General features: G+C 42.2%; 1 long non-coding RNA gene across 2 annotated transcripts; it reads left to right on the forward strand.

The window, feature by feature from the left end:
* Positions 1–15,109: 15,109 nt before the first annotated feature.
* On the forward strand, positions 15,110–186,664 carry LOC110741795. Of its 2 annotated transcripts, none has more exons than XR_002518686.2 (8): positions 15,110–15,560; positions 26,450–26,952; positions 99,906–100,067; positions 111,000–111,075; positions 140,576–140,786; positions 149,276–150,829; positions 181,460–181,666; positions 186,261–186,664. It is a non-coding gene; the product is annotated as an uncharacterized LOC110741795 (long non-coding RNA). The 2 variants fall into 2 exon arrangements; XR_002518685.2 differs by lacking the exon at positions 15,110–15,560 and having other exon boundaries at positions 21,214–26,952; positions 149,276–149,406; positions 150,649–150,829.
* Positions 186,665–288,358: the final 101,694 nt, after the last annotated feature.

Genomic DNA, 288,358 nt, shown 5'->3' on the forward strand with positions numbered 1-288,358 from the left:
ATGTTGATGCCTGCTGAAATTGCATCCTGAACTGAATAAAGAATGCTCCCTGAAGGCAAGGGGGTGCCAGTGTCTGGGCTTTTCCAAGCCTGGCCCTGATCCTAGGCCTAGTAGTTCCCCACTGGGGTGGTGGGTGGGGGGACATCAGTACAGCCAGTCAGCAGGTCAGTGTGATACAATGTCTTCAATGCCTGACAAATGGGGTATTGGTTATTGCTGGCAATGTGTGAATTCTGACAGCATCATGTGGACAGCAGGTGACTCTTGTAGATGGACACCAAAATGTAAAGAGACATCGAGTAGAAACAGAAGCTACAAATATTCAGAGCCTCACACCCAGACTTGCCCTGTGAGCCTGTTGAACCAAATGGACCTCAGCATCACTAAGCCCACCATGGTTGGGGAGAGAGTGAGCACGGGAGGGAGAGGAAGAATCATCTCGCCTCTGGTCAAATAGAGGGCAGTAAAACTTTAGCTAATTAGCAACCAGTTGCCAGAGAGTCTTATTTAACGAGTTCCCCCATCTGAACTCACTTTTATTGGAAAGAGGCAACCACAAGAAAACAAGATGAGAAGCAGAGACTTAATTTAAAAAATAACTTTGGGGGAAAGTCGCTTTCATGTCACTTCTCTGCTTAAAACCCATCAATGGTGTCTTAGTGATTTCAGGATAAAGCCCAAATCTCATAACTCAGTATATGACTCGTCACACCCTACTTGACCAGTAGTACTAAGATTTTTGCATTTTCCAGATATGCTCTCTTACCTCCACTTGGTGCCCCCTCTGCCCTTCCTCATCCCAAGTTGTATCCTCTGGGCAGTTTCCCAGGCCCTAGACTGGGTTTGAGCCTCTGCGATAACACTTATTATATTATACATTAATAGCAGGAGAGGCTGGTATGATCAGCCAGCCCATGGGATCCTCAGGGCAGAACCATGCCTGATTCACTGTAGCATCCATGAGGTTAGCCACATGGGAGGAGGTTGGTAAATGCATCTTGAACTCATGCATTCATAAACTGATGACTCAGTGAAGGAAATGGGGTTAGTTTCATTGTCCCGCAGCCCACCCAATCCATTGATTACCTCTACAACGTAAAATACGACTTGCATTTACCAAGCTGCTTCTCTCACTTGTACAGTGGAGATCATACAGTCCACCTGATGCTCCTTGTGAGAGGGAAATGAGCTAGTACACATAAAAAGCAGTGCCTGGCACTCCAAGAGTGCTCAATGAATGTTAGCTATTATTCTGCACAAATAAGTTGATAGTGACCCATCCCAGTGTCGTTCTGGAAACAAGTAAGTGAAAGTGCTTCCCTCTGTGGTTAGAATCACCATTAGCAACTAGTTAGTGAAAATGCTTCCAGAACACAATATCTGGGAGAGGGGTGGCCTGGGTAGGCCAGGAGAAAATCTGAGTCAGACCTGGGACCAGAAATCAGACCTTTAGGTTTCACCAGGACTCTCTACTCAGGCTGTTGGTGTTGCCAGATGTCAAGGTTGGATTGGGGAAATGGTAGTCAGGCAGGGATGGGGGAAACTCTTAGAAGAGCCCGTGCCAATCTCTAGCTAGGCTTTACTTAAGTTATGGGAAGGAATCCATGCTGGGTAAATGAGGTAACGAATGTGCAAGTGCTTTGCAAACTGCAAAGTGCTATACAAATGTGAAGCATTATTGCACTCATCTATTTCTCTTCTTTGTGCTCCCAGGGTTTCCTAATAAGAGCTCTTTTTGAAAGTGCTAGTCTGACTTTGGTTAACTAAAAGGAAAGGGTGTGTGCAGTGTGGTAGATTGGGGGTTTTGTGTACCTTGAGTATAGCAGAGGTCCTGGCAGGGAGAGCAGAGACTTGCTGGCACCAGGAATTGGGGAGTGAAGATGCTGAACGTCACATAGTGATTAATCCCTTCCGATCTGGGACATTTTCCAGGTCCAGGGGCCATCCTGGAGCTGCTTCAAACCATTCTAGAGAGACAGGATGGCCTGAGCTGGGAAGGGTGGGAGAAAACCCAGGGCCCTCGTGGCTGAGAATAAGTGCAGGCTGTCATGGGAAATGTCCTCATCCCTGAGTCTGTGCTTGCAACTTAGTCACCCAGCCTGGCTCAGGACAATGCAACGATTTTCAGCTGCTTTGTGTAAGGAATAAGGACTGGCCTGAGAAGAAAGGAAGAGTTCTGCCCCTAATATCCCTGATTATCTCAGCAGCATGGTTTCACCAGCCTGATTTGCTGCTTCTTCCTGCATCCAGCATGCTCCTGGGTCTCCTTCCCCACCTCACAGCCATGGCAACCAAACACATGGGCTTGTTAAGACCAGCAGCCCAACTTCAGCAAGGTCTAGCTGGCCTGGCCAGAAGAGCCAAGGTACCAGATCCATTTCCAAGGCAAAAGTCCCCAAGTTTATAGTTAAACTCAACTTGCTTATTTGTGGATTTTGCTGGGGTGGAGTAGCCCCACCTAAAGGGAGTCACGTGAAATCTTAGCCTTTTCTTTGTCACAGAGTATAAGAATAAAACCTTTGATGATTGAATGGATAATCCTCAGGATAACATCTGTGATTCTTCATGAGAGTTATGTCTTCTTAAACCCTTGGAAGCTGTCAACACTACAGATTTCCCAAAGCACCAAGCTGCAAACAGCAGATTGCTCTTAAGCAATGATGCTGAAGCATGAAGCAAGAATCATGTTCCCATATCAGTTTCTTTCACTGCTCTGAACCCAGCACCTAGCACAGCTCCTGATAGAGCTGTGTCAAACATGATAGAACTCCTGATAGAGCTGAGTCAACATGTCCGTTTAATGAGTGAATAGGAGTGGGCTATCCCAATGCAAATTTCAAAGCTCTTAGCAAGACAAGGTTGAGGTAAGTTCTTTGCCCAATTGTCAGCGATTTTTACACGATTAGCCATATCTCATCATTTCCCCAAATAAGTGGGTGTGATTTGGGTAGGTTGTGGAGGAAGGAAGGGACAATGGTGGTCATTGAAGAATTCTACAAACCAAAGATAGGAGCAGGAAATGAGCATGGCGTGCTCACTGGACAATGAAAACCCTAGCTTAATTTTTATTAAACTGGAAGGCCAGATATTAAACTTTCTCTAATTGAGTCACTTGTTTTATCTTAGACTGGATTGAGTTTTAAGAAAACCATATGAATATTCACTCCTCCTCTTTTTCCTCCCTCAAAGAAACCAATGAATATTCATTCCTCCTTTTTCTCTCCCTCAAAGAAAACTCAATCAGTCTTGGATAAAACTACACTTACAATGGAAGCAGGAAAGAAGGGACCTAAGCCATTGTCCGGTCCTGCTGTTGTCAATCTTCAGAGCACATCAAAATTGTCTGCGAAACTTTAGAAACTTTAGGAATGATAGGTGTCCAGGCCCCAGCGCAAGCCTACTCAACCAGGACTTCCAAGAGCAGAGCTAGGGTGGAAAGGTGACAAAGCTCCCTAGGTGATATTCATGTTCTGAGAATGATCCTGATGCATGGTCCTGCATGTCACCCAATCCACTGGAACTTCTACAACATAGAGTTACTTGTTTATATGGCACTTGCTAGTTTCTGTGATTTCTTAAAGTGTGTCCCCAAATCAGCTTCCACATCTCATGTGTCCTCAGATTGGGGTAGAGAGCAGAGGGACCCTTTGTTGTCCACAAAGGGCAGCATGCCCACTGGTCCTTGCTTTTAGGTTGGTTATATTGCTGGGAGCATGGCACTGGATGGGAGTTTAGATGGAGGTTGGGGAGAGGGAGAGCACAGGACATTAGCCAGAGGGGCTGTCAGTGTAGCACCTCTGTGGCAGCTCTCTGAATTGGAGCTGGTGCATTCGTGGCCTGATTTGGTCATTCACTCATTTGTGTTTCATTCCTTTGTCAATTATTTGGTGAGTACCTAGTACATGCTAAGGACTGCAGACACTACAGTGCACAAGATAGCCATGTCTCTGCCTCATGGATCTGAGAGTCTGAGATGGGGAGATACAGATAATAAATAAGTCAACAAATAAATAACTTTTATACAGATTTTAGTGAGTGTGGCGAGAGAAATGAACAGAGTACAACTGTGACCTATAATGACAGTCCTCAGAAATAGCTCTAAGCTCCTCTTCAAACTCTTTTACCACTACCCAAACCCACATTGAGTCAGACAAAGTGGTCTTCTGTGTGCTTTGTCACACTGGCTAATTATGCCTATTTCCTGCCCAGGAATCCCTTCCCGTGATCTCTCCATCCTCTTCCACCCGTCTCACTTTCTCTGTATGATTTACACCTTAGCATTTGGTAATGCCAAATATTTCACAGGTGAGGCAGCTGAGATCTGGACAGCTGAACTGTCCTGTTCCAGAGCCAACAGCCAGCAAGTGGGGGTCTTCAAACCCACCCTTGTCCTTTTCCCGCAATGTTCCACCCACCTTGGCCTCTCTGCAGCCCCTAGAGTAGTTGTCACAATTCCCTGTCTTTTAAAAGTTTTTTTCTTTATTATAATCAAGACTTTCAATTAACTTTTCTCTGTAGAAACGACTGTATTAGGCAAAAGTTTGTGTGGGATCCAATAAAACATCAGATGATATTGAGCATACGTCAGGCAAAGCCTGCAGCCCAATAAGTTATTATGTGTAAATGTTACAACTTTCTTTTGAGGAGAATACATGTGTACTATCAAGCTGTTTTATGGATACGCAGCATGATTGATTACAGCATGCAGATCTGTCGCAACAAGATAAACTCAGATAGAATAATCTGTGGATATTTAGGCCTCCGCAATTTGTTATCCAGAGATGACTCTAGAAATGATAATTCCTTCCATTTCAGCAATTTCTTTCTTTCTGTCCCCAGTAAAAACCCATTTCCAGAGTGCTGACGTCTGATGCCAGGGTCCTCTTCTTGCTTCCGTCTTTTCCCAGTTGCTCAACAGGAAGCAACGGAAAGTTGTATTTGCTATCAACGCTGCTGCAGCAGCAGCTGGGACTTGGCCTAGAGTGGGCAGGTGTTGAGGGTTGAGAGCTAGGGCTGCTGCCTGAGAAACAGCCTCTGCTTTTAAGCTGACAAAAAAGCAAACACAAAAATAATCACCATGATTTGTTTAACACATAAAACAGTTTCAGTAAAAATGGATTACATCAGGTAACCAACTATTTTGCAGATCATCCCCAAGCAACTTGTTGCTAACAAATGACTGGATTGAATTCATTGGCAACTTTTCGAAGAACAATTTGGGGAACAAAGAGTTGCTTGAATGAATTAAATCAAGCCCAAGCCCCCACTTCTTCCTTGAAGCCATTGCCGATTACCTTGGGATACAGTGACTTTCTCTGAGCTCCTCTAAGAGTCTGGGATCCCTCTTTTGATAATGAGTCATCAATGTCCATTCCCTAGGATTCCTGTCCTGAGTTGTGACTTCTCTTTGATTGTTAGATGAATTACCATATGCATGGAGAGAAGCCATGGCCCAAGGATGGGAATTGCAGATCTGGAGGCTGAAGCCCCGCATTGGCATCCCGGCTCTGCTCCCACTGGTTCTGTCACCCTGGGCAAGGCACTTCTCCCAAGCTGCCGTTCCACCAACTGAGAAGCAGAGACAATGACACCTGTTCCACTCACCTTGCAGGGTTGTTGTGAGAAGGAAATAAAGTATTTGAAAGCACTTTATAAACTGTGCAGTTCTATTCAAGAAATACTTATGAAGCCACTAAGACCACTTCACCTGCTTTGAGTGTAAATATGACCATTTCGTCTTTATTTTCCTGATCAATCACTTAAAACCTCAACTGCTTTTATTGTCAGGAAGTCCAGCTTCTCATTTCATTTCCCCCACTTGCATTCCCTCAAAGAGGGAGAAGAAACTGAAAGCCCCCTCTGTTTATGACACTGATACTTGGTGGCGGAGGAGTGGCGTCTTTGCTGCATTCTGGTCCACAGGGCCTGTGTTGCCTGTGGGCTCCTGCCTGGCATCCTGATCATGCCCTTGTGGGTGCAAGTCCCTGTACCAGCAGTTTTGCTGTGTTTCCTATGCTTGGGTCCTCACTCACATACTCTCATGTGCTAGGCCACTGTTTCCCCAAAGCTTCTCCAGAGTGACTGGGTATGGAAGCATTTCCCATTTCTACCATGTCCTGGGTCAGAATCGCTTTGTACCTATAAAATCTCCTGGGCCCCAGGCCTAGTCACGAGTTCACATCCCCTTTTCACTCTTTGGAGGTCCCCTTTGGGGCCCCAGTTATCCTTACTCAGCCGATTAGCATTCTGAATAGGAGAAATGACTCTAGAGTTGGCCTGTCTCAGTTCAAATTCCAGCTTCACCACTTCTTAGAGAGAATTACTTAGGATCTCTGTGCCTCAGCTTTCTCGTCTGGAAAGTGGAAGTAAAAATGGTCTCATCTCATGGGGTGTTGTAAAAATTACATGAGAAAATAGATATAAAGATTCCTCTTAGAAGAGTGTCTGGCACAGATTAAGCACTAAAGGTGCTGTTAGCTGTTTCCTACTCTGACTGAATGACTGACCATGGTCCCTGTGGTTCACATGAATGAATTTCTCTAATCCGAAGCTTTTCCTGCGGGGATTAGGACATGCGTTATCCCCCACTCCAAAGGCAGCTGTATTCATTACATTACATTAGGGCTCCAGGAGCCTTCTGCCCTTTGCTTTCAGTGCCACTTAGCAAGAGTTGGATCTTCTAAGTTAAACAAAAAGGGGAGGAGGGAAGGTTGTATCAGTTAGCGTTTGCTGTATACAAATGGCCACAAAAATGTTGTGGCTTAAAACAACAACCGTTTATCTAGTTCTGTGGTTTCAATAGGCAGCTTATCTCTTCTGGACTGGTTCAGGGGGTCACTTACAGGGCTTTTGAAAGTGTCTCTGGGAAGCTGGTGAGTTGGCTGGTGGTTTGATGATCTAGTGTGGCCTCATTTATGTGTCTGAAAGTTGACAGGCTCTTGGGCAGGAATTGGCTGACTGTCAGCTGGGGTGCCTTGGTTCTTCTCCACAGGAGCTCTCAATTTCTAGCAGGCCAGCTTGGGCTTATTCACACGGTTGTCTCAGGGTTTTAAAGGTGGCAAAATAGGAAGTTGCAAGGTCTTTGAGGTCTAGGCTTGGAACTTGTGCATTCTATTGATCGTATGCACTGCCTGATGGAAGATGCTTTGCTGCTAAGATTTTGTGGTTATTTGCAGTTTATACAGCAGTTAAAATTTTTCCTTATGGCAGTGGGTACTTTCTTAGTTTCCATTTGCATTCTAAGAGGGCTGGTGATTTCTCCTTTACTAAGAGTTCTCTCTTTTTTAAAAAAATTTAATTTATTACATACCCACTCTGTGCCAGGCACACAAAAAGATATGGTGGTCACAGAGTATTCAGGGAGAATATGGAAAAGAAGGTAGAAGTGCTGTGTCTGTCTGGCAGGGGCTTTAAAGAAAAATAGGAAGACCTCCCCGAGAAAGCGAAGTTAAGGCTAAGTCTTGAAGGACGTGCAGAAGTTACCCATGTTTGGGAGTTGAGGGGAATGAGTGCAAGGATAAAATGGAAGGTATAGGAAAAGATCACCCAGTACTGCTCCCTTAATTACAGTGAAGCCTGGAGACCCTCCCAGTTGGACCCACATTTAACAGAAGGGCAGGAACCTAGGCCTTCTGACCATCTGGTCTTGATTTACTCCAGGAATTAGGTGATCAAATAGGTACATCTAAGTTAAGGCTACCTTGGAAAGTCTAGTCACAGATATAATCATGGTTTGTCTTGAGGTTTCCGACTCTACCTCCCTTATGAGGTTTCTGACTCCACATTCCCTTCCATCCTCGACTTCTATATATCTGTACAAGTGAAGATTTGATCTAGGATTGGCTGGTGAATAACCCAAACAGATGTCTCCACTCATAGCTCAATGTGTTCCCTGTATACTCCTTTGGCCAATGAGGTACCTCTATGCAACCAGACATACTGTAGGTTGACCAACCCACATCATCCATGCTACATGCAACATGTCAGAAAAAATAACCTGAAGGACGTTACACCAAGTGAAATAAGCCAAATACACAAAGACAAACACTATATGATCTCACTTATATGTGGTAACTATGTGAGATGATGAATATGTTAATTTGCTGATGGTGGCAATCATCTCACAATGTATCAAATCAACACATTGTACACCTGAAATATATATATATATATATATATACAGATAAAAATTGTATATCTAGAGAGACGAATAAAAAGTATATATATGTAGACAAAATTGTATATATACAGTATATATATGTAATTTGTATATATATACATGCACTATATATACACACAGATATATTTATATATATACAACTTTATATGTCAATTATATCTCAGCAAATCTAGAAAAAAGATACAATCATGCAGAAAATTTTATCAGGTATTGTGTGGCTGCAAAAATGTATAAAAGGCCATAAATTTGATGGTAATGCTTCTAAATACTTGGCCTTTGGATTCTGCCTGAACTAGAAATGTGCTTCATTGTAGCATGCTGGTGCTCCTTCTGGCCATGATTCCCAGCTGTGGACCTGGACCATCCCCACAAGCCAAAAGTCACCCATGATCTCCACCATTGGCCATTGCCAGCACTTGGCTGTATATAGACCTTAAAACATTCTCACGTTCATCTTCTCATGTAATTCTTGTAAAACTCCACCAGACAACTAGATAGAAAGTCTTCATTTAGTAGATAAAGAAACAGGCTCATGGGAATTAAGAAACTTGCTCAAAGTGTCAATTAATGAGGGATTGATTTAGGACAGAAGGCCAGATCATGGGCCTGCAGGAGCAGAACTTTCATGGAGAAATACAGAACAAACAGCCTCTGGCATGATATCAGGGTGCACCCTCAGGGTCTCCTGATCTCTGGTGAAATTCTTATCAAAGCCAACCAGCCCAGGTGTTGGTATCTTGTTGAGCCCTTCTCTCTGATTTGACTTCCTTGCCCATGGCTTGATGCCTACAACACCCACGTGATGCTTCCAGCCCTACCTGCTCTTGTAGGTTCCAGAGTGCTTAGTCAGTGAGAAGCAAAGAAAGCAAAGTTATTATTGCATATCACACACACCCTAAAACTTCTACCCTATGAAAGGCCATTTGCTGGTGTGTGAGCAGAGCCTTGAAGCCATGTCTTATTTAACCAAATCAATGCACACATATTGCCCAGCTGTTAGAAATGGAGAAAGGGCCATGGAAACTCCAAGGGAGAGGAAGCCTGGCTTAGAATATTTGACAAGAGGCGTGATTAGACTCTCTTTGTGTTGCTGAGGGCAGAATTAGGGCAAACTGCTGAGCGCTTTGGGAAGCGCATTTAATCTACCTCAAAGAAGAACTTTCTAACCCTTTTGACCTGTCCAGAAGGAGATTTTGTCTTAAGTAATCGTTTATGTGTCATTCATGGGAATTGTTGGTCCCATTGCTGAAGAGCAAGAACTGACAAAAGAGGTTTTTTCAGTCAAACTAAAGCCCATCAATTTTTCTTTATTAGGCCCAGCCATTGGTACTAATTTTAGATTCTGGAGCAGAATCAAATAAAGCTAATCACTGTTGCACATTTTACAAGAGGGGCTTGTAAATGAATTTCTAATTGGTGGAGTTTCAGGCATGGTTATGAAGTGAAATGAATTTCAGGCCAGGGAGATATTTTGGGGGCAGTGTGGTTTTTTTTCAGAGCCCTTAAATCATGCTACGGTGCTGACCAGCTACCATTCTGGATTGGATGAATGGGTGAGAAATTCACTTTAACTTTCAATTGCTAATGATTTTTTTTTTTGGTGGGGATGAAGTGGCAACAGTCAGGCATTAGAAGCTCCCTCTGAGTCTTTGGTAATGTCCCTTCCTCTTCAGACTCAGATGATCAAGTCTTCTCCTCCCCCTAACCTCCAATTTAGGAAATAGGTGTGCTGGATGGGGCAGGGGCTAGAAGGGGCATTGCGCACATGATCCTCTACATCTTGTCATCCACTTGCTTGCGGATCTTTGTGGAAATATTCAAATGATTAGTGTAAGCAATGTTGATAGCACCCACAGGATGGGCCTGAGAAGAGCTCCACCAGCTCAGCCAGGCCCTAGTACTAGACATGGCTGTCATTACTGGAGGTGCCCTGGCTTCCTCCTTCATGGGCACTTTTAGCTGAGAGCAATATCTGGCAGCACCCAAAGGCATTTGATCTTTCTGCTGAAAGTCACAATGAGAGACAGGTGCCATTGCCATCAAGTCGTGTCATTAGAGCCCCCTGCCTCCCGTTTCCATGACACCTCCTTCCTTCCTGCCCTCTTTTTGTGTCATGCACATTGTTTTGGGCCACCTTGGGTCCCAAGCATGTTGGAAGCAATAATGTAGTTGGTAGTAATAGTTAGGTGCCAGTGGTTCACTGAGGCTTCAGTGAGGCAGTGAACCACAAGCACTATATAGGCCTATATATGCCTGGCCTAGGGAGGATGGTACAATCAATTTTCTGGATATTTCCAGCTCTCTCAGTCTTCTTTGTTCATTTAATCAACCAGTATTGTTCTTTTTTGGGTGGTAACAAGGAAACAGCCTGAATCTCTATTCTCCGTCCATGCATCCATCCTTTCATACATCCAGATATGCACCCATGCCTGTATCCATGCATGTATTCATTTGACAAGCACTTACTGGGTATTGACATAGAATCAGACACTGTGTTCATTACTAGGGACACACTCAGGGTATAATGAAGTCCTTAAATTTTAGGAACTTATGAGCTAGCTGGGAGTCCTGCAAATAAACATGTCCTGCAAATACAATGATGCAATTGCTGCATTGGTTGTTTGCACAAAGGACAGTAGGACCCAGGAAAGGCCTGATTGCCTGGGAGAGTAAGGAGGGTGTGAAAGGAGACTTAATAGATGAATTAGCATATTCCAGGCAGACAAGTAGTCAGTGAAAGGTATGTGCAAGATGCAGAGATAAGAGATGGCATGCCATGTTTAGAGAGAAGTTCTCAGAGGGCAGGGGCTGCATCTCTTTTGCTCCTCATTAAACATCTGCTCATCGTGGACTCCTGCCCTTCTATAATATATAGCTATACATATGTTTTATTGTTTGCATACCTGAGTTAAACTTTTACTTGTCAGACTATCATATGTACATAATTACAAAATTCAAATTTTTGACAAGACTTAGGAAAAAGAAACCTAGCAGTTTTCTGGCTCACTCTTCCTTCCTCCTGGGTCTTACTCCTTAGAAACACCATTTTCAAATTTTGAACAATTCTTGCTGGCATTTAACTTCATACTTCTAAATAATATGATATTATTATATCTATAGGCTATATTTTTTACCTTCTATCCACAGGAATTTAGGCTTTTTCTTTTTTAGCTAACATACCATTCCTCTTCTTTCCTTCATTGTCCTAACACAGTTATATTGCTATTTTCTGCTTAGTGAATTTTTAGGATTTTCGTATTTATATCTATAAAAATATTCACAAAGGAATACAAATATGATTTTCCTTTTTAAACAATTGTTGGTTTTTCCATGAGCTAGTGATTGTCCAATGTAATAATTTGCCTAGTTTTCTATGTACATATCACTGATTCTTTCCCAAAATCTCTGGCAGTGGTATCAAGATCTCCTAGACAGAGTCAAACCCATTGGGTGACTGAACAGTGTTTTTTTGTTTGTTTGTTTGTTTTTTTCTTGGAACCGCTTTTCCTTGGGCCCCAACTTCCTGCCTATTTGATTTGGACTGGCTGTCTCTGGACCTGCTGCCTTGGTCTTCCCGAGCTCCTCGAATCACCTCATTCCTGGATGTCATATCCTTTTTGCTTTACTCTCTTGCTTTGGTAAAGAGCCTCTTCCAGTTCTCATAAAAACATGCATGAGGGTAAAATTTTAAAACCCCTGCATATCTGAACATGTCTTTATTTGCTCTTCACATCTCATTTACCATTTGGCTAGATATAGAACTTGAAGATGAAGGTGCTTTTTCCACAGGATTCTAAAGGCATTGCTCCATTGTGTTCTAGCTTCTAGTGTTCCTACTCAGAAGCCTCATGCCTCCTTGACTTCTACTCTTGTTACATGATCTCTTTTTAACCTTTCTCTGAAAGTATTTTTTTCTACTCTTTATCCCTGGTGTGCTGAAATTTCACAATGATATATCCAGGTTTACCTCTTTTTTTCATTCATTATATTTGATCTTTTGATGGACTATTTAAATCTGGAATTTCATGCCCTTCAGTTCTGGAAATCTTTTTGGAATTTTTTTCTTTGTAACTGCCTCTCTTGTTTTCTCTCAGATCTCTTATTAAAATTTCTTTGAGACTATTGAACCTGCTTGATAGATGCTTTAAGTTTTCTCTCCTGCATTCTATCACATTGTACTTTGTCTACTTCCAATAATATTTATTGATTATATTATCTTCTAGAGATTGCTTATGTTTATCTTCTAGAATCTATTTAATTTTTTATTATCGGTATTCCATATTTAATTCCCACATATTCTCTCTTAAATTTTTCTAAGTATTATTTCATAATAACTTGCTATTCTTGTTGCATGGATGCCTATCTTATTTTTTTCTGAAGATAATTACAATTTTTTTTTTTAAGAATTTCTTTTCTTCTTGCTTTACTTTTGTTTCTTGCAAGGCCCTTATTTCCAATTTTTGTTTTGTTTCACTTTTTGTTAGAGTTCTTCTTAAGTGTCAGCTGGTGCTTGGCTTTCTGTATTTCAGAATGAAGACCCACATTGCTGACTGGAATTCTATGATTACTGTTAGACTTTGTTGACTGATGGGCTTCAGTGTGGATTTACTAGGTCCTGGAATTTTGTTAGCCAACTCTAAAGTCACAAGAATAGAAAGTTTGACTCTCTAGAAACCAACTGTCCAGATTTCTTTCTTGCTATCAGCTTTCCGGGAGCCCTGTGGGTAAAGGAAAGGGGGTGTCTCACTATTTAGAGGACTTCACTTTGTGTAGCATTCTAGTTCTGCAGGAGACAGGCCTGAGGCCTGACCCTTAGGCCACCCACACTTAGGAATGAAAAAGAAGGTAGAGTTAATGATGGGGACACAGGAGTAGTCATAATGGCAAGAGGAGAACCATGGAAGGGGAGATGATTAGCAGCGTTGACTATATCCCAATTGTCAAATCAGTTGACTTTGGGCAATCATTGAAGATCTTCAATATTATAGTGGAGGTGGAATCTAACTTGTAGGATGAAGGAAGGGAAGCTAGATGGTCCTGCAGAGACTGAACTCTCTGCCTCACTGTACCTTTTCCTTCCGTGGGCATTGCTGGCTCCAGTTCACTTGACTTCCAGAGGCACTGAGTAAATTCTAGAGAAACAAAGAGTGTATGCACACAAGGCATCAGAAGTGATGGGCAGGCGACAAGAGGGATTCTTAAATGTATAAAAGTAAAACAAACTCTTTATTTAAGGAAAAGGCAACTTGGAAAAAAGAAAAGCCTAATAAATAACTCAGTACAGCTGGCTTAAGCACTTTAAAGCCAGTGTCTGTGATAAGCAATGAAAACATTAATATAAAATGCTTCACCATAAATGAGTACAATTCAGGCTGATGTATTGCAGCTGAGCCGGCTGTCGGATGGCATGCTTTTAAAGTGATGTTTACAATCAGTATTTTTTTATTTGGTAACTAGAAGGCAGAAGTGGTTGGAAGACTTGCCAGGGTGCAGCTATGAGCCTTGGGAGGGTGACAGCCCTGCCAAGTGGTTTGTCCCCTTTTCCACCCTGTTCCCAATCAGCTGGAGACAAGACAGTTAGGAAGTCTCAGAGCAGGGTGGTGCTGAGCCTAAGCAGAGAGTTGAGAGCTGGATTCAAGTAACTGGCCAGCTCTGAGTTCTGGAGACAGTGGATCAGCCTTTCTGACCTCTTGGTTTCCCCAGCTGGTCCTGGAGGTCACAGAGGGTGTCTCCCAGAAGCTCTGAGCCCATTGCCTTCATACCCTGCTGAGTCTCCTTCTCTGGCCTGGAGTCTCTTGTTGACCATTGAGTTCCTCATCCTGTTTACTCAAAACGAGAATGTGTCTCACTTTGACATTTTTACATTTATAAAGTGGTGGGGGAAAATGCCACCAGTCTTACCATGTCAGCGTGGTTATGGAAAAGTTAGGTAAACTAATGAGTATGAAGGAATGCAATGTAATGTATTCTTTTTAATGAATGGGTAATCTGACATTCCTTCTTATTATGTGATAATAATAAGAGCATCTCATGTTTGCTGAGTGCTAACTCCATGCTAAGCCAAGTAGTCCTCCCTGGGAGCACAGCCACTGCTTCCTTGTGTGGGTCCTGGCTCTGTGTGGATGACCTTCTCACAGCCTCTGAAGCCTTTCTGTCTCCCTGTCTGCCTCAGGGATCCATGAGGATTTTGCTTCTCCCTGTTGCCAACACCTGTTTCTCCAACCTAGGTTTCTGGCAGTCCTGGCTGACTGGGAAATGGGAAGTGTTCTTTTTTATTTTTATTTTTAAATTTTTTTCCTTTTCTGTTCATGAAACAATTTACAAGGCCTTTTCCTTAAAGGGTTCAGCTGTCAATCACTATGGGGAAAATAAACAAAACAGCAAAGACTGTGAAGAGGTCAAAGAAGCAGAGCTCTCTTGGTGGCTGTCACTGGCTGGTGGTTCCTGTATTCTTTTTTAAATGATGACTTCAAACGTTCCCAAGAAGGGGCGTGAGAGCTTCTCTAGCCATGTCTGGGGTCTCACTGACAGCCCTTGACTACTTAGAAGTGAAACGAGTCTGCTCAGACTCTCACCCGTGACCCTGGCCGCCAAGTCCTGCAGGGGCTAGATGTATTCTCAACTTCCACCAGCCCACATCAGGTGAGGAATTAGGCCACTTCTCTGGGCTGCACAGATTTTCTCCCTGGACTTAGACAACCCTACACTGTTTCCTGTTAATTTCTAGTTTCTTTCCTTTTTTTGAGATGGAGTTGCCCAGGCTGGAGTGCAGTGGTGTGATCTTGGCTCACTGCAACCTCCGCCTCCCTGGTTCATGCGATTCTCCTGCCTCAGCCTCCCGAGTAGCTGGGATCACAGGCACCCACACCAAGCCCAGCTAATTTTTGTATTTTAAGATGGGGTTTCACCATGTTGACCAGGCTGGTCTCGAACTCCTGACCTCAAATGATCTACCTGTTTTGGTCTCCCAAAGTGCTGGGATTATAGGCGTGAGCCACGGTGCTTGGCCTCCTGTTAGTTTCTTGTGGCTGCTGTCACAAATGACTGCAAGCCCAGTGGCCTAAAACAACAAAATTTTTTAATTTTACAATTCTGGTGGTCACAAATGTGACCCAGGTCTCACTGGGCTACAGTCGGGGTGTTGGCAGGTTGGCCTTCTTTCTGGATGGTCTTGGGGGTAAATTCTTCTTTTTTGTCTTCCTCAGCTCCTGGAGGCATCCCACATTTCTTGGATCATAGCCTCCTTTGTCTTTAAAGCCCTCCAAGGTTCGTGGAGTCTTTCCCAGATCGCATGTCCTTGACACGCACACTCTTCTGTCTTCTAAAGACCCGTGTGAGTATGCTGGGCCCACCTGAATAATCCAGGACACTCTATTTTAAGGTCAGTCGATTAGCAACATTATTTCCATCAACAAACTTAATCCCCCCTTACCATGTAGGGAACATATTCACAGGTTTGGGGGATTAGGACATGGACATCTTTTAGGGGAGGCAGTTTTCTTTCTATCTTAACTGGTTATAATTGACTTCCGCTTCTTGAAATTTGTCCCTTCCTGCTAATATAAGAAATATCAGCTGGAAAGACAGCTTCCAACTCCAGGTACAGCTGGCCTTCTCACCTGTCATCTGAAGTTCCTACATGGACAGACACTGGCCTAAGTTTCTCATAAAGAACCATCAGGTGCCAGCTTTCCGGAAAGCTCCCTCCCCCAGTAACAAGAAGCCTCTTCAAAGACCCTCTGTGCTTTGAAGACCTCACCCTTAGATCATATTTCTGGTCTGAGGGAGCCTCTGTTCATGGCACAGTGCTGTGGCCAAGAGGCTAATATGCCTAGACACCACGAAGAATCCTGCTGCTGGCTGCACTCTGCACCCACCCCACAGGGATTTTATGACACCCTCCAGGATTCCACTCCTGGGAATGGCCTCCTAGAATGAGAATTTGCCATCTAAAATAGTTTGAACAATGGAAACAAGAATCCATATATATATGCGTGTGTGTGTGTATATATGTGTGTGTGTGTAATTTGTAAGATGGAAGGAGGAGAAGTTTGCCAACCACCTATCACAAGGCCAGCTGCTCTGCGTGCCATGTCACCAATCCCATGCTCTGCAGAGCAGGCTGCTATAGGGCGGCATTCTGCATCCACCCCTATCATCCAACCCTGTGCCACCTTGGCCAAGCTACGGCAGCTCCTTGAGCTTCAGTTTTGTTGTTCCCCAAATGGGAAAGGCTAATTTGAAGTGTGAGGAAAAGATAGCAGGTGTGTAGCTCCCTACTCCTCCCTGCACCGCTTGCCTCTCCCCTCCCTTCTAACTCAGTTTTCCACACTTCTCTCTCATTGTTCTCATTCTGCTTCATTTCTTTCCAAAGAGCCTAGAAATAACATGTTGCTATTTTCAGCACCCCTTTCCCCCATCCTGACACGTGTACATTTACATATACACATACACACAAACACACATGCACACACACTGGATAAGAGATGTGGAGATGGTGTGGCGATGCCTTGTCCTCCCTGAGTCAAGCCTGGTTTGTGCATGGAGAGGAGCTAAACCCACAAGAAGAAAGAACTGAGCACACAGCAGGAAGGCTTGAGCATTATGGCTGGAGGAGGGGAAGTATTTGGGATCATTTGAATTAATCACCCACACAGCTTTCTGATTTGAGAGCCCCATTCCATTATCCTGGCCCCATACTGCTCTGCTGTGTCCCAAGCTCTTTCTTTTCTTCCATAGGGATGCTGAGCAGGTGAGCAGCACCACAGAGTGGGGAGTGGAGTGGGGGGATTGGTCAACTGCTGAATCCACCAGCAATGATTTCTGAACTAGAATCAGCCCAAACAACATCCTTCCCTACTGGAAAAACCTACACACAAAGTGCCAGACAAACACGGCTCTTCAGCGCTCCCTGATGGGTGCTGTGCTTCTTTCTAGACCCCATTTATAAATTTGAACTGAACAGATGTATTATATGGAAATACTTTAAAACATTATCAGGAACAGCTTTTGCATTAGTGGTAATAAATCCATACCTTCAGTCACTTCTTATTTTTGCCTGTTTGATAACTTGAAAAACAAATTCTGTTCCAGAATAAATTTGGGTAAATGCATTGGTGCCCTCTTTCTTTCACTACTCCTCTTCCCTCCTTACCAACCTACTGGTGCCCATGCCACCAGCCCTGCCCCATAGCACAGCTCAAGATGGAGGGAGGAGAGAGGACAGTGGAGATCTGCTTGGTTCTGACCCCAAATCCACTGTGTGATCTTAAAGGATTTGGGTACACTCAGTGCCCCTGTGTTTGGTTGCTTTGCACACAGCTCACAGCTTCCAGTGGTCCCTGCCTCCCAGTGTTCATGCCCTATATGGCTGGACCTAGCGATATGCTTCTAGTGAATGGAATACCACAAAGGTGGTGGGTTGTCACTTCTGAGGTTAGGTTATCACGATGTTTAATATTATCAACTTGATTGAAGGCTACAAAGTATTGCTCCTGGGTGTGTGCCTTTCCACGTTCTTCTGCCTGCTTTTATTCTGGCCGTGCTGACAGCTGATTAGATTGTGTACACCCAGACTGTGGGTGGGTCTGGTTTCCCTGTTCACTGACTCAACTGTTAATCTCCTTTGGCAACACCCTCACAGACACAATCCAGGAACAATACTTTATATCCTTCAATCCAATCAAGTTGACACTCAGTATTAACCATCACAGTTATAAAGGACTGTGATGTTCATCATGCAGCATTCTTTCTCTTGCCTTCATGGCTTGGGGGCTTTAATGAATCAAGCTGTCATGGTGGAGAGATGTATGTGGCAAGAAACTGAGGGTAACCTCTAGCTGATAGCCAGTGGGGAGCTGAGGACCTCAGTCCAACAGCCCGGTGAAGAACCAAATCCTGCCCACATCTACTGTGTGAGCTTGGAAGCAGACCCTGCCTCATTTGAACCATGAGATGACTGGCTCCTGTGGATACCTGGATACAGCCAGTGAGAGACCCTGGAGCAGAGGACCCAGCTAAGCTGTGTCCAGATTCCCAACCCACAGAAACTTGGAAATAATAATAAATCATAAATGTGTGTTGCTTTAAGATGATATATTTTGGGGCAATTTGTTATGTAACAATAAACTAACATACCCTTTATGGCTCCAATCTGTAAAATGGAATTATTCTCACCAGTCTTCCTAAGTATAGCGGGAAACGTGGGGATGTTAAGATGTATTTGAATACTGAAACCTTATTCTGGTGGCATCAATAATGGTCAGTCATTGATTTATTCCATAAATACTTACTGAGCACCGGTTATGGTCAGATGCTGTGTTACCAACGTGAGCAACAAAGATAAATCCTTTGATGAGGCCATGGTCTTTATGAGGAGAGTCAGATACGGTTTGGAAACAGTGGAACACAATGTGTTAAATGTTTTGAAATGTCCTCAAAATGTTTTGGGAGCCCAGATACCAATTGCAACCACACACAACAAAATTTCTCACCAGAGTAGCAAGAATTCCTGGAAACTTTTAGGGACTCCTCATTTCCCCTATCCCAGTGAGAGCTTCAACAAGAAAGAATGAGTTGAAGAAGGACAGAAGGCTTAGAACTTGAAAACTTGAGTACAATCTCAGGTATGCATGGGATGCACTTTGGCACCTTGAACATGCTTTTAATAGGGGCCCCCCAGTAAACCCCACTTTTCCAGACACTGGGCCTTCGTCCGTTAATGTGCTCCATCTGCAGCAGTCTCTGTCCTTATAGACGATTCCTAATGCTTCTAAAGATTCCTGTGATTTCTCCCTCACATCTGACCCCAAACAGCCCGTGGAACAGGAACTACATATTTCAGTGCCAGATTCTCTTTTGTTTCAAGTATAGTGTTCATTTATCCATTCATTTCTCTATTCAACAGCAAAGAAATGGGGATCCCAGGCGCCCTGAAACTGAGAGCAAGGGAGTGAGCTAAAAAGAAGATTTGTTGAAAATCTGCTTGAGGTGTTGTTAGTTCCTCAGAACCCCTCCAGTACCCAGCTTCACACTGTGACAGGAAGAGGAAAGTTTAGTCTTTGGATAAATTGAACTACAGAGGTTCAAATTCTGCATCATTGGCCATAAGGGGGTGTTGGGGGGCGGTGGTGCCTTAGTGCAAACAGTGATTAAACTCATGGCTCATGTTGCTTCCACTTGGATGAGATCTGAATTGGTCATCTACATCCCTGAACACTCACTGATCCAGCATTACCTGAGTGCAGAACATCCTCACTGGGAAATTCCAGCATTACAGCACTCACAATCATGCAATCCCACGCAAGTCCCATCAGCATCATTTTGCTCTCCAGACCTCCAGGCGGAAAGTCCCTCAGGGCCTTTGCACTGGCTCTGCCCTCCTCCAGGAATGCTCTCCCCATATATTGGTATGGCTGACTTACTCCTTACTTCAAGTTGTTGTTCAGACTTCATCTTCACAATAAGTTCTCTTCTGGTCATGCTATTAAAATTCCAACCCTCCTCCAAGCAAATGGCATGAGCAATGTTTGGCACATAGTTTCCTTGGATATATTATGCTTTTGGAATGAGGTGAAATGTTTGAGCAGAGGCTGGAAGCCCCTATATTTTTCAAATTCTGGTAAAATATATATAACATACAATTTGCTATTTTAACTATTTTTAAGTGTAAAGTTCAGTGACATTAAGTACATTTATATTGTTGTACAACCATCACCACTGTCCATTTCTAGGGCTTTCTCATCATTCCAGACCGAACTCTCAACCCATTAAACAATAACCCTTCATTTCCCCTTTCCCCCAGCTCCTGGTAACCACTGGTCTACATTCTGTGTCTTTGAATATGACTACTCCAGGTACTTCGTATAAGTGGAGTCATCCACTATTTGTCTTTTGTGTCTGACTTATTTCCCTTAGCATAATGTTTTCAAGGTTCATCCATGTTACAGTATGGGTCAGAATTTCCACTGTATGTAATACCACATTATATTATCCAATCATTTGTTGATGGTGGAAGGCCATGTTAATAGTGGAAGGCTCAAAGCATTAGTGTATTGGATGGCAGGTAGACCCAACCACCTGTCATGTCCCTCCTGATGGATAAGAGCCACAAAGTTTTCTCTCCCACAGATTTGTGGTGACCACTTACTAAGGGAGAGAAAACTCTGGACAATTAGAGGAAGCCCTAAAACTTTGGGTATGAAATTATTTTTCCTTCTCCAAGTACTACAGTGGAAGCTAGAAGTAGAAATAATTTCGTGAAAGCTGTGAGGATGAGTTATCTACTTTATGCTTCATAAATAATGAAAAAATGGACTCTATGTTTCCAAACATTATTTATATCAGTTCTTCATTGGATAGGTGACTTCAGGCTAAATGCTAAAACCAAAAAACAAAACCTGAAATTAAAAAACTGTGGTCAGGAGCAATTGTGAAATCACTTCTCTAGGGAGCCCCTTGAGCTCTCTAGATTTCAACTCGATTTCTGGTACAAGGGTCCCCGAACTGCCAGTGGGCTCAGGACCCCTTGGGGTGCTGGGGTGGCTGGCTGCTGTCGGTTACTCTGAGAGAGCACTAAATTCATTCAGATGGAGCACCTTCTCCTTCCGCTTTTCTCATCCTGTCTTGTTTTGTTTGTTGCGTTTTTCACCCATTAATAGTTTTTCATCTGATAATATACTTAGGGATAATGTTCATTTTAAAGGGGACTTACATAAGGTCTTTTTGTTTTCTGTTTGGAATTTGAATCTTTCTATATCGTTTCTTCCTTCTTGGGTGTGTTTGACACAGTTCTTGGCACTAAGGGTGCTCCATAAGATGATGAAGTCATCTTCAGCACTCTCCTGGTGGCCTTCCTGGGGCCTCTGTCTTCCTCTCTGTCAGCCACCAAGGGTATGCAGAATGCGTGAAGGTTGACCCTGCTTGTCTCTCAAGGAAGTCTTTCGCCAGGGATCTCCCTCCCTGAAGGCAGGACATCCTGGGTGCGAGTCTGTCTGCTTCCCTGCTTTGCACCGATGTGTTGTGGGGAAGAGCATAATTTGACTGTTAACAGAAAAGCTGTGTAAAAAAAGGGAAAAACTGATAAATTACAGAGGGCGTGTTTGGAACTTGAGATGCAGGGTCCATTTCTCTGAGAACATGGTGAGACCGTGTGTCCACTCCCACAACCAGCAAGGGTAGGATTTGAAGGAGAGGAGGAGTCCTGGGTTAGAGCTCCATATGTGCTCTCCCACAGAAACATGTTGGGGTCTAGGGTTCTATTAGTACCGTATTGCACTCCAGTTTCATGGGCTTCAACAGGCTTCTGTGGGCTGCCTGGGGGACCTAACTACCACGCACAACATGGTTTCTATGGGAAAATGCATTTTGAGTACTAGAAAACTGACATACACTCAAACTTTTGGAACAGAGCCTGCTCTTAAGTTGGAGACTGCTTGAATACCACATTCACAGTTAAATTATATACATAGGCCTATTTTTAAGACATATGCCTATTTCCAAGACATTCAGCTTACGTAACAATGGGAATTGGAAGAAAGAATTGATAGAAGTAGAATCATGTGCTCTATGGGGAAAAGGGGGAAGATGTGAACATTTGCTGTACAGAATACATTCATTTTTATTTGGAAGGAGAGTAGAGGACACAGAGAGAATGCCTAAAATATTCTCTAGATTTGTGTGGTCCACCCCATGGGACCTTTCTTTAAGCCACTTCATATGCATATAGTTTGTAATTTTGAGACAAATAGTTGAATTCTACAGTAACAGACAATATTGCATTAAATTAAGAGGTCAGAGTATGACCAAGGTCTGCATTTTATAGGATGTGCCCAGGCCATGTAGCACCTCTGGTCCCCATATCCCCTCAATCTGTGGGCTTCCAGGATGATACATGAACTCCCTGCTGTCAGATTTCCTTGCTCCAAATGGACTTAGCCTGCAGGACCCAGCAATGGTTTTGCTCCGGGCCATGTCTTAAAGCCAGTTTTCTAGAATTCTCAGTTACTTAAGGCCAACACCCATAGCCATTGGCCAGCAACTCAGTAATGAGTACTGAGACTAAAAATGAACCAACCTAGATTTACTTCATTTTGCTTTACTTCAAATAACTCATTTCAACTCAGTAATTTATGGAATTACATTAATTAATTTTTATTTAACTACTTTAAATCAACCTGACAACTCAAGTCAGCTCAGGTGAGAATTGAATTCAAAACCCCAAACACTGATTAAACAAACCTAGTTGGCTATTACTATGTTCTTAATTACGAAAAGTAATGAAGATGGTTCAACTGGCCTTTGGGTTGGCAGAGAGCTGTGGGATGAATATTCTCCTCCTCTCCAACTGTGTGTATTTTATTCATAGACTACCCTGGTATTCTAGATAAAAATAACTAATGTAAATGCTGTTGTTTTTCAATTGTGAATTTAGGAAACAGAATTTTAGTTCTGATTCATCCCTCATGTTTGGAATAGAGTAGCTTGTGTCTCATGATACTAGGAAAGATATGGAGGAAAAGAGGACAAGACCAGTAACTGAATTCCTGAATGAAGCTGACCCTTCCTCATGGTGGGCTCACCATGGAATCTACACCCTGGCCTCCATTCCCCATGTCGCAGTGAGCAGGTGGCTTCCACATCCAGGAAGAGGAGACTCATGCAGAGTGTGTAGATTCTCTATGCGTGACATTTTCATTAGCACATGCCTATTTCCCGTGGAAATAGCTACCCACTCTAGAGGAATAGATCTGTCTGCTGATAGTAGGGGTAGTGAGGCTAGGAGGGCGTTAGGTAAAGATGTTTCATGGGGATGAAGGAGCCCCAGTAGAATGGCAAGAACTCTGGTCTGAGTTAGGAGACCTCAATTCTGTTTCCAGCTCTGTCACAAACCATCTGGGTGACCTTGTACAGATCACTTGCCTTGTGATCTGGCAATTGGGCTAGTTGATTGCAAATACATCTTTTAACCCTACAATCTGAGCCTGTGGTGGTATATATGGGGCAGAGATAAGCTGACTGTGTCCCTGGCTTCAGCTCCTGCTAGCTCCAGCAATGGACACCTGAAGCTGGTGCAGCCTTCAGCCTACAGCACTTCGGTTTCTGCATCAACCCTGACCCAGCAGATGAGCCTTTAGGCACCTCAGCCCCATGAACCAGTAGAGACTGAAATAGATAGTATGGTTGTGATGCTAGATGCCACTATTATAATTTTTCCTTCAATACCAGCAGCCCTATCTCTGCCATCAGTACCAAAATAATAGTGTATGTGCCAGGCTCTGTGCTTTTCATTCACTATTTTATTTAGTCTCCCTAACAGTTCTGTGGGAAGGTCTCTCCCATATTTTTTAAATGAGGAACAGACTGGATGTACAAGCCATGTTGACCTGATTCCAAAACTCATTCCCTTAATCCCGTAAGTCCAATTGATGCAATCATGACTGGTTTTCTGTTGTTCTTTTCTACCTTGCCATCCAGTTCTTTGGAAGGGACAGACTGCTGGCTTGAAGTCCAGGCCCCTGGGTTTGACCTTGACTCTTTGGCAAGTTTCTATGTAGACTCTGTGGGCCTGGATTCTTTTCTTTGCCTCCCAAACTTGTGGTTTGTGTGTGGCTCTTAATGAACCAAACACCCACATCATGATGCTGTCCCCCAACCGAATTTGGCAACACTTCCCATCTAGCTCACCCTGCTGTCACTCCTCATCCTCCAAGCTGTAATTCTAGGGATCTAAGGGCCTGGTGGAGCCAGGGCTGACTTCATCGCCACCCTTTAGGGCCCTTGGTCACTGATTTGAGGTCGGCCCTATAGTTCTCACAATTTCCCTAGCCCTCCTCTGGGCTTCTGTCCTTCTCCACCTCCCCTAGTCCTGTGCACTCAGCACGATTTCCACCTGAGTTCAGCTGACTTGCCACATCTGGGGCCTGTGGGAAAGAATGGAGTGGGACATGGAGATCCAGCCCTGGACTGGAAGGTGACCCCAGGGGTCCAGCCAGCAGGAGGTGCTGTAGGGGTTGCCCAGCAGTGCTCCATAAATATACCTTTTGTTTTATTCATGTGTTCCTTTCCACCCTCCCTTATTTATTTGCTTGTGGAGAGCTCTTGAGCACAGAGCCACAGGGGAGAGAGGCCTTTTCACTGAGTTGGCCCAGTCTTGTTCTGTCTCTGCTCTTTGCAGGATTTGGTTGTTTTCCATCTTAATTATGCTCCTTGCATCAGTGGCTGGCAGGCATACAACCTTTAGAGGAGTTTATCTTAAAAACCCACTCTCTCCTGAGAGAAGCAGTTCTATGGGGAACTGTGAGACTTCCAGGGATGGTTGTACGTATGTGTGTGTAGGCAGTAGGGAGGTGACAGTTGCTTTCTCGCTTACCATTTACCTTAGGGAGGTCAGAGCTTGCTAACACGGGATGGGGCTACTTTTGTGTCCCCTAGTTTTAAACCTCATTAAACACACAGAGTCATCACTATGGACTCAATTGGGGACAGTGATGATATTGTGAAGGGGAGCCAGGGCTTGACAGTGGGTTAAATGAGTGACAGCACCATGAGTTTAGGTCACAATTATCTAACTTAATGACTAATTGTAACATATTTCTTTGGGTTAAGACTCTGTATTTCTGACTAAATGCAAATATTTTCTGGCAGAAATGACTGTTTTTGATTATCAGTCATTTACATTTTAGTATAAATTACCTTTTAGAAGACTCAGTTACCAAGTGCATAGGTCTCCCCATATCTGGAAGAACTATTTAATTGGCCCAATTAGATGGTTTTCTTATTGAGCCTTTAATTTACTTATTTGGATTTTTTTTTTGTACAACTATGTACTGTCCTATATAGGAAGCCCAAGAGAAGGAGAAGAATTGGTCCCTTGGGGACCTAGGCTTCTCCATAGGAAACAATACAGCAGGCCAGAGATAAATTATAGTTGGGAGCTAGACCATGTGCTACAGAAGTAGCTGCACAATGATGTTGAATGAAGCAGGTACAGATGGGGCTGAGGTTAGCTCTGTGGAGGACCCAATATCTGCCCTGGATTTTCACTCTTGAAATTGCCCAGATGAGGTTGATATGATTAAATATCAGAATGAGTAGTACAGAATAAATATTGCAAAAGGAGAAAATGGGTGCACTGCAGGAACTGGGGAAAACAAAAGGCTTGTGTGAAATAGAGGGAAACTGGTGGATTCTGTGATAGTGATGCAAAGAGAAAGTTCTCGCTTTTCTTCCCCTACCTAGCTGTCTGACTTTATTCTTTATTAGCAATGTCCATTGCTCATTTGAATATTCTAGCTCCAGCCCAATTTCCCCACTAACTTTTCGGGGAGGCATAATACTCTGCCTACACATAGCAGGTGCTTAATAGATGTATTGAATAAATTAACAAATGAATCATAAATAATATTGAACGCATCTGCTAGGCTGAGCTACTTAAGGATCTTGACTTTGATTCTGCTGGACTAAAGTTGCTTTATCCCAAATCTGAAGCTGGAAAGGAAAGGATATCCTAATAACAAATGCTATATTTTGATCACTGGTCAATCTTCCCATTCTCTGCCTATCTCTTGTGAGCGTTCACACGGCCTCATTCAAACTCAGCTGCAGCAATGATTCTTCTGTTTCCATGACTAGATGCTGTGAGACAACCAAACCAAAATGATGCCACCCTTGCCCTCTAAGAACATAAAATTAGTAGTTAATTTTATATTATGAAAAGTGAGGAATTTCCTCAGGAAAAGAGGAATTTAGATCTAGCCTATAATAAAATTAGTCACCCAACAGGCATTAAACTCTGATTTCTTTATAAATGTCAATGCTGGGGCTTCTCGTTAGATTACATTCTCTGGGGGGTGACCAGCTGAGAAAGAGGACTAGATATTCCTGACATGCTCTTAACACTCTCTGTGGCCATGGGCCCCTCCATCTGCCAAAGATCAGGCAGAGAAAGTACTGTTCACTATAACACAGATACCATGATCTCTGTGTTAGGGATGCAATGGGCCCAAACTTATGATCTCCCAAAGCCCTGGCAGGCAGACTGAATGTGCAGTCCACAGCTTATAAAAGGCCCGACCAGTGGGTCCATAGTCTCCAGAGGTCATTTTCTCAGTTTGGAGATCCCCCTGGGGTCCAGCCATATCCTGGATCAGGAGTATTGTTTCACAGCTCAGTTCCCAGCCATGTAAGAGGAATCTGGGACTGGGACCAACACTATGATTCTTTTCTAATCTGTTCTTCTCTTCACTCTCTTTCCTGTCTCCACCCAACCAGGAAAGCAGAATATTTAAGCCTCTGCCAAACTCCCAAGAAGCTGACTTTTCAATGTGCAATGTCATTCCTCAGGTTGTTTCCCACCCATCAAATGCCAGTGGCCTAGACTGACTGTTGCCAGCATTCCTGGAGAGCCCAGGAAATACACCATGGTGATGAAAATGACTGTGGCAATCCAGCAGTCTGCTCTAACTGGATGATTGTAAGAGGGTAAAGAAGATAGTGCTGAACTTTGTGATGGTTTTATATTCCAGTAAACGCCCAGTAAGACAACATTGGAGACAGCAGGGCCCATATGGGTAATGGAGAAACAATGGACAAAGTCAGACCCAGCCCAGTGGATGACGGCAGGATCTCACTAGTGTTGGTCTCACAAGTGTTGAGTAGAAGATACCCAGAGAGTGAGACAACTTCCAGGACTAGAGCTGTGTGTGGAGTCCAAACCAGGAGAGTTGGGGAAAGAGGGCAGTTGGACATCATCTTCGTGGATGGAATCTTGCCAGGTGAGCCTTTCCAGTCTTGCTATGGTGCTGATAAAATGTGAGGATAGATTTCGTCTTAAGTTCCATTTGTTGGGGTACAGTAGCTCTCTTTTGAGCTAGACTCCAGCTTTCTCTTATCTCAGGGTTTGCACCTAAGGTTTGGGGCCAGGGCTAGTTCTGCTCGACCACCACTCTTCCCTTGTGTACACCATACCCAACTGCTTCCTGTCCAGGATTAGGCCCCAGCACAGCTCTGCGCATTCACTGTCCACCCAGCTGCCCCACCTGCCTCTCTTACAGTGAGCCCCACCCACCTGCTGCAATTGCCTCTATGTGATTCTCCCCGACGCCCCCACAATGCAGGACAGCATCACAGGGAGCTTAGATTAGTTGCCGATTGTTCTGTGGGTGACTCTGATTTCCTCATTATGCTGGTATTTGGCTCCTTTTGTATTTTTTCAGATGGAGATCACAGGGCTGGGCCATGGTAGGTTCTCTGTCTTCTCCTTCCCATCATACTCATCCCTCACCTCCCCCAAATTTCTCATGACAGTTGAGGGGGATGGGGGAAATGGGGATAATGTACTTTTTCTATCTTACAGTGGAGCTAAGAAGCACCCCATCCTAGGAGGGACTGAGCTGACTTCATTTCTCTTTATCTTCCTCTTTCCTTCATCAAATAACTAATGAATGCTTCAGTAGCTCTATTGGATCTCGGGACAATCTAGTAAACAGACAAGATACTTTCTTGGAGCATGGAAGGGAGTGTATTAAAACTGACAAACCAATACATAAAATAATCACAAATTGTTAAAAGAAATATGAAGGAAACAAACAGTGCTAATAAAGAACTGGGAAGTGTTGGAGAACACAGTTTAGAATGAATGGTCAAGAAAACCAAGACTTGAAGAATGAGATGGAGCTAACCAGGTTCAGAACATAGCAGAGAGCAATGCATAACAGAGAGCAATGCACAGCATGTGCAAAGGTCCTGAGTCAGAAAAGTGTTGGCTTATTGAAGAAAGTAAAGGGATCTGCATGGTTGGAGAATGGGCAAGGTGGAAAGAAACAAGTTACAGTAGAGGGGCTTATAGTGGGAACTGTATTAGTTAGCTTTTGCTAGAAAAGAAACAACCCCAAAACTTAGTGCTTAAAACATAGTGATTTATATCTCATGATTCTGTGGTTTTCTTCTGGTCTGGGCTTGCTTGGATAGGGCTGGAGGATCTATAATGACCTAACATGTCTAGGGCTTCAGCTAAAATGGCAAGCATGGTGGGAATGGCTAGGCCTCTCTTGGGGTCTCTCATCATTCTATAGAAAGTTCAGGCTTGTTTAGATGTCAGTTGGAGGATTCCCAGCAGCAAGAGAAGGCAAACTCCATTGAGTAAGAGCATTTCAAGCCTGTTTGTATTACATTGGCTAATGTTCTATTGGCCAAAACAAGTCATGTGGCCAAGTCCTGAAGTGAAGTCCAGAAAAATCTACCTCTTTATGGCAGCATCTAAGAATATTAATGCCCCGTTTTTCAATATAATCTCAGGAATGAAAACAGAAGCTCTGTTTATTAATTGGGCACTCACTCCAAGCTGGGGCTTCATTCAATTTCTTTCCTTCCTTCCTTCCTTCCTTCCTTCCTTCCTTCCTTCCTTCCTTCCTTCCTTCCTTCCTTCCTTCCTTCCCTCCCTCCCTCCTTCCTTCTTTCCTTCCTTCCTGCCTTCCTCCTCCTTCTAAAAATTATCCATTATGTGTCAGGCATTGTCTCAGACCTCCTGCTGAGTAAGACTCAGACCTTGCTCTCAGGTAGTTCACATTATAGCGGGGGAGATACAAACAGAGCCATTTGCAGTTCTGGGTGGCCAACAGCCAATGTGTTTGCAAGATGTAATGATGGAGACAGAAGAGGGTGACTGACTCAAAAGGCAGTCAGAGAAAAAATGTCCTGGAGGAAGTGATGCTTCAGCTGAATCCTGAAGAATAAGATGGTGAGGAAGGGGCATTCTAGGAGCAGAAGGTGAGCAAGGGAGCCACCTGAGGCCAGCAACAATTGGATGTCAGGCTCGAAATGTGGGATTGGAGCTTTGTCAACCTCTCTGGCTACAAGCCACAGTTGACTCTGAGCCAGTTGTGGGGTCAGGGCTGGGCTTAAACACATAGTGGCAGTGGCAATCAGAATCCAGGCACCCCAACAATAGGGATGAGGAGAGATGGGACTGGGTCTAGCAGTGGCTGCAGACAGTCCCAATGTCTGTGTTGCACCCTACACCCAGGCTCTCTGCAGCTTGTGCCATGACTCTCCCTTCAGACTGGGAACTCCTGAGTCATATAGTCAATGCTGGCCAATGGCCTTAGCAAAGCCCCAGGATCTCTTTACTGGAAATGGTTTCACAATTTTCCCATACAGATGGTGTCCTGAAGGGACAACCAAGTGTGAGTGTATCGTTCACTGCATTTTTCATATGTAGGGGGTGGGGGTAGGGAGGGAGAGAAAAAATATCAGGAAATGTGTATATTTATCCTAGCCTGGTCTTAAGAAAACACAGCCACCAAACCATCAAAAATGAATTTGAGTTTGGATAACATTAGTGTTTAAGGCAATGAAGGCAATGCTCTTCTCTTGTATTGATTCTCTGTGGGTTGAAATGGAAACAATTTTAGAAATGTAGTCTTAGGTTTCCTTAATCTGCGTGGCTCAGGGAGGAAAAGGCTGTTGTCACTCATGCTAATAACCACAAGAAACACAGTTCTAAAGTGCTTAGCTGGAAAATGAATTTCAGAAACCAGCCCTGGTCATGACTCCAGGGAATTTGTTTCCTAAAAATTCAGCTCTTTTCTTTCCTTCAAGAGAGTTGCCTCAGAAGGTATGGCCATCTGGGAAGGAGAAACTAACATGCAGAGTTGAAGATTCCCAGGAAGGGAAGAGTCAGCATGAGGTAGGGTCTTAATTGCTCAGTGATGGGGTGAGAGGAGGGGATTGCTTGTGCAACTGACTTTGGAAGCCCAAAGGAGACCTCAGCCTCCCACCATTCAAAATAAATATCTGCTTGCAGTTTTATTATGATGTATTTTAGGTCAAGATATTGGGGTTACCTCTTTAAATGTGTATGAAGTTTGGCTGTCTTAGCATGAACTAGGCATCATTAACATTAATTGCCTCTCAGGTCCCAGAGGTGGAGGATCAGTTGGGTAGAGAGCAGGCGAGGGAGAAAAATTCGTATCATGGGGCACTGCAAGTGGAAGAGAGACAAGGGTAGAGCCAGGGAGAGACAGAGAGAACACATGGGGTGTCTGGGTTTGGTGTCTAAAAGGCAGAGGTGAGGATGGCTACCCCCAAAAGGGAGCACTGGCCCTGCTGAAGAAAGACATGTCTGTTTGTAATTTGGGCTGAGCTTCCTAAGGACTCAGCATTTGAGGCACATTTGTCCCTTTTCATCAAAGAGAGAAAGGCAACGAGGTCACAATCGCTTTTGCATTTAGAGAACTTGAACAATGAGATAGTATCTGATTGAGAATGGAAGTCAACCACTTACTTTCTCAGCCTGCTATGTGGTCTTTTTGCTTCTGGCAATTAATAAAGCCTTTGTGGGTATTTGCATAAATATGGGCTGTATTTGCGTAAAGTGTGGGCACAGTTTGCAGTGTCCCCTAGAGCAGCAATATGTCCTGTGGTCTATTCCCTCTTTGTCACCTGAAGTTTGTCACTTTGCACCTCTTTTCCTTCACATCCACCCACTTGTCCTGAACTAGATGTGGGAGACTGGAGCGTGGGAGGAGGTTGAAGGGTGAGGATGGGTGGCCCTGTCTTCTACCAAGATGGGTCCATGTCCTGCCTTCCTCAGAGAGGCCTTCCTCTTCCTCTTTCCAGGCTCTATCAGTCCTTGCATATAGCCATGCATCCCTAAGTAACACCTTCCTTTTCGCCGTAAGTAATTTGCTTCTGACATCTCCTTCAGCAGCCTGCATTGGGCATAGCCTGTGTGCATGACTCAGCTCTACAGGATGTATCAAAGAGATGTGTACCTAGGGATGTGCAGAGGCCTGGCCTCCCTCAACCTTTGCCAGGAGGCCAGAACTCTAAGGAATGGGCCTGTCCTGTACATTGTTCAGACTCTTTAAGGTGAAAGCACAGATGCTCAGTTGACATCAAGAGTTTGGGTTTATACCAAGTGAGGCCACAACAGGCACAGGCTGGACCTCCTAGGAACAGGAAATCAGGAGGACAGGGCTATGCCAGGGCTGTGATGGAGTTGGGGCTTGGGAGGCTTTCGGAATCCAGCCCAACTCTAGTGCCCAGAATATCTTGGTGCCGTCTTAGAAGCAGAAGCTCGCAGTCTCCTATTCTTTCCATTAATGACAAGCTGCCTCCTCTGCTATTCTTACCTGACTTAAGAATTTCTGTTTACTTGTAGCTTCTGTTCATTTGGGCAAATCTAAGACTAAAGGCCTTTGCAGACTGGCTACTTTTGGCATGATTTCTGTGGTCCCATTATCAACTGGTTCACTTTCTCCCCATTAAAAATTTCCAACAAAGAAAATAAAATGTTTCCAGCTGGGCACCATTGTTTCTATTTGGTCACAATGTGAATGCCCGTTTCTTCAAAGTTTGGTGACTAAGATAGAGGCTGGTTTTCTTAGTTAAGTGCCACTTTGGATCTGATGTGGCAGAGGGTCGGGGGACCTGTGTGGGAAGATCCCTTGGAAGGGGTGGTGGGCATGGCAGGCATCCCAAACCTTAGCCTGATCCATATGCCTGGCTGGCTAAAGTGACAGCAACTTCTGTAGTAGTCAGAGTCAGTGATCATCTACTTACTGTGCTGAGGAGACTTAGATGGTTCCCTGTAACTAATGCCACAGTCTTCTTCTGGCTTGTCCATCTGTCTACTCGCTGAGAGATTCTGATATCTAGAGCAATACTCAGTACGTCCTCAATATCCAATAATGATTTGTGGAATAAGTAAGTGCATGCTGCCTAAATTAGCATGAAAATATCTCCTTTTTACTCACCTAGATTATAAGCGTATTTAGCATAGGAACCCTATGTGAAAAAATCTACAATACTTAAGGACCAGGCACACAGTTGGAGGTTATTAAATGCTTACTGATTTACTGCTTGGTAAATAAACAGAAAAGCATAAAAAGGATATTAGAGAGTATGGCCTACCAGCCCTCCCAACTGGAGACTTTTGGAGGACTTTGGGCCAGCTTGTCTGGTATTAATGGTATATATTTATAATTAGGTCATTGAGTGAGGAAACTGGGCATATGTGATAAGAAACTGGGTAAAGTATTATTCTAGGAGCTTCATGAGCAGAGCATGGACTCACTTCACTATAAGGAAAAAAGAATGATCTTCTTAAGCCTCATTAACTCAAACTCTACTAATTTAGAGTTAGCAATCACTCAGACCCACAGAGCTGAATTTTACTGTTGTACTTTGAAAAGTGTATCTGTAAAGTCAGTGAGCAATGTCAGAAGGGAAACAGGGGTGAGGGATTCAGCTGGTTATTGATAATCAATCATAGGTCCACTACAAGTCCTCAGGAAACCCTCCCTGATCTGCTTGTTATCCTTGTTGAGACCCAGAGTGCCTTTTGTGCATGTGGTCCTCCATCATAACCCTTAGCACAATGCATTGTAAATATCCTACAACAGATGGGAATCCCTTGAAAATGATGTCCCTAGTCCATTTTCTCTGTATTCCCAGCTCAAAACCTGCATAAATAAATGTTTGTCCAATGAATAAATAAAGCAAAGCTTCCACAGAAACAGTCTTTACATAAAAATTATTACTATATTTATTACAGAGACATATTATCCTAGCAATAAGGTTTTATAGATTTTAGCCAAGTCTTGAACAAATTGTTCTCCCAGACCTAGTATTACCACTGTGGAGTAAAGGCTGAAAAGGCAACTTCATAAGAAGATTAAAGACAATTGCTTTAGAGTAGTTAATTTATTGGTAATTAGGCATTTATTCACTCATTCATTCATTTATTTACTCATTCCCTCACTCTGGGATCACAGGTTATAAAGAACAAAATGAATGAGTAAATAAATGAATGAATGATTGAATGAATGCTATACTGCCTATCTCACTGTGATTCAGGTTCTTCTACTCATATTGTGACCAGGTTGCCTCCTGGTGGGACTGGGTGCAGAGATGGAAGCTGTGACAGGATTTGGTGAGCTGCACAGGCCTGGCTACAGCTGGAGCCCAGCTAGGTGGAAGGACAGCTCTGAATGAGCAAACCTAAGATCAGGGGGAGGGGAAGGCTCAGCTTTGCAGGAGAAACTTTTATGGTGAGCACTGAAGAGCACTCACTGATGGTGCCCTGGCAAGTGGTCATCCTCAGAAAAGTCCTAGAAGGGGCACAGAGTATCTCAAAAATAGGAGGATATCAAGTGTTGGCAACTTGGATCTGTCTGGTAAGTGGCATCCCAGGAACATTGTTAGGTCCTGTGGTCCTTGCCTTATACACACAGAGATGCTGCTGTTAAAGGGAAGGTGAAAAGGAGCAATATGGAGCCCAAGTCTTAGAGGGTTTAGAAAACAGAGCATGTCTTTAGGTACAAAGAAAAGGATGGATGAGTTTCTAAGAATTGAGGTGGGTATTACTTGGTCACAGGAATGAGACAGTAGCCCAGTTACTAGTTCTGAGACATGAAGCCACAGCCAGATGAAGGCAGAGACAACTTGAAAGTGGATCCTCTGAGTATCAATCTAAGTCTTTCAATTCCCTTTGCTAGTAATATGTCTTTAGAGAAAGGGTGGGTATGGGTGTGAGTGTGGGCAGAGGTCTCTCTGGAGTCAGAAGATAGTATAGGATTTCTGGGTGTCAGATGTGGGACACTGCCAAAATAAGTGGACTAGATAATTTGAGACCAACTCTTCTGCTGAAGATTAGAGAAGATGAAAACAACAACAATAGCAACAACAAGTTGCCGAAGGCATTGGAAATCTAACAAAGTAGTAAAGCATTTCTCAGGAGATCGAAATATAGAGATGTAAATACTAGCAAATCACCCTTAACTTGGATTGGGACTCTGAAAGGCTATACCCTAGTAATACAGGTTAATCAGAAGTAAACACACCCTCTCAAGACTCTATCCTAGCTTGAATCACTAGGTGGGGCAGAAATTTCCAATACTGAAAGTGAATTAAGGTAATCCAAGGTTGTTGTTGTCCTCAGAAGTATGACAAAAGTAAGTGGAAATAACCTCTGGCAGAAGATAATTCCATTCTATGTTTCAAATTAGTTCTATAGTTTTTTTTTTTCAAATATATTGTTTGGCACACAATCAAAGATAACCAGACATATAAGGAAAAAAACCCAAATGAACAAGAACTTGCCTAAAGGAAGACCCACAGAGTCTCCAGGTATTGGAAATATTAGGCATTTTAAAATAACACTATAAATCAAGTATATACTATATTGTTACTAAAATAACATATACTATTTTCAAGCAATTAAAAACAAGATGGAAGTTTCAGCAGAGATCAAGAAACCATAAAATTGATATATCAAATTTCAAAAACTAGTTCCATGAAAAGCATATGAATAAAAACACATGGAATGGTTTATTTAAAGATTAGACATAGCTGAAAAGGGAGTTAGTTAACTGAAATATAGGTCAGAAGAAAATATCTCAAATAAAGCCAAATCATATGAAAGGTGGGAAAAAAAACAGCAAAGAGGGTAAAATCAGAGAAAACAGTGATAAGTTCTATCATATGTTTAATTCAAGTCCCAGAAAAGGAAGAGAGAGAATGGAGTGGAAGAACTATTGAAGAAATAATATCTGAGACGTTTCTAACAATGTTAAAATATTAAGCCAAGACTTAAAACTGCTATGAAACATAAGCAAAAATTAAAACCCCACCTAGTCCATCGTTTTAAAATTGCATAAAATCAAAGACAAAAGAAACCTGTAAAAGCAGTCATGAATGAAAGATAGGTTGCTTTTAAAGTGCAACAATTAGACTGATGAGTAACCCTTTTCAGTAGAAAAAAATGCTGAAAGACAATACAATGATATTTTTAATGTGTTGAAAAAATAACTGCCAATCTAGAATTTTATCTCCCGAAAAAATATCATTTAGAAATGAAGGTAAAATAAAGACATTTTTGGACAAACAAAAGGAAATCTGTCATCAGCAATCTTATACTAAATAAAAAGGTAAAGGCATTCTTCAGGCAGAAGAAAAACGAGCTCACATGAGAAAAATGAGGATGTAGGAAGGATTAAATAATAAAAAAATAAGAAATATACAATTAAACCTAAATGACTATTGATTTTATAAAGCAATGATGATATTGCCTTCTGGGGTTTAAAATTAAAATAGAAGTAAAATAAATAAAAAACTGGTATATATATTAGGAGAGGAATAAACAAAATTATAATTCTCTGATGTCTTTTTCTTTTCCAGAAGAAGCTTCCAATTAACATTAGACTTTGATAAGCTAAAGATGTAAATTTAGTTTTTAGTTTAACCACTAAGAGAATAGAAAAATAAATGTCTAATTAGCCAACGAATACATAACCATACCCTAAAAAGAAAGTTAAAAAAGTCAAACCATGAGAGAAATGAAAGAGAGAAAATAAAACATAGAATAAGAGAGACAAAGCATAAACACATAGTAAAGTGGTGGATTTAAACACACATATATCAATAATTGCATTAAATGTAAATGGACTAAATATTCCAAATGAAAGACAAAGATTGTCAGACAGGGTTAAAAAACTCAATTGTATTTGTTTTTTGAGATGTACAACTAAAACATAATGATATAAAAAAGTTAAAAGGATGGAAATATATATTATATTAAGATTAGAAAAAGTAGGCTTCAAGGTAAAATATTATTAGAGATCGTAAGAATTTCCTAGTGATAAAAGATTCAACTAACTAGGAAAAAAAATAATGATACTACCTTTAAATACAGCTAAAATATGACCTTAAATGAGAGTAAAAATGGACAAATATAAAAGGAGAAATGAGCATACCCTCATAATATGTATTTTAGCTTACCTCTCTCATTAACTGAGAGAACAAACAGAAAAGAAAATGAGTGGGGATATTAAAGATTTTTAAAAAATATTAATGTTTACATAAAAATATATAAACGTGTGTGTGTGTATGTGTATGGCACACTGCAGCTAACTATAGAATGTACATTCTTTTCAAGCACACAAAAACATTGATAAAATTTGACTACATTTTGAGTCATCAAGCAAGTCACATTTCAAAGCATTGAAATCATATAGACTATGTTCTCTGATAAAAACACAAATGATCCAGACAAATAAAATGATAACTAGAAAAATCCTTGTTTGTTTGGACATTAAGAAATGTGCTTTTAAACCAAATACCACATGTTCTCACTTATAAGTGGGAGCTAAATGATGAGAACATGTAGACACATAGAGGGGAACAACACACACTGGGGCCTATTGTAGGGTGGGGTGTTAGAGGAGGGAGAGGATCAGGAAAAATAACTAATGAGTAAGTACTAGGTTTAATACCTGGGTGATGAAATAATCTGTAGAACAAATCCCCATGACACAAGTCTACCTATGTAACAAACCTGCAAGTGTGTCTCTAAACTTAAAGGTTAAAAAAAGAAAGAAAAAAATGTACTTCTATTTAACCCACTCTTCAAGGAAGAAGTCACAAAGCACAATAGCAAATATTTGAAACTGGAGTATAATAAATATAAAATACATCAACAGTTGTAGAGTATGACAAAATAAGTATTTACTGGGGAAATCTTGTGCCCATGAATGTGCTTATTAGGAAAAAAGAAAGGCTGAAAATAGTATAAGCATCCATTTTAAAAGTTAGAAACACAATTTCAAGATGAACACAAAGAATGTAAAAGGAATAAAATAATAAAGATAAAACAGAAAACATAAAACTAAAAATAATCACACAAATAGGGGATCATTGGAAATTAAAAAATCAGTCTTTGAAAAGGTTATAACTGATAAAATCCTGATGGGATTAATCATGAAAAAAGAGAAAGATCACAAATAACAAAAAAGGGACTATTATCATGGATCTAATTAACATAAAAAAGAGAAAAGGGAGTATATTATAAATTTGAAAGTTTATTTGAAATGACAAATATTTAGAAAAAGGCATCTACTAAATATAAAAAGAAATTGAAAATTTGAATTGCTAATAAATATATTAGTTAATAAATTTAATTTGTAATTTCCCCAAAAGGAAAACTTCTGAAGCATTATTTCACTAGCAAATTTTACCAAATATGTATAATAAGAAAGAAATAGTAGTGATTTTAACCAAACTCTTCTTAGAGGGACAAAAAAAAGAGAAATATTTTCTAACTTGTTTATGAGGCCATCATAAACGTGACACTAATACCTGTAAAAAAAAGAAAGAAATATTACAAGTCAGTGCCTCTCCTAAACATTTGGACAAAAATCATAAATAAGATAATAGCAAACAAAAATCCAACAATATTTAGAAAAAATAATTTGTCATCTCTCGTGTGAATTTATTCTGTGAATACAGAATTGATTCAATATCTGAAAATAAATTAATACATTTCACCACATTAGTAGAATACACTAGAAAAAAATTATTTTTATAGGTACAGGAAAAATGTCTGATAAAATGTATTATAAAAAGTCTTTAGCAAACTAGGAATAAGTATAAACTTCCTTGTAATAAAGGGTAATCTTTCTGATAAAGAATATGTACAAGAACCACATCTTTAATAATTCTTTTGTAGAAATGTTGACAGATTTTGTTTTTGAGATTATGACTAAGACCATGGTACTCACTATTATCATTTCTATTGAACATTATATTGCATGTCCTAGGCAATGCATCAAGAAAAGTTGAAAAATAAATATTATGTGAATTGCAAAGCAAGAGATAAAATTGTAAGTATTTATATATTGGTTATATTATTTTATATGTAAAAATATCTCAACAAATCTACAGATAAGTTACTAACATTTACAAGTGAGTTCAGCACTTTTTAAAATAAATGGCATTCAAAAACCAAATGATTTTTAAATACCAGGTATAAATAATTACAAAATAAAATTTAAAATATAGCACTTATTATAGTATCAAAATATAAAATAAAATCCTAAGAATAAATCTAAAAACAGATATGTAAGATGTAAATTATGCTAAGAATAGACAAGACACCCTTGAAGAAGATTTCTTCCATTGAATATTAAGATTTATTTTAAGGCTATAAAAATTAAGATAGTGTAGTATTATAGTAATAATAGGCTAATAGATGCAGACCCATGCATGTATTATTAGATTTATGACAAGTACGGTACCTACTGCAGTGGGCAAAGGGTGGTGTTTTGAATAAGTGCTTTGGGAACAAAATAGATCTCCATATAATTAAAAAAATTTTCAATGCTACTTAACACTATTCCAAAAAACCATATAGATTATGTATATAATTGTAAAATATAAATTTACAACTTATAAATTGTAAAAATTATGTATAAAATTAATATATTAAATATTAATAGTATATAATTGTAAAAGGCAAAACTAAATCTTATGAAAGACAAGATAGAGAGTATCTTCATAATTGCAGAGGAAGGGAAGATTTTTAAACAGGAAACAACACCAATCATAAAGAAAAATGTTGTCAATTTATCTGTATTCAACTGTAGAATTTTCATCATCAAAATAAATCCTCAAGAGACTGAAGATGCAACCCTGGGAGGGACACATATATATAATACATATAAGTAACAAAAAAATCTTGTTTCCTGAATAAAGTACTCCCATAGATCAGTAAAAGAAGATAGTGCAATAGAAAAATGGGCAAGAGACTTAAACAGGATTCCACACAAAAACAATGTGTTCACATGGCAATGTGTCCACCTTCATTAGTAATCAGAAAGAATGAGAAATGTGAACATTAAAACCACAGTGAGATAACCCTACATAACAACAGGATAGGTAATTTTAAAAACCTGTTAATGACAAGTTTTCATAAGGCTGCAGAGCAATCAGAGTTTTTATACACCACTGGTGAGAGCATAAACCGACACAACAATGTTGGAAAATTACACTTCCTAAAGCTGAAGATATACATGCCCTATGACTTACCAATTTTACTCCCAAGTATACAGTCAGCACAAATTCATGCTCACATATGCCAAGAGATGATTTGCAATAGCGCAAGCTGGTAACAACTCGAATATCCATTATTGATAGAATGGATATATCAAATGTGATCTCTTCAGATACAGACACACTATACAGCGATGCAAATGAGCAAATTACTGCAACATGCAAAACATAGAAATTTTACAAGCCAAATGTTAAGCCAGTGAATCCAAACACAGAAGAATACCTGTGTGACTCCTTGAATATAAGGAACAGGCAAAATTAAACTATAGTGTTTAGGAATACAAATTAGTTGATAAGATTTATAACGAAAACCAAACCAAACAGGAATGCTTAGACATGTTTTTACATTGACCTGGGTAGTAGTTACAAGAGTGCTCATTTTGTACCTACTTATTAAAGTAGACATTTATATTTTAGGTTATTTTCTGTACATGTGATATAATTTTGCAATACAAAAGAGGTGGGTCAGAATTGAGAGATAAACAACACTTGTCTTCTATCTCCTTTTTCTCTTCTTCCCGCTTGTCCCCATCTCCTCTTCCCTTTTTTTTCCCCCTGACCATCTAGGTCTACACATTTTAGAACTATTTTATGTAAAAGCAAAATATATATTCCCCCCCATTTTTTTCCTGTTTTTACTGTTTTCTTCTCCAAAGCAAAGTATTTTGGAAGACGTGTTAAAAAGAAAGAACAGACTGAAATCATTAGTCACCTCAGGTTTTGTCTGCAGTTATGTTACCCGTTTCATTAGTGTCTGCAACTGTGGGGGCAGGAGGAGCAATACTCCGGGGATTTGGAGCTCTGATGGCAGTATATAAACTCTGGTTGAGATTTTTTAAGTTCCCCTTATTCACAGTGATATAAATAATTTGAATTCTTCTTGGATTAAGGAATATTACCTACCTGCTTGTAGACATGGACAGATCTGGTGGATGTTGCCTGGCACCTCTGCAAGGATAAATTCATTGACAGTCTTTTCCCTGCGTACTCTCTGAGCCCAGGGAGAGGTGAAGTAGGGAATGTCCTCTGTGATAGGAAAAAGAGAAGAAAGCAGGGAAAGTGGAGAATTGTCAGAACTGGTTTGTTGCATGTCTGACTTAGTGGAGAGAAGAATTTAGGTGGAAATGTCCTGGATTAGTCTAAGGAAGGTTCTACAAAGCTGCAGGGTGTCTGTGAGCCAAAGTCCATCAACAAGAGAGTCCTTTGTTTCCCAGGAGCAGGTCTTCCTTAGAATCCCTGCCACATTTAGTCACATGAAGAGCAGCCTTGGGGAGCTGTCAACTCAGTGTGAATGCTGAGATGAATTTCAAGTCTTAGGAGTTGGGGCACTTGTTCTTCAAGTCGCCTGCTTGGGTCCCTTCCAAGTGTACTTTGTTTTTTTTCCCTGTTTTAAAGTCTTTTAAAATAAACGCCCACTCCTGCTCTGAAACATGTCTTGGTCTCTGTATTCTGCCTTATGCCCCTCAGTAAAATAAAAACATTAATTAATAAAATAAATAAATAAATAAAACGTTAGGAGTTGGAGCCCTCAGTCATTTATGCTCCCTGTGAGTCTCTTTTCTTGGTGTGGAAATATTTTTTTTCCTTCCTTCTTTTATTTTCTTTCTTTTCGTTTCTTTTCTTTTTTCTTTTCTTTTCTCTCCTTTCTTTTCTTTTTTTCTTTTCTTTTCTTTCTCTCTTTCTCTTTTTTTTTTCTTTTTCAGGGTCTCACACTGTCTCCCCCATCTGGAGTGCTGTGTGATCTAGGCTCACTGAAACCTCTGCCTCCAGGATTCAAGTGATTCCCGTGCCTCAGCCTGCCTAGTAGCTGGGTTTACAGGCACCCGCCACCATGCCTGGCAAATTTTTGTATTTTTAGTAGAGACAGGGTTTCACCATGTTGGCCAGACTGGTCTCAGACTCCTGACCTCCAGTGATCTACCTGCCTTGGCATCCAAAGTGCTGGGATTACAGGTGTGAGACACCGCGCCTAGCCTGGAAGTATTTTTTCATGGCTGTGGTAGCAAGGAAAGAAAGGAGAAGTGGGATTATCAGGATAGTTCCTAATGCCTCTTCCAGGTGGGAACTTGGAATGTTGACTGACTTCTTCCTGTGCCTTTGAAAAATCACTTAGGGGCAATGATAATAACCCAGTCATTAAAGTTGAAACCCAATGACCTCAGCTGCCCCTATCCTTCCAGCCTCCAGGAGGCTGTCCTGAGGTTCCTGATTTTGGGGCATCCCAAGCCAAGCTGGGAGCCAAGCTCTGGGTGAAGGAGAAGAGGCTCTCAAAGGCATCGTGGGGGGCCTGATCTGAGTACTATTTCTTTCTGACATGTGCCTGCACATGCACCATGGCAAGGTGAGAATAACCCCAGAATCCTGCCATGGGGATTCTGACTACATCAGGCTCTGTTCTGGAAGAGGAGGAAGAGCAAGTTCAGGTTCTGAATGTTAGTTCTGGTATCTTTTCCTTAGCTCCCTAAAATAGCCCCAATGGACACGACTGATTCTCCATTTGGATTTCAAGTACTTCCCTATACCGGTTTCCCTTTGTCTTCAACTGGTCAACTTCTGATGCCTGAGAGTAGGGACCATGCATTTATCTTCTCATTTCTCCCCACAGGGCTGCCCCCAGAGCCTTCCCCTTCTCCTTCTCTCAACTCAGTCCTCCCTGTCTCCAGGGATTACTCGAATACTTTCCCAGGAAGCATCTGTGGGCTAATTCAACACAAGCTCATCTTCCCCACTTCTGAAGTATGGCGTTGGCAGTGTAAACTGATCACACAGAAGCCTGCGTTGTTAACTAGTTTGTTCCCTGTGTATCTTGTCCTTTCTTTGCTTGGGAACTCTCCTAGGAGTTTGCTCTTTCTTTGGTCTCTGCCGGATCATCCAGCGCAAGGTTGGGCACCTTTTATTTATAAGAAACTTCAATGTACAATCAACAGTACCCTAGGTCATCAAGATCAAAACTGATGATCACCTTTGGAGCCTGACTGGGAGAATTACATTGCTTCTGGCAGCAAGAGAAACCCCTGGAAGAGAAGCTAGTTTTAGGGGAAGATGGTAACAGTTTCAACACAGGAGCTTGAGAAGTATGTAGAACATGCAGACGGAGAGTTCTACACCAAGATGGGAACAGGGCCTGCTGATGCAGGACTCAGCATAGGGTGGAGATTTTCACTCCTATCAACATATATTTACTAGACATAGCTTTGGACTACTCTCAAAACAGTTAGTACCATGTATCAGGCATAAAAACTCTCCTCAGAGAGCAGCTAATCTCTGCAGAAGGTGAGACATAGATATGCTAAATAATAACCTAAGATTCTTTAAGTAAAAGTACAAGAAAACAGAAGTGATGTGACTCCCAGTGCATAATTAGTTGACATGTGAGAGATACAGTCATTAAGTCCTATTTATTCCAAAGAAGGAGAAAACATTTTAGGCTGGGGAAATCCAAAGTACAAACTTGTCCTGAATCTTTAGGAATGGGAGAAAGGACGAGAAAATTCCAGATGGGTATAATTCATTAGCAAAATGGAGAGGTGGGGGTGTGCAAGTCAACTTTGGACATATTCACAAATGTCACAGAGATTCCGGTCATCTGCAGTATCAGACCATAGTTATCTACCTATCGAATTTTAACAAACTGTTTAAAAAACTAGTGTGGTGTTAAGGCACAGGTGCCTGGGTTATAAGCCTTTAGTCTGTCTCTACATCTGCTCCACCACTTACTAATGACCTTGAATAAGACACTTAATATTCCCAAGTCTCTATTTCCCGTCTGTATGACCAATACCCTGTCTGTGTTAAAGGGCTTTTGTGGAGATCCAGAGAAAACATCTGTGAAAGTCCCCAAAACACGACAGTTAGTGGATGTTGGTTATTATGATTTCCAACCTTCTTTGATACACACAGTGCCTTCTCTATTCTCTGAAGGCCTAAAGCCCCTATGCTTGTATCATACTTTTTTTTACCTACCTGTACCATCTGTTATTACCTCTTAATTGCTTCATGAGTCTGTAGGAGCTTCTTAATTATGTCATAAACTCACTGTGGGCAAGGGCCTTGTTTTAGACAGTCACTGTTGGTACATGCTAGGTGGTCAAAAACTTGTTTCAATGATTGATTTCTACATTCATGAGGACCAAAATAATCCCAAAGAGTTCCCAGAGGAAACAGATCTTGGGATCGACATTGATGGATGGATAAGCAATGACAGGTAATGTTCAAAGGACAGAATGCCTGGTGAGGGCAATGATGTGAGATTGTGGCAGTTTTTTTATTTTTACTTTTCTGAATGCCTAATTCCCCCAGAACATTCTACCAGGTTTTGAAGTCATTTATCACCCTGATACTTTGTGAGAAAATCAAATGAAACAAAAACCAAAGGAGAAAATATCCATCCAACAGCTGGACAGCTCAGTTATTTTTAGGGATAGGAAGAGAAGTCAGTGTTTGGGACTCAGCAAAACATCCCACTCTGTTTGGAGTTGACCAGCCCTAGGAAATGCATGGGTCTAAGCATTTTCTCAGCTGCAACTCTCCAGCACATGTGTATTTGAAGGGAAACTTAATCCATCTTTTTCTGATTCACTTATATTGAAGTCATCAAAAAAGCTGTTGACATGTCCTTTGCATGGCCCTATTCTCTGCGAGTTTTCAGGAAATACCAACATAATCTTGAGATCTTTTTGGTATCCCAGGGTTCTTGGGTTTTGTCTTCACTGGGAACACAGGGAGAGTGGAGAATGCTTTGAACTAAAGTCATTCCAAACTTGCAAAGCTATGCTGTTCCCTCCAGGAGTCTCAGTGGCTCCTAGAGTCTGACAATCTTGGAAAAAGAACAAAGTTAAAAGCATCTTCGAGATCTTAGATCTCCTGTCCTTGCTCCTAGCAGAGCCTGAGGGATGGCCCAGGAGAGGGAGAAAGTGTTTCAGAGGCAATTTGGCCAGGAGACTAAGTTCAGGACAAAGAGAGTTTGGATTCCAGACAGTGTGACCTTGAGCAAAAGCAGTTGTGTTTTTTTTATTCTTCAATTCCCCCAAAATGTGGTAGGAGAATGATATTGCAATTCTTGATCCATCTCCTAGATATGGCTTGTGTGGTTAATGTGTGGTTTGTGACTTTAAGAAACAAAAATATCACAGTAAGAAATTATTGTTTTCCAGATACACAGATGGCAGTCCTGATCCTTTTGGTGATGTGTCTTCTGGGTATCCCATCTCTAGCACTGGGTGTGGACAATACTGAATTGAGCCTACTTTTTAGGCTTAGTGAGAGGTCCAGCTTAGGTGTGTAGCCCAAGTCCTGAGTGATGCTAACTGATCCATAAAGGGAATGGGTGTTTCATAGCTGAGTCCCCCAGCCTCTCAGCTCAGGATGCACATTTGGGCAGGCATGGAAGGAGATTTGTGTCCCTGCCTGCATAGGCATAGCTAATACCTCAGTAGAGGAGAGAAATGTGTACACTTTCTATAAAATCAAAAGCTGAAAAGGAACTTGGGAACTCATCACCTCATTTTTATTTTAAATATGGGGAAAATTAGACTGCAAGAGGTAAGATAATGTGCTTATCACTTACTGAATATGATTTTGTGCAAGTCCTATGCCTAAGTATGATCATATTTAGCAGCACTGGATGGATGATATTATTACCCTCATTTTGCAGATGAAGCCACTGGGGTGCAAAAGAGGGTGATAGCTGGCCCAAAGTAACTCAATGAGCATGTCGTGAACTAGAATTTGAATTCAGCTCTGCCATACTTCAAAGATAAACTGACATACAGAGCTAGCTAGTGAGGGATTAGAACACACAGAGTCCTGGATGTCCCAGCCAGGGAATGTTTCAAGATGTAGACATTGGGTTGTACCTGCAGCACGCATACCCTTTTGTCTACAGCACCTGCCACTGTCTGGTAGATCCACCAACAAGTTAGCTGCCTGGGGAAGAAACCTCCACTGCAGAGGTAGAGAGGGTGATGAGAGGCTATGAGAGGTGGAGGTGGAGCTGAATCTCTCAGCTTAGGGCAATGTGCAGGGGTAGCCCCTGTGGGTAGTCTTCCAAGACTCCAACATGCCCACCATGGGAGAGCAAGTAAACTGAGGTTTAGAAGCCAGCAGACAATAATAGTCAGTGAATTCAAGGAAGAACCACCCCAGCACCATATCTGCAAAAGATATTTGTCACTGTCTATCTTGGTATCTATCCTTTTTTGTCATGACATACTAAAGAGTTGGGGAGTAGGAGGTATCCTAAGAGTAACAGAGCTCCCTCTCTCATCTCTTTGTCCTTTGAGCCATGGCCTGGCCAATGCTGGGGAGAGGAGGAAATGATACTTATATTGGATATACCATGGAGTTCTAAGTAAGCCTCCATTCATCTGTACTTTTTAATATTTGGAAGTGATTAGACAGCAATGAGATGTGCTTAGGTCATCATTAAGGATGGAAAAGGGAATTTAACAGGGCCTGTTTGAAAACGAATTGGAGAAAAAGCAAATCATTTCATGTTTGTGCCCTGTGAGTTCTGGATGCTTAGTGGACTGATTATCTTTCTCTCTTTCAATCCATCTGTCATATGGAGGGAATATAAAAATGGAACGTGTCCTTAGATAAGATTCTTCTCTTCCTCCTCTCCTCTCGGGCACATTTTGCTTGTGTCTGCACTCTCTGGTTTTAGCCAGAAGAAAAAGACCAAGACACTAAGACATTGCCACATTGGCTATTCTTTCCAGGTGAACTACTCAGAACCAGAAAGGCTAGACACGGAGGAAGTGGAAGAGAGAGAGAGGAAGAGAGGGAGGGAGATTGTCCTCACAAATGTCAGGGAGAGAAAGGGACAAGATAGAGTATGAGGGACAGAGGGAGCAGGAAGTGTAGCAAAGGGAAGAGAAGGTGGGGAGCGCAGGGGAAGCGCCTGGAGAGGAGAAGGCAATGGGGGAGGGAGGGAGGAGGGCAGAGTGAAAAGAGTGAAAGGGTGAGAAGGGGGTTTTGGGGTCAGAGCCAGAGTAGCTTCCTGCCAGGCCTGCTGCCCAGCAAGCTGCTGGAACATCTGCATCCTGGTGGGGGTGTTTCCAAATGGAGCTGCCTTTTCCTCTGACTTCTTCCCTAGGCATCCATGTGCCTGCCCAGTTAGGCCTTTCCCAAAGTGCTTGCTTTCCCCTTACTAATCAGCCACTTGTGCCCAAACAGCTAACTCAGCTCTGGACGTGGTCAATCCCGGGTTCAGCCAGGAGAAGAAGCGTTGCTATTGGGTATCACAACTCCAGGCTCAGGAGGAGCGGACATCTGTACTAATGCTCCCCTGACCTCTTCTTGAGTAACTCTGGAATTATTAAATGAACACAGAAATAGGAGTTAGGGTCAGGGGGACGGAGTCCTGTGTGGTCTTGGCAAGTTGTGAGTGTTCTCTGAGTGCCAATCCCATCATCTGTAGGATAAGACACTGAAGACCCTTTTTAATGATTTTGGGAGAGATGATAGGTCATGCAATCTTATTGTAGTATTCTTGGTTATCTGATTTCTGAGCTTGGATAGAGAAAGGTTAGATGGAAGTTGGAAGCTGTTATTCCCTCTTCACTGACTTTCCTCTTTCTGCAGCATCTCAGATTTGTGGTAGGGTCTGACTGGAGGGGTCCCTGAAATGATGTTTATCCTGGAGAGGGGCTACCAGATGGTTTCAGGTGTCAGAGCCTAACTCCAGCCCTGAACAAGAGGGAAAAAGTCCTCTAGCCTTCCCTGGCCACTGTGGTGTCCTCTTAGTTTCTTCTGGGGTCCCATCCCCAGGTGTCACCCTCAGGCAACTGTACCACTGCCTCTCAGCTGACAGATAATTCATCACTGTGAAGCTGCCCCATGACCTAGAAGATTCTAACTGCTATTAGATGAAAAGAGGTTCTTGTGCAGAAAACAGATCTTGTGCAAATGTCACTTGGAAGGTCACTGTCCTTTCCCCAGATGGCCCATCTCCTGGTTCTTCCTTTCCTTCCCTTACCACCTTCTTTTCCCTGACTCCCATGGTGCCCAAGGACGATAGCCTTAGGGACAGAATCCTGGGCAGCTGGGTGGGGCTGGGCCACCTCTCATGGCCTCATTTCTGTGGGGATGGAAGGGGGACCCACTCCGCCCCTGCTGAGAACAGGAGGCAGAAATGAAGGCTTGGCTGGTGGGAGATGCCTGGGAGGACACAGACAGTTCTCAGCTCCTGTTGTTGGATGTGGCCTAGGGCAGCTCCTGTCATTCATCTTCTGGGGCTAGCCACAGTGCTAGTGAAGCTGTCCTCTTGTAAAATTACGCCCCCGCCCAGGCTCTCCACTTCCACCAACTCTGCTAAGATTCTCCCCAAGGGGCCAGTGATTGGGTCAGAACACTGTGCTCCTCCCTTGCAGCCTTGCAGGTTTATGGGGATCTAAACTAAAGAGATGAAGGTCCCTTTCTGGAATTTTGGGTCTCCATCTGTGGTGGCACCGGCTTAAGTTCATATGACCTCTTGAAATCAACCATTTTTAGGCCCTGACTTAGCCTTCTAAAAGCTCCCCGCTGACTCATGGAGTTAATGTGTCCTCAGGTGAGCATGGGAGACCTGGGAAGGCACATCTAGCACTGAGGAAGCTCTAACAGGAGGTCCTGGAGTGGGGGTCATTGTGTGAGATTTGCTACCCCCAGGGGCAGCACGGGTTGAAATGTAACTAGATGCCACAGATGTATTTATGAGTCCATGGACTATAAATCCCAACTACCAAAGTGGACCTTCAAGGCAGGAATGAGATTACCATTTGTTGAACACCTACTATATGCTATTTGATATTCATCTACCCCTCACGAAAATCATAATAGGTAAACATTGTTGCTCCTCCTTACAGATGAGGACACAGGCTCAGAAAGATTGTGAAATTAGCCTAAGATCACACATGGCACAACTGGCAGAGCGGAGACTTTAACCTGGTTAAGGGGGATCAGGCATGCTTGGCTCTTGACTACTCTGGGGAGTGGGATGAGGGGGACACCCAGGCACTGACCATCCTCTGCTCCCAGTGGGCTCCCCTCTTCCTACCAAGTCCAGTTCTTAGGACTCTTCAAAGCTAGCCCTCGGCTCAGTCTTCTAGGAAGGTCACACACACCTCCTTCTTGCACCCTCTCTTCTCCACTGTCATCTGGAGTTACTACAGGTGCGCAGGAAGAATTGAGTAAGTTAATTCTCCACGTGGGACCCCTTCCTCTGCCTGGACTAAGGCTCCTGGCTGACCTAGATGGGGACTTTTCTGCTCTCCCTCCCTGACACGGTTACCACGGTCCTTGTGGAGAGAGTAACTGAGTAACCAGTGTAGCTAAGCCACAGAGACTTTTTCTGGGCTCCCATTTGCCTGGCTCTGAGATAAACCAGCTTTGTCTGGAGGCACAGGCTGAGCTTCTGCTTGGAGGGCTTAGCTGGATCCTTACTGAGGACAACATAGAGCAGAGGAATGGCCGTTCACCCACACGGTCCTCACATGCCACAGACAGGTGCAAGTTGCTGCTCTTAGCACAAGAACTCTTTCTCCCACCTGGGCCCCAGGGAATTTGCCAGCCGTTTCTTCCTTTACCTGGATCTATATATACTGAAGACATGGAACGGGTGCATAAATGGAGTCACATTCACTATGACCACTTGCCGATGCACACAAACAACTCTGCTAAGACACTTAGCTTCTCAGGTGGTGTTTTGCAGGCCCTTTCCTATAAGCTGTGAGAAGTTAAGGGTGTCAGAGGATGCTTCACTAGCCTCTGTGTGACATGCTGTTGGTGAGGTCACAAGTAGGAGCATCTGGCAGCAGTTTTGGTGAAGTGGCTTTTTAAAAATTTTCCTTATAGCCCACTTTCCCCCCTTCGACCTGAGACATGGCTGGAATGAGAGGCATGCGTGAGGGACAAGTGTCATGCTGCTCTCAGAATGACCTTCCTTCACTGACCAGTCTTTCTCTGTCCTGGATCAAGCTTGGTTTCCTGACTTCTGCTTATTTTAAGAGGATTCTCTTAAATAGACACCCAATGGAATTACCCCATCTTGTTGCCAGACCTGTCTCGATCCCAGCAAGCTAAGATGGAAAGCCTGCTTCTCTAAGCCCATTGCCTCTTTATCAAGCCCTCTGATGAGATCAGGTGCATTCAGGGTGGTACGGGTGTGGACTATTAGGTCCTCTGGGTTCCTTCTGCCTCTGGGCCTTCATTGTGTCTTTTCTTTTGCCTGAAGCAGGTAGAAATGCATGCCTGAGTTGTGATGTCTGGGGGCACTTTTCCTCCACTCCAACCACCTAAATTCTACTTCTTCAAGATCTAGTGGAATCCTCACAGCCTCAAGAAGCTTCCCTTGATTATTCAGTTCTGCACTGTTGTTTCCTCTGTTCAACTCTTACTGCCCTTGGTCCAAACCACTCTTACCATTGTGTGATTACTTTATCCTCACATTGTTCTTTCTTTGTTCACAGTGGATGCCCTTGAGTAAGTAATTCACTTCTCCTGCTTCTCTCAAAGAACTCACTGCTTGGCCAGTGCTCAGTACATGTTTGAGGCCTGATTAAAAGCCAGGATTTGGCTGATGTGTTGCTGGGAGGTCCAGGTGGCCCAGCTCCCACCAATGATTAGCTCCTTTCTTTGTGCTGTCCTAAAATCCTGGCTTGGTTAATTAAGATGCAATAAGAAGTCTGGGACACTGGCATCTTCTGTTTGCAAGCCACACTTCATTTGGTCCTGCCCTTGTTCCCTCAGCCCTGCAAGCACAAGTGTCTGTCCGTCCCTTCCCGGTCTTCCTCTCCACCTCTACGAGGGAAAATTTAGATGTATGGATTTTGGCAAAGGCTTAAAACTGGCAAGAAATAACAAAAAATTCAGCATACCCTTCTGCATATTTTATAACTCAGTATAATAAAGAAATAATCCAAGATGGCACCTGCTAAGACAACTTAGTTTATTGAAATATGACTGTAATATAGAAAAGATGGCTAATACACTAGGCTGTGTGATATTAATGCCCTATACTTCAGCTGGTGTGTTTAAAATAAGTCTCTCATGTATTTTATTTTATTTTATTAGGAGCCATATCATTAGCTTTTAAAGACATTGTGAGTGAGAGAGAGAAGAAAAGAGATTTGGACTATTAAAAAAACAAAACAAAACAAAACAAAAAAACCCTGAGCAACTCAACCTGCCTTTCTCTACAAATGAAACAAACCAAAAAAAAATATATATTTTTATAAACATTTTTTTTCCGGCTGGGATATTAGGACAATATATTAAATTCCCCCAAAAGGAGGCCCTAGAACTATTTACATAATAATGTCTCCACTGTGGTTGTGACAGATGGGCTTCACTGACGCAGACATACTGTTAGGGGCTTAGCAATAGATTAAAAAAACCACCACAATACTGTGTAACATAATAAAAGTGTATTGTAATGTACATCATAACTTGTGGCCAAGGTTAAATTTGCAGTCGGAGTATGAAAGTCGTATTCCATTATACAAAATAGATGTTACACGGAAAAGCATTAAAGATGAGTTGACTCAACCATTTATTTTTAGTTTATATTTTATTCTATTTTCCTTGGCCTTATTTATGCAATATATTTTTAATCCCATGAAATGACATTGTTATGTGTCCCTTACCCCCACCTTGGACTGGGGGGCAGCCTGAGATCTTCAGACTCTCCTGGCTTTGTGGCTTCCTGTTTTGGGGGCTTGCAGGCTTTCCTCTATTGGAATATGGCTGATTGTGTGTTTCTGTCTTTGCTTCATTCAGAGCTTCTTGGCACAGCTGAGGCCAGCAGTGGCCTCTGAGGGTGGCCTCCTTTGGTTTATGTGGAATGTTTGGAAACAAACTGTAGTTCTAGGGGCTTTCCCCATCCCATCAAGGGGTGACAAGAACATGAGATGTGAGTAGTCCCATTGAAGGTGGTCTGTGAAGAAAATGTGACTGGGTCTTTCTTGTCCACGACTTGACCACTGACTTCAGCTCCATGGTTCTGGTCCCCTGAACTGACCCTGAGTCTAGGAGCATGCTCTCCAAAGGGGAAGTAGCATTCACTTTAGGCCAGCATGCTGATAATAATGTCAGATCCTTAAAGTGAAGATAAAGTTTGGAGGTATACTTAAGACCCTAGACAGAAGTTGCCAGCTTAGGAAGTTTGGATTATGCTATTTGAGGGAGGTGGCTTTTCCCTGCAAGGACTCAATCAATGCAGGCCCCAGATTCCACTCCAATTAAATGATATTAACCTTGATTTAAACAGCCTTTAATTCTCATATCTTTTGTTTTGGTCAAAGTCAGCAATCTCTCAGAAGATTCCATAGAGAGCATAGCCTCTCAGTGTTCCATGGCAGATTTAGGAGTTTTAGGCATGACTTTAACTAGAGGCCCTCCCTCAGGAGCCAGGAACACGGAAGCATTAGAGAGACTCCCAGCCCAGGTTGGGAGCCTGGCTCAGGGAATTCAGTCTGCGCTCAGCTGGGGACACTGGGTGTTTCTGTGGCGGGGCAGACCATCAACCCTGTGGGGCCCAAGAAGGTGACAGCTGGTGGCTCCTTTTGGGAGTAATCAAGCACCATCTTCTAGAAGAACTCTGTCCTGAATTCTTATTGCTGCAGATAATGGAACCTCAAGCATAATCTGAGCATACCTTCAAATAACCTGCACGTGAAGTTATTTGAAGTACTAGAAAAGCCCTATTGTCCAAACTAAGACTCCAATAGAAATGTAATGTGAGCTACATACATAATTTAAATGTACTAGTAGCCACATTAAAAAAGTAAAAAGCAGCAGGTGAAATTAATTTTATTAATATACTTTTAATTTAATAGATGTAAAAATCTCCAAATTTTAACAAAATGTTATAAAAATTATTGAGATATTTTACATCTTTTTCTTCATGCTAGATCTTTGAAATACCATGTTTATTTATACTTAAAGTATATTGTAATTTGGATGAGCTTTGTTTCAAATGCTCAGTGGTCGCAAGTGACTAGTGGCCACCATACTGAAAAACACAGGTCCAACGGACCTTTCTCCTCAGATGTTCTGCTATTGTGGTGGACGAGGAGTAGAAAAAGGGATTATTACCCATTCTAAGTCAACTTTTAAGTGTTTCTGTTTTAATCCTTCATCAACCTTTAGCAACAGTGATTGAATTTCCAAACCTCTTTCCAATCTGGCTGGGGTAGATACAAGCCAAGGATTTAGCATTGCGGATGGGGTTTCAGATACTCAGGACAGTTAGGAGGCAGCTGGAAAGACGTGTTACCTAGACGGCCCTGACCTATGAGAAGAACAAATAGCGGAGATGAGGAAGTAAATGGTATCTAGGAAATGCCTGGCCATCTCACTACTGCTGTAGTGAGAAGAGTAGCATTGGGATTGGCTGGCTGGATTTGCTAGCCTGGCTACATGGCTTTAGAATAAATCACGAATCTCTCTGAACCTCACCTTTCTTATCTGTAACATGGGGATAATAAGCTCTTTCTTGCTTTCCTCAAAAGAGTATTGTGAAGCTCGAGTTATGTAATTCATGAGAAGTGGCTTCTTGTAAACACTATAGCACTGCTACAGAGTTAATTCAAGGGAAGCAGGTTTTATTAAAAGCTCGGCCTAAGTCAGGGAGTGTGGCGGGGGAGTAGGTGCCTCAATTGGAAAGGCAAAACTCAGATGGAAAACAATTAGAGACAGAATAGAATTCTGGAGGAGTGGTTCACACAGATAGTCCAGGAGCAGACAGTGGAGAGAGTGTGCAGCGTGAGCCTAGCAGGATGCAGAGGTTTGCAGAGACAGAGAAGGACAGGGAAGAACATTCCTGGTGGAGGGCATGGCACAGACAAACGCCAAGAGTGGACATGAAAAATCATACACTGGGGGTATTAAGAAACTTCCTGTGTAGGGCAGAAATAAAGGGCAGGGAGGGGTGGCCCATGGGGTTCCTCCCCTTGGCAGAATCTTTCCTTAGGAATTAACCATCGGACAGAGACCCAACTTCTGATGCCCTTGTTTTCTGCCTTGCCCTGAAAGTAGGTCACCCATGGATAGATGAGACCATCCCACTTGAAGTAAATATGAAATCTAACCACAGTCATAGTATGGGTAGCTCTGATAATCACCAGGACGACTCTGGGCAGCTCAGAAAAGCTCTTATCTCAGACCATCTCTCTGCTCAAAGACTTGTCCCAGGAATACAGTTGGACAGAGGCACCGAAAGAAACAAAACTGTTGGACATTTCTAAAGGTCCTAGAAACTTCTGGCTTTCAAGCCAGTTCTTGTTTTAATATCAGGGTGTTTTCCATCATGAATCCAATCCACACAGTATTACACATCCACACAATTCAGATGCTACCTGCCTGCACTGTAGGTGTCCCTCCATTCCCTTAACAAGCACACAGATGTCCACCCCAACACAACACATCATGCATGCAGGCATACATGAACACTCAAAAATCACACATGCCTTGGCAACATAGAGGACAGAACTGCTCTAACTTGAGAGCAGTGAATTAATGAAGACTCAAGGCTAAGATGCTGTATGACACTGTTCATCAAACACCCACACAGGTAGTTGTAGAAATGACACTGGGGCATTCGTGTTCCCTCTTCTTTCCTCTCCTGTTAATTCTCCATCAGCTCTAATTATCCTTCAAGATGTGGCGGTCCTTGCTTGCTTGTACCTTTTCTTTCTATTCTTAGGTATGCTTGTTTTCCAGGGTTCATCTGGGTCCAGAAATGTGGAATTTAGAAAAGATCATATTACCTTTTGCAAACTGTTTTCATCAGTTTGGGTAAGGAAGAGGAGCTTCAAAAAGTTCCCTCTACCTCATGAGACCTCTGTCTTGACCAGGCCATCTCCATTTCCTCTGAACGATTCCTGCCCTGACAAAAGGAATTGTTCTGTTTGGATTTGAATATTCTCCAGTGTTCTCTCATTGGGCAGAAAACTCAGGCTGTGTCTGGCTGTATCCTCTCTTCCATGTGATCTCTTCATCTAGTAGAGTGCTAGGCCCAACTCAGTAAGTACAGGATAGATGGATGGATAAACACATTGTTAGTTTGTACATTAATTCCATTTGCCAGTGAAATTTTAAGCCCTGGTTTTGTCCGGAGGCCTGACCCCTAACCTGGAAAATGGCGAACCCAATTCCAGAGAAATTCTTAGCCCCAGCCCTGACTCCTGTAGCCATGATGACAGGGAGATGCACCAGAAACACCACCACAGATTCACCAAAAGGACCCGTGAAAAGCAACTGGATGCCAGAATAGTCCCAGTGATGCTGGAAAAATAAAGACAAGAGAACAACTGATTAATTCAGGGGCAGAACATTGTGCCATGGCCTATTGTTCTCTGACTCTCCTGGCAGCTGGGGTTCTGCCTTGCCCACAGAGTGTTCCCTAAGAGCAAGGGCTGAAGTCATTTTTGGGTTCCAGGACTAAATTTCACCTCCAAAATTTAGAGTCTGGTTAATTTGCACCGAAGTGGGAGGGCTACACAGACCCCAGGGGTCCCAGTGACTATGACATTATGACTCCACTCTTCAGTAGGGGAAACTAGCATGCACTGTGTGCTGTCTACCTGCCAAATATTGTGCCAGATATTCTCAATTGCAGGATTTTGCTTAATGGGTTTCACAACAACCCATGACTTGGGACTCTTTTGGACAGAACTGAGAGGCTCCCTAAAGTAAGCAGCTCACTGAGTGCCACACAGATGGCTGTCAAACACCCAAGTCTGACACCTTTGCCCTGCACCAGTGGACAGACTTAGAATGGAGAAGAATGAAATGGACCAAATTGCTGTAGAATAGAGTAAAACACACAGGATGGATTAGAATGGGATTAGAAGCATTTCCCATTTCCTCTTCTCTCCTCCCCAAAGGGTCTGATAAGCTCCTCCCACACCGAAATGGGACAACCCTCTCCAGAGGATTTGCATTTTAAAGGGAGGTAAGCAGTTTGAAAGGAAGTATCCCCGGTGGAGAATGGCAGGCACCTAACAGAGGGTGAGAAGCCAGCAAGAGGCTAGGGTGGAGAGGTCCTAAGGACTTGTGAAGCTGCCCTGCGCTTTGAGCCTGTGCATAGGGCTGTTTGTTCCTGATTAATTCCTTCCTCTGCCAGGCCCACTTCCCTCTGCCCTTTCTGTCTGGCTCCTCTATTTTCTTGCTTTCTTTTCAGGATTCCGAGTTGCTAGGCAACTCCAGTCTGGAGCTGAGGTTCTCACTGTGGCAAGCAGCTACCACGCAGGGACAGGAAGTCTGATGGAGCCCTTGATTACAGGTGTCTGTGCAGAAAAGAAGACAATGGCAGCAACCTTTCCTCATGCCCTGGTTGCCTCCCAGAGACGGAGGGAGTGAGCGATCTGGGAGCAGAGTGTTGCTTAGGCCATTTGCCATTTCCCCTTCCTGTTCTGCTCGCTCCTCGCACCAGCAGAACCTCCTTCCATGCAGCTCCCAGAATCCTTGTTCTGGCCTTCTGCTGTCCCCACGCACACCCACACAGACCCTTAACCCCTGACGTGTAGCTGCCCTCAGCTGCTCTCTGGTTTAGGGGCATCACACCTCCATGGCTTAACCTCAGCCAAGTGTCAGCAGGCCTTGGCAGGGGTAGGGAATGCAGGACGCCGCAGTACCTGGAGCCCGAGAGGCAGGCACTACCCCTGGCACGTTTCCCTTGTGCGCAAGTGGCCCAGGGGAAGGGGTGACTGCTCGCTGTTGTCCCGAGTTTGTCTCTGGGCCCCGGAAGGGCAGTGGGAATACCACCCTGAGCAGAGGTGAGACTCACAGGGCATCCCCAGGCGCACTCTAGGCTTCAGTCGTGCACACATACACATTTACTGAGCCTGTACCGTGTGCCAAGTGCTGGGGATTCCGCAAGCAAGAAAACATTCAGAGTCTCTGACTTCACAGAGCTAAAATTCACACGGGAGGAGGCGGTCGGCACATAACAGACAACCAGAGAATGACGCGAGTTGAGATGGCGTTTTTGACAGCTCCCTTCCAGAGGAAACTATTGTTCAGCGTGGGGGGGCCCTGGTTCCCTCCAGCAGTCCCCGCCCTCCCACGAGGGCCAAGGCCCTGGGGCACCTGAGCGAGGGGCTGGCCTCCCGGGATCCCCACTGTGCGGCAGCATTGGAGGTAGGAGTGTGATTGGCTCTGATCTGACGGAAACCAGCCTCCTTATTGAAAGTTGCGGCTGTCAGTCTAATGGCGCTTTAGCAAGCTCGTGATCTAGACCTGACCAATCAGAGCACAAGGATTAGTTAAAGCCGGCACATGATCTTAGGTTGGCTAATCAGAGGCCAGCCTTGCTTGCACTTTGGAAAGAAGGAGTTCTCCTTAGGCTGGGAGGGGCGAAGCTGCTGGCCTGTGAGCCGAGGGCAGCCCGGAATTGTGCTTGCTGTCGTTGAGGAGAATGCAGCCAGCTCAGGGCAAATTAGAGCCAGGCAGGTAAGAGAGACGGCTGGGCCTGAAGCCAGAGCACCTTCCGACCTCTGGGTTTCACAAACCAATACATTCTTTAAAACTTTAAAAAGTGTAATACTAAGCTAGCTTCCATGGGTTTTTACTACTTGGTGCAGTAGGTTTCTCTATCCATATATCTTCATCACTTTTCCCCTCCTCTGGATCCCAGGTTTCCAAGGCTGGCCTCCAGACTGAGGAGTCAGAGCTTAGACTAAGCATTCCTTAGTCAGAGCCCTGTTTCAGGCCAGGGGCTACCGTCTTCCCTTTTTCTTTTTGTTAAAACACACCTGTCCTGTGTTCCGTCTCTTTAGGGCCCTCCCCTCTGCTAGTGATCATTTGATTAAGTTACATCAGGTGTTGATGGCTACGAATTGCTCCCGTTATCAGTGCTCCTGTGTGGTCTTTTTACATTTGGACCACAGTCCTTCATGCCATAATCCACGGAACTGGATACCTAACAGTGGAAGTGATGCAGGTGGGGGGCAGAGGAGTGCTGGCTAGAGATGGGTGGGGTCCCTGGCGAGGGTGCCACCCTCGAGCTCGTGCCCGCGAACCTAAGTGAGGACAGGAACTCCTGGTTATTTTTCGCCCAAATGTTGTATTTTCCAAGACCACTCTGGCTCGCCATGCCCCCCATCCTGTGGCTGTAAAAACCCCGAGACCCTAGCGGGCATGCACACAGGTAGCTGAACGTCGAGAGGAACACACCAGCAAAAGAACACACCAGCAGACATTGGCAGGCCATGGACTGCGGAACGATGTGGATGCCAAGAGGAACTCGGTCGGGGGAGAGACCGGCCGCTGGGCGACCCGACTTTGAGGGAAGACCACCTTGCCACTCCATCCCCCTTCTGACCTCCCCATCCACCTCTCTGAGAGCTACTTCCACTCTATAAAACCTTGCATCCATCCTCCAAGCCCATGTGTGATCTGAGTTTTCTAGTACATTAAGGCAAGAACCTGGGATACAGAAAGCCCTCTGTCCTCATGATAAGGCAGAGGGTCTAATTGAGCTGATTAACACAAACCACCTGCAGATGGCAAAACTGAAAAAGCGCGCTGTAACATACGTCCACTGGGGCTTCAGGAGCTGTAAAACTCAACCCTAGAGGCTGCCATTGGGTCAGAGCCCATAAATGCTCCCCACAACCTGCCTGTCTGCCTGCTCCCCCTAGGGGTTTGAGCAACGGGGCACTGAAGAAGTGAGCCACACCCCTGTCTCATGCCCTGTGAGGGGGTTAAGGGAACTCCTCCTGTTTCAGAAGTTCATGCACCAAGGCAGGCTGCTGAAGGGATGGTTTTATAGATGCTCCTCCTCCTGGTTCCTCTGAAGTTCGTTGGCTGGGTGTTCAGTTACTCTGCCTGTGTCCATGGCTGTGGGCCAACTCTCCTGGCTCACAGTGAAATGCCTGGGCCTCTACCAGAGGTCATGTCCTTCTCATATAAGGCAGAGGAAGGTTCTGAAAGGAGAGCTTTTGGAAACGGGCATCCAATAAGTCTGAGTCCTGGAGTGGCCTTGACTAGTCAGTGATCTTGCAGGGCCTCACTCTTCTCATTTATAAAATGGAGGTGTTTTATGAGCTGACTCTTCAGTCCTCTTCCAGCACACATGTCCTGGGTGAGGTATCTGTGTCTCTGAGTAAACTGTGGACCTTGTGTGTTTTAGGGTGAAAGTGTCCTCATGGTAGAGTGTGAGGCACATTTGAATGGCTACTTTTTATAGTCCACTCACATTTCACAATCTGTTCATAATGTTCATGCTCCCTTTGACTGGTTTCAGGTTTGTTTTGTGACTTACATTTATTACACACAGGCCAGTGGGTGGGAAGTATGTGGAGTTGAGCTCCAACAGTTAGAACATCTGGATTCCAGCCCCAAAGTGGCCATTATGCAGGTAGCTAAGACCTTGAAAGAGATACTATGTACTACTCTGGCTCTGTTCTCTCACCTGTAAAATGGGAATGAAATCGCTCTTCTTTGCTCACAAATTTGGTTGTGACTTAGAAAACACACTAAATGAAAATGCAATGAAGAGATAAAGATTGTTTAAAACTGTGAGGGGAGCTTTCTGCTTTTGGCTTGGAGGATGCCAAGGTGTAACTTTCTTCAGTTCCCATATCCAGGTTCGTCTGACACTGGCCACATCCACCTTTCTGCCCATGTTTGACTCCAACAAGATTATAGGCCTGTACCTGAGGTGCACCAGTGGGAAAGTTGGTGCCATGTCTGACCTTGACCCCCTTGATCTATCTGTCTTCAAAAATGGTTGGTGATAATATCACCAAAGCAACCAGTGACTAGAATGGTCTTAGTATTACAGTGGAACTGACCATTCAGAACAGACAGGCCTAGATTGAGGTTGTACTTTTTGCTTCTGTCCTGATCATCAAAGACCCTAAGGAACCAGCCAGAGACAGAAGGAAGCAGAAAAACATTAAGCACAGTGACAGTATAACTTTTGATGACATTGTCAAGATTGCCCAACAGATGCAGCACCAGTCTTTAGAGAACTCTGGAACCATGAAAGAGCTTTGGAGTACTGCACAGTTTGTGGGCTGTAATGTTGATGGCCACCACCTTCATGATATCATAGATGACATCAACAGTGATGCAGTGGAATGCCCAGCTAGTTTAGATCTATAAAGGAAAATATTTCAGTAAAAGATCATTTGACAACCAGGAAAGAAAAATACCAGGAGAAAGTATCTAATTTTGGAAATGCACTTGGAAAATAGTATTAGTCTTCTGCCACACCCAAGGAAGCAGATGGTGCCAAACTCTTTCTCTGACAACAGGAGGTGAGATGGGGACTCAGAGAGGAGAAGATATCAGCTTAGCCTCACATAGCAATTCTCCGGACTGAGGTGCCGTCTGCTGGCAGAGCAGGAGGCCTTCCCCTTGGAGCCATATTGGCTTGCCCTCCCCCTCATTTCCAGGTTGGAGATTTGAGTCAGAGATGAGGCAAATGCTTAGGCAAGGAAAAATGTTTCACCAGCTTGCTCCGCATGGAAAGAGAGTCCGTGATATGATATGAAGCTGAAAATAGAGTGCCTCAGGAAAGAAACTACCAACTGATGACTATCTCCTGGTGGAGGTGTGGGGGCCTTCTCCAGGAAAATTAGGGTTGAAATGAGAATGCAACGGTACTGCCTTGTCATTGATACTCTGAATGCAGATGCTCTGGCTGGGATTTGGAATCCCTGTCACGAGAAAGGGGTCCCGCTGGAAATGCTTGTTTAGCAATGCTTTCCTGCTGGGGTCTGTGAAACATCCTGACACAGTCCAGGGCTTGAACAAGGGCCAAGGATTTATCCAGAAACAGCAAGCTTTGTACAAAAGATGATCCTGGATTTAGAACAGATGAAAGGTACTTTGAGGGAGTTCAAAGAACGGGCACATGCTCCCTGATGGCTCCTTGCTGGATATTTTGAGAGGCGACTGCGGCACACTTTACCTCCCTACCTCTCCCAGGGGTCTTTTCCAATACGGTTTCTCTCCATTAGTATATTCCAGAGCTCTCGAGCTTGAAGAGCTTGAAAGTCTTAATATGTAGATTCCTGTAGCTGTGGGAACAGGCCTTTCCCAGTTGGGGTTTGTGAAGGCCATTCTGATGATGTTGATGGTGATGATAAATTGGCAGTAATCATGGAGATAGTGAAAGTAATGAGGCCCACCTGTTTAGGTGTTGGGAAAGATGAAGTAGGTGGGCACATGGGCAGGGTGGGGATAGTGATGGTGATGGCAGTAGCAGGTAGCTCAATCTTAGAAATTTGTTGAGAAACCCAGGGAACTAATCTTACCATGAACTTCACTTTTTTTGTCTGGCAAAATAAATTATTGGCAGAAAAAATATCTACCTCTGGGAAGGGGAAAGCAAAAATACCTTTTGCTTGTGGTCAGTCCTGTCAAAACAAATAAAGTATATCAAGCACCATATCACTGTCTTTCTAGGGGACACCTAGTGATCCTAGAGAAGTTACATGGAGATACAAACTCAAGCTGATGTGAGTGGCCACAAAACAAATGAGCAACCTCTAAAATGTCAGATTAATTCAAAAAGATGCCAATCTTCCTCATTGCCATGCTTTGAACAGTGTCTGGAGAGGAGGAATGAGAAAGTCAATCATCAAACTCTTTTTCAGGATCTGAGACAATTCCGCTGTCTTTGAAGAGCGTTCATATAAGATTGTGCTTGGAATAGGTCCTTCTACTTCCCTATTTCCTCCCGTGAGTCATGACATCCTTGCCTTTCTGAGTCACTGGGTCCAACTGGGGAGATGACAGCATTAAGGCAAAGGAACTTTGATGTCTAGATGACTCTTGTGCATGACATTGATGACACCCAAATGGCCCAGGATAAGTTTAGGGTCTCTGAGGTCTCATAAATGAGGGGAGCAACACTAGTTCGTGGTAATCCCAATTTTGCTAATTACCAAAGTCAGCAAAAAAACCCAAAAAAACAAAAAAAACCCAAATTTAATCAGTTCCCATCAGGTAAAATTTTGGTGCAATTGTAAAACATAAGAAGCTTGTAAAACATAAGCTCGATTTTGGAATTTCTGCATTTCCCTTCTTTTAATTTTCTCTTTTCTGTAGGCGTCCTCACCCATGAGCCCCTGCCTTGGTTGTGCACAATTACCACCTCCAGTCCAGGGACAAACTCCCATGAACACATTCAGGCAATGTTGATGTCAGGCAAAATAACAAGAGTACTGCTGCTGATTCTGTTGCACAATTAATATGTGCTCCCTCCCCAGGGGATTTTCTTAACAAAAAAGAGTGGAGAGGAAAATGCTTAACCCATGACTGGATCTGGCATGGTGGGTCAGTATAGAGAAGACCCTTTGCTCTTCAAACCACACCACAGAGTTGGCACCATGTATAGGGCTATAGTAATAGTGGCTTACTGCGAGGCCTGTTTGCTCTTTCGGGCTGCAGTTCTGTAGTTGGCATCCCTATTTACTGAGGATAGGGAGGTATCAGTATCCTGTTACCATATTGGCAACAATATGGTAGGCCCCAAAGCAGGCCCACCTTTTCCTAGGGAGGGGCTTCTTCCTGAGAAGAGGGCAAACTAGAGAAGTCAGTTTCTTCACTTTTCCTTGTTTTTTGCACTATTCTTTTTTTAGTAAGTAAAATTATTCTGCATGCTGGGTAGTTAGGGGTATAATTGAAGGAATTACACAGAAGGAAATATAAAGTTCACAGATGTATAAAATTTTTTTTCTGGTTCTCTTAGGTGAGGAAGTTACTAAGAAGACTTTTTGACATGTATGAGTTTGGATCTAAGGAATAAAGTGAAGGTTAGAACTCTCATTCATTCATTCATTTGTATAATAAATATACATGGATTAGTTTTTATAAAGCTAAGGGATTGAGGACTGAAAGTGGTCCAGAGAGGGGATCTGTGAGGCAGTAAAGATAAAAAGGTGGTGTGAATAAGTTCCAGTTATCAATTGCCATATAACAAGTCACCCCAAAATTTATTGACTTAAAATACAGCAATTATTTTATTGTTATTATCTGTCAAAGGTCAGGCAATTGACTAGGCTCAGCTAGGCAGTTGTTGAACAGGGTCTATTATGTGTGCAGGCAGATGGTGGGTTTGGAGTCAGCTTAACACTTTTCTCACTTGTATATTGGTGTTTTTTGCTGGCTGTTATTGGAACTTCATCTAGGGTCTTAGCCAGAACACCTGCAAGTGGACTCTCCATGTGGTCTGGGTTTCCTCACAATGTGGCAGCTGGGTTCCAAAAAAGAGCACCTACAAGAGAACTGGGTGGAAGCACTATCCTTTTTATACATCCTGGCCTCAGAATTTACATAGCATCACTTTTGCCATAGGCACTGGACCACTCAGATGCAAAGACAGGGACCATAAGCCCTGCCTGTTCATAGGAGGAGTGTCCATGGCAGCAGTAAGAAGAGTATGTGGGATGGGAGAACTTGTTGCAGCCGTCTTGGAAAATACAACCTGCCATGGGTGAGGTAGATCCAGATATTAGTGGGAGGAATTAATACTTTCAAACCCAGAATAATTAGACAGCAGTACAAAGAGGCATCTGATCAAATGGGTGATTGTATAACATGGATAATAATGGCTAAGAGAGTGTGAAGGATGAGTAGTTCAGTGAGGTCTATAGTAGTCAGGGCAGACTTGATGGAGGAAGTAGGACCTTGAACTGACTTTGAAGCCTAGGTAAAGTCCATTTTGTTATGTATAATTTATGTTCATCTCTTCTGAGAAAATAAGTGATAATAAATAAAATTATAATTTTTGGAATTCTTCCATACTGAGACAGCTACTTAACATTGTCGTGCATATCCTACCCCAGTTTTTCCCTTCTGGAAATATATAGAAAATTGCCAATTTTCAATACTACCTAACATTTTTACTTACAATATTTTGCAAATAGTTCCCTTAACTCCTAAATATTCTTCTAAAATATAATATTGAATGGTTGCACAGCATTCTATCATGTGAATATACCATTAATATTTATGTTTCAATATCTTACTACTGGAAATTTAAGATGTTCCTTTTTATTCTATTGCAAAGAACACTGTGATGAAAGTATGCAGAAATCTTGGTGCTTATTGATGACTAGTCTCTTAGGATTAATTTTTAAAGTTAGAATTACTGGTAAAAAGCTATACACATTTTAGAAACCTTGTATGTGTGTTGTCATTGTGGCTTGTAGGGGCAGGTTGTGCTCACTGCTCATCTTGTCAGGGTGAATCCATGATTATTTGCAGATTTGACAATACCAGTTGTTACTGGTATTGTTACAAAAGAAGCTTTTCTATTTGAGAGATCAAAGTGAGACTTTGGGCTTTACTGTGATTTTGTCTAATTATTAAAAGGGTAGCATTTTCCTGTATATTTCTTTATCATCTAGGCTTCTCTTTCTATGATTTGCTGGTTTAAGTCCAATGCTTGTTTTTCCTATTGGTTAATTTTCTCCTGTTGATTAATAACAGTGCTTTATAAATTATTAATCTTTTATTTAGCATATATGGCTCAAATATTTTTCCTCTTGATTTGGTCTTTTATTTTTCAGCTTTGTTTATAGTGTGTTTTCAAACGTAGAGACTTTTTTAGCATTTGTGTGGTCAAATCTGGTAATCTTTTTTATTTGTGTATTTTTCCTTTGCTCATATTCATGAAAGGTCTTAGCCATAATAATATAATTTTACTTTGTTTTTCCTTTGTGTTTACGTGCACGCATGTGCAAACACACACATACACATACACCATGCAGTTCTTGAATCAATCTGGACTGTATCTTAAAATGTGTTCTCAGTAGGGTCTCCTAAAGGCTGTTTTCCAAGTATCTACCCAGATAGGATTTAGGTTGGTGGGGAGAGGCGAGCATTCTGTAACCTGCACACACATTCAGTGTGAGGAGAACCTGGCTGAAGTAAAGGGCCGCTTGTCGGGGCTGGAAGTGTCAGGGCTGCAGGACAACTGCATTCAAATTCTGGAGGTCCTGGCTTGCCAGGCAGAGCAAGGTGCCTCATTGGCATTGAGGACCATTTTAGGACTGAGAGTAGGAAAATGTTTCCTGCTCCTTGACATCTCTGTAGGGCTTGCCAGGAGTCAGGTACTCTGTAAATATACATAATATTTCATTTAATTCTCACCCCTGCCTACGAGGCAGCTGCTATTATTATCCTCATTTTGTAGCTGAGATGACTGCCGCTTAGTATGCAGTATGGCTGGAACTGAGTCCAGATCTGGCCACGTCCAAAGCTCTGCGTTCAACCACTATGTATATTCGTTTCTCAATATGATCAAACAAGAGTTTCAGAAAGTTAATCCAGAAATGTTGTACAGGTTAGAAGGAGGGAAGTGCCTGGGGTCAGGGAGTTTCTTAAATGCCGGAGTTTCTTAAATGCTGGTGAGGGTTGAACTAAGGTGGTGGTTGGGAGTGAACAATGAAGAGGAGCAAGGACCGGGAGAGGCAAGGAGCAGGCAGTGGCTGGGAAGGTGAAGGGTGCTTACCTGGCTCAGTGTTCTTTCATTATTGTCTCTTATTCTAAATATTTGATATCCGTCTCAGGTCTTGCCTGTGGTTTTCATCAGCTGATCTTAGCAGCTGATCTTTGGATAAACAGGATTTTCCAAGAGCCAGACCTTCTTGTGTGTAAATTGAGAACAATATAGTTTTCCCCTCATTTATCCAGATCCTTGAAGGAAGACACTGTGATTAAGGCAGTTTTTTGTCAAGGGATGGAGCTGTATCTTCATTTATCAATAAACATTGTATGGTGTATGGTGTATGGTGGGCATATGTGTTGCACCATGGGCTATGAAGGACCCAAAGACACATCAAAACAGAGGCCTGCCCACACAGAGATGAAAGTTGAGCAAGGAAATAACCTGCAGATGCATAAATATTATAAAAAATGGAAAATGTCAAATCTCCCCAAAGAGGCATAGTTAATAGGTTAGGGGAGGTCAGAGAAGAGAGAACTGTTCCTGTTGGGAGGGCCAGGCACAGATGGAATCATGAACTAATAACTAGTTTCTAAGTCAGGATCGTGCTGGGCTTGCTATAAGGAACAGATAAGAATCCTGTGTAATGAGAACTTTCATTCTTTGTTTGCAAGCCCTGTGACCTGCCCTCCTACAGGCACGGGTGACTCCCTTGGCATTTGTCCCTCCTTTCCCCAGCCCCTGAGGTGGTTTTCTCTTCAATCACAACCATGTCTTGCTGTAATTACAGTAATAGAGCAAGCTTGGTTGTTTTCTTTCTTTATGCATCTAAGATGTTCTAAGAAAGAGGACAAAAGCAGACTAATAAGAAATAAACTGCAGCTCAGTGCACAGAACATGCATCTTTATCAAAAGAATTACAGAACGAATGGTGCTTTTATTCTTCACCCAGGCATGGACTGAAGTCCTAACTCTATTTCACAGCCTTCCCTAATAACTCAAGTTGCACAGATCGTCCACAGCCCTCATGTTTATGACCCCAATTTGGTCTTGTGGTTTGTGGTAACTGAACAGTTATATACAGGCTTCAGTCTGCAAGAGCACCCTACAAAATGTCTTTGAGACCCTTTTGCCCCACCAGACAGGCCCATTATGAGGGATAGCAGGGTCCTGGATGCTTAAGAGCTCCTGGGTTTGAGTCGTAGCCGTGTGAGTTCCTACCTGTCAGTTCCAAGCTGTGTGACCTTTGGAGAAGTTACTGAATTTTTCTAAGTGCCAGTTCATTAATCTGTGAAAAGGAGATGAAAAATAGCACTCACTTACCAGGGATGTTATGAGGATTACATGGGGTTGTGGAGTAAGCATTTAATATATGAGTGAGATTAATGCAGAATGAGGACAAGGAACAGATAAGAATCTTATGTCATGAGACAGATTCGTAAGCCCTGGTTGGATGTGACCAGTTAATTTCATTGAGCTTTACCATTGCAGGACCATTTCCCTTTGGGTTAGAAGTCACCATTCCATGGTTGTTTCAGAATTCAGAATGTTAGGAATGGTCTTTCCCATCTTGTTACAGGATGAGTAGATTCTGATGAATATGTCCTTTGCATTACCATTTGATGTCTCCTTTGAGGTTTTGACAAGTGCCTCAGGTTTGGGAACTGTAAGTCTGAAACTGTGCCGACTGGTGAATGTTCCCCTTTTACCTGCATGTAGACTGATGGAGCACATGGCTCACTGCATTGTATCTGCCAGTTTTACTTATCTGTATCCCTTACTAGACTGTGAGCTCCATGAGGAGAAAATGGGTCCATTTTATGTACCACTGCATTTCCAGGACATAGCATAGAACCTGGCCATGGTAAACATTGGCTGAATATTTGTCGAGTGGATGGTATGATGATTGATCTCTGCCCACGGATTGGTGCCAAACACCTTCTTGGGCTCTCTCTGTCTCTCTTTCTCTTTTTTTTTAAACATATGTAAACATCACCACAAAAGATGAATCAGGTATTCTCATTTCCAATTTATTATAGAAACAGAGATTTAGAAAGTTTAACCAACTTACCCAAGGTGAATGAATTACCTGCTCTTTTTCTCCACTCATTGTGTCCTTTCATCCCTAAATACTCCAACTCTCATTTGGTTTATGCTACTTTTTAACCATGTGACACCAGATAAGCTACAAACTCTTATGAAGAATCACGTTTGCCTTACACTGAGAACTGTCTCACTGTCTTGGGAATGTTTTAATATTTTCTGGATATTCACAATCCTGAAAAATAAGTGACTCATCATGATATTGTTTTGATGAAGCCTGAAAATGGCTTGTCTATTTTTAACATTGAGTGGCAGTAACTAATAATATTAGGTTCTCTTGTCCTACTCTGAGAGCAGAGAGAAGTAAAAGGTCATGAGGGTTAAGGAGTATCTGTAAGGAAAAGAGGGAGGGTGGCACTCTGCCAGCACGCAGGATAGAAATTGTCCAATCATCCCAAGCACCTTGCCCGAAGCTGGGTGCCCCAAGCCACATCAGGGTCTACTTTCTTGGAGCCTTGACGACTGTTGTTACCAGCACTTTCTCTATGATTGTTCTCAGCTTCCTTCAGGCACGTCTCTCCAGCTACACTCTGTGTTTTCTCCTTTTCTGCTACATTTCTATTTACATAGTTCAGATCTTATCTCAGCGTTTCCAGCAACTATCAAGTTACAGGCACAATGGGGTACTCAACTTTTTAGTTTTAATTTTTTGAAAGTATGAATGAATAACTGAATGTATCTAGAGAGGAATTCAAAATGTGTCTAAGCAACGTGTGCTACAGAAGAGCAAAGAAAGCAAAAAGGGGGTTGGTGGTGTTACCTAATGGTTGGTGCTCAGGCTCTGGGGTCAGACCTGAGCTACACCCTGATTTCACTGCTTGCCAGCTGTGATATCCTGCGTAGATTACTTCCTTTTGAGAAGCCTCATTTTCCTTTCCTTTAAAATTGGAAATAGGGGAATATCTCTATTACTTAACTATTGCTGTGAAACAAACCACACCAAAGCTCAGTGGCTTAAAACAGCCACTATTTTTACTGCTTTTGTGGCTGGAGATTGGTGAGGGCATCTGATCTGGGCTGGGTTTTGCTGGGGTGGCTTTGCTCCATGGGTTGTTCAACAGCAGCAGCCCAGTCAGGGTTTGTTCTTCTCAAGGGACTAGGCAGAAGTGCAAGAAGGCAGGAGGAAACATGCAAAGCTGCTTAAGTCCTGGATTTGGAACTGGAAGCTATCATTTCCATTCATTTATCATTGGCCACAACAAGTCATATGGCCACACTAAAAGTCAAGGGGAGAAGAGGTCTACCCTGCTCACCATAAGGACACTTCAAGGGTATGGATGCTGCAGGTGGGATAGGGGTAAAATATTGGATTCATTAATGCATTTTACCACATTGTCTTACTGAACTATCAGAAACAATAAGAGACATAGTTCTTGTTAAAAGTTTAGCATGGCATCTAGTATATGTTGAGCACTTTCATCTGGTTGGTAGATTGTACACCTTGTAAGCAATCCATAAATTATAGCTACCATAGCTGTTGTTATAACTACTATTGTCAGAAATATTGACACTTGTTATCCCAAAGAGCAGGACTCACAGAGTTGTTAGCTGGGAGGAGTGGGTGAAATGGGCTATGTTTGGGTAGTAAAAGGGAAGTCTATTCATTCAGTGCGTATTTATTGAGCACCTATGTACCAGGCACCACCCTAGGTATTTGGCATATATTTGAGAATAAAACAAAGATTCTTGTTTGTTTGGAGCCTATATTTCAGCAAGGGAAGATACACATTAAAAAACATAGGGCTGGGTATGGTGGCTGACACTTGTAATCCCAGCACTTTGGGAGGTTGAGGTGGACAAATCACAAGGTCAGGAGATTGAGACCATCCTGGCTAACACAGGGAAACCCCGTCTCTACTAAAAGTACAAAAAATTATCCAGGCATGGTGGCACGCACCTGTAGTCCCAACTACCTAGGAGGCCGAGGCAGGAGAATTGCTTGAACCCAGGAGGTGGAGGTTACAGTGAGCCGAGATCATGCCACTGCACTACAGCCTGGGTGACAGAGCGAGACTCCATCTCAAAACAAAAACAAAAACCATGAAAATAAGTAAATGATAGAGTATGCCGATGTATGCTATGAAAGAAATGCAGAGGAAAGTAAGGGGATTGGGCATACTGGCTATGGGGCAGGCAGGCGCAGGATTACATTGAATTGTCAGGTAGGTCTCCTTAGAAAGTGAGAGCAGAGACATGAAAGGAGGTAATGAGGTGAGCCAAGAAAACACTGGGGGAAAGAATATTCTAACCAGGGGAACTCCAGAACAAAGGCCCTAAGGTAGGGGTGCAGAGAGTGTCTGAGGCACAGAAAGGAGGATAGTGTCACTGGAGGTGATGAGTGAGGGGGAGAGTAATAGGAGATGAGGTCAAAGAGGTCATGGGGAGGGAGGGTCTTATAAGCTGTTGTGAGGGTTTCAGTTTGCTCTTGGTGGAAGGGGAGCCACTGGAATATTTTAAACTGATACATGACATGATTCTTAAATCAAATGACAAGAAACTTACATTTCAAAACATTCATGTGGCCTCTGCATTAAGAACACCTCCAAGGAGGGAAGGGAGGCTGCAGGAGTAATCCAGGAAGGAAGTAAGTGTTGACTAGACTTGCAGGGGTGATAGCAAAGGTGGTAAGTGTCTCGGATTTTGGTGTTTTGAAGCTAGAGCCAATATAATCTACTGGCAGATTAGCTATGGAGTATGACAGAGAAAGAGGAGTCATGGACAACTCCAAGGTTTTTGGCTGAGTGGCTGAGATGAGAAAGGTTATGAGTGGAGTAGGATTGGAGTGAGAAAAACGAGGGGCTCAATTTTGGACATGTGGAGTTTGAGAGGGTTCTTAGACACTCAAGTGGAGATCATCATATAGGCACTTGGAGATACACAACTCTGATTCAGGGGCAAAGTCCAGGCCGGAGAGATGAATTCAGGATTCATGATCCTGAAACAGCATTCAAAGTATATAATACTAGTCATATCAGCAAGAGGGTGAGTGTTGATAGAAAAGAGGACCAAGGAACATTCCAGAGCACTGGACATTTAGAGAGTGTGGAGCCCTGGGAGTTGGCCAGTGTTGTCATATGTTGCTGGTAGGTTGAGTACCATGAGCATTGGGAAATGGCAGGTGGATACAGTAATGTGGGGGTCACTAAGGATTATGGTAATAACAGTTCTGGTTGAGAGGTGTGGGTGAAAGTGGATGAGAGTGGGTTTAAGAGAGAAAAGGAGGAGAGGAATTTGAGAGGGTGTAGGTGGCCTCTGAGGAGGTCTGTTGTAAAGGGGAACAAAGAAATGGGCCAATAGAGAGAGAGAAGCACTATCATGTGAGTTTCATTTAATGGCAGACATAATGGCATGTTAATGTGCTGATGGTAATAATACAGTAAGAGTGAAAAATTGATAGTGCAGCAGAGAAAAAGATAAAGAACAGTGATATGGAAACAACCAAAGGAACTGGCCAAGATTTTCCTGCTCTTACTCCTGGTGTTCCTTACCCAGATAGGGGTGTCTATTACTTTATGATTCTCTCTTATCCAACAATTGCATCAAGCCCCACTGTAGCCTCAGTCCCATCATTAGCTTTAGTGTTTCCTCTGTTGTCATCTGTCAATCTCCACTCAGGGGATGGGAGTACCAGGACATTTTTTGTTTTCTAAATATGGAACCCTGAACCACTTCCTGTGCTTTTCTTTTCTTTCTTTCTTTTTTCTTGCAGAGACAGGCCCACGAGGAAGCAGGATTGGGCTCCCTGACATTAGTCCTTGAGGCAATAAGACAAATTCTATTTTAAAACACCAAGGTCACTTTGAGACAAACTGGGACCAACCATGGGAGAAGGGGCAAGTGAGGTCGACAACTTAAGGGGCTTTAATGAGAAATGGGTAGGTGAGAAATACCCTGCTCAGAAGCATGTTAGGTGCAGTGGCACAGGGAGGAGTGGGGGTCTCCAGTGTCTATGGCTTCCCACTAAAGGATCTTTTTTAAAAAAACTTCACTGAACTGGCATCCAAATCCCTTCCTACGGCCTTCCCATGCTCTCTATGTTCTGAATGCGTTTTCTGCATCTCCCCCATATGGGTTGTGACATTTCTGAGGCCAAGGACTGGGATTCTCCTATGCTTGAGTGTACCTAGCACTTGTCTAGAGCAGGGCAGCAGGTGGGTTAACACTTGGCAGTACACAGATGGGGGATGATGGAGTCAGCTAGGAGCAAAGCCCACAGACAAAAAGACATTTCAACCTCATCTTTAAGTCAGCTGGAACAAGGCCAAAGTGGGTCTGATGGGGAGATTTCATCCCAACCTTCTGTATCAAATGTGTAGTATGGAGGCTGGAATCCAGTCACCCTAGTCTACTGTTGCATTTAGATTCTATAAAAAGTGAGTTTCGGCCAGTCTTCGCTCCTCTGCCTACTCAGTCCATACCTGGAGCCAGGTGTTCCACCTCCCTGCGAGGTGGTGAGTTCTCCCTTGCTGCAGATAGTCTACTAGAGGCTGGTAGTTACCAGTCAGGGATGCTGCGGATGGGCCTCCTACATTGCTGTCGGTTTTCTCTGAGGACCATGTTGGTTTTCTGTGGTGCAGCAGCCCTGCCTGGGTGAGAGAGTGATGACTTCCTACGCTTACACATCCCCACCTCCTCATCCCTTAGTCCCACCTACACTCGTAGCCTGTTACCCTGCTGCTTACCTATCCCAAGTCTGCAGCTGACTCCTGAATTCCTGGCTACATTCACCCATTGCCTCAGTTCAGGCACGTGACACAGGGTAGGGTTACAGGGAATAGTGTCAGTCACAAAACAAACTGAGGCTATTTTTGGCCACTTCCGTGCAGAGGAACATATCTGTTCTCTAATGATCCTAGGTGTCACGTGAATGAGATGCCAGCAGGGGGTGCTTGTTTCTGGGTCCCTGAGATGAGTCTCCTGTTCTGTCTCTCCTAGCATCATCCCTAAATACTGATTGGTGCCCACATTCCCACCACCATAAGAACATAAGACTTTGATCATCCTTAAAATGTGCATACCCAAGAAAGAAATTGAGATTTCTGTTTTATTATTAGATATCCCTCCTGAGTGAAACTAAATATAAGTCAGTATCCTGAGGGTGGCACTATGGAGGGGAGGGATCCTGAAATGTGTATGGTCCCACTATATGAGAGAAGAAACAAGAGAAAAAGAAGAAGCCAGAAAGTAGTGATTGGGGCACCCTGCAAAGAAATGTTTTCATCTCTACTATTCTGTGGAGGGTGAGTTCTGTACACCTGTTGCTCTACTACTCTTCAACCCTCGTCACACAGAGACTCCAAAAAGGCCTTCAGACTCCAAATGACACCCTCATCAATAAGCTTGCATTGCAAATCCACATTTTGACAACACATTTCCCAAATTTAGTCCCCTAATCCACTCCCAGAATATATTATGCTTTGCACCCAACAGATGGATTAAAAGCTTAAATCTTCTGCTTGTTAGGAAACCAACCAGAAACCAAAAATACAAACACATACACCCCTGCAGGTGTGAGTGCAATGGTGGGGGTGAGGAGAGAAGCGTGGGTGTATGTAAGGACCCGAGAGTGTTCACTTTGGGGAGGAGAGAACCACAGCAGAGAATGTGGAGAGGCCAGGGCATCCTCTGGGCTCTGAGTGGGGTGAGGGGCAACTAGCTTCTTCCTTAATTCTTCTCAGATCCCTTGATTTAGGCCTTTATGTATCAAGCATGTGTGTAGGTCTGAAGCACGGGAGAATGTTCTTGTGAAAATCATGCCGCAACATGCCATGTCATGAGCAACATCCAAGTGAATATCACATGAACTCCCACCCAGCAGCTGTGGGTGGGAGTTCTCATGATACTCACCTGGATGTTGCTTATGACATTCTGGCCATGTATTAGGCATGTGTGTAGGTCTGAAGCACAGAATCCCTCGTGTGGGGGCTGCCAGGGTACTCAGTCAAGCTCTTTCCTACATAGAGTGGGCTTGCCTCTTGAGGAGACAGAGGCCTGAGCTGGGGAAGTGAGCCTGGAGCCCTCCCTAGCACCAGATTTGGAACCAGATATCTGCCTCCAGTCCAGGGCTCACTCATCTCTTTTGGAGCCTTGGGGGCTTTGAGGATTTCCTGCTCTTCATTTCTTGGGGTTCCAAGCTTTCATCATGTCAGTGAACACGTCTCATCTCCCCTCTGCATAAAATTTGTTGACATCTCTATAATTGGAGGTTGTTATTTTGAAGGCGGTGTGGGCAAGTGGGAAGAGGAGGTGCCAGGGGCACTTCTGGAGAATACGAGGGAACCCCCCAGGAGCTGGGCTCATCAGGGAAAGCAGAGAAGATCTCTGGGTGTCCCTGGGAAATTTTAGAATCTCTTCCCCATTGTCTTGCTTTCTCATCATTGAAAAATTGCTCAGAATGTAATAAAAACAAGGTGTTCTAATTAAACAGATTTGTTTACATGTTGTGGCATGAAAAACTAATTCAATCTGATATACTGTACATTCCTGCTGTACTTTTTTTCCTTCCCTTTATATGAAACTGCCCATTTTTAAACAGTATTGTACTTAAGCATCTTAAAGAGTGTCCTTGATTAACAGAAAGCAAGCAATTTTCTACTCCCCACAGCTTTCAAAGGATTGTGTCAATAGGGAGAGAAGGAGAGCAGTTGTGGGTGGGAGTTCTTGTGATATTCGCCTGGACATTTCTTGTGATGGTTCTGGCCATTTAATGTGTACTGTACCACCAGACTGGACCCTTAGGTGGCCTTTGTGCCATGACTGAAACACAGAGGCCCAGAGTGCTGGGAGAATCTAAGGCTGGAGCAGACGTGGGGCCTTGTTCTGAGAAAGAGTAGAGGCTGTCATCACAGATCCTCCCAAGAGGGTGGTGGTCTCAGCATCCTTGTGGAGTCCTGGGAGAGAATCCACAGAGAGGAATAGGTGTGGAGAGATTGGCAGGCATGATCATAATCATCATGGTTTTCATCACAAAAACAACATTGTTTGGGAATGATTTCAGTTGTTGTATAATAGAAATTCTTTTTTTTTTTTTTTGAGACAGAGTTTCACTCTTGTCGCCTAGGCTGGAGTGCAATGGCATGATCTTGGTTCACTGCAACCTCCACCTCCTGGGTTCAAGTGATTCTCCTGCCTCAGCCTCCCGAGTAGCTGGGATTACAAGCACGTGTCATCATGCTCAGCTAATTTTTGTATTTTTCGTAGAGACAGGGTTTGACCACACTGGCCAGGCTGGTCTCGAACTCCTGATCTCAGGTGATCCGCCTGCCTTGGCTTCCCAAAGTGCTGGGATTACAGGCCTGAGTCATTGCATCTGGTCAGAAATTCTATCAATTAAAATTGTCTAAGAATGGATGAAGATGACTTTCTCTGGGGATGTTGGAGTAGAAGCCAGCCTACCATAATTCCAGAATTCTCTAGAAGGAGTCTTTGTTTGGGGTAAGAAGTCTGGCTAGTTTATCATCACTTTTAGACTTTCAGAGCTGGAAGTAACCCTACAGCTTATGGAGAGCAGAGACTCTCCCTAATCTCCAGATCCCCTGTGCCTTGCACAGTACTGGGGCAGATGTTGATATTTGTGATGTGAATTGGGAGAGTTAGCAACACTGTCTCCACAATATTCTGGACACCAGCCTTGCTTATTCTGACCTCCTGTCTTCATTCACGCTGTTCCCTTCACTTGAGAACCTTTCTCCAGCCACTCATCCTATTGAAACATAGCCTACCCTTTGAGCTACTCAGATTCACCACTCCCCTGACCTCTGCTCTCTGTGCATTCATTCTCCACTTATGACCAGTTCTGTGTTGTTTAGCCTACCCTTTGATGGTTCTCCTTGGTGATGGCCTTTTGACACAGTCCTGTCCCTCAGCTGGAGTACGTCCTCTTCTCATGTTTTCCAACAGTGCCCTGTATTGTTCTGGAGAGACACAGGTGGTCAGTAAGGACATCCCCGCTGATGAGTTTGGGGCATTTGAGAATTTTTTCTTCCCCACTTCCACCTCTCCTTTCCTATTTTTTTTTTTTTTTCCAATTCACTCTGTTCATTCCATGACTATTTACTGGTATCAGCCTAAGGTCCAATGGTGACCAACATGAACAAGGTAGATTTTTCCCTGTTGTTACATTCATAGTAGAGAGCACCAGCCCTGAGTGTTAGTGTGGGGCTTGGGGAGAGGAAGCATTTGGATCAGGGATACGGCAGCAGCGCATCAGCTTGGCCAGCCTCTGCTAGGGTTTGGAGACCTTGCTTTTTTACTTAGCTCCTCCCTTGCTCTTTTCTGCCTCTGCTGTACTCTCCACATCCAGAGGCTCTCCCCCTAAGTAATCCTAATAGAAATGTCTTGGACTGGTGCTTGAGATAAGGCAAGGAGAAAAGCCTGGAATTAGACTCTCTTTGAAGGAAATATGTATCTCCTGGACCTCACTGGGCTCTAACTGAAGAATGGGACAGAGATTTCAAAACTAAAGGACAGGAAGAAGAAAATGTGTGAAAGACACCAAATATATTCTCCCAGTTCACCTACAACAGTCCTCTCTGCGTGTAGATCTAGAGAGGCCTTCCTTTTTGGCATTCCTGATTCTCATGCCCGTGTATTTAATGGTGGGATTGATGTATTTCTTTAAAAATGATTCATTGAGATTCTACTAAGTGCTGAAAATTTAACCTGTAATTCAAGAAATGAATGTTTGGCCCAACTTCAAATCCCACTCTTCTCCTACCAAGCCCATTCAGTATACCTCAGCCAGGTTTCTCACCAACCACCATCTTCCATTGGTCTCACTCACACCTTTATCCTGCCTTCAAACACTGGCTCCTGATGTGATGCTTTCCATCCCTGCCTACTCAGATCCCATCTACAATTCAGAGTCCCCCATGCCTCATATCTCCCATGGCTCTCCAGATCCACTCCCCATCTGCCCTCTGCCCTCTAACCTGCAGGATGCCCTGTATGAATTATGTCAATGGGCATGTGAGCCCCTTAGCTTCTGGCTGCTTGGGCCAATAAGGAGGGACTTAAGCGGGGATAAAGTATTTCCCCTCTTCATTCCTTCCAGTGGGATCACCTCCATCTGCCACTGTAAGGTCCCTGCCTCCTCTGTGGTCTGCCCTACATGAGGCCCTCTCCCTTTCTGAGTCACTAGCTCCTCCCTCTCCTCCTCCCTTCAGCCTGAGGCTGGCCACAACTCCGCTGCTACCGTCCCCGTGTTCTTACACTAGGTCTTCTGCTTCCTCTTCACCCTGCCTGCCCCATGGTAATAAACTCTCCATAAAGAAGCTCTCCCCAAAGGATTATAAATCATGCTACTATAAAGACACATGCACACGTATGTTTATTGTGGCACTATTCACAATAGCAAAGGCTTGGAATCAACCCAAATGTCCATCAGTGACAGACTGGATTAAGAAAATGTGGCACATATACACCATGGAATATTATGCAGCCATAAAAAAGGATGAGTTCGTGTCCTTTGTAGGGACATGGATGCAACTGGAAACCATGATTCTCAGCAAGCTATCGCAAGAACAGAAAACCAAACACCGCATGTTCTCACTCATAGGTGGGAATTGAACAATGAGATCATTTGGACACAGGAAGGGGAACATCACACACCAGGGCCTATTGTGGGGAGGGGTGAGGGGGAAGGGATAGCATTAGGAGATATACCTAATGTAAATGACGAGTTAATGGGTGCAGCACACCAACATGGCACGTGTATACATATGTAACAAACCTGCACATTGTGCACATGTACCTTAGAACTTAAAGTATAATTAAAAAAAAAAAAAAAGAAGCTCTCCTAATTTGAATGTTTTATTCTTTTCTGGAGAGTCCCGGACATATAGCTCCCCATATCTATCCTACATTTTGCTTTGGAATTTACATAAATCTTAACTTTGGCACACAATCTAGTAATGTTTTCTGAATTAATTTAAAAAATAATTTTAATGCTTATATATCCCCTGTCTCTCCTGCTAGATTATGACCTCTTCAGCAGAAGGCCTGGGTAATTTTTTTCTTCCTATCTTGTATCTCTTCTAGAACTTGATAGAAAGTAGGTGCTCAAACAAGTACCTGTTTATGGACAGATGAACCATTACATTAGCAAGGTCAGGGCAGAGGGGCATGGGCTTAGAGTTCAAGTTCAGATGATAGGGTTCAAATGTGGCCTTCTTTTTCAGGGGATTATGCCACCTTAACAAAATCATTGCTCTTTCTAAATCTCAAATTCTTTCTCTCAAAATTGGTATAATATAAGCTACTGCATGGCTCCATATTTCATTTTAATTTTTTAAAAAATGTGGTTGTGATAGTGGTTTTGTGAGGCCTTAATAAAATCTAATTTGAGAAAGCTTACTGTATTTTATATATATTGAATCTGGAGATACAATTTGAGGTCCAATATTGAAAATTTATGTCAATTAAAAATCTAAAAATGAGTACAGTTTTGTGCCTTATAAGACATCTCAGTCAATGATGGACCGCATATGTGATGGTGGTCCTGTAAGAGTATAATGGAGCTGAAAATTTCATTTAAAAATAATTTTAATACTTATATTTCTCTTGCTTCTCTTGCTAGGTCATGACCTCTTGAAAAGGTTTGGGTGATTTTTTTTTTATCTTGTCACAGGGCCATGCATTACTCATGTGTTTGTGGTGATGCTCGTGTGAAAAAAAACACTGTGCCGCCAATTGTGTAAAAGTCTAGCACATGCAGTTTTGTACAGAACGTAATACTTGATAACAATAAATGACTATATTACTGGTTTGTATATTTACTATACTATGCTTTTTATTGTTGTCTTAGAGTATACTCCTTCTACTTATTAAAAGAAGTTAACTGTAAAACAGTCTCAGACAGGTCCTTCAGGAGGTATTCGAGAAGAAGGCATTGTTGTCATAGAAGATGACAGCTCCATGTGTGTCACTGCCCCTGAAGACCTCCCAGTAGGACAAGATGTGGAGGGGGAAGACAGTGATACTGATGATCCTGACCCTGTGTAAGCCTAGGCGAATGTATGTGTTTGTGTCTTAGTTTTTAACAAAAAAGTTTAAAAAGTAAAAGAAAAAAATTTTTACAATAGAAAATAGCTTATAGAATGGGATATAAAGAAAGAATATATTTTTTACAGGTGTATAATGTGCTTGTGTTTTGAGCTAAGTGTTATTATAAGAGTAAAAAGTTAAAACAAAAGTTTATCAAGAAAAAAGTCACAATAAGCTATGGTTAATATATTATTGAAGAAAATTAAAAAAAAATAAATTTAGTGTAGCCTAAGTGTACCGAGTATATAAAATCTACCAGGAGAGTCCAGTAATGACCTAGGCCCTCACATTAATTCACTGCTCACTCACTGACTCACCCAGGACAACTTCCAGTCCTCCAAGCCTCATTCATGCTAAGTGCCCTATACATACGTACCTTTTAAAAATCTTTTATACTATATTTTTACTGTACAGTTCCCATGTTTAGATATGTTTAGATGCACAAATATTTAACGTTGTGCTACAGTTGCCTACAGTATTCAGTATAGTAACATGCTGCATAGGTCTGTAACCTAGGAGCAATGGGCTACCCCATATAGCCTAGGAGTGTAGTAGACTGTACCATCTAGGTTTGTGTAAATATACCCTATAGTGCTTGCACAATGACAAAATCATCTAAGGAGACATTTCTAAGGACATATTCCTGTCATTGACATACTACTGTATATACTACTATTGCTAATAGATGTCATTTGCTGAGTATTATATATAAAAGTTTTGAAAGTGTTTTCTCATTGAATTTTACAACAGACACCAGTAACCCTCTTTTACAGAGGAAGAAATTAGCCTTAGAGGTTAAGGAAATTGCTGGAATTCACAGAGTCTGGAAGTGATACTCAGGGTTTGGGCTCTAGATTGGTGCTCCTGCCCCTGACCATATGATTTCCTCAGTGGGACACAGTCAGAGCCAGGAGTCTCCAGGAAGATACCTCCCCTGGGTTATGCATACTTGCTTATCCCATGTTATCTCTGGGAGAGAGGTTTCCCAACTGGGGTTTTCTTTCAGAGCTCTCAGGGCTAAGAGGTGTGAACAGCTGAGAGGAAGAGGGAGAAACATTTTTTTCCTTTGTTATAGCTTCATTCCTCCAACTGAAATTTTGGTGTTGTTTCAAGCCCTGAAAAAAAACTTCAATAAAATCTTGGTGATGGAGAGAGTGAGGGGAAGATCAAGCCAGTGATATACATACATGGTGGAAGTGATCATCCAACCTGGTAGAAGGTCCAGGGATTTTGAAAAGAGGCTCATCAAAGTACTTAGCCCACACTGTAAGGATGTCAGAAATTTTATAACAAGAGTTTCATTTATTAGTAACAGATTTTGACTGTGACAAAATGCATTTGTTGAGGGCAGCTACAACAGCCTGATGTTTTGAGCTATTGTCATCATTTGTCCACCTTAATGGTCATGGGACCCAGCATCTTTGGTTGGCACTATTGAGGCTAGGAAATCCCAATGCCAGAATAGACCACAAGGCAAAACTTAGGCAAGAATTTGTTGTTGGTAGGTTGGCTGGTATAGATAAAAGGTCCAGGGATTGGTCAGACTCTGGACAAATTCATCTGAGCTCAGAGTGACACCTGCCTAGGTCCCAAGAAAAATCAGGCACCAGCAGAGCTCAATCGCCCAACCTCCATGGATTCAGAGGGGAAGCAGGGAGAGTTGAGTATGAGCTTAAAAGTGGAGACCAGGGTCCAGGACTCACACCAGAGAGATGGAAGTCTAAATAGGGTACTCAGGACAGAGTCTCAACAATATGGCAAACTCTCTTCAGGACAGGCACCGTCTAGACTGCCCTGCCCTCTCCGCAGTGTTTTAGACCTGTTTCATGAATGCTGATACACAGGAGCTAGGCAGGGTCACAGCTACTCGGAGACATGCTCACAAACTGAACACCATTCTCACAGGCCAGAAAATCAGAATGAAGGAGCAAACCTGTTTGGGGTTCTCCAAGAGGAGAGAAGAATGGATGAGGTGGGCAAACTCATGAACATCATACAGTGGTCCACACTACCCAACTGCTGGTGTGACACAGTGACCAAGCTTTTAATTCTGTCATTAGAACACTCACATTCAAATCTTACCAGTTAGGTCTGGTGGTCTGTTGCACAGAACCATGAGAAATGATGGTTCTGTAGATTAGCTCGGCTTAGCCGAGTGGTTCCTGAGTGGGGTCTTTCCTTTGGTTATGGTGACTGTAATTGATGTTGTACTCAACTGAAAGATCTACTGGGCTTGTGTCAAGTATGGAGTCTTTACTCACATGTCTGATATCTCAGTGAGGATGGCTAGAATAGCTAGGACTGTTCGGGCATCTTTCTTTTCCCACACAGCCTCTGCATGGGGCTAGCTTGGGCTTCCTCATAGAATGTCAGTCTCACTATAGCTTGGCTTCTTACATAGTAGCTGGATTCCCTCAGAAGAAGTATTCACATATGTATATGCATGTGTGTGTGTGTGTGTGTGTGTGTGTATATATATATAATTACACTGTAAGTTCTAGGGTACATGTGCACAATGTGCAGGTTTGTTACATAGGTATACATGTGCCATGTTGGTTTGCTGCACCCATTAACTCATCATTTACATTAGGTATTTCTTCTAATGCTATCCCTTCCCCTGCCCCCCACCCCATGACAGGCCCCAGTGTGTGATGTTCCCCACCCTGTGTCCAAGTGTTCTCATTGTTCAATTCCCACCTGTGAGTGAGAACATGCAGTGTCTGGTTTTCTGTCCTTGTGATAGTTTGCTCAGAATGATGGTTTCCAGCTTCATCCATGTCAACATAGTACTGTAAATACCTGCAAAGGACATGAACTCATCCTTTTTTTAATGACTGCATAGTATTCCATGGTGTATATGTGCCACATTTTCTTAATCCAGTCTATCATTGGTGGGCATTTGGGTTGGTTCTAAGTCTTTGCTATTGTGAATGGTGCCACAATAAACATATGTATGCATGTGTCTTTATAGTAACATGATTTATAATCCTTTGGGTATATACCCAGTAATGGGATCGCTGGGTCAAATGGTATTTCTAGTTCTAGATCCTTGAGGAATCGCCACACTTTCACAATGCTTGAACTAGTTTACACTCCCACCAACAGTGTAAAAGTGTTCCTATTTCTCCACATCCTCTCCAGCATCTGTTGTTTCCTGACTTTTTAATGATCACCATTCTAACTGGTGTGAGACGGTATCTCATTGTGGTTTTGATTTGCATTTCTCTGATGACCAGTGATGATGAGCATTTTTTCATGTGTCTGTTGGCTGCATAAATGTCTTCTTTTGAGAAGTGTCTGTTCATATCCTTTGCCCACTTTTTGATGGGTTTTTTTTTTCCTTGTAAATTTGTTTAAGTTCTTTGTAGATTCTGGATATTAGCCCTTTGTCAGATGAGTAGATTGCAAAATTTTTCTCCCATTCTGTAGGTTGCCTGTCCTCAGAACAAGTATTCTAAGAGGTGTAGCCAGAGCTGTAACGCTTCTTAGGATCTAGCCACAGAAGTCACACAGCACTCCTTCTGCAATACTCTCTCTCTCTCTTTTTTTTTGTGGGGGGGACCAAGTCTCACTCTGTTGCCCAGCAGGCTGGAGTGCAGTGGCATGATCTTGGCTCACTGCGACCTCTGCCTCCTGAGTTCAAGTGATTCTCTGGCCTCAGCCTCCTAAGTAGCTGGGGCTACAGGCATGTACCACTATGCCCAGCTAATTTTTGTATTTTTAGTAGAGACAGGGTTTCACCTTGTTGTCCAGGCTGGTCTCAAACTCCTGACCTCAAGTGATCCACCAGCCTCAGCCTCCCACAGTGCTGGGATTACAGGTGTGAGCCACTGTGCCTGGCCCCCTTCTGCAGTAGTCTTATTGGTCAAAAGCAAGCCATAGAATCAGCCCAGATTTAAGAGGAGATTTAAGAGGCAATGTCCACATAGTAGTGTAAATACTAGGACGTGTGTATGGTTCATTGTGAGGCTACCTTACATTGTATCAACTGTGTGAATGTAGACAAGTCCTAGAGCACTCAGTGCCTTCATTTTTTTCATGTGCAGAATGGGAAAGGAAGTTACAAGGGCCGTTTCTGAGTGTTGCTTACTTATTAACATATACATGTCAAGAATTTCCCCCAAGGACTAGCACAGCTAGGGATTTGTATTAGTCCATTCTCATGCTGCTATAGAGAAGTACCCAAGACTGGGTAATTTATAAAGAAAATAGGTTTAATTGACTCATAGTTCTGCATGGCTGGGGAGGCCTCAGGAAACTTACAATTATTGTGGAAGGGGAAATAAACACGTCCTTCTTCACATGGCAGTGGGAGAGAGAAGTGCAGAGTGAAGCGGGGAAAAGCCCCTTATAAAACCATCAGATCTTGTGAGAAGTTACTCACTACCATGAAAACAGGATAGTGGAACTGCCCTCATGATCTAATCACCCCCCATGAGGTCCCTCTCCCAACGTGTGGGGATTACAATTTGGATTACAATTTAAGATGAGATTTTGGGTGGGGACACAGCCAAACCATATCAAGGTTCAACCATAGTTGGCACTTGTTAGTCATCCCACACTTGGTATTTAATGTGTACATATCTTATCTTTCCTGCCATGCTGAAAACTCCTTGAGGTCAATAATTATTCTATACCTCTCTCTTTAAATTTCTTTCAGTTGTCCAAAAGAAATGCCTGCTGGAAGAAACAGAAGGAAAAAGAGATGAGGGAGCTGGGGACCTTGCAAACAAGCCTGGACACCTTTATAATTTTCTCTGGGCTCAGCATGGCACCCAAGCTCCTGTAGATCTGACCTTTGCCTTTTCTGGAAAAAACTAATAAGTTATCCCAGATTGTATGGTGGGCATTATTAATCTAGTTAATAGATTGCACTGTTTTTATGAGGTCTTTAGCCCATTAATTGTTTCCATGCAAATGGATGCTGTTAATTACAAATTAATCTTATCTTTTCGTTAAGGCAGGGCCATCAGGACCTCCACTTGGCAATGCTTGCTGGCACTTGATATGAATCAATGCGTACACTTGAAAGTAATAAAACTGCATTTCTTTAAAGATAGTTAATAAATCAGATCTTCATTAATGCAGATAGGCCAGACCCCCTACTTGTCTAATTTAATGAGGTTCTAATTCATTACTGTGATTCATGTGTCCCCCTGGGGATGGTGGCCAGCAGGGCAGGGCACATAGTAGGCAGTTAATAAATCCTGTGTTTTCTGAGTTTTCCGGCAGTGGGGAGGTGCTCCACTAGTCTTTCTCCCCATTATAAACGTGGTTTAGATCCTTAATGCCGTTTCCCAGGTAGTCATACAGGACCCCAAAGAGGAAACACAGCTTTCCAGCAAAGGGTGTTGCTTTTATGCCCTATCTATGTTAGAAATTCAAGGGTTCCCAATTGAGAAAAGAAGGGGGGTGGCATCAGGAACACTGTTTGAGCCAGGGTGTTTGCTTGGTTAGCTGGTCATTGGACTCAGTGGCTGAGGCAGTCAGATGGGGACAGTCTGCCTGCCCTTGTCCATCCACTTCAGCATAATGAATGAACCAGTGAGCAATGGAATCCCAGTTTCTTCTTGGGACACATTAACGATTCATGTCTCAGTGGGACTACTAAATTGTTCCACAGTCTCTTTTCTCAGGCAGATTTCCCTTTACACGAAAGCTAGTTCCTCCTCATCATATTTATTTCCAGTCTAGGACTGGGCCTCCACTCATGTACTTCTAGCTACTGGAGTCTCAGGAGCCAAGCCCCGGCTTCCTGTTTACAGAACAAGTGTGGGCCTTCAGACGCAGGGGACTTGCTGTCCCTTTCCATTCTGCCCACGTGGCTGGCGCACCAGGACTGAGTCCAAAGGCACCACCACAACATGGGGAGAGGTGTATGAGTGCAATGGGGGTGGAGGGGAAAGAAAACATGGCTTACGTTTTAGACTTGGGGAGCCGGCAGCATGATGAAACACTTCCCTCCGTGCCACCGAATTCATTTCTCTAAAGTTCGACTGTGCACAGAACCATTTGTTTCCACATTGTTTTTATTAAACAAGAAAGGCGAGCTTTATTACTGCGCAAATGAAAGCAGCCGGCAAAGACAGATACTTCCCAGATTCTTATTAATCTCCAAGAGTTATGGGGCCTCTGAAGTCCCAAAGAAATTAACATACTCCACAGAATTTTCTCAGCAAGTCACCCAGGTGCCGCATCCCTCCCCTACGGGTAGCAGTAACTGCCTTGCCCTGGGCAGCTTCAGGGAGCTCTCTGCACCTGTTGGTGGCCTTCTCCCTCTCACTCTGTCATCTGACCCCACGTGGGCCAGCCTCATGCTTCCGTGCCCAGTCATGGATTTATTTGTACACCGATTCTGGGCATTGTCTGGAAATGTGGATTTAGGTGTCGTTCAGTTCACTTCCATATACAATTAAATATGTATGGATTATTTACTATTGTAATGTGGGAGAGTCTTGACATCTGTGAGGTTATATCCTGAGGCCTCCGTGAATCTCAGATGCATGAAAAATAGTCATATGTAGTTCCCTTTCTCTATAAATGCAGAACAATGATCACTCACTCATTCTACAAATATTTACTCAATGCCCTCCGTGTCCTCGACACAGTAGTCTCTGCCCTCAGAGGGTCCTGGGTGTGATGGGGAGGCTGGGAAGACATGGGAGAGTTTGAAGGAACAACAGGATGTGTCTTATGATTTTCAAGGATCATATCAGCTGCTGTGTTCAAAGCAGTCAATCAGGGACAAAGCAGACATAAGCTGATGAGTTATAAGGATGCTGTAACAGCCCAGGGAAAATGAGATAGTCCAGGGTGGGCATAAGTGGCAACCGGAGGTATTCTAGATATGTTATGAAGGTATAGAGGCACAAATAAGAACTGACATAGCACCTTCAGATCTCTAGCGAGAGGTACAATGCCTGCCCATATGGAAGAACCGCTACACTGAGGGGTCGATGAGTGTGGGGCAGTCAGCCAGGCTTGCTCTCCAGGCTCCTGCCTCAGCCTACTATATCAGCCCCTAAATGAAAATCAGACTCCAGCAAAAGGGTAACCTACTGTTGTGTCATATGATTTGGGGTTTCATGAAAACAGTCAAAGATGGGGTAAGAGAATCTGTGAATGCCAGGGTCTGCAGTATATACAATTTGAGTAGCGTATATTAGTTTAAGGTATTTTTTAGCTGGTTTTCCATTAAAGAAGTAAGGTGGCCCAAATGTCTAGTTAGCCCTGTTTTACAGGTGAGCAAGCAAAGGCTCAGAGGATTTTAGTGAATTTCCCAAAGTCACAAGATAATTAGACAGGTCTAAGGCTAAAGCCTGGATCTCATGTACACAAATGCAGCTTTTCCCATGGTTCCCGTGCAACTTCCTTACTGTGCATCCAACCCTGCACTGGGGTTGAGAATGGTGGTGAGGAGAAAAAGCAATGCTGAAGGAGATCTGGTCCTTGTCCTAGAAGAGCTATTCGTTTCTTTGCAGGTAAGACTTAAAGATACACACAATTCTTAAGGCAGAGTGTGTCCTGGAATGGCACTCTTGAAAGTAGTGTTCGGTTAGGTGCACGTGTTGGGGTTCTTCTGACTATAAGTGCCTCCAGCCATTAAGTTCATCCCTATGGAATGTTGCATGATAGGGTGAGGGCTCCAAGACAAAGCACACAGGACCAGGTAATGTCCATATCATTGAGGATCAGTGTGTTTAGAAAATTCTTATTCTCTGATCTCATGTTTCCACCTTCCCACCCCACCCGAGGTCCTTCTCACCATAAAGTAATTTCTGCCATTAATGGCTTTACTTACCTTGGTTCCTTGTTCCCTTTAGAGGGAAGGCCCTTGTTCTTTTCCCACCAGGGTAAACTTCATTCCGTTTTCCAGAGAGACCCCAGCGCCACTGTCCTAAAAATGTTTTCTGCTGCTGTGTACCAGCTACCCCAGAGTACAGAGGGAAAGTTTAGGGATAAGAAGAAAATGTGGAAAAGCTGGAGTTGAGAATGGGGCAGGAGTGTGAGAGGAAGAATGTTGTTTAAACACCTAGACTGGGGTATTTTTGGATGCTGAGAGAGGTTCAGGGTGAAACCACAAATCAATTTGCATCACAGAGGAATGACTGCATGGTACTTGTTTTCCTAAGGTGAGAAGTAGAAATCAATTCAAAGGGTTTTGATGACTCCCAGAGGGGCTCTGAAGGATCTCACCTGTAAGAACTGGCAAGGGTGCAAGAGAACAGGTGAGTCAGAAAGGGCAAGCCTAGCTCTCTCCAGATGTGGGGCCTCTCAGGAGCCAGGGTCTGGAGTCCAGGAGTAGAAGGATGTGTGGGTGAGCAAGGCCTCCTGGGACTCTTATTTGCTAGCAGATGGCCCTACTGCCTGCCAACTCTGGAGATCACATCAGGCCCTAAGCTTTCTGAAGTGCAAATTGGAGTGGGGAGTGGGGAGTCTAGGACCCCTCTGTCCCTGTCCCTAGCACCGCAATTGAAGGTTGAGCCAAGGATAGAGCTTCTAATAGTTCTCTACTTCCCTGTGCTGGGACACTGGGGGAAAATGAGGGGTGTGCCCTGCAAGACTGCTTTTGCCTGCAGTCTTACTCCTTGGCTTAAGGCATGGGCATACATATGTTACCCAGGACAAAGCATTGGAAGCTCCTTTCTTGGAAGTCACTCATATTGGGATGAGATGATCAAAGTCTTTCCAGGTGGAGCATCTTGGAGGAGGCTAGGGTCTGATGTGAAGAGAAGTTCTTGGCACAGGATCTTCTTGGTGAGTACAGGTCTAGATGGGATCTGTGATGTGTGTGTGTGTGTGTGTGTGTGTGTGTGTGTGGTGGGGTGGGACACCTGCACCTGCATCCAGGATTCCTATGGAGTCCCCAAACCAAAGAAGATTCTAGAAATCACTTGAAGAGGGGCAATCTCAGAGATCAGGTTGTATCTTTCTTCACATTCTCAAGTCTCTTGGGCTAAGATGTCATCAATTGCTGGTCCAGTTGAATGGCTAGGAATGACTATCTGATAGTGACATTTACATATGCAGCCTGTGCGATTCAATTCTTTTTCTATTTATTTTTGTTTATTGTTATAACCCCCTAAGTGCATTTAGCTCCATCAATATAAGCAATCCAGCCAGCCATATTGGCATTTTTTTTCTCTTAATGCTGGTTATTTCCCCAGGTACCTTTTCTCTTGTCCTTTTTCTTATTCTCACCCTGGGATATTATGTCTCTGGTGTGGCATGATTGAGCAGATGAGTCTCTTGAGGAGGACTCCCCTCTGCCTCGGGTACACTCGACTCCCCAGTGGTAAGAGAACATATAAATGGGAGCTCCAGCCCTGCAGCAGGCCGGAGATGGCACACATGGACAGGTTAGCACTCTAACCATTGGGACTCATTCCTCATAAGAGAGACTTGCAAGGAGATATGAGCTCATCTGGCACAAAGGAGCCTTATTCTAGGAGCCTGACTTACCTGCAAAACCTTTGTCCAAGCACAGGACTGCTAAGAGGTGGGGAGGAGAAAGAGAGAAACATATGGGAGGGACAGAAGGATAAAAGAGGAGAGAAGTGGAGGGGAGAGGGGAGAAGGAGAGGTGAGAGGGCATCTGGAAAAATGCACTGAACCTAGAATTAGAACTTGTGAGTTGACAGCCAAGTTCCGTACTTGCTGATTTTAAGAACTAGACAAGTTGCTCCTCTCTCTGAGCTTGAATTTCCTCCCTGTGACATGAAGAATCATATCATACCTTGTTAATCCAACAGATCAATTGTGAAAATCAAATGAGGTAACGTAAGCTGATGTATTGTGTAGTGTGAAATGTCCTCTAATATAAATAAATACCTCTGTGTATATTTATGCCCCTGCACACTTATTTGCATGCTGTCATAATTGTAGCACTATCCTGTGCAGGTGCACATCAGTTTCTGTTGCACCTTTGTCTTTGCCAATTCCCATGTCTGGCACACTTTGACTGTTTCTGAAGCCTTACATGTTGTTATTAATCATTGTTCCAGCATCTGCTAAAGTCCTTTGGCCTTTAAGAAGCATTTCTTGACTGCCCAGCTACCACTAATTCTTCGAATTGTGAGCCCAGCGATGGGGGAGAATGACTCAGGAAGGCTCCCTTCCCAGCCCTACCTGCTGCCAGAGTCTGGCTATTGGCTGGAATTGTGAATTGTTTTAAATGTGAACACAAATGGGATGGTGTTATTGAACCATTTAGGAACTATTGTGTTTTTATACCATACCTGCAGTGTCCTGGGGTAGGAGAGTGTGTAGGGAAAGAGGACAGAGACTAAAGGTTCCATAGTGGGCGAAGATGAAGAGGGCAGTGAGTGGGTTTCTCATAAAGGATGCCAGAAAGAATGGCAGGTGGTGCTTCCCCCTTCTACCCTGAGCACAGCTGAAGACCCATTGTGCTGCTTGTTGCTCTTCCTCTAGACATGGGTGGTGGCAAAGTGGAAGCCCAAAGCTGCTGTAACAAGTTGAGCCATTTTGAGAGGTGTTTCTTGACTGTTTAAGAAATAGTAGCTCAGAGAACAGAGGAGAGCACCTGTCAACCCCTGTTTTCTACATTGCAGGAACTCCAGGCCACAGTGGGAAGCCTCAGTCTTTGAGTCAAAAGAGTGGGAGAGGGAAATGCACAATAGTTCTCTTATAGTCCATGTCCCTAGCATGTGGTAAAGACTCTCCCATCTGCCCATTAAATTGAAATGCACACAGAACAACAACAACAACTATAACAACAGATGACACAGGCACAAGTCAAGCACTGGTCCAAGTATTTCACACATACCACTCCATGTAATTCCCAGAAGAGCCCTAGGAAGTAAATATCATCATTAACCCCATTTTATAGATGAGGACACCAAGGTAAAGGGAGACTGAGTAAGTTGGTGTTAGGGTCACATATCTAAAGAGTGATAAAGCTGAGGTTTGAGCCAGGCAGTCTGGCTCCACCATCCAAGCTCTCTCTCTCTCTTTTTTCAGAGACAGGGTCTTACACTCTGGATGGAGTGCAGTGGTGTAATCATAGCTCACCATAACCTCAAACTCCTGGGCTCAAGCAATCCTCCTGTCTTGGTCTCCCAGCACTGGGATTACAGGCATGAATACCACACCCATCCCTATCCAAGCTCTTAACCACTACACTGTGTTTCCATGCACACACTGTCTCTCTTCCTGTGTGTATGTGTGTGTATACAGATTTGACTTAGTGAGAGACTGACCTGGAAGGGCAGAGAGTCCACATTTGTGTAGGAGAAGAAGTTAGGAATGATTGGAAGGATAGGAGGTCTGAAAGGGAGAAATCCTGGTGGGCTTTGAGGAAAGCCTCTTTTTCAAAGAGCACATCCTCTAACAACTTGTAGCAATTCCCACAAATAGGAATATTCCTGAAATAGACCATTCCTTCATATGCTAAGTTTGTATCAAGCTCATCCTTGTCTCATTTTTAGAACTTTAGGTAATCTTGACTTTCTATCAGTTGTCTGTGCTTTGAATTTTCTCAGGAAGTTCTTCCTGAGGTTATTCCTCTTTTTGGCTCACAAAACGTGCTTGGGCAAGCAGGCTGTGAGGCTGGTGGCAGACAGGAAGGGAGCCTGAATGCCATGGCTGCTGTTACACCCTGTTAGCCTCCTTTCCTCGAGAACTAATTATGTGTACTCAAATAGAGCTGGGAGGGGTGTGGGCCAGAACCTGGTCTGCTCTTACACACCCATAGCTCTCAGCACAGAGTTTTGTACATGGTTCACATTTGATTACCTCGTATTTATTAATTAGAGATCCACAACTGAGAAGAAGTGGCCTTTCCTGGAGCCTTTCCAAGACTGGTTCATGGGCAAGTCCTAGCTTGCTCAGAGATCAGTCTTGTTGGACTCCAAAGTGAACTTCTCAGCTTAAGCTACATATTCTGTGGAATTTTCCACATTGAGGAATGCCATTCCCGGAACACAAATGTTCGTTTGGCCTATTGCATTTGTTATCAGACAACCTATCACTTGAGACACGGGAGAAGATGTGTTTTCTCAGCTCTAGTGATGTTGTCTTATGGGAGAAGTTCCACACAACAGAAGCTCAGGAAACCTGGTGATATGATTTAGAAGCAATTCACCAGGTCAGAGACACTGTTAAATCAGAAATGTGGCAAGGGGACGAGAGAGAAATCTGGAACAGTTATTTTGTCTACAAATCAAGGGCATGGTAAAATTTCTTACTTTTAACTTCTATTGAAACAATGACTATAAACAATGTGCAATGCTCAAAACTAATTAAATAGCCACCCTAAATCAACAAAAAAGAGTAAATCGAATTTTAAGTAACATTTGCTCCTGTGAAATGTCCTTCTCCTTGTTTGGGGCCTGTCCCAATGCTGATGCTTCTGTAAGTCAGGCCTCACTGATGGGTGAATTGATCAGCCTGTCCCTACAATCTCAGCTGGCTTCAATTCTGACCAAGCATCCCCCTCAATACCTCCTCCTCAATACCTCCTCCTCCTCCTCCTCATGATCATCATCATTATGCTTTCCTTGAAGCCGTTTGTTTAAACTACAATGTTCCCTTTTTTCCTGCTTATCTAAATCCTGCTCATTCTTATAATACCCTCGGTTTTTATATCCAGTCTACCCAACAGTTCTTTAACATTCCTGCCTTTTAATGAATACCTCAATGATTATATCTCTTACTAGCCACCTTTTACATCCAGCTTCATGAAAGCTGTTCATTCAGATATCATCATTCTTATCAGTTTCATAGTGCCCCTGCTCCCTGCTGCCACCTCTCCCCATTCCCTGCCAGGGCCTCTGTGTTCACCAGGATAGGCTGCTTTATGAAGGAACAAAAGATTCCCAAATGTCAGTGGCCCAACACCACAAAGCTTTATCCTCTGTACACATGAAGTCAGTTGCAGGTCTAGATAATTTTCCAAGCAACTGACTTCCATGTGATGACTCAAGGATCTAAGCCAAATAGTCTCTTCTGTCAAGGAACTGTACCCTGGAGCACAGGGTCTCTTTGATCACCATCACTGGAAAGATTGTGCGTTTCACTCACCCATCCTGGATGTGACACTTACCATTCCTGCTCAGGTTTCATTGGCTAATTAATCACACACTTACCAGCAGTTGAAAAATTTCCAGGTATCTGGAAGGAGAAAAGAACCACATATTGGGGAACACATCCCTAATTAGATAATAATGTTATTAAAGCAGCTTGGGTTTCTTATATTTCCTATTGTCTCCCATGATATTTTGGGTAAAATAGGCTCTCAATAGTGTCTGTTGAATAAATAACACCATTAGCCCTTAAGAAGCATTAATTTGTGATAAGATCTATGCTAGGCACATTGCAGGAATAAAGATTTGCAATGAAAAGCCTGGTATGCACTGGATCATTCATTCATTCGTTTGTTTATTCATTCAACAAATACCTATTGAATGCCTTATTCTAGGCACTGTGCTGAGCACTTGTGAATGATGCGTGGGTCATTGTCCTTGTGGAGCTTACATTCTAGAGAAGGAGACAGAAAACAAACAGCAAATTATAACAAAGAAACTAAATAGTGTGATAGAATGTTGTGCACTGTGAACATAGAAATAGAGCAGGGTAAAGTATATAGTGACTGTGAGGATTGGGATGCAAGTAATTTTAAAGTGGGTGGTCAAGGCAGGCTTCATTGAAATGACATTGAAAAAGAAGCAGAGGAGACAGTTAACCATGCAGGTATTTGTAGGAAGAGCATCCAGGAAGTGGGAATAGCTTATGCTAAATCCTAAGGTGTAGGTGTGGCATGTTTGAAGACTAACAAGGAGTCCATTATGGCTGGAGTGAGATAGAGTGAGCCAGGGATGATGAGTTCGGGGGGGTGATGGGAGCCACATCAGGAGGGCTTGTAGGCCATTGGAGGACTTTGGGTTTTACTATGAGTAAAATGGGAAACCATTTAAGGGTCATGGACATGTGTGAGACATGACCTGTGTTTGAAATTGATTATAGGAAGCAAAGGTGTAAGCTAGAAAATGAGGAGTGAGAATAATAGTTCATGAGAGAGATAATAGTGCTTGGAACAGGGTGCCAATAGGGGAGGTGTTTTTAACTACATACATGTATATGTATACTTTTGTGGTGATATATGTGTGTAATACATACCTACATGTGTTATGAATACATATAATCTAAAGAGGAAACTTTAGGTTTATATCTCATTTGCATACATAGATACATTTCTTGGCCCTTATTTTTGCCTTTTCAGAGAGCTTTTCGTGTATTATGATGCAAACCAACAACTAAATAGAGAGAAGGGGCTGGTACCATTATCATCCTCCTCCTATGTGTCGCCTTGATGGAGAACTTTATGGGGACAGAGCCTAAGTGGAAATTGTGCTTAGAGTCCTTGTGGCCCTGCCACCACAGAGATGGGGATTTTAGGGCCTGGCTTCCCAAGCACTCACAGGGTCTTAGAGAAAGAAACTTAATCAACAGAGTTGAATGGGTGGTAAGATGAGTTCCACATAATCCCCAGTCTCATCGAATCTGAGCATCTCTTAATAAAACTCACAGTTGTTGTGGGGAAGGGATATGGGGCTACAGCCTCTTCAGCCCGCTGAGCTACCACCTGCTCCCGGCAGGGGCTGCACCGTTAATCCCCTGAGCATCGTAGCTTATTTCCCAGACTGCTTTCCCTTCCAAAAAGAAAATAACTGCTGGTCTGTGAGCTACATCAGAAGCTCTCTCCAAATGCCATCAGAGCCTCTGGCTGCTGCCTGTGCCATGCTTCCAGTGACCCCAGGGTGGACCACTTTCACCAACATTCCTTTTAACAATACCTGCTTGCTCATGTTTCATTGTCTCAGGCCTGCCACAGTGAGGGCTGCTTCCCTCCTCTGCACCAGGCCTCAGTTTACTTCTGTTTATTTTATTGCCATGTGATGGTGATTGCTGGATATGAGACCAAGACTGGCGAAGAGCATTTCGCAATCTTCCCTTAATTTGTTGTTAGATGCTGGGTCAAGAAATCCCCACATCTTGCTGGCACTGATATGAATCTGCCTGAATGGGCTGTGTTTGGTTTTCCTAGTGTGCCCCCAACAACTACTGGGCAAATACTTAATGATACCAGTTACCTCCTGCCAATTAGGCATCCAGCCCTTTCTGAGAATATTCACTCTTTGACGAGCATGTTGCAAACACCTCTGCAGTTGGCGGTTTGTCTTTGCTAATTGTGCTGATAACACTACATCTGCTGCTCCACCACTGTCCTCTTCTGCCCTTCACTATCCTGCTATCTGCCCTGGGATGCTGACCCTTGCATCCTACATCCCCCCAGACTCCTTTGCAGTCCTCTGTCTAACTCCCTGTTGGCTTCAACCACAGTGAGACACCAGCAGGATGCTGGAGCTGCAGGAAGGAGAGAGAGGTCAAGGTGTTTCTTCCCTGCTGTCCTGCTTTGGACAGCAGTTCTGGTGTGACCATTTGTCTATACTTGCAGCTCCTAACAGCTGGGCCCTCTTCTAGGGTTCTGGCTCTCACTGGGTTCTGGTAACATCTTTCCTCCCGCCCTTGCCCTTTTAGGCTAAGGGTGGCAACAGCCCCTGCTATACAAATATCTGGGTGCCTTGACATCTCTTGTTGGCTTCCTTAAATCTGCATTTAATCCCATGATTAAATTCTTTTCAAAATCCCAGCTTGATTGCCTTGCATTTCCTGCTGGAGCCTCATCAATGAGAAGTTCTCTCTGAAGGTAGGGGTGAGATTTGGCCATAGATATGGGGGACTCTTCCTATTATGTCACCCAAGGTTTCTCTCCTTACCCTTTTCTGGTGTACAGTTTGATTAGGAGACTTTACCACATCACTTCCAGGGATGGGAATGAAGGTCATCTGCCAATGAGGGCACACTGGTGTGGGCTTGAGGCAGTGGGGGTAGGGGGCTGAAATGAGAATGTGTGAGCAGTGTCTTGGGGAACCCACAGACTGACTGGGGATATAAGACATCACATACCATCAAAACAATATAACTAATGATCATGAAAAAATGATATCCTTATTTATTGAGCACCTAATATGTGTTAGGCACAGCGGCATATAGTAGACTGTATGTAAATTGTTGCTGATTCTCACAGTACCTTGCAATGTAAGTATTATGACAGCTACTTTACAAACAAAGAAGCCTGATACCCAGGGCACCAAGTGACTTGCTAGATACTACTGTAGCTGGATTTAAAACCAAGCTTTTTGGGCTCTAAACCATGATTATTCTTGCAGCTATATCACATCTACTCATGACATAGAAAATCATACAGGTTAATGTGTGTGAACCAGGGTGCCAGTGGGATGCAGCTCAAACTCTGTGTGCAATAGAAGGTCATACCCAGGAAAAGCAATGTGGGACATGAGAGATTTCATTAGACAGCAAGATTTGATCTGCACCTTGAAGGAAAGAAATGAGGACATGTGGAGAAAGAGAAGAGTGATGAGGGCACAAATGCTAGTGCTCTGTCCAGAAGTAATGACTCTCTGACTTAAGGAACTGAGGAAGTGGCTTCCCAGGCCTTGTGACTCTCCCTATCTTTCTTTACGTTGCCTTTAGCGCTGAGAATTATCACCCTTCTCATCACTTCCTATTCACCTAAGTCCTTGCAGCCTTCCCTTACTAATTCTTGGAAATATAGGTGAATTCTCCATGGCTTCCAGGTGGCTGAACTCGTAGGAGTTTTTCAGTTCTTATCTTGCTTTCTGCAATAAATGAGCATAAACCTCTTCCTATAGGATCTTAGTAAACATCTTTCCTCTTGTGATCTCCAGGACACCACTTTCTCTGTAGTCTCCGTCTTTCTTTCTGCCCACTCACCACATTCTTCTTTCTCTCTCTGTTCTTCTTCTTTCCTATCTCAACTCCTAATCTCAGTCTGGCTATCATTCTCCATCATGGAGCAAGCTCTGCCATCAACATGAAGCAGTGGTTAGAAGTGTGAACTCCAGACCTAGTTGACTTGGGTTTGAGCTTTTGAATCTTCCATTTGCCACTTCTTAATTGGGCAACTTATCATACCTTGCTGTACCTCCACATTGGGACAGAACCTGGCACACAATTAGCACTGATGAACATCAACTGTTTTCCATTCAGTTGTCCAAGCAAGAAACCTAGATGTCACTCCAGACAGCTCCTTCCTCCTCATCCCACCTCTCATCCAGCACCAAGGATCCCGATCTTCTGATTGCCTCTCAGAGCTGCCTAGTTTTCGTTTTCTTCAGATCTGCCCATATCAGAGCCTTATGTGGGGTTTGAGTCTTAACTGTTCTATTTGTTTTCAGCTTTCCTTGCCTTGATCCAATTTTTACTTTGAAGCCAAAGTAATCTTTCTAAGAAACAAGTATGACCTCACCCATGCTTAAAATCCTACTGGGATTGCTACTGCCTTCAGGATGGAGTCCAAACGCCTTGGAATGTAATGGAGGGCCCATATGCTTCCTTCTCCCTTCCAGTCATACTTCCCATCTCCTGCAAGCTTCCCAACATCAATTCCATGACCTAACCATACAGTTTCCTAAAGCTGCTCATTAAACATGGATCCAATCCTGCTGGATGAGACTTACTGGCACTGAGTGCCCCAGGAACCTGCATGTCTGACAAGTACTGTACAAAGTCAGCCAGTTTTCACTCTGCTGATAGTTCTTGGTTCTCTCTCTCCTCCTCTCCCTGCTTCCTTTTGGCCTCACACACTGAGCAGGGCCAGGTTTTATTCTAGCAAACTTGGGTAACAATAGATATGATTGTCAGCCTCCCTGGGGCTGGCCAGGTTTTTATGAAATTAGACATATTTGTCTTGATGTTTAGGAGCGAGCATGAAATTCAAATCTGTGTGTTGGCATTCCGCGGGCTGGGCCTTTAATATTCAATGACATAACTTCATTGCGGGTTTGACAACACTATATAGAAGTTGTGCTTACCATTGAAAATTAAAGCCACTGAAAGCGTTGACAACAGCAAAATTGTGAATGCTTCCCAGCTCCCGAGGTGTTTGCTATTCCAGTTTGTCTAGAAGTGCTTATTGTGTTTGTAATACCGTCAGTTCCACTTAAAGACGACTTGAAGTCGATGCCATACAGGTAAGTACCAAAGAAATCTCTTCCTTCCTCTCTCCACTTCTCCATCGCCTCCCACACGATTTTTCTACTCAGGGTCTATTTGCCTTTCGTTATAGAGCCCCTGATTCCCTCAAATTCTGAGCCAATTGATTGTATTTCTCTTTCAAGTTGCTGGGTTAGCTAGACTTTCATTTTTTCTCCTGTTCCTTTTCTTTTTTTCCCCCTTTTCTCCCACATGATTATCAAGGAAATTGAGTTATAGTGACTTACTCCACAAATCCCTTGTGTGTGTGAATGACATTTTCTTGTGTGTAAAGGAAATGTGTGGGGTGATGAGGAGTATTTGGCATCTGAGGTAGGATTATTTGAAATTAATGCTAAGAATAAGGAGAGACTACTGTATTAACTGACTTCATGTCAAAAAGGGTAAAAAGAAAACTTAAAAATAATTGTTTAATAATGGTCTGCTTTGCTATTGGTGGTAGTATTAAAGCAGACAGATTGACAGACAATGCTGGCAAGCCAGTGTCCTTCTTAGGTCAGTTTCTTGGTTTGGTCTTTGAAGATTTCCTTCCCCTTTTGCAAACTGAGGCAGAATGGTTTTAATCCATTTTTATTTATTTTATTTTATTTTATGTTATGTTATGTTATGTTATGTTATGTTATGTTATGTTATGTTATGTTATTTTTGAGAAGGAGTTTCGCGCTTGTCGCCCCGGTTGAAGTGCATGATTGTGCATGCAAGATCTTGGCTCACTGCAACCTCGGCCTCCCCGATTCAAGCAATTCTTCTGCCTTAGCCTCCCTAGTAGCTGGGATTATAGGCACCTGCCACCACGCCTGGCTAATTTTTGTATCCTTAGTAGAGATGGGGTTTCACCATGTTGGCCAGGCTGGTCTCAAACTCCTGACCTCAGGTGATCCGCCTACCTCGGCCTCCCAACGTGCTGGGATTATAGGCATGAGCCACCTCATCTGGCCCATAAAATATTCTTTAGATAAACTTAAGCAAGCTGAGATCCTTGGAATGGTAAACTATGATGCAAATAGGAGAGCTGAGAGGACTGCCAGGGCTTTGAAAGCAGTGATCCTGGAGAGACCCTGTGGCTGATGGAGGGGCAGTATCTGCAAGAACAGTCTAGCATGAGGGAGCAGCTGTGTGGCACGCAAAGCAGCAGGCTTGGGGAGCCAGCATTTGGGCAACTCCCAGGCTCTAACTTCCTGCTTCCATCAGCATACTTCTCATTGTAATTCACTTTCCCACTTTTCCAGAGCCTGCTGGATAAGAAGTTTCCCACCATAGACCATGAGCATTCTTTTCTGTTGCCATCCAGCCTCAGGGTTTGAAAATTATGAACCCCATTGCTGGGGCAGAGCAACTTTGGAGTGATTTGAATGGTGATCAGCAGGTGCAAATATCTGAACACCATATTCTTCCTGGACACTTTATAATTCTTATTAGTTTGGCATAGTCTTTCCTGACTTTTCAGAAGGACCATGTCATTCAGTGGAGCCTTGCATTCAGATAACCTTCTTTTTTATTTATTTATTTATTTATTTATTTATTTATTTATTTATTATTATACTTTAAGTTGTAGGGTACATGTGCATAACGTGCAGGTTTGTTACATATGTATACTTGTGCCATGTTGGTGTGCTGCACCCATCAACTCGTCATTTACATCAGGTATAACTCCCAATGCAATCCCTCCCCCCTCCCCCCTCCCCATGATAGGCCCCGGTGTGTGATGTTCCCCTTCCTGAGTCCAAGTGATCTCATTGTTCAGTTCCCACCTATGAGTGAGAACATGCGGTGTTTGGTTTTCTGTTCTTGTGATAGTTTGCTAAGAATGATGGTTTCCAGCTGCATCCATGTCCCTACAAAGGACACAAACTCATCATTTTTTATGGCTGTATAATATTCCATGGTGTATATGTGCCACATTTTCTTAATCCAATCTGTCACTGATGGACATTTGGGTTGATTCCAAGTCTTTGCTATTGTGAATAGTGCTGCAATAAACATACGTGTGCATGTGTCTTTATAGCAGCATAATTTATAATCCTTTGGGTATATACCCAGTAATGGGATGGCTGGGTCATATGGTATATCTAGTTCTAGATCCTTGAGGAATCGCCATACTGTTTTCCATAATGGTTGAACTAGTTTACAATCCCACCAACAGTGTAAAAGTGTTCCTATTTCTCCACGTCCTCTCCAGCACCTGTTGTTTCCTGACTTTTTAATGATTGCCATTCTAACTGGTGTGAGATGGTATCTCATTGTGGTTTTGATTTGCATTTCTCTGATGGCGAGTGATGATGAGCATTTAACCTTCTAAGGAGACTCACTCTGGTACTTAGAGATACCATGTTTGTAACTCTTAAGCAGCCTGTTGAAGCCTTTAATGAGTTGCTGGCACTAAAAGAATTCGGTTGGATTAAGGAACACGGAGAGATTTTACATTTTTTATGTATTTAAAGTAGAGGATTTTTTGTTTGTGTATTTGTTTGTTTGCCTTTTGTAAACTTTCCCAGTCAACACACATCTTGGCTTGTTTGTTCATCTCTTTAAATGATACAGCAAATTTTGGTCTCATTCTCTGTCCGTGCCACTCCTCTCTGTGCATGAGGTGGGTGTTGTGGTCTCTTGGGTCAATCGGAGGCTTGGAATGGGCCTTGGTGACCATTTCCTGAGTTTTCCCTATTAAATTTGTTCTTTGGTGCCTAATTTCTCCTACTATTAGGACTGTGATTTTTATTTTATTTTAAAAAGCTGGACTTTTGTCCCGAACTTTGAAACATGGCATTGTTCCATGGAACTTTGAATGTGAGTGATTTAGACATCATCAAAATGCAACTTTATTTTTGTTTCCTGACACTTGTTTAAACTTATTTAGTGGGAATAATTTTCCCTATGCTCAACAAGAAACTTGGCAGGTCTCCGGGCTTTTCAGCTAATTTGTAGACACTAGAGAGACCTATGGCCATTATCATAGCCCACAAACACAGGCTAGAGCTAATAAATAGTATATCTAGTCTCATGTGATGGTCACAACTCTGAACTGGAATTAACATTACATTTTCTTCCCTGCCCTGGCTTGGACTGCTTCAGGCTGGAAGCCTGGGGTGGGAGATGGGGGATGGTTCTTTGGCTCTCTCCTGTTTCCTGATTCTTAGCTCATGTTCTACTTGACTTAGTCACCAGCTGTGTAGTGAATCTCACAAGGGTGGAGGCATGGGAGAGAGGAAAACTGAGCTCATGAGACACTATCTGCTTTGCTAAGGGCATCATGGTCTCTGGTGGTGGCCAAGGAATAGAATTGATTTCATTCTCTTGAAAGCACTTTCATGGGATCTTACAAGGTTTCCTGCTGGGTCTTGTGACCTAAGGTTTTTGTGACCAGTGTGTGATTCCCTAACCTATCTACTTCAGGTAGACACTTGTGACATCTTCCTTTGCCATGGGCATCTGATGGTATAACTCCAGCCTCTTTCTGCTGATGGCCTGCCTTCCTCCAGGCAGCTTAATTAGTTAGGACCCAAGAAGGCCCCAGGCAGCTTCTCCCAGTCTGACCCACATCCAGTTCATGAGAAACACTCGTGCATCTCTTCCTCTATTCTAGAAGTGAAGGCCAATCCTGGTAAAGCAGCCCTCACCACTGGGGCAGTTGGTCAACTCCACCTTCACCCTGTAGATTTTCAGGAAGGGGTCAGATCATGTTCCAGTATCCTTGACCTTCACAGATATGTCAGTGGGCATTCCTCTGTGTCTTTGAAGTATAGAAATACATTTCCAATTTCTGCAAGTGGTCCCATTGGATAATTCCTCCTTAGGCCTGGGGAAATCTATATGCTATATTTCTACTCTCCCTAAATACCTGACTGAGCTGAGGAGGTCCAAAAATTGAGAAACTACATTCATTTGTTTTCCTTTGTAAATTCTGCATAAAGGGGTGATGTTGAAATGAAGCAGGATGTGTCTCATTCTGTCTTGCTGCACATGTTTCTCTCTCACAAGGGCCTTACAGTCTAAGGAGGGGCTTAAAAAAACAGGAAAAGATTTAAAAGCTATAAAGAAGATGCTACAAGTCAAGTAGCCCCAAGTCCCAGTTATACAGACAATGAGTTCTATGGTTCAGGTTAGGGTTTGTGCGGGTTGTAGAAAGGGGGGAAATGAGATGGAGTCATAAGTGTGTGTTCAAAGCTTTCAGTTTTAGTCTTGTTGCAGTCTACTGCTTTCCTACTTGAAATTCAAGATTCAAACACTCTGAGATGATGAGCCAAGCTTCAAGGATTCTTCTGGCTGGAAATGACTGGCTGAGAAAATGCATCCAGGGTCCAGGCAACTCCTGCAGTGAGGAGCTGAAGATGATGAAATACAGCACTTATAGTAAGCACCACGTGCATGTGAACCTTGTCTTATCAGCCTACGTGCATTTTTGGCCAGTTCCAGAAGCCTCCTTAGATACTCGGTACATGGGAGAAGAGGTAAACTTAGATCAACAATATTCATTTTGCAGAAGCACTTAGACGTCCCATTGATCATTGTTCATTCAATATACACATATATTCTCTCTCCCCCCTCCCCACCCTCACACACACATCATGCACCACTTTGCTCAAGACTCTATTCCAGGCATTGTGAGAGACAGTTAAAGTCTCCCAGGTAGCTCAAGAGATGATAGACACACAGCAAATAGCTATACTCACTGCTGAGGACAGAATATCTCAATGTGAGAACAGAGAGTGCCTGGTTCAACTCAGCCAAAGGAGAGATGCCTTCTTCCTGTCATTATCCAGGAAAATTTTCCAAGAGAATGGCAACCAACTGTGTCTCATCTGGACTTCACCACCTCTCCAAGTACTGGTTTATCTTTTAGGCTGAGTCATGGCCTCTGGGCTCTCACAATGCACAGGTACTGATTGTATTCAGTGCTGGCAAGTCTGACAGGGCCTCTGAGTCACCATCCCCTACATTGGAGGAGTCCAGCACTCTGAGAATTTTTATGCTATGCTTGGTAAGTATCTAGCACATTTCCTGGCACATAGTAAGTCTTCCCTAGGGATTTTTGGGTTGATTGAGTGGGAACTTGAGAAGGAACTTCTGGGGTCATGCTAATGCAAGGTACCTCTGGCTTTGACTCTGACAAAGGTGAGGTCCAGGAGGTTTTGTTGGGGAAGACAAGGCCAAGCCTGTGAGGGTGGTCCTAACAAGACAGAGATGCCACTTGAGGACCTTTGTTCTCTGGGCTTTCTCCCCACCTTCCTATCCATTTTGCATGTATTGGCTTGATGTCTCCGTCGGGGAATTTGTTTTACAGCCTCTCTCCCTCTCAGAGGCAAATTACTATCTCTGTTTTAAAACTCTCACCGAGCCTCCATGAGGGACATTTTGCATTCAGGTGGCTTTGGGGATAGTGACTGAGAACTACCTTGCCAGAAGGTTCTACTTTACATTCATACTAAGTTTCTCTTGTTGGAACTGAGGGTCAGTTTCTCCATTCCTGGTTTTATTGAACAACTTCCCACTGACCTCTTTTCTGGCATGGCTCACCTTCCCTGGGGTGCATTCAGTGATGAACCCAGAAGTTCTTCCCCAGCATTCTGCCTTCTGTGACCTTCCTTACAAGGGTGCTGGTGGTCTCCCTCCCCTTGGAATCAGCCAGTGAAATTCCAGGGTGTGTGGAGGATACTTTCCATGGGGCATCTGATTCACCATTGTCTGAATAAGGAAATCACTTCTTATGTCAAGGTTGGGAGCCCCTGTGAGCAGCTGGAGGGGCTTTCCCTTGGAGTGGAAGATCCCCAAGTCCCTGAACTCATACTGCCAGGTAGGGTGACTTCCTAGGGAGCTCCGATCTCCACACTAGACTTAGCTGCCTCTCTTGCCACCAGTCTGAGAGGCTTCTAAGGTTACAGACTGAATCTATTGTTTAATTTCTAACCTCCCATGGCTCCTAATTTAGGACTCGCCTATGGGGTCCAACCACTCAATTAGGGCAGGCATTAATGACAGTGGCTGCTTCTACAGTGTGTTGCAGGAGGCAGCAGCACGTCCCCAGTCCAGGAGCCATTCATTCCTCCACAACAGCCGCCTTCAGGATTTCTTTATCAGGTAGCACCTTGGTAGTCAATACCATGGTAAACATCAGACAACATTGACTTGAAGACAATGGGCTAGGCCTTGAAAAAATGGGGCAGGTAGGGGAGCAGGGCACCAGGATGGAGGAAGGGGCAGCTAATGGTCAAACTGAAGGCAACAAAGAACATTTTCTCCAGTTTTGATATTTTGCCAAAGGTGACCCCTGCAGTCCATCATATCCCCTCTGCAGGGCTTCAACCACCTACTCTAATTTTCTAATAATATGAATAGCTACTCTTTATGGAGCACCACCTCTTGAGATGGAGTATTTTTTTTATTCCTTCTTCACAAATGAATGAATGGAGGCTCAGGGAGGTTAATGATCTTTTCAAGGTGGTACAGCCAATGGGTGGTGGAGCTGGTATTAAATCCAAGCATGATCTCAAAACTGTTGTTCTTTACCACAGTCATTTTTTCCTACTGAACTCTCTCTCTCTGTTGCACTCTCTCTTGCACTTTCTGTCTCCTTTTCTGTTCTGAACCTGGTACCCATTTTAAGCTAGGTTAAGATTACTGATCTGTCTGGACCATTCATTTGCTTCCATTAAGAGTCAGGCAGGCAGAGTGGCAGGAATAACCTGGTATACATTTTACGAAAACCCCACAAGCTTTGAACACTCTGATTCTGTTCAATCTTTTCTCTCCCTCCTGTTCTTGGCAACTGTCCCTTAAGCCCGTCTGTTCTCTGCCTCTAATATATTATGCTGATATTTTATTACCAAACAATTACATCCACTAATTTGAAAAGGAAACGAGCAGGAAATTGCAATTATAAGAGTAAAAGCAATGCTCTTTTATTTCTCCCCTTTATGCATACGAAATATGGTTTGTCATTGCTGCAAAACAGACTTTTCTCCTCTTCCATGGCTCTTCACTGCCTTGTCTTTAATAATTGAGCAGAAAGCAGAGTAATAATTAGATTCCTGATACCAGGGGAGATATCCATAGATTTGCAGCATGTGGAGGCTCAGCTTGGAGCCATGGCGCCCACAACCATGCCTCCATGGGAGAAAGCATACTTCAGGCTGTTTCAGTTGAGTACCTTCCAGAGCCTTCTGTACATCCATGGTCTTCCATGTAGATTAAATATTTGCTCACAATTATTGTTTCCTTTCTGCCTTTGCCATGCTTTCCCACCCCATTGACTCTGGGCTTGGCCAAGACTTCTTTTGGTCAATGGAATATGAGTAGATGTGATGTACAGCTCATTTGTACTACACAGAAGCTTTCAATGTACCTGAAATATTTAGCCCTACTTCTCTTGAGCAACACGCAGGATGGTGGCTGCTCCATCTAGGTCCCTGAGTGATTACGCTGCACAGAAACACCCTGCTGACTCCTGATAGATATGTAGTGAGAGCAAGAAATAAACGTTTGCTGTTTTAAGCCACTGAGATTTGGAGCTGTTTTTAAATCACAGCATAGCCCAGCCCATCCTGACTGATATATCTGTGATCTCATTTGACTCTCATTATGTCCATGGGATAGAGAAAAGGCTGATCACTCTGGGTGGTGTCGAGGAAAAAGCATGTGATGTGGAATCAAAGGGACCTGGGTAAGAAGGCTTTTCCCATCATTGCTGTCTGTGCAGGCTTATCCAAAACAACCCAATCTCTCTGAAATCCTTTTTCTTTATCTGTAACATGAGAATAATAAAACTTACCTTGAAGATCCCTGTGGATCAGAGTCAATGTATGCCAAAGGTCCTGGGTAGAACCCATCACAGAATAAGCAACTAATACAAGATAGTTGTTTTTTTAAAATTAGTATTTCATTTATTTTTATTTTAATTATCACTCTGTCACTCAGGCTGGAGTGCAGTGGTGCCCTCTCGACTCACTGCAACCTCTGCCTCCCAGGTGCAAGCAATTCCCCGGGCTCAGCCTCCTGAGTAGCTGGGACTACAGGCGTGTGCCATTACACCCGGCTAATTTTTGTAACTTTCGTATTTTCAGTAGAAATGGGGTTTCACCTTGTTGGCCAGGCTGGTCTCTAACTCTTGACTTCCAGTGATTCACCTGCCTCGGCCTCCTAAAGCGCTGGGATTACAAGCGTGAGCCACCGTGCCTGGCCAAAAATTAGTATTTAAAAATCTCTTTTTGACATTATTTCCATTGAACATATGGGAATGCTGAGCCTAAATCTGTTGCGGGGACCTGCCTAGGAAAATTAAATAACAGAGCTGGAATACAAGTTTTGATTTTCAGACTTTGTGTCCAGAGCTTTCTCCCTGGACTAATAAGTATTGCCTGAGTTCCACACTCTGGAACTGTGCTAAGGAGGCTGGAGGGTTGGGGGGCAAGTGTTAAGAATGAAAACATTGCTTCTCCAAGGAGTGCAAAGTCTACATAGTGAGATAAGCTAAATAACAGAGTTAGTTCCAAAGAAGCAGCTGGTTTTTTTAGGGCACACAATATTCTGATTTTCTAAACTTTGAATGCATAAGAGTCACCTATGTAGCTTATTCAAAGGCAGACTCCTTGGTCCTGCCCTAGAGTTTCCACTTTAATGCTATCCTGTATTAATCAGAACAGAGTGGGCTTTGGCACTAGGCTCCCTGGGTTCAAATCCCTCCTCTGGCACCTACAAATTAATTACACGATCTTGGGCAAGTTATCTAACCTCCTTGGGCCTTGGTTTCTTCATTTGTGAGATGGGGGTAACATTACCGGTTGTCTTATATTACAGTGAAGATTAAGTTAGGTAAAATGGCTAAAAGACATGGCACTTAGCAGACACTCAGTAGGTGCTACCCATTAGTATTCTGATGCAGGATTTCTAAAAACTGTGAGTCTGGGAACTTCCTTAAGGAATGGCCCAGGACAACCCTTTTCTTTGGTGTCCTAAGTGAGTACCCTTTTATGGGGCTTCTTGAGACAATGGCCTCAACCCTTGTGGTGCCTACGGGGGAATTCCAATCATGGAGGCTTTGATTGTGGAGGCATAGTTGAGACCAGCAGTACATCATGATGACTTTTAAATCATATGTATGCTGCTGGCTTCTGCTCACCCATACAAAGGTTTGTCCCTGGTAGAAGATGTCCATGAGCAAACTTCATTTGGGAACCATCTCTGGCTGTCAGATGGGCAACAATCCAGAGAGGTGCCTGGTTCTTGGTGCCCTGAGGCTGAGTCAGGCAGGATCTGTCTCAGTGGAAATGTTTCACTTATTGCTATTGCCCTGTGCCAAATGCCTCATTTTGCCCCTTGTTAATCATATGATATTAGTGTCCATAAGAGTCACATTTACCAGGAGAGAGGTTTTCTCCTTCTTCTTTTTAAATGTCTTTGAATAATTCATGTCCAATTTAGAAGGATTAAATATGGTGTGGTCTCTCACTCCAGCAAGAGCTGGAGGTGAAAATCTGGTTTCTCAGACTGCAGGGGCCAGGCTGCTGGGAGCCTCCCCGATTCAGCCTCTCTTCACTGCTGAGAACTGTTAGACTCAAGGCCTTCTGGCCTATTTTTCACTGTTGTCTCACTTGCCTGTGAGGGGCTCTCCAGTTTTTCTTACTTTTCAAGACCCACTCCTGCCACCTTCTACAGAACCCTTAGCAAGCCATCCTCCCATACCCGCAGAGATAGGGAGCCTAGGCCATGGGAAGGCAGACTGAATCTTCTTTGGGAAGTACAGGGTCTGGAGCTGGGAGGGCTGTGCATTCCCTGGGCGAGGAGACTGCTACCTCATATGTTCTGCTATGGGCCCAGAAGGAGCTAAGGGACAATGCAAAGTAGGCTCCTCTGACCAGTCTGCCTACCTGTGCTCAAATTCTGGCTCTACAACTCCTTGCAGGTGGTGACTTTCGCCAGTAACTTCATTTCTCTATTGCTTCAGCATCCCGATCCATACAGGAAGATTGAGAACAAGCCCTTCTCATAGTGTTGTCCTGAGGATGTAACACAGGAAATATAGAAACATAGCAACATGGAAAACATACATAGAAACCACTTAGAACAGGGTCTGTCTGACATTTGATAATCTCTCAATTAACATTAGTGGTTATTATTATGCATCCCTTAGATCAGAATTTGAAGTTTATAATGAGGTATAGGTTTTATTGTATTTTATTTGGTCAATTAAAAATTAATTTTAATTACATAAGGAATTCATGAATACATTCTCCTTGTAAAAAATTAAAACATTACAGTGGAAACTAAATATCATTTGACTACCCCCGTTGCCAAGCTCCCTAGCAGTTATCCGTTTTCAGTTTGGTATGCAGCTTTCTATGGTTTTTAAAAAGACATATATATGTACATATATGTACTTGTAAAAATCATACAATATATGTCTATTATAAATGATATCACACATGTATGCATTTTTTACTTAACATTGTATCTTAGAGATTATTTTATTTTAGAACATAGAGATATGCTATATTCATTTTAACAGATTTATGCTAGTCTATATTATAAGGATACCACATTTAATTTAGTCATTGTTTAAAATTTCACCAGTGCTGCCATAAATATCCTTGTAGATGTCTTAATATATGAATATATCTTAAAGATTCCTCAAGGATTGTCATTTTGCTTATTTTTTAAAGTTCTTGTACAACACAGCTTCACCATCCATTTATACTACCAAATTTAATTTTGCCAATCTAAGCAGTGTCAAAGAATATGCAATTTTATTGATGTTTTAATTTGAATTTTCCTTATTCCTTAATCCTAATAAAGTTGAGCCTCTATATATTTATTGCCTACTGGTATTTTTTGTTTTGCGAATGACCTGTTTGGTTTGCTGCCTGTTGTTTTATTGAGTTAATTTCCTTTTTCTCACTTTTTTTTTTGGAGTTTTAAAAATATATAATTTGGACAGTAATCTGTGTTATATTTGGTGACATTAATTTCTTCCATCCATTGTTTGTTTTTTTGTCCTATGTATGTGCTCAATTTTGATTTAGCCCATTTATATTACCCTGTTCCTTGATGACTTTTGCTTTTTTTATCCTATTTATAAGAAGACTCTCCTTATCTTCAACATCATAAACGCAGTTTTCAATATTCTCTTCTATTTTTAAAAAGTATTAAGTCTTTCATCCATCTGGGCCTTATTTTAGTAAATGATGTAAAGTAAGATCTAATTTTATGCACTAGTCATTGAGCTAAGAGCTTTACGTGCGTGATCTCAGTCACTCACACTATCCGAAAAGTTTGGCACGCTCACATCCATCTTCCAGATGAGGAAACAAACAGAGAGATGCAGTCATTTGCCTCAAGGTCCCAAAGGTCAACATAGAGCGGTCACCTGAAATGACATCCACCACTGAGATGACCCAGGTCTGTGTGTACCCAAGTGCCTCCTCTGGAGTTCCCTGCAGGTTGAACATTGACTGATCACAATGAGAGGAAGAATTTGGACCAAGTAGAGAAGAGCCTCTCTCATGTAGGAACTGAAATTACTGAGCATCTCTGAAGACCGGGGAGACAAGCTCCAAAGCAGGCAGCTGACCTCTGAAAAGGACAAAGAATCCCACAGTCTCAGCACCACCACTCAAATGTATCAGCTTTGGGCACTGCTAACTCTAGGCTATGAAAACTTCTTTGGGGGCATCCAACCCAGACAGGTCTTGCACTTCACTGAGTAGAACACCGGTCCAGGCTTGGCTCCTCTCTCTTTACAGCAGCAGGGGGCCAGCAGGCTGCGAGCACAAGCTCTCCTTCATTACCCATTTCTGCTGGGCCCCTGACTGGGGAGGCTAAGTATGGGGTGGGGGTGTTCCAAGGGTCAACAAAAGGAGGAGGATGAAGGGAAAAGCCGGCCAGCTGAGGGGAAAAGCTCTTTCTGCGATTACTCTGCCCATCACACAGCCCCCCACCCACTCACCTGTATGGGCTGGAAGCCTGGCCCAATTGTTGCATCTTTCCCCAAAGAAGTGTGTGAAACACACACTTAGAATGCAGAGCGGTGGCTCCAGGCACCCTCGGCATTTACTATAAATCACAGAGACAGGAGAGATATGAGTCCCCACCTGCAGAATCACTGAAGCAACTACTCTGGGCATATCTTACCTGAAAACGGTTTTCCTGCTTCCTCCACAGCCCATCGGGGTTTGGGGGCCAAACACAGAGAAGCTATTCCCTGGGGCAGCATTCTTGAGTCCTGGAAAAGTGTTTTTATATGATCCTGACATCAAGACCCTCTTAAATGCTGGCATTTTCTGACCTTCCTTAGAACTATTTTCCCCTGAAACCATGCCTTCCATGCCCGCCCTCATGTCCTGTGGTTGTTTTTTTTTTTAATGTTCTGCCCTGATTATGTGTGTTTATTATCTTCTTCCCACTAATAGACGTTAAGCTCCTTAAGGGAAGGACTGGTCGTCTTTGTGGGAGATCAGTAAATTCTATTTAATTTCTTTTTAAAAAGGTACAAGGAAAAAATTCAATCTTCTTTTTCTTAATAGATCTTTTCTCCAAATCAGCTGCTTTCTTCTCTCTGCTCAGAACAGAATGTAGTCATTCCCCTATTTAAGCCTTTATTCAGGCCATTCTCCCCATCTGGGATGCCCTTTCTTGTCTCAGTTGATGTTTAGACTCTCAGTTGTGTTGCTCAAGCTGCCCTTGATATGCTCATTTTAACTGCATGTCGTATGCTATATAATGGGAGGAGAAAGAAGAAGTGGCCCTTTCTGTGGGGCTTCCCCTGAGTCTCCCTCTTGGCCCTAGAGCTGACCTTGCGTGTCCCAGCCATGGAAGAGGCTGTGCACAGCAGCTCAGCAGGCCTGTGCTCCAGACCAGTCAGTCCTGCCCTCTGCTCTTCATACCCAATCCCATCATCATCAGGCGGGTGACGCCCTCTAGATGCTCCTACTCAAGCACAGATGCTGCTTGGAAGGGATGGGGAGGCTCACTGGGCCCAGGCTGTCAGCATACCAGCCCACCTCAGTTAATCAGACTAACTCATGTATTCTGTTGGCTTTGTCACCTCGTGGTGGGCAGTTTCCTACCCAGATCCCCCAGCTTTCCTTCCTCGAACCCAAATTCACATGATAGAGCTTGTCCCCATGCAATTTGGATTTAGCAGACATCTCTACTGGTGGATTAGTGGGAGAAAAGCAACATTTCCTTTACTAAAATGTGTTGAATTTAAAAAGATTAAAACATGATTTCCCTCCCTCCACCTGCCTCAGTGAAGGTGTCTTCCCCTTAGATAAACGTCGGGCTTATTGATTATTGGATTATACATGTTGGTTTCTTGAGGTCATCAGGCAAGGACACACCTGGATGCCCTTTGTAGGGCGCCATAATTTCCAGTGTTGACTGCAGAGAAGTGGATTCTCTGCAGGAAAGGGGAACTTCGAGTGGGCTGGGCCTCTCTTGCCTTGCTCCCTTGGCCGTGGAGCTTGTGAGGGTCCCAGTGAACTTGAATTCGGCCCCATGTGGTGGGCTCTGTTGCCTCACACCAGCATCCTGTTTTGTCAGGCTATCCCAGTGGTGCTCAACCTCTTAGCTTATTTTGCTTATTTTACCCTGAGTCTGGTTATGTTCCAGTTTGGGCAGAATGCAGGTAAGATGTGTATGTGCCCAGCCTGGCTGTGAATGTGGTAGTGAGCGAGAGTCTCCCCAGGATAGCCTGGCTCAGCGGCAGGTGCAGGTGGTCAAGGTTCAGCTTCTCCCTGTCCCTTGTGGGCAGTCTTCAGCATTGCCAGCCCTGAGCGATGTGGGTTTATGTCAGAGAGAGAGGTGGTTTCCTTGTCAATTCCCTGCAGGATTACTTTAGGCAGAGTCCATTTATTTTCCGCACCTGCGTGAATGATCGTATGGGAAAATGTGGCATAGGGTGTAGTTTTACAACAGGGCAGATAGAGACAAACTCTGCTGGGGGAATGGAGGGAGATTTCAGGGGTTTGGGAGGTTTGAGAGTGAGTAAGAATTTGCCGAGCACAGAACCGGAAGAGCACATGACCATTGAGGGCATGTTTTGTCCCCAGAAGAGAGCTGAGCCAGTAAGAGGGTGGAGGCATCTGGGGAAGAGATGGGAGGTGGGGGTGGGGGAGTGAAGGGCCATCAGGCTTTAGTGACACACAAAACCTTGAGTGTGACCAGGAATTTGGATTTCTGTCTATAATAGAGAGCGCCCTTCTGAAGGCAGTATAGGTTGGTTTGATTTAGAAAACCCACTTAGGAGGCTGGAGTGATGAAACTGGATTGCATTTTTCCAGGAAGAAGACCTCCTTGAGAAGAAGGTGGGTGAGAGAAGGCAACAAGCAATTGACATGGATCGAGCATCTACACTGGGTAGCTTTGTGTGCGCCTCTCTCAGGGCTTGTGGTCATCTATAGAGGAGCCCAGCAAGTGAAGAGTTCTCTAAATCAAACCAACTTATACTGCCTTCAGAAGGGCACTCCCTTTTATAGACAGAAATCCAAACAGAATTCCAGCATAAAGAGGAGTTCAGCTGCACAGCAATGACTTCTTCAGTCGCCTTTGGTTCCTTGTTGAGGGAGGGTCTGTGGTCACTGAGGGCCAAGGGCCGTAGCTCTCAGGTTTTGGAAGTGGCCCCTTGAAGAAGCCTGTGGGAAGTGATTTGCAGCTGTGATTCAAGTCAGGTCAACCAGGAGTTTCAGAGTTCATGATGAGCCCAGGACACCCTCTTTCCTGGGGGTCAGCTGAGGCAGTAGAGACTGCACACCTGCACTGGGGGGCCCATCCTCTGTGCAAGGAAAACAGCCCAAATGCCCAGGACTTTAATAGGATGGCAGTGTTGCTTAGACTCCCAGGCAGTGCTGTCTAGGTGGGAAATGGGCTAGGACAGGGATTGGTGAGATCTGAAGAGGTAGAGAGCACAAAATGCAGGCATCCCTCAAAAGAAACACATCCAAATGGTTTTGCAAGTACCATTAGCTAATGTAGTTGAGTGTCTTTATGTGTAGAATTATGTAAGGAATACTGAAGGCAGGTCAAGACCAAAGTGAAATGGTGCCCTTGCTTTCTTGGGGCCCACTTGCCATGGAAGACACGATCACTCATTCATTCATCCCACAAATACTGAACTCTCACCATGAGCTGGCTCTGCACTAGATGTGGGGACACGACCCTAAAAGGGAGGGAGGCATAGCAAACTAATATAGTGAAGGGGATAATCTGTATTGGTTTGAAAGGGATAAACTCTCTAAATAATACCTGTGAGGTCTTAGGAGGCTGGAGTGATGAAACTGGATTGCATTTTTCCAGGAAGAAGACCGCCTTGAGAAGAAGATGGGTGAGTGAAGGCAACAAGCAATTTACACGGATCGAGCATCTACACCGGGTACCTTTATGTGGCTCTCTTGGGGCTTGTGGCTGTCTGTAGGGGAGCCCAGCAAGCGAAGGGATACTTGTCATACACCATGATGAGAGTGACAGTCACACATATAATAGTGCTGGGAAGAAGGGAGGAGGGAAGGAGGGCGAGGAAAAGGAAGGAAGGACTCATTAAGAGACCATCGGTGGGCTGTGTGTGTGTGTGTGTGTGTGTGTGTGTGTGTGTATGTTATAGGGAGGGGCTGCCTCAAGGAACCCGGAGGAACCCTGTGTTTCTGTTAGTCTCTGTGATGTTGACACTGAAGCCATGAACACACAAAGATCACAGACAGAAGGAGGAAGAGCTCTGGCTGTAGTTCCTGTGAGCTACTATGTGTTTCAGAAAAAGCATTAGGGAAGTAGGGAAATGGCTTTTTGATGCTGCTGCTGCATAAACAGGCTTCCCAGGTACAGGCAAGTTTTAACGTGATGTTAAAAGACAAGGAAGAGTTGAAGTGCTCAGCCTTTCAGGCCTCTGTGTTGCCTCCTGAAAACCCATCTCGTGGAAGTAGACCCAGGAAAGGAACCCACCTGGCGGCAACTCCTGGGGGTTGAGGGGCAGGTTGGAGGAGGGGAAGGCAGGAAGGACATGCTGACCACTTAGGTCTCTGGCATCACACAGGGAACTCTTGGCCAGTCCTCCAGGGAAATCCCTAGAGGCTGAGGCCTGGGAAACCAGCTTCCTAAAGGGCACCCTGTGCCTCAGGTTCTGATTTTTCATTCAGTTTACATAGCCTGTTTGCAGAGCCATCTTAAATATCCTTGCAGTGCATCTGGGGCAAAGCTTAGGGCTGCCAGCAAGGTCTCCCTGCTCCGTGCCTCTGCCCATCATTCTGTCTTGGCTCTGTGAAAGGCTGCCCGAGGTATTTTTCTTGCTTGGCTTAAACATTATATCATTTGGGTTAAACATCACCCTCTTTGGGACCCTCCTTAAGTCTAATTTATGCATTGTTTTTTTCTGGGAAGGCTTCTAGAACTACCCTACCTTCTGCCTTGGGGCTCCCAGGGCTCTATGGGAAACATGATTACTGCACTAAATAGGCAGTCCTATAGGGGTGTGCTGACTGAAATACTGCAGCCTGAGCCCCTCATCCCTCCACATATATTATAGTTTCTCTGCCGAGGCAACCAGTGCCTGTGCCCACCCTGCCTGTGGGCTCTGAAGGCTGGCATGGGCCCTACTCCTCACTGGGACCCTGAGCCGTCCTCAGTTGGTGCTGGCTTAAGGCCCCAGCACAGGAAACACATTCCGATTTGTCTCCACAGAGTAACTATGCTTACTGCACACCTTTCATTCCTAATAGGGAGGATGAAAACAAGCATGAATGCATAGGAACATATTGGATTCCTAAGGATTGGGGTGATAGAGACAGTGAAGGAATGAATTAGAGAAGGGGTGGGGATCATCAACCTGATTTGCTTTCTAATTTTATAACCCTGTTGTGCCTCCCTGAATAGCCACGGTAAACACAATCCCCTGGTGGTGGCAAGGGCTTTATATCTAAGAACTGGAAAACTACCAAAAGGACTCTTCCCCTGAATCTCTTCCCTGGAGATCCATTTGCCCCACAATCCAGAGAATGTCAGTCTTCATGGGATGCTGAGATAGCTGACTCGATTCCCCACCCCCTCAACCCCCATCCAACCCAGAGAACTCAGTCCTGAAAAACAAAAGCATCAAGTTTCGGGGGAATCTAACTGTATGCACTGGTCACATGTCGGGGGTGCAAAGATTCTTTTTCCTATTAATTTCCATTGTGATTTTAGAGACATTCTATAAATGTATTAGACCTCCAGCTCCTTAAAAAGGTAAGAGAATATAAATTATTAATTGCATACCCCATATCCAGTATAGTGCTTGGCACGTAGTAAGTGCTCATTTTTGTTATTTGCTGTTAAATTTATAGTATCTTAGTGGGCTCTGGAATTAGATGGGCCCATATGTGTACAGCAGATACTGTGGGGAGCACACTCCAGTAGATGAAAAATGTAGTGTTCAGAGGGTGTGACTGTTCAAGCAAGCAGCCCAAGGGGAAACCACTGTGAGGAAGCTCACAGTCCCCACGTATTTGTGCATCTTGCACCGTTCTTAGCACTCTGCATGTGCTAGCTCCTTTCCTCCTCTCTGCCGACCTGGGAGGCAAGTGGTACTCATCTTTCTTTTACAGATGAGGAAGCCAAGGCAGAGTAAAGCATTGACATTCCCAGGTAACACAGCTGGTAAATGGTTCTGGGACCTCACCCCAGGCTAGCTGATTGGAGGGTTCATGCCCTTAACAACTTCCTTCTACTGCTTCTCTGCAGAGCATGGCCCTAACAATGGGCAGCGTGAAACTGAGGAACACAGCAGGAAGCCGATTTAGGCAAACTCAGCAGGCAAGCATGGGGTTAGTCAACACAAGGGCCATCTCCATGACTGGCCACTGGGGTCTGGAGCAGGGAAGGTCTGGATAGATTGATGATTGATGATTGATTGATGATTGATGATTGAGACAGGGATTCATGCATGAGAGCAAGACAAGAAGGCGATGGCCAGAATCAAGCAAGAGAGCTCCCAGGGCTCAGCGTCTGGTTCATACTAAAGCACACAGTGCTGAGTCCCAGGGTGTTATAATACACTTCTGAAATACTCCTTCTCTAAGCTCAGTGTTGGCTAAATTCTAGGGCAAGGCTGAACATCAGTCTCAGAATGTTTTCTTAAACATGGGAACTGCCTGAATAAGGGTATGGAAAAAAGCAGAAACCATCCAGCCTTATCCAATGCACAGACTTGCTCTGTTCCCTTACAGTGAATGCATTCTCTTTAGGCCCACCCTGTTTTTTCACACCATCCAACTGGAACCAGTGTTTATTTCCAAGGTTGTGTTATATGATGGGGAAAAGTTCTCTGGAGGAAAATTCTGGGGCTCATTAAACAGTGGGTAGAAGAGGAGGAGAGAATGAGGGAGGGAAGTAAAGAGAAAATTATAGCAGGATGATGTTTTCTTTTCCTGTAGGAAAGAACCTAAAATAATTGCAAATCCTGTTTAGAGCATTTTTGTTTTTCACACTTCATTCCTGTTTATGCAAAGGAATGGGTTAGGAGATTGCGTTCTTAGGGGGAAACTCTCCCCAGGAAATACATTGTTGTGTCCACAGGACTTTTTAGGTCATTGAGGGAATGGGTTGGAAACCAGTATTTATTTACGGTGGAAGATAATTGACTAGAAGTTCCTCCCATTCTCCTTTGCTTTTAAAACACTTGGTGTTTATGATACTTATTTGGACAAATTGATTGGCCTCCTTTTGAGTGTAACTGAGAAACCTAGGAATGCTTGTCTAAGATTGCTTAGTGCAAACGCAGGCTGGGGAATACTCCCTGATTATTTGCTGGGGGACTTATGGTGAAATAAGAAAGGGAACAGTGGCCAATACTGTCAAGCAGGCAACTTTTGCAGGCAACAGGCTTCTACAAGTCCAGGTTTTTCTTTGAAGTGACTAATGCCTTAATTCTCTCTTAACAACCATTAATCAAACCAACCCATAGGACACAACTTCAATAGCAAATTGAGCCTAAAGTATAAACAGCATATAATGGTTTTGTTTTCCTGTCTCTTTGGCATTGGCATTTTAACAGAGTCCTTGACTAATACAAGAATGTCCTGGATGGTTGAATTTCAGCAACTGGCCAGAGGCTGGTAGGAGGATTATTATGGGCAGGCTGGCTTTCCTCAACTCTTAATAATACCACCACTCCACACAGAAAAGAACTTCTCTTGTGACTGCCCTCTTTTCCTCATAAATCCCTCAATGAGTTTTCTGAGAATGGGCCCAATGGGCTGGCTGTTCTGGAAGGACTTTAATCAGCTTTCTTCACTGATGGACTGGAGGGAAAGGTGAGAGAACGCCAGGGGAACAGTTCTGCAGTTGCTTTCACTGATTTTTCACAAGGGTGAAAGTTTCCTTAGCTCTGTCCTGTGATATCAGCATTTGAGCTGGGAGACTTTGAGAGTGTTTATGAACTTTGGTCTCTGGGAGAAGTGAAAGAGTAAACTGGGGAGAGAAATTGAGCAAAAGAAGAGGGGTTTGGAGTTGAGGACTCTGTTAGTTTGCTATGGCTGCTGTAACAAATACCAGAGAATGGGTGGTTTAAACAAAAGAAATGTGTTTTTCCACCATTCTGGAGTCTGGAAGTCGGAGGTCAAGAAGTTGGCAGGTTGATTTCTTCCTTGGCTTGTAGATGGCCATCTTCTCTCTGTGTCTTCACATGGTTATCCTTCTGTACATAACGATGTCCTCTTCTTGTAAGGACACGCATCACATTGGATTAGGGCCTACCCTAGTGACTTCATTTCTACTTAATTAAAGGTCCTATCTCCAAATACAGACACATTTCAAGGTACTTGAATGGGATGAGGACTTCAACATACAAAATTTGTGAGGATGCAATTGAGACATAACAAGGAGTGAATTTGGGGAAGCTTCTGCAACCAGAAGTCATGTACGTCCTTCTATTCGTAGGGGAGCCAGCTCTTGGCTATAGAGCATAGACACTAGAAATCCAGTACTATGGACATTAGAAATCACTGAGGAGAGGCTCTAAGGCCCATATATTTTTCCATTGGTTTTCCAACTTGGCTGCTTATTAAAATCACCAGGAAGTTTTAAAAAACACTGATGCCTAGACACCCACCCTTTGAGACCCTGATTGAATTGGTATGAGATGGGGACCAGGGATAGTAATTTCCAAAGACTTCTCAGGAGATTTTAATGTGCCACCAGTATAAAAGAAACTAGAGGCTAGAGAAGCTCGGTGACTTGTCCAAGATCAGAAAACGCATGTAGACTAGTGCACAGGGCTCCTGACTTGGGTTCTATGGCTCTTCTGCTAGTACATTTCTTTCCATTTCTGAAATACTGATATTCCATCAAGTTTCCTGTGATGGATGTCATGGTGCCCCAGACCACCTGTCCAGCACTGAAGCACTCCTTCCCCCTGCTGCTAGGGGCATTAGTACACTGGTCCACCGTGTAGAGACTGCTGGATGAAGATGTATGAAGGCAGGATAATTCTGAAGGGCCCTGTCACCTCCAGAGCTCCCTGTAGTCACTGCATTGCAATTCAACTACTCTGTTTGCCCAATCCTCCTTCTCCCACTCCTGTCAGGGGAACTTGTGGATTCCCTCCAACAAATTCCTGCTGCCAGTTTTAATCTCAGAGTCTGCTTTCTGGGAAACCTGACCCATAAAAGTTTCTTCCTGTTCATAATTCTTTTGTGAGAACTTAAGAGTGCTTGCCATGTTGGGTTCTGTGCTAGAAGAGAAATAAAACCCAGTTTCTACTTAAGTGGTTTGCCATCCAGCAGAGGTGCTGGTCAACAGCCACCTCCAATGCCCTGTCTGAGCTGCTGTAATAGCAACGTGAAAGTGGTATGGGAGCACTGAAGAGGGGGATGCTGATGTCCTGGCTAAGGAGGTCAGCCAAGGCCACTCTGGTCTATACGTTCTAACTGTTCTTAGTTGGCTGTTTAGGAGGCTGAATCCCTTCTTGAAACAACAGTCACTCTTACTTGCCCCTACCAACTTGTATGTTCCAGATAGTCTTTATTTCACTTTAGGTGGGCTATAGGAGAGAAAGTGGTGAGTAGAGGAGAGACAATAAAGAAAAGAAAAAAGTGCAAGAACCAAGGTATATAGGACATCATGATGGTTAATTTTAGATGTCAACTTGACTGGGTTAAGGCATACTCAGATAGATGGCAAAATATTATTTATCAGGATGCTTGTGAGGTTGTTTTTGGAACACACTTGCATTTAAATCAGTGGATTGAGTAAAGAAAATTTGCTCTCGTCAATGTGGGTAGGCATTACCTAATTCGCTGAGGGCCAGATAGAACAAAAAGGCAGAGGAAAGGTGGATTTGCTGTCACTGTTTGAGCTGGGACATCCATCTTTTTCTGCCCTTGGACATTAGAACTCCATGTTCTTGGGCCTTTGGGGTTTGGGACTTAACACCAGTGGCCCCCCAGTTTCTCAGGCCTTTGGCATCACATGAATTATACCACCGGGTTTCCTGGTTTTCCAGCTTGCCAACAGCATATGGGACTTCTCTGACTCAATAATCACGTGAGCCAATTCTCATAATAAATACACTCTTATCTATCTATCTATCATCTATGTGTCTATCATCTATCTATCTATCTATCTATCTATCTATCATCTATGTGTCTATCATCTATCTATCTATCTATCTATCTATCTATCTATCTATCTATCTATCTATCATCTATGTATCTATCATCTATCATCTATCTATCTATCTATCTATCTATCTATCTATCTATCTATCTATCTATCTATCTATCATATATATCATATATATCATCTATCTATCCATCTACCCACTCATCCATTCATCCATTCCATTGGTTATGTTTCTCTGGCAAACCTTGAGTAATACAGATACAGTCTGAGAGTTCAGTTTGGGCCTCTCATCTGCGACTCACTCTTCCTTCCCTGGAGGATTTTCACCATCATCACCACCAAGACCAGGCCCCCAGTGATCTCATATTCAGCCCCTCGCACGAAGAAGCTCCAGGATGAGAGCTGACCTGTTAGGGACATAATATCGGAGTCAATGTGACACCTTCCAAGGAAGACTTTCCCTCTGTGTCTTAAGTGGTAGAAGAGAAAACAGTCATCAACCAGCAACTAGTGGGTGAGGTTTAGGAGCATCCAGTGGGTCCTCCTGATGCTTCTGACACTGGACCTATGTGGACCGATGTGTGCAGATGAGGTTATGCAGTCCTGCACCTCCAGACCTGGTGGTGGAGAACAAGTAGGGCTGGGTCTTTGTGACAACTACCCTTCTGTGTGCACTGGCTGAAAAGAGGATGGCCACTACACCAGTACTTAGGAGGAAGGAGGCCCATAACTCCACTAACCTCAAACAGTCTTGTGCCACCTGCAGAGCATCCCTGTGGGCCAAGCCCTGGTGTGGGCCAGACAGAGGGTGCCAGTGAAATAGAAGTGAAGGCCTTAGCCTTCTAGCAGCCTCCAGCTCAGGTGGGTTGACAGGCACGTCATCACCAGGTGTGTCAAGTCTGGTGGAAGACAATCTGCACCCTGGGGAATCTCAGGCCTCCTGGCCTAATTTGAGAAATGTGGTTTCTGCCACAGACCAGTATTTAGGACAAACATACATGTTTAAAAGACCCATGAAGAGACACAAATAAGACATTAACATGTGCAAATGGTTACAGCTGAATAGCTAATGTCAGTAGACAGGACAGACAGAGCTGAGAGCAGGATGTCCCAAACACGTGGAGTCAGCCCATCACCCCTCAGCCAAATCAGGTGATGATGAGGGTGGGGGTGCGGGAGGAGCTCCAGGCAGCAGGAGGTACATTGTAGATAAAGCATTAGTTATTAGAAAACCCAGTGTCCTCCCTAATTGCAGGCAGTGAATGTTGTACGATACTGAAAGTGAATACTGTGCAACTGTATGCATATATATGTGAAAGAATGAAAATTACCAAGGGGACGTGTTTGAGGGAACTCTAACAGCATTACTCAGGTGTTTTGTATGCATGAGTTTATGATTTGTGAGCATCATTGTGTGTAGAATGTGTGCATGTTTCTGTGTGTGTGCTTACACTTGTGGGGGCTTCCTTTCTGTTGGGGGAGGCTGAAGATGCCCATGCACTAATCATCTAATCTGCTCTCTTTCTTCTTCCGGGAAGTATTCCCTGTGAACCCCTGAGACCTCATCCCTGTGTTGGTCTGGCTGGCTTTCCCTGTGAGATACAGGTTCCTCCAGAAGAGCTGGAGCTCCATTCCAGCCCTGGACTTCTCCTTGCTTCCAGACTTCAAGATGAGAAGCATTTTTCCAGTCCACAAGTGTCAGAGGACGCTGCCGATGATGTGTGTTTTGCCTAGGCTAGACTCAGCTTCTTTGTCTGGGTAAAGGCGAAGTTTTCTTCAAAATAAGAGGAATCTAGAGAAACAGAGACCATTAAGCAAATTTTTAGAAGTAGATGAGAAGGAAAGTTGGAAAACAAAGCACACTTGCTTACAGAGAAACTGGGAGATCACCTTAATTAAGAAAGCACCTTAATTTGGGGCAGAGAGGGGTTTATAGAAAGTTGGTTGGAGAGAGTGGAGCTTGAAGTAGAGCTAATTTCCTGAATTCTTGGGTTAAAGACTCCCCATGGCATCCCTCCCCAAAGCAGATAGCAGTAAAAGGAGCAGGTTTGAGCCAGGGAAGCTGATGGTCTGGCTGCACAGTGGGCAAAGGACCCTGGGGCCTGGATAGCTCGCTGCATGGCTCTTTGCTGATGGGCCTGGAGGAGGGAGAAAGCAGCAGCACTGGGTGCCCACGCCTGACTCCCAGGGCATTTAAGGTATCTGAAGCACAGGCAGGACAAGGGGTGTGGAAGATGCAGTCAGCTTTGGTTTCCTCCTGCCTTCACTCACACAACCCTGGCTTTGTCTCTCACCTGGGGCCCCCAACACTAGGGCAGTGATCCTAGTAACTATCACCTGCTCCTCTTCCTGTCCACAGATCCTCAATGCCTGGGCCCCGCTCCAAGGCCTTGCTCACACCTTTACATCCACCCAGAGTGCCCTTCACTGCTCTACACTGATTTAAACACTACCCAGTTTCCAAGGCTTGGTTTGAATACCACTTACTCCAGGAAGCCTTTTATGATATCTTTAGTTCCCCAGTGCTCTTGGATTCTGGACTCTTCTGATTTTCCTCCTGCTTCACTGCCCATATCTCACTCACTCCTCCTCCCACCCACCCGAATGTTGGAATACCTACAGCATCGTGCTGGGCTCTCTTTTTTCCTTTACAAACACTTCCTCTTTTTGGGGAAATTTCTTTACCTTGTGGTTTTAATTACTAACCTTATATCAGTAACTCCAAAATTATTCAAGTGTGTACACCTGGCCTTTTCCGTGATCTTGAGACTCAGGTATCCAATTGTCTTCTCTTCACCTCTACTTGTTCATCTAATAGGAATCCCAACCCTCAGACATCCCCAAAGGAGGCTCTGTTGCCTTCTGTAACTTCTTTTCCAAATCTCAGTAAATGGCACCACCACCACCATATACCTAGTTGCTCAAGCCAAGCAGAAGCCTAACTCTAATCTATCTCATCCTTCTATTCCCTGGATATCTTTCATTGACAAATCCTACTGACTTTGCTTAAAAACATAGTCTACGTTCTTCTAAATTGTTCTCTCTCAACCCAGGGCAGGCGACGATCTTCACAATCAGGAACATTGCAAAATCTTCTTTTCACTCATCCCCTTGGCTTCACCTGTTACCTAAATCCACTCTTCACAAAGTCAAATGGTATTTTTAGGACATAAATGAAACCATGCACTCCTCTGCTCAGAACCCTCCAGGGTCTTTCTATTATGCCGAGGATAAGATGCAAATTTCTTATCCTGGCCCACGTAGTTGAGTTTCCTGGGGTCTGGCCCTTGCTGGGTTCTCTGATGTCATCTCTTGTTCTGCTTCCACATTTGCTCATCCCACTCCACCTACTGTTTCTCAGAGACCCTGAGGTTGTCCCCACCTCGGTTCCTTGGCACTGGCTGTTTCCTTTGCCTGGGATGTCTTGCTCTACATCTTCCTAGGGCTGGCTGCTTCCTGTCAGGCAGGTCTCAGATCAGATGTCACTTCTACCCAGAGGCCTCTTCTGACCCGGTTAAAGCAGCCCCTCACTCATCCTCTCTCCTGCACCACACTGCTTTATTTTCTTCATAGCACTGAGGACACCCTGGCACTGTGTTGCCTGTTTGTTGGGTTTATTTTTTATTGTCCATCTCCCCACACCAGCATGGAAATTCTATGAGGAGAGAAAGCCCTCCTGACTCACTCGCCAACTCTATCCCAGCCTTTAAAGTGATGCCTGGCCCAGAGCAGGCACACGGCAAATCTTTACTTAACATCTAAATAAATAAATGGGCCCCAAAGAGATGCTGTTTGATTTGGAAAGCTTTGATTTCCTTTTTGGGAAACAAGTTCTAGCTGACTACAATTTTTACTCAAAAGGATATATATAGTCTGTGTATTTTACCCAAATAACATGCATTGCAGTTTCTGTCCTTTCCCTAATATTTTGATACAACTATTACTATGTATTATTTATTTGTTAGGGAAGAGATGGACCATATCAGGTCTCCATGTTTTTGTTGATAAACTCTCAAGCATTGGGACATTTATCTCCAATGTGTCGTCCTCTCAGCAGCCTGGCAAAGAGGCAGTGCTGTGCCAGGAAAGAACACCCAGGCAGGACTCCAGGGTGGGGACTGCTAATCTGGCTTTGCCACAAGTGAGTTAAAACCCATTTGGGAAAGTCACTTTTCCCAATCTGGTTTTCTAGGCTGCAAGATGAGCTTAATAATTGTAGCCCTTCTGCTCTGATGAGGCAATGGGAAAGAGGAAGGAGATAGTAAGCGTGTATATTTAAAGGGAAGGTAGTTGTCACTCTTTATTTCTTCACTCATTCATCCATCAAATATTTCAGAGCAATGCACTGGGCTAGCTAATGCATGGATGAAAGGATGATGGGATGGGCACTTTTACCCCTCCCAGCCTCACGTGTCTGGTAGGCTTGATGCACACCAATGATGATGGCTGAGAGGTGCAAGGTTACATAAGAGAGGTGCAGCACTGTGCTATGGGGTTCAGAAGTGGGATGGTCTCAGCTGGGAGGCTCCTGAGATAGGAGAAGACGTTGCCTTGAGGAAGCCAGACCTAACCAAAACCAACCCCTCAGGGGTCTGCAGAGTACCCAAACCAGGGGCCAGCACAGCTCCAGCAGGCTGCAGACAGTAAGGTGATATCTCCCAGCCAAGGTCATCCTCCATGACCCTTCAGTGTTGAAGCTTGAATTGACCTGACTGGCAGATCCTGAGGCTGTGAAGCAAATATTTCTCCTTTTCGAATAAGACTTTAACATTCACACAGAGATAGAAGAAAAAAAAATACAGGCATTTATTGTCTTATATGTGCTGTTAATTGATTGATTTTGAGCCTTTTTTGCCTTGCCTCAATGGGGATTCAGTCTTGTTTTCCCTGGGGGAGCCAGGCTGCAGGAGGGCCTGTAGAGTTGCACTGGGTTCTTTGGATCTGATCTCGCTTACAGCTACTATTTCCAATAGGCAAAATCTTTTGCTCCAATTAACACCATCTCTGTTGCAGCCCAGTTCCCTCTGTTCTTCTTTCCCTGAGTAAAACTTCCCAGGTGTAGGGCAGACAGGAGCCCTGAGATCAAGGCCCTTCTGGGAGTTGCTGGAAAAGACCAGAGAGGTAGCTGAGGGTATTTCTGCCAGCGAATCTCCAATTCTATCTTTATGCGATGCACACAGAAAGGGAAGGCATCCCTGAATTCCTTCCATTACAGATTGGAATGGCCTTTGACAAAGAGTTAAAGTGTCAGCATAAAATGAAGGACCAAGTCTCTGGGGAAAATAAAAAAAAGAAAAATGTGACAAAGCTTTATTTTTATTTTTTAAAAAGGAAAGTACAAGTTCTATTTATTTGGCAAATGGAACGAATGCTGTCTGGAATAACATGACTGCTTTCCTTCTTTTTTGCATAAACAAACTTTTGCAACACAGGTGGGAGGAAATCAGGGTGAATTTGTCCCCCCTAGCATTGCCAAATTTAGCAAAGAAAACTACAGAATGTATAGTTAAATTTGAATTTCAGATAAAGAATAATTTTTAGTATAAGTATATCCCATGCAATATTTGATATTGAAACTAAAAAAATAATTTGCTCTTTATCTAGAATTCAGATTTAGCTGGCTGCTCTGTATCTTATCTGGCAACATTACCTTCCATAGGCCTCAAGTTACTGCTGAGCCCACTCAGGAGCTCTGCTTCTGGGGTTGTCCCCTGCCCAGTCCTCCAAGGATCTGGTGCTGCCTTCTTTCCAGATTCTTATTCCAGGGCAACACAGCCAGGGTTTCTGTGGGAGATTCTCCTCCTCGCAGTACTTATCCCACAGTCCCTGGCTCCTGGGATTACCCAGAAACAATCATGTAGTGAGGTTTAATAACACATACAGGTGTGGTCTTCCTTCCAGTGGCCCAGAGCACAGGACTGTCTGTGTTGGTTGCACAGTGGAAATACAGGGGAGCTTTAAAAAAATACTGATGCCTGGGTCTCATCCCCAGAGATTCTGAATTAATTGGTCTGGGATGTGGGCCACCTACTGTGATTTTTAAAAATCTCCCCAGGTTATTCTAGTGAGCACCTAACACTGAGGACCAACCTTAAAGCCACCAATGCAGAAAAGTGCAGTTCTGGCCTGAGGTCTCATTGACTTAGAGAGAGCCTGAGTATACTCAGGGTTACAATAGAGAAGAAAGCCAAGTAAATGTCTTGGATGCAGTGGAATCTACGAATCATTTTTATGGCTCTGGTCCTCAGACATGTGTGAGGGATTCAAGGCAATGAGCTCTGAGACCTCCGCTGTCCAGAGTCACAGCACACATGGGGAGAGATGCTTCCTCTTCTCCATACCCCATCAGTGCTGAAACACTACCTTACATAGAGCCACGGACTGGGGACATCAAAGTCCAGTGTGTGTGATGGAGTAGGGGCTGGAAAGAGAGGTCAGGATGTGCTGCAAGCCGGGGAAGGCTGGGCAAGAGCAAGACCAGGGCCGCCTCAATGGCCTAGATGCTCATTGCACTAGCGAGATGTGAGAAGCTTCAATCCCTCCTGAAATGGGAAGAGATGATGCCAGGAGAAAGTGACTTGGTATGTGAGGGGGGAAAGGAAGGCAGGCTAATGTGTGAGCTCACCATCACAGCTGACACTTAAATGTATGTGCTAGAAAGGCAGAGAGTATGAGTGTAATGACAGTAACAAGAGCTGTTATTCCAGTACTATTGAATCTTATTGTAATGTCATTATTACATATAATATATTCTTATTTTTGTTAAAAAGTATAATGATATTAATGATAATTCTGGTCTACAGTTTCTTGGCCAAATCCACGGGACCATACTTTTTTCAAAATCAAAGTTTGCAGATTTCCCAAAGGCAAAGCGATAAATAATGTGTATAAGGCAAAACCCCAGTAGCAACTGTGGCAGTATTCTAACCAAACATACTCACACTTCTGCAGTGAAAGTTATGAATATTGATCCTAAGTGGGGTGAATAAGCATTATAAAAAAACCTAATGTCTCTCCAGGTCAGGTTATAAAAAACCTTTTGGTTTTTTAGTCTTTTTGGATTCTGTGATTGTGGGCTTGTAATACCTACCTAGATCATTTGTGGAACATTAACTATTTGGTAAGCAGTGTGCCAAATACTTCAAATACATGATCCCATTTAAAACTCACAGCAGCCCTGTGAGGAAAAAAAACCAAACATTATTATAGGTGGAAATTGCTATTTCCCCTATTTCACAGATAAAGAAAAGGAAGCCAGCAAGGTTGAACAACCTGCCCAAGCTCTAGGCCCATGGCTATAGAGTAGAAAAGTTAGAGCAGGAATTCAAATTCTGTTCTGACTCCAGAGCTGAACTACCCTGCCAGGGGGAACTGCCAGTGGGGATGCTTTGGAGAGGGGTACACATAGTGCCTGGGTACACACAGAGACATGCACAGTCATGGTAGTCTCGGCAGAGGTGTGTGTGTCTATATGCAGAACATGTGCGATTGCTCTTGTGTGAAGCTGTGTGGATGAGTGTGTGTGTACCATAATTTGTGTGCTTGGGCGTCTTTCTGTGCTCCTGCATATCTGTGTGCTGTGGGGATGTCTTCTTGGTGTCGGGAGTGTATGGGCATGACACCCTGTGTCTTTGTGTTTGTGCCGTCTCTTCTTGACTCTGCATGAGCAGTTCTGGAACAAGGAGAGTTACTCTTGTGATATGTCTGGTTTCACAATGTGTGCAGCCCAGGCAAGAGGGCGATTGAGTGGATTTCAGTCATTCTCAGGAGAGATGGAGTGTTCTAAGGGAGACCTGGTGATGAAGACTGAGCGCAGGCCCCAAGTGGATGAGTTAGTCAAGGTCAGTGCACAATCACCCATGGGCCCAGGGAGCTCCTGCAAGCACCTCGGTGTGGTCAGTGAACTTCGTCTTGGTTCAGTTATTTTTGAGGGGACTGTCCTCTGGATAAATGAAAGAAATCCAGATGTTCTCAAAGGTTCTTAGGAGAAGGAAGAGATAAAGATGAAAGCCTTTTGTGGAGACCTTGGTTTTGCATTGTTGGTCTGCATATTGGGCAGCCAGCAGGGCTGCATGCAGTAGGTGGGAAGGAAGGCTGCTGCACAATTGTTTTCTGTTTTCCTAGACCATGCTCTAGAGAGTGAACCTGGGGAGGACCCAGGCTGAGACACCCTATGCCCTGGCAAGCAAGTTCAAGTAAGCAATGACCCTGAGAGTCAGAATTCACAGCTCAGGCCTTGGGCACTGTGGATATTAGATGGCAAACTTCAACACACCAACTCAGGGACAAAAAAAAAAACAAACAAAACAAAAACCTAAAACCACAAACAAAAAAACCGACTATATTGCTTAGGGTTCATTGTCAGTCTATACTCTCTATGAACCCCTGACTGGTACTACAAGGAGAGAAAAAAAGGGTAGAAGCTAACACATATTGTCTAATGTGCCAGGTGCCTTGTTAGTCATTTTTCATGCTGTATTTTGTTTCTTCCTGAGAGCTACTTCTAAGGTAGGTATTACTATTTTATTTGCATTTTAAAGAAGCTCATGAGGGTTAGATAGCTTATCTCCAGTCATCCTGCTAGCTGGGATTTGAACCCATGACTCTCTGACTACAATCCCTTTATACCACATTGCCTCTGAGTTTCCTCCCTTCTCAGAACACTGTTGCCAGTAGACCCTGAACCATAAACTGCAAACACATTAGTTTGCATTGTTGTAAATATTTCTTGTGTTTTCTTTAATACAATTATAAAAATTTCAAGTACAGAAGAGATCTGATACTATAGTCGAAAGTTCCCTAAACTGGAGCTCAGGAAAACTTGAGTTCTAGACTTAGTCCTTTATCACTTCAGATTCCCTCATCTGGAAAACAAAGTGGTTGGCCAAGATGCTGGTATAAACTCTTTTTAGTTAAAGGTGGGTTAGGTTGTGACCCTGAGAAGGGCTTTGTCTTACTTCTGAGTTACCTGAGAGTCTGTAGCACAGAGTCAGACATAAGGTGACATTGGCAAATGCACTAAATCCTTCATTATATCAAGTGTTGTTAATTCACGGTGATTTTTAAAACCAACAAATGACAAAACACTAACACCTGAAACACAAATTGACAAATAGTTGCTAATATTCCCTGAGCTCTTACTTGGTGTCGGGTGCTCTTTTCTAAGAATGGAGTCGACAGGGGGGCCTTGTAACTATTGTGCACTGTGACTTGCTTATTTAACCTCTGGGTAAAAAGGAAGCTGATGGACCTTCCAACCCTGCTGAAAGCCACCCACAAACACATTGTAGTCAATATCAATTTTCCAATGTATTACTGATTCTAACAGACATTAATTTCAAAACAAACAATGGCTTCCTTTGGTGATTTCCATACTGCAGATACAACTACCATTTTTGCTGACCTGCTTCTTGTCAGATATTTTTTGACTGTCTATATAGAATGAAAGAGAATTTATTTTTGGATGTATTTATTGAACTGAACTGGGAGAAGGGGGATAGGGAATTATAAGTGGGAGAATTGTTAATAACTGTCTCCACCCCACTCCCCACTGCTCTGCCCAAAGTTGATGTAAAAACCCCTATATCCATAGTCCCTGATTCCCCTCCAATATGTGCTTTAAATTGCTTTCCTCATTTTGCCAGCACACATACACATCAATTGCATTCACCTTTGGCCTCTATTTCATTTTTGTTTGGCATTGCAAAAGCCCGTAAATGCTGATATGACTAAGGACTTATCTGTGAAGCATTCATTCATCAAATGTGTGCAAGGAGCTTAGGTCTGAATGTAAAAAGTAGAGGTCAAGGTCAGAAGGGTCATTGAGGTAGGAGACTGGCCCTGGCATTAGCCCCACCTCCTTCTTAGTGGGATGGGCCCCAGGGGCAGTCTGGGTCCATGGAAGTTGAGTTTCCAGGAAGTCCATCCTGCCCATGTGCCCTGGGATGGAAATTTGTAGCCCACCCCAGGGACCTACTCCTGCTCCTTCCTCACTCCCCCTCTTTTATTTTGCCATTTCTCTGGCAATTGCATCCTCTCATAGGCTCTAGTTATTATTGCTGTACTGACCACTTCTGAACATATACTCCATCTCAGGTGTCCATTCTGAGTGTATACTGGGTGTCCTGACTTGCAGGCATCTCAAACTCAACTTCTCCAAACCAACTCCCCACTGTGTCCTTTTTGTCCTCTGTACACCTAACCCACTGATGCCTAAAGGAAACATAGGGGTTATTCTACAGTCTTGTTTCCTCTCATTTCTACGTCTAATCAGTTAATGACAAAAAAATCCCCCTTTAATTAAAATTAATTAAAGTAATTAATTAAATGGTAATTAAACTATTTTTTAGTTAGTAAACTTTGTTAAAGTATAATATCTATGCAAAAAGCTTCCATAAGTGCACAATATGATGGGATTTTTTCCCAAGTAGAATATGTATCTCTATAACCACAATTCAGATAAAAAAAATCAGAACTTTTGTAGCAGAAGTACCCTCCATCACCTCTCAGTCACTGCCCCACAAAGGTGATTATTCTCCTGACTTCAAACGTCAATGATAAATCTTGTTTGATTTCAAACTTTCTATGGATGAACTCACAGTATACGTCTTTTTGCCTGGCGTCTTTCACTCAACGTTATGCTTGTGAGATGCATCCATGCTGTTATGCATGATCAGTTGTTTATTTCTCAGTGCTGTATGGTATTCTTGTTGCACATCAAGGGAGCATTATTATAAAGTGTGTGTCTTCATGAGGCTCTTTGAAGACATGCTGGATAGAGTCAAATCATGAGAAGTTTCATTTCATAGAGTATATCTTTAAAAGAAACGCATACTATTTTGTGATATTTAATTTTTTAACTTTTATTTTACAATGTTTATTATTATAATGTTTTTTGAGACAGAGTCTCACTCTGTAGCCCAGGCTGGAGTGCAGTGATGCAATTATAGCTCACTGCAATTCCTGGGCTCAAGCAATCCTTCTGCCTTAGCCTCCCAAGTAGTTAGGACTACAGGCATGTGCCACAGTGCCTAGCTAATTTTCTAATTTTGTTTAAAGGTTTTTGTAGCGATGATGCCTCGCTATATTGTCCAGGCTGGTTTTGAACTCTTGACTTCAAACAATCCTCCCTCCACGGCCTCCAAAAGTGTTGGGATTACAGGCATGAGCCACTGAGCCCTGGCTATGATGTTTTAAGCTTGCCAATAAGGAAGTTGAGGCACTCTGGAGAGAACCAGATAGATAAGAAGCCAGAAAAAGTAAAAGTGAAACTTCTTCTATTTTCTGGAGTTTGTGCTCTTCGTTGTAGTTTTGAAAGAAAAGTCATGCTTCAATTAATAACAGACAACGGAGTCAATATGATGGGAGCAGAGACAATGATGTGATCAAATGCCAAGAAATGACTGACAGCAGAAAAAATATCATGTGAGCCAAAGCAATTTCACTTGACTTTTAACTTTATTCATCCAACGAATAACATTTCATCACAGTTTTATCAATGGAATACAATTCCACCCAGATCATTCTGTCAACGACAAGAAACAGCATCAAATCATTCTGTCCACACAAATAAATCAATTGTTGATTATTATTTTCTTCTATTTGGGATACAAGGAGGATCAAATATTTTGAGTAAAACAAAGGAAAGGAAAGCAGAAAAACTTTTTGTTTTTGTTGACAAATCCAGCTGGGTAAATGCAATTTATGTCTTTTGAAAAAAGTCATCCTAATGTGAGGAGGGATAAACTGTTTTTAAACTCGAACCAGGGACAAACTGTAATAATAAACACACTGGAAGAAAATGCAACCATTTATTGGTTCTTGCAGATAAAATAGCATTTCCAGTTTTTTTTTGCTTATGTAGTTCTCCTCACTGGAATTTCCTCCCCCATTCTTTGAATGTATAATCACATTTTGAGAAAACACGAAATTTCAGGGTCTTACAAAATCCAAAGGGGGAAAGTGTCATTTTTAAATGACAAGCTGTGTGCGGAGTGCTTTGGTTATGAATTAGGCTCTTTTTCCTAGTATTGCAATTTCTTCCTGCCGCCATTTTGATGGTGTTGAAAGCCCTTTCTCCAGACTCGTCAATTGGTGGTGCACTACTGAATGGAAAGAAATCTGGTTTTCACAAATTTAATTTCATATTCATGCTACATATGACAAAATTTTGCATCAAGCTTTTTCACTTAGTGTGTTATGTCATGAGCATCTTCATCAAATTTTCCCTGGGAGGGAGGAATCTTTCAGTAGCATCTGTGTGGAGAATGGTTCTCTCTCTGGGGCCATCAGGAAAAGCTTGCCCTTTGCTGTGATTCCCTGGGCTGCAATGCTTTTACTTAACAGGCTCAGTCCCATTCATAGCTATCTCCTAAGGCCCCAGATATGGTATCAGCGGGGGGTCTAGAGTCTCTCCTACTGTTTCTTTTTCCTCCCCAGGACCACTGTGGGAGGAGGTATTTTCTCTTTGTCAGAAGCACAGAAGCAAATGGTCTGCTTATAGCCTTTTATCTGATGATGTGCTCTTTTTGCCACTGCAAGGGGAAAAGTCATCTTTGCTTCTCCATTTAGGTTTATCCTAAGAAAGACCAACACTATGTCTAGCCAAAAGAGAGAAACACATAACATAAATACAAGTTAAATCTTCAATGGGACATCAAGTTCCATGTACAAGGCTAACCTAGAGTATAAAGTCCTTGAAGTGAGTGAGTTTATTATATGTCTCTATCTCTGGACACACTGCTTGCATGAAATGAAGAAAAGCTTAATAAAAGTGTCTTCATAATGACAAAGACAGGGATGATTATTTGTAGGTACAATATTTAAAGTATAAATACAGTTCAAGAAGATTTGCTTCTAATCAAAACACTTCCACCTAAATAAGAATCCTGATGCAAATAATGACTAGTTTTTAAATGATACCTTTTTTTCAGACATTACAAGCAATGCTTAGTCATTAAATTAAAAAATAAACACCCTGTATGATTTAAGAAGAAATAGAACACATCTCTATTCCCACCACTTAGCTAACATATGGTGTGCTTATTCTCTCTGTCTCTGTCTGTCTCTCTCTCTGTCTCTGTCTTTCTCTTTCTCTTTCGTTGTCATTCACTCCTGTCCTCACCTCTCTCTCTGTCTCATCTATCTTTGTTTTGATTTTACAAATTTAAGTCCATATTCATGCTATACATGATTAAGGTTACACACTTAGCTTTTTCACTTATATCACGAACATCTTTGTCAAACTTTTAGGAACATTTTACCAAAGCCCTGTTTTGAAGACATGAAAGATGTTCTTCATTAATTTTTAAATTAGGGATATATCATATATGGGAATATTTATACACATATTTTGGGGCACATTTTAAATTGTTTCCTTAGGAAATATCGCCAAAAGTAGATTTTAAAAAATATTAAAAGTGTTTGATAAACATTAATATATTCCAGAAAGTCAACCAATTTAAACTCCCATTAACAACATTTGTGCATATTTCCATTGCAACTTTGTTAAAAAAGTACTATTTTGATAAACAGACAAAAAGGAAATCACACAGTTATTTAATTTGCATAAAATACTAAATACATTCTTATTATTTTTGTTTTTTTTTGGTTCCCTTTTGTGAATTGCCTGCTTATATTCTTGTCCATTTCCTAATGATCTGTAAATGCTTTTTAAAATTCCTTTGGAGAACTCTGATAAATGCTATGAATATTTTTCCCAGATATAGCTTTTGTTTAAAAATTAAATAGTAATTTCTCCCCATAAACAGACATGTCTGATATTAAAATGTAGGTATTCCTCAATAATTTTTTCCTTTGTTTTTAGATTTCAATCCGATTTTAAAATAACATACATTTTCTTCTGTTTTATTCCTTCTCCTTCCCTTCCTCTTTCTTTCCCTCCCTTCTTTCCTTTTTTTCATTTTACAACTAATTGGTCAGTATTTCTGGGATATGGTATAGAGCAGAAATCTAACATTCTCTTTTCCAAAAATGTAATCAGTTGTCTAAAAGCCATTACATTCTCTTCTCTTTCCCTTGATTTTAAATGTGCTCCTGGTCAAATGCTGAACTTTAATTAGTATGAGAGTCTATTTCTGAAGCTGCTTCCCTGTACCACTGGTTCATTTAATAATTTTTGCTTGAGCACCACATGGCTTTAATTACTGAGCTTGACAATGTGGTAAGCGTCGTTTCCGGTAGTGTTAGTCCCCTTTCATTACTCTCTCTTTGAGGGGTTTCTGTGTTTATCCTTCTAGATGAATTTCTACATTCATTTTGAAGAAAATTTTGCCATTTTGATTAAAATTTATGGAAACATGAATTCTTTTTGGAGAAAATGATATACTTACAGTATTAAGTCCTTTTGAAAAATTATTTCTTCCTACTCAGGAATTCTACTAGTTTCTCCATTTATTTAAAAGTCCTTCATGCTCCTCAGTAAAGTATAACAATTTTCTTCATTAAGTGCTACCTACTTCCTACATTTATTGCTAGATATTTTATACATTTGCTGATATTCTTGGTGGAAAGCTCTTGTGGATTGTGGAGTGTGCTGCGTGTTATATGCATTTTGTATTTGGCCCTAATATTTTAGTTTCTTCTCTGAAGTTTTCCTTTTACTTATTAAAATATATATTACTCATGCATTTTGTTTTGTTTTGTTGCATTGGTTAGAACTTTCAAAGTATTACGTAAAAACAGGGACACTGCCTGTATTATTTGTATTGCTACTCATTCTAAGGTAGATGGAGGAATCATAAAGCTGGACCTTTGGTTTCATCATTTAACCAAGTGTCCAGTTTTAAGAGAGATTTTTTAGGAAGAAAGCTTTACTCTTAGTGTATGTATATAATTTACATATACACATTTACATGTATATATACATATAATATATGTAAATTTACATAGAAATGATTTTAACCAGGAATATTATTTTTTATTTAAATATAATTTTTTCTTTAATCTTTAAATTTCTGAAGTCACGTTTACTTGATCATGTGTATTGATTTCTATCTTCAATATCCTTGTGATTCTGGTTTGTGTTGATATTTTATTTTGGATTTTTGCACTTGTAAGTGGGGTTTAGAGATGTGTGTATATGGTGTTTGTGGTGTGTGTGTGTGTGTGTGAGTGTGTGTATTTAGGAGTGTGCTTTCTTCATCAAGTTTGGATATAAAGGTTATGGAAAATAACCTAGAAATCTGTTAAAATATATTCTGGAATATTTTATATCTCATGGAGTTTTAAAGAACCCACATATTTTTCTGTGCCATTTAGGAGATAATAGGTATTTGCCTTTTGAGATTTTTCTCTATATTTTTGATCGGTTCGGATAGTTTTGCTCTTTATGATTAAGCTTTGATTCACTTATGTTTCCCTAGAAAATTGCTCTTTTTATCATTGTTATACAATTTTTTTAAAAAGTATATGAATATATTTGCTTCCTCATTTTTAATTTTTTGTTTTTGTATCTTCTGTATCATTTACTTGCATATACTTGCTAGATATTTAGCTATTTGGCTTCTCCTTCCAAAGATCTATTCCTAGGATTTATTAGTTTTCTCATTTTTAACTCATATTTTTAAATGGATTTATAAATTTCTGCTTTTTTTGAGTTTATCTTATTTTTCTTCTGTTAACTAAGTTGGATGTTTTGTTCATTTATTTTCATATTTCATTTTAAATTTTGTAGGCTTTTAAGGCCTCAGATTTCACACTGACAGCATTTTTGGTTGTCACACAAAAGTTTTATATATAATTTTCCATTTGTTACAATTTTCTCAACAGTCGTAAAAAACATTTAATTCCAGTGTGATTTAGGAATACCTTTAAATTTTCCAAGTGGTTGTGTTTTGTTGTTACTTCTCTTTGCTATTCACTTGCAAAATTTCTTCTCTTTGCAATTTATTCAGATTTTTATTATGACTTAATATAGAATGCTTTTTTTTTTTTTTTTAAGTGCTTCATGTGTGTTTGAAAAGATACAGTGTTCTCTGTTGGTAGTATCTATAGTTAGATATATTTCTGTAATGGGGTATCCAAGATGAAATTTAATTCTAAGAATTTCAAAAACATAGTAAAAAGTAAAAGTTGTTGGATAGCACTGACGAGACCAGTGGGCTAGAGCACACACAGCCATTAGAAACATGAGTGATTCCATCTGAAGCTGACAGACCTTCCCACAGTCAAAGCAAAAATTATTAAATGAACCAGTGGTACAGGAAAGCAGCTTCAGAAATAGACTCTAATACTAATTAGAATAGACTCTAATACTAATACTGACAGTCAATCAGTCAAGGTTGGGGAGGCCAATATTATCCTGGAGAGTGCAGTAGAGCACAGCTGTACAGAAAGGTCCAGCTCTCAGGAACAGAGTGAGGCAGGGCAGGGAGGGTTGCTGGAGGAACCCTGAGGGCAGGCCCTGGTTGAGGCCTCCAGAAGTGGGTACATCTGTTGACAAGGATAGTTGGTTCTCTCTTTCCTTCTTTATGAACTCTCAGTAAATCCTTGCTAAAGCTGTTATCTGCTTTGGTATCTTCTAGACCCATGCAGAGAGGGAAGGGGAAATGAGACCTCTGCCAAGGTGAGGGCAGCCTTGGTCCAGTGGCAGGGTACCAAAGATGGTGGCCAAGCAGCTGGAGGTGGTGGGGGTACACGGATGAACAGGAGGACTCAGTCCTGGGGACTGATGAAGCAGACCTGGGATGAGGAGCCCTGAGGGGCTGTAAGAAACATCAGAGTGCACCTTGAAATCATTATTGCTTCCTAGGGTAGGTGGGTGATTAAAATGATCATGACTGGAGCCATCAGTTGAATTTTATTTTAGACCAGGCTAGCCAGGTTAGAAGACATTTAAATTAGAAATGTTTTAGATAAGCATTATTAGTCATATTATTTATAATTCTCCACCCTTTTCTGACAATGTAATCAGCCATAACCTGAGAGAAATGTGTCCAACTTTTCTGCGGTGACTGTATGACTTGGTTTTTTCTCATTTGTCAGAGATTTTGCTTTCGTTCTATTATGCTATAACAGTGTGAAATGAGGTTGTGCATTTTTTTGTATCTTAATTGTGGATTATACCCATAATCAATCTAAAATGCCCCTCTTGGCCTGTTTAATGCTTTGTTTGCAATTTCTATCCCTGTTTCCTTTGTGTGTGCATACATCTTGGCTAAGTGCTTAGCCTTTATTTCTGACCTTGTTTGAGTTGTAGCTTAAGTATTTTGTATTTTGACCAAACAAAAAAAAAGCCTTTGTCTATTAGTGAGGGAGTTAATTACACTGACAGTGATTTTCAAAACTGATATGGGTAGTGAACATTGCTATTCCCTGCCCAGAATCTTTTCCTTCCTGCCTTGTCTCAAGTGAGCCCAGATATTTATAGGAATTCAGCCTTTGCATCCCAGGAGAGCCTGACTCCACTCTAGCTCCCAGGGTGAGCCGGGTGGTCCAAGTGCAATCCCAACTTGTATCAGTGATTGGCTTAGGAATGGGCAGGTAACTCAATTCTGGATAAGACACTGAGAAAGGAAATGGCCTGGGAGGCTTTTCTGGAGAATGTGTTTTTGCTCCTAAGAAAGCCACAGGAATAGGTGGTCTTTCTGCTGAGCGGGATCACATTGAAATGGTACTCCTGGAAATGTGATAGGTAGCAGCCTTGCTGCCTGCCTTGGGGGAAGTCCTCAAAAGGATGACAGAGGGAAGAATTGGGACTCTTGAAAGTATCCCTGAGCTTCTAAATCAATGGTCTGGTGGTGGTTCTACATCTTGTGCTCCTGTTACATAAAATTAGGCAATTTTTTATTTGTTGTTTAAGCCAATTTATTTTATTTTATTTCTTTGAGATGAGGTCTCACTTTGTTGCCCAGGCTGGATTACAGTGGCACGATCATGGCTTACTGCAGCCTCCGCCTCCCAGGCTCAAGTGATCCTCCCACCTCAGCCTCCCAGATAACTGGGACCACAGGGGCGCACCACCATGCTCAGCTAACTTTTTTTAGTTTTGGTAGAGACGAGGTTTCACAATGTCACCCAGGCCGGTCTCAAACTCCTGGGCTTAAGTAATCCACCTGCCTCAGCCTCCCAAAGTGCTGGGATTACAGGCGAGAGCCACTGCGCCTGGCCCTAAGCCAATTTAAATCAGGGTTTCAGCTGCTTATAGAAGGAGCACTCAACCCACACAATATGTTCATTTTAAATCTTTTTACCTTCATTTCTTGCTTTTTATGTATTATTTCTCTTTAGCTTTTGGTTTTCTGTTATATGTATGTAGATGATATTTTATTTGCGTTTGTTTTCTCCTGTGAATTGCTAAGGATGCATCTTTTTTATTCTACTAAAAATCAAGTAGCCTAATATATACTGGAGCCTGTATTTTTAGAAGTATAAAAGTCAATATAATATTGATAATTATAATTATCAGTTAATGTTTTTTGAGCTCTTAATACATGTCATGCTATTGTGCTAAGCAATGTATGTATATTCATTAAATTAGTCTTCACAGCAGGATTTGGAGACACAGAAAGTTAAGTGACTTGCCCAAGTAAAGCAGAAGCAGTCAGTTGCCTACTCTGTGGATGAAGACATTAATACAGTTTTACTTTATGCCATGCCTTTAACTCTCCATTCATTTCCTGCTTTTGTTGTTATTGGGGAATTTCAGAACTGGAATTTTAATAATTAATTATTTTTACATTACCTATGTTCTTTAAATGTTTTCTTTTTTTTTGAGTCCACATTTTCTATAATCATTCAGACTCAATTCTACATTTAAGTGCTTTTGATACTCGCACCTTTCCTCTTGAACTGTAATCTTTTATTCTAAGTTATAACACAGTTCCTTTTTGGATTAACTGATCGTTTCTGAGTAATTTTATTCAGAAGATATGTTGTTGTCATGGTCATCACAGAATAACCACTGGGTTGGTTATAGAATTTCCCCCCAAATTCTATGTATTTCTTTTGAGTCTTCTCATATTTAGTGCTGTACAGGAGAAGTTTGAGCCTGTTCTTTATTCTTTCTTCTTCTTTTTTTTTTTTTGTCTCGTAGTCCATCTGATTCATTTCTACCCAGATGCTGGTAGTGTTTTTTGTTTTTTTACACAGTTAATTTCCATTGCACAAGTAAGTTCTGAAAACATTGTTCTTCCAAATATTAAAACTGTAGAGATATATAAAAAAACTCTCTTTGATCTCCCTTTTCTGAACTCAAACCTCCCCAGAGGTAACTACTGTGAGCATTTTGCATGAATCTTTCCATTAAGTTTTCTATGTATTTACACCTATATATCTGTAAATGTGGAAAAGTGTATACTGATATACCTGTAAATGTGGACACAGTATTATTCTAGGGAAAGTGTAACCTGAGAGTATGCATCTCATACCTGATGTGAAATGCATCAGTGAGGAATTCTGGGCGCTGGGTATTGGGGTAGGGGCCCAGAACAACTCCTGATTACCTAAGAAAGAAGGCCCCACTGCAATAGCGGGTGAGTGGGCCAGGGTCAGATGAGGTAGACCTGTACTTCTGATTCAAGACTTAATTTTCTCCATAGGAAAAGATGAGATCATCTTTTCAAGCTGTGGTTTTGTTCTCCTTGTCAGGCTCAAGTACCAAGTCAATAACCCCCTCAGCTCCAGAGCTCATAGAACCAGTGGAGCTTCTCCCCAGATTCTGACCAAGGTGTATGTATTAGTTAGCACTGTTAGTCTCCTCTTTTCTCATGTTGTTTTCCAATGGGGCTTTAGAAAAAGTGAAGTCCTATACTTAGGTAGGAAGAGGCCATCTTGAGGAAAAAAATAGGACAAATTGCTCTTAGTGGCAGTACACCTGGAATCCCAGGAGAGAACGGCTGAAACAACAAGCCCTACCCCAGTGCACCTCTAATCTTTTGATTAGAAAAGAAGGAGGCCTCTTTTTGTGAGAAATCAGATAGTCCCATGAGGATGGTGCTCTCACACCGATGGAGAGCAATTCAGGGAATGAGTTTGGGCCCTACCTCCGAGCTCTACAGAAACGATGCCCGGACTCTTTCCCACCAAGTAGGCCTACTGTGTCCAGCTTCTTATGGATCTCATAAGATTTTGTTTCCCAAGTGAACCAGTTTAGTGAAAATATGTTTTCCCATTTTAACTGCTCCCTTAACTTCCAAAGAGCGTATGATATTCCAGATTATCACACTAAACTGCTGTCATTCCTGGCAAGAGCAAAGAAGGCTCTGTTTCATGAGCCAGAGGAGCTTGCTGTGGGTAGACAACTCGAGCCAGGCTTTTAGAAGCTTTGAAGATAGAGCAATTTACTGCTTTTAATGACATTCATTTTGGTGTCTTTCATATTTATAAAAAAGGAACAACCAAATAGACCAGGGGAGTGCTTACGTATACATCTGTTGGGTCTGGCACCTCCTGGTCATGCTCTCGGTAGGGAGTGCCTTCTGGAACCACCAGTCTAGTGGTCCTCTCCCCACCCACATCCCTCTCCATTTTGCCATCTGCTTTATTCACACATAATATGTATGGTCTATACTTATCTGATATATGCACTTCTTGCTTGTCCTCCCCCTCGGGAATGTACACTTGACGAGAGTAGGGGTCTTGCCTGTCTTATCCACTGCATAGCTCCAGTCAAGAGAAGTCATTGCCACGGAAAAGGCACTCGACAAATATGCCTTTAACTTGTTGAATGAAACCATCAAATTCCTGATGATGGAAGTCTGGACACTGGAGTCCCAGGTGGGGAAAGAAACCATGATGCAATAGGACTCCAACTGCACAGGGGTTCTGCTTATGTTAGAAAAGCTTCCTGACTTTGTGTGCAGTCAAGTGCTGTGGCTTGTGGCCAAGGGAGGATCTTTTCTTTTTTACCCATGAAAGATGACATTGATATGTCGGAGTAATGAGCCAGAAGATAAACATGAATACAGACAAATTCTGAATTTGGATTCAAATAACAAGTTGCACAAAAACAAGATAGGAGAGATGTTTCTTGACAATAATTTGTAGAAAAAAATTATGTTTTGGCTGACTCATTGTGAATTAATGGCATGAATAGCTGTTAAAATTTTATACTAGTAATGGAGTATCATGTCTAATAATACAAAAAACATCGACATTCTATGTGGCCACCATTTATGCTGCACTAACCATGTACCAAGTACTGTGCTTAATGCTTTTTTATATATGACTACGACTCCTGAAAACCACATTACTATGTTCATTTTATGAATGGAGAAACTTAGGTTCAAAGAGTTTAACTTGGCCGGGACACAGAGCGAGGACATGATGAAACCAAGTATATCTGACCGAAAAAGCTGTTGTTCTTCACCACTGATTTTCTTGGTGCTCTGTGTGGGCCTGAACATATCTAGGACATTTGGACTCAGTTGTAGAAGATACATTTTAAGACAGACAATAACCAAACAGTGGCTTCATAGGGAGGCTATTAGCATAGTAAAGAATATGGAAACCACAGCATGTGGGGAATGTTCAAAGAGAAGGAGGATGTTTTGTGCAGAGGAGAGACAATGGGAGGTGGAGGTCAGGAATGAAAGGGTGTCAAATGGAAGAGAGCAGACATGTCCTGTGTGGCTCCAAATGGCAGAACTGGAACAGCAGATGGAAGCTACAGTGAAGCAGATTTCAGCTTGACACAAGAACTAACTTTCTAAAGAATAGAGATGTGGGATGAAGCTCTTGAACTCATCCCCCTCCTCCCTCCAAGCCTGTACAGCCATCTGTCAAAGATGTTGGATTTCAGGAAAGAGATCCTTCCACCTCTAAGAGTCTGCGATTTTCTAGATGAGTTTATAATTTATTTAAAAGAAAGGTAAAGACCATTTGAGCTGATTTAACACGAATCTTGTCTAGGGGCTGAGGGATTACATTAGACTCTGAGTTCCTTTCAGCCTTTTGAGCAGGTAACTCTTCTATTGGGGCCATAACTGAGGCATATTTTAAATCAGAAAGGAAGAATATTGTTTTTGTCCTGAATCTAAATCCTCCTTAAAAATAATAATTCTTGGATGGTATTTTTGTATTTAATTCATTTCAGTCTTTCCTGTGTGTTTATTTTGTGTTCAGCCCTGCATAGGTGAAAAATTTGTAACCATACCCCCTCTCTAGCCCATCCCTCCTTAGTACCACTCTAGGACAAGACCATGAATAGTCCTGCTTTTCATGGCCCCTCCAATTCCTCCTTTCCCTGAGGTACCTACAGGCATTGTGCAGACAGAAGTTACCTGTGTTTGTAATTCACAAACCCCAAAGAGCAGTGAAGAAAAAAGGAATGAGTCTTACATGATTACAAGGAAGGAGGGGACAAAGCTGGCTCCAAGTGCATTTCTACACAGTGTGGGTTGAATTTTCTCTAGAGAAAGTGTGCTTATTATTGGTTTCCCACCAACCTTGTGGTGCAGAGGGCATCTACGAAGTGCTAGATGAAATAGGATCATGTGCAATTTCACAAGGTGTTCAAAGGGGATATAGAATCTTGGTGTAAGATTTGAAGAGCCCCATTCCCTGAAATTGTCCTTCTATGGACCTGAAATCTTACAATTTTAACACTGTTCTTCTGAGTTAAGCATTTTCCTAGCTATTCTTCTAAAGGCAATTCACCTGGGAGATAAAATACCTTAGCTCCTGATGTCAGTACTGGAAAGGGAGTCTTCTTCCAGGAGGTAGTAGTAGTTTATTGATTACTTGCTTCATGATAGGTGCTGTCCTGAGCTCATATTATTTTAATCTTAGTTAATATTCACAACAGCACTATAATTATATATCATTACTGTCTGCATTTTACAGAGGAGGAAACTGAGCCTTAGAAAGGTTAAGTACTTTGTCTAAGTTCACACAGCTAGTAAACGGTGGCGTCTGGATTTGCCTTCAAAACCTATATTCTTAACCAGTATGTAACACTGTTGCTAGTGCTCTCTAGATACAGTAATTATCTGACTCTCAGACACAGGAGAGAGCCCAGCTTAAGAATGCTATGTGTGTGTGTTGGGGGAGAGGGGGTAGGAGACACAGGAAGGTTTTATTGTGAATTAACCCTAAATCCTAACCCTAGGTCAATTATTAATCTAAAGTTTATCTGAGATGGTTAATGTAATGCTGACTTCTGACATAGTAAGGTCATCATTAGCATTTTACTATTTGCCTCAAAGTCAACTGAAGTACATATCAGTAAGTAATTACTTATGGACTAACCCAGCTACATTCTCTCTCCCTTCCTCCCTCCTTTCCTTCCTTCTTCCCTTCTTCCCTCTTGTTTCCTCCCTTCTCAGGTACTCAATTATTTCCGAGTATTTGCTCTGTGCCTGGCACTGTGCTATACGTTGAGGATATGAAGATGAGTAAGTCTCAGTCTATATCTTTAGAGATCTCACAGCCTGGAAGGAGAGTTAAAAAATAATTACTATTCGACATGGCAATGGTTATAAAGGAGCAGATTTTCCAAACTGGTGTTTCAAGGAACATTCTTTGGCAGGATGTTAAGTAAGTGTACCATGAAAAAGAAGTATTTTGAGTTAAAATAACTTGAAGAAATGCTGGGTAAAATAAAATTAAGTAAGTTTTTTCTTCCTGGGGAATTTTCATACCCTTTAAAATGCTAATGTGCACTGTGAATCTCCAAGAAGGGAAGAGAACACATTTTCCAAACTCATTTGACCTCATAACCTTCTTTTTACATGACATACTTAATGAAATATTTGCTCATTCTTCCATCCATGCATCTATCCATCCATGCATCCATCCATCCATCCATCCATCCATCCATCCATCCATCCATCCATCCATCCATTATCCCTCCACCCATCGTCCATCCATCTATCTATCTATCTACTTATCCATCCATCCATCTAAACATCTATCCATCCCTCCAGCACTTCATGATGACCCACTATGTGCCAGACACTGTACTACATCCTGGGGATCCAGCACGGAGTTTAGTATTCTCTTGGGAAGATAAGAAAGCAAACAAACATATACAATTGTCAGAGTGTAGTAAGATTCATGTAGGAAATAACTAGGGTTCTATGAGAAAAAAACAGGGTGATCCACTTAAGTACATGGTCAAGAAAGCCCTTTGTGAGCAAAAGACATTTTAGGCAAGTACCTGGAAAAAGAAGATGAGCCACCTTTGCAAAGAGCAAGAAGAGCCATCCAGGAAGAGGAATCAGCAAGTGCCAAGTCCCTGGAATGCAGAAAGCCTTGGCAAACAGAAATTTGAGCTTCCTCCAGGAGTGCAGGTCTTCTTAAAGGCAGAAGGCTGGACCTGATATTAAAAAAATTAGAATCTCATCCTCATAATATCACAGAGTTGGAGGAGACCCTGGCAACATCGATTCCAAGTTCTTATTCAAGAAGGTCCCATCTTGTAACATACAGGGCTGTCTGCCACACTTGGCTGTTTATAGGATTTTCCTCTTTAGATGGGAGGTTAACTTCAACCTCCTAATGTAGCTGGTGAGAATGTTGCTTGTGACATTTCTCTTTCATGTGAAATGAGGACCAAAGAGGATTCAACATATCGCTATGTTTTAAAGGAGGAACTTCTCTCAGAGGTGCAGATCCCCATACAAATGATCTTAACTGGTAACCTTCGTTCTCTGTTAGAAATGGGAAACAACAAGCCTGAAAAAGGAAATTGATGAAGAAACAATTTGGTTGTTCTTGACTCAGTGGCCAAGGAGGGAACACAGGTAACCCTGATTCTTGAAGCCTGAGTGCCCTGCTCCCCAGGCTTTTACCTTCCAGTTCCCCCTGCAAGATTAAACATCCCCAAACACTATTTTTGTGGTCTCTGCCCTGGTTCAAGGAGTTACAATGGATCTTCTTTATTGTCAACAGAAAACCTCTCAGCAAGACATTCAGGACTATCTATTATTGTCATCATTTTCTTCTGGCTGACCCTCTTCCTTCTCATTCACTTCCCCCAACACATAGGTGCTCTCTCTTTTTCTCTTTCTCTGAACGTGTTTCAGCATGGAATTAAGGACACACATACACACACAAAAGAAAAAAAATTGGGCTTTGGTATTGCAGCTGTAGCTTTGATCTTTTTTAAAATTTTTATTGATTTATTTAAAATTTTTTTTTAGTTTTTCTTTATTTCTTCTGAAAAATGGGATACATATGCAGAACATGCAAGCTGGAGCTTTGCTCTTTCTTATGCTGCTTGCTGTTTGCCTGACTGTGCATCTTGCAGACCTTTAGCTTCTTCATCTGCATTCATAGGTAGTAATAATAATATTTATCAAGTAATAATAATAATGGTTACACAAGATTGTTGTTATTTGAACTCACCTGTCACAATATCTTCCCATTATGGGCTAGGACAGACTCCTTCCTCTGGAATCTAATTCTTCCATCTTGCTTGCCCTCTGCTGAGGTCCTTTCTCTTTGGAGACAAGAGAATCTTTCTGATTCTCCCCTCCCATTTGGACTTCATGGCCCTTACTTGGCTATTTAGAGTTGGCCTTTAAAATGGCAGACTTTGTTTCCCATTTGCTCTACTTTTTGCTATCAGAGGCCACCCAGCTTTCCTCCATTCCCAGTTCTTGTGTCCAAGCTAACACAGCCTGTGTGAGAGCCTTTGGCTCTTGCTTAGTTTGGAGGGAGAATTGGAAAGTTATTCTCTGAGGTCCAACCTTGGTAAGCAGAGACAATGAAGATCTAGTCCTATCCTCTTGGCCAGTTTTCAGTCAAGACCTCTTCTTTGTTGGCTACACAAGGAACTCTGGTATTGGTATCTGGTCTACCTCTGTAGCCTCATGGTCTGGTGACTCTCACATGTCACTGAACACACTCTGAAGCTAGCCATGACTTCTAGATCCTTGACTTACTATAACCTCAGCTAATTCAACAGGAAGATAGAAGAGTTTCATTCAGAACCTAGAATCCAGCATGTCCTAGCTCTTGCCATAGCCCTCGCCACATCAATTGACATTCCCAAATAAGCTTCTGCAGGTCATCTATACATCCTTCCTCTTTTCTACTGTAGATGCCACAAGCTCACAGGTAACGAGATGTGGGTTGCTTATGTCCTTTTCCTGCTGTTTCTCTGGTTGGGGAAGCACTAGGGAAAGAGGAACTTCTTCTGATGCTCAGGGCCTCTGTCAAGACTGCTTGGATGGCAATGTGCGATGGCAATTTGCAATGACTCGGGCTAGCATGGTGGGGTCATAGCACCATCCAAGGCTCTAGCACAGACCTAGTAGTGGCTCTGTTAGGGTCTGAATATCCAAAATTCACAGGTTGAAATCCTAAACCCCAATGCGATGCTATTAAGAGATGGGAGTTGATTAGATTACGAAGGCAGAGCCCTTATAAAAGGGATGAGTGCCCTTATAAAAGAGGCCCAAGAAAGCTCATTCGTTGCTTCCACTATGTAAGGACAGAGTGAGAAGGTTCAAGCCAGGAGAAAACAGGCTATCACCAAACACTAAATCGCAACTCTTTGATATTAGACTTCTCAATCTCCAGAACTGTGTAAATAACTTTCATGAGTAACTCAGTTTATGGTATTTTGTTAGAGCAGTGTGAATAGACTAAGACATTCCTACCTAGAAAATGCCTCTTTCCTTGTCACTGGCTGGAGAAGAATGATTTAGAAGAGTGCATCCAATTCTGGAACAGATTCAAGGATGTTATTGTGTATCAACTGGTGATTTCAATACTCTTGTCCTTGCTGCAAGAAAAAAATGCGTTGGAACTTGGGATGTGTGTAAAGGAGGAAGGAGTGCTTTATGTATTTCTCCAGCAGAATTTCGCTAATATCTTATTAGTTACATTGTTACATGATCACCTCTAATAGCAAGGAAGGCCAGGAAATGGTCTTTGAAACTAAGTGCATTGCCTCCCTGAATTAAATTGGAATTCTATTTGTAGGAAGGAAAAGTGATAGCATTTGGTAGGCAACTGCAGTGTTTATCATCTCTAATGACACCAGTCAACCTACCTTACCTACCATTTCTCTGAGCTCCTTCTCTTGGAACATTTCATCCTATAGCTACCTTTTCTCTGTGTTTTTTCTCAGTGTTGCCAGAACCCAGGTCAGGATCTCAATAGAGTGCAGGCCACCTTAAAGGAGCTATAATGTGCTTCTGGTGGTCTCAGGATCGGTGTAAAAAGCATTCTGACCAGTTCTTGGTCCCAGAAGTCATCTAAGAGGGAAACAGTGATTAACTCTTCTTCTTAATGAGATGCTGGAAGACCATTTGGAGCCTTGGAATAGTGATAAATAGTTTAGCACCATCCCCTTGGTGATAAGTGAGTTTTGCTCAATTAGTTTGCGGGAGATCTGGTTGTTTGAAAGAGTCTGGGACCTGCCTCTTCTCTCTCTCTTGCTCCTGCTCTTGCCATGTGACGCACTTACTCCCCCTTTGCCTTCATCCATGACTATAAGCTTCCTAAGGCCTCACCAGAAGCAGATGCTGGCACCAGACTTCCTGTACAGCCTACAGAACCATGAGCCAACAGGGACCATCAACCTAGTGGTGTTGTAACCTAGTCCACTCACATCATTTCTCATGTCTTTCCTGTTCAGCTCACTCTGAGCCCCTGCTGTCCTAGGTTACAAGCTTCTTATGAACAGAGCTATGACTTAGACACCCTCATGGGTACAAACAATAGGCGTGCATTAAGCATGTCATAGACTAATTAAATGGAATCTGTAGCAACATGTTGGGTTGCAGAATTTTGCCTCTTTAAGAAAGCATTTACTAATTAAGGAAAAGTAGGAGACACATCTTTCGTCTCTTCCTTCGCTATGGTTTGGATGTCGTTTGCCCCACCAAAACGCATGTTAAAATGTGATCCCCAGTACGCAGTGTGGAGGCGGGGCCTCGTGGGAGGCATTTGGGTCATAGGGGTAGATTCCTCATGAATAGATTAATGTACTCCCTTGTGGGTGAGTGAGTCTTAGTTCTCATGGGAATGAATTAATTCCTTTGTTAGTCCATTTTCACATTGCTGTAAAGAAATACCTGAGGCTGGGTAATTTATAAAGAGATTTAATTGGCTCATGGTTCTGCAGGCTGTACAGGAAGCATCTGCTTCTGGTGAGACCTTAGGAAGCTTACAGTCATGGCCGAAGGCAAGGGGGAGTAGGGACATCATATGGTGGGTGCAGGAGCAAGAGAGAAAGAAGAGGGAGGTCCCGGAGTTTTTTAAACAACTGGATCTCCTGTGAGCTAACTGAGAAAGAACTCACTTATCACTAAGGGGATGGTGCTAAACTACTCATGAGGGATCTGGCCCCATGATGCAATCACCTCCACCAGGCCCCACCTCCAACTTTGGAAATCATATTTCCAAGTGAGATTTTGAGGGGACAAGCATCCAAACTGTATCAGTTCCCATAAGAGCAGGTTATTAAGAGGAGTCTCACTTCCTTGATTTTTCTCTTCCCATGTGATCTCTTTGTACATGCTGGCTCCTCTTCCACTTTCCGCCGTGAATTCAAGCAGCAGGAGACTCTCACCAGATGCAGTTACTTAATCTTGTAATTTTCAGCCATCAGAATCATGAGCAAAATAAACTTATTTTCTTTATAAATTATCTGGCCTCGTGCATTCTGTTAGGGCAACACTAAACAGACTAAGAGACCCTCCTTCTATCATTTAAATTTATAATACTCGTGACTTTCTTTCCATTCAGCCCCATTGCTTATCATATATTTTACTCTATATAGGGTTGTTGGTAAGGTCTTGCTAGGTGAGTTAGCTAAGTGGGCTGGTGCAGGAATCAATTGAAGCCATGATCTGAGGTTCGGTTTCCTAATGGACCATTTATCCATGATCTTGAATGGTGATAGGCTCTAGACCTTGGTCTTCTCAGTGGAGAAACCTATTCTTGTTTCAGGTAAAAATACTCCAATATGTGCTACATAGGTAGGTCAGAAGCATTGTTTTAAATCAAGGCACCACATTATTTATGTGTGCTTCTTGGGTGGTCTGAATCAGGACCCCAGGATTAGCATAGTGCTAAAAAAGTAGACTTGCTGCATCATTCTGGAGGCCCACATATTTCTCTATTATGTAGCCACTGACTAACTCCTTACACTTGCAACTCTAGTCACAGAACACCTTTTAACTTCAGATATAAAGGATACCTTAGTTTGGTCACTCTGTGACACTGTAACTTAGGGCTTCTCATCAAAGTCTTGGCCCTGACCTCGGAGTTCCAGGATCAGTGGCCTCAGCTAGGGCCTAGTTAGTGACATTTTTAGATACCCTCCTTCCTCAAGTAATACTAGTTGTGCATCCTATAGTGTAAAACCACCTCAAAACCCCAGTGAGAAACTGAACTGTAGACTCCGTTAACCCCAGTCACAAATAAGCTCCCTGAAGTCATTCACAGTTGATCCCGACTTCAACACACTGGCTTCTAAATCTTGTCAATCACTGATACGATGTCATATCAGACCCAACATGCCATCCACCCCATGTCACCACAGAGAAAATCTAAAACTTCCTTTCCATTTGGTCACATGTTTGAATTTTAGCTCTGGAAATATAGAATTCTGTAATTGATAGCATAGACCATCTTTAATTCCAGAAAGAATGACCTCCTCCTTTGGCTACAGTTTCTTCTTAATTCCAGCTTTGGACCAATCTCTAAGGCTGGCCACAGACTGAGCCCAAGACCAGACCCAAGTTACCCCATAATCATGATCATCCACTTTATATTTTGTCTGACCACTCCTGGATTCTTTCTCTGGTCATAGATTGCTCTGTACTTGATAAATTATAAATGTATAACCCTAGCCACAAATGGAACCCAGAGCTTCAGCCTCAGTCCATCCTCAAACTCTAGCCATAAATTAACAACCCAGAAGGACTTCTCTCTTTGGCTAACTAAAAATCAGAATTATCAATTTTTAAATGAAAAATTTAAATATATATAAATGTCAAGAAACCAGTATAGTGAGCCCTAGTATGTATTTCCCAGCTCCAACAATTACCGGTACATTCTTTTTTTCATTCATAACCTTACTGACTCCTTTTTCCTCCCTCTCTTTGATTATTCTGAAGGAAATGCAGACATCATTATATCCTATCATCTGTATGTGTTTTGGTTTGTATCTCTAAAATGTAAGGGCTCTGTTGAAAAAGATTGACAGGTTAAAACCATGACATAATTGTTACACCTAAAACTTAAAAATTCCTTATGCACAAATATCTAGCAAGTGATTTTATTTCTCCATTTTTTTATATGTAGAATTTTCAGTTTGTTTGATCAAAATAAGTTACTTGTTATTTGTTAAATAAATACATTGTTATTGGTTGATATGCCTGTGTCTTTTAATATATAGGTTTCCTCTTTATTACTATTGTTATTGCATTTTTTGTTGCTGTTGTAGGAACTATTAACTGCCAACTATTAAGCTCTAAATATGGGCCCACACTGATGCTTAGTTCTGGTCACTGATGCACCAGCACAAACTGTTCCAGAGAAGGAAGGCTCTAATCCCAAAGGATGCAAGCCAGGGAGTGGGTGGCATATCCTTCAGTACAGCCACTGACCATGAAACTCCACAAAGCTTCTGCCCTCCAACTAGTGAGGAACATCTGGCTGGCATATCAAACGATGGCCAAATCTTGCATTTATCATGGTCATTCTGTTCTCTCACTGCTATTTCCTGACACAGAATCGTGGCAGCAAAGATGAAGCTAAACAGCCTGTGTATACATATGGAAAATTTAAATTCACATGGGCAGGATAGGCTCATGCTGTCCTTGCCCATGCTTAGTCTGACTATGGCAGTAAAACTCACACAAGACATGATTTACAATCCAGAGCTACAGTTGCTAAGATAAGACACTAAGGTGGACCATTAAGGTGGCAGTGTCAACATTTGCAGGAGTTTAGAGAAGGGAAAGACATTAAGGCATCACCCAGTGGGAGAGAGAAGTGTACAGATAGCTTTCATCGTGGAGAAAAATAACCCTAATGTCAAAATGACCAGGTTTTGGTGATGAGGACTTGATTGTTTCTACAAGCAGCTAGTTTATATTTGAGTGCTGAGATTTTTGAAGCATTTGGCATGATTAGCATTGAGTGAAGTAGCAAAAATCAGCATCTTCAGCAACTTGATATGGCCTTCAGAGAATGATGCTCAAACTTCTTGGCCAATATTCAAGTCTCTGCCCATCATATTCTCGCCTATTTTGACAGCCACATCTCCTTCTGCTCTACTGGACTCTTCCCCAGCCAGACTGAGCTCCTCTCTGCTTCCCAAACAGGACATGTACTTTTCTCTATTTTTGCATCATCTGCTCATATTGTTCCCTTACTCTTGGAATGCCCTTCCCAAGCCCTGTGCACGTGCTATCCAGGAACTTGGATGATAACTCTTGGACGATACAGGAACTGTTAAGAAGCAGCAGGAGGTGCTCCTTAAACACAGAAGAAACTAAAAGAAAGATTTGTTTAAAATGACCCGGAGCTTGGGGCTAGGAAGTTCCTGGATACCTAGACAGCTGGAAGAGGAGCATGAACCAGGAGGCCAGGAGAGAATTCACTCCAACCTGGTGCCCTTACTATGGCACAACTCATCCAAAGAGAAAAGCTCCATGAAAACATGTTAAGCAAAATTATTCGTTCTCATTTCTTAATGTAGCTTTCTGATTTAATAGGAAAAAAAATGCTTGTTTTGGTTTAAATTTCTCTAGTTTTTAGATACCATTTTCTCTCCCAAACTAGGTCATTTGAATTATCTGCTGATAGTTCAAATCTGTAGATAATTTGCTTTTACTCACATTCCTAAGAACTAATTACCTGTACATATAAAATGATGAAATCTCATTATATTTTCTTTTAAAACTCTGACATGCATTTAATTACATTAGTCAATTATTACTGTACATGCTGAGGATTTGCTATTGACCAGCTCGTGCTGGAATATTTACTGCACAGATGTGTTACTTTAATTAAACAAATGTGATTACACACATATCAATTTTTATTTGGTTTCAAAGCCCAGAATCTAAAAGTGACGCAGTTGGCAGAGCTGTGTGGTGTGGTGCTGGTTCCCAGGAACACAGCAAGAGGCACTTTACTGAGGGAACGCTGCGTGCCTGCAACTCTGCGTGGGAGACTTCAGCCACAAGTGGGTTTTTGTCTGTGTGTAAGTGACATTGAGTGAACCCAAGAAGGGAACAAACAAACCAGCCCTGAATCTTTCTAGCACATCTTCAGCTTTGCTCTCTTATATATAGGAAGTGAGGGACAGTGCTTGGAGAACCTGCAGGAAAACTAATCTAAAACCCAGTCCATTTGAGAGTGGGAGTTGCTTGGAACTGGTCCTTGGTTAAATAGGCCAGCTGGTATTTCTCTTTAAAATCAGGGATGAAATTGGACAACACTAGAACATTGAACTTGGTCTCTTGGGCTTTTCCTGCCATATCCTACAGCAACTCCCTAAGCCATGAGGTTGGCATCAAGAAAGAAGTCCACCTCCCAGTGCCTAGTCCCAAGCAAGCAGTTTTGAGGAAAAATGTGAAGAATTAGATGGAAAATATGAACGTGCTTTACAAACTGGAGAAATGTAAAATTATCTACAACTCTTGCTAAAATGATTACACATATCAGGCAAAGAGGAACTAGTCTTGGTTATTAATAAAGGCAGTAAGTCAACTCATTAACCAGCAAACACTGAGCACTGTATGAACTGGTTTCTGGTGGGCACAAACAAAGACAGGAGTTTGTGCACATGAATGAAGACTAGTTGTTTTCCTTGGCCTTGGACACAAGGGATTGCTGTGTTGGTTGTCAAGGGTATCTGTGTCTGGGATGCATGGCTATGGCACCTGAAGAACCAATCCAATTGGTCAAGTCAACCAAAAGTTCTGCTTAAATAGTTTCCAGTCATTTTGGATCTAGGTAGTGTCTCTGAGGATGAGATTGGGAGCCAATGAGATGGGACACGCTTGTGCTCCCAAATTCACCCTGAGCATCAAGAATTCACTGAAATGCTGGAGAGCATGTCATCCACTCCAGGCTCAGAGGGAGGTAAAGGAGAGGCAGCAAGTTGTTGCGAAAAGTAAAGAAAGTGCAGGCTGGAGGTGAGACAGAGAAGCACACGAAGAGCAGGTGCAACACCCAGATGTGTGGCTTCAACCACTTATCGTGACAGTGCCCTATCTAACAGTGATGATGAAACCCATCTCATAGTGTTGTTACGGGGATTATGAACCATATATGTGTGATGTCCAGAACTTAGTACATTCTCAGGAAATTGCTGTTGGAGATGATGAGGATAATAGGGTTGGTGTGGAGCAGCTGGGAATGATTAATTTTTGGGGGAAAAAAGTTGTTTTCATTCACTTTGCCTATGCCATTCTTCTTTCAGCATTTGGCGCAGCACTGACCCATTCCCATTCTCACCTCAAGACAAAAGCCTACATAGGTACCTTTGCAGAGCGTTAAGAGAAGGAAAGTTATCTGGTCCAGCTCCCTTGAAATGAATTGCATAACTCTTTCAGCTATGTGGTGGCAGAATTAGGAAATGAATCTGGGTCTCTTACTTTGAGGTAAATGCTCCTTACCTTGCATTTCTTTATGGGATGAATATTATACATCACCTACAGAGATATGCATTTAAAAAGAGAAGTATGAGGAAGGCAATAATTAACCCAAACTAGAAGTGGTATTTCAGACATTTCTGTTTTATCAAGTGAGACACTGTTGGGATATTGCTGGCATATATACCCTCCCGGTAGCTCTTGGAAGGGGCCAGCATTTTCCTATGAATTAGACTTGAGGTTTCCAACTCATGTTGGTTGAAATATTGACCCTTCAACCAAGTGGAGTTTGGGCTTCTTCAGGTTCCACATTCTCTCTCCTTCACCCTGAGTACCTTATGCAAATATCATTTTCTGTGAGTGCCGTGAAGTTAGAAAGTCTGGGAAGCATCAGCTTAGCTGGACTAGCTGATCCATAAGACCAGACTTTGCCTGTGAAGAGCTAAACGATCAGCATATAACATTATTTGAGCTTCAGTTTCCCTGTCAGTGAAGTTGATATAATTCTTATCTGGCAGTTTTGCTGTAAAGATTCATTGAGATAGTCCAGTATAGTGTCTAAAATAGCATAGATGCCTAAATTCACTGTGAGTAGAATGTACCACTATTTTTTTTTTTTTTTTTTGGTTTGTAATTTTATTTGTTAAAATAGAGAACACAAAGAACTTCTGGCTTTCCACTACTGTCACAGCTGACTGATTGAGCTTTGAGCTTTGGCTGTGACCTGTTTCTACCTTACGTCGAGTTCCATTTAATCCACCAGCAAAGACCTGGTCTGATGTGATCACTATGGCTTAGGGTAGCAAAACTGGAGCTAGGCTCTGCTGTCCTCACTTCCTCAAAAGCACCCAGGGCTCAGCTCAGGCCTATCCCTGCACCCCAACCCCACCCCACTCCCCAGCTGCTGATCTCATTCTTTTGCCAGGGCCAATTATAATTAAAACCAGATTTGTAGGGAGAAACATGCGTGCACACACAGCCAAAGCCTGGAATTGCTTACCCAAAAACAAGTTCCCTCCTCCTTCTGCTCCAGTTCTTCTGCCTTACCAAGAGTAGGGGAGGGAGGTGGGGAGAAGAAATGGGATTTGCACTGGGTGTGCTGAAGCAAGGTGATCCTGGACAAATGACAGGCAAGCAGTCATCCTCCAACTCGCTGGTCTTGGACTAGCTCAGGGCAGCAGCCTCAGGTTGCCCAGTGGAGTCCAGCCCAGCAGTAGCACTTGGCCTTCCCTCCCTTGGGGTGGGTCACTGTGGGTTGAGCCCAGCACCATGGGGGCCAGGGCTGGGCTGCTTGCCCACTGTACCTCATTATGTATTCCTTCATTGTTTCCTATGCAAATTAAGTTAATGAGAATTAGGAACATAATGGAGCCCATTCACCGTTCTAGTCGCTGGAAAATGGGTTTGACTACCAATTTTCCATTACAGCTGTTTTGTAATTACCGTGGAATACTCTGAATTCTAATGGAGACGCTGAGCTGCCTGACAGCCTCTTGACTACTTTTTTTTTTTTCCGGAAGGTTGAAAAAAGGAAACTCAAACCCTATAACATAAAAGCCTTTCTATCAGAGTGGCTTGGTTTGCTTCTCCTATGAAGCTGTCCTCCACTGTTGCAGGAAGGATCTGCTCCCATCACTGGGGTCCTGACCTTTGCTGTGATTAGACTAGTTAACCTGTGGTGCCAGAGTTGTCCCTTGCCTTGCAAGCAAGCAAAGCAGAGTTTGCATTTACACTCAGCCAGGAGTGGCCCTATGGGGCGGGCCAGGGCAGTCCAGGGTCCAAGTGCACCACTGCTCCTTGATCACCTGCTACCCAGCCTGCCTCTCCCACCTAGGACTCCAACAAAACACCTCCTCACTCACCTGTTGCTGTCTGGGACACTTAGGAGTATAGGGGTTATCTTAGTCCATTTGGGCTGCAGTGTATTATAGACTGAGTAGCTTATAAACAACAGGAATTTATTTCTCAGAGTTCTGGAGGCTGGGAAGTCCAAGATTAAGGTGCCTGCAGACTCAGTGTTCGGTGAGGGCCTGCTTCCTGGTTCATAGATAGCTGTCCTCTCACTGTAACCTCACGTGGCTGAAGGGGTGAGAGATCCCTTTGGGTCTTCTTTTATAAGGGCACTAATCCCATTCCCAAGTCACCTAATCACCTCCCAAAGGCCCCACCTCCAAATGCCATCACATTGGGAATAGAGTTTCAACACATACATTGGGAGAGATGCAAATATTTAGTTATAGCATTTCACCCTGGCCCATCAAAATTCACGTACTTCTCACATGTTGTCAATTCAAAAGCCCAAAGTCTAAACTATCTTCTAAATATCATCTAATTCAGATATGGGTGAGACTCAAGGCATGAGTCATCCTGAGGCAAATTCCTCTCTAGCTGTGAATTTGTGAAATCAAACATGTCCTGTGCTTCCAAGATACCATGGAGGGACAGACAGAGGATAGACAATCCTCTTCCAAAAGGGAGAAATAGGAAAGAAGAAAGGAGGAAGAGGTCCTGAGCAAGTCTAAAATCCCACAGGCAAATTACATTATCCCTTAAGGCTCCTTGGCTTGATGCTTTGCTCTCTAGGCACACGGTGTTGGGGTTTCTGTCTTCTAGAACCACTGAGGCAGCAGTCCTGCCTCTGCAGCTTTGCTGGACATGGGTTGGGCCCCCAAGGCTCTGGATAGCCCTGTTGCCTCGGCTTTGGGCACAGTCCCTGCCACAGCTCTCATGGGAGGGAGTTGTGTGCCTGATGCTCTCCCAGGCTGCTATTGTATACTGGAGGCTCTATAGGTTTAGGGTCTCTGGGGGAACTCACCCCCACAGTTCTGGGCATTACCCTAGTGGGGTATATCTGTGGTGGTCCCAAACTTCCCTGTGGCCTTCCACCTGGGTTCCATGCCAGCAGCTCCAGGCAGTTCATCCTTTGGAATCTAGGTGGAGGTAGCTACACACCCAAAGCTTTGCTGGATACAGGGTAACCTCCACTAGGGCCCACTGAAGCCTCACTTAGGAGTGGCTGAATTGCTTGGAGCTGCAGTGTGGGGAGTGAAGCCAGTGATGGGAGGCAGTGTTGGGCAATGCAGGTGGTTACTCCTCTGCCTTTTTTTTTTTTTTTTGTAGCTTCTTTTGAGATGACTGACTAATCTCTGTTGGACGGTTATTTGGCCACACCCTTAGTATTCTCTCCTGAGTAGTCTTTCTCATTATTTTCAATGCAGATGGGCTGAAAGTGTTCCAATTCTTTAAGTTCAGCTTCCGTATTGATTAATAATTCTGTTTGTAAGTCATTTCTCTCTTTTCACATTTTACTCTAAGCAGTCAAAAGGGACTAGGCCACTCCTTCAATACTTTTAAAGATATTTTCTCTGCCAAATTTCCAGTTCTGTTGCTTACATGCTCTATCTTCCACCAAACACTAAGACATGAACACAATCCAGCCAAGTTCTGTGCCACTTTATAATAAGGATGGCCTTTCTTTTATTGTCCAACAAGTTCCTCATTTCTGATGAGGTCTGAGACCTTATCAGAATGGCTTTACCACCCATATTTCTACCATCATTCTGTTCCGAATTACTCAGATATTCTCTAAGAAGATTGAGGCATTCTCTACAGATCTCTTTTCTTTCTGAGCTCTCACCAGAATTGCCCTTAAAGATCTGTTTGCAGCAATGTTGACTTTTTCTAGCATGTGTCTCAAAACTCTCCAGCCTCTGCCCATTGCCCAGTTCCAAAGCTGCTTCCATATTTTTAGGTATTTGTTATAGCAATACCTCACTTCTGAGTATCAATTTTCTGTCTTAGATCACTCAGGCTGCTATAGCAAAGTACCATAGATTGGATGGTTTATAAGCATCAGAAATGTATTTCTCACAGTTCTGGAGGCTGAAAGACAATGACTGAAGTGTCAACAGATTTTGTGTCTGGTGAGGGCCTGCTTCCTGGTTCATAGATGGCCACCTCTTCTCTCATGTCCTCACATGGTGGAAGGAGCAAGGGATCTCTCTGGGGCTTTTATATAAGGACACTAGTCCTATTCATGAGGTCCTCTGTCTTCATGAACTAATCACTGCCCAAAGCCCCTACCTTCAAATGCTCTCACATTTGGGATTGGATTTCCACATACAAATTTAGTGATTGGGGGGGCATAAATGCTATAGAAGAAGTATTCTTTGCTATAATAATCCTCTCTTTTGTTTTATTTTAGCACTTACAAAGATTCTCCTTGATTAGACTTTGATAAGGCTCCCCTGAGACCTCTTCTCAACTAGGCCTAGACTTTGACTCCAATTTTTGCTGAACTTTCATAGATCAGTTTTATCAAGAATCCTACTAAGTGGCCAGGTGCAGTGGCTCAGGCCTGTAATCCGGGCACTTTGGAAGCCCGAGGCGGGTGGATCACGAGGACAAGAGTTTGAGACCAGCCTGGCCAACATAGTGAAACCCCATCTCTACTAAGAATACAAAAATTACCTGGGCGTGGTGGCGTGTGCCTGTAATCCCAGCTACTTGGGAGGCTGAGGCAGGAGTATTGCTTGAACCTGGGAGGTAGAAGTTGCAGTGAGCCGAGATTGGGCCACTGCACTCCAGCCTGGGTAACAGAGCAAGACTCTGTCTCAGAAAAAAAAAGAAAAAAAAGAATCCTACTAAGTAAGTTTGGGAAGGGCTCCTCCAGCTCCACATCTGATCACTTTTGATGTCTGATCAAATTCTTCATCCTCCATCCTTGATATCTGATTACTCGGACTTGCCTTCAGCAAAGATCTTGTTAGGTTAGTTTAGAAAGAATTCCCCTACCCTTGATGTCTCTTCTTAGTAATTTTCCATCCACCTACCTTTCACACCCACCCTACTCCTTGGCTAAATCCCCACTTGTCCTTGCTATATTCAGAATTGAGCCCAGTTCTATATTGAGGTCTCTTTTCCCCTATCACTGTAGTTCCTGAATGAAATCTGTTTTCACTGCTTTAACTACTGTCTGGCTCTAGTTTTCTTTAATAGCACCAAGGACTCTAGGAGGAAGGACATGTTAAGAGTTTAAACAGTTCAAAATTTTCCAAGAGTTCAGTGTGGCTGGATCGTAGGATGCAAGATGGTGAGGGTAGGGTTGACAGCTAGGAGCACTGAGGGAAGGGCATAAAGAGCCAAGATTTTATTCTTAAGGCTTCTTAATGAGGGAAGAAACATGATGAGAGGTTTAGTTTAGAAGGATATTCTGGCTACAGTGTGAAGAGGGGATTTGGACATAAGTACAGAGGGGTGGGTTGTTTTGGTTATGGTTCAGATAAAACCCAGGTAGGGGGCCATGACAGTTATACACTGATCCTTATTGATGAGGGAACCATGAAGGCTTTAACTAAAGAGGTAACAGCTGTGATAGAGAAATACGAATGGATTAGGAAGATGTTTAGGAGGTAGAACCAATGAGTTTGATGATCAATTGGATACATGTTGATTGCAGGGCAGTAGGGGACTTCAAGGGATATTCATTGGATTATTGAGTGATGCAATTCATCAAAATAGTAACAATATTGACAGTTAAAATTTATCGAGAGTATAATATGTGCCAGGCACTTCTGTTTTACATATAGAGCTCATTTTATCTTTACAATAACCAAATGAGGTAAGAACTATTATTAACCTTAATCATACGTGAAGAAGTTGCAATGTAGGGAGGTGAAAACAGATACTTGTTCAAGGTATCACAGTCAGGAAATGTTAGAGTCAGGACTCAAATCCAGGTGGTCTGGTTTCATAGACCAGGTGTGTTGGAAAAGGTATTTTCTCTGGGGTGTGTGTGTGTGTGTGTGTGTGTGAGAGAGAGAGAGAGAGGAGAGAGAGAGAGAGAAAGAGAGAGAATGAATGAGTTCTGATGTGAGTTGCTGCCTTTGCAACACCATAGTGTAGATTTCCGGGGTGCGGTTGGATAGATAAGCTGTAGTTTATGAGGAAGGGCTGGGATTGAAATATAGTGAGTAATGTGTCCTTGTCAAGACATAGGATTATACAAAATTTCCTAAAAGAGGTGAATGAGGAGACCTGGCCAATACCAGTGTTTTTGTGATACACTTAAGGAAAAGACTATAGAAGGCACTGAGTGAGAATATCACAAAAGTAAGGTGAAGGTTAGGTCAGTGAAAATTTTCCATAGCTTCCTTGGGCCCTACTTCAGCCCCTATGGCTCTTGGGCTAGGTGTGTGTTTTCAGCTGCACAATGGTGCAGCCAGCTTCTGCAGAATAGTTTTATTACTAGGGTCAGAGGCCTGTAATTGGAGGAAGTACGTGGTTGAGCTTCAAGTCCCCGAAATTTAGAAAAACAAGTAAGGATGCGTTTTCGGTTGGTTACTCATAAATTAGAACGAGAAACAAATAGTTTATTATGAGGTGATTCAGGAAGCTCCAGGAAGGGAGTGGTCTCATCTCTATTCCATGTTTTCCTGACTGCTCAGAAGTCATTTCTTAGTTTCAGCATTTTTTGCCACCTGGAGAGGCTGAGAAGTTTTAAAACCATCAAGTCCTGCTTTCTTTTTATTTAACAGTTCTTCCCTCAATTTACCTCTTTTCTCTCACATTTCACTATTAGCAGCAAGATGCTGCTGGCAGGGCCTTCAACACTTTGTTTGGAAATCACTTTAGCTGGATAACCAGGTTCACCCCTTACAACCTTTGCTTTCCCATTAAAGCAGATGACAATTTTGCTGATATTTCTGCCACTGTAATAAAGACCCCTCTTTTTTCCATATTCCAGTAATATGTTCCTTCCTTACTTGTGAGCTCTTACTGGCAGGCTTCTTGTTTCCATATTTCTGCTAACAGCCTATTCAGGGCAATATAAGCTTTCTCTATTATGCTCCTCAAAATTCTTCTGATCTCTACCCACTGCCTGGGTAGAATGCTGGTCTCAAGGCCACTGCCACATTTTTAGGTGTTTGTTGAAGTAGCATCCCACTTCTGGTACCAAATTCTTTGTTAGTCAGAGTTCATCTACACAAGAAAAACCAATAAGAGATATATACATGTATATATATATGTAAGAATTTGCTACCGGGCTACACAATTGTAGGAACTGGTTAAGCAGTCTCTGTAAGGCTGTCAACTCATCTAATGCCAGCGGCTGAGGTCCAAAAACAGGTAGTTGGGAAAGGAAGGTCATGAGCAGGCTGCAGTCCATAAGCACAAGCTGAGACTCTCTGAGCACGGGCTGAAACTTGTGTTCATACTTGTTGCCTCTGACCTTTGTAACAAGAAGCATCTTGAGCCCTCCATCATGGAGCTAAACAAATACAGCTAGAGGAGCCAGTGGAACTAAGGAGTACCAGGGGAAGGGAGATAAATTTCTCCATGCCACTGAAGTAAATAAACAGTTCAGCTATAATACATGTGAGCTACAAAATGGCTACCGCTTCATTTCTGCCTTCCTATTCCCCAAATTCTCCCAAGAATTTCACTTGTGGCCCCACAATTAGAAACATACAATAAAGAACATTATGAAAAATGTGGTTCATCCTACCAAATCAAAACATTACGAAGCCATCAAACATATGCTCCAGTTACACCAACTGCACTTTCCTTATCATACTTTGTATAACTGCACTCTGTTCCTGGACTACTTCCCTTCTGCCTCCTATCTCTGCCCCAATCTGTGCCCCAGCACTAATAGCCAGTCTTCTGTGAGCTAGTCCCAGTATGTCTCCATAATACCTGATACTTTCATTACAGCAACAGTCACTAGATATTTTTGTTTATGTGTCTATCTTCCCCACTGAATTCTATGCTCCTTAAAGTAATAGTCCATATTTTCTCTTACATCCCCCGAAGTTAATGCCTAGCACATCGTAGGTGCTTAATAAGTTTGGATGAATGAAGTAAGTCACAATGTCTCTAATCCTTAGTGTGTTTTGCATGAAATGGCCTTGTAACTCACGAGGCCATCATAACCATGAACTGTGATGGTGCATGTGCAAGTGCCCAGTTCTTGGTAGGTTATTTCAGAAACTCCAGAACTTCCCGCTTGGGCCTGGCCCTATGGTGTGGCAGATGGCCCCCAGAGGTCCCTCTACCTTAACTACTGTGCCCTGAAAACATCTTCATTCTGGAACCACCTAGGTCAGGGAGATGGCAAAATCTTTAAGAGTGCTATATGTTTTTCAAATTCAGAAAAGAGATGCACTGGTGAAATTCTCTCTTTCAGGAGAAAGACACATTCCTTGCACACATGGATTCCCCAGTCTGCTGGAGATAAAATGATCCTGACTTTGGAGGAACCATGGTCATAGGGATATGCTGTCTGTGTGCCTGAAGAGTTTGTGTGTCACTTAATCTAGATCATGCTCAGGGTAGTCAGCAGGTCAGGCTCAGATCCAGATAAGCAAGATGGTGTCTGGCTTTCTGTCATTTGTTTATTCAACACATTTATTGTGGACCCACAATTTTCCTAGTGCTGTATTAATTGCTGAGAATACAGAGGAGTTAATACATGTAAAATGTTTAGAATAGTGCTTAGTGCCTATAAACCCCTAAATATTTGCTATTCTTCTTCTTAAGTGGCACATACAGTTCTTAGTTTCTGCTTTATCTTTGTAGATAAGCAGATGTTATCTCTTCTCTCTCTTTCTGTCTCTGAGCACTTGGTTGGTTTCCATGAAGTATCATTTGAACTGATCATCCAGTGGATGCCTGAGAAATTGTTGTAATTTGTTTTGTACTTATGTGCCAGGAACTGTGCTACATAAATTTTACAAGACTTAAGATTTGTTTCAGCTGCACATAACAGAAAAACACGTCTGATTTCTTTCAGTCATCCAAGGATACCTAGAGGTAGTAACCAGGACTAGTATGGCAGTTCTACAATGCCATCAGGAACCCAAGGCTTTTTCTGTTTTTTGTTTGTTTGTTTGTTTGTTTGTTTCACTAGTTGCAAGGAAGACTGGGAAATGTAGTATATAGCTGGAGACATCATTGCCCTAAATAAAAATAGGACTCTATTACCAAGAAGGGAGAGGAGAATGGATATTGGGTGGCATCACAGTCTCTCACACCTGAGCATTTGATTCTGTCAGAAGTCGAATGATGACCTCTCCTCTGGATCCCTGGGTTCTTATGAAGCATGAGTATAATACAAGATGTCAACAGGTATTGCAAAGGTAAAATCCTTGCTTAAAAAATGGCTTAGTGGAGAGGTTGGGTCATTCTCTGACCAGTTATAGGGAGGCTTGCATGTTGGCATGCTGATTCAGAATAGATTTAGATGATTGACTCATAGAAATTTCAGATGTCCAGAGACAAAATATTGGCCAGACCTAATATTTCAGTTTACCTCTACTCCAGCCATTGAGGGAGAAAATTTCTGCTCTGCATCAAAAGAGAGACAGATGTCAGTTTGCAAAGGAAAGAAACAGAGGGCCAGTAGGCACCTCTTGCTAGGACCTAATTCGCACTCAGGGAACATTTGATCCACTGGGCTCTGAGGGAAGTTTAATTGAAATGCAAAAACCAAAGGTCAAAACCATGTAAAATTTAAAGGCCATTTTTACTATTTGACAAGGAACAAATTGTAACTTTATATTGCTTTTAGATGCAATTTTGTTCAGTGAAATTAGATTATACTCAACTAAAGCACCTTCTTTAGAGCTTTTAGATTAAATATTAGAACTTATTAGCAGGACCTTGATTTCGTCAGTAAATACCAAAGAAAATATTTGGTGGGAAATGCAGCTGCCTAATCTGCATTAATACAAACGAGAACTATTAAGCTTAGCTGATTAGCATATTCATATGTACTGTAGTCCCCATGTGTTTAAAATAGATTCTGCTAGATTCTGATTACAAACTCAGTGTATGTATAACGCTGTGAACCAGAGCCATGGCAATAGCGTGCCACTGACAAAGGGTGAGGAGCCCCAGCAGGAGGTAATTTTTGAGCAGAAAAATCTCAGAGTTGTTTCCATAACCAGCCTTATCTCAAAGTCTCTGAGAAGCAGATGAACTGACAGGCAGTAACCCAAGAAACAGCCTAGGTTCCTGGGGAACAAGATAGATAGGTCAGAACAAATGTGTGTGTGTGTGTGTGTGTGTGTGTGTGTGTTTAATTCATTTATTTGTTCATTTCTTCATTTGCTGAGCACATTTTTATTATTTACATATAATAATAAATGTATATTATTATATTGTCTATATGTATATTCTATAATAATATATGTATATTTTAGTAATACATATATAGTACAGAAATATGTTGTATTTTTATGTTTATCTTGTGCCCATCATATTGCAGGCACTGGGGTGATGCTGGTGACTGGTGAGAATAAGGGCCACCCTGAGAACAGGATTCATCTCCTCAAGGAGCTGGAGGAAGGGAATCCTGGCTTGCCAAATCTGGGGCTGATTTTTCAAATTCCCGCCTGATTCCCTGACCTAGTCCTTTCATAGCTGGGAGTGTTGGTCCCATGGGAGGTTCCTCTCAATGTGGAGAGCCAGGGGCAGGGAGTGGGGGCCAAGGAAGAGCTGCCTGGCTGCTCATGCCCTCATGGAGCCCACAGATGACTGCAGGAATGGCACTTTGTGTTCCCTGCTCCCCACAAGTGCGTTTCTTCTGAGTTTCCTGTTTCCATTGACATGACTGGAGGTGACTGTAGTTGATCAGTGAGGGGCTAACGTGCTTGGATGGGATGATGCAGATTGCTTACACATAAAGTAGCTGTGCCTTTATATTTGAAGGTCAGTGTCCTCTGGGAGGACAGCACTCTAAAGAACATGGTTACTTCCTTGTCCATGTGTCTGTCCAGGCCCGAGAGCATCCAGAGTAGGCCTGCGTTGAGGAAGTACCTTTTGAGATGGTGGGTGATGCTGGGGGTCTGCGGGATGGCGGGAAGGCAGCAAAGTATTCATTCTCCCAGTGACCCAGTTTATTTACCCTGCTCTTATGTGCTCTCGTCTTTCTGGTGCCCAACACGTGGAATTCCAGAATTCTGGTGCTGGAAACAATTGCAGACATTATTCTTTTCTATAGACTAAGAAACTGAGGTTCAGGGAAGTCCTGAGACAGGCGGAAGTGATGCAGTCCAAACCAAATACCACGTTTTCTGAACCTCAGACCAGCAGGTGAACTCCTGACAACGATTCCTAACATTTATTTAGTTTCCATTGATCCAAGCTGCCCTCTGCGTGCATTGTAACTACATGTAACAGGTTTTTAAGCTTTCAGAACTCCACATTTTGTGACTTTTCTTGAACCTGGCCATTCATTCATTCTTCTAACAGATATTTATGGAGCACTCCCATGTTTGAGGAGCTGTGCGAGTACTTGGAGTTGAAGCCGTGAGTAGAAAGACAAAGGCTCTGGGCTCAGGAGCTTATATTCTAGTGAGGAGAGTGACAATGAAGATGCAGCTGCCAGGTAGCGATACGTGCTCTGAGAAAGGGTGTGGCAGGGTCAGGGGGTGGAGAGTGACCAGGCTGTTTGTCCTGAGAGTGGGTGTGGGGTAGCCTTATTTATTGAGCAGATAAGGTGACATTTGAGCATCTGAAGGAAATAAGTAATGAGACATAGACTGTCTGGGGAGAGCGTATTCCATGTAGAGGCACGGAACATAGCTTGTTGGGGAGGAAGGTGTTGACAATGTGGCCCAAGGGAGGAGACAGCAGTAGAGAGGGTGGAGAGGAAGGAGGATCAGATTGGACATGTGCATGTTGTGGGGGAGAACATGCAGTTTATTATCCAGTCGGGGCCCTAGATAGTGAAAGGAGGTGCTATTAGTAATCGCACTAGGATGGACGTGAGCGCCAGGGTCTGAGGCAGGCCAGGGTGTGTAGCCACCTGCCATGAAGGCCAGTATGAAGCGTCGGCTCTTACTCCAGGTGGGTGAGGAGCCTTGGAGGCTCTCAGCAGAGGGCAGGAGTGGTTGGATCTTAGGTCCATATTGACTGGGAAGCTATCAGGTTTACTGGCAGATTGGATGAGGGCTGCAAGAGAAAAGGAGGGTTAAACACAACTCTACAGTCTGAACAACCAGAAGACAGAGTTGCCTTTACGGAAGTGCCAGGAGACTGCTGGAAAATAATATTTGAGGAGAAATGGAAGAGTTTGGTTGTTCATTACCTTTGATGCACGTTACCTTTGATGCGTGTTACCTTTGATGTTCTTATTTGACATTTGAGTGAAGATGTCATATTTAGTTAGAAGCAGGAGTCTTCAGGAGATATCCATCTATCTATTTGACTATCTATCTACCTATCTATCTATCCAGTATTGGAAGCCCTCAGAGCAAGGTGAGATCTCTGAGAGAGTAAGTACAGAGAAGAGAACAAGGACTGAGCCCGGGGCCCTGCAAAGTTTACAGATTAGAAGGACCAGCCCCAGAAAATAAGGCTGAGAAGAAACAGGCAGAGAGGTGGGAAGGAGGCAAGGGGCATGATGTCCTAAGCCAAGTGAGAAAAATATTTCTAGGATCTACTATAACCGGTTCAGGATATTTTGGGACAGTGACTTGGAGCAGCATTTGGTGGGAGAGGAGGGAAGCTGTGAGATGTCAGCTGTGAGGCCTGAGTCCAGGGCTGGTCCTGTGGAGACAGGCGTTGCAATGTCATGAGCAGTGTGTGTGTGAGTGTGAGGTGTGTGGGGAAAGGTAGTAGGAAACTGAGAAAATACCCCAAGCTGACCTGTCCCAAGGGAGTTGGAGCCATGAGTACCTGGGCAACCGGAGGTGAACACTCTTTGCTCTGTGGGTCACTAGTATCTCATGATAAGACCCCACCTGCACCTGTTGATACACCTTGTCCTCAGAGTGAGAGGCAAAGAAACACCACTGGGAAACCACAGACACGCAATCAGGACTTTTCTCCAAAGTAAGGAGAACTTAGGGTCAGGATTCGGAGATCAAATCTAGCTTCCTTGTTTGGCCTCTCTGAGTCTTTGTCCCTTTGCCTCTAAAACTTAGTATTTCCTTGCCTTATCTGAGCTTATGTAAGGGCTAAATGGGACATGCTATACGAAAAACAATTTATGGAGACCCAGTTCATTGTAAGAGTACAATGCATTCATCTTCTTCATCTTTGTAAGTTTTGCTACTCCTTTCTGTTTAAATTGAAACAGATGTGGAGGCTTGTTTTCTAGAGGAACAATGACAAAAACAAGGAACAGGGAAAGTAGTCTTTCGTTAGTGTGTACTCAGGAAATTTCAGGACAAAACAAGGAAGGTGATTGGAACGCGAATAAGATCGCTTCCAGCATGAGGATGACAGTGATGGAGGAGGGGAGGCTTCCTACTTGGACATAGCTTTGTGAGCTCCTAAAGACACCCAGCTCACGGTCTGCCCTTCTGGACAGGCTGCTGAAGGAATAGTGAAGTCTGGAGCTGAAACAGCTTCCTGAGCAGAAGTCTAGTTCATTTCCCCATGCTCAGGAGAGTGGCTTAGAAGCCACCATCTCTGCCTTTTTCAAACCCTGATGCTGTCTGTGACTGACTGTGGCAGGTGGGAAGCTCTGGGAGCTCCTATCCTGTCCTCTGTCCTTGCAGACACCCAGGGTGGGTGACCACAGCCTGTGAAGTAAGCCAGTCCTTAATCTATGGAGCACATGCCCGGATACAGGGACATGGGGCCATAATGGATGCCCCAAAATGCCTAATCCCCGTGGTTGGACCATGTCCAGATGATTTTTTTTTCTTTTTTTGAGACAGAGTTTCATTTTTGTCACCCAGGCTGGAGTGCAATGGCACAATCTTGGCTCACTGCAACCTCCACCTCCTGGGTTCAAGCGATTCTCCTGCCTCATCCTCCCGGGTAGCTGGGATTACAGGCATGCGCCACCATGCCAGCTAATTTTTGTATTTTTAGTAGAGACAGGGTTTCACCATGTTGGCCGGGCTGGTCTTGAACTCCTGACTTCAGGTGATCTGCCTGCCTCAGCCTCCCAAGTGCTGGGATTACAGGCGTGAGCCACCGCGCCCAGCCGAGGTGTCTTGTTTTTGATTAAAGGATGCTGCCTGGTCCTCGAGCCCACCCTCCAATCCTCATAGTCTCCCCTTGACATCAGCAGGGTCACTAAGGACTCAGATGACCAAGAGGGGGCTCTTCCTTGAGAAGGTGCAAGTAGATTTATCACCTGCCTAAAGGTCCTGCCCAGGGATAGGTGCTTGCGGGGACAGGGGACAGGGCAGGAGCGTTTCATTGTGGGGAGAGGGGAAGAGGGCGTGGTGGGGGGCATGGCCTCTGGAGTTGGGGCAGCCTACCGTCTGAATGGTCCAAAGGTCAGGCTTGTGGCCATGGGGTTCCCGGCGTGGGAGAAGGGTGGGGACTGAGTTTGGTTTTTACTAACGTCCACTTTGGCCTGTGCCAATCTTCCCCATGGCAGAGTCCCTGTTCATGCCCTAAGTTTAGACGTTTGCCAGAGCCAGCCTCAGGGCAGTGTTTCCCATGAGCACAGAGTTCTGGTTGAGCCTTCAGCTCCTTCAAGCTGAAGGACTGCTGAGAGCCTGCAGTGTGCTCCCTCAGGGCTGGCATTTTAACCACTTTTAGTGCTTAATTCTGCACAGCCTCCTACGTTATCTCATGGGTCAAACTCTTCTTTTCAAGCCCCAGAAGCAACAGGTGTGTCTCCCACCCCCTCCGCCAGCCCTTCCCTTCCCCCATTGCCCTGCTCCAAGGAGAGTCTGGTCCAGGGGTCAGGAGGCACCAAGGCTGTTTCAGTGGTGATGCTCCACAGTGACAGTTCAGGCACCAGCAATCAAGTGGCGGTGGTGGGGAGGTGCATTCCAGGCCCCATAACCTCAGAAGTCAGCTCGCGTGACCACCTTCCTTCTGCACTTTGGCCTTGCGGCTGGCGCTGTCTCTGCTCAGGGACCTGAATAAAGCCGAATAGGAAAGGAGTTCGCCTTCCCAGATGGAACCACCAGGGGGCAGTAGAGCACACTCGCAGGCTGCAGGCTGCCGGCCGCCTCAGGACCAGGAAAAGGCGGCGGAAGCTGCTGTGGCAGGGGAACCAGGCTAGGCGACCCTAGGGTCAGAAATCATATTCAGAGCACCGGGTCTCCTCTCAGAGAATGGCAGGACTGTGCATTGGCTTCAAATCAGCCAGCTTTTATCGTCACACGGAAGCTGCCCAACGCTAACAACCCCAGCAACCCCATCATCAGTTTGTTCTGGATCATCACCCTTATTTCACTGGCATGAAGAGCCCAGAGAGGTTGAGTAACTGCACTGAAGCCACACCGCCGTGAAAGTGGTCGAGCGCTGGATTTTTCACAGTGGGATTTTTTTAACGCCAAGGATCTTCCTCATTGCTTCACAACGGTTAGTCCAGTTCTCACCTGGGAAGAAGATGCCCAGGCCCCCTTCACACCATTATCAGAATCTCTTGCAGAAGGGAAAGGTCTTGCCTGAATCTCAGGTTTTAACAAACTTCCCACGTGATTCTGGCACACATGTGGAATGGGAATCGTGTACTCGTAGGAACGCCTAACCTGAACCCTATTGTAAAGGAAGCGTATTTTTCCTGTAGTCTCCTTCCCACCCACTCCCCACTCATGCTGAGCTTCCAGTCCCCCACACCCAGTCCCAAGCCCCAGCCCCAGTCCCAGCCCACGATGTCAACCATGCACCTCTGAAATCTCCCTCCCGCCAAGGACTTGTCTGCATCCCTCCTGGCTTCCCCTCCTCGCCCTCTGACAGACACTGACACCGACCTGCCCTTTACTGCCATACCTGCCAAAGTGACAACAAGTTAATCTGATTTAAAAAGTCACTCCTAGTGAGATTAAGATAGAAAGTTGCCCCAACAACCAGCCAATCCCAGGCATCATGGGAATTTAAAGTTGGACTTTCTGGGTATAAAATCACAGTCTGAGCTTTTAATCCAGAAATGCTACAAGGAGGGTGGGGATTTCAGGGAAGAAGTGGGAGAAGCATTTGAAAAGATGGAGATCCTTGACTTTGGGGTCAGGGATTGAGGGGTGTTTTATCTACACTGTGAAGGTGACAAATGACAGCCTCGGGTTTTTGTTCTGTTGAAAGGAACATGTATTGGTTTTTCCATTATAGAGAAAATAGATATGCATGCAAAATATCCAAGCAATATAGAAAATTGTAAAGGGAAATGAGAAGCACAATGATTCCTACCACCTAGCTAAGATGTCAGATAACATCTGTTCTAACACCACTCTATAAGTATAGTGAACAATTGCTAAACTTTATTGAGCACCTACTATGTGTCAGACGCAGTGCTGTGTGCTTCTCATAAACTCTGCCCTCTAATTCTCAGACGTCCCATAGGAAGGAGGAGATGGAGATTATCTAAATAAGGAAACTAGAGCTAGAGAAGTTGAATAACTTGTCCAGAGTGAAATACTACATGACAGAGCAGGAATCCAATTGAGGTTCCTCTCACTCAGAACCCAAGTTCTTACTCACTTTCTGATACTTGCTATCTATGTAGACACAAACACAGCTTGAAGACATGCACACAGAATTCATGCACATCCACCACCCCACACAGCTCTCACATGCACCCCCCCAACACACAACTCACACACATCCACCACCCCACAAAGCTCTCAAATGTATCCCCAACATACACAGAACACACACACATACACCACCCCACAGAGCTCTCACATGCACCCCCAACACACAGAACACACACACACATACACCACCCCACAAAGCTCTCACATGTACCCCCAACACACACAGAACACACACACATACACCACCTCACAAAGCTCTCACATGCAACCCCAGACACACACACAGAACTCACACACATACACAACCCTAGAAAGCCCTGCCACATGCATCCCCCCACACACACACAGAACTCACACACATACACAACCCCAGAAAGCTCTCACATGCACCCTCCCACACACACACAGAACTCACACACATCCACCACCCCACAAAGCTCTCACATGCACCCCCAGACACACACACACACACAGAACTCACACACATCCACCACCCCACAAGCTTCCTTACATGCACTTACAGGAATCCTACACATCCACTAATTCTATTAGAGTTCATATGTATCTCCCAGACACACACACACACACAGAACCTGGCTTAACATACAATTCACTCCCTTGTGAGTCTCACATGCACCCCACAGACACACACACAGAACTCACACACATCCACCACCCCACAAAGTTCACACATGCACCCCACAGACACACACACAGAACTCATGCAGATACACTGAATTCCTGAGAGTTCACGATGCACTATAGACACACATGGAACTCACACACACATACACCAGCACATGAATCCTACATGCACTTCTGTAGCCACAGAACCCGAAGACACACCACCTGGATATGAGCTCTCTACATGCACCCTACAGACATAACTCACACATACATACACTACCCCCACAGAGCTCACATACCCCACAAACACACACAGAGCTCATACACACATACACCAGCCCACAGGGCTCACATACACATACGCCACCCCATAGAACTCACACACTCACACACTGCCCCACAGAGCTCACACATGCACCAAACAGACATACACAGAGCTCACACATATACCACCCCGCAGAGCTCACACATGCACCTCACAGACACACACACAGAACTCACATGCAAATACATCCCCCCACAGAACTCACAATGCACCCTATAGAGACACACATACACACAGAACTCTCACATAAACACATCACTACACAGAACTTACACACAAATATACCACACATGCACATAGAACTCACAAGCAAATACATTTCCCCAGACAGAATTCGCAGTGCACCCTGGAGAGAGACACACACACACACACACACACACAGAACTCCCATATAAATATAGAAGGCACATGCAAATGTGCCACACATGCACCTAGAACGCACATGCAAATGTGCCACACATACACAGAACTCATATGCATACACTGCAGACAACCCACAGACACTCACAGAATGCACACACATACACTACACACATGTACTTCACACGCATTACCACAGACACACACAGATCTCTTGCACACATATTGAAGGTATACACACAAAGCTCACACATATGCACACACTGCAGACAAACACAGAGAACCCACATGGACACACAAACCTCATAGATTTACACACAGGACTCACATTACATATGTACACACTAGACAGCACACACCCACAACCATATAGACACACACATAAAGGCTATCTTAATTCATTTTCTGTTGCTGGACAGAAATTTATGAAGAGGAGAAGTTTATTAAACTCATGGTTCTGGAGAATGGGAAATCTAAGCACATGGCATCGGCGTCTGTGGAGGGCCTTTGTGCTGTATTATATAACATGGTGGAAGGTATGATATAGCAAGAATGAGGGAGCGTGCATGCATGCATGTCCACTGAGGCCTCTTTCTTGTCTTATAAAACCCCCAGTTCCATCATGGGGTCTCCAGTCTGATGATTTATCTAATTTTAATTACTTCCCAAAGGCCCCACCTTTAATCAACATGTAAATTTTGGGATTAAGTTCCAAATGCATGAAATTTAGGAGACACATTCAAAGCATAGGAGAAAAATAGACCCACACATACATGCATGTGCTCTCTTGAATCTGATTTTTTTATTTTGATTCAATACGTACATAAAACTTTTATTTTTTTAAAAGCTTGCATAGGCCTGTGCAGTGGTTCACACCTGTAATTCTGGTGCTTTGGGAGGCTGAGGAGAGATAATTGCTTGAATGCAGGAGTCTGAGACAAGCCTGGGAAACAGAGAGACTCTGTCTCTATAAAAAAAAAAATGAAAAAATAAAATTAGCCAGGCCTAGTGGTGCATGCCCGTGTTCTCAGTTACTCAGGAGGCAGAGATGGGAGGATTGCTTGAGTCCAGAAGTTTGAGGCTGCAGTGAACCATGATCTCACCACTGCACTCCAGCCTGGTGACTGAGCGAGACCCTGTCTTAAAAAACAAACAAACAAACAAAAAATAGAAAGCTTGTGTAGTATTCGATTGTGTAGATCAATCACATTGTAGCTAATCAAATCCTACTGGTGGTAATATGAGTTTATTTAAAATATTTGAATTAAAATAACAAAAAGGAAAGCTATTGGTTTTTCATGATGTACCAGGCTACATGTGTTACGTAACTCAATATTTACATCAACTCTGCAAGCAGAAACTGAAGTTCAAAGAATTTGAGAGCTTCTCAGTGCCAGAGCCAGGAACCAGTGCTAGGAAATCTGTCTCCAGATTTACCCTCAATATGGGTTGGCTTTCAGTGAACATCCCTATAGATATATGTTGCTGTGGGAAAAACTCCTTGAAGAGGAATTCCAAGTTCAGGGGCATATACATTCTCCACTTTATACTCATTGCTGAGCTGGCCTTTAGAGAAATGGACCAATGAGTACATTTCTTATTTTCCTTCATCTTTGCCAGGACTGGGTATTTTTACCTTTGCTATTTGTTAGGTAAAAAGTCATATCTAAGTATTAGACAACGCCCTTTAGGAAATCAGGTTTTGACTGGCATAGTTAGAGAAGGCTTTGTGGTGGAAGAAAACATCAACTTTGAAGGATAATTAGCTTTCCAGTAGCAGAAGATATCGTTCTTGAAGACAGGAACAGTGGCATTAGCCAATGTCCTGGGATTCTTAGTGGTCTTGGGATTTCAAACCTACTGAATTGCATGGGGAAGTCTCTCAAAACTCGTTTGTCACAATGACACTGTCCTGAGGCTCAGTGTTTGGAAGATTTACCTCCTGTAGGCATAGATGCAGTTTAGTTTTAGGAGATGGAGGAGAGCGTGTGAATGGTGCTGAGGAGTCCACTTTCAACTGTGACACTGCACTAGGACTAGCTTTTAGAAACGGGCCGCCTTGGAAACACAATGGTGGCAGATTTGGGACTCTGTGTGTGGATTATTTACCCTTGGTGGCTTCTCAGGCTTCCCATGCAAAACAGGCATTATCAGAGCAGCTCTGTAGTGCCAACTGCTTTTACCCTCCAGCTTGAGCTGGTCACTGCTAGAGGATTCAGTCTTGCTGTGTGTTTTAGGCCTAGATCTCACACAGGTGGCTGCTTGCTGCCTTACAAACCATGGCTCTTCCAGGTCCTTGTTTTATTGGATCATGATAGAATGATGCAGGCATCTCTGGAGGTAAAACTGGGTCTGTGCCATATCCCCAGGCTACCCCTTGCCTCCCCATCAGAGCTGCCTCCAGCAGTCCTGCCCCGTCTCCATCCCCACCTGCCAACCTCTTGCTCAGCTCAGAGCCCGTAGAGCCGGGCACTACTAGACAGCTCCCGGAGTTCACTCAGCCGTTGCAGATTTGATACGTGATCAAAACTGCAGCTATTCCTTTCTCAGATTCCACCTTCCTGAGCTATTTTAAAATCCAGCTTTTTCTTGCCTGAGAGATTGGATTTCCAGATTCTGTTATAAATTTGCTTCTAAGTGGGCTCCTTTTGTATGGTGGAAAGGAGAGCAAGAAAGAAAAAACAAACAAACAAACAAAAACAAAACAAAAAAAAACCACCACAGGGGAACTGCTCCTTCCAGAGCCAATGTGGCCTGAAGACTTCCGTTTCTACAGAGAAGCCTTTTGTCCAAGGAGCTGGGGCTGAATAGAGTAGAATAGGATGGAAGAGAAGCTGAGTTAGAGCCAGGGGAGAAAGGTGAATGGGCTCGTTCTCCAAATCTGAAACATCTGTCAGGTCCTGAAGAAAAGCAGGAATACATAAAAGTAGTTGGCTTTATTTTCTCTTTGGGATTGGTTTATAGGTGCCTCTGTGGCTGTTTACTCCTGGAGCTTCATCGGGGTTTCCCCTTGCCTAGCCTGTGTGCAAAAACCAACCTGTGGCCGGGAAGCCTGTCTGACTTCTCTTCTGGTCCAGTGCACTTCCGGTCACCCTGGTGGTTCCGTACAGATCGGGGGACCAGAAAGGATGGAGTTAATTATGTTTGCTAAATACAACAGACACTGCTTATTTGCATGAATATTGTTCCCAATTTCTCTTTTATATCTTCTGTATTATTTTTATCACACATTTTACTTTTATATATGTTGTAAACACAATACATTGCTGCTATTTTCGCGTTAGTTATCTTTTAGTGCTGTTAAAAATAAGAATGAAAGAAATTTTATTTTTCCTTCATTAATTCTGTTTTCATCCCTCTTAATTTTATTTTGTGCAGATCTTAGTCTCTGCCTGATTTATCTTGTTATCATATTCTTTCTGCCTTTAAAACTAATATTTCTTATAATGTAGGTCTTCTGACAATGAGTTTTCCATTTTTTTTCTTTTTTTGCTTGAAAAGTATTTATTTCTCCTTTGTTTCTTAAAGGCATTCCTTTTTTTTCTGGGTATACAGTTCTGAATATGCATTTTTTTTTCCACCCTTTCATTTTCTTCTAGTTTGTATGGTTTCTGATGAGAAACTTACTATAACTCTTATCTCTATTTCTCCGTAAGTAAGGTATCATTTTTCTCTGGCTGCTCAAGATTTTTCTTTGTCTTTGGTTTCAAGTTGTTTGAATATGACATGTTTAGTTTCGTTTCCTTTTTTTCCGTTTCGTGTCATAACAATCATTAATTTTGAAAAATTCTCAGCCCTTATTTTCCAAGTATTTCTTCAGACCTATAGTCTCTCTTTCCACCTTTGAGAGTCCTATACATATGCTACACTTTTTGACAGTGTCCTACAGCTCTTATGTGTTCGATTCTTTTACTACTACTAGTGTTACTACTACTACTACTATTTTCTTTCTGTTTCGGTTTGGATCATTTGTCTTAATCTATTTTCAAGTTCATTGCTTCTTTCCACAGCTGTGTCGTGTCTACTGTTGAGTCCATAAAAGGCTTTCTCCATGTCTGTTACTGTTTTCATTTATAGCATTTCCATTTGATTCTTTTATAGTTTCGATTTCTCTGCGGAAATTACCCATCTGATATTGCATGGTATCCATCCTTTCATTAGTGCCTTTAACATGTTAATTATAGTTATTTTAAATTTCTTGTCTGACAGTTCCAACATCTGTGTCATAAATGTATCTAGTTCTGTTGATGGCATTGTCTCTTGACTGTTTTTTTTTGTTTGTTTTTTGTAAGTTTTTGTAGAAAGACACACAGCTTGTGTAGGATCTCTGAAGCTGAGGTAAATAGTTGATATGCTTGAAGATAGGCATGGCTTTCCTTCTGATAAAACTTTGGGAATTTGCATGAGTTTATGTAGGAATTAAGCTGAATTTAAGATTAATTGTTGCCATGGTTACTAGCAATGTAACTAGCATGGTTACTAGCACCTGCTTCAAATTGCTCAAACACTATCTTGTCTTTAGGCTGGAGTTTCTTTTGCCATATTGTTTTTCTCCATGTCTAGTTCACTCTTAGCTTTAGGTGTTCCATTTATACTATGATTTAAAATAGATTTTCTTTGTCTTTATTTTTACTATTTTTTATTTTTTAAATTTCTATTTTTGTGTGTTTATTGTACTTCAATTTCAATGTAAGAGATTTTTGAGGGCGTTTTGATTTAGAATATCATCTCTATAATAAGTTATTACTCTACTGTAAAGATAGAAAGGGGAAATGTTTCCCCATAACTGTAATGGACAGTTTGGAGGAGCATACGCATAAAAGTATCCCTATCCTTTTCCTTTTTTTGATTTACAACTTTTATTTCAAGTTCAAGGGTACATGTTCAGGATGCGTAGGTTTGTTACATAGGTAAACATAGGCCATGGTGGTTTGCTGCACAGATCATCCCATCACCTAGGTATTAAGCTCAGCATCCATTAGGTATTCTTCCTGATGCTCTCCCTGCTTTCACCTGCCACCCTCTGATAGGCCCCAATGTGTGTTGTTCCCCTCCATGTGATCATGTGTTCTTATCATTCAGCTCCCGCTTATAAGCGAGAACATGCAGTATTTGGTTTTCTGTTGCCATGCTGGTTTGCTAAGGATAATGGGTTTCAGTTCCATCCTTGTCCCTGCAAAGGATATGATCTCATTACTTTTTATGGCTGCATAGTATTCCATGGTGTATATGTACCACATTTTCTTTATCCAGTCTATCACTGATAGTCATTTAGGTTGTTTCAGTGTATTTGCAATTGTGGATAGTACTGCAATGAACATATATGTGCATGTATCATTATAATAGAATAATGTATATTCCTTTGTTATATACCCAATAATGGGATTGCTGGGTCAAATGATATTTCTGCCTCTAAATCTTTGAGGAGTCCCTACACTGTCTTCTACTATGGTTGAACTACTTTACACTGCCACAGACAGTGTAAAAGCATTCCTTTTTCTCCATACCCTCACCAGCATCTGTTGGTTTTTATTTTGTTTTTGATTTTTTAATAATAGCCATTGTGACTGGTGTAAGATGGCATCTTATTGTGGTTTGAATTTGCATTTCTCTAATGATCAGTGATGTTGAGCTTTTGTTCATGTTTCTTGGCCACATATATGTCTTCTTTTATGTCCTTTCCCCACTTTTTAAAAATGGGGTTGTTTGTTTTTTCTTATAAATTTGTTTAAGTTTCTTGTAAATGCTGGATATTAGACCTTTGTCAGATGGATGGGTTGCAAAAATTTTCTCCCATTCTATAGGTTGTCTGTTCACTCTGATGATAGTTTCTTTTGCTATGCAGAAGTAGACATCGTTTTCTTTTTTCCATGCACTTGTCCCTGTCTTAGCAGAATTCCACTATTACTTGTTACTCAATGTTTCTTAGCCTTGTGGTGAGGAGCAGGTGTATTCTCTATTCTTCTAATTCAGCATCAGCCTTATATAGGCACTGTGCCTGGACTTCAGGACTGTGGTCTTCTCAGTGTTCCTGTGCTTCTGCTGCGCATAATTCTGAGCCCAATTATATATTCCTGCACTTTCACTAGAGCAGATTTTTTTTCTGTTCTCTTACCCTAGATGCAGTAGGCTTTCACCATTGCCTTGAGTGTGACAGTGCTTGTTGGCTTTCCTCCAGCAGTTTTGGCCTTATGATGAAGAGGAAAAAGGCAAGGAGAATCTGGGTGGGGTTTTATGCCTTTCCTGACACAGCCACTGTTCTCTTCCTTCAGGCTTGCATTGCAAGAGGATGCTTCTTCAGGACTCTCATCAATCTGTTTTGTGATCACTGGTTTTCACAAAGCTTTCACAGTGATTCTTATATCTGCACCCTCAGGAGTACTCTGTTCTTCTGAGATCCATCACTTGGCCTTAACAGTTCAATAACAATTTTAGCTAAATTCTTACCAGCTTCTGGCAGCATCTGTCCTGGGTAATTGAGTACTCATGTTCTATCTCTCCTTGCAGACACTTGCGTATACTTAGATTTCAGATTAGCCGTTTTTTTCTGTAAACTCAGATCTCTGATGGGTTCGAGTAAAATTATAAATTTGTGGATTGTTTGGCATTTTTGTTGCAAGAGGTGAAATGATGCTTTTTCTAGTTTTCTACATCTTAAGCAATAGACAGAGGTAGCACTATTCCTAATACCCCAAACTGGAAACTGCCATAATGTCTATTAACAGTCAGATGGTTAAATATATTGAGGTATATTTATCCAAAGGACTACTATATAGCCATGAGAATGAGGGCACTTTAACTACGTAAAACAATATGGATATAACTCATAAATATAATGCTGAGCTAAGGAAGCCAGTCAAGAATGAGTATGTGCTAGATAATTTCATTTACACAAAATGCAAAACTAATCTATGCTTTTGAAAATTAAGGAAGCAATGATCACTGGAGAGCCAGAGACTGGAATGGAGAACAAGAGCGGCTTCTGAGATACCAGCCATGTTCTATTTCTTGATATGTTTGTTATTTCTATAACTTTGTATTTCTGCAAACAGAAATACATGTATAATTTCCACTTTTCTGTATGTATATTATAATTCATCAAAAATATTTTAAACATATCTATTAATAAAAGCATGGATTCATAACTTTTCAAATAGCTAACTAAATGCAGCTAAAACATAATCCAGCAAAAGAGAGAAAATTAAGGGAATGGCAAGAAAGCTGAGAAAATAAAGTGCTAAAGCCTAAGGTCATCAACTATGGCAATAAATATAAATGCTTAACATTTTTCCCCATTAAAAGATAATAAAATACATAAAATTCATATATGTGTTTAATGATGTACAAATGCAAAAGGACTATAGGTGAGCCCTTTCTCCAGTAATTTCCTTTTTTTTCTTCTTGAATTATGTTTGTGCTATCACAATTATATCCTTGAAACAATGTACCTAATCTATCCAGTGCTGTTTGGGGCAAGAATATCTTGAAGACAGGTAGGAAAAGAGAGGTCAGTGAGGGTAATAATTTGAGTCATACAAAGGAAAAATATATTTCCTGCAGATTGAAATGGTTCTGAGCTGGACTATTTGCAGATAACTAAGGAAAACTGTTTATATTAATTTAGTATTAATCTCCAAATCTTAACCTCAGCTCAGTTCTTCACACACCCAGAACATTACCTTCATGACTTCAGAGAATTCTAGCTCCATGCATGAGGCTGGGCATCAGAGGACAATGCCACCCTATCCTAGACCCCGGAAAGGAAGCACTTCATAGCGTGGCCACTATGTAAGAGAAGAGATGGAGAAATCAGACCTGAGGGATTTGGCTGAAGGAGAATGGAGGCTTTGTATGGGAATTAAACAGAAGAGCTTTAAAAATATTTTATTTTGAAAGCTTTATTGAGATATAAATATTTGATATTTTAAGATCTGATATTTTAAGAATTGCACATATTTAATATATGCATTTTGATGGGTTTGGATATATGTATACACCATATTTAAGAGAGTAAACATATCCATCACCTCCGAAAATTTCCTCATATTCTTTCATGGATTTTTTTGTGTTCACGTAACTGAAAGGAGTCTATGGAAGTAGAAATAACAACTATTTCTGTCAGGAATTTTTCCTTGAAGACAATGTAGGTGTGGGATATGTTATCTTACAGGAATTCAAATAAATCTTGAGAAAATGGAGACCTGTGAGTGAGGCTTTGATTAAAAAATGAATCTTAAAATTTAACTACTCTTGGCTGGGCTCAGAGGCTCATACCTGTAATCCCAGCACCTTGGGAGGCCAAGGCGGGTGGGTAACTTGCAGTCAGAAGTTCGAGACCAGCCTGGCCAACACACTGAAACCCTGTCTCTACTAAAAGTACAAAAATCAGCTGAGTGCATCTGTAATCCTAGCTACTCGGGAGGATGAGGCAGGAGAATTGCTTGAACCCAGAAACTGGAGGTTGCGGTGAGCTGAAATGGCAGCACTGCACTCCAGCATGGGTGACAGAGCAAGATTCCATCTCAACTACTCCATTTTGAAAATAAGAAAATAATTTGGAGAAAAAATTTGGAGACTTTAAAAAGATCTTACCTCACTATAGCTCATTATAACTTTATAGAAAACTTCACATTTTTTATCTAATTGAAATTACATGAGTTCTCTGTTTAAAGATGCCCAAATTGATGTGCATCTAAGATTTTATCTAGATTAGATTATCATATTATTATTCAACATATACATTTGAGACCCCAACTATGTGTTATATGCTATGTAAAGCCCAGAATAACAAGGTTCAATTTCTACTGTTACAAAGTTCAACATCTAACGACAGAGATAGACAGTTCTAAGGTTAACAGGAACTCAGCGTTATAAAAACTATGATCACAGAATGTTCAATGTGTTGGAAGATAGTTCTCTATGGGTCTCTCAAGTTTCTGCACATCTAATTGATGCACTCATTATCCCTAGTTTTAGACTGTCTTTTCAAAGATGTTATGTAACAGACAATCTTGAAAGATAAAGATAATCTGTTTTTCAGGAGCAAAAGGCAGGTGTGCTTACTACCCATTACAAAAGATTTGGCTTCCGTAAGCTCAGAATTCCTCTGCTATAACATGGTTCACAGTGTTTGTAGATGTCTTTTAGGCCCCTTCAAGTTATCCTACAGGAATTGGGAACTGGAACAAATGCTGACGCTCTGGCTCCTGCAATGCTATGAGGAATAAATTGTCTCTCTTCTCTGATTCGGGAGTCTTATGTCTTCTACAAGTATCCATAAAACTATGGCAGGCTAATCTCAGACCTTTGAAGTTCTTGAAATTTGGGAATATGAAAAAGGCTTGCTTATTTAAGCAAATACAATAGCAATGGTATTGTGAGGTATGAAGAATGCTAGGAAAATTGGGTCTGTGAGGATGTGGGGTGAGAAAAGACCAAAGTAAATGAGGAATAAAATGAAGACATAGGCAGAGGGGATAGTATGAGCAAGGATGGGATTGTGGAGATAGAGATGGTGAAGAATGTTTTAATATCACCCAAGAACATTAATGCTTTTATGAAGGCAATGCAATTGAGGGCTACTAAGTAGAGGATGATATAATCAGATATAAGTTTTAAACATGTCACTTTGGTAATGGTGGAAAATTACTTGGAATACAAGGATAGGAGGCAGGCAGCTCCAAAGACCAGCTGGGAACCATGGGACAATCCAGATGATGCATGATAAAAGTCTAAAATAGAGAAAGAAGATGGAGAAGCAAGACTTCACAACATTTTATGAAAGAAGGATCAAATGGTTGTGTTGAAAAAATAGATTATGGGGCTTCTATAGGCTGAATCCCAGTTTTTCTATCTTTGATACCGAGTAAATAAAGGTAACATCTACCATTATAGATGGTGGAGAAATAAGGAACCATAGCATATATAGGGGTGCTTGGACTTCACATGTATATAGGTATTTGGTTTAGAAAGAATGATCACTCTAGGTGGGCAGGACGTGTATTACTCGTTTGACAATTAATCCTAAGGATTAAGTGTATTGCTGAGGGTAATATGGTTAGTGAGTTAATAGTGGAACTTGAATAAAATGACCGGTCCAGTGGCCTTTCTATTCTGCTTACTAGAGCCAATTTTCAGCACCGGTCATAGATCTCTTATCCACTCTCAAAGGATCTTGGTATCACCTGGGAGATGAAGGAAGCAGAAGAGAGAGGAAACTAGGGAGTTATATATCCCTTTTTTATTTGAAAAAATGTATTATACCCGTTAGTTTGCTAAAAGAAAAGGAATCAAGGATTTATATTTGACAATGTGGGTCTTCCTTGTTAATAAAATAGCTAAAAAATGTATATTCTTAGAGGTGTTGATCTTAGATGACTCAAGAAGAAATATGTTGCACCATAAAGTGGATGCTCATCTTTGAATATCCAGTCATTAGTCTAAACTTGTTCACAATAGCACAAGGCTAGAGCACTGACTTTGTGTCTATATAATCCGAAAACATCCCATCAACCAGTTCAGTGAAAGCCATGAAAAGCTGAAAAGCCATGTAAGTCAGTTTTGTTTGATTTTTGCTGTTATAGACAGAGGTTTTATCATTGTTTCCCAAATCAAGTTTTGGTATGGCCTCAGAAAGTCAGTTTTCTGTCTGGACCTCAGTTTGGTGTCTGCAACACGGTATGTTCTCACATAATGTCCATGGAATCATAAGATCTTTTACCATCCTAATGCTCTAAGAGTGTTTGAGAGTTTCAGGAAAGAGTATGAAAAGAATAGAGAGGACAAATAAGGTCAGAATATTAAAGAAATCTACATTTAGGGACTAAGAAAAACAGGGCTTTAAAAAAAAAAAAAAAAAACTAGGGAAGGAGCCAGGGAAGAAATACTTTAAAAATGTATTTCTGTCTGTCTTTTTCTAAAGGAAATCTCTGTCTTAGGAATTAGTGAACTTTACGAGTTAGTTGGTATTGAGTTAGTTAGTTCCATGCCTGTACAGGGCCCTGTGAGGGAAAATTAAGGCAAGAGAAATTTGAGTTGGGTATAAAAAATTTAAGTTTCTGTTTAATATAAGGAGAATGGGAAGTCTTACTGTAAATTATATCCAATATCTGTTGTGATATTAGATACCTTTGAATTCCTTCAGTCCTAGTTGTGCCCATTACTCATTATCTATGTTTTCATTACCATATGTCTTGTCTCTTCAATGGATATGTCAGTTTCTTAGGAGCAGAGTGTCAGCACACATTGGATGAATAATACATGTATTTAAATTTATTAGTTTAGAATAGTGTCAGTCTTCAGAGACTGACAGAGTCAAACTTGGAGTTGAAGACTCAAGAAGAGTGGAAATGTTTAGAGTTCTCTTGGCTAAAGGTGAGGTGCTTTCCAGGTCCTCCAGGCTCTGAGAGCATCTGAAATGTCACCCTCTTGTCCTCTTTGCACCCGTACTTCTGAGAGAGGCAGTTTGCTGTTTTCATCTTGTAGGAAACAGGTCTCAGAAAATAGCTGCGTTCAACTGTTGGATCCTAATGGTAAATATCACTCTTGGTCTTTGGCAGGAGATGTCCTTGGCTCCCAAAATAACCTTAACCACAGGGTTAAGATTTCCCACAATTGAAGAGTACTGAGAGAATCACATGCAAGAGAGTTGATAGACATTTAATCCCACTGTGCTCAACAATTTGGCCTTCCCTTGCAGTCACATTAGCAATGTCTAAGGCTTAACCTCTTAGGATCCAGAGTGATGAGGGGTCATGTAGAGACCTGCGACTTTGAGAGACATCTTGGCCAGTGATGGCTAGTGGTCACATGCAGGATCACTGAGCCTAGTCTTTTAATTTGATTCATAAAATACAGCTATAGATAGTGCTGTCCCACACTTGGTCTGTTCCAACACATCAATCCACAGAGTTAACTGGAGCAAGACTCAGAATCAGTGAACATCTTTAAAGTTTTTGGTTTCCTGTTTTTAGATTACTTTCTGACACATTCCTCTATCTCTTCTGTTTTTCCCCATAGTAAGCCTGAAGCGTCAGTCATTGCCCTAAGTGCTTCTGAACCCATTACCAACAAATCTGTGTGGGTTTAAAATCTTATTTATAAATTTTTAAATCTGCGTGGATTTATCCTATTCCTTATCATTAGAAACATTCTTTGTCCTGTACCTATTTGCATTTCTTTATTTTCAATTCAGTGGTCATGCATTGTGGTGATGGTTAAGTGGGTGCACAAATTTGTCAAAACTCACTGACTTGTACACCAAAAATGTTTGTAGTATATTATAGGTAAATTATACCTTAATAAAAAGTTGCTTTAAGAAATGGAGGTAATCCTTTCTTCAGCTGAAGCTGACCTGTCAAGGACCAGGAGATTGTTTCCTTTTGACAATCAGCCCACCTGTCACCCAGGTGGGGGCCATGCACATCCTGATTTGGCAATGAGGTACAAAATTTTACAAAATAGACCTCCACCTGAGAAACCTTAGCATCAACCTGGATGTGAAAAAACCTTAAGGTCAAACATATGCAATGTGCAATTGTTAAGAAAATCATGTACTTGTTTATGATAATAGAATTATTTTAGTTTATAATGTGAATTCTATATTGTATGTAACAATTATAGTTCAACCACTTTATTTCATTTAAGCAAGGCAATTAAATATAAATCATGTGTTTTACTGAGTATAATTAAAATTATCAAAATAATTTATTGTTATAATATATGAATCCCCACATTATCACCATCGTATGTACCAACATTTGAAATTCAAATTATATTTCTACATACAGACAAAGTCTCAGTCCAGAAGAGTCCTAACTATTAGAACTCTGATTGATATCTCTGTTCCCTGGTCTGTACCATTCTCACCAGGGTCGGCCATCCCAGAGCCTGCCCAGGGCCAGTCTGGAGCCACAGCATCTGTGAGGTGCCTCTGCTACCTGTGCTGCCCTCCTCGGGGAGTGTCTACTGCCCAACCCACCAGTTGACTTGCTGGATGCAATGAATCTGCTATTGTCCACCTCCAGGCTTCTCAAATACTTCTTGTCCAAATTCTGTGTGGTTGCTCCCCTCTACACGGTAAGCCCCAACTGCCTGCCCATTGTGGTTTATCTTTCCCACTTTCCTAATTCTCCTTTCTAAACTTTCAATACCCCGACTGATCCCCTACTTAAAATAATGTATCATCTTCCTAATTCTGTTGACTACAGATGTTTTCTTGTAAAAAAAAAACAATGCCAGTACTATTGTCTATCAGCCATGTGGATGTGAGTGAATTACCTAACCTCACTGGTGATTATATTAGCTCTGTCTCTAAGGTTCTTGTGAGGACGAAATGGGTTGATCTTTGTAAAGCAGTTAGAATCGTGCCTGGCACCTAGGAAGTTGTATGTAAGTGTGTGCTGCTATTATCAGTGTTAAAAAGCAAAGGCAAAACATACAGCTCCCTGCTGGAATGATGAATGAAAAATGGGTTCCATTAGGTAACCTCTTGATGCCTATCTGAGGTTGGCCACATGAATGTTTTGGGAGTCCTTCAGAGACACAAGGGAGAAGGTGACTTTGGATGGTAAAGCCCTAGAGAAGGGATGCAGGAAGCGGGTGATGCCACAGGAGAGGGAGGGGGCATAAAAGTTTTGTGATTTTGTTTAGTGTGTTAACTTCAGTTATTTCTTATGTGTCACCAAGACTAATTTGTTCTTGTCACCTTCTGCTTTTGGGATAAATCGTTCTGATGTCTCCTCTGCTTTTATTAAAATTTCTTCTCATCAAATTCTGCCCTTGGCCCTGTAGGGCAGGTCCCCAAGCTGGGCCTGATTCATGACCACAACAGCAAGATGTTATAGGAAGGAAATAAAGGAACCAGCCTTTGGTTGGTATAAGCAGAGTCATGTATGATATATTAAAATACAAATGGAGCCCTCAATGAAAAACCACAGCACAAGATATCCTGGGGAAGAGGAGGCCAGTGCCGTGAGCAACCTGCTGGGCCATGTTTATTGCATCTTTAGAGGAGGATGCATGTATTTGTGTGTCACTCAGCTAGTGAGTTGTGGGGTGTGACTCATGATGCTTCTCAGCTACCAGCAGTCCCTGCAGGAAAGAAAAGTAAAGTCAAGTTCCTGCAGGCAAAGATACTTGGATCCAGTTCAATGAACTGCTATTTAATAATGACCATCTGGGTGGAGCTTGGGCTTTGACACTGAAGAGAAGGAGTAAGCAAGGTTTCTGCCCCCTTGGAGCCATCGTTCTTGTTGGGGATTCAAGATTTCCACATGTAAACAAGTGTAGAATGACAGAACCTAGTGGGCATTTGGTAATTAGGACTCCACAGGTCCCAGGGAGAGAAATTAAGTTCAAGGCATAGTCATATACTACATAATGATGTTTCCATCAATGATAGACCACATATATGATAGTGGTCCCATAAGATTATAATATATTTTTATGGTACCTTTTCTATATTTAGGTATATTTAGATGTACCATTACCATTGTTTGACATTGGCCTACAGTAGTCAGTATAGTAACATACTGACTGTACAGGTTTTAGCCTAGGAGCAATAGGCTCTACCATACAGCCTAGGAGTGGACTATACCATCCAGGTTTGTTCAGTATACCCTATAATATTCATGACAAAATTGTCTAACAATATGTATTCCAACATTAAGTGATGCATGACTGTAGCTTAAGTGTAGAAGCTTAATTTATTGGCTACATAACTGAGAAAAAACAGGAGTGCTTGTCTTTGGGGACTCCTGAGGTGCCTACAGCGCTCTGTCTGCCTCCTCATGTGTTGTCTTCATTCTCTTCTGATTACATGAGCTGCTTCCATGCAGTGGGAGTGGCCATTACTGCAGTTTCAGATTTGTATTGTGCCATCTTCATGTCGTCAGAGGAAAGAGAAAGCTTCTCTTTCCAGAGAATGACCTAGATTGGAGCAGCCTGGGCCATGTGCTTATCCCTGGCCAATAACGGTAGTCAGAGGGCTGAGCTACTATGATGAGCAGGCTGGGGTATGTGACCACTCTTAAGAACTAGAAAGGGGGGTTCAGCCTCACCACAGCCACATGGAGTGTGACAAAGACAATTCCCTGCAATCGGGCTCTGGCCAGAGGAAGGGGCAAAGAGATCTGGGACATCTTGAAACAGCAGGTGTTCCATCTGTAGTCCAGGGCTGCTCGGTGAGGCCCAGAATGGAAAGATGTAAAGGCTCAGCAAAGGGGCCGCACTGTGGGCTAGCCAGAGAAGGATGGCTCCCTGGGAAAAGCAGGACCTGAATGAAAGCTGTTTTGGAGAGGAAACGGCATCCTTCCTCTGTGCATGGAAAACAGAGGAAGAGCAGGAAACTGGGCCATGCTTGCTCCTGCAGGGTCCTCGCTGTCAATGAGTGCTGGTTATCTAACAGGGGTCCCTGCCGAAGCCACTTAGCAGCACTCATGCTAAGGGGTGGTGACCTCCAACCCCAGAACTGGGGTGCTCTGGCAAAGGCAGCCCGTAACCACCCAGAGTGTAATTTGTCAGAGACACGAAGGTTAACATTTTTCTTCACAAAAACTATCTTTAATGGCCATCAGCAGTCAGGACCTCCGATTTCTGTCTCATTTGAAAGCTTTTAATGCTTTCAGAGGGATAGATGGCGTGACCTAATAGGTCTTTTCCATCTCTGATTTTCTATGATTAATGAAGTTCAATTGTGCAGAATAAAATGGTGAGTTTCTCGGTGTCAGTTCAGCTGTATTCCTTTTCCCTCCCTCTTTCTTTCCTCATTTTTTTTTTTTTTAGACAGATGATAATCATGCACATTTTCTCTTAATGCTTCAGGGAAAAAAGGGACTTTTTCTTCTGAGCCAGGCTTTGAAAATGTCAAGGTGGGTGTATTTATCTGTAGTGCAAATTATTGCCAAATGTCGCTCCTCACTCCCCACCCCCAGGATAGATTGAGTGTCTGCATTAAAGGCAATATGAACATTGAGAATGTGGAGAAACTCTCTGTTTATAGAGCTTATTAGACTTTTTTTCCAAGTACCTTCATAAGAGACGTTTGTTTAATCATGTCCTGACTTACTGTCTTCTGGGGTAGACATGAGGACTCTCTAACCCTCTTTTGTCTGAAGGGCAACTGAGGCCCAGAGAAGAGCCTCAGAAGGGACATGTTCTGGGCTCCCTAGCCAGGTGAGGGGAAGGCCACCTCCAGGGCTTGTTGGATCCACTCTGCTCCATCTGGGATTACAGTGCAATTTTTAAGGTATCTCATGAGGAAAATTCTAGAGGAATTCAGTTTCTCCCCCTTGTCAGCCTGAAGTTTTTCCTAGGCTAACGGTTCTGTGAATTATGAAGAAGCCAGGCCTCTAGAGAAGCATCTGAGGAGCAGGAGGTTTTTCACTTTTATGCACTCTTTGCATTTGGAAGAAAGGCTGCAAGAATAGGATTTCCATGGGTTTTTGTGTTTAGCCTCTTTTCTGGTTAAAGGACATAGATTATGCTTCTCTGAATTTCTGGATATATCTCTCAGCATGGAAGACAGTCAGTAGGGGGTCAGACAAAATTCCCTTTCAGGAGGAGCAAAGACTGTCAGTTTGACAATTCTGCTGACTTGGAGTCCTGGGACAGTTCTTCAAAGAGACTACATGTTGATCTGTGAAAAATCTAATCAAACAATCCATCAAAATCCCCAAGTGACTGAATTTAGACTGCTTCCATATTTCCAAGATCCTGGAAATTCACAAGAGAAAAAATAATTTCCAACATTCTCATCAGTAAAGGTCCTCTGGCCTGGATTATTGCAGATTCAAATACAGAGAACACATACCCTGACTTTTAATTGACTCTCTTAAATAATCCACGTGTGCTAGATATGTGCTAATACGGGGCAATGGGGGCTGGCCCTGCAGCTGGCTTATGGCCTGGCAATTTCACCTATCTCCCTATACAAGGGTAAAAAGCCTCCTCTGGGACCATAGCATGGGAAGGAGTCATATTCTGTGCTCACAAAACTCAGTCCTGTGTTTTGTGATTTTGGAGTCACACCTGTGTGAGCTATGTACCAGCGAAAGCTCCTTTCCATGGCTCCTCCCTTTCGTGGATTGGATTACAAAGGAAGCAGGTGTTGCTCCTTGAAGTTGAGCAATAGGGTGGGTCTCATTTTAAGTTAGAAACAGACTCAGTGGTGCTTGAGTGCGACGGGTGAGGTCTAGTGAATGGAGCCCAGGATCCATGTAAATCCTCAGTGAACACTTTCTAGCTGGAGATTAGGCAGCTGGTAAACCATGAAGGCCTGGTCTAGGGAAACAGGTAAGTTGGGAGGATTTTCTTATCCATATTCTAAGGCCTAGTTCAAGGGGTAGTTCAAATCTGCTGCTTCTGTGAACCCTGCCTACAGTCTACACTTGCGTCTGCTCTCTGACAGTAAGCAGTAAGAATGGAGTTTCTCAGAATGAGTTTCTAGGACCACAGGCATTACTATGGTTTGAATGTGGCCCCTTCAAAATTCAGGTGTTGCCAATGTGGTAGTATTAAGCGGTGGGGCCTTTAAGAGGTGGTTAGGCCATGAGGGTTCCTTTCTTGTGAAAGGGATTGGTGCCCTTACGAAAGGATTTGATGGTGGGAGTTTATCCCTTTTCGCCCTTTTGCCTTGCATCATGTGAGGACACAGCATTCCTCCTGTCCATAGGACACAGACTTCAAGACGTCAGCTTGGAGGCAGAGACTGGACCTTCACCAGACACAAAACCTACTGGTGCCTTGATCTTAAACTTCCTTCCCAGCCTCCAGCCCTATGAGAAAGTAAGTTTCTGTTTTTCATAAATTACTCAGTCTCAGGTATTCTGTTATAGGTGCGCAAAACAGACTAAGATGGGCGTTTTAATCAACTTGAGCTTCCTGAGACTCAGGATAGAGTGTCAGAGCTAGAATCCCTGGAGGTGAAACTCCAGGATCTGCATTTAGTCTGCCCACCTCTCCCAGGAACATTTCTGCCCACCCAGGTTTGGGAATAATGGCCAGGACTTTTTTGATTTTCTTTTCTTTTTTTTTTTAACTCTAAGTTCCGGGATACATGTGCAGAATGTGCAGTTTTGTTACATAGGTATACTTGTGCCGTGGTGGTTTGCTGCCCCTTATCAACCCGTCATTTAGATTTTAAGCCCTGCATGCATTAGTTATTTGTCCTGACACTCTTCCTCCCCTCACCCCCCACCTCCTGACAGGCCCTGGGGTGTGTTGTTCCCCTCCCTGTGTCTATGTGTTCTCACTGTTCAGCTCCCACTTATGAGTGAGAACATGCGGTGTTAGGTTTTGGTTTTCTGTTCCTGTGTTAGTTTGCTGAGGATGATGGCTTCCAGCTTCATGTATGTCCCTGCACAGGACATGATCTCATTCCTTTTTATGGCTGCATAGTATTCCATGGTGTATATATACCACATTTTCAGTTGTTGTTGTTGTTGTTGTTTTTCTGAGATGGAGTCTTGCTCTGTCACCCAGGCTGTAGTGCAGTGCTGCGATCTCAGCTCACTGCAACCTCCGCCTCCTGGGTTCAAGTGATTCTCCTGCCTCAGCCTCCTGAGTAGCTGGGATTACAGGTGCCTGCCACCATACCTGGCTAATTTTTGTATTTTTGGTAGAGATAGGGTTTCACCACATTGGCCAGGCTGGTCTCAAACTCCTGGCCTCAAGTTGTTCACCCTCCTCGACCTCCCAAAGTGCTGGGATTACAAGTGTGAGCCACTGCGCCTGGCCTCACATTTTCTTTATCCAGTCTATCATTGATGGGCATTTGAGTTGGTTCCATGTCTCTGCTATTGGAAACAGTGCTGCAATAAACATATGTGTGCATGTGTCTTTATAGTAGAATGATTTATATTCCTTTGGGTGTATACCCAGTAACAGATTGCCAGGTCAAATGGTATTTTTGGTTCTAGATCCTTGGGGAATTGCCACACTGTCTTCCACAATGGTTGAACTAATTTATATGCTGACAACAGTGTAAAAGGATTCCTATTTCTCCACAGCCTCACCAGCATCTATTATTTGTTGACTTTTTAATAATCGCCATTCTGACTGGCATGAGATGGTATCTTATTGTGGCTTTGATTTGCATTTCTTTAATGATCAGTGATACTGAGCTTTTTTTCATATGTTTGCTGGTCACATAAATGTCTTCTTTTAAGAAGTGTCTGTTCATATCCTTTGCCCACTTTTTGATGGAGTGGTTTTTTTCTTATAAATTTGTTTAAGTTCCTTGTAGATTCTGAATATTAGACCTTTGTCAGATAGGTAGATTGCAAAAATTTTCTCCCATTCTGTAGATTGCCCATTCACTCTGATGATAGTTTCTTTTGCTGTGCAGAAGCTGTTTAGTTTAATTAGATCTCATTTGTCAATTTTAGCTTTTGTTGCAATTGCTTTTGGCATTTTTGTCATGAAATCTTTGCCCATGCCTATATCCTGAATGGGATTGCCTAGGTTTTCTTCTAGGGTTTTTATGGTTTTGGGCTTTACATTCAAGTCTGTAGTCCATCATGAGTTAATTTTTGTGTAAGTTGTAAGGAAGGGATCCAGTTTCAGTTTTCTGCACATTGCTAGCCAGTTTTCCCATCACCATTTATTAAGTAGGGAATCCTTTCACCATTGCTTGTTTTTGTCAGGTTTGTTGAAGATCAGATGGTTGTAAATGTACGGCGTTATTTCTGAGATCTCTGTTCTGTTCCGTTGGTCTACATGTCTGTTTTTGTACCAGTAACTTGCTGTTTTGGTTACTGTAGCCTTGTAGTATAGCTTGAAGTCAGGTGGAATGATGCATCCAGCTTTATTCTTTTTGCTTTGAATTGTCTTGGCCATGTAGGCTATTTTTTGGTTATATATGAAATTTAAAGTAGTTTTTTCTAATTTTGTGAAGAATGTCAGTGGCAGTTTGATGGGAATAGCATGGAATCTATAAATTACTTTGGGCAGTATGGCCATTTTCACAATATTGATTCTTCCTATTCATGAGGGTGGAATGTTTTTCCATTTGTTTGTGTTCTCTCTTATTTTCTTGAGCAGCGGTTTGTAGTTCTTGAAGAGGTCCTTCACTTCCCTTGTTAGCTGTATTTCTAGGTTATTTTATTCTGTTTGTAGCAATTGTGAATGGAGTTCATTCATGACTCAGCTCTCTGCATGTCTATTGTTGGTGTATAGGAATGCTCATGATTTTTGCACGTTGATTTTGTATCCTGAGAATTTACTGAAGTTTCTCATCAGCTTAAGGAGTCTTGGGCTGAGACAATGGGGTTTTCTAAATGTAGAATTATGTTGTTTGCAAACTGACAATTTGACTTCCTCCCTTCCTATGTGAATACCCTTTATTCCTTTCTCTTGCCTGACTGCCCTGGCCAGAACTTCCAATATTATGTTGAATAGGAGTGGTGAGAGAGGGCATCCTTGTCTTGTGCTGGTTTTCAAAGGGAATGCTTCCAGCTTTTGCCCAATCAGTATGATATTGGCTGTGGGTTTGTCATAAATAGCTCTCATTATTTTGAGATATGTTCCATCAATACCTAGTTTATTGAGAGTTTTTAACATTCCTTTTATTGAAAGAATGTTGAATTTCATTGAAGGCCTTTTCTGCAGCTATTGAGATAATCACGTGGTTCTTGTTATTGGTCCTGTTTACATGATGGATTACATTTATTGATTTGATTTACATATGTTGAATCAACCTTGCATTCCAGGTATGAAGCCGACTTGATCATGGTGGATAAACTTTTTGATGTGCTGCTGGATTCGGTTTGCCAGTATTTTATTGAGGATTTTCACATTGACATTCATCAGGGATGCTTGCCTGAAGTTTTCTTTTTGTGTGTGTGTGTGTCTCTGCTAGGTTTTGCTACCAGGATGATACTGGCCTCATAAAATGAGTTAGGGAGGAGTCCCTCCTTTTCAATTGTTTGGAATAGTTTCAGAAGGAGTGGTACCAGCTCCCCTTTGTACCTCTGGTAGAATTTGGCTGTGAATCCATCTGGTCCTGGGCTTTTTTTGGTTGGTAGGCTATTAATTACTGCCTCAACTTCAGAACTCGTTATTGGTCTATTCAGGGATTGAATTCTTCCTGGTTTAGTCTTTGGAGGGTGTATGCATCCAGGAATTTACCAATTTCTTCTAGATTTTCTAGTTTATTTGCGTAGAGGTGTTTATAGTATTCTCTGATGGTAGTTTGTATTTCTATGGGGTCAGTGGTGATATCCCCTTTATCATTTTTTATTGTGTCTGTTAGATTCTTCTCTCTTTATTAGTCTAGCTAATAAATAGATAAAATAGATAGCAGTATATCTACTTTGTTAATTTTTTCAAAAAATCAGCTCCTGGAATCATTCATTTTTTGAAGGGATTTTGTGTCTTATCTCCTTCAATTCTGCTCTATCTTAGTTATTTCTTGTCTTCTGCTAGCTTTTGAATGTGTTTGCTCTTGCTTCTCTAGCTCTTTTAATTGTGATGTTAGGATGTTGATTTTAGATCTTTCTAGCTTTCTGATGTGGGTATTTAGTGCTATAAATTTCCCTCTTAACACTGCCTTAGCTGTGTCCCAGAGATTCTGGTATGTTGTCTCTTTGTTCTCATTGGTTTCAAAGAAGTTCTTAATTTCTGCCTTAATTTCACTGTTTACCCAGGAGTCATTCAGGAGCAGGTTGTTCGACTTCCATGTAGTTGTGTGGTTTTGAGTGGGTTTCTTAATCCTGAGTTCTAGCTTGATTGCACTGTGGTCTGAGAGACTGTTATGATTTCAGCTCTTTTGCATTTGCTGAGGAGTGCTTTACTTCCAATTATGTGGTTAATTTTAGAACAAGTGCCCTGTGGCACTGAGAAGAATGTATATTGTGTTGATTTGGGGTGGAGAATTTTGTAGATGTCTACTAGATCCACTGGTTCAGAGCTGAGTTCACATCCTGAATATCCTTGTTAATTTTCTGTCTTGATCATCTGTCTAATATCGATAGTGAGGTGTTAAAGTCTCCCACTATTATTGTGTAGATGTCTAAGTCTCTTTGTAGGTCTCTAAGAACTTGTTTTATGAATCTGAGTGTTCCTGTATTGGGCACATATATATTTAGGATAGTTAGCTGTTCTTGTTGAATTGATCCCTTTACCATTATGTAATTCCATTCTTTTTTTTTTTTTTTAATCTTTGTTGGTTTAAAGTCTGTTTTCTCAGTGGCTAGTTGGAACTCCTGCTTATTTTTTATTTTTTTGCTTTCCATTTTCTTGGTAATTTTTTCTCCATCCCTTTATTTTGATCCTGTTTGTGTCTTTGAGTGTAAGATGGGTCTCCTGAATACAGCACACCAATAGGTCTTGACTCCTTATCCAATTTGCCAGTCTCTGTCTTTGAATTGGGGCATTTAGTCCATTTACATTTAAGGTTAATATTGTTATGTGTGAATTTGGTCCTGTCATCATGATACTGTCTGGTTATTTTGCATACTGGTTCATGCAATTTCTTCATAGTGTCATTGGTCTTTATATTTTGGTGTCTTTTTGTAGTGGCTGGTACCGTTTTTTTCTTTCCATATTTAGTGCTTCCTTCAGGAACTCTCTTGTAAGGCAGGCCTGGTGCTGACGAAATCCCTAAGCATTTGCTTGTCTGAAGGGATTTTATTTCTCCTTCACTTATGAAGCTTTGTTTGGCTGGATATGAAATTTTGGGTTGAAAATTTTTTTCTTTAAGAATGTTGAGGCCAGGCACGGTGGCTCATGCCTGTAATCCCAGCACTTTGGGAGGCCAAGGTGGGTGGATCACCTGAAGTCAGGAGTTTAAGACCAGCCTGGCCAACATGGTGAAACCTGGTCTCTACTAAAAATACAAAAATTAGCTGAGTGTGGTGGTACATGCTTGTAATCCCGGCTACTCGGGAGGCTGAGGCAGGAGAATCACTAGAACCTAGGAGGCAGAGGCTGCAGTGACCCGAGATCACACCACTACACTCCAGCCTGGGCAACAGAGCGGAATCTGTCTCAAAAAATGAAAAAAAAAATGTTGAATATTGGCCCCCAGCCTCTTTTGGCTTGTAGGGTTCCTGCCGAAAGACATGCTGTTAGTCTGATGGGCTTCCCTTTGTAGGTGACCTGGCCTTTCTCTCTGGCTGCCCTTAACATTTTTTCCTTCATTTTGATCTTGGAGAATCTGATGATTATGTGTCTTGCAGTTGATCTTCTCATGGAGTATCTTTGTGGTTTTCTCTGTATTTCCTGAATTTGAATGTTGACCTGTCTTGCTAGGTTGGGGAAGTTCTCCTGGATAACATCCTGAAGTGTGTTTTCCAAGTTGGTTCCATTCTCCTGGTCTCTTTCAGGTTCTCCAATCAATCATAGGTTTGATCTTTTTACATAGTCCCATATTTTTTGGAGGTTTTGTTTGTTCCTTTTCATTCTTTTTTCTTTGATCTTGTCTGCCTGCCTTATTTCAGCAAAATGGTGTTCAAACTCTGATATCCTTTCTTCTGCTTGATTGATTTGGCTATTGATACTTGTGTATGTTTCACGAAGTTCTTGTGCTGTGTTTTCAACTCCATCAGGTCATTTTATGACTTCTAAACTGGCTATTCTAGTTAGCAACTCCTGTAACCTTTTATGAAGGTTTTTAGCCTATTTGCATTGGGTTAGAACATGCTCCTTTAGCTCAAAGGAGTTTGTTATTACCCACTTTCTGAAGTCTACTTCTGTTAATTTGTCCATCTCATCCTCCATCTTGCACCTTTGCTGGAGAGGTGTTGTGATCATTTGGAGGAGGACAGGCATTCTGATCTTTTGGGTTTTCAGTGTTTTTTTCACTGATTCTTTCTCGTCTTCATGAGTTTGTCTAGTTTCGATCTTTGAGGCTGCTGACCCTTGGATGAGGTTTTTGTGGGGACTTTTTTGTTGATGCTGTTGTTGCTTTTTTTTTAAGGGGGGAGTCAGGGTCAGGTCCTCTTCTCTAGGGCTACTGTGGTCTTTTTGGGATTCACTTCAGGCCCTATTCATCTGGTTCACTCCCACACCTGGAGATGTCACTCGAGGAGGCTGGAGAACAGCAAAGATGGGTGTCTGCTCCTTCCTCTGGGATCTCTGACCTTAAGGGGCACTGACCTGATGCTAGTAGAAATGTTCCTATACAGGGTGTCTGACAATCCCTCTTGGAGGATCTCACCCAGTTGGGTAGCATGGAGAGCAGGACTCATTTAACAAAGCACTTTGGCTGTCCCTTGGTGGCAGGGGTTTGCTGTGCTGGTGGGAAACCCATTCATCTGGGTTGCCAGAATCCCTCAGAAGTAGCAGGAGGAAAGACTAAGTCTGCTTGTCCATGGAGACTATGGCCACCTCTCCCGCTAGAGGCTCAGACCCAGGGAGATCAGAGTTCTGTCCGTGAGCCCCTGGCTGGAGTTGTTGGAGTTCCTGCAGTAAGGCCCCACCCAGTGAGGAGGTACAGGTCAGGGTCAGGCCTGAAGAGGCACTCTGGCTGCAGTGTGCCATAGCTGGTGTGTTAGGCTGTGGGGAATACCTCTTGGGACCAAGCTGTCCAGCCTCCATGGCTCCAGCAGGAGAAAAGTGGGGTCTGGTATAGAGATGGCTGCTGCTTTCCCCTGGCCCTGGGAGCTTGGTGTGTTAGGCAGCTAGCAGTCACAGTGTTGGCTGCCACCTCTCCCCTAAGGAGCTCAAACGGCTTAGACAGCAGGCAGATGCAGCTGTGGTGCTGGCTGCTTCTCCCACTGGAAACTTGGCAGTCTTAAGGAGATTCTAGCTGAGTGGCTGTTGAGAATTGGCATGGCTCAGTGGTTGGGACCCTAGGCCCTGGTGGCATGGGCTCATGAGTGGGATCTTCCAATCCATGGAATGCATAATTCCATGGAAAAAGCACAGTTTCCCAGGCTGGGTAGCACGCTCACTCACTGCTTCCCTCGGCTAGGGGATGGGGACGCCCCTGCCCCGTGTGGCTCTCAGGTGGGCGGCTGCACCACACTGCTCTTCCCCTCTGTGGGTCACACCAGCCGCCTGGTCAGTCCTGATGACAGGACCTGGATACCTCGGTTGCTGGTGCGGGATTCACACACTGTTATGGTTCTTTTCCATGGGAGCCTCTGATTGCTGCTGCTTCTAGTTGGCCATCTTAGACCTGCCTCTGATTGTTTTTCTAATTGCATTTTTTATTGTGGCAAAATATGCATATTATAAAATTAACTATTTTAACTATTTTTAAGTATACAGTTCAGTGGCATGAAGTATATTCATATTGTTCTACAACTTTCACTGTTGTCATTTATTTCCAGAACTTTTTCATTTTCCTAAACTGAAACTCTGTACACATTAATACTGACTCTATTTTCTTCCTCCCCTCAGTCCCTGGAACCCACCAATCTCCTTTCTGTCTCCATAAATTTGATCACTGTAGGAACCTCACATAAGTAGAATCATACAATATTTGTCCTTTTGTGACTAGCTGATTTCACTAAATGTCTCCAAGACGCATCCATGCTGTATCATGTGTCAGACATATTTCTTAAGGCTGAGAAATATTTCATTGTAGGTATATACCACATTTCAATTATCCATCCATCCATCCATAGACACTTGGGTTGATCCCACCTTCTGGCTCTTGTGAATAATGCTACCATGAATATAGGTGTACACAGATTCATTTGAGTCCCTGTCTTTAATTCGCTGGGGTATATACCAGGAGTGGGATTGCTGGATTATATGATAATTCTATGTTTAATGTTTTGAAGAACCACCATACTGTTTTCTACAGTAGCTGCACCATTTAATAATAACACCAGCAATGCACAGCATTCTAATTTCTTCATGTCCTCATGAACATGTGTATTTTCTGCTATTTTGGTAATAGCTATCATAACAGCGTAAAGTTGTGTCTCATTACAGTTTTGATTTGCATTTTTCTAATGATTAGTGATGTTTCACATATTTTCATATGCTCATTGGGATGGCAAGGAGTTTTGACCACACACTCTAGCTCAATGGTTCTCAAAATTGTTTGCATGTTAGAATCTCTCTTGGAACTTTTGAAAAATAAGGATGCCTGGGACCCAGTAACTAATTTGGAATCTTGGAAATTGAGGTCCAGGCATTTTTCCACAAGTGAAATTGGGGTGCTCTGGGTCTTAAAATCTCAGGACTTAGATGGAGTCCTGATATATTACTTGGTATTGTCCTGGTTTGGATGGACACATTTTTTTTACCCTCTATGATAATAAGAAGTATATATTTGGGCTTTGTGTCTGACACAGAGCTTATAAAACCCTTAGAATTTCCTGAGTGGTAGAGGTGATGGGAACATTTTTGTTGTGCATAAGAGGACTGATATGGCTTTGTCCCCACCCAAATCTCATGTCAAATTGTAATCCCTAATTTTGGAGGAGGGTCCTGGTGGGAGGTGATTGGATCATGGGGGTGAATATCCCCCCTGCTGTTCTCATGGTAGTGAGTGAGTTCTCATGAGACCTGGTTGTTTAAAAGTGTGTAGCACTTCCCACTTCACTCCCTCCCTCTCCTGCTCTGCCACGGTAAGATGTGCTTGCTTCCCCTTTACCTTCTGCCGTGATTGTCGGTTTCCTGAGGCCTCCCAGCCATACTTCCTTTATAACATGCAAAACTGTGAGTCAATTAAACCTCTTTTATTCATAAATTACCCCATTTCAGGTAGTTCTTTATAGCAGTGTGACAATGAACTAATGCAAGGCCCCATTAAACCATACCTGAATTTATGCCAATGAGGTAACTATTGAAGGGCCCCTAGATAACAGTCAGGATGGAGCTGGTTGCCAGAGGAATCAACCATGTGATTAGAGGGTTGAAACTTTTAACCCCATTCCTTCACCTGGGAAGTTAGAAGGAAAGAGGCTGGAGGTTGAGTTCAGTCACCAATGGTCAGTATTTTAATCAATCATGCCAATGTAATAGAAGTTTTATAAAATCCCTAAATCATGAGCATCTGAGTTGGTGAACACAGTGAGGTTCTGGGAGGGTGGCATGACCAGAAAGGGCATAGAAGCTTCCCATTCTTTCCCCCATACCTTGCCTTATACGTCTCTTCCATTTGGCTGTTTCTGAGTTGTATCCTTTATAATGAACTAATAATAAAAAGTAAATGCACTATATTTTGTTCTGTGAGCTGTTCTTATAAATTATCAACCATAAGAAGGGTTGTAGGAACCTCCAATTTATAACCAATTTGTCAGAATTACAGGTGAAAACCTGGGACTTGTACTTGGTGCCAAGTGGGTCAGTCTTGTGAGACTTAGCCCTTAACCTGTGAGGTCTGCACAAACTCAGAGTAGTTAGCGTCAGAATTGAGTTGAATTGTAGGACACCTAGTTGGTGTCTAGAGATTTGGAAAATTGTTTGGTGTGGGGAAAAAAATCCACATATTTGGCCAGAAGTGTTGTGAATAAAACAGTTTATATCTTTTTTTATCATAAAATTGGAATAATAATATCTACCTGGCAGAATGAGGTTTGAATGGAATAATGTGACATAATAAAGAACGTTACTCTTAGCAGCTGCATATCTTGGAAGAAAAGGTAAGAGGCATCTGGGCTGTTCTCTGTGGTTTCATAATAAACATGAGAGACATGCTCACTCTGGAACAGAGGGCAAGGCATGATGAAAAGGACCAGGAGCAGTGGCTGTCAGCCCTGGCTACTCATTAAAGTCATCTGAGATTTTAAACTCATCTAGGGCGTTGCCCATCTACCCACTTCCCACAGAAGGTTCATGGTGTAGGGCTCTGGGATCAGCTGGTCTTTACCTCCCAGGCCTGATGAGGGAGAATTCATATTCTCTGCTGTCATAGGAGGCTGGTCATTGTAGAGTCACAGGAGGCAAAGGCTGCTTCAACCTTCACAGACCTCAACTCTAATCATAGCCTGAAAATAACAGGAAGGAAAAACAGTGCTGGGTGCCCTCTAAAGCTCGTGGGCTTTAATATGTGTTAGTAATAAAGCAGGTAAGTCACTGATTTAAACATATGATTTCTCACTTGATACAATGTTCCTTTAATTTCTAATTCCTACCCTGCAATGCTGGCTCATACGGTTGGGATAATACCATCATTGTGTTCTTTCATCTTTTAGTATAACAAAGAACCAAATGCATGATTTTAATAAAAAAATATTAAGTTAAGGTTCTTTTCTCTGTTGCATGCATCCAGGAAGAAATTCCTTTGATATAATAAGGCAATTATTGGGTTTTAATTAAGTGACGGGTGATCATGAGAGCCATGATTTTTGAAGGTTTTTTTTTTTTTTTTAACTTCAATTTCATAAAGCTTAAAAAATCTGCAATGCTTTTTGGCAAGCACTATAATTTATATTCAACCAATAGAGAAACTCTTTCAAATATATTTTTTGGAATGCTAATCAGCATTAATCAAGCAGAAGCATGTTTTGAACTATCTTCTTCTGTAGCCCTATTTTTCTCCTTTCTGTGTTCAGCTCCTTTTGATTAAAAAAAAAAAATGTCTGTACACATGGACTTGGATCAGACAGATCCTGGGGATGGAAGCTGTGCCCAGGAACAACTCTTGGCAAAATTGGAAAATGGGCTCTGTTGGCCTTCATCAAATACAACTGAACTCAACCTCCTGCACACTGCCTCATTCCTTGTTACCCACTCCCTGCAGGCCCATAAAGCCCTAATCAGTGGTTTTCTTGTAAAACATTGCTTTTTAAAGCTCCAATTTATAGTATTTACCTTTTTCCATGGTTAAATACTTGCGCAATGGCTGATTGCAAGCTACCAACTTGAAGTCTCATTGAAGCAGGGAAGGAATATGCAAATTGAACTCCTGCAATCTGATCCAGTAGAAGCTGGCTCCTGCACATCACTGACCCAGCGCTGTCAGCTTCTCCTGCCATCTGTGTCAAAACTCACCATCTGAACGGGATTGTATATCAGTCCCTTACACCTTTGTGAATTCCAGCCCCTGAACTCCCTGCCTCAGAGAATGTGTCTTTCCATTTTGGAAAAGAAAACAGGTCTTTTCATGTCAATGAGCAGGGAGAGAAGATACTCCAGGGAAGAAGAGAAGACTGACTTCCAAAAGCACATATTTGTATCATGAGAAGAACATGGGAGAAGAAGGCATGAGGGCTGGGATTTTGTCCTGAGCCTCTCACCTGTGTGACCTTGGACAAGGCATGCATACCTCTTCTCTGGTCCTTGGATTTTGCATGACAGGGTGAGCCAGCTGGCCTCCCCGAACTCTCCCAGCCCTGATATGTTAAAACTCCATGTGGCATCTGATGCCAACCATGCTTAATCACAAAACTAGGGGCAGGGATGAAGTGTGGCAATGAAGACCAATGAAATTGTTTTATCATGTTTGTCCAACCAATTGATATTAAAAAAGTGAAGAGGTATGTGAAGGAGTTAATGAACCTTCTTAAGTGACAGAGACTCCACAAACTTTGGAATAGTTTTAGCCTTTCACCAGCATTTGTTCAGAGCATCTATTCCTTGTAATAAAGTGGTATGTATTTATCATACAATCGTTACCTTATTAAGCTATAATAAATGCCCAGCGAAGTGCATACAGGCCATTTCTGTTGCAATTTAATTACCAGCACAGTTAATTAGGCAATATACTCTATCACCATTTTTATTTAAATGGTGTCTTGACTTTATTAAACAGTTTTGAGGAGGGATGGGTGGACCTAAAGCCCTTGATTAGGAGAGAGAGAGAAAATCATTAAGCACTACCACCATTTATTGAGTGCCTACTGTATGCTAGTACTTTACAGAAACCATCTCTGTATCCTCACGATGACTCCTTTAAGGACCTCCAGACATGGAAAATACTGACTAGAGTACTCATGGCCAGAGGGCCAATGACACTTGCATCTTTCCAGTCCCCGGGAGCAGGTATGCTTGGGAACCACAGGGACAAGAGTTAGGTGTTCTGCACCTAATAGGTATCAGTGCCTCAGAGCTGCAGCCAGAAAGCCCTCAGAAAGCTTTTCAGGAGTCCATTCCAGTGCCAAATTTACCTGAGGGATGATTTTAGAAACCACTGGGAAAGCTCAAATTCATGAACGTTTCTTATGTGGCTACAGAAAAAACAGATAAAATTCCATCATTAAAATTTCTGGCCCTAGCTTAAAATTCTGAAAGGTGTTCAGTACACCTTCTCATAGGAAGCTTTGAATTTTCAGCTGTTGTTGATCCCTTGTACTTCAGGCAGAATGGAAGACCTCAGGGAATAGGTATTGGTTGATAGCAGAAAGGAATGAGGGTGGTGGGAGATTGGGTATGGTAGGCAGAGACAAATTTCCAGACTTGGAACTTGTGCTGAGTCCTAAGTCCTTAGGACTTATGCCTGTTCTGATAGAGCTTGGCAGACTAGCTCTGAGCAGAAAGGACATGTGAGGACTAGAAAATTTGTGGCAGGGGTCTTTTAGGAGACTAATAGAAGACATAAGATTTGGAATGTGATTATCATGTATTTGAATCTTCACTTGATTGCTAAAAATGATGGGATTATCTTCTGATACTTTGTTACCTCATTGTGAAATGAGACTAGGAATGCCTTTTTCTTATGTCAGCAGTGAGGGGTAAATGAATCAATGTATACTTAGTGTACAGTATCTAAATTCTCCCTTCCAGCCCCAAGGCAGGTGCTCAGTAAACACAAGATAGATGTTAGTACCATGTTCCCTGATTTGTTATTTTATAATGCATGTGACTTTGTGCTGTGTAGTTGGTTGCAAGGCCAGCAAGCAAAGGGGTGGTATCTTAACATTTTAAAACACTTAGAAGAGGACCCTACACACATATGAGCCATTTATTAAATATACTGTTTGATAAGGTTTGGCTGTGTCCCCACCTAAATCTCATCTTGAATTGCAGTTCCCATAATTCTCACTTGTCATGGGTGGGATCTGGTGAGAGGTAATTGAATCATGGGGGCAGGTCTTTCCCATGCTGTTCTTGTGATAGTGAATAAGTCTCATGAGAGCTGATGGTTTTATAAAGGGGAGTGCCCCTTCACATGCTCTCTTGGTTGCCGCCATGTAAGATGTGACTTTGCTCTTCCTATGCCTTCCACCATAATTGTGAATCCTCCCCAGCCATGTGGAACTATGAGTTGATTAAACCTCTTTGCTTTATAAATTACCCAGTCTCAGGTATGTCTATTAGCATCACGAGAACAGACTAATACACTGTACTTGAATTTGTTGATGGAGTCATAGGATCCATCTTGATCACTTCATAATATGATCCATTATGTGCCATTTATAAAATAAACATTTTGTTTTCTTTTTTTACTCAACAGCAATTTATTTCTGAACCATATTTATTTTACTTGTTAATTTTTTGGAGGAGAGAGGTGTCTGTCTACTCATTGGGCATTGGAATAAGAATCTTGTATAACTTGCTGGCCATTGTGTCTTAAGCATCTCATGCAATATCTGACACACAGTAGACATTCAATGAATTTTTGTTAAATAAACATATCTTTTTTTCCTGGACTGATGAGTATGTAAAGGTCATGGGGTTTGTAGCTAATGGGAGAAAGAATGTACATATTTAAACATCTAACTTGAAGCCAAACTGACAAGATGGAGCATGCAAAGGGATTAGGTGCTGCCAATGTCCACCATGTACGAGGTGTGCTCTGGGCCCTGGGGACAGAGCAGTGAATGAGCTGTGAAAAGCAAAAATCCCTGAGATGACAGTACTTGGTAAATATGTAGAGAAGAAATAATGAGCTGTGATGGTTAATTTTAGGTGTCAACTTGACCTAGGGTAAGGGATACTCAGATAGCTTGTAAAGCATTATTCCTGAGTATATTTGTGAGAATGTTTCTGGAATATATTAGGATTTGAATCAGTGGGCTAAGTAAGGAAGATTCACCCTCATTCAACATGAGCAGGCACCATCCAATCAGTTGAAGGCCCAGACAGAAGAAAAAGACAGATAAAAAACAAATTCATCCTCTTCTGGGACTCCCTTCTTCTCCTTGCCTTAGACATAAGAACTCCAGGTTTTCTGGCCTTTGGACTCTGGGACTTGGGACTTGCACCAGTACTTCCTACCTCCTCAGGTTCTCAGGCTTTCAGCCTTGAACTGAGAGGTTACATTATCAGCTTCCTTGGGCCTCAGGTCTTTAGACTAGGACTGAGCTATGGCACTCAGCTCCCTGATTCTCCAGCTTGACAATGGCATACTGTGGGACTTCTCAGCCTCCACAATTGCATCAAGAAATTCCCATAATAAATCCCTATCTATCTATCTATCTATCTATCTATCTATCTATCTATCTATCTATCTATCTATCTCTGTCTGTCTGTCTGTCTGTCTGTCTAATCTATCTGTCTGTCTATCTCTCTATCTATCTATCTATCTATCTATCTATCTATCTATCTATCTATCTATATCTTCTCTTTCTCTCTCCCTCCCTGTCGCTCTCTCTCTCTTTATCCATCCAACCATGCATCCTACTGGTTCTGTTTCTCTGGAGAATCCTAACACAGGAGGGGAAAAAAATAGAGAGGGAAGATAATGTGTGGGAGTAGGGATTACAATTCTAGATAGAGTATCCAGGAAAGACCTCACTGTGAAAGGGACTTTTGAACAAATACCTGAAGGAAGTAAGAAAGTGAGCCATGAGGATATCTGGGAAAAGAGCATTTCTAATAGAATATGAAGAGCAAGTGGAAAGACCCAGGGATAGAAACGTGCCAGGCACATTGAGGAAACAGTGAGACAGCCAATGAACATGAAATGGAAGGAGTAAGGGGGAAGAGTCATAAGAGATGGGGGTCACAGAGATAACAGGAAACCAAGTCACATTGGACCTCATAGGTCATTATAGGTACTTTTGGTTTTACCTTGAGTAAGATGGGGAAACAACTGGATTCTGAGGAGATGAGTGATATACCCTGACTTCCAATTTAACAGGATCACTTGGACCTAAGAATTGAGAACAGACCAGAAGGTAGATGGGTTTGGAAATTACAACTGCAGTTAAGGCGGTAGCAGTGAACATGGTGAGAAGTGGTGATAGACTGGATATATATATATATATTTTTTTTTGAGATGGAGTTTTGCTCTTGTTGCCTAGGCTGGAGTGCAATGGCGTGATCTCGGCTCACCGCGACCTCCACCTCCCAGGTTCAAGTGATTCTCCTGCCTCAGCCTCCCGAGTAGCTGGGATTACAGGGATGTGCCACCACCCCGGCTAATTTTGTATTTTTAGTAGAGATGGAGTTTCTCCATGTTGGTCAGGCTGGTCTTGAACTCCCGACCTCAGGTGATCTGCCTGCCTCGGCCTCCCAAAGTGCTGGGATTACAGGCGTGAGCCGCCGCGCCTGGCAGCTGGATATTCTTTGAAGGCAGAATAAATAGGATTCTCTGATTATGTGGTATGTGAGTGAAAGAGAGGGGAAAAATGATCCCATGATTTCTGACTTGAACAATAAGAAGGATGAAGTTGCCCTTTACTGAGATGGGGAAAATTGTAGGAGAAGCACGCACATTTTGGATGATTGGGGAATTAGGAGTCCAGTTTTTATCTTAAATTTAAAATGCCATTTTAGTATCAAAGTGAAGATGTCAAGCAGGTAGTTGAGTGTATGAAATTGGAATTCAGTGAAGAGCATTGGGCTGGAGATATAAATTAGGAATTGAGCCATGAGGAAAGGCGAAGTCAGCAAGGGAATTATTATAAACAGGCAAGGGAAGTAATCCAAAGACTGAACCCTGGGACCTATGAGAGCTGAGGAGAAATCAGGAAAAAGGACTGAGAAAGAATCAAGTTTTGTAGGAGGAAATCTATAAGAAATACATTCAAAGAAAATACTTCAGGAGGTTGGAGGGATCAACTGTGTCCCGTGCTACTTATGGGTCAAGTAAGATGAGGACTGAGAATTAATCATTATATTCACTGTATTTAGCAAAGTAGATATCATTAGTATCCTTGTTAAGAGCATTTTTACAGAGACAGTGTGAAGAAAATCTTGATTGGTGTATACTTAAAAAATGGGAAAGAAGATTTAAGAACAGAAAATTTTCAAGATATATTGCTGTAAGGGAGAGCAGAGAAATCAGGCTATCATGTAGATGGATGTGGTGCCAATGGCATTTTTTAAAGATGAGAGAAATAATAGCATGTTTGTGTCCTAATAAACATGATCCAATAAAAATAAAGCAAATAATGAGTCAGGGGAGAGAGGGGAGAGTTAATGGAGAAGAATTATAGAGGAGAAGCGAAGAGATGGGTCCAGAGGACAAGCACATATAGAAGTGAAATATATATGACAACAAATACACAGAGGGCAGAAGGATGATAATTGGAAATATACTTTCTTTCTTATGTTTCTTCATAAAGCAGGAGAATGTTTTATAAAGATAAACTGTGATCTGTAAGAGTGAAATAATAAATCTCCAGAACAATTGCTAAAACACACAAATATACACAAAGAGGCTTAACTAAAATATCAATACCCAAAATAAAATGGAATTCTAAAATATATTCAGTTAACCCAAAAGAAAATAATAAAGGAGGAACTGATGAACAAAGATCAAGTGGCACAAATAGAAAATAACTGCTCTTTGGGAGGCCGAGGCAGGCAGATCATGAGGTCAGGGGTTCGAGACCAGCCTGACCAACATGGTGAAACCCTGTCTCTACTAAAGATACAAAAAATTAGCCAGGTGTGGTGGTGTGCACCTGTAATCCCAGCTACTCAGGAGGCTGAGGCAAGAGAATCACTTGAATCTGGGAGGCAGAGATTGTAGTGAGCTCAGATCGGGTCATTAGACTCCAGGCTGGATGACAGGGCAAGACTCCGTCTCAAAAAAAAAAAAAAAAAAAAAAGAAAACAAATGCTGAGAAGGTGGAATTGAACCCAAATATAATAATTACACTAAACCCGCATATAACAATTACAATAATTACGTTAATAAATTACATTTACTAAATGTAAATGGGCTAATCACTCTTAGTGAAAGTGCAGAGATTGCCATACTAGATTACTAAAAATGATCTAGCTACATGCTATTTATAATAAGCACACTTTAAACATCCAGCCACATATAGGTTAAAAGTAAAAGCATGAAACAATATATACCACAGAAAAAGCTGGCTTGGCCATCTTACTATTAGATAAATTGTAGACACACTCTTAATCCAGATTTTATTCACAAATAGACTTTCAGATGAAGAGTATTATACCAGAAATAAAGAAGGACATTTCATAATTATAAATAGATCAATTCATCAGGGAGACATAACCATCTCACGTGTATACATTTAACAACAAAACTATATAACACATGAAGCAAAAATGGACAGAACAAAGCTGATAAATAGGCAAATCCACAATCAGGATAATTGATACAACAAATAAAAAGAAATCACTAAGGATATAATTTGAATAAAATTTTCAAACACTTGGCCAAATTTACATTGTATGGAACCCTAAACCCAACAACAATAGATTAAACATTCTTCTCAATCACACATGAATCATATACCAAAACAGACCATATGCTTAGTAATTAAATAAGTCTCAATAAATTTCAAAGAAGTGAAATCATGTAGAATATATTTCCTAAAGACACATTAAATTATAAATCAATAACATAAAGATAGCTAGGTATACAAATGTTTGCTAATTAAACAACACACTTCTAAATAATTCATGGGCTAAAAAATAAACCTCAAAAATTTTACAAATATTTTGAACTTAATGATAATGGAGATCCAATATATCAAAATATGTGCAATATGGCTAAAACAGTACTAAGGAAAATTTATAGCTTCAAATGCTTATATTATAGACAAAGAAAGTTACAAAAAATGGTGATTTCTCCTTCCATATTAAGAAACTAAAAAAAGAAGAGCAAATTACAACCAGTCATTAGAAGAAAGAAAATAAAGATGGTGAATATTAACATCGTACAAATGAACAAAAAATAGAGAAAATGAACAAACTTGGTTTCATAAAAGGATTAATACACTTTATAATCCTCTAGCAAGATTATTCAAGGGCAATAGAAAATAGAAATTACCAATATTAGGAATAAATGAGAATTACTAAAAGTCTCACAGATATTAAAAGGATATTTTAAAAAGGCAGAGTTTAAACTTTATTATGTCAAAATAGTTGACAGTTTAGATATATTCAATGAAAAACCATAACTTTCAAAACTGATATAACAAGACTTGAAAATCTATTTGCATTAGAGATATTTAATTTATAAATAAAAACCTTCCCACATCAAGAGAATGAGAAGGCAATCACAGACTGGGAGAAAATATTTGCAAAAGGCATTTCTGATAAAAGGTTATTGCCCAACATATATAAATATGTCTTAAAACTTAACATTAAGAAAACGAACAGCCTGATTAAAAGATGGGCCAATAATCTTGACAGATACTCACCAAAGATGTTATACAAATAACAAATAAACATATAAAAAATGCTCCAACATCATATGTTGCTAGAGAAATGCAAATTAAAACAATACAAAGTACTGCTACACATCTATTAGAATGTCCAAAATTCACAACACTGCAACACCAAATGTTGGTGAGGATGTGAAGCAACAGCAACTCTCATTCATTGTTGATGGGAATGCGAAATGGCACAACCATTTTGGATGATAGATTGGCAGTATCTTACAAAACTAAACATATTCTTACCATATGATCCAACAATTGTGCTCCTTGGTATTTACCCAAAGAGTTGAAAACTTTGTCCACACAGAAACCTGTGCACAGATGTTTATAGCAACTTAATTTATAATTGACAAAACTTAGAAGCAATCAAGATGTCCTTCAGTAAGTTAATGGATAAACTGTGGAACATCCAGACAATAGCATATTAAAATTTAGCACTAAAAGGAAATCAGCTTCCAAGCCATAAAAAGACATGGAGGAAGCCAAAGTGTATATTACTGAGTGACAGAATCCAATCAGAAAAGGCTACGTACTATATGATTCCAACTATATGACATTCTATAAATGAAATAACCATGGAGAGAGTAAAGTGATGAGGGATTGCTGGGGATAGGCAGAAGAGAAGGATAAATAGGCAGCACAGAGGGTTTTTAGGGCGGTTAAACTACTCTGTATAATAATACTATAATGACAGATAGATGCCATTATACACTTACCCAAACCAATACAATGTAAAAACACCAAGAATGAACACTAATGTAAACTATGAAATTTTGGTGATGATGATATTTTAATGCAGGTTCATCAATTGTAACAAAGGTACCAATTGTTGGGGCTATTGGTAATGGAAGAGGCTATGCATGTGTTGGCACAGGAAATATGAGAAATTATCGTACCTTCCTCCCGTAAAATATAAAGCATAAAATTGCTCTTAAAGTCTATGTAAAAAAGAACAAACAAAGTAAACAAAAAGCCTTCCTTCAAATAAAATTCAGGGTTTAGATGGCTTGTTTAAATGAACTGTATCATACTTTGAAAGTGTTCTACAAACTCTTTCAGAAGATAAAAGAGAAGGGGACACGTCCTAATTCATTTCATGAGGTCAGTGTAACTTTGCTAACAAAACCAGTCAAGGACATTATGAAAAGTGAAAATTACAAACCAATATTCTTAATGAATATAGACACAAAAATTGTTGACCAAATATTAACAAATAGAATACAACAAAATATATAAAGAATAATCTTTTATGACCAAGTGAGTTTATCCCAGGAATGAAAGGTTGTTTAACATAAAAGCATTGACCAAAATAATTACTTATATTAGCATTTCAAGGAGATAAATCACATGATCTTTTAAATAATTGCAGATAAAGCATTTGACGCAAATTATTTCCAATTTATTATTTTAAAAAAACTCTCAGTAGAATATAGCAGAAGGTAGCAAGAAAGTAAAAAGAAATTTCTCACCAAAAGGCTGCCACACAAAAAAGACAAAAATATGAATGATACAACTGAACTCAAACTTACCAGTAATTACATAAACATGGGTTTAAATAATCAATTATAAGATGGAAACAAGCAGGGAGTATACTGATCTGTGTAATGTGTCCTGAAATATACCAAATAGTAAGATGCATAGATAGTTATATAGAGGAATGAATCAAATAGATATATGATAAAATAAGTATGTTTAAATACTAAAAGTAGAGTCTAGATGGTGATTATAAGGGCTTTCAATGCAAAATGCTTTCACATTTGCTATGTTTGAACATTGTCATGATAAAATATTGGAGGGAAAGGGAAAAATAAAGCTTATATTTATATAGCTGTTGATCATTAATAAATAATAGCAACTGGATTTAATAGAAAGAAACAAAATTCTGAGAATACTTGCCTCTAAGTAACAAAAAGGTAGATTTTGTTTAAATATAAATAAAACAATTTTAAAATTAAGCAATGCAAAAGGACATTTTAAGCAAATACTAAGCGATTCTAATTCTTAAGCAAATTAAACATACACTAATTTTAGACCTTTATAGAGACAGTTAGAGATTTTATCTAAAGAAAATAGAAGGCCCAAATGAATGCAGAGATATACCATGTTCTTAGGGGAGAAGAGTCTGTTTCATAAAGGTGTCAATATACTCTTCAGTACTCCATAATTAAATCCATTTCAATTGCAATCTTGACAGTGTTTTTCATGGAACTTGACAAGGTGCCCTTAAAATTCATATGGAAATAATCAAGGATATTTTAAGAATAATAAGTGAATCTTGCCCTTCAGCTATTAGGAATTAGTAGAAAGTTACAGTAATTAAAATAATGTGGTTTTGGCACAGAGATAAAAAATACATCAAATGATAACCACAGTCTAGAAACAGACCCAAGTGTCTATCGAAACTCTATATATGATATTATAAAGCAGGCTGGGAAAGGGTGGACTATTTAATAAATTGCACTGCCAGGAAGGATTTTCCATGTGGAAATAAATTGGATCCCAATTTCATATCAAAAAGAAGCAAAAATTCATGTGGATTACAGACATAATAGGAAAAGCAAACTTTATTGCTTATAGAAGAGAATATAGAAGTATATCTGTATAATATAGATGTTGGCAAAGATTCTTTAAACAAGACATACAAAGTAGAAATCAAAAAGAAAACATTCTATATTTTTCTCACATTGAATCTTAAATCTTTTGTATGACTGAAGACACCATACACAAAAATCGAAGAGAAGTCACACAGCCACACATATGGAGATGTTTGCAGTACCTTTAGTCAGCAAAGGAATGGTAACCAGAATATGTAAATAAGTCCCACAAACCTATAAGAAAAGCTAAAGAATATAACGGGAACCTGAGCTAAGGAAAATAACCTGTCAATTCATTGAAAAGAAAACTCAGCCAGTAAACATTTGAATAGGCGTGCAAATGCATCAGTGATTAATAAGAAGCATTTGAAAACAAATTCCTTTTTACACATCAGGTGAAAAGTTTAATAATTCTAAGTCTTGGTGAAGCTTTGGAGAGACAGGGATTTTTGTACACTGTTGATACACGAATAAGTAGGTAACAATGATTTTGGGGAGCAATTTAGCAATGTGCACTAAAGTCAAAGATGCTAATGCTTTATGACCTTATAATTCTACTATTTGGTGTATATATGCTAAAGATACTCAGACCCAGGTGCTGAAGTAAAATCCCCACAAGGAAGTATTTTTTTGGCATGGTTTGTTGTGGCAAATTGAAAGCAATACACGTCTATCAATATGGGAGTGGATAAATAAATTGTATATTATAAACTGTATGTTCACCTAATATACCTGCACAGCTATTACAATGAATGAACTAGGAGTCCTGCACACTTGTGGAGCATTTGAAAACCTTAATCTCATGTAAAGCGTGCAGTGCATACAGCTGAAAAGCTTGCAAACAATCTCTATGTTTTTATGGCTATGCACATGTAGTAGAAGTAAAGTCACAGGGAGTGATGTGGTTACACCTGGGGATAGATGCAGGTGAATGGGATTTGAAGGGTTTATAAAGGGAACTTCAGCTGTTTCCATCTGCAACCATCTATTTCCTCAGAAAAAGTGCAATTTGAAGAAAACATGTCAAAATATTAATGTCTATTATATCTAGATAGTGGGGAATACAAATGATTTTTTTTCCCCCTCAGGAATATATCACAATTTGGATAAAGATGTGGTGAGTGAATAAGTTATAGGAATTTTAAAAAGAAAAAAATAGTGAAGAGTAATAAGAGGCATTTAGCAGCCAGACACCCCTAGCCCTTATTTGTGCTTTCTCACAAATGAATGAATTTGCTGTCCCTGCTGACTGCCCGGTTACTAAAAACCCTTTATCACAGATGCCAAAGCAGGGATTCTTGCTTTGGGTGAGCTTCTTTTAGACACCTTAGAACTTTAATTTTTTAAACAGATGTAATGTGCTAATCTTTGACCAAAAATATTTGTCAGCATTCCAGGTGTGAATATGATAGTGGCCTTCGGAATGATTGTCTAGGTCAGCGGACCCCAACCTTTTTGGCAGCAGAGACCACTTTCATGGAAGACAATTTTTCCAACAGGGTTTTGAGCTCCTATGGAAATCTAATGCTACCACTGATATGACAGGAGGCAGAACTCAGGCAGTAATGCTCTCTTGCCTGCTGCTTGCTTCCTGCTGTGTGGCCTGGTTCCTAGTAGGGCACGGACCAGTACTACTCTGTGGCCTGGGATTTGGGGACCCTGCTGTAGGGTGTTTTGAGGGTAGCGGTTGGCCTGGAGCAGGCATATGTGGAGTGTTAGGAAGGGGTCTGTCAGAATGAATGGGGCAACTTAGAAGAAAAGGCTTTGCTCTGGTCCTCTCCTTTCTCCTTGGTGGTCAGAGCCACTGCCTGGTGTGGTTCCTGCCACAGTAAGTTCTGCTGACTTCCATCCTCCCTGAGCCCTCTACATTGTCCAGTCTGCTATTTTCAGGTGCCTGGTATATAGGCCTTCAGATTATCCTCCCTCAGGACTGTGCATCATTGTGTGAGGAGACTAAAGGCAGCTCAGTTAGAGACTGGAAGCTCTGAGTTATACTGAATTCATCAGGACTCTTTGGTTGTAAATGACAGAAAACCAAATTAAACCAGTTTAAGTCAACAATAACATATGTGTATGGCAGAGGAGAGTTCTGTCTCTTTTGGCTTACATCATCGAATCCCAAGGAAAAGCAGGCCCAGAATAGAGCCTGCCTCGGGGATGGCTGGTTGTGGGGTCAGACCTCACTGGGGCTCCCCATCTCTTCTCTAATTTTGGGGTAACAGCCCAACCAACCTTTTCTTAAGGCAGGAACTATGGCTGCGGGCAAATCCTAGTTTACATCGTCCCAAGCTCACTACCAGAGAAAAAGGAGGACGGTACAAATGGTCCCAAATGGCACTACACTGGGCAGTGCAACCTTCAAAAATTTACTTTCCCTGATTAAGTGTGGAAAAATCCCAAGAAAGTATTTTGATCAGCCTGGCTTAGGGTGACTTAATTTACCTAATTTCTCTTTAATTTCCTTTACAAAGGAATAATAGTAGAATAATTCTAAGAATAGAATATCCCTCACAATCTTGTAGAGATGATCCACGCAAAGCATTTAGTACTGTGCTGGGCTCAGAGTAAGCGATAAACACAGTACCAAACAAGCCTTAGGCTGATGTCACCAGGCTGGTGAAGAGCTATGACTGCCTGAGCCTGGCTGAAGATGCCTCACCTAGTGTCAGGGGCTATGACCTGTTTAACGAGGATGCTAGGCAGCGCCAAAGGATGGGCACCCTGGTACTTACTCCAGGTTTTCCACTTCTGCTGCTGCAGATGCCCCCTTGGTTCTTGAAGAATGTTCAGGGCTCCAGCACCTCTCTTTCCTCTGGTAGCTGTGTGCTTAGCATTAGTTTTGTTTTGTTTGTTTATTTGTTTTTTGGCAGACCTTCAGGGGGTCTGAGGCACTATTGTCCTGAACTCTACTGCTTTGAATGCATGACTTGGTGGGTTATAGCTCCTTATCTGTTCCTTGAAGTGAGTGATAGCTACAAATGGTCCCTGAATTCAGGCATCCCTGGCCCATTGCTCTCTCCACCTAACCCTTAACCTCAGCTCCTAAGGCTTGAGTGCTGAATGAATGTTCTGTCAACCAGATACCTATGGGAAGATAAAACAAGGGGTAGAAGGGCATTCCTTTTGTCAAGGCACCCTGGGTAGAAAAGTGTTTACTCACTTAACCAGAGAAGTACAGGCATTTATACATATCTGTGTGGAAAAGATTGCAGAAAGTCAAAGGTGTCAACTAAAAGTAAAAATTTAAGCCTCTCACTTACTGAACAGACCATCTATTGGCCAAAGGGATTGCAGAGTAACCTTGAAAATGGAATTCTTTGCCATGGGGGATGGGGGATCAGACATGCCTCCTTATACCGCCTCCCTTGCTAACCATCATGAGGCTTTCTTCCCTAAGGGCTAAACAGAAACCAGCCCTTTTGAAAGACTCCACCACTGGTATCAATCAACTGCCTGATTCTGCCCCTCCTTTTCTGCCTGCTAAGAGACCACTGACCAGAGAGTGGTTTAGACCAGTCTAAGGAGAATGCAAAGTAAGGCTTTTTGTGACCTATGCTTCAGCTATTGATGTCAGAGGGCCAAAAACTCTACCCTCAGATCATGAAAACGCTGCCATTTTTTGAACATGGGTCACATGGAGGGGCATGAAGCTCAGTTGCACATGTACACATTTCTCCTTTCGGAAATATTAATGACTCCTCCTATAGCTTATTGAATATGTATTTTTGGCTACTGCTCTTAGCATAAATTCCTGTTCCCTTTGCCTCTTCCTTGAAGGGTCTGCTTTTGCCTTCTGGCCAGAGGCTGTGCTTCCCAGCCTGTCAGAATGGCCAGCCTGCAGCCTGCAGCCCTTTATGAGAAATAAAGCTCTCATTTCCAAATTTATGAGCCTAATTCTTCAGTTGACAAAGGAAAAATCTGAAGCAGGAAGAAAGAAACCTTTAGTGATTGTTTTTACTGCACTCCCACATCATCTTATTTAACTTTACAAAGAGCCTACGATGACAATATGTATATTCTAATTTTGTTGATGGAGAAATTAAGGCTTAGAGAAGATAACTCGCTCAAGGTTGCACACACTTTGCAGAAGAAAGAAAAGAAAAAGAATGAGGATGAGGAAGTGTGGTTGTGGCAGCATGGTATACTTGACTTCAATTACTTTTTCAATTATTTTCACTTACCTTTCAATTATTTATGTACTATTCTCTGTGTGCTAACTACATGCTCAGCCCTGAGCCAGGTCATGGAATATGCAAACATTTTTCTCACTCAGAAAACTGAAAGTCTGTTGTGAAGACAGTTTGCAAAATCAAAAGAGAGGCCGGGCGTGGTGGCTCACGCCTGTAATCCCAACACTTTGGGAAACCGAGGTGGGCAGATCACGAGGTCAGGAGATCGAGACCATCCTGGCCAACGTGGTGAAACCCTGTCTCTACTAAAAATACAGAAATTAGCTGGGCATGATGGTACATGCCTGTAATCCCAGTTATTCCAGAGGCTGAGACAGGAGAATCCCCTGAACCAGGGAGTCAGAGGTTGCAATGAGCCAAGATTGTGCCACTGCACTCCAGCCTGGCAACAGAGTGAGACTCCATTTCAAAACAAAACATAACAAAAAACAAAATCAAAAGAGATGAGGGTAAATTTAAAGTAATAGATAAAATGGGATCTACTATAGACAGGATGTTAGAACACCAGGTGGTGGTATCATGAGTTGGACAACAGCCAGGTGAGACCTGAAGGGAGAAGGCTAGGCTCTGGGTCACACAGGTTGACCTAAGTGGAAAATTAAAAAAATAAATAAATAAAAATAAAAGGGAGGCAATCTCTATATAAACAGTTTATTGGGACCAAGTTTGAGAATTGTAACTCAGGAGCATAATTCGAGTTGTCCTGAATATAGCCATAGTTACAAGTGGGTTTTTAAAGGAAAAGAAGAAGCAGTTTCTAAATTGCTTGCCAACAATTTACATAAAAATAACATAAGCTATTGATTGGCTATACATTGTTCTTTGAATCATAAATTCCAATAACATGAAAATAAGCTAGTCAGGAACAAAATGCCTTTAAACAATTGCCCCCAGGCATGAGTGGGGAAGTGTGACTGAAGTCCCATACTCAAGTCTCCCTGGGCCTAATAAATTTTGCATACCTCACAGAGCTCAGACTGCCGTGAGCTATTTTTATTTTCTCACACAAAGCATACCGGTGGATATCCACTCTATTGAACCATTTGGTTTTGCAGAGGAAACCTCTCCTCTGCTTCTCTTAAATGTCTCTCTAGATGCAGCCCCCAGGCTGTAAGCCCATCTAGTATTATGAATCCCAGGAAAGAGAGAGGAGATGGTATGGACATTCCATTTTTCATTGAGCTTCAAACTTCTGTTTTGCAAAAACGAAGGGCAACTTCCATGGACCAAAAACTTATTTTGCTGAGAAAGCGGTTTTTGAGACTAAAAATGCTGACTTTCCATGGGAAAAAAAAAGCCAAATTCATGCCTGCAAGCAAATTTGCAGAAAATGTGTGTGTGTTGCCAAAGCAGATTTTTTTTTCATCTCACCTTCCACTTTTTTTTTTCCCATTTTCACCACAACATAACATATTCTTTGGAGGCAAAATGATGTAACTAATCCCAGATCCAATAAGTAAAAGATGGAAAGTGATTCATCATTTTGAGTTGGTGATATGTTTCTCTGATTCTCTTAATGTGCCCATGTAATCATGCATAGCACATGACCACTGTGGGGTTTAGGAGAATAGATTCCATGTACATTGCTAATTAACTGTCAATTTGCATGAGTCACTTTTATTTTCTGGGCCCTTTGACTCACCGTGTCCCAATATGCAAAGTGGCTCTCTGGTTTTCAAACTCAGCTCTGCAGAGCCTTCTTAGGGGTCACCCTGAGAGACACAGGCAAGATGCAGGGGGTTAAGTACATGAGCCTCTAGATTCCTTCACTTCTAATCACTACTTCAGAGTAGATGTGCTTTTATTCCTTTGAAAAATTTATACCTTCTGTTTAAATTTCAGTGAAGAAAGGCTTTTGCTGATTGGTTTCATTCTAACACCCATGGCTTTGGGTCTTCAAACTGAGTGTCTCTAACACATTGGGACTTGCTGCTGCTCTGAAACAGATGCTGTTTTTTCTTCAACTGAATTCATCATCAAAGGCTAGGTTGGGGCTACCTATTTGGGCTTCAGAAAAGGGATGGAGCCTTAATATTCGGTGCAGTCCTAGCCTTACGGGAGAGGTAGAGATGTAACTGCAGGAAGTAATTTGTTAACACAAGTTATATTCCTGCCATGGCCAGCTTAATCACAAGTGTAGCCTGGGTAGTCCTATGTGATGGATTTCAGGAAGTCCACACTGCTTCAGGAAGCTATTACCCTGCCCACCTGCCTGATGAATAATATTCTACCCACAACATCTACCTTCAATGTCAATGGGAGTTGAACTTTTAGGTTTAGGCTTTAACCCCATTGGTCGAGTTAACAGCCTTGGGAGTGAGTCTCTAGACAGTGAAGCAGACACGTGCTCTTTTTTACGTATTCAGTAACTGAGAACAGTTTTTCAGGGGTGCTTGAGCTAGTAAGACATCATGGGATTTGAGGGAGAACTGAAAGAAAAAATGCCAAAAATGGATCATTCCCCAGTTTTCTGGTTCCCGCTATATAGCCAAACTGCAGCTGTCAGAAAGTCATGGGATGTCCAACAGAAAGACTTCTTGAGGCATGGACTCCAATCTCTGACCAGCGTAGAAGTTTTTTCTACACTATCCAGACACATTGTGACCCTGATTTTGCATACACTCTTGATGGAAGTTGTCAAAAGACACAATTTCGACAAATTTAGTTTGAAGATCTCCTTGGCCTTCTTTAACATTTTATGAGTGGGAGCAGCATCTTATTCTATAAAATAGAATAGGTGCTCCCACAAGCTAAGCAAAGGAAGTGGACTTTATGGCAGAAAGGGTTGAAGAAAGCAGAAATTGGTAACAAAAGGAGAACTGATTGTTTCAGAGTTACTTTTGATATAGGGTTATAACAGAGGAGACTTCCTTATCAAGAGGATTCCTGTAAACTGGGCTTCTTCTGATTGGCTGCAATGAGTCTCTCTCTCTCTTTCTTCCTTTCTTTCTTTCTTTTTTTTTTTTTAACTGGGCCGTTTTATGAGTGACCATATTCTGGTTTGGTCTGGTATGTTGGAGCCTAGTGCTGGAGCTCAGGTCAAAACAATTGCTTCCCATACATGTTTGTTTAACAGAGAGAACTCATTGTTTCACAATCAAGACTAGTCCATGTATGGTGCATCCTGGCTAAGAGGAAAGTCTTCCTTATAATGATTTAAAACTCTTAGTATCTCAGTAAATTCCAGCCTTTATCCTAGGAGCTCTGCAGGATTAATCTGTTACTTCTCCAAACACAGTCTCTCCAGGGGTTTAAATGGCAATATCTCTCATGTCCCCTGCTGATTACTCACCTATAACCATGTGGCTTTTCTCCTCCGGTTAAACATTTCACTTTTCTTCTTTCTTCTCTCATGACTGGGCTTCTAAGCCTCTCAACCTCTCTGGCCTTACATCTGGATGCATCATGGTGACCTGTCCGGGTCCCTTTTAAGGTTCCAAGCCCAGAACGTAACACAATCACAATAAGCATAGGAACATGGGACCGCTCCCCCGCTGGCATGGTTGGAGGGTTATACTTGCTAGGTTAAGACTATCTGAGCTTTTCTAGTGTCTGCATCCAGCTGTTGATAGGTTTGTACTTAAGAAACATTTCTCAGTCCTTCTTCATGTGAATGGCTCTTGAATCCCTTTTCTTTAATCCTATTCCCAAGGAGTTGAATTTTTTTTTTTTTTTTGAGAGAGTCTCACTGTCTCCCAGGCTGTAGTGCAGTGGCACGATCTTGGCTCACTGCAGCCTCCACCTCCCAGGTTCAAGCAATTCTCAGCTTCACCCTCCTGAGTAGCTGGGATTACAGGCATCTGCCACCACGCCCAGCTAATTTTTGTATTTTTAGTAGAGACGTGGTTTCATCATGTTGGCCAGGCTGGTCTTGAACTCCTGACCTCAGGATCCACCCGCCTCGGCCTCCCAAAGTGCTGAGATTACAAGCGTGAGTCACCATGCCCGGCCCCCAAGGAGTTGATTTTTAAAATTTAGATGGAAGCCTGTACATTCTTCCTTGGTAATCTCAGTATTGTTAATCATTGGTCAATGTCTTCAGTTTAGGATTTGTTGCTTATACTGTTCGCCACCTCTCTGGGTTCATTTCAGGAAGACACCTGAGGAGATCGCTTGCTGGAATTCACTCTGCTTGCTGGACCCTGGGTCCGGAGGCCCCAGGAGTAGTGCTCAGGTAGGGCAAGCCCTAAATAAGTAATTGAAAGAAAGAAAGAAAGAAAGAAAGAATGAATGAATGAATGAATGAATGAATGAATGGCTAAGGTGAAGTACAGCCTTCGTGGCCCACCCCAACATTCTGTGGGGGTGGTCAACACATTCAGGCATAAATCTGCTTTCTGCATCCTTGGATTGTATGCCATCCCATAGTTCTCTATCTCATCTTCATACCATGAGCTGTTTTGTTAAATCACTTACAAAAATTAAGATACATTTTATCTAAGAAGAAAATGAGACTATTTTACCTTTTTTTGGTTAACTCACACGTGATTTCTGTGACTGCTTTCTGATCTAAGAGATTCCAATCACTTTCTCTTCTCTGGGGTAGAGTTTTAGTTTGAGCCCAAAGACTTGAACTAATTTAAAGAGACTACATATTAAAATTCTAATTAAATACACACACATACACAGGCACATACAGACTAATGTAGTGTTATAGAAAATATGAGTAGTATTTAATAATGTTCAGCACTGAACATTATGGTTTGTGGATGTTTGTAGAGGTTTATTTTTTTCTTCTCTCTGCCTTTCACTTTCTTTCCAATTGGTTTACCATGTGTATGAATTACCCATTTTATAATCAGACATAGAGATTTTTAAAAAGTGGATATGTGTTTTGCCACCATCCTTTCAATTATATTGGGCTTTAATTTCATCTTAGATACGTTATTCTACTGTTCCAGTTAAAGTTCATTAACATTGTCAGAGAAAACAGAGCAAAACAGGAAATGAGGAACTGAGATTTCACACTATCATCTCTTAACCTGATATTATCTTCAAAGACCAATAGGCTTATCCCTCCCCTAATGTCTTCAAAATCACAGTTGTACTTTTTGTAAAAATGTTGAATGGCTTCAGTCTCTTCCAAACTGTGGCCTCCCTGACACCATTTATATAAGTTCATGGGATTTATGAGGTATATATATGTTATATGTGCATATATATATTATATATATGTGTGTGTACACATATATATGTGGAATGTGTATGTATGTGTATATGTATATATGTAATTTACACACATGTATGTATATATACACATACATATATGTATATATACACATACATATACATATACATTTACACACATACACACACATAAAAACAAAATTTATCAGGGTAAATAGTTATGGAGCATATGATCTGCTAAGCTTCAGGCTTATAGATGATTTAGGAAAAGAAAAGTTGTGGTCTCTGACCTCAGGAAGCATCCATTTTAATTGGGTGGTAGGACTTTCATATAGGGAGCTAGCATAGGCCATCCAACAGTGTGAGATTATATAAAGGAAGCTATAAATTTTCTCCAAAAACCATGATACAGGGCACGGAAGGAAATATTAAATCCCAAGGCTAACATGAGCAAATTTTGGAGAGGGTTATGAATGTTTTCCTAACATCCTGATGTGAAAGAAGGCATAGCTTTGATTATTCTGATTCATTATATGAAGAAACTGAGCCACAGAGAAAATATCTTAGTTGGTCCGTAATTATACACTGGCACATGTGGAACTAGAATTCAAGATTTTCAGCATAGGCTATTACTGCCTCTCCCCTCTCTCTGTCTCTGATGCACACACACATTCACACACAGTCTCTACCCCACACCCAATTCTGCTGCTTCTCCTTCAAGTTCTGTGTCCTCTTGCCAGATGTTGTCACCTGTCTTTTCTCAGAAGGCCTTGGTAAAGTTACACAGCTGAGCCCGGCAGGCGCCTGCCCCAGGCCAAACAAACAAACAGAAGAGAAATCTTTCAGGCTGGGCACCAGGGAAAAGTGATCTTGATGCCGTCCGTGGCATGAGCCGAGGCAATTGATGACTTGGCATTCTGTCCCCGAGTCATCAATCATACAGAATCAATCTCGGCTCCCTCAGGAGCTAGCCCCCGGCTCACATAATTCTCTCCCTGCCACCAACCTGAACAGTCTGATCCCAGTGGTGGGAACTGTTTTGTTCTGCGTTCAGCATTGATTCACTTGGCCTTCAGTAGTATTTTCTACATTCCCAAGAAATGTCACTTAATTTATCCTCTCAGAGGTGGCTAAGTTGCCTGGGCCTCACTGCATCAAATGGAGCAGGCAAGCAAAGAAACGTACTTGACTTCTCATATCAAAGGCACAGGACTGAGGGCCCCTAGACCTGAAAATCAGAGTCTTAGGTTCCTCTACTCAACACTAAGGATGGGGCAGCCGTTTAGCACAGAGGTCCAGGGCAAGCACTGTCAGAAGGCCCTGCTTCATTTCCATGACTTGGCTACTTACTGGCTGTGTGATCTTGAATACAGTGCCTAGTCACTGTCACTTAGTGCCTCAGCTTCCTCATCAGGTAAGTAGTGATAATAATAGCACTTACCTCGTGGAGTTGTAGGATTATATTAAATGAAGATATGAACCAAAAATAAAATCCCAAGCCCCCCAGCCAACTGAATGGACCCCCTCTGGGCCAAGAGAACCTGAAAAACTAAATTTCCGGTCACGTCAAGAAGGGAGGTCAGACACACCTTGTTATATCCCCTTCCTTTTGGAGTTTAGGCACAGCTGACCAGCATTAACAATAACATAGAGATCATAACACTCACAACAGACTCTTTGTGACAAAGACACCAAATTCCAACCAGACTCTGGGATAGCATCACATGACAGATACAGGCCCTGAAGGACAAAAATATTTTACCCCCAAATATATTTCTTTGACATATTTTGAAATGGTCTTGCCAAGCTGTCTTGTGGGGGAAATTTATATCTGTTGAGAAACCCCTTCCCTTTCTAAATCTTTTTCAGATCCAGAAGAGATTTAATTTTTTTTTTTTTTTTTTTTTTTTGAGACAGGGTATCCTTTTGTCACCCAGGCTGGAGTGCAGTATCACGATCATAGCTCACTGCAGCCTCAGCCTCCTTGGCTCGAGCGATCCTCCCGCCTCAGCCTCCAGAGTAGCTGGGACCATAGGTACATGCCACCAGGAGAGATTTAACTAAGAGTCTGACACCTTTTAAGGTCTGAAAAGAGAAATTAACCATCTATTCTTTCTGAAGCCTGCTACTAGGAGAGACCTCTTTTACATAACAAGAACGTTGGCTTCCACAACCCCCTTTAACTCAAAACCTCTTTCTACTGACTTCAAGTCTTTATACAAAGTTGAACTCTTTCAACCAATTGCCAACCGGAAAATCTTTGAATCCACCTATGACCTTAAGCCCCACGCTTTGAGACATCCTGCCTTTCTGGTCAAAACCAAAGTATACCTTCCATATATTGACTTATGTCTTTGGCTGTAACTTCTGTCCCTCTAAAAATGTATGAAACTAAGTTGTAACCTGACAATCTGACCACCGCAGGCACACTTTTTCAGGACCTCTTTGTTTTTGAGACAGGATCTCACTCTGTCACCCAGACTGGACTGCAGTGGTACGATCTTGGCTCACTGCAACCTCTGCCTCTCAGGCTCAAACCTTTCTCCTGCTTCAGCCTTCTGAGTAGCTGAGATTACAGGCACACCACTACCGCCCAGCTAATTTTTGTATTTTTAGTAGAGATGGGGTTTCACCATGTTGGCCATGCTGGCCTCGAACTACTGATTTTAAACGATCCACCCACCTTGGTCTTCCAAAGTGCTGGGATTACAGGTGTGAGCCACTGCATTTGGCCTCAGGACCTCTTGAGACTGTACCTCAGGCCATGACCACTCATATTGGCTCAGTATAAACCTCCTGAAATATTTTACAGAGTTTGTTTTTTTCATCAACAAGAGACATAAATGCTTCACACAGTTGTACAGGGGGCAGACATGTTCAATAAGTGTGTTATTAATATTGCTATTGTTAGAACACACTTAGGATTTGTAGGGTTGACTATACATGTAATACAGTTGACGGCCATGAGAGAAAAGGTTTTCAGAAATTGGCCTATCCAGAAAGAACTATTCTTTTCTTTTCTTTTTTCCTGATACAGAGTCTCGCTTTGTCGCCCAGGCTGGAGTGCAGTAGCGCAATCTTGGCTCACTGTAACCTCCGCCTCCTGGGTTCAAGCAATTCTCTGCCTCAGCCCCCGAGTAGCTGGAATTACAGGTGCCCGCCACCATGCCCAGCTAATTTTTTGTATTTTTAGTAGAGACGGGGCTTCACCATCTTGGCCAGGCTGGTCTTGAACTCCTGATCTCGTGATCCACCCACTTTGGTGGAACTATTCTTCTAACTTGTCTCAGAATCCAATATCTGATCAGCACTTACTCACTTCCATATCTGAAAACATAAGCCTTTCCTTCCCGTACAATAGGAAGTAGGCCCCAGAGAAACTGGCTCTGCAGAGAGTGGTATGTGGGGGATGGAAGAGAAGGAGGAGATGGAGGAGGTTAAGATGTGACTTTGTGAACTCAATCAGTTTTCTGAAGGCCAGCTCAGAGGGATGTGCACAGATGAAGGGAGAATCCTCATACCTTCCATGCAGAGACCTTCTCTTTATTCCATTTTGTAAAAGGAGCCTTTCTGATAAGTGATACAGACTTGCTGGGACCAAGCAGGGAAAAGAGGAAAGGAAGGACAAAGGGCTCAGGAGTGGGTCAGACTGCAATCTCTGGGAGGAAGCACTGCCCAGAGGGTGTGGGATCCTGACAGGAGACAGTCATGGAATTCATGGAACTTCCCTCCCAATCTACATGGTGGTGTGTCTCCACATCTGTCTGTCCCTCTCTCCTAGCAACTGGAATTGTCTTTTCCAAGAGATTTGGAGGGCTGCTTTATTTGTTAGGAGACAAGAAGGCACTAATAAATTCCTCTGTGTGAGGTATTTAATTACATAATAATGTGTACACTAATCAGGGTAAATGTGTTTGTGAAAACACCTTGATATGGGAACAGTTAATCACCCAAGGCATTGCTTCTTAACACACCTTGGAAGTTAACTTAATTAAATTAATTAGAACAATGAAAAAATTGAACTGTTTATTGGTCCACAATGGCCTGAAGAAATGCTCCCCTAAAATGCAGGAACATTTCCCACACTGCAAACTACTTTTCCCCAAACCCTCAGACCTTATGGTTATGGTCACACCCCAGGAGCTTGCAGACAGCAAAGACTCCCCGCTGTGCCTTACCCTGGAGTCATTTCCTGTTAGAGACATAAGACGATCAGTCTATGTGCCTGCCTGCATGTGTGCACACACATACCCACATACACGCCCCTTTTGTACACTTTACCAGAAGCTCAGGGAAACTGAATAAGTTTTTACCCAGGATTTCACAAGTGTGCAGTTTGTAGTGAACCACTGTGAGGGCCAGCTTGTGTATTCTAAAGGGAGGAGGGGAAGAATGATTTTTGAGAGATTATTATAATTACCATCACTGTCATTACCACATCATTGTTCTCTGTTAATAATGATGATGTTAATAATCTGAATTTGCCTATTGCTTAAAAAATATCCCACTATTTCTTAACCCCACTTCCTTTTCCACTTGGGCCTTGTATAAAGCGATAGAAAAGGCAAGATGCCTGCCCCTGGGGGGTCTACAGACTGTGTGATCCAGCCCTGACAAGAACAAACGTAAAAGCCATTCTGACAACTGAACAAACATTTAACAGTGTGCACGTTAAATCAGTCATTGTCTTAGTCTGATGCTATAACAGAATACCGCAGACTGGGTAATTTATAAAGCAAAGAGATTTATTTGGCTTATGCTTCTGAAGGCTGGAAAGTCCAAGATCAAGACGTTGCATCTGGTTAGGGCCTTCTTTTTGCATCATAGCATGGTGGAGGGCATCCCATGGTGAGAAAGGGTGCTTTTGAGATAGAGAAGAAAATGGGCCAAACTCATCCTTTTATCAGAAATCCACTCCCTTGCTAAGTAACCCACTCCAACTATAATGACATTACTCCATTTATAAGGGCAGGACCCTCATGACATAATCACCTCTTAAAGGTACTGCCTCTCAACACTGTTACAATGGTAATTAAATTTCAACATAAGTTTCAGAGGGGACTTTCAAATCATAGCAATCATCGTAGAGTGAACTTTTTGCACAGTACAGAATCTGAGGGCCGTAGGGGGAGAGTCTTTTTGGGAGAGGGGTGCTCAGGGTAATGAGGGTAATAGGACCCTAGAGATTGTCCCTCAAATCCAGGAACAGAAGGGCTCAACTATGTAATGAGTTGCATACACCGTGGTCAGCTTCTCCCTTAGGAAGCATTAGGTCAGCAACCTTCTTGACTTTGACAACCCCACAAAAGGACCTACCTAAACACCTTGTAGCAAAACCACCTCCCTGATGGCAGCAAATAAGCACAAAGCTGTTTCTATAACCTGAAATTCCTGCTGTAAAAATAAGAGACTGGGTGATATACAACCAGGAATTACATGTGTACTCTTTTTCCTTATTTCAAAAAATGAGAACAAGAATAAGTGAAAAAAAGCTCTCATGGGCTCAGCATAAACCTCCCTTTCTGAAGTTCCTATTAGCTCCAACATAAGAACATGGACCAGGGCAGAGTGCAGAGAAGAGGCCTCCTCCCACAATGTGCTGAATGGCAGGGCCTGAGTGTGCTTTCTCTGAGATGTTTTGCTGTGCTCATCCTAAAGGTATTGATGCAGCTTTTCGAGTTGATTTGATTAATCAAGATGGAAACTTAGGATTCTGAGCAAGTCTATAGGAGCAGTTCTTCAACTGACCCAAATACCCAAGTGTCTCAGCATAACTTGGAGCCATCTCAAAGATCAGGCTGATCCTGGCTCTGGGAATATAAATAGAAAAGTGATCATTCTGTTTCTCCCTGGGCATTTCTTTGGTCAGTGGGACCTTGTGTCATTCAGGGTCCTTGCAGGAAATGGGAATAGGAAACACCCAAATAGGGTAAGGGCTTGGCAGCATTAAGAAAAATCAACAAAAGGTGTCAAAATGCCCCAAGGCAGGCAAAAGCAATGGGGCATTACCAGTCTAGGGCCTGATGGAGCAAGGCAGTTGCTGGATCTGGAGAGACACGTAGCTGAAGTTGCAGAAAAGGAGGCTTTGGTGGAGAAACAAATCTCCTGCAAACCCACAGTCCTACAGGAAAGGAGCTGAGGGGCAATGCCTTGACCACTCTCTCCTCTCACCCCCTAACCTCCTGCCAGGGCCTCAGGAAGCCAGTGGTCTAGAGAGTCCGGAAAATTCAGTCCATGAAAATCACCCTGGAGCAAAATAGCAAGAAAGAAGGTGGAGAGTGGAGCTGGAGGGATAAATGGAAAAAGTCCAGCTGAGACCAACTGATTCTAGTGCAAGAAAAATATCCTACTAAAGGAAAACAAATACAAAATACATCATGAATTTCATTTGGATGAATCATTTGGCATTGGGATGATAACATTTATGTTCTCTATTATTTAAAATCTCCATATATTGAAGCAGAGACGCCTGTTTAAGCTACTGCTAGGCCATGACTTCAGCTTTTACAACTTCTTTCGACATTCTTCTCTCTTTGGGTTTGCATGGGAGTGTGTGTTAGGGAGAAACTTGCAGGTGGAGATTGGCATTGAATCTAGTAAAAAGGCTGGAATGTGGCCTGTGTTCAGCCTACAAAAGACATGTAGAAATGGGAAATACTCATAGGCACCGCACAGCCGTGCACTGTAGTGATTGCAATTGGGCTTTCTTCACATTGCCAGGTTTTCATGTTTCTTATCTGTAAGATTTGCTAGGGGCAGTCAGACCTCCACCTACCAGGCAGTCCAAACATGCCCATCACTCATGAATAAATTCATAAATCCAACTAACCTGTACTAAATGTCTAATATGGGTGACGTGCACTTTAGATCAGGCAAGCAAATAACACCAGCACAAGGCAATATAGAATGCATGCCTTGAAAGGCATGAAAGCAACATGTTACCAGAGTTCAGAGGAAATGGAAGACACGGCTCATTCGCAGTGAAACCTCCATGGACAAAGGGGGCCCAAAAGGGGGTCTCAAAGGATGGAGGCTGCCAAAGGCATTTGTTCCCAGTGCTCTGTTCCCCTTGCCATGGTCACTTCAGTTTCTGGGACATTGTTCTGTCATCACATTACCCGGAAGGCCCTGCTCCATGTCTTTCTTTAAATGGCATGTCTTCAAGGCACAGATGAAGTTCTAGCTGTTCCAGGGAGTTTGTCCCCAGGGAGCCAAGCCCCACTGACTTCCAAGTATTTGGACCGTCAGAAGCTTAGCCTCCCCCTTTACTATCACTTACTCTTCATTGGGGTGAGATGTGTTTCTCCTGTCCACACTATGGGTGGGCAGTAGGCCTTTTTCATAAAGGGCTTCCACAGTGACTATGCACGTTCTGAAGAGAGCACTTTCCAAAGAGGCCTTGGGGATAAATACTGCAGATTGCTGTTGTTTTGCTCAGAGATCTGCCCGAGTACCTCGAGAAGTGTACACATGGGGCAGTTGGATTTTCTGATGGTGGGGTGGTTCTGGATAAACTTAGCCCAGTTGCAGAGACTCCACACCCACCAAGCAGATGATCTGAGGTTTCGGAGCCATTTACCCATCTCTAAGTTAATGTTTTTCTCAAAGATGATTATGGAGGAAAGATGCAAACGTAAGCAGAAAAGGTCCCCTGTGCCTCATCAGCTCAATCCCCCGGTAATTACAGCCCCATCAATTGGGAAGGACAAAGTGTTCCTGGAAGGCGATTTCTCAGCACTCCTCATTCATCACAGGCACTACCTCACCTCCTGCCTTTGCCCTGCAGCCCCTCCTTCTCACTTCTGGCCATTTGCTTCCTTTCCTGCTTTGTTCAGGACCTGTCACCAGGGCTGGAAGACCCCAGCCCTGCCATGTGGCCATGGTAGGAATCTCAGGGCTGCTCATCCAGATTCAGGGAATCTGGATGTTCTATCTGTGTCATCACCATCATTTTATTCATGAATTCTTTTTTTGAGATGAAGTCTCACTCTATCACCAGGCTGGAGTGCAGTGGTGCCATCTCAGCTCACTGCAACCTCCACCTCCTAGGTTCAAGTGATTCTCCTGACTCAGCCTCCTGAGTAGCTGGAACTGCAGGCACGTGCCCCCACACCTGGCTAATTTTTGTATTTTTAGTAGAGACAGAATTTCACCATGTTGGCCGGGATGGTCTCGATTTCCTGACCTTGTGATCTGCCTGCCTCAGCCTCCCAGAATGCTGGGATTACAGGCGTTGTTCATGAATTCTTATTCCATTATGTCCTTCAAGAACCCCAAAAGGCCCCCCAAAAAAAAAGAAAAATATCAAAAATATCTTCCATTTCCTCCATGCAGTTGGATACCTTCCATGGCAGAGTTCATACATAAAACTGTGAATAGCATGTGGTGCAGGGAGATACATGCCCAGAGGGAGCCGCAGGCCAGCGCAGGAGGGGCTGACTGCTGGGACCCTAGATGGTTTATGTGGCAGTCACACAGCTTTGCAAACCTCCTATGATGACCCCAATTGTTCAAGAATCCAGATGTGTCTTTGCAATTATATGCCTCCAATCGGGCCAAAGCAGAGCCAAAAGTCTGGGTGGAAGTTCCTGTCTATTTAGGTGCATTTGGCTCATGTCTGTTCACTTGTCCATCTTGCAATTCAGTTCTGTTCATTTCATTTGATCTTATTAAATTCAAATGTATATTGAAGTCTGAGATCTGACCTTAAGAATCTTCATGTTGTTTTGCCCAGTAGTTTCAGTGCCCCAAGAAATAATGCAGAAGGGCAGCTCGCTGCCACACAACCTGGTGCTTTCCTTTAATTCTGGGCAGATTTTGAGTCCTGAGTTCCTGCCTTTATCCCTAAGCTAGAAAAGTAGTCGAACAAACAGAGGAGGACTAGGATCCCTTTTAGTTGGCCTTTCCATGGAAAACTTGCACTGGAGACAGATCCAGAATTCATTCATATATTTTGGGAATTCATTAATTGATTAGTTATTGCCTCATGGATCCAGGCAGTTCACTTTTATTGGTGGCAGTCACTGTGCTAAGTGCTAAGGGTATCATATGAATGTCAGAAGGTTTTTATCTTATAGAATTGGGGAAAATCCATGGATTTCTGTCTTTTCAACCAACTCTCTCCCTCTACCTGCCAAGGGACTTGCTGATCAGCCCCAACTTTTCAGGTCCTCCAGCTCACCTGGTTTTTAACTTCCTTATTTCTACCTGAAGTGGCATGCCATGCTCAGGGGTGTGGAATATGCCCTTAAGTGGAGGGCTGGCCATAGGTTTTCCTCCCGCTAACTGAAGAGACAGAGTTTTCTATCTTTAAGTCTTTGACAGCCACATAGAGCATCTTTTCCCTTTCGGAGTTGGCTCCTTCTACCCTCTCCCTCTTTGTATGCCCTCTGTTCTTCCAAGATTGCACAGCATGGAAGTCCAGGGAGTTAGTGATGCTCTCCTTGGGGTCACATTTACTTTTTACTGAGTATGTCTTACACCAAGAGCCATGGGGGTAGAAGGCTTGAGGATTAATAAGATCTAGAGTCTACCTCCAAGAAGCTTATGATTTTGGTGAAGGAAACACCTATTCCCCAAGTAATTTTAAAACAAAAAAGGAAATTAATAACATAAAGAGTATACTTGGCATTCTTTTTTAGTTTAGGATAAGTGGTGAGGCTTTTAAGGAATTTAGAGAGCTAGAATTTGCTCAGACCTTGAAGGATGCTTACTATTTGAGGAGAGAACACCTCCATCTTTCCATTCTTCTTCCTGTCAGGTGTGCCTGCCTCCACTCATTTCTTCTTAGCTTCCTCTCTACCCCAACAAGGAAGAAGGATTAGCCCAATTGCATTAATTCAGCCTGGCATAATCGATTGGGTTGGGTTTACTGGTGGGCGGGGTCTCAGAGTTAAAAGGCACAGATCCTCGTGCAGCTGTTAATCTTTTTCTCAATACAAGGCTGAGTGGACTTACTAGGCAAGTCAGGCCCTGGCCACTGCCTGGCTTGCCTTTCCTATCTCAATGGTGAATGGAGCCAGGATTAGCTGTGTCTCCACTCACCCTGCAGACCTCAACTTCATTCTTCCTCTCTTTCTTCAAATGACTTCCACTACATTTCCACCCAGGGAGTGACAAGATTTCCATCATATTATACTGGTATTACTTGGTGGGGGATAGGGACAGTGGTTAACAGGCCCAATAGGTCTCCAGGCCAGAGCTATTTGCTTCACAGTGGGTTCATAGGCACTTTGCACTGGGGTATGCATATGTTATATACTGCCTGGTTTTGTAGACATTTGTGAAATATCCTACTTTACCTTCACCCCTGCAATGTGATTAGGATAATGTTTCATGTTTTGTTTACTTGTTTGTTTGTTTGTTTGGTTTTTTTTTTGCAAATGAATGGAGCATTCAAGCATTGATCTATGGCCCCTGTTTCTCAGCGTACTTGTGGATGCCCTCTCTACATGCACTCTTTGTGACCTCAGTAAATGGAAGTACATTTGTATCAGTTCACCATGCTCCCAGTTCTCCAGGCTTACTCTTGCTAGGTCACAGCAAACTACCCTCTTCTCTCACACTCCATTCAAGGTTGGTCTCTAAGTTTTCCGAGTCTCTCTCCTCTTCCCATTATGGTATGTCTGCATGTTGCAAAAACCCTCATTCAAGCTGTCTACCTCGAGGCCTCCACTCCAAGCAGACATGTCCAACCCATGGCCTCCAGGTCAAATCCTCTTAATGCAGCATGTTCACATTTGTACTCTTAGACTCCTCATCTTCGATAGTATTCTCCTAGTTTCTCCAGAATATGAATCGAATTTATTATCCTTATCAAAGTTCCCCTTTCAATTTCCTCAGTATAAATGGCCAATTCTGATCAACTGGTCATAAACATTCTGCTAAAATCAATGTACCTGTTGCTGTGAAAAATCTTCAAAAGATTTCATGCAAAATTGGATTCTATCACAAAGACTTGATACTCTCTTATATGAGGTTGGTGCAAAAGTACCATCATCACATGGAAAAGAAGAGAGACTGGGTATTTTAAAATATTATTTAATTTCTTTTTCTTGCAGATAAAAAATATTCAGAACACTTGAGGGATGTTCTAAAGGGCTGTGGGAGTACTTGTATGAATACTAGCTATCTGAAAACAGCTTGGGCTATTGTTGAAAGATCATGTCGCCTGACATGGATTGCAGAAGCTGAGGTCTTATGATGTCTTGCGGGGCTTTAGAAGGGGCACCAGAGTACTACAGGGGAGATTGGAATTCTAGAATTTTAAGTCCTTCCTCAACTCCTGAGTTCACCATTATTAGCATTGTTAATATGTCTTTCACTTTTGTGGTTGTGCCCAATACTAAAATAAGCATGTAATAATAGTTTAAAACTACTATTGACTGATACTAGGTACTCAATAAAATTTCAGTTGAATGAATGGATATTACTCTGTATAAAATAAAAGAAAATTGCAAAATAATAATCTTTTGGTAAAACCATGCAATTCAGGCCAGATCCCAGAATAAATGACCTCTGATTTATCCACTCTTTTTGGAAGTCCCAGAATAGACCTTTACTGTGCATGCTGTTTGTCAAGAGGGCTGGTATGTACTGAAGCACTTCTATGGGATTTTTGTATGAGTTGATAGTTTGCTAGTTTGTGAACTTGTCTGAACCATGATCATGACGTTATGCTGCTACACATGGCGAGGTTTGTGTTTCAGCTGAGATAATGCACTGGGCCCAAATGCCCCACAATTATATGTGCTGTGTAAACACACACACACACACACACACACACACACACACACACACACACACTCTGAAAGAAACAGAGTGGGGAGATGGTGATGTCATTGGTGCAGGGCCCTTGGGTGCTGACCTTTGTAGGGCTTTCAGCTGAGAGCTAGGAGAGGTGTACCCAGAGACCTTATAACTGTCAGCTTCCCTCCTATGCAGGTGGACAGAACACCTGCCTCAGAAAGATCCAGCGTCTATTTTATCCATGAGGGAAAGTGTAGCTGTGACAACACTGATGGCATGTGGTCGGGCACAGTGAGAGAGAACAAGAGGCAAAAAGACACAAAGCTACCTTGTGAAGGGGCCTCATGTCTAGTTCACTCTCGGCAGGTGAGATAATGAATCTGTGTCTCAGCCTGAGCCTAAAGCCATAGCCATATTTATAATATCTCGGCAAAATGTGCTGAAGATTAAGGAAATTGCTCTTTTGTTGGTCCCTGATGTGCTCAGGTTGGCCCTTGGCAAAATCCATCACACTCACCTCCTCCCTGCTTCCTCTTTCCGGCCTCCTCTGCCCCAGATTAAATGTGAGGACCTCATGGGGATGCCTCTGATTGCCCGGGTGGCACATCATTAGTCCTCTGCCACTCCCAGAACACCGGAGCGTTTGCTTGCATCTTTCTTATGGAGTTCACACAAATTCCTCTCTGTGGGGGCCAGTCCTCCTCCTGGAGCTTTCTGGCCTCATGACTAATGAGAATTGCCTCCTCCCCAGGCCACTGGTTACCTAAGGAGAACATGTTACCTCTTCCCTGGTATTTGCCTTCGAAGGAAAGTTCTCTGGGGAACTAAGGAGCCTTATAGACCTTTTAGAATAAACTTCTAATGACAGAATTAACAGGAGGAAATTTTTTTTTTTAAAAATAAGGGTAAGAACTTCAATACATAGCTTTTAAAGGATTTCCTCCCCTTGTCCCCAAACCAGAAAGCCTAGTTGGCTACTTGGCCCCGACCCTTTCCATATTCTTCTCATTTGCAAACCCCTTGAGTAACACCATATTCCCCCAGTGACTCTGCTTCCCATCTTGGAATCAACGTTAACTGCTTTCCCCGTTAATCAGTCATATGAAAAGTACTTTCAGTTTTACTTCTTCAGTGACTGTACTTTCCTTCCCAACCTGGGTGGTATCCCTCCCTTCAGCCCACCACTACAGGCTCACTCTTTTTCCCAGATCTGATCTCTCTTTCCTCTGAAGTGCCACACAAGCTAATGCTATCCTCCTCTTCTCTGAGGCTGACATGCTTGTGCCCTTCCCTGCCTAGTAAGTTGCTCCAATCTCCCCAAATACTGCAGAATGAACCCTTATCTTTGTGAGTCATATCTATGTGGGGGCTTCCCTAGTCTAAAGCAGAGAAAAGGGAAGTGAAATTGAAATGTCCAATTTCCCATTTTTCTGCTTTATACATACAAACACATACACATTATACCAACACACATGTGTGCACATAACCATATACCAGTCACACTCACACACACATGCTCACATGCATCCAGACATGCATATACTACAGACATAAATTCACTCTCTTCTAACTAGTCTTTAAACTGCACTCTTTATACATACTGTCTTCTCATCTTTTCTCAGTCCATTCCTTCCTCCTGAAACACCTCTTATCCTCATTTCTTCTGGATCCCTGACTGTGGAAGTTCGGTTTATGTTACCTACTTTGTGAAGCTACCACTGATTCTCTTCCAATATGGTGCAACCCCATTTCCTAAACTCTAAGGGAGGGTCAGAAATGGATGGGTTACTATTTATTGGATATTTGCTTGAAAACATACTTTGTATGTTTTATATACATTTAAAAATTTATTTTGACAATAATCTAAGAAGGTACTACTGTCTTCTTGCAGATGAGCAAGAAGATTCCAAGCAGTTGGACCAATTTTTTCTTTCTTAAACATTGCTGAGCCTGTAAATGGCAGAAACAAACTTAGACTCTTATCTTTTCTGAACCCAAGCCCCTGTTATTTCCCCTTTTTCATGACATCTTGCTAAAGCCCTTCTGAAAGATTTGTAACAATGTCTTTTTGTGTTTTTCTTATGAAATATGCACCTCTTCCTTTGTCTTACCTCCCTTCAATCTCCTGGTGTGTAAGATCAGTGACTTGCCAACAGTGTAGAGTCTTGCATCCATGCTCTTGAGAAGCAACTCAAGTTCACACGGCATTTCATTTCGGTTCCACATTTTCAAAATGGAGTTAAAATACAGATCTTTCTGGCCTATGCTAAGGATTGTTGTGAGGAATACCTAAAATTTCCTGAGACAATGAACACAGAGCATTTTTATTTTTATTTTTTGTTTTTGTGAGTATTGCAGGTGTATGTATTTATGGGGTACATGAGACATTTTGATACAAGCATGCAGTGCATAGTAATCACATCATGGAAAATGAAGCATCCATCCCCTCAAGCATTTATCCTTTGTGTTATAAACAGTCCAATTACTCTTTTAGTTATTTTTAAATGTACAATTAAATTATTATTGACTATAGTCACCCTGTTGTGTTGTCAAATACCAGGTCTTACTTTTTCTAACTACTATTTTTGTACTCTTTAAACATCCCTACCTTTCCCCAACCCTGCTACTACCTATCCCAGCCTCTGGTAACCATCCATCTACTCTGTGTGTCCATGAGTTCAATTGTTTTGATTTGTAGACTCTGCAAATAAGTGAAAACATATGATGTTTGTCTTTCTGTGTGGGGCTTAATTCACTTAACATCATGATCTCCAGTTCCATCCATGGTGTTGCATATGACTGGATCTCATTCTTTTATATAGCTGAATACTACTCCATTGTGTATATGTACCACATTTCTTCATACAGTCATCTGTTAATGGACACTTAGATTGCTTCCAAATCTTGGCTATTGTGAATAGTGCTGCAGCAAACAGGAGTGCAGACATGTCTTCAATATACTAATTTCCTTTCTTCAGGGTATATATCCAGCAGTGGGATTTCTGGATCATATGGTAGTTCTATTTTTAGTTTTTTGAGGAATCTCCAAACTGATTGCCATAGTGGTTGTACTAATTTACATTTCTACCTATAGTGTACTAGAGTCCTTTTTTCTCTATATCCTCACCAGCGTTTGTTATTGCCTGCCTTTTGGATATAAGCCATTTTCACTGGGGGTGAGATAATACCTCATTGTAGTTTTGATTTGCACTGCTATGATGATCATTGATGTTGAGTACCTTTTCGTTTGCCTGTTTGCCATTTGTATGCCTTAATTTTGAGAAATGTCTATTCAAATTTTTTGCCCATTGTTTGATCAATTTATTAGATTGTTTTCTATAGAGTTGTTTGGGCTCCTTACATATTCTGGTTATTAATCCCTTGTCAGATGTGTAGTTTGAAAATATTTTCTTCCAATTTGTTGTCTCTTCAATTTGTTGATTGTTTCCTTTGCTGTGCAGAAGCATTTAAACTTTGTGTGATTCCATTTGTCTAGTTTTGCTTTGGTTGCCTATGATTATGGGGTATTGCTCAATAAATTTTTGCTCAAACCAAAGTTCTCAAGATTTTCCCCAATGTTTTCTTGTAGTAGATTCATAGGTTCAGGTCTTAGATTTAAGTCTTTAATCAATTTTGAACTGATTTTTGTATATGGTGAGAGATAGGGGTCTAGTTTCATTCTTCTGCATACAGACATCCAGTTTTCCTGGCATCTTTTATTGAAAAGACTCCCTTTTCCCCAGTGTATGTTCTTGATACCTTTGTCAAAAATGAGTTCAGTGTAGGTGCATGGATTTATTTCTGGATTTTCTATTCTGTTCTATTGGTCTATGTTTCTGTTTTTAAGACAGTACCATGCTGTTTTGGTTACTATAGCTCTGTAGTATAATTTGAAGTAAGGTAATATGATTGCTTCAGTTTTGTTCTTTTTGCTAAAAATAGCTTTGGCTATTGTTGGTCTTTTGTAGTTACATATAAATTTTACAATTGTCTTTTCTACTTATCTCAGGAATGCCATTGATATTTTGATAGAGATTACATTGAACCTATAGATTGCTTTGCGTAGTATGGACATTTTAACAATATTGTTTCTTCCAATTTCTGAACATGGAATATCTTTTCATTTATTGGTGTGCTCTTCAACTTCTTTCATCAGTGTTTTATAGTTTTCATTATAGAGATCTATCACTTCTTTGTTTAATTCCTAGGCATTTCATTTTATTTGTGGCTATTGTAAGTGGGATTATTTTTAAATTTCTTTTTTAGATTGTTTACTGTTGACATATAGAAATGTTACTAATTTTTTAATGTTAATTTTGTATCCTGCAACTTCACTGAATTTGTTTATCAGTTCTAATAGTTTTTTGGTAGCATCTTTAGGTTTTTCCAAATATAAAATCATATCATCTGCAAATAAAGATAATTTGACTTCTTCCATTCCAATTTAGATATCCTGTATTTTTTTTGTGTGTGTGATTGCTCTAGTTAGGACTTCCAGTATTATCTTGAACAACAGTGGTGAAAGTGAGCACCCTTGTTGTGTGAGAGGAAAGGCTTTCAGTTTTTCCTCATTTAGTATGATATCAGCTGTAAGTCTGTTATATATAGCTTTTATTATTTTGAGATATGTTTCTACTATATCCAGTTTTTATCATGAAGGGATGTTGAATTTTATCAAATGCTTTTACCACATTGATTGAAATGATCATATGGTTTTCAGCCTTCATTCTGTTGGTATGATGTATCACACTGATTGATTTGCATATGTTGAATGATCCTTGCATCTCAGGGATAAATCCTACATGGTTGTGATGAATGATCTTTCTAATGTATTGTTGAATTCGGTTTGCTATTACTTTGTTCACGATTTTCATATCAAAACTTCTTCAGAGACATTGGCCTATAGCCAGCTTTCTTTCTCTTTCCTTCTTTCCCTTCCTTCCTTCCTTCCTTCCTTCCTTCCTTCCTTCCTTCCTTCCTCTCTCTCTCTCTCTCCCTCCCTCCCCCTCCCTTCCCTTTTCCCTTTCCCTTCCCTTCTTCCCTTCCCTTCCATCTTTCCATCTTTCTCTTTCTCTCTCTGTCTCTTTCATTCTTTCTTTCTTTCCTTCTTTTCTTCCTTTCTTTTGAATCTTTGTCCAGTTTTGGTATCAGAGTAATACTGGCCTCATAGAATGAGTTGGAAGTATTCCCTCCTATTTTGTTTTTTGGAAAAGTTTGAGTAAGATTGGTATTAAATTCTAAAATTGGGGTTAAATATGTAAAACTTCTTTAAATGTTTGGTAGAATTCTGCAGTGAAGCCACTGGGTCCTGGGCTTTTCTTTCCTGGGAGACTTTTTGTTATGAATTCAATCTTGTTACTTGTTATTGGTCTATTCAGGTTTTGGATTTCTTCCTGGTTCAATCTTGTTAGGTTGTATTTGTCTAGGAATTTGTCCATTTATTCTAGATTTTTCAATTTATTGGCATATAGTTGTTCCTAGTAGACACTAATGAGCCTTTGAATTTCTGTAGTATCAGCTATAATGTCTCATTTTCCATTTCTGATTTTATTTATTTAGATAGTCTCTCTTTTTTCTTTCTTAGCTTGGCTAAAGGTTTGGCAATTTTGTTTAACTTTTCACAAAACCAATTTGTTGTTTCATTGATCTTTTCTATTGTTTTCTTCATTTTAATTGTATTTATTTATGCTCTGATCTTTTTATTTCTTTTCTTCTACTAATTTTGGGTTGATTTGCTCTTGCTTTTCTAGTTTTTTAAGGTGCATCATTAGATTGAAGTTTTCCCTCTGTTTTGATGTAGGCAGTTACAGCTACACACATTCCTCTTAGTACTTTTTTTGGGTGTATCCCAAAATGCCGTAGGTATGTCCAAACCCATAGGTTTGTTATGTTGTGTTTCCATTAGTATTTGTTTCAAAAAATGTTTTAATTTCCTTCCTAATTTTTTCATTGACCCACTGGTCGTTCAGAAGCATATTGATCAATTTCTATGTATTTGTATAGTTTCCAAAATAATTCTTGTTATTGATTTCTAGTTTTAGTCCATTCTGGTCAAAGAAAATGCTTGATGTTATTTAATTTTTTGGAATGTTTTAAGACTTGTTTTGTGACCTAACATATTGTCTATCTTTGAGAATAATCCATGTGTTTAGGAAAAGAATGTGGATTCTGCAGCCATTGAATGAAATGTTCTGTAAATATCTATTAGATCTATTTGGTCTATAGTGCAGATTAAGTCTAATGTTTCTTTGTTGATTTTCTGTCTGGAAGATCTGTCCAATGCTGCAAGTGGATTGTTGAAGTATTGGAACCTATCTTCCTCTTTAGCTCTAAATATTGGCTTTATATATCTGGGTGCTCCAGTGTTGGGTGAATATATATTTAAAATTGTTATAACCCCTTGCTGAATTAACCCCTTTATCTTTATATAGTAACATTTTTTGTCTCTTCTTATAGTTTTTGTCTTGAAATCTATTTTGTCTGATATAAATATAGCTACTCCTGCTTTTTCTTAGTTTCTGTTAGCATGAAATATCTTTTTCTATCCTTTTATTTTTGTCTATGTGTTTATAAGTGAAGTGTGTTTTTTGTAGGCAACAGATCAGTGGATGTTGTTTCTTCATCCATTTGGCCACTCTAGATCTTCTGATGGAGGAGTTTAGCCCATTTACATTCAATGTTATTATTGATAAATAAAAACTTATGCCTGCCATTTTGTTATTTGTTTTCTGGTTGTTTTGTGGTCTTCTATTTCTTCTTTTATTTCCTGTCTTTGTTTAGTCAAGGTGATTTTTTCTGTTGATATGATTTACTTTCTTGCTTTTTACTTCTTATGTGTCCATTGTGTATTTTTTGGTTTGAGGTTACCATGAGGCTTACAAATACTATCTTATAACCTATCATTTTGAGCTGATAACAATACTATTTGCATGAAGAAATAAGCAAAAAAACTAACAGAAGCTCTACATCTTAACTTTTTCCCCTTGCTTTTTAAACTTTTTATTGTTTCTATTTATATCTTATTGTACTGTTTATGTCTTGAAAATTTGTTGTAGTTATTATTTTTTGTTGGTTCATTTCATCATTTGGTCTTTCTATTTAGGATAAGGATAGTTTATACACCGCAGTTACACAGAGCCCTGGAACACAGGGCATCTTATAAACTACAAGCACATCACACTCGGTTCAACACACATTTATTAGACTTCTAGTATTACCAGAGGTATGAAAAGGAGATGTGATCCCTACTGTTAATGGGATTGTTTTCCAGGAAGAGTCTGATATTCAAAAAGAAACTAATCTCAATGTAATAGCAAGCATATGGCCATTACAGAATGACCAACCAAGATAGGTGAATGGAGTCAGCAGGAGATCCTACCATGGGGGTCAGGGAAAGTGTGTCTGCTGCTGGAAGACAGGTTGGACTGAAGACAAAACATTGTAGGATAAGATGGAAGACAGATACTCCAGGCAATGGGTCAGTACAGAGTTGATTCTTATTTATTAAATGAATAAATGAATTAATGCCTGAAAGGGCTCTGTCCCATATAAGGCAGTCCCTAAAGCAACCACACAGGCCCTTTGGTGATTTTCAAGGTTCAATTATGAACCATCTTTTAAAACTCTTCGTTGACTTTGTTCACCTACATCCTACTTCTCTAGAATTTGTGTAGAACTTTTGGCATTCACTATACAACTTTGTTTTTTCTTTTAAAAAGTTAACTGTTATAAATAGTTATCATTTATCATATTTTATTTCAACAATCTTACAAAGTGGATATTACCATTCTTCTTTTAGAGACCAAAACAGCTGAGGTTCAGAATGGTTAAATAACTGCATCAAAGTAAAATGGCCTGTGGGTGCTACCACAGGGATTTGAACTCCTAGACCTGCTCATATAAGAAAGAATTTTCTTAGCCTGTGTGTTCAAGTGTGTCACTAGTAGGAACTCCAGGGTCAATGGGAGTGGTGGCTCAGTCAGCCGTTGTCTTAAGATAACCTATGTTACCGTTGGAAAGGTCAGATAGTTTTCCAAAGGGAAAGCATCACTTGTTTCATTTCCAGGTTATGGTTTCTGATGTCAGAAAGGGATGTTTATGCCTCATCAACTTTTTGAATGCTCCCTGCAAGTTTCATCATTCCCCACCCTCACTTCCTACCCTGCAGTCACAGTGCAGCTTTCAAAAGAGTGAAGCTTGACTTTGGGCTTAACAATAAGTCAAAGGCATGGATTCATGTCTGATGTCTCTTAGATTCCTATTGGCCCTAGCATAGTGTTGTGACATACTAGAGGGTCAATTAAAATTTGATAAATGGATAGATGAGTAAATGAGTGAACTTCAGGTCTCAGCAACACAGTTGATTTGCTATGAATGCACTCTTGCTGTGGCTGCAGCCACATGCACCACAGCGTAGCAAAGATCCAATATAACCATGAGTTTTACCTCTCAGACCACTGCTTCTGATAAGGCTTTCCTAATCAGCCTCAGACTCTCTCTTATCTTTCCAGTCTTATTTCTTACCGTTCTTTCCTTGGAGCCTTTCCCTTCTCCTTATCCTCCTTCGGTTCCCTTTAAACACCTTGTTTGAGTCCTACTGAACTACTATAAGCTTTCTATGAGCTCTTTGGGGTTCTCCTTTCTTGGACTGAAGTACTCTGCTCACTTCCTCTCCTTTGGTCCATGTCTTTGTCTCTCTCTCTTCCCTTTTCACTGGATAAGTCCTACTTTTCCTTCAAGTTTTAATCTAAAATCCTTCCCTGACTTATCTTCTTGTCCCACATCTGTAATACATGTTCCCTTCCTAAACATCTAGGATTCAAGGACTTCTCTGACCTTAATTGCCTATTTGCTTTATTCATTTTTCCCATTAAACTGTCAGTATCTTCAGAGCAGGAAACTTAATTTATCCATGGTTAGGGTCCTAGTAACGAGGGCAATGCCTGTTTCATCCTCTGAGCTCAAAATCTAACTTTTGAAGTAATGAATGAATAAATAAATGGATGAATGCAAGCAAACTGTGTATGTGTGTGAGTTGGTAACACCTTGTCACAGAAATGCTGCTCTCAAGACATGCAAGTGATTGAGTAAGAAGTTGTGAAAGATGCTTATGAGGCTTTTATGTAGTTTTAATAGGCCTTTTAGGTATCCTACTTCATTAATAAAGGAAGAATGGAGTGCTCTAGCATCTTTTTTATCTCCCGTCTGTATTCAAATACAACAGAATTCCTCTCAATAAAATTTCAGGGTAAATTAATGATTTTCATTTTCTCAGAAAACCCATTTTTCCCTGAAAGGAGAGACTGCTGACCCAATGCATATGTGTAATTTCCCGCTTAATAAGGGGACTGGCTGATATAGTGCACTGTAAAATGACTGCTGGTCTTGTCATGAACCTGTGAGCTTTGGGGAAAGTGGGGTCATCCTCCCATAAGGGCAGATGTGGGGCAAGGATGCAGGTGCTCCTGGTCTGGGGTTACCCCTCCCATCTCCCAGTCAGTTCTTGAGAACTGGCTTTGACATTCTCAGTCAGCACATGTGGCTCTGGGCTCGGCTTGAGCTGTTGGATGACTGTCTTCTCTGCTGTCTCTCAGCTGTGGGTGGCTCAGTCTTGACACAGAGGATGCCTTGGGGGCTTTACTGTGTAGGTTTTTATAAGAGTTTAAATATCCTTCATAGCTGTTGTGGAATGAATGTTTGTATGACTCTAAAATGCACATATTGAAATCCTAACCCTAATCTTAACCCCCAGTGTGATGGTATTAAGAGGTGGGCCCTTTGAAAAATGATTAGATTGGCCGAGCACCTTGGCTCACGCCTGTAATCCCAGCACTTTGGGAGGCCAAGGCAGGTGGATCATGAGGTCAGGAGATCAAGACCATCCTAGCTAACATGGTGAAACCCCGTCTCTACTAAAAATACAAAAAATTAGCCAGGTGTGGTGTCAAGTACCTGTAGTCCCAGCTACTCGGGAGGCTGAGGCAGTAGAATAGCTTGAACCCGGGAGGCAGAGGTTGCAGTGAGCCAAGATCTGCACTCCAGCCTGGGTGACAGAGTGAGACTCCATCTCAAAAAAAGAAAAAGAAAAAAGAAAAGAAAAGTGATTAGATCATGAGGGTGGATCCTCTCTTGCTCTCTTTTTTGCCAAGGGAGGATAGAGCAGGACGTCAGCAGTCTAAAACTGAGGAGACGGCCCTCACCAGAGTCCAAACATGCTGACACCCTGATCTCAGACTTCCAGCCTCCAGAGCTATGAGAACAAATTTCTCTTATTTATAAGCCACTCAGTCTATGATATTTTGCTATAGCAGACTGAAATAACCAAAATAGCAGCCATTAAGTATAATGAATGTGCTTCTGGAAGACACAGAAAAAAAGGAGAAGTGGATTGAGGACAGGACTGGGCACATACACCTATGAGAGAAGAGAGGGAAAGTGCTGCCATGTGAGTGCTGGATTCTCTGGAGACCAGATCAGGAAGTACTTTCCCCATATAGATAAAGGAGATGTGGATTTGTGAGTGCCCCACAGAGAAATACAACAAAACCCAGGGTTCCTGGAGGTGGTCTTTGGCCAGAAGAGGAGCCTTAGCAGGGGCTGTGAAATAGACCAGGAGCCTCTCTAAATGCTGCATTGGGTCCTGCCTCCTTCTACCTTGACTTCATAACTGTATTCAATGAAGTAGAGGAATAGGTACCTATGGCCAACAAGGGTCTACAAACCAAACCGTCCTGTGGCCAGTAATTCCACTGTTGTTAATACTCATCAGTTGACAAATGTTTCTATGAACCAGTTTTATACAAGTTCCAGCTGGAATAAATGAAACTAATTATAGGGTCTACTTACAGAAGTGTGGGAAGAATGTAGGAAAACAAAACAAGGTAGTGCAATATTTCAGGTGTAGTAATAGGGAGTTACCTTCTTTGACCTGAAGAAGCACAAGCTGGGGGCAATCACTGAAACCTGGAAGGGGATAGCTGTGTAGAAGGTACATTTTAACAGTTGTTGTGACCTTTGGTATGCAGCAAGCCTGAAGCCACTCTGGAGGGAGAGGGCCAGGGCAGTAATACCCACTTGTTCCCACTTAGATCTCTGTCCCACTTGTTCCATTGGCTAGACCCAATTAAAAGCCATAGGGCAAGGGTCCCAGGTAATATAGTTGATGCAGGTCAGTCTTTTGGGGTATAAACCAAGAAAAGCAGAGAAGGATGGAGGGCAGATCCCAAGAAGAAATGAGAAATAGCTCACATGCATGCAGTATCTCATCTGATTTTCACAGAACTCTCAGGAGAGTATTATTATACTCACTTTACAGATGAGGAAACCATGGCATAGAGAAATTAAATAACTTACACGAATATACATAGTAAATGGTGGGCCAGGCTTTGAACACAGGCAGAGCTCCTCTAGGATTTGACCATTTACCCACTACCCTAAGAAAAGAAATCAACCCATTGCAAATATTCCTTTTGGAGTGATACAATGTGTTTTAGTCTATTTGTGTTGCTGTATCAGAATACCTGATGTTGGGTAATTTGTAAAGAAAAGAGGTCTATTTGGCTTACGATGCTGGTGGATGGGAAGTTTGAGATTGGGCAGCTGCATCTTCTGAAAGCTTCACATTGCTTCAATTTGTAGCAGAAAGTGGAAGTGAAGTGGGCATGTGCAGAGATCACATGGTGAGAGCGGAAGCAAGAGTGAAACTGATGAAGCAGACTCTTTTTAACCACCACTCTCTCTCTCACAGGGACAAATTAATTCCCATGAGAGTAAGAACTCAGCTCCATTAGCAGGGTATTAATCTATTCTTGAGGGATCTGCCCTTATTACCCAAACACATCCCATGATTCACCACCTCCCAACACCGCCACTTTGGGGGCCAAATTTCAACAAGAGTTTTGGCAGGGAGAAACCACATCTAAACCATAGAACAATGTTTTATTTTCTCTTCCTTTCTCTGTAACATTGCTTTTGAACATGCCAGCCATGTCTTGAAGGAGTTTGAGTTTGCCTTTTTTCTGGGCCTGGCTCTGCAGGACTTGAAGGTGGACAAGTATGAGTGTGAGTGGACAGGTGTGAGTGTAGGGACTGCTCGCTTGGCTTAGAATCATGATGAGAGCTTGGGCTCTATAGTACTCCTGTTGATGCACATGGTAAGAATAGATGTCACAGGTGAGAATCAAATGGAGTGAAGAGAACTTGCAATTATGCCCTAGGGTTTATCTAACTCTGAAGCTCATAGATTGACAGTAACTGGTTATAATGAATTCTATGGTGTACTAATATTACCCCTTCAGGTTTGTGGGACACAAGGGCCTTGATCCTACAACTTTGAGGATCTGAATTCTTCCAACCACCTGAGTGAGCTTGGAAGCAAAGCCTTCCTGGAGCATTCAGATAAGAATGTAGCCCAACAGATGCCTTAATTTCAGCCTTTTAAGACTCTAAGCAGAGAACCCAGCCAACCCCAACCAGAATTCTGAATTATGAACTGTGACCTCACAAGTATGCACTCTTTAAGCATCTAAATTTGTGCTCCACTAACCTCTTATGCATCAATAGAAAACTAATACAAAGTCTAAGTTGCTTATTCCCCCAGCTGCCTGGAGTGCTCAGAACCATGTCTCACTCCAAAAATCATCCTGGACTGAAGGAAGCTGCCTTGGCCAAGTTATGTGCCCTTACTTGATGGCAGCCTACATCTAATGACAGATTGATACAGGAATACAAAGTGTTGAACCCCTTCCTCCAAGTTGTGACAACTCTGAAGGGTCATCCCAGCTTTTGTGCTGCTTGTAAGATGGTGCAAAGCCTCTGCTACATCACAGTTAAACATCTATCTCTGTCCCTTCCTGTTTCCCTAACTCCTTCACAGGGGAGGGATTATGCTCTTGAGAGCATGTCCCAGTGAAGTTTCTGCATGCAAATCTTCACTGCAGAATCTTCGCCCATGGAACCAGATGAAAGACAGTATGCTTGATGGAGGTGGAGTGTTGATGGAAAAGCAAGATGAATCTTATCCCATGGGACCCCAGCCAGGAAGAGCAGACTCTTGCAAGGAACAGTAGGCACCACACAACAAAGGGCCAACTTTATAGCTCAGATTTAGAGTGACCATATATCAGAATTGTCCCAGGACAAGCTCTGTTATAGTTGTTGTCCTGATGGTTATGATTAAGTGTTCCAGTTTGTATATCAAATTTCATGGTCAGCTTTCCCAGATTCTATAGGTTATAAGGACATAGACAACAGGCCAATGTGAGCTGCAGCAGGGTGATTAGAGAAGACTGTGTAGGGTGGCCTCTGAGCTTGACTTTGAGAGATGTTCAGGAATTATGTTACATGTCAGTGTCTAGGTATCACTGTGGGTAGAAGTGAAAAAGCATGGACAGAGAAGGAAAGTTGGAAATACATATGTGTGGGGGAGGGGGGAAGCAGTAGCATCAGGAGGAGGAGAAGGAGAAGGAGAAAACGGAGGAGGAGGAGGAGACTCATGATTGGAATGGCATAAGGAGTTTGTTAATGGGTGTCATTTTATGAATATATAAAGCAAGAAAATTGACACACTGGTCAGAGAGATGAGTGCCCATAGAAAGAATCATGCAACACATCCTTATATGTCTTGGGAAAAATAAAATGGAGAAAGGGAACAGATGGCTCGCCTCCCACTGTCTGAGGCCAGACCGTTTTGCTTCTCTGGGCAACACTAGCCTTTCCATCTCTAACCCAGTTTGCTTATTTATCCTGTAAAGATGCCTTTGTGGATTGATGATGAAAATCACGATACTGACGCAGATGACCACTCCTTACATTTGCACCCCTTGATGCTTTCCAGAGTTGTTTCACACTCATAAAATACAAGATTCTCTTTTGACTTTATTACCATTCTATGTAAAAGGCAAGGTAGGTAGTATTTTTCTCATTTAACCAAAGAGATAAAGTTATTGGTTAAAAGAATTCTTAAGGAGAATAGCTTTGGAGCCCAGACTAGAACCTGGGTGTGTAGCATTGGTGTGTAACATTCGTCTTCTCGTCACATTGCAAGAAGGTAATGGTGGGTCTTTGCCTACCAATGGCCTAATAATCCTGTCACTGCATTGCTCCTTCCTTTGGTTTTCCTTCCTGGATTTTGGATGCCCATCAGATCCTTCACTGAATGGTGCCACCTATCCCCACAGATGCATGCAAGAGAGTTTACTGACTTGTACATTGAATAGTTTTGTGGAGCTGCATGGAGACTCTCTTTGGAGTAAATAATATTATTTCCTTCCAGCTGGGATAGGAGTATTAAAGTGGGAAGAGTTACTGAGTGCCTGCTATATACTTTATCTCTTATTTTTACAAATCTACAAAGGAAAGAGTGAGGCTTGCATAAAGAAACTGGATTTAGAGTGATGCAATCCCTTGCCTGGGGCCACAGATGATAATGGTTAAGCCAGGGTTTGAACCCAATTCTGCCTGTCTCTATATTTAACACCTTTTCTACTGAGCCGCTTTGGCATTCTGGAGTCCAGTGGTCTCAGTGGGAGTCAAGGTAAGGATCTCTAGAGCAGTACTCTTTTCGCAGACCCAGAGCTCTTTGAGGATGTGATATTTCAGCCATAGACCTTCTCCCTGGAAAAATGCACATTTACCCAATATTTTGCATGACATTTCAAGGGCTAGTGGACTGCAGAAGCTGTTCTGTAGTCTCCAGGTCAGGAACTCCTGCCCTAGGGGAGGGTAAAATTCAGGAAAACAGGGGCAGAGAAATTTCAGTAGCTCACCATGGCTGCCTGGAGTGTCTCATTTTTAAAGCTCATCTCTGCTGGGGCTTAAAGGGTTTGGGAGTTTGTCTTAATAAAAAAGGTTATTACCTAAAAGGCTGTTAAAGCAGCAGGAGAGAAGGCTGAGCCAGCTGCTGGGCAGAGTGGCAATCTACTGTTCTCTCCAGCAAATCCAGGCTCTGAAGAAGTACCAATCAGAGGCACTAAAGTTTTGTTATTTCAGAGTATAAAATTTTTGGCAATAATGAGTCTTGGAGGTTTTATATGACTCATGCACCCTCTCCCATCCGCCATTTTAGGTTGGGTGTCTGAAAGTAGTCACCTTAATGCCCAGTTTTTCCTGTATGAGGCTTATGTCCCAAGGCTGTGTCAAGATGATGAAATGCATCAAGTCAAAGAAAAAAAAAAACTGGAGAGAGCTTTTTAGGACATCTTCACATCTGACTTGGATCAATTTTTAAGAGGGCCAAGAAAAAAAATATATCTGACTATGAAGAGTCTACTGAGTCTAGACACAATTTCAGGAAGAGATTTTTAAGTATGAATAAATTAAGTATTTCTATAGGGACTTCCAGTTACCTCTTTCTGTAGTAGTACGTGGCTGCATCTTATTCATCTCAGTTTTCCCACTCTACTGTATCTCCCACTCCTGTTGGCAAACAATCTCAGTTTTATTCAGGTCCATTTTTCTACTCTATCTCTGAAAAGGCCATCCCCCAACCATCCAGCGCTCCCTGGCCCTACTGCCAATCAACCCACATCCATCCAGCACTGGCAGGCAGGACAGGGCAGGAGCAACCTGTAGATTTGCTGTGTTTTCTCCTGTCTACCTTCCTGAGCTTTATTCACAATAGGAGATGATACTTCTTACCATGTAGAGTTATTAGAATTAAAGGAGATAATATATGTAAAGCAACTGGCATTAATAGCAGTTCTCAGCTTCTTTTCTCAAGGCCAGAGCCAGTACTGCCTCCTTCAGAAGATCTTCCTGGAAGCTTAGCCCATAAGTCTAGTTCTCCTTCTGCCTTAGTCTGTTTGGACTACCATAACAAAATACCACACGCTTGGTGGGTTAAGTAACAAATTCATTTAAAAAATTTTGTGGAGACTAGAAGTCTCAGATTAAGATACAGCATGGTTGGTTCCTGGTGAGGGCTCTCTTCCTAGCTTGCAGACAGCTGCCTTCTTGTTGTGTTCTCACAAGGCTTTTCCTCAGTTCCTGTACACAGAAAGAAAGAGCGAGCTCTCTGCAGTCTCTTCTTATAAAGACACTAATCCTATCAGTTCAGGGTCATACCTTTATGACCTCATTTGATCTTAATTACTTCCTTATTCCAACTACAGCCATACTGGGGGTTAGGGCTTCAATATGTGAATTTTTTGGAAAGGGGTACATACATTCAGTCTATAACACTCTCCAATGTATAAATTCCTTGGCACTTAGAGCAAACACCCTCTCACATTTTTGTATTGAAATATCTCCCTATGTCTCCCTGCATGAAAAATGTATTTCCAGCTAAGATAGTAAGCCTCTGAGGACAGAGATCTGTTTTTCTTTCATATGCCCGATGAGCATGAGACAGGGCACTTTTTCTGCTTAGTAAGTACTAGTTAATAAACTGGCTGGTTGCCTTACTGATATGAAGCCAATCAATTTGACCTTTGTTTTGTGAAATTGTGGGGATGTCATGAGGGGATGTATTATTCAGGATCGGCCAGAATATACATCAGTAACAAATAATCTCCAAATCTCAGTAATTTAACAGAACACAATGTTATTTCGCCTCATGCTACATAGTCATCCTAGGTCACTGGAGGGAGGAGGGGTTATTCCTTGTAGTCATTCAGGCACCCGGGAAGCCACCATCTGTTGGTTGCTGTGCTGGAGAGACAAGAGAGCACCATAAGCCTGGCATCAGTAATTGAATGTTCACTGGCCACAATTCATCGGCCAGAACTAGCTTCACAATCCCATCTAACCATTAGGGAGGAACAGGAAGGGCAATCCTACCTTGTTTCCAGAAGGCAGAGAGCTGTAAATATTTGGTGACTATCAATGATGACCACCACAGTTGAGAAAGAGATTATCAGTTTTTCAGGAAGTAGACAAGTTGACAATCATTTCATAATATTTATCTTTTCTACCACTAGCAGACTGGCTTCAACCTCTTTCTCTCCCTTTTCCATGCAGAATCATCCAAGGTAGCAGTCCCCAATCTTTTGGGCACCAGAGAGCAGTTTCATGAAAGATAATTTTTCCATGGACCGGGGGCAGGGAGGATGGTTTCAGGATGATTCAAGTGAATTACATTTTTGTGAACTTTATTTCTATTATTATTACATTGTAATATATAATGAAATAATTATACAACTCACCATAATGTGGAATCAATGGGAGCCCTGAGCTTGTTTTTTCCAACTAGATAGTCCCATCTGGGGGTGATGGGAGACAGTGGCAGATCATTAGGCATTAGATTTTTGTAAAGAGGGCACAACCAAGATCCTTCACATGTGCAGTTCACAGTAGGGTTCACACTCCTACAAGAATCTAATGCTGGCACTGATCTGACAGGAGGCAGAGCTAAAGCGCTAATATGAGCGATGGGGAATGACTGTACATACAGATGAAACTTGGCTCACTCACCTGCCACTCACCTTCTACTGTGCGGCCCAGTTCCTAACAGGCCACAGACAAGTACTGGTCCATGGTCCAGGGATTGAAACTAATCCAATTTATTGAAGTCAAATAAAATATAGAGATGAATCTCTAAAGTTAAAACATTTATCTTATTTTCCAGAATATATGTGAGTGTGTGGTTGAAATGCTTACTAAATTTGGAGATGTACGTAATAATGGCTGACAGTTTTATTATTCCCTATATGGTAGGTACTATATTTCAGTTGATCCCTACAAACATTCTGTAAGAGAAATCTTATTATTATTCATTTTGAGATGGAGTCTTGCTCTGTCACCAGGGCTGGAGTGCAGTGGCACCGACTCCGCTCACTGCAACCTCCACCTTCCAGGTTCAAGTGATTCCCCTGCCTTAGCCTCTCGGTAGCTGAGATTACAAGCGCCCACCACCATGCCCAGCTAATTTTTTTTGTATTTTTAATAGAGACAGGGTTTCACCATGTTGGCCAGGCTGGTCTCAAACTCTTGACCTGAAGTGATCTGCTCTTCTTGGCCTCCCAAAGTGCTGGGATTGCAGGCGTGAGCCACCGTGCCCAGCCTTATTTTTTATTAAATATGAGAAAACTGAAACTCAGCTGGGTTAACTGGGTTACTCAAGATTATACAACCAGTAAGTGGTAAGGCTAGGGGTAGACCCCCTACTTGACTAGACCCCAAGGACCATGGCTTTAACCAACAGTCCAGGGTGCTTTTTATGGAAGATAGTAGTTCTCCCTGAAATCAGAGACCGAGAAAGAAAGTAGAAGGATCCAAGAAGTTTCACTTCATCTGTGAAGTCTATGTTGGCAAGTCAGAGTTACAGCTTGTTGGGTTTGGAGGGGACCTTACTTTCTGTCCGATCCAGGGACTTGTACAGTGACCCTGAGACTATACTAGGACAGGTTCCCTGGGGATAACTCCAGGGAGGGCTATAGGAGAGGCTTTGGGCAGAGTGGATGAGGACCTGGATCCCCCCTTTGTTTCCTCTCTGTCTGACTTATACGTAGGGCTTCTTTGCAATATTTCTTTTAGAAAACTTATGCTACAGAAAGATTTTGAAAATCCTAAATGTGTCTAACCATATAGACAGGCCATTGATGACTCTACAACATTGTTTCCAAAACCCAAAGCCAGGCTTTATGGCTAAATTGATACCTGCCTGTGGATGGTGTGGTCCAGCCTCTCCCTTTCCACTTGAGGAGTCTCCCCCTGGCTCTTGATAGCTGCTGTGGTAGCTGGATTTAGGATGCCATCCCTGCCTGTGGGGCTGTTTGTACCATCTGATGGGCAGCCTGCTCTCTGATCCAGCTGCGAAGTTACCCAGTTGCGTTAAGAACAGAGGTGCCCCTTCTCTGCTTGTGAGTCCAGTCCTTGGCTTGTTTGAATCAATATATTATCCAAAGTAAACTAGGAGAAATTGGAATATTTTGATCTACTGTGTCTTCAAGGAGGAATTAGAATATTTTTGTCTGCTGTGTCTCCAAAATCAGAGTCCAAAAATGCTTAGGGTCCTTTTCAAGTTGTTTTCCTTTTGTTCCTTAAAAAAAAAAATCCTCCTTCTGTGCAGACCGAGGACTGATGAGCTGTCCCCAAACTGCAGCACTTACTCCATGCAAATGTGGGACAGTGACAAAGACCTTGATTACAGCTTCATTTGCTTTATGCAAGACTCCAGCAGCCAGTTAAAGCCACAGTAAACGTGAGTAATGGACTCCAGCAAGTGGTGGTGGGGCCAGTGGGGCTGGAGCAGGCTGTCTGTGTGATCTCACTCCTCCTTCCATTGAGCATCACTGGCTCCAGGCTGGGAAAGGAGCCCTCAGTGGCTCCATGGATGTTCTGTCCCCACACAGAACCTTTTTCCTTCCTGCTGCTTGGGGTCTGAATCACTAAGGTTGGTGTTTCATCCCTTAAGTTTTATTTATTTTTTAATTTGTTTTTTCAAATTGACAGATAAAATTGTATGTATTTACTGTGTACAACATAATGTTCTAAAGTACATATACATTCATCTGTTAGGTTTTGAGTTCAGACCTTGAAATGCCTGTCTCACCAGGAGGGCTCCAGGGTCAAGCTATCCTCATGTGTCATCTCCTCTGTGAGAGTGGCGGTATGAAAGCAGCTGTCTCCATGTAAGGAGCAGAAAGAGGGAGTGAGGAAACTGAGGGATCAGGGCACAGGTTAGGCATGAGGGCATGGAATGAGTGGGCTATTCAGGGTTAACTCCAAAAGTAGAAACTGATGAAAACTCTTTACTTGGGGTCACCAGGTCCCACTCTTTCTTTCTTGCAGTGGGAGAACAGCAAGTAAGTCCCAACTCTTTTGTTATAAAAGAGTTATTTGTGCTAAAAATTTGTGCTAAATTTTTTTTGTGCTAAAAATAGGAACCTTTCTGAGTAAAGCCTGGGGGGTAAAGAACAAGAAGGGCATATGCTCCTGAAATCCTCGCCACCAAAGACATTAATTCATTAATTTAATTAAACACATGACCAAACAGCAGCCATACCACATATATCTTTCCTAATGAAAGTATCCAAAACCCACTGCAAATTCTCCTGATTTATTAAATTAAATTATGCAACTCAATTGGTAGAGGCAAAAGCCCCTGAACAGGGAGGAGGGGCACTGCTGCTTTAAGACTAGACCAGTCCAGCTAGGAAAACTTAAAAACATTCATTAAGCTTAAAGTCAGTAAGACAGGAAGCTGGGCAAGAGCCTAGGGCCGAGGGCTGTACCAACTTGCTGGTGACAGCTCCAGCCTGTTGACATATCTGGCATAATACAGATATTGGGAATGCTTTGTGTGTGTGTGTGTGAAAGCACATACATTAATATGCACAAGTGAGTGGTGATAATGACAGTGGGATGGCATGGTGTCAAAGGCTCCCTGACCCCCAAACACTGCCTCTTTTTTTTTTTTTTTTTTTTTTTTAGCCACAGGCTTTACCAGTAAGCTTCCTAAGTTTGCCAGAAATATAATTTAAGAAAAGAGTTGAGATTTATTTGCTATTCTGCTATCCAAATAGCAGGGCCCAGTGCCTACAAGAAACTCTGTTGGGTACATAGGGGTTTCTTGAGAAATGTTTCCAAGATGAGTGGTTTGCCTAGTATCATCAATTAACACATCACAGGTATTTCTTTGTCAATAGCTTGTCATTGATAAAAGCAAATTTATGGACTTGGAGCCTAGGTGGGTTGTTTTGAGAAAGAATAGGAGAGGGAGAATCTGAGCCACTTGCAAAAGAAACTTAGGTAAGGAGTCTGAGGCCAGGTGGCATAAGGAGAGAGCTGTGGCCTCAGAAAAGAGGGCCTGGAGACCACATAAGCCTCCTTTCTTCAGTGCATCTCACAGCTTCTGCAGCTTGGAATTCAAGAGTGGGCAAACAAACCATCTGGTTTTGCCCTGGTTCCCTCTCCCTCTGGACCATGGGGACATCTGTATTTTTGTATTAAATCTCAACAAGAAGCTGGCCTCTCTAACATGGCATGAATGCCTGCAGCCCTGAGTGCTGTGGGGTTTATAGAACTTTCAGAGCCATGGGATAACTGGGTGGCTGTATCACAGGGCCCTGAAGCAGCTTCCTTGACCTCTTCCAGCCCCTACCTGATGTGGATTAACAATGCAATTCACAAGCCACAGTCAGTTTCCCACTGGGTCCACAGCAAATACTTCAGTTCAGTTCAACTTACAAATGTTCAAGTCAGCTCAAAATAATTATAAAATAATAATTCCTATAGCCTTATTATTATTGTTATTGGAGACAGGGTCTCACTCTGTCTCCCAGGCTGGATTGCAGTGGCATGATCTTGACTCATTGCAGCCTCCGCCTTCCAGGTTCTCTCACCTCAGCCTCCTGAGTAGCTGGGACTATAGGCATGCACCACCAGGCTCATGCCACCAGGCCTGGTTAATTTTTGTATTTTTTGGTAGAGACAGTGTTTCACCATGTTGGTTAAGCTGGTCTCGAACTCCTGACCTCAAGTGATCCACCTGCCTTGGCCTCCCAAAGTGCTGGGATTACAGGAGTGAGCCCCGCACCTGGCTGCCTTATTATTATTTCACTGTTGAAGCACTGAATATTTCTGGAGTCCTGCTTACTGAGTACGTCCATCTATGAAAACTTTCTTAAACACACCCCAGCTCTTTACTCCTAAACTTATATTTCTGAGATCCATGTTTCTGAAAGAAGCATTTACTGGGGGACGGGTATGTTCTGGCAACTCTATATGGTACAATTGATTATGCTTTTATGCTCACATCGTCTCAAGACCATGATTAGCCTTTTCTTCCTGACTTATCTTTCTCCTCAGATACCCTTCATATTCCGAACATGATAAGAATTGAGAAACATCTGTTTCCCACACTTCCAAATCAGTCACAACACTGAGATTGGGCTTAGAGACCTAGAGCTTTCCATTATCTTTGTAAACTCTGCGTAAGGTTACTGCCAATTCAAATAAATTTTAAGTGAACACAGTTTTCATGTGAGGCAATTGGAACTTCAAAATAGGACCCTCTAGTTTTTCCTTCTAACTGGATTGCCACCCCCAACGCTTACTGTGGTTTCTGTTACCCTTTATTACGTTTCTTTATGGGTTTTGATGATATGTGAGATTATTCCTTGCAAAAATTATAATCATGTCCTTCAAAAGATGTGAGCATTTTCTCTTGGATGAGGCTTTCTGTTTGTTATTTCTAGTACATAAACAGGGATTGATTTTCTTTATAAATATTAGCAGGCATGCAACATAGAGCAGGCTCTGGGGGAGCAGACTCGGGACATGCATAGATGACGGGATGGGAGAGGGAGAAGGGAAAGGTGCTGAAGCAAGACGAGGTCATTTATAGCAGGAGTCTGCAAGAGGCTTGAAGGAAGGTTTAGCAGGGGATTCTGAGTGTCCACAGCAGGATCAAGAGAAGGCCAAGGCTAGTGCACTCTGGTGTCAGGGACTGAGCTTCGTTGAGGGGTCTGCTGGGTTCTGCTGAGGATTCCCAGATGAGCAAGATGAGGTAAAACAGAACCAGGAAGTTTCAGAGATGATAGACATCTTAGAGTTCACTTAGTCCTGAATCACACCACAACAACTAATGTCTGATGATGGTCCAACCTTTTCTCCAGTACTTCCCAGCATGTGGAAGACTTTTCAGGGAGAATTCACCAATTCCATTTTTGAACAATTTAGCATGGTAGAATCACCATCCCTGTATTTTGCCAGAAGAAACAGCTTCCCCATCCACAGTAGTGGCAACAACCCCTCCCCAACCCATGCTGCCATCAGCCTTTCTACCTTTGTCTGAGGAGATAAACCCTGCATTGCCAGAGGCAACGGTGATGGCCTCCCATGAGGCAGTTGCCATGATGTGACTCTATATGACTTCCATCCAGAGGCTCTCGTTCTGCCTTTGGAACTGTACCCAGTATGCCTGTGACCCTTCCCACAGGGGATGTCTTCAAGTATTTTAATAAAAGCTCTTATTTCTCCAGGAAAATGGCCTGGATCTTCTTGCCAGTCTGAGTTCTGCGTGCACACCCTCCAGTCTCTCCCTGTCCCTCAGAATGGTAGTGAATTTTAATCAGCAGTTTTGTGGGGGATAAAATGGGATCTCTTCTTATTTTAGCGTATTTCTGTCCTAGCAGTTTAAACAAAATGAAGTCATATATTTCTCATCTTCTACTGGTGTAAATCAATGTGTCTCTCAGATCCCATCTTTTTCTTATTGTTCAAATACAAGAACTTCCTTTAGAAATATGTGACACTACTCATTCATTCATTCATTTAACAAATACTGTTTGAGCCACAACTAGGTGTCAGGCACTTTTTAAAGGGCTGAGTATGTGGCAGTGAATGCAAACTTTCCCTCTTGAAGTTTACATTTAAGTTACAGGAGAGAGATACTTGATGAGTAAGCAAGCAATGCATGAATGAAATAAAACATGATAGAGCTGGGTGAGACATATTTTCTTACAAAGTGTGTTGCTACTTCATGTACTGTATATCTCAGCCTCCATATTTGCTGCACACTTTATGTCATCCACAACCATGGGGAAACAATTTTGTTTGATCATTATAGCAACTATGACAAATGCCAGGACTGCCACTGCTCCCACCACCATCACCATGTACTGATGTCACCAACCACACAATACAGAGATTCTGGAAAGATGATGGTATCCATGTGGCCAGCTCAATTGGGTCTAAAAGCACTTCTTAGCTATGTAACTTGACCAAGGTTTCTTGACGTTGAGCCTCAGTTACTTGTAAAACAGGGACAAAAATAACACTTCTTAAAGTTGTGGTGAGGATAAGATGGCAAGTGCACATAAGGCAAGATCTAACTCATAGTAAATAGGAGGTATTCAGCAAATGTTAGCTCCCTGTTCTATGTTTCCAGCCCTTATGCTCATAAAAATATCTAATCGAAAAAGGCCGAGAATCAAACCACTAGAAATCTCTCTCATAGAGATGTTACTTAACAATATAGGGTCTTTGGACACTGCAGGTAGGCTTGAAGTTTATTCAAGTATAGTACCAATCTCTCCACGTTTACATGTCTTTTTTCATAAGCACGCCAGCTCAGGAAGGTCACTGAAATGGTTGTTGTGTATGGGATAGGCTTGTTTGGTAAGGATATATAGGTTTCAGATTGAATTAGATTTCAAAATATGGGATAATATAGAACAAAATAGTTATAATCGGAATAGAATATAAATTGTAGACTATGAGATGAGTTGGAATGGAATAGAGTGGGTGTGATGGTTAATACTGAGTGTCACCTTGACTGGATTGAAGAATGCAAAGTATTGATCCTGGATGTGTCTGTGAGGGTGTTGCCAAAGGAGATTAACGTTTGAGTCAGTGGGCTGGGAAAGGCAGACCCACCTGTAATATGGGTGGGCACTGTCTCATCAGCTGCCAGCATGACTAGAATATAAAGCAGGCAGAAAAATATGAAAAGACTAGACTGGCCTAGCTTCCCAGCCTACTTCCTTTTCCCATGCTGGATGCTTACTGCCCTCGAACGTCTGACTCCAAGTTCTTCAGTTTTGGAACTCCGACTGGCTTTCCTTGCTCCTTAGCTGCTTGCTGATGGCCTATTGTGGGACTTTGTGATAGTGTGAGTTAATACTTAATAACCTCATATATATATATGTGTGTGTATATATATATCTCCTACTAGTTCTATTCCTCTAGAAACCCTGACTAATACAGATTTTGGTACCCGAAGTGGTTCCAGAGTAAAAGAATATTAAGGATGGAGTTATTTTATTGGTTTTAGGAGTTCTGGAGTTGCTGCTTAATATGATTAGATCCTAAAATGTTAAGGACTCCACTTCTAATAGTATGGAGAACACTGATAGCCCTTGGCATGAACTGTTTAGAGGTTTATCCAAAATAAATGCATTTGACACTCCTGATTCACCACTTGTGAGAGATAAGTTTAGTGACTCTATACATGATACCTTTGAGCATATATGGAGATCCAAGGAACATAATGAAGCTCCTGAGTTCAGTGGACAAAGTGATGAAAAAAAATGATGAACTCAGGGATTCTATCTCCTGGCTTCAGAAGCAGATATTGAGTCTCAAATGTGCGAAGATTGCCCTGAGTTAGAGTCTTGTCTGCTGAAGAGAAAGAGCTGAAATTATGGGAAAAGGTACACAAGCTCTTATCATGTGAGTGGCTGACCTGCAAAGAAAGGTACATGCACAGCCTAGCCAGATGTCTACTGTTAAAGTGAGGGCATTGATTGAAAAAGAATGGGACTCTGGAACTTAAAATGGGGTCATGTGGGAGGACCCTGATGAAGCTGCAGACACTGAGTTTGTAAACTCTGATGAACCTATTTTGCCAGAAGAAACAGCTTCCCCATCCGCAGTAGTGGCAACGTCCCCTCCCCGGACCCATGCTACCATTAGCCTTTCTACCTTTGTCTGAGGACATAAATCCTGTGTTTCCTGAGGCAACAGTGATGGCCTCCCCCGAGGCAGTTGCCAGGCAAGATAATGTTGATTCTCCTCAGGAGCCACCCCCAACACCCTTGTTGGCTTCTAGATCTATAACTGGAATAAAGCCCTAAAGGGCCCCTAGAGGTGAGATTGAGAGTGTGACCCATGAGGAGGTGCTCTACACTAGAAAAAAACTGCTTGAGTTTTCTAATTTATATAAGCAGAAATCTGGAGAACAGACATGGGAATGGATATTAAGGGTGTGGCATAATGGTGGAGGGAACATAGAGTTGGATCAGGCTGAATTTATTGATTTGGGCCCACTAAATAAGGACTCTGCATTTAGTGTTGCAGCTTGGGGGTTAAAAAAAGTTCTAAAGGTTATTTGCTTGGTTAGCTGAAACATGGATTAAAAGATGGCCCACTCTGAGCGAGCTGGAAATGCATGATCTTCCTTGCTTTAATGTAGAGGAAGGGATCCAAAGGCTTAGGGAAGTTGGGATGGTGGAGTGGATTAGTCACTTTCAACCTACTCATCCCAACTGGGATGGTCTGGAAGCTATACCCTTGACCAATGCCATGTGAAATAGATTTGGGAAGGCAGCACCTGTATCTTTGAAGGGCCCTATAATTGCTCTTCTCTGTACATCAGATCTAACAGTGGGAACTATAGTCACTCAACTACAAAATTTAAATGCAATGGGAATAATTGGATCCCTAGGTGACAGGGGCCGAGTGGCAGCACTCAACCATCAAAGGCAAGGTGGGCATAGCTACCATAATGGACAGCAGAGGCAAAGTGGCAATCAGAATAGTCTGACTCGTGTAGAGCTCTGGCATTGGCAAATTAATCATTGTGTTCCTAGGTGTAAAATTGATAGGAAGCCTACTGAATTTCTATTTAATTTTTATAAGCAGAAAACTTCTAGATCAAATGGACAAAAGGCTAATTTGAATTATAAAAACAGAGAATCAGCCCCTCAATCAATTTCTAGACTTGAGCCAGTTCACAGACCCAGAACCCCTTGAATGAAGGGGAGGCTGGGTCCCCTTGAGGAAGGACCCCACTACACTACTGACAATTTCTGCTGTTAATCTTTCTCCCATCCTTCCCCAAGGAGACCTCTGGCCTTTTGCCAGGATAACTGTGCATTGGGGAAAGGGAAATGATCAGACATTTCAGGGATAACTGGACACTGGCTCTGAGCTGATATTGATTCCAGGGGACCCAAAACATTATTGTGGTCCTCCAGTTAAAGTAGAGGCTTATGGAGGTCAGGTAATTAATGGAATTTTAGCTCAGATCCGACTTACAGTGGGTCTAGTGGGTCCCTGGACTCATCCTGTGGTCAGTTCTCCAGTGCCAGAATGCACAGTTGGCATAGACATACTTAGCAGCTGGCAGAACCACCACATTGGCTCCCTGACTGGTAGGGTGAAGGCTATTATGGTGGGAAAGGCCAAATGAAAGTCATTAGAGCTGCCTCTACCTAGAAAAATCATAAATCAAAAACAATATTGTGTCCCTGGAGGGATTACAGAGATTTGTGCCACCATCAAGGACTTGAAGGATGCAGGGGTGGTGATTCCCACCACATCCCCATTCAACTCTCCTATTTGGCCTGCGCAGCAGACAGGTGGATCTTGGAGAATGACAGTGCATTATTGTAAGCTTAACCAAGTGGTGACTCAAATTGCAGCTACTGTACCAGATGTGTTTTCATTGCTTGATCAAACTAGCACATCTCCTGCTACCTGGTATAAAGTCACTGACTTGGCAAATGCCTTTTTCTCCATTCCTGCCAATAATGCCCACCAGAGGTAATTTGTCTTCTTCTGGCAAGGCCAGCAATATACCTTTACTGTCTTACCTCGGGGGTATATCAACTCTCTGGTTTTGTGCCATATTCTTATTCAGAGGGAACATGATCACTTTTTGCTTCCTCAAAATATCATACTGGTGCATTACATTGATGACAGTATGCTGACTTGTCCTCACTGGAATAGACATTTACTATGGATATGGTTTTGCCTAATCTGCACGCAATGCTTCTGCCAAGACTATCATCTATGGACTCATAGAATACCTTATATGTATTCTCCACAGCATTGCCTCTGACCAAGGCACTCACTTTATGGCTAAAGAAGTGCAGGAATGGGCTCGTGCTCATGGAATTCACTGGTCTTACCGTGTTCCCCATCATCCTGAAGCAGCTGGATTGGTAGAACGGTCGAATGGTCCTTTGAAGTCACAATTACAATGCCAACTAGGTGACAATACTTTTCAGGGCTGAGGCAAAGTTCTCCAGAAGGCTGTGTATGCTCTGAATCAGAGTCCAATATATGGTGCTCTTTCTTCCATAACCAGGATTCACAGGTCCCGGAATCAAGGGGTGGAAGTAGAAGTGGCACCACTCGCCATCACCCCTAGTGATCCACTAGCAAAATTTTTGCTTCCTGTTTCTGCAACATTACTTTCTGCTGGCCTAGAGGTCTTACTTAGTTTCGGAGGGTGAAACGCTGCCTCCAACTTTATTTGGAAGTTAAGATTGCCACCTGGACAATTTGGGCTCTTCCTACCTTTAAGTAAAAAGGCTTAGAAGGGAGTTACAATGTTGGCTGGGGTGACTGACCTGGACTATCAAGATGAAATCAGTCTACTACTACACAATGGAAGTAAGGAAGAGTATGCAGGGAATACAGGAGATCCATTAGGGAGTCTCTTAGTAGTACCGTGCCCTATGATTGAGATCAATGGGAAACTACAACAGCCCAATCAAGGCAGGACTACAAATGGCCCAGACCTTTCAGGAATGAAGGTTTGGGTTATTCCACCAGGAAAAACAAACAAACAAACAAACAAAAAAAACCAGGACCTGCTGAGGTGCTTGCTGAAGGCAGAGGGAATACATAATGGGTAGTAGAAGAAGGTAGTCATTAATACCACCTACGGCCACATGACCAGCTGCAGAAATGAGAACTGTAATTGTCACGAGTATTTCCTTCTTCTTTTGTTAAAAACATGTTTGTGCATGTATACACTTGTACTAAGAAAATATCTTCATTTTATTTCCTTTTTCACTTATCATGTGACATAAGATTTATTGACTTCATATCAGCATTTAAGTATTGTTAAATTTATGTAATCGTATTTGGGTTGGGGATTGGTGCGTTTCCAGTTGTACAAAGGAGAGTTGTATTATGTTAGGTATAATTATGACATTATTATTGTCTTTATTTGAAGATCATGTATGATCTCAGGAGATGTGTATGGGTTCAAGTTGACAAGAGGTAGACTTGTGATGGTTAATACTGAGTGTCAACTTGACTGGATCGAAGGATACAAAGTATTGATCCTGGGTGTGCCTATGAGGATTTTGCCAGAGGAGATTACCATTTGAGTCAGTGGGCTGGGAAAGGCAGACCCACCCTTAATCTGGGTGGGCACCATCTAATCAGCTGCCAATGGAGTTAGAATGTAAACCAGGCAGAAAAACATGAAAAGACTAGATTGGTCTAGCCTCTCAGACTACCGTCCTTCTCCCATGCTGGATGCTTCCTGCCCTCAAACATTGGACTCTAGGTTCTTCAGTTTTGGAACTCTGGCTAATTTTCCTTACTCCTCACCTTGCAGATGGCCTATTGTGGAACCTTGTGATCATGTGAGTTAATACTTAATAAACTCCCCTTCATATATACAAATATATATATGCTATTAGTTCTGTCTCTCTAGAGAACCCTGGCTAATTCAGTGGGGGAAGGTGAGATGGGGTAGGATGATTAAAATAAAACAGGATCAAGGGAACTTGGGAGCAGAATGGTATAGAAGAGAATTGCATGGAAACCAGGTGGACATGAATAGCAATCAAAGAACAGAGACATTTCTTAGTTTGTTTACCCTTCTGTGTCTTTTTTTTTTTTTTTTTCCTGCAGAGAATCTGAACATAACTGCAGTGAGCATCTTGGATCTCCATGTGTTCTGTGCAACTCAGTGCCAGTGTTGACACAGACTTAATGCTGCCACTGAGGGATTTGTGCTGCTGCTTTAATGTCACTCTTCTGCAGTGGCTTTATGGCCCTGCTGTCCAACTTAATATCCACAGCTTGTTGTTTGGCACATGGGTCTCTCTTTGCCCTAAATGCACAAGGAACAGGAAGGATGTTGGGACCACCTGTGTAAGACAACTGTGTCTGTTTCTGGGGAGTGTCTGGTTAGGGCCTAAAGGCCATGTCACCCTTAGATTTTTAACAATTTCCTGACCCAATAGTGTAGTTTTCTCAAGGGAATGCTCTGTGCAGCATCTATACAAACTAAAAGAACTGTGATGTCTGGAGTGTACAACTTCTCTTGTAGACGTTCTGACTCTCTGAAAGTTGATATATTCAGACCTACTGCTCCTGTACCCCTGTCTAGCTCCAGCAGGGGTTACATCATGGCCAAATTTCTCTTGACATATGAGTGTTATGTGGCACCTCCAGCAGTAGTTCTGGCTGACAGTTATTTGGTCATCTATTCTCCTACTCTACCTTATCTGAGCATCACCTGGGCTTGTGGTTAGAATGCAGTTGGGAGTAAAGATTCCTAGGCCTGGGTTTTCCTGGGAACCCTTTCTCCCCCTGGGATCCTAAGGGGAACATTGTGCATGCTGAAATGTTGGCCTTACAGAACATGAGTGTGGTATAAGAGAGAGAATATGGGTTTTGGAGCCATACAGCCTTGTGAGCAGGGCCAGGACTTGGGTGAAGCAAGATATCCACTTTCACATTTGTTTAGATGCAGAGTCAACCCCAGAGAGTTGGGCCCTCCTGCAATTTTGCACCTTGGGCACTTCACTTGCCTCACCTAGTCCCGGCTCTTTTTGCATGGTTCAAATCCGTGTTCAGCTACTTCCTAGCTGGGGCCTTATGTGAGCTGTTTCACCTCACTGACCCTTATTTTCCTCACCTGTAAAACAGGCAGCTTAATGCTTACCTCTCAGGATTCCAGCAGGGATGAGGTAAGGTATCACAAATAGGACATGAAGTAGAGGAGATACTTAGAGAACATCTCTCTACCTCTAGCATACACTTCCTCCCTGAAACTAATAAATAAACAACGAAAGAAAACAATTAGATGACAACAAAGACCTTAATTCAGTGGCTAAGGGCTATAGTTAGTTTTCTCGTGGAGTCTGAGTATAAGTCCCAAGAGATCTCTCATATTGGAGCAGCTCTGTCACATGTAGTAGGAGCCAAAGGGCTAAACTTGAGCATAGGATCAAGTCTCAGGGTTTTAATGCCTTGCTGTACCTTCAGGGCAAATCCTTACCTCTGTTTCCATAATGGGCAAACAAGGGCACAATCATAGGAAGCAGATTGTGTCTGTGATGCTGACAGTTTCACCTCTAAGTTGTCATAGCTAAAGGCATGATTGCTAATGAGTTCCAAAAGGTATCTAAAGCCATCACATACACAGGTCTATGTCTGATAAAAATTATTGACAGTAAGGTTAAGGGGAGCTTTCTTATGACTCTTGCCCTACCTGCCATGCCCCCACATCCCACTCCTTCCAAATCCTACCTTCTCCTTGAAGTCCACCTCATGCCCCATCATCTTTGAGGTTCTTCTAGCTACTCCAGCTCACCTTTGTTCCTTTTCCCATTCTACTTTGGAGATAGTGATTCCAAGTAAAAAAAGTCCTTCTGGGGTTGAGGTTAGATAAAGTTGGGAGCTAAGATGGTGGCATCAACTGTGTGTCAGGCACTATACTAGGCTCTGATGTCTGCTTCCCTTGATATCACTGAGGGTATTCTGAACTTCTCCTGAAGCTGGGAATCACCCAATGGAAGCAAAGCACATCAGAACCAGGGCAAATCTTTGGAAGCAAGTGATACCCAAGGTCACACAGTGGCTTAATGACAAAATCTAGGCTGGATTCCAGCCCTTTTAAACCAAGTCTTCTTGTCACAATAACTCCATAATTGTCACTTAATTATGTGCTGCTGCCCTGTAAATACCCACTGCATGGCCAGGTAACTAAAGACCTTCAACTAACCAGATAGTGATGTACTGAAAGGAGGAAATGAAACTTGATCAATGTTGTATCCCTATGATGCCCAGCACAACATCCAGTACACAGGAGAAGATCTTAAAAAGGTTGCAAACAAAATCCCAAGTCCACAAATAACTTGCTGACTTGGTTTCACCTGTACCAGAGGCATTCACATTCCAGAAACAATTTATTCATGGGCAAGAGTGGTGTTATCTAATGAGACTGATTTCCAGTGTTAGCCACTACAGGAGTCCAACTGGGCATAATCTTTTGGGGCTACAAAAAATATGCCTTTCGTATCCCATATCGTAAACAGCTACACAGCCCCCAGTATTGGAGTCTGATGGAATTTATGTTACTGAGAAAAATATAATTAATATGGTCTTAATTATAGCAGTAATAATACCTACCTCCATCATGAAAAGGTAGGATATTAAGTTAGTGATACTAAATTTCCCAAGGGTAATAAGACCTTTTAAGATGAGTTAACTTGAAAGTTACTAATATGATTAGAGAATAGAATAGACATATCTAGAAGATTCCCAAGGGGCAAGCAAACATCAATATATAAGTGAATTGTGTAGTCAGTCAGTCAACCTAAAAAAAAATGTTAGGTGCTGGCTCTAGAAAAGTAGAAGATGGTACCCTTGTTTTTGTACCATATATACTGAGATACAACAAGTAAAATATGTCTGTTTGCCCCCAATTTACATTAGAAATACATTAGTACAGTGATCTCTCCTTTCCACTTCTTACCATTCATCCTGCATTACTTGCTTCAACCTTGCATTGTTCTGCTCCTCAGTCAGATTTGTAGGCCTTTGAAGGTAAGAGCTTATCTCATATCTCTTTGTATTTTCAACTTCTAGCACAGTATTGACATCTAATTGATACCCAGTAAGCATTTCTTACAGCTGGAGATTAATTACCAAAAGAGTCATAACTGTGAGCCTCATTACATTGGAAGGCTTTCACAAAGAAAGTGGGACTTGACAAAGGATAGTGCTTGTAGGAGAGAAATAAAAGCTAAGGCTAAGTAAGTAGAATTGGCTTCTTTAGGGTATTCACCAAGAGGCTCAGGAGTTCAGAGTTTATTGTTCAGCAGTGGGGAAGCATTGTTGATAATGAATGAATGCATTGGTGGTGGCAGTTCTGTGTTCTAGGAATATTGCTCTGAATATAGTATTAAAATACATAATAGGTTTTCTCTAGGTGGTTCTGTGTCAGCCACCAGTTGAGTCCACACATTTTCCCCACTGCTAGATCAGCTCAGCTCAGTTTTCCAGGAACTTTCAGACGAAGGCAGGCAATATATTTGTAGTCTTCCTGAGGTGTCTTTCTCGTGTGCTTTAGAATTAGCTTATCCATCTAGACCTGGAATTGTATTATGATATATGTTGTTACCAGAACATCTTTTGTTATTAGTAACATTCTGTATTTACTGCATCAGTGATAACCCCGTATTCCAGTGCTGTCCCCAAGTTGCAAACTATTCCTAATTTTGTCTTCTTCTAGATCCTTCCTCCTCCAGTCTTAGAACTGAACATTTCTTTTGCTTCCATGTTGTAATGTGAGCAATATTAAATGCTGGCATCACATCTTTGAGCCTCATAGAGCTCCAAAGGTCTAACCATGAATTTCCATCAGATATGACCCCCACTTAGTGGGAAAACCTTTCTATTAAGTTCCCTAATTAGCAGGACCAGCAGTAGACCACCAGGTCAACCCATGAAATCATTCAAACAAGCCAATTACATCCACTTGTGGAAACTGGGGGTCACTTCATCCTTTTGTTACTACAAAAATTGTCTCCAAGAGCCCCTGCTTGTTCTCTCTATTCCTGAGTGCAATGCCTGTTTGGTCCTTCATGTTGTGTGGTGTCCTGCTCCCAGATGCTGTGGCTAAATGTGACTAAGGAACTGCTGTATGGCTCATCTGTCCCCTGTAGGTGTTGTGTTGCCATCTCATATTACTGAGTACAAGACATTCCCTTCCCACCAATAGAGTGAATAGGTGGTGATCAGGACATATGCCTTTTTCCATCCAGTTACTTTACACATAAATCGCTTCCTGATTTTTCTTCACTCAGTGGCTGAAGAAAAGATGGTGGGACTTCTCTTTGGTCATGTTATCCTTCCCCAGTTGGTAGGGCTCTTGTGTAGATGATTACTGCTGAGTGTTAGTCTTCTGAGAACTAACCAGTGTCTAAATTTCTTGACACTGGGGTTTAGTGTCTAGATGGCGATAGATAGTTTACCGTGTACATTTATGTCATTCATTCAATCACCAGTCTTTACCGAGCATTTATGAAGACTGCATCCTGAACACACAAAGAAGTGTAAAGTAGCATGGCCTCAAGACACCCACATTCTGGTTGGGAGACAGACAATAATATCAGTAATTTTGACATAGACAGATATATGCTCTAATAATGAAATATCTGTAGTATTATGAAAATTCAGAGGGAGATAAAATAGAAGAACCTCTGAATTTAGCCAAGGATAAGAGGTTTGAGAAGATTTCCCAGAGAGTAGAATGTTTCTGAAAGTCAGATGAGTCTGCCACCTGGATGGTTTGGGAAGAACATTACAGGCCAGGGGGACATTATGTGCTAACATTCAGACCACTTCTTACCACCTTTGTTACTATAACTCTTGTTTTGACCACCATCATCTCTTGCCCAGGTCATGGCGCTACTTTCCTGGCTCTCTGTTCCTGTCATTGCCTGCATATAGTCTATTCCATTCAAGTGGTCAGAGTGTTTTTTTTTTTTTTTTTAAATGTAAATTATATCAGGTCACTCCCTACAAGGGTTCCCTATTTCACTCAGGGTAAAGCCAAAGTCCTGACAATATCCAAGGTCTTACAGTACCTGGCCCCCTTAACCTTTCTAGCCTCCTCTGTTATTACACTCTCCCTTTGCTAACTTTGCTCCAGTCACAGCTGGCCTTCTTTGAGGCTCTTTGGAGCCCACTCCTACTGTAGGACTTTCGCATGATCTGTTCCTTTTACCTAGGACACTCTTCTCCCAGATGGCAGCATGGCTCCCTTCCTCAACTCCTTCACGTCTTTGCTCAAGTCTTCCCTTCTTAATGAGCCTCACTCTGAGCCTGCCATTTAATTGTAAACCACAAAATTTCTCATGACTCCCCTTTACCCTGCTTTCCTTTTCTGTTTGTTTCATCCTCTTCTTATATGATTTACTATTAGTTTTCATTTGTTGTCTGCTTTTCTATCTTTGGTAGGTTGAAAGGTCAAAGGTAATGCGATTTTTTGCTGTTTTTTTTCCCCCCCATGGATATAGCCCAAGGTACCCAGAACAGAGCCAGGCACATAGTAGGCACTCAATAGATAATTACTTGTCAAATGAAAGACTGGATGAACCACAGACTATGATGTACTGGGGTTTTGCAATCTGACTGCAACATCTGAATGCTTTCAGCAGGCACCATTGAAGACCAGTGTACCGGCAGACAAGAGCCAGGTCACAGAGGACTTTATATGCCCTGGAGGAAAATTTCCAACTTTATCATGAGGGAACTAGGGAGCCCCTCAGGAATTTTGAACAAGGGAATGAAAAAGCATGGTCACATATCTATTCTATTAATTAAGATAGGAAATCCAGGGGGGATAGCACTTTAGTGAAATCTTGGTATTTTAACTTTGAGTTATGTGAGATATAATCTGAGAAAGTCAGAAATCTACCCGTGAAATTTGACAGACACATCAGAGATGCAGTGGTACCTGGGCAGTGGTGGGAGATGAACTTGGAATCAGTAGACCTGACTGAAATCCTGGCTCTGGACTGCTTAGCAGAATGATTGTGCAGAGAGAAATTAGATGTCCTGAGCTTCAAACTTCTTATTTCTTTTATTTCTTTTTTTCTTTTTTGAGAACTTCTATCACCCAGGCTGGGGTGCAGTGGTGTAATCATGGCTCACTGCAACCTCCGTCTCCTGGGTTCAAGCAAACCTCCCACCTCAGCCTCCAAAGTAGCTGGGACTATAGGTGTGTAACACCACTCCTGGCTAATTTTTTTGTTTTGAATAGAGAGAGGGTTTCACCATGTCGTCCAGGCTGGTTTCAAAATCCTGGGCTCAAGTAATCTATCTTGCTCAGCCTCCCAAAGTGCTGGGATTATAGGCATGAGCCACCACATCAGGCTGACTCATGTCTATTATTTGAAGAGCAGGTGAAGATTCAAGAGGATGATATGTATGAAGTGTCTGATTTATACCTAATTTGTTTATTGTTCTGACTTTCTCACAAGTGTGAGATTATGCATGTTTGTGACATCTAGGAGGTACCTATACAAAAGTTGGGAGTTACCTAGTAAGAGGTCAGAGGACAAGAGGGCAAAGGGTGTAGCTTAGGGACTGCCATTTGGGTGTGGCCTGAATGACAGAGGTAGAATGAGATCCAAGTTTGCCAAGGATGAGCGGATGCTGAGAAACAGGTAGGACACCAGTGCTTTAGGGTGAAGAGAGGTCAAGGAGAAAAAGTATCCACCAAAATGCAGGATCCCTAACTGATGAAACCAGGGGCAGACATCTCCATGACGTGTGGATGAGGAAAAGCGATGGAGGGTGAAAGCGGTGGCAGGGATCATATGCTATGATGTAAAGAAGTGCAGTAGCAAAGGGAAGAAAGGGGAACATCTGAACTCAGCTGGATCATGAAAACTTGGCAATCTTTGTGTTTATTTGACTTTTCGTGGTTGTCTTTGGATGTGGACTAAGAGAAAATGTCCATTTAGGGGAAAGATGCCAGAAGAAAGAGGATTTTGAAAATGCCAGAGGATTTGCTAGCTAAGTGTTATTAGGTTCTGGAGTCTGAGTTCAAATGGTAGTTTGCTTCTTAGTATCTGTGTAACCTTGGGTGAGTTTCTTTAAACTCCTAAGTTTCAAATGCAAAATGAGGATAAAAAGAGCACACACTCTCCCGATTTGTAGGGAGGCATGTGTGCCAGTCTCAGTGAAGCCCTTAGCAGTATGGCAGAGGAGGAACAGAACACTGAGGCAGGAGATGTTCAGAGATGGCAGGAAGAGATCGATTGAGCCCCATGTGGCAGGAGAGGGCCTGTCTTAGGATGAGGCGTAAATTTTTTCTTCTGTGAGAAAAGAGATGGAGCTGTGTGGCTTGCAGTGATTTCAGAGGCAGGCTGGGGAGCAGTGGAAGGAGTTGGGATGGTTGCTGACTTACCCGTGAAATGCAGGTCAGCTCATCTGCAGCCTGTGCAGTTGGTGAGGGAAGGGTACCCAGGGATGGAGGCTTGTGATAGGAATCCTGACCTGTAATGAGAATGGGGATGAGCAGGGCCAGCCTCAAGGGCCAGTGGCCTGTGCAATCACACAGGGCCCAACCATTGGAGTTTAATAATTTGTGGTTGCAATTTGAAATTCTTAATAATTTTATCTTTGAATTATGTCTTATAAGTGAGTCCAGGGGGAAGACAGCACATACCAAGGGCTTGGAACCTGGCTCATGTGGAGTCCCACCTCCCCAGGATGGTTTCTCTGTCCCCTGCTCCCACTCATTGACCACTGCTGCTTTCTACGTTAGAGGCCTCGGTCCAGGAGTTGGGGGTTAGGCATATACCCCACGTGCTGCAGGTGCCTGTGGGGGTCTGCACTTCCCTTGCTGTATTCCTATAATGGAGGGAGCAAGATATTAAATAGTAAATACAAACATTTGGAAAAACGAAAAAAATATTTCCTCTGCTGTTTGAGCAAGGAGACCTGCATTTTCATTTTTCTACCAGGCCCCACAAATTCTGTTGCCTGCCCTGGGAAGGAGCATTGCCTGGAGAAGCAAGGGGGCTGCAGGGTAACCATTAAGGGTCAGCTGGATTTGAGCTTACACCTTCCTGGTGGGCCCATCAGCCCAGAAAGAATGTAGGAAGTAGGGGGCAATTAACTGAGTGATGGGCGTGACCAGGTGAGAATGGTGGAACTTTGCAGGGGCAAAGAAACTACTGGTGTTAGCAAAAGAAAAATTCAAATGATCACAGCTTAGACTGGATAGAGAAAGAATTCAAATCAAAAGGAAAAACATGAAGATGCAGGATGAGAAATAGATTTAGAAGGAGCAAGGCACAGAGCAATGTATTATCATGGAAGATCTGACCAGAAAAAGGAATTGGAGAGTTCGGTTCATTATTTTTTCCAAAGTAGAATATTTCCAAAGGAAGTTCCCTTACATCTCATTAGTAAAGTTTTTAATTTGCCTTTTTTTTTTTTTTACCCTGCATTTGCAAACAAAACATTGCTCTTAGATTCAAGATTTAGACTTCTGAATCATAGTACAACTCATTTTTTTTGTATAAGTAACATATGTTTGGTGTCTTTAAACACAATTACTTTTGTATAATAAAAGTGTTGATTTGATGATGCGACATTTTCTGCAAGTGTGTTTAAGAGAGTTTATGTTTTCATAAGTTGCAATGAAACTCAATTATGTATGTGTAATAAGGCTTCTGATTGTTACACTTAGACTTTTCTGTATAATGAAGCCAGCAATTAGAATTTGCTTGCTCTATGGCTTACGAAAACACACTTGTTTTGGAGACAAAAGCCTCTTAATGAGCCCCCTTTTTCGTTAATTTTTTTTGTTGTCAAAAACTAGTCTATAACTCAAACATATAATTAGATTTCTTAAAGGTTTGAATTTTTGTTGTTGTTATTTTTTTCTCTCTGAACACAAAACAAAGCAAAAAGCAATAACTTTAAGGCACACATCGTTTCAAAGCTGTGAATGCTGCTAAGATCTTCAGTTTCACCTTAGAGGAACCCCCAGTGCATACTGAGGTTGTGTTTTGCCAAGGAGGTAGAGACCTGGGCATAACGCTAAGTTAAGAAAGAAATGTTCTTTCTAAGCATTGCATAGGAGTTGGCCTGGACACTGCAGAGTTGGGCACTGGTGTTCTCTATTGATTTCAGCTACAGGGGTGACCTGGAGAGAATCCCACCCCTGCTCCCCAGTGGCTACTGCTTGCTTCAGAGGCCTGCTAGTGCTACAGTGGATGAGCCATTCTTGGACCAACCCAATGAGTGAGGACATGGTTTTCTCAGTGGGCTGTAGAACCTTCCTTGCCTTCTCCCTTTCTGTTTCATAATCTGCAGCCACTGCGGCACCTGCTCATGGTGCCCTGTTCAATGTTGGCCATTCATTTCGTGGCTAACCATTCACATTGTTTTTGCAGATGGCTATTTCTGTCCTGCTTGATCAATACATGAGGAAGAACCTGTTGGCCTAAACATCCCTTATCACATGTCAGTTTGAAGGAAACCTTCAGAACTTCAGTCTGAAGTACCTTCAGAACTGTGTTCCTTTAAGCCTATGATTAGGAAGGCCTTACTCTTAGAAGTGCTAAACTTTTTATTATTCATCATTAGTAGCATAAAAAGTTTATTTATGTAATACTATACTAATTGAGAGAAGGTTTTCAGTGGTATTTCAGTTAGTGTCCAGTGGCAAAAACACAGAAAACTCTAGGTATTTCAAGCAGGTGAGGATTTAATACAGGCACTTGGGTTGCATGTGTGTTGGAATGGCTGAAGGAGAACAATGACTACGTGGTTTTGCTCAGCACTCAGGAAGCAGCACTTGCTGGCTGGAGCTCCACAGCCGGCAGATATTGCTGCCATAGAAATCACCGTCCTTTGCTGCCAGAAGAAAACCACAAGCTTAAGCCCTGATGCTGAAACCGTCAGTGATATGGCCAGAGCCTTCCATTGCCTGCAGTTCCCTGTGGTTGTTGACAGAGTCGGGAGGAGCGTGACATCCCCTACCTTCTGCCTTCTAATCTCCAGTGAGTGCCTCTCCACGGCAGTCTATGCTGGCCAAGGATTCTGGGTGGCAGTTTCCAGGCTTTCAGCCTCAGAAATAGAGGGAAGCAAAGTAGGGTAGAATTGGGTCTGAATATCAGTACACACTATCTGGCACACAGAGTGCATGTGATGTGGTTGGGAGATGGATCTCCTTCTGAAATCCTAAAGCTCATTATCTTGCCTGTAGGTCTGGGTTGGGCAGTCTGGATCCCATGGAAGTAATTGCTGCTGACAACTCCCAGGAAACCCCAACCACAGCTGTGGATTTCATGTTCAATCAACTCCCTGAGCAGTGGAGGAGGGACAACATAGTTAGGGAATTATCTATGGGAATTATCAGGCCAAGTCTGACCACTGGAATTAACAATCTTCAAACTCAAGAAATGTTCTATTCAGCCTCTTCTCAGAGGCAGACTTTTAAATCTTAAACAAAGGATCCAATTAAATTCAGCTCAGAAACCTTTATTAAATATCTATGATGGATTGTGCCCTGGGCTAGAGAGTGCAGGTTTCCACATTTGTGGCTGGCAGGTCGACACTGTGCTGGCACTTGTAGATTCAAGTTGGAATAGATTCCTGGTCCCCTGAACCCTTGGTTTTGGTTTCTTTGTTATTTAATTGCATAGACTGCATATCCTTTTGGGAGAGGCACCGTAACCCCCATTTCACATAAAAGATGATTTATGTTGAGAATTTCCTCTGTGGTAGGCACTGAGCTGTGCACTAGAAAAGCCCATCTCATTAAATTTTACCACAACCCTGGAATTAGGCTTACCCTTAAACATTTTTTTTTTTGGTTTTATTTTTCCCAGTAGATGAAGAAATTCAAGTTCTGATAAGCTGAAGTGAACAAGGTAGCCACCAGGCTGTTGTCAGAGACACATAGTCTTTAAGACATATGGTTGCAACACTAGGACATACTGTTTCTGACATAAGACTGAGAATCAGCAAGCTGGTCCAAGGTGTTGTGGCACTGTCCAGCTTAAAGGCTTTTTCCACTTGCTTGCACAGACCTGGAATGTAGGAGATCTAGGTTTTATCCCAGCTTTGCCCTTCCCAAGCCACATTCCCATCCTTGGACTCCATTGTCTCATAGGAAGAATCAAAGATGGAATAAGAGATGGCCTACATAGAAGCTAGGATTGCATAGGTGTATTCAGTAGCTTGGATTTTCCCTGTTTCATTCCAAGTCTAATTTTCCCACCCATCAAACCTGTCTTCTTATCACCTATTTCACAAGTCATTCTTGTTTTATAATCTCATCAATTGATTGCATTATTGCCCTGCCTGTGATATTTCCTCTTTCCTTTCTCTTTGCCCAGATTAAACTTATCCTCCAAACCTTGCTCCCTCCAGGTCACCTCCAGCCTAACCACCAGAATGCCCAGTGCTCTCATCCTCCTTGGATCTCCTTTAGCACATATTTTTGTTTTTATTTTTATTTTGGGGATACAGGGCCTCACTTTGTCACCCAGGCTGGAGTGCGGTGGCGTGATCATGGCTCACTGAAGCCCCCACCTCCCTGTCTTAAGCATCTTCCCATCTCAGTCTCTTGAGTAGCTGGGACTACAGGCATGTGCCAGCACACCTGGGTAATTTATTTATTTATTTTGTTATTTTGTGGAGATGGGGTCTTGCAGTGTTGCATAGGCTTGTCTTGAACTCCTGTGCTCAAGCAGTCCTCCTGCCTTGGCCTCCCAAATGGCTAGGATTATAGATGTGGGCCACTTTGCTTTGCCTAGCACATATTTTTGTCTGAACTTTCCACCTGACACGTTTAAGTGACTGGGCATTTTATTAGCTTTTCATGTGAGCAATCCTTGTTTCACCAGTATTTGACCTTTCAAATCCATGGGCTATATATGTGCCATACTTTTAAAATATCTCCACAGTGCCTACTATGTAACTCAGCACAGGATAGGTATTACTAATCATCAATTAGTGAAGGACCTGGGGAATGATCTATATATGTGTTACTAGTTCAAGGAGGGAGAGACCAATGTGACCTATAATAGTTAGGAAGGGTTCTCCTAAGGAGGTGGACCTTTAGAGTAGAGCTTTGAAGTTTGGAGAAAATTGAGAAAGACAGAGTGATTCAGGATGGGGAGTGTAAATGGCACAGCAAAAATAAAGAGCATGCAGGAAAAACAACATGATATTGGGGGAGGCTGCAGGAAGAACTGGCTGGCTGAAACATATCAGCAGATTAGGCTGTGAGGAGGTGGGTTCAGGATGTGGAGCCCGTGAGAATAGACTGGGATGAGAGGGTGGTTAATTTAAATCAGAGAGGTCCTCAGCATGTCCTATGCACTGGGGAGATAAAGTTAAGGAAGATATGACCTCTCTTGGTTATACAAGAGTTTATAGTCAAGGCAGGGGATGAAGACAAGACCACAAAGAGCTTTCACACTCAGAAGAATATAATCCATGTCAGCAGGAGACAGATGCTTCTGGGGCTTAGGGGTAGGCTCGATGAACCCTGGAGTGTAGGGCTTCCAGGCATGGATCCTGGAGACAGAGGCCTGGGCTTAAATCTCAGCTGTAGCACTTACCGTCTGCCTTGTTGTGTGCAAATCCCCTGTTTCTCTGACCTGTGTTTCATCATCCATAAAACTGGATTAATAGTAGTGCCTAATCATAGGGCTATTGTGAAGATTAACTGAGACTGTGGATATGGAATAAAGCATAGTCTAGGGCCTTTGTATGTACCCCCATAGATGCTAGTGATTATTAAATATTGAAAAGAAAATAAGATGACCCATGATTGAGAAGAGCTATTATGGACCTCATGAAGGTGCCAACTGAGGTGAACAAAGGGTGAGGTAAGCAAAGGGTGACACTTAGCAGGTGGAGACTCGAAGCCAGGGATAGCAGACAGCCTGGGAAACTGTGGAAGTGAGGATGTGGCTGACCTTTATGGGGCTGAATACATAGCCCAGTTTTCTGGAAGAGATGGGTGAGTTACAAGGAGAAGATGTGATAATTTGGAAAGACAGGTAAGGGCTATGCAGGTCCTTACATGCCAGGTTGATATGTTTATGCAAGTGATTAAGTGACTCCAGGAATATGAGCCTGGCATTACTATGTACAGAACCAGGTGACACCAAGCATGGACCCGGGATGGAACCCAAAAGAGGACAAAGGCCAGAGGGGCTCTATCCCCCAGGCCTGCAGTGGTTAACCTGTTGAGGCAAAGTCACTATTTTTTTTCAAAGTCAGTCTCAGAGAGAGAAAGCCACATGAATCCAAATATCCGGACAGCAATCCCCAGCGGCGCCAAAGGTAATGAAACATCGGTATCTGCTACTCCTATCTGTTATTGCTGATATTCAGATAATGACGCCAATACCCAGCTCAGGAGGGAGGAGGAAATGCTGCTGGGGCAGCTTGTTTAGCTCATCTCCTGGAGGGTTGAAAGGAGTGGGGAAGAGACAGGCAAAGAAGAAGGTGACCCTAGAAAACCAAACCCTCTTCCTCAATCTGGCAAAATAAGTCACTCACTGTTTCAAGGAGCCATCTGAGAATGCCTGAAGACTCCCACCCCTCCAGCTGGCTGTGGTATCTGGACTAATAGCAGTTCCTTGTCGTATGTGAATAGTGTTTTATCATTTCAAAGTGCTTTTGCATCTAGTATCTCATTTAGTGTTCATCATGAGAAAACCTACACTCAGGAGGTAATAGGACTCACGCAGGGGACTTGGCCTAGCCTCATTTTGTCATCTCTACCTCACATAGCAGCTCTTGAAGGGAGTAGGTCAAAGTGGGGAAGGTGGAAGATGAGGTTGCTGTCCTGGAGCTGTCTGGTGGATTCAGGATCAGAGCTGGAGGAGGAGGGTCCGAGTGGCAAGCCTGTCTCTCCTGTCCCATCCACACCTATGGCAGGCCTTGACAATGGATCACACAGGCTTTCCTCTGAGCCCAGACACAGCTCAAGGTCTCTTAAAACAATGCTGAGAGTCCACTACTAATTGATCAGAGCTGGCACTTGGGACAAAATCTATTTGCTCTCCCTGCATTAAGGTGTTGTCCAGAGTTTCTCTTTGTTAAAATGTCAATACTTGTGGAATGTTAATATATTAAGCCATTATCAGCCCCTGGCACCTTCATAGGAATTCATTTGTCAGATTGCTCTGTGCAAGCTCTCAGAGGAACTGAGCTGGGATAGAAGAACTCATTTCCTAAGGAATGCTAGGCCTGTTAGGAGTGTGGAATGACTAGCAGTAGTTCCTCTATCAGATATTCAAATTGCTTAGCAACCTCTTAAGAAGATGTATTGTCTGTACTCAAGAGATCACAGTATGGAACCTTGGGCAAATCACTTAACCCCGTTAGGTTCCATTTCTTAATCTGAAAAATGAAAATAATTACATCTACTCCACCCACTTATAGAAGAACTTTGAGGGTGAAAGGCCTCTGAAATGTGTTTTGTATTTTACAAAGTATTATATAATGCAAGGTGTGAGCATTTAGCTACATTAGGAAGAGACAAGCTCTCATTCCTCAAGTCGAATGTACATGAAGGGTAAAAGAAAGAGAAGGAGAAAAAATTAATGTTTATGAGGTTCCTGATTGCCATTAATCTTAAATATATTATCCCATTTAATTTCTACATCCATCCCATGAGGTTGATGGTATTGAGCCTATAGTCTTACAGATTACATAGCCAGTGTTTTTCAGAGATAAGGTTTGAACCCAGGTGTCTCTGAGCACTCTTTGGTACATCACAATCCAAGGCCTAACCTGGGTACACTCTTGCTTTCTCCTTTCCTAAATTCTTTCCCATGAAATTAGTTAGGGTTCATGGGTCAGAGAGAGACAAGTCAGGATCAAGCAGGTGCCCTGGGACTAGGATGCCTGCAGATGGCAAGGCTGCATAGGGACTTGGAGACACATAGGAAATGATTAAGAAATCACAATGGAAAACCAGAAACCTGTTCATCAGGTTCACGAGCAGGGTGAGAGGTACAGCCAGCCAGCCTGGGGCAGAAGCCTCAAGGAGATGATTGCACCAGGGCACTATCCTCAGGGAAGAAAGACCAAGCCACGGAGGAGCAAGGCTGGATTTCAGGTGCAAGCAGCATATGGTGTTGTCAGAATATAAATTCTGAGTTCAAATTCTCCAGATTTTCTGAAAACATTGTAGATATCTTATCATCTACTCAAGTTATTGGCTGTCATAGTATAAAAAGAATTATGTAGTATGAGCACATATGACCCAAATGATGTACATTCATTTAAACACTGAGCAGTGCGGTGGTACAAATACATGCTGGTTATATCACATCCTTTTAGTTGGCTTTCCTGTGTCTGAAAAGTTGCCTGGAGTTTGGAACACCATGATAAAGCAATCACACCATTCTCTGCGCACCTCGGCATGGCTATGTGAGGTTTGATAGTTTGGGGATAAGTGACCCAAGCCAATAACTCCTTCATCCTTTCAGTGTCCCTCAAGGAAACTGTGGCATAAAAGACAATTTCGTGTTAACAACTGATATTTTTTCATGCTCTTGTACCTAGTACCTGAAATTAAATATATTTGGCATATTGGACCAAAGAACATGGAACACTTTTTAAGTACATATATATATGCTAATTAAGTACAGTTTCTACCAAATGCCAAAGCTGGCCTTAGAGGAATAAAATGGAATGCTATAACCAGTGGCATGGAGCTAGCCCACATCCACTGTCCTGTGGTTTTGCTTCATGTGGAAGAGAAAGCCAAGAGTAGTTATGTGAAGAGAGGAGGCAACGGTCCACTTGTCCATTTGTAGCAAGAAGGAGGAATCTGCAGAAAGAGGGTCTCTTCTGGCTCTTTTGTTGATGTGCAAAACTGTAGAGTTGTGCTTCTGGGAAGCTGAAATAAAGAAACTTTAAGAATACAGGAGGAACAAAGGAAAAACAGTAGTAGAAACAAGAAAAGCCTATAGGAGCAGGCCCAGTTTGTAGACTGTAGCTCAGCCTCCAGGTCCAGAAGATGTTATGTGTACATGGACGTAGACTTAAAATAATAGCTGTGGCTTCTCCAGCCATTCAGTAGAGTTCCAAAATGACATTCAAAGCTAGCCCAAAGCCCTGGTCCTGGCAGAATCAGGCCAAGGCTACATGGAGAAGACATTTTGGCTCTTTTACGGATGAAATGACAAATCATAAAAAAAAAAGAGTTTAATTTGTTTTGTGAAGTCCCAAGGAATAGAAGCAGAACCCAGCAATGGTCATTGAGAGATGCATTTTGGCTCATTATATGATACATCAAAGCAGAGTGGTCAAAAGATGGAGTATTTTGCCTTCGGCTCTTATGTCCTTGTGCCTGGGCTGAGTTTACTGAGGGTGTTAAAATAACTGGTTCCCAAGCCAGACTGAATGTTAGGCCTACCTGGGGAATTTCTTGAAAAATACAGATTCCCAGCCTCCACCACTGGAGATTAGCTTCAGCAGGTGATGAGGTGAGAACTAGGAACTTAACATTTTGAACAAGATTCCTGAGTAACTCTTGTTCATGGAGCATCTGGGAAATGGTTTTAGAAAGAATATTAAACCGTTGTTTGGGTTGTTGTATTCAATGTTCTACAAACCCGTTCCCTTCCTGAACCCTAAACCAATTCAGCCTCAAATCCACCCAAATTCTCCTCTAGCTCTTCCATCCTGAGCAAGTCAGGTTCTTCTGTGGCTCTCTGATTGTATTCAGTGCTCCTCTTGGAGGTTCTGCCCTGGTTTTCTGCTAGACTTAATCCCACAGCTCTCACCCCTCCCCAGATCTCTGTCTATCACTTTTCCTTCAAGAGAAAGAACTTGATCACAGCAACAGTAGTTCCCAGTCTAGATGAACCACATGGATGGATTTTATGTAAACAACACTAATAGTTTATCAGGAAGCACTCATGTAGAAAGTAATTACTAACTTTATTATTTTTATTAGTATTGGTAATAATTATTTCTCAAGACTTTAATGAAGTTTGTCTTTAATGAAAGTACTGGGGGTCTTTATCAGGTTTCTATCAGTCACCCCCTTCATCACCCATGTCATTTTACCTTGCGTGTATTTGATGAGAGGAGGGTCAACTGAATCTTTTTGTTATCTTATGCATTTGGATACAAAATAAATAGCAGGAAAAGGAAATGGTCACCTCACAATCCAGTCATGTTAGAAATTTCTCTCCTCCCTTGGTCTGTAGGAGTGACTCTTCGCAATGTGACTCTGGAACTTGCATAGGAAAATACACAGGGTTGGGCAGTACCTCCCACCCTTGGAGGGCCTCTGTGTGCCCCAGGCAGCCAAGGCCATTCTTAGTATCATGGCTTATTTGAGGTCCCTTGGCCACACCATTTAGGAATCAGGCAAGTGCAGACATAACCTGTGCATGGGGGTATTGCCTGATATAAGTCAACAATGGAGAGGATAAAAAGAGCCCATCAAAGAGAAGGACATCTGTCAGGGTGGTGTGGAACACCAGCATGGTGGTGTGAAGCTGCACTCGAACCTATCCTGACCCAGTGCTTCTGAAGGATTAATGCTCACTGGGAAGGAGACAGCACCGGATTGCTGTCGGGAACCTTCCACAAGGTCTGGCCATGAGAAACAGGGAGAGAGAGAGAGTTCCAGAGTTGGGCTCCAAAGCTTAGCGCCCCACCACTGGAAGCAGCAGCAGTGATGACCGCCAAGGATCTGGATACTGAAGGCAAATGGAAAGCCACCCATGAACTGCGGGGAGCCCCACAGCTGGAGGTAGGAGGCTACACAAATGCAAAAAGCAACAAACAGAGGATTCAGTGACAACAAGACACAATGTGAAAAATGCTCCCTTCCCACATCTGGGGACACATGGAGGGAGAGCAGAGCCAACATCCCCTCTCAAAAGGTGAATATGTTGATTATGTGACTTTAAGGACAAGTTCAGTACAATGACCAATCTAGGGACCAGTGAGTGACCAGCCATAGGGGACATTCAAGGTACACTTATGATTTACTCACATCATTTCAGGTGGAACTGGGAAACTCGTCATGACAGGGAGAGAGATATGGTTTGATCTGAGAAATGAAATGAAGTTAGAAGAAAAAACAGATCACACCACAGTCAAATCAAAATATCTTCTGTCCCTCCCTTCCTTATTGGGAACTCTATAGATTCGAGATCAAATCTGTTGTACTTATTGATGCAGACACCTTTAAGTAAAATGGAACATTTTAAAAAGCTAAGGATCCAGGTACTGTAAACTGATTAAATTAAGCCTCATATTTTTAAGTGCCAGTGCTGGTCTGTTCTCATACCCTCTCCCTTTTCTGGATCTCATTCTTGTTACTGCACTTATCACTTTCTGGTTTACATCATAAATGATATTTACTGAGGGTGCCTTGAGGGCAAGTGGGGTATTTGATTTAGTTTTTACACCTCCCCTAGCTATGCCCATGCGTTGCATACTACCCTGCTCATTTTGGACAATGTGTTAACTTTTTTCATGTATGCCTTAAGCTGAGCACTGCATCAGGCACTGGCAATACTTTGAGGAAGAAGGCAGAGTCACTGCTCTATTATCTCGTTAATAAATGAGCAGTACATTTTCCAGACTGGCTAATATCACTAGTATTAATAGCGGCAAGGTACTATTAACTCTCTTTTGACATGATGTGCACATAACTTTGGGGTTAGTTGGAGAAACAAAACTTAAATATGTTAGACAAGAAAATGTTTAAGCAAGACGTCAGAGAAGGTGGAGTTTAGAGACTTCATGATGGAGGCAAGGAATGAGCTGGCTTTGGAAGGGTCAACTGGATTTGTATAAACAAGCCAGCAGATCTGTGGCTGGGAGGAATCCCAGCCTTGACTTGGGCTCTAGGGGTTCAAAACGTGAGCTGGAATTTTGGCGCCATTACTATTCAGGAGCATTGGTGTTTCTCAATGAAGCTGTGTGACCTGGGGCAAGTGAGTGAATCCTCTAATTCTCACTTTTCTCATCTGTAAATTGGGATAATATGATTTAACTGACCTTGTTGAAAAAATTCAGCTAGGTAATATATACCTAGCACAGAAGCAGGTATTTGGGAAGCATACAACATGGCCACCCAGACTTAATAGAGGCAGTATCATATTACTGGTGTTGTTTTTTTCATTTGTATGGGTTGAACATTTAATCTTCTAGAGGTCACTACCATGCCTCTTTTTCTTGTGAACTTCCTTGCAACCAAAACTTAGTAGGTCTAGTAATTTCCTGTTGAATTGCCTCTCTTGGTTTCTCTTACACATTGTAGTGTATTATCTTGCCTCTTGCTATGCGGTTCTGATACAGATCCTTACATACTCCCCCACATTTTGTGGGAATAAATTGTAGCAACAAATCTAGTCATAGCATTAATTACACATGGTTCATGCAGCGACTGAAGTGAGTGAGTGAGGAAGGAGAATTTGATTACTCCAGGGCATCAAGGCCTTTCAACCAATAATAATTTACTGTCTTTACTAAGTACCTCTGGATGCTCTCTGTAGAGGGGATACAGTATTTTCTACACAAGCAACATAATCCATTCCTATGAGATCATGTGGTCAGGGAGTCAAATGTCTGCCACATTGAGTGGAGGGAGGGCAAGGTTTTCTTTTCCCGATAAAGTCACAGTTTTATTTTTCCTCTTCCAGAGTGTGAGGCAGGGCACAAGGGAGGCAGTGTTACTTGATGAGGTCACAAGGACAGGGTGCGTATTGAAGCTGGAGACTATTGGCTACAGGCGTAGAGCCTGGGGACCCGAGCTAACTTTCTGAGGTTCAGAATGTCAGAGAAAGATTGTGCAGGCAGATGTGCATGTGCATGTGTGCATGCTTGTGGGTGTGTGTGCTTACATGCTGCTTGTACGTGCCTATGTGTGAGTGCCTACATGCATATGTGTGCATTCATGTGTGTGCATGAGTAAGCATGTGTTTGCATGTGCATGTCCTGTGTTCATATCCTCTGTTGTCTAGTCCTCTGTCCCTTTCTCGTCTGCTGGGTTATTGTTAGTCTTTCTTTATCTATCTATATCTATCTACCTATTTATCTATTATCTAACATTCAGCTTTTATTTAACAGCCAATCTTTATTGAAAATACTATATGGCAAAGCACCTAGTTAAGTGTTTCTATACAACAGTCCTCTGAGGTTGCCTTTATAACCCCAGGTTACTTTGAAGAACCAAGATTTAGGAAACTAACTACTTTGCCCAAGGTCAGTCCACTTGTGAGTGGCCCAGCAGGGGATCAAATTCAAGCAGTCACAGCTCTCTACATACAGTCTCCTTTTAAAGATTCTGCCTTAGGGCCAGTGTGTGTTCACTCTAATGTTTTTCAGTATCCCATTTAAAGCATTGCATCTACAACCTCAGCCATGATGCTCCTGGAGTAGTCTGTCCAGCAAGTATCCAGGCCTACAGTCAGACCACCTTCCTTCTTCCAATGCAGCGCAGGCAACATTTTTAGTACCTACTTCTAAGCAGTGAGCTTCTATTTCCCTGCCCTAGTACAGAGTTCACTGCTTTTCAGATCTGGGCCCTAGGGCATTTCTAAAACTAGCTTACGAGACTGAAGATCAGTCCTGGGTCACAGAAGGTGGCCAGAGGGACATGCTAACCAGCTGTTAAACAGAGGAAAGGGGTGAACAAGTTTATGTGACACTGGGCATTCTGAGTGCTTCAGGATCATCTTGAGGTTAAAAACAGGCCTAGCCCTCCTAGGAAGATCCTCTGATCACACAGAGAGCAGTCTAGCCCCTCCAAAACCACAGGTGGAGAAGAACCTGTGGTAGGACTTTTGGAGTTGAGAGGATTTCAGAAGATAATGGGAATTTCGTTTGCAGGATTCTACCCACTGGGTCTGGGGTGAATGTCAGATTCCTACTATAAAAATAAAAGCTATTTAAAGGGACTGATATAGCAAATAATGACTAGCTCTTTGCACCTTAGGATGGAGTACTTTACCAGGCTAGTCTTTGAAGGAAGCAGCGACATGAGAGGCTAAAACTGAAGACTGGCAACACTCTACAGTTGAGCTGTCCAATATGGTAGCCATTAGCTATATGCACTATTGAGCATTTGGAATGTCTGAGTTGATATGTAAGTGTAAAGTGCATAGTGGATTTTGAAAACTTAGTATGAAAAAATGAATCATTGATAATTGCTTTATATTGATTACATGTTGAAATGATAATATTTTGGATATATTCCATTGAAGTACACTAAAATTAATTTTACCTTTTTCTTCTTTTTAAAAATGTGGCCAACAGAAAGTTTAAAATTACATATGTAGCTTGCATTTGTAGCTTTTGTTGTTTCTATCGAAGTGTCGCCGATAGAAGTACCATCCAGTAACGGTCTTAGAACTGCAAAGAGGGCTTTGGAATCATGGAATTGCTACATGCAGAGTTAATGGTTGGTACTGGAAGTACCCATGTTCTGGACTCTCTTGGGCAGAACCTGCCTGAATTAGCTTCTGAGAGGGATATCTGCTGGTTAAACAAATATGTATCATATAGATGCATGACTTGGCACTTTCTTTGCCGGCTTCTAAATCTAAAGCATCTCTCTAGGGGATCCACATTCTGTATCAAACTTGTATTTCTAACCAGGTCTGCTTCAACGAGGCTGATCTTCCTATTCTCCCCATTGCATGTTTATACTAGTATCCCTCTCTCTTTCTCTCGCTCTCCTTTTTCTAAAAACTCCTGTTTTCTCACTCATTTCTAGTCTCTCAGCACTATTCAAGGCTTATGAAACTTTCCCTTTCTACATGGATTTTCAGTAATCCCCCTTCCTGGGTTCTTAGTTCCTGAACTATAGCTTTGATCACACACTGCCTATTGTCCTCCTCTTATGTCACATGTGGAAAGTCTTGTCTTCTAGGTTATATTTTATGCCCCACTGGGTCAAGCAGAGTAAATGCTTTAATACATACTTGATTGCTTGCATCATTGCTTCCCTCTGTCTTGCCAGAGCCTCTCATTAAATGTGTACCTTTTGTTGAGAAGGGCAGTGATGATGGCAAGCAGCTTGAGATCAGGCACCATGCTTTTTTTTTTTTTTTTTTTTTTGATATGAAGTGTCACTCTGTCACCAGGCTGGAGTGCAGTGGTGCAATCCCGGCTCACTGCAACCTCCGCCTCCCAGGTTCAAGCAATTCTCCTGCCTCAGCCTCCCAAGTAGCTGGGACTACAGGTGCGTGCCACCATGCCCGGATAATTTGTGTATTTTTAGTAGAGACAGGGTTTTGCCACCTTGGCCAGGATGGTCTGGATCTCTTGACCTCGTGATCTGCTCGCCTCAGCCTCCCAAAGTACTGGGATTACAGGCGTGAGCCACCGCACCCAGCCATGGGTGCTCGTTTTTAAGCTTGACATCATTCACCCAGAATGGTCTGAGTGTTACAAGAAGGACTCAATGGCTTCTGACCTACTGTGACTTGTAGGAGTTTGTCTGAGCTAACTGCCATAGCTTTGTTCCATGAAGACCTGACATGGTGCCTGCAGTTTCTTCAGTAGAGATGTGTTTCTCATGCCTTTGTCTTCTTTGGACATGTAAATTCCCCATGAGAAGGAGAGCTTATTAACTACGAGGCCCCAGAAAAAAGTGAGGATGGAGAAGATGCTAGCAGGAGACATGTGAGCTTTGAGAGAGATAAAACATTCAGGAAATGAGGGATGAGGGTGGCTAAAGACACACTTGGCTACCTTCCAAATTTCCTAAGGGGTGGCCCTTTCCTGGGTCTAAAAAGGGTTCATATCTTTGTTTTTGCTTTCATCCCTGCAGAGCTGAGACTGGAGGAATAGACCTTGCTTCAGTAAATCAACAGAGCTGAGAGATCAGTCAGTCAGTCAATCTTAAGAGCATTCTTGGATTTGTGGATGGCTTGAGAAGGATGCTTAGAGAAACCGAGGATAGGGTAGTTATTAAAAGAGATTAAAGGGTATTAGCTAGTGCCTCAGCAAGTTATAATTAAAAAAAGGAACGAAAAGGAAACAGGAGACTAATTTTTCCAGTCGCTGAAATTTCAAGGAGGAGTGAGCTGACTTGTGAACCATTGCTGCTTGATATTAATTCTCCTGTATGGTTAAATCTAACCCAAATACATGTCTTTCTCAATTGGAAATGCCCTAGTCAATTTCACTGTCTAGAGAGGAGGCAGCTGAGAGACCAGGAAACCATGTTAACCTCAGATGGCATTAGTCTCCAAAGAATCTCAAACCCTGCTCTGAAAGTAAATGACTTGTTTCTAGGACATACTCTTGACATGAAAAAGGGAAATTATCATGGTATCCATCTGGGGAAGTTGAGACCAACATAAGGAAAAGAATAGATCCCCCTGGAACACCTGACAGTCGTGTGTTATTAAGCAGCAACATTGTGGCATGCATTACAATGATTTAGTCACTTCGCTAGTAGTCAGGACTGCACAAGGCAGGCAGGAGGCCAACTACCTATTGAGATTTAACAGGGTCCTTCTAGTTCCTTGCCCTCAAAAATCTCACCGACTTCAAAGGTCTAAGATTCCCCAGTAGAACTCTTGTTTGCCAACTTAAGATATCTCTATTAAGATACAGACTATCTGAGTAGTGCCATATTTAATTGATGACATTCTTCAATTAGATGAATTAGATAGAATTAGAGGTCTGAGGGCCATTTTTGGAGAAAGAAGCCTAAATCATTAGGCTGCTGGGTGACTAATGCAAAAAAGGGATGTATCAACTTAGCCACCCTCACAGTTTTGCAGAAGCTTCGCTTTGATTGTTACAGTGTGCAATTTTATTATTGTAGCATATTGAGTATCAATGGGCCTAAAGCTCTTGGTGTTACCCTTCAGAAAATATTTTTAAAAATTAGCCACATGTGAAGATTTACATAAGAAAAACATTTATAGAGGTTTCCCGATTGACTTTTTCATTTTTATTTCCTATTTTCAAGGTTACATGAATTTAGTGTATTCTCACAATGATTTCCTAGTCTTTGGCAGATTAGTATCCACACAGGCAGAAATGGCAGTATCAGAAAGTGGCAGCTGATAGTCCAACAGAGGGAGAGAGAAAGGAAAATTTAAAAATCAGACGTAAGATTTTCAAAAGGCACAGCAGTCTGAAATCAGCCAGGATAGGAATTAGCAGTGCTTTAGGTGTCAAGACCCCCTCAGATATCATTATGTGCCAGCGAAACAACCACTGATTTTCATTAGAGGTGACCACAAGACATAAGAAAACACTAGAATTAAATTTAGTCTCCTTCCCTGAGCTGAGGGTAGGTGCAGAATAGAAAAATTTAATATATTGAGCCACCAGCTGCGGTAGGTAATTTACATATATCATTTCAGTGTTGAATTCCTCAACATTTTTATTTTTATGCAGTAGGCATTATTGTCCCCATTCTAAAGAAGAGAAAACTGAAGTTTGAAGAATAAATGAAGATGAAGTTCATTAGTATAGGTACTGTATGAGTGCCTTCTTTTTCTTCCCAGTTCATTTTCTCTATGCCCCCAGCGATACCTCAGTGCTGCTTTCCCCTCTACTTTGACAATTTCCTTCCTCATCTCTTGTTATTCAGCTGTTTCCTTAGCTCAGAGTGCCTACCTCTTTCTGTCTACACTACCAAATTCTTTCTCTACTGCAGGGTCCAGCTCAAGACCTGGGTCCTCACAGATAACTTCTTACCTTGCATCACATGGCTTTCTTCTCTGTGCTATTTCCATAGCACTTGTGGCAGCCCTGCTGATTTCTCACGGACTGTTTTCTATCACTCCGTGGTATTTATCATGCCTTTTTCTATAAAGCATTGTGGTTGGCTTTGCTTCCTTGTCTAAAAGGCTAGCTGCCTTGGGTTACACACACTATCTTTTCTTTCTTCTATTTCCTAATTCCACCTGAGACACATTTACTCCTGGTAGGTCTTGAGTGTTTAGAATTCCCAAATACAAGCAGTTCCTTCTGCATTTGGGCTATTTCAACTAGCCGATGGCCATGTGTGTCCTAGGCTGTGAAATGCAAACCTCCAAGAGCCTGCTTTGGGGATGCCTGAAATAGTTTTAAGAATTCTTTCTACCCTCCTCACTGCGGGATTTCTGGCAACCTTATTGTCTAACCTCTACCCAAGCAAAGGGAAATCTTCCAAGTTTGAAGTCCTCAGGAATAGGCCATATATTGAACACTGCCTTAGTTAATTGTTGCAGTCCTAAAAATTAGGCACTCTAAAGCAAATTTCTCCCCATACTCTAGCCTCACTGATCTTTATCATATCTATGCCACCATATCTTTGGCCAGAGTAGTTCATCCACAGTTTCTTCAAGCCACTTGCCTCCCTCTCTTCCTCTCTCCCTCTCTCCCAGTCCTTCTACCTGCATGTTCCTCCATCCCCAGCAGCCACTGTCCTTTGCTAGCACAGACCCTTTACTCCCTTCCATTCTCTGCCAGTAAGGTCACTTCATCAAACTAAAGCTCATTAAAGGAAAAGGCTGAGAAGCAATTCAGCATCCTGACCCCAGATATTGTAGCTGAAAAAGCCCTTTGCCTTTTATATTTCAACCTGAATAGGTGTATGACTCAGTAGTGGAAGGATTTGTAGCTGACACTCAATAGAAGCTGCTCTCGAATTTTGACAAATCCCATCTTGAGCCAAGAAGAGAAACAGATATTGATTCTAAGTGTACCTAATTCATCTCTGCACTTGTAATCCCAAAAGAAAATGCCTTCTATGACCAGAGGGCAGTCAATATTTTTTCCATCTTGTAAAATAAATAGCAGTTATTTTGGTGTGTCTTCATGTGTCTGGGGTACCAGAAGTAAACAAAGAGTTGATTTTTCCTCTTTCTACAGTCAAGTTATAGTAACTACTAGGTCCCTTGTATGGACTAATTAAAACCATATCAAATAATTTGGATTGATGAGTGACTAGGGGCGACCGTATTATAGCCTGCCCACATTAATAAGGAAGCCTCATTCTCCAGGCTGGAGATTGGTATATCTGCTGAGACTTAGCTGGAGACATACAATAAATTGCACGGCAATTCATTTCAGGGGACTCTCTTTGACTCCGGCAGTATTACAGTTTTAGCCACACAGGGGAGGTGTTCATACCAGCCAGGGGTCTACTTACAAACCTGGTTTTATTTATTGTCCTTCCTCTCCTTTACCTGTGAGACTAGAGTTAGTTATGGGAGAACTTCCAGAGGGTCACTAGGTCAGGCCAGATAGAGAACTGTTCTGTTTCCACAATCGTTCTGTATAGTCTCAACCCAGATGGAGGGTCACAAGTTGTTGGAAACACTAAAAAACTGATTTGTGTCTATATTGATCCAAGCCCCACATCATTTCCCAACCACCCCAGGTCATTTCCAACAAACAAGCATAGAATCTCTTTGAAATGATGCACAGAATTTCTTTGAAACCCTGTGTCTACATGTGGGCAAACCATCTGCTGAATTCCAGTTTTTGTTTTCCTACCCATTAATAGTCATTTTGTTTATTTTACCTGAGTAATTCACTCTGACAAACCGGGCTTCTAGCTTCTTGAAGATTAAGAACAGTATCAGAAATTAAATTTGGATTATTTGAGGCATTGGAGGGATATACATTTTAAATTGCAAATTATTTGATTTGGCAATCTAAGAAAACCATCTAGATTTTCCACAGTTTTCTTTCAGTGTCCTCTCAGAGTAGAATATGAGCCTTATCCAGAGAGACAAGCTGATTTTCTCATAATCTGCCAGACCCATTGGATGCAGGGCAAATAAGTCATCATAACACCATGATCAAATGTTTGGGAATTGTATGCATAGTTTTCACTTTCTGGCAAAACCAGACTGCTTCCTCTTTCTGCCATGGGCCACAGATACTCCCACTTAGGCTACTGTCTGCTCCTAGAATGTCCTCTCTGCCATCCATTCATGTTAAAATGGTGTCCTAGCTGGTTTTCCCAAGTCCTTCATGAGTAGGCCTACAGATTGTATACCCTACCTCTGAGAAGTTTTATCTGAAGGTGCAGAAGGTTCAGGTCCAAGGTTCATCTGCCCATCAATACGGAGATTGACAAAAGCCTCAAAGAAAACGAAATAGGAATACAACTAATTAAGGAGGTAAAAGATCTCTACAAAGAGAGATTCAAAACACAACTGAAAGATATCAGAGATGACCCAAATAAATGCAAAAACATTCCATACTCATGGATTGGAAGAATCAATATCATTAAATGGTCATACTGCCCAAAGCAATTTAAAAATTCAGTGCTATTCTGATCAAACTACTAATATCATTCTTCACAGAATTAGGAAAAAAAAAAAGAAAAAAAAAAAACTCTTCTAAAATTCACATGGCACCAAAAACGAGCCCAAATAGCCAATGCAATCCCAAGGAAAAAGAATAAAACTGGAGGCATCATACTATCCAACTTCAAACTATACTATAAGGCTACAGTAACCAAAACAGGACATTTCTGGTACAAAAACAGACATATACACAAATGGAACAGAATATAAAATTCAGAAATAAAGCCACACACCTACAACCGTCTGATCTTCTACAATGCCAACAAAAACAAGCAATGGGTAAAGAATTCCCTATTCAGGGCCGGGCGCGGTGGCTCACGCCTGTAATCCCAGCACTTTGGGAGGCCGAGGCGGGCGGATCACAAGGTCAGGAGATCGAGACCATGGTGAAATCCCGTCTCTACTAAAAATAGAAAAAATTAGCCGGGCGCAGTGGCGGGCGCCTGTAGTCCCAGCTACTCGGGAGGCTGAGGCAGGAGAATGGCGTGAACCCGGGAGGCGGAGCTTGCAGTGAGCCGAGATTGCGCCACTGCACTCCAGCCTGGGCGACAGAGCAAGACTCCGTCTCAAAAAAAAAAAAAAAAAAAAAAAAAAAAAAAAAGAATTCCCTATTCAATACATTGGTCAGGGATAACTGGCTAGCCATACGCAGAAGAATTAAGCTGGACCCTTACATCTCCCTGTATACAAGAATTAGCTTAAAATGAATTAAAGGTTTAAATGTAAGACTTCAAACTATAAAATTCCTAGAATAAAACCTAGGAAATACCCTTTTCAACATCAGCCTTGGCAAAGAATTTTTTGGCTAAACCCTCAAAAGCGGTTGCAACAAAACCAACAATTGACAAATAGGACCTAATTAAACTAAAGAGCTTCTGCACAGCAAACGAAACTCTCAACACTGCAAACAGACACCTTACAGAATAAGACAAAATATTCTCAAACCACGCATCCAACGAAAGTCTAATATCTAGAATCTATAAGAAATTTAAACAAATAAGCAAAAACCAAATAACCCCATTAAAAAATGTGCAAGGGACATGAACAGACACTTCTCAAAATAAGACATACAAGTGGCCAACAAACATATGAAAAAATGCTCATTGTCACTAATCATCAGATAAATGCAAATCAAAACCACAATGAGATACCATCTCACACCAGTCAGAATGGCTATTATTAAAAAGTCAAAAAAACCAACAAAACAGATGTTGGAGAGGCTGTGGAGAAAAGGGAATGCTTATACACCGTTGTTGGAAATATAAATTAGTTTAGTCACTGCGGAAAGCAGTTTAAAGATTTCTCAAAGATCTTAAAACAGAGCTACTATTCAATCCAGCAATCCCATTAGTGGGTGTATATCCAAAGGAAAAATGAATCATTCTCCCAGAAAGACAGCATTGTTACATTTTTAGCTACATGGGGGAGGTGTTCATACCAGCCAGGGGTCTACTTACAAACATGGTTTTATTTGTTGTTCTTCCTCTCCTTTACTTGTGAGACTAGAGTTAGTTATGAGAGAACTTCCAGAGGGTCACCAGGTCAGGCCAGATAGAGAATTGTTCTGTTTTCACAATCATTCTGTATATTCCCAACCCAGATGGAGGATCACTCTTTTACATTCATCGCAGCATTATTCACAAGAACGAAGATATGGAACAACCTAGGTGCCTATCAATGGTGAATTGGATCAAAAAACATGGTACTTACACACTAGAGAATCCTTCATAAAAAAAAGAATAAAATTATGTTCTTTGCAGCAACACAGATGAAGCTGGACCCATAGTCTTAAGCGAATTAATGCAGGAACAGAAAACCAAGTATTATATGTTCTGAATGATAAGTGGGAGCTAAATATTAAGCACACATGAACATAAACTTAGGAACGATAGACACTTCAGACTATTAGGGGGAGAGAAGGAGGAAGGTGGGGTCGAAAAAGTACCTACTGGGAACTATGCTCACTACCTGGGTGATGGGATCCCTACCCCAAAACTCAGCATGATGCGATATATTCATATGACAAACATGCACATGTACCCCTTGAATGTAAAATAAAAGTTGAGATTAAAAACAAAATATGCTGGGTAAAACTAAACAAGAATGTTTCTGAAAGTATAAAATTTCTATTCAATGTGAACTTATGACTTAATATTGATAATCCTAGTAGAAATATAAAAGTCAAAAAGTCATTAATAAGAATGGGCAAGAGGCACATTTAAATAAAAGAATATAATTTGATGAGAAGTTAGAAGCCATGATAACTACTCTTAGCCTTGGCCCAAAAAAATTCTGTGTCCTTGGTTAAGTCATTTAATATTTCAGAGTTTCATGTCCTCATTGTCAAATGAGGGGGTTGGGATTAGATGGCCTCAACCCCCCCCCCCCCCCCCCCCCGCCGCTTTAATAGTCTGTTTCTCAAAGGTATGTAAATAAGCCATTTGGGAAGATTTACATTGTTTTCCTTATAACGATAATGCAGAAATAGAGATATTGAGCTTATCTCAGCATGGATAAAACTCAAGAAATATCAAGCTTATGTTGTGAATCTCCTTAGTGGATCAAAGCATTTGCCAAAGTTCTTCTTCAACACTTTCATCTTCTAGGGTCCCAGGGATGAAAAATGTGAGGCACATGGGCAAAACTAATACTCTTACAATGCAAACTGTCTGTGGCATTACATTTCATAACATGCCTAATACATTGACATGCTTTTATATTCTGTGCACATATTCATAATCATGGCTTCTTATATTACAACAAAACCCCAACAACCTCAGTGATGGTCTTATCTGATGTCTGCTTTTACAGATGACACTACAAAACCCCAGAGACAAGAAGTTGCCTAAAGCCACCTAAGTATTTAAACATTTTTGAGATCTGAATGGCTTAGGTGCCACTCGTTTAATTCTTAGTTTTGTTTCTTCCTGCAATTCCACAGTATATACACATTGTAAGCATGTAAACATTTATTGAGGTAACATACAAATATTTCATTAGTTTTATTTGTATACCTATAAGGTACACCCATCAATAAAAAATGCATTCTTAAGATCCAGGCAGAATTATTAAAGATCATCCACTGAACTTAAACCTCCTCTTCAATCTCTCTAGGAACCTGGCATAACAAATTACCCCTGGCTTGTAACTCATCCAAAGTCACATAGTAAACTTAGACCAA

The sequence above is a fragment of the Papio anubis genome, chromosome 19 (genome assembly GCF_008728515.1).
Source record: "Papio anubis isolate 15944 chromosome 19, Panubis1.0, whole genome shotgun sequence".
In the NCBI taxonomy this organism is placed as follows: domain Eukaryota; kingdom Metazoa; phylum Chordata; class Mammalia; order Primates; family Cercopithecidae; genus Papio; species Papio anubis.